Consider the following 288,358-nt stretch of genomic DNA (forward strand, 5'->3'; position numbering starts at 1 on the left):
ATGACTCCCCCAGTCATTGGCTCCCTCTCCCTGGGGAGTGTTTCACTTGTAGCGATGGTTTGGGCTTTGCTTGATTAAATCTCATTATGAGAAAGGAATAAGCACTTGAGCCCAAGTCAGAAGGAACCCAGAGGTGTGCCAAGCCACCCACTAAGCTGGGCAGCAAAGGAGATGGTCAGAAATCGTCAGGCAGACACTTCTCTTCCAGTTCATGCTGAAATGTGGCAGCGAATGCCATTCCACGGCTTTTGTTTCTCCTGATGGGTTCCTTTTAGAACACGTTGAAAAATTGCCCATCTGCATTTTTTTCTATTCAGGGAAAAGAGTTAAATAGGTTTGAGTCACTTTTTATCCCTATAAAGACCTTTCCTGTGAACATAGGTCTTGCAACGTTGGTGGTTGGCAGTATGTAAAGAAGGAACCCCGTGACCATGTATATAGTCAGTTTTCTAAAGAGAGCAAATGGTGAGGCCAGCATAGAGTTTAAAAATTGGGGAGGAGCCCTGAAAGCAGGTACAACCTCAAGGAAGGTCATTCATTACCTGCCACCATCTGCACTTCCACTTAGCAGACTGACTCTATTTGTTGCACGAGCAGTAGAAAATAGCACATTGGTGGACGGAATCCCCACCGAGGTCCATGGTCACTTTTCTCTCCTTATCTTTTACTGGGAGGAAGATATCAGCACACACATAAACTCTTGTGCACATATGAAGTCTTCTTGATCTCTGACAATTCACTAAAAATGAAATTTCTATTCTGATTTATTAAATTTTATTGGATTCTTTTTTACTGAGGCATTCTACTCTATAAATTATAAGCAGTAGATATTTTGCTAAATAAACAATATGTATCTGTCTCTCAGCTTTGAGAATCAGTGTCAAGAGAATTGCTTTTTAAGTCTGGTTGTTTCTTCCAATATCTTAGGTAAGTCACATATGACTGTCATGACCGGCCCATCTGCAATCCTAACTATGAATATCTCTAACTGTGGTATAAACAAAGGTAAGCAGGTGTCTTCCCTGTAGGTCTTTTCAGAATTTTAAATTATATGTTAAAATAACATTTTAAATACATTTTTTATAGAAATTATTCAAGAAAGGAATAGAACACATAGCACTTTTCTGAGTTTATATTTTAACCACAAGCCTGTTCTTTGTAGTACATGCACATAGAAACTGTATGGGACAGATTTGGAGAAATGTTTAACTAACCCTGGTTTCTTAATCTTGGCACTATTGACATTTGAACGAGACTATTCTTTGCTGTGGGTGATATTCTATGCACAGCAGAATGTATAGCAGGAACCTCATTAGGGGCACCCACTTGATGCCAGCACTAACCCTCTTGTGCCAAATCATAACTATAAAATATGTCTGCAGACATCTTCAAATGTCCTCCAAGGGCAAAATCACCACTGGTAGAGGACCATGAAACAAACTGATCTTCAAAGAGCCTGCTAGCTGGCATATTGTCTAGACCAAAAATGTTCTACAGACCTTTAAGGGACTCTATAGCTAACAGCATGAATTCTGAAGTCAAAGCTTTGTGGTTTAAGTACAAGGTTTATCTGCATTAAGTGCCACAGAGCTTAATACCTAGAAACTTCAGTTTCTGCTTCTGTAGACAGTGATAATAATAGTACCACCTACCTCATATATTTGTTAAGAAGTTTAAATGAGTTAATGTTTGAAAAGCTTTTAGTACAATGTGTTGTACACAGTTTAGAAGCTGACGAACATCAACTCTCATTAATCTCCATGTCTACTAACCTTAATTTGTTTAGTGCCTAATTATTTCTAACAGTCACATTTTTAGAAGCAGGTTACTTCTCAAATATTTTTTTTTCATATTAGTGATCTCTTTCAAGTCCTTATAGTACTCTCAGCTATTCATTCATCAAACAACTTTAATTGTGTATCTTCTGTGTATCCCTACTGTGCTAAGCTCCTTGTAATTTTTCTGATTCCCTGAGAGGAATGGAACCCATCTCGGTCTAAAGGTGTTGATCCTAGGGATTTTACTGTAGCCCTTTCAAAGGAATTCCTACATGGGGGAGGTTCATGTAGTAAAACAAACTCTTATTGTTTTGTTTTGTTTTCACTCAAAGAGGGTTTAATATGGAAATCACTAGAAAAATTTAGAGAGCTAAATTCAGGAGGCTACTATTAAATTTGCTTTTCAAATGACATCTTCACAAACATAGACCCAGTGAGAAGAAAAGTGTGCCTTTCTACTACCACTGTTGTCACTACCACAACTCCTTTAAACCCATAAAGCTGGTGACAAATAGCAGAATCCACTGCGCATTCTCACATCTGCTAGAGCTGGTCTCTCTGATGGCAGAGAAACAGAGAGAAGGGTCTGTTGCCCTAATCTTATGTGAGAGCACTTAAAAATTTTCAGTTACTAATCAATGTCCAGAATACTAGCTAAAAATGAGCATGGAAAATATATTTCTAAATCTTCTTACAGAAGGTAGGCGATATACAGGCCAATCCAAACATCCAGCTACTTCACATACGTATTAAGAATTTTCACACTGATAACAGTAAGATCTGCTTGCTGCTCTTTATTTTTTTTAAAGAGAGAGAGAGAGAGAGAGAGAGAGAGAGAGAGAGAGAGAGAATTTTTTAATATTTATTTTTTAGTATTCGGCAGACACAACATTCTTTGTTTGTATGTGGTGCTAAGGATCGAACCCGGGCCGCATGCATGCCAGGCGAACACGCTACTGCTTGAGCCACATCTCCAGCCCCTGCTCTTTAATATAGTAGAATATTCCCTTGTACAACTGAAAGGCACATATTCACTCCCTTAAGGAGAACACACAAGTTTCCATCAGTCACTCTCTATTCCTTTACTCAATACATTCCTCATCTAGTCAAAATACCAAATTGAGATTCTATAGCCTAAAGACTAAACCATGCATTTCCAATAGCAGGAAAAACAACAATTTATCTGTAGTCAAATAATTATATGACATGTAAAATGAGAGAGAGAGAGAAACTTGTTAAATATATTAAACATCATTAACAAAGACGGAAGGACATACATAGCTATCCTTTATGTTTCTGCAACTGATCATGTGGCCATGGTTGATATTTATAATTTCCACCTTTCAAAATATTTTACATGCTTCCTTTACTTTTAGCCAACCCAGCAAATTGTTAAAGGTTTTAGGATCCTTGGAAAATGCAAACTTTGACTTCTGAAGAGTGTGAGCCCTTGCAGTGGATTTCTAAAGTCTTCTAATATACCTAATGACCTCTTCTATTTAAACTTATTCTCCTTCCCCTTATTGTGCAGCAGCAAACCTATTTCCATTTAATATTCCATTTTACTCAGTCAAGTTGATTCAGTAATTGCTTTCCTATTTACTAGTCTACATGAATTGGTCCTAATGAGACAATGCAGGTACCATCTTTCTTTCCATTAGCATTAAATTCACCCAAGTGTAGGCCTTGAATTTCTTGAGTCTTAAACCTGACCATCTCTTGTTTCTCCATGGCATATCTGCATAAGGTCCCAGTGCTGGGCCTTTGATTGCTCAAGGGTTTGAGGATAAAGCCAGCTTCGCAGCACCAGGATGTTCCAAGATCCAGAGTCATTTCCTAGATTCTACTTTACTCATTCCTGACCAAGAGCCAGGGCAGTTTAGCAATATCAAGGACAAGGTACTGCTGACTTATTACCAACAAAATTATATACCAATGTCATGATTTTATCCACAACCAACTCCAACAATGTGTTCCATGTGGTATTGTTCAGACACATACCTATCTGTACTATCCTGTTTCCATTTTTATAATTATTTCCTTTTATGTTTATACCATAATTGATGTAGTAATAGTAGCAGTAGTAGTAGTACTATAACAATTTTAATCTTATCTAAGTACTGGGTAAATACTATATTACTTCATTTAATAATTCCAATAATCCTGAATATAATTATATCTTTTTAAAAATGCTTTTCTAGGTTGTTAGACATTTATTTGATTAAGTTATTTTTATGTGGTGCTAAGGATCGAACCCAGTGCCTCACACATGCTAGGTGAGTGCTCTACCACTGAGCCACAACTCCAACCCTATAATTAATATCTTTCACACATAAGGGACTGATTGTTTTAGTCAGTTTTTTTTTAATTGATGTAACCCAAAGACTTGAAAAGAACAATTTTAGAGGATAAAAAGCTTATTTGGTGCTCATAATTTTACAGGTTTCAGTGCATAGACACCAGGCTCCATGCCTGGACCTAAGGTGTGGCAGAACATTATGGTGAAAGAGTGTGGTGAACGAAAATAGCTCAGAATAAGGCACCAGGAATCTGAAAGAGATCTTCACCAGGGACAAAATATATACTCCAAAGAGATGCCCCAATGATTCACTTCCTCTAGCCATACTCTACCTGTTTACAGTTAATCAGTATCAGGGAGTTAATGCCCTGATTACGTTAGGACTCTCAGAGCCCAAGGATTTCATATCTAAACTTTCTTGCATTCTCTTTCTTACATGCACTTTTGGGGGACACCTCACATATAAACCACAACACTGATATAAAAGTTTAACTATCTATACCACATCAATCAGGATGGTAATTAATAGAACCTAGAACTCAGACTAAGACACCTTTTTTTCTGCTTCCTGAGGAATTTCTTAACCCCTTGGAAAGAGAGGAGAATAGATGGAGCCACTAATAAGGTTTTCTCAAATTTATCAGCTTTTGATACAAATTCCCTATATTCCAGCAAATATATATATATTTTCTTTCTTCATAGAGATCATTATAAAATATTTTTATATTTTTACATTTGTTCATATTTGTCAGGAAGTGAAACCTAAAATACCATAATCACCCCAAATCAGGATAGTTTAAATCTCATTTCCTTGAAAATGTGGAGAGAAGTTCTCTTGATTTTTATCTCAATTTAGTTCGTCAGCAACTAACAACACTAATTTTATACCCTTTTTTTCTCTCTCAGAAAATTTTCAAAGAAAATATCCTAAGTGGAGCTGTTTCTATGTGTCCAAGCAATGAAACCATGATTGATTTCTGACTTGTCTCTTTCCTGGCTACTTTTAATCAATTTTTGATCTTCAGGGCTCTTGTATCATATGTCCCAACACCAATTATATGTCTTGGCCAATCCATTACTCTCAAGCCTTTGGTAAGTGCTCCTTGTCTGATAAATAGCTCACTATTCCTCCAGCTGATATTCACAAGGGATCTTATTCAGTGGGCATATCACCTGGCTTTCTGTGTTTCATACCCAATTTGCATAAACTAAAGAAATGTTCCCCCAGCTATCACTGATCAGTTGGAAGAGAGATATATCAAATAACTATAGCCATCCTAGAGGAAAAAACAGGTATAAATCAGTTAAAATGTTTATCTGGAAGCTGACAGTTTATCACCTAAGTGATGATCCCTTTACATTTTTACTTTGCACTGAGATGCATAAAACAATTCCAGATGACACAGTGGAAAAAACTGATGCTTTTGTACAGTAGACTCTTTAACCTTGCTGAGATTGTGATTCAGATATATCTTGCATCTGAGATTAGCACACATAAACCCCAAAAGTTAGGCCTAAGTTATTCATAAAAGTATAATTTATTCAAGTGGCAAAGCTGCTGAGATTGTCTTACTTAAAAAGAAATTTATGAAAACTCTCTCCTTTAATTCTAACAGTTCATCATAAGGCCTGGTTCCGTTGATAAGACCTCTTCTTCATAATTTCTACCTGCCATGAACATATCTTAGGTTTTCATGAGAATGCTCACTTAAAATTTGTTTTGGTTTGGAAACCACTGTCAAAATAAGCAAGTATTTATTTTTTAATTCATTCTTTATTTCATTATTTAAGAAGCCAATTGAATGCTTATTTTGATTAATAAAGACCACTGCTAAAACACCCAAATGTTGACTTAGATCATCTTCTAATGCAGTATGTTGCTCACCCACTCTTCTGTCCATTATTCACATAGAAGTCAGACTGATTTCCTTTTAAACACATAAGCAGATCAAATCAGTATTATCTTGTGATACTTTCCACTGAGTCAATTTCTTTCCTTCCTGCTGGCCCTCTCCTGTTCAGGAACTACAAGGTTTGTCTGGCCTGTCCCTGTGCCTTTATATTTCTTTGTGCCTGATAACTATTCCCTTAGACTGGCCTTTCCTTCTCATGATTATCCAGCCTACACAATCTAAGAAACTAATCAATCAAAACTCACAGGGAAATCCTTATAGCACCACAGTGAATAACCATTTTCTCTATTTCTTCTATCTATCTACCTACCTACTTACCTACCTACCTATCATCACCTATTGTTTAGGAGAAGAAAAATTCTCAAAAGCATTAATGTCTTCCTGTCCTCATGAACATTTTTTTCTGCATGACTAAGTTACTTGTGTGGTCTCCTTTCTCTCTCCTCTCCCCTTTCCCCTAATGGTTCTCTGTTCTCCATAATCCTCCACTGAAAACAGAGAAAACAAAGAAAACATTTTCAATTTCTTAAGCAGAACTATTCAGTGCAGTTCTCTACAGCAGCCACCACTAACTTAATTCAAGGCCTTCTTTTTTATTCCCAAAGATTTAATTTAAAGTTTGAAATTACAGTTTATGACTTCACAGAATGCAGATTTCTTCCCAGTCTCTGCTTGTGGGAGGGAGAGCTTCACACTTCCAGTTTTGCTAACAAGGTTGACACATTTCTATTACAGGATTAGCCCTGTATTTCTAATCATTTTTACTGATTGGATATGCAATCTGTACTGGATTTGGGGAGTTTTCAAATTACATCCTGGTTCTTATTGCAAGTAAAGTAGCATTGCATAAAATCAGCTTAGAAACACGGATTGTCTCAACTGCCCAATTCTGACCATAAAGTGTTTTAGGGCATCCCATATTTAAACATCACAACAATTCCTTTAAGAGTGAAATAGAGGGACTGGGGTTGTGGCTCAGTGGTAGAGTTCTTGCCTAGCATTTGTGAGGCACTGGGTTTGATTCTCAGTACCACATTAAATAAATAAATAAATAAATGAAATAAAGATATTGTGTCCATCTACAACTAAAGAATTAAAAAATAAAAAAAAAGTGTGAAGGAGAGTGTCATTCCTACTTATAAATGGTTTGAGGAGATCAAGGAAGTTGAAAATTTCAGCCTCCGAGTTGAAAATTGCAGCAAAATGCACAAGGTCACTAGGATGAGCCCTGGTGGGGCTCAAGCCATCAAGGATGAGCTGGAGAAGCTGTGCTGATATGGTGCAGACCCTCCCACGAGGGCCCCCATTATTTCCTCTTGCTTGGGATTGCTGGTGTAAAATACTGATTTCCAAATCGGTAAACACTAATCATATGGAACCTGACACTCACCATGATTCCCACACCTCCATCCCTGTATGCAATGCACCTAGAGCCACATTTACATGTTCTGTGATTTGGTTCTTAACAAATTGAAAAGTATATTCAAGTTGTTTTGTTTTCCTACAAATGATAACTTGGAAAATTCCCAACTGCATGAGGACTGGAAAAGTTAGGACTTCACGTGGGAAGTTTCAGTTGTCACTAGTAGAATCAGTATTTATGCACTTTCTAACTCCAGCTGGAGGTAGCTCTGTGGCTATGTTTTCACCAAGCAGCCAGCGATCGTGACCACTTTAGATGGTCTTTGCCTGACCCAGCTTGCCTAAGGGTTTAAATAAGGCATTCATTTGTGTGGTTTAGTCACAAAGTCTCTATCTACAGCTCTGACCTCTGATTACATTTAGGTTTGCTCTCATAGCCATAGAGGATTCTCACGTTTCTGACTAATCAGGAAACATCGGATTGATTAAATGTTAAAATGAGTAGTCAAGGAGCATCTTTGCTCCAAATTATCTTAAATGTCTCCACCCAATAGAGCATCATAGCCCTCTGATCAGTGGCCTTCCTTAACGAGCTCACCCTTAGCATGTTCATGTCTCCCTGTAGAGACCAACTTGCTTCTAATCAAGAAGTATTGATCTTCCACAAAGATCTGTTTGTCAAACTGACATGTACAGCATTCAGACACCAAAAATAATATCCACCATTTTGCTATACCATCTTAATTGAATGTCAAGTTCCAGGAAAGCCATTTTTCAGCAGTAACAAAAGGCCCCACAATAACAGTTGGTGAATAATTTCTCCCTGTTAATTCTTCCTGTTTCCTGGACATTGTTCATGCCATCTGCTTCTGACTCGTTTATTTTATTGTTTAATTGCAGTTGCAAACCTTGGTCAAGCTAACATAGTTACCAGTTCATGGAGAGTTCAGAGAAGTCAGTAACAACATTAAAAAACCAAAATCTTATATTGGTGCATGCAGAACCATGGCGTGTATCTAGATGACTTGAAAATATCGGCCTAAGAACAGCTTTAAGTTCTGAAGAAATAGCATAAGTTCTCTATCACATAGAGCTCTGTAATATAAATCAGTAATCATGTAATTAGATCTCTCTGGGATAATATAATTTGAATCGACACAGTGGAGAGATACTTAATTTCTTATATATTTCTGTGCCAAGGCCATGAAGCAAATTCTGACTTCTTCCTCCAATCTTTTGCAATGCAGGACCTACGACAGTTTTTCACTTGGGAAATTTGCTTTAAAAATATCTTTTTTAAATTATACACACATACTCTCTCTCTCTCTCTCTCTCTCTCTCTCTCTCTCTCTCTCTCTCACACACACACACACACACACACACACACACAAATGCAAACATAATGACATACGAAGATAATTAGAGTGTAGGTTTGGAAAGCATAGACTCTCCCAGGAAAATTTCTGTTCAAGAGTGAATTTAAAAAAAAAATCTTATATGCTTTGAAGGGAGATTGGGATACACAGATAAAAAATTTAAAGATAGAAGAATTATGATTGATAAAGTAGATAGATTCATAAATGTCTTTGGGTCTCCAAGAAACATTGCACAGTTGTCTGGATAGGGAAGTTACTCCTTTATTATGTTCTTTTCCTCCTATATTGTTCTACTTTTCCAAACCAAGAACACTTAGAAGATCATATCTGATTTATACTATTCATTCCTGATATTTTCAAATAGCAATTAAGAAAGTGGTAATATCATCATACTTGATCCTCTGATTTTCCTGCATTTTGCTTACTCCAAATTGAATATTACTTCCATTTGTTTTATTTCAGATATCCCAGATCATAAAACTTCAATTAAGACATATTTTATGAATTTTATAATAGATTAAGTCATAGGTCAAGTTTTACATTAGTATGATTAATCAGTGCAATTGTATTTAAGAAGTTGCTGAGAAAATAAAGAGCTTACCTGAGTACTAGGCAGAGAAACCATCAGTCACTTAGATCTAATTGGGATTCTTCAATAATTTCTGGCAACATCATGGTGTGTCTCTTTGCTTTCATTCCAAGAAGAGAGCATGCAACAAGAACACAAAGAAAGTTCTTCAAGGTTACCCTGGAGAGAAAGAGAATGAAAACATGTTAGAGCTTCTTAAGTTTATAATTGTCAAATAACTAATTTTAGGAAGAAAATATTATAGCACAATAACCAAAGTTACCTGAAGTGGTAGCATAAACTTATCCTTGGGGAAAACTTATGCCTGAAATTTAATTAAATGCACACTTGATAATGACCTTCATCTTACTAAGGGATGTAAGAATGGTTCGCTTGGATAGTCACTGCAGAGAGACTGTAACTCCTTCCCAGTGCCTTTCCCAAGGTAGCCCTTACATCATCCCTCAAAGCTGGATGTAGGGACATGGAGTCATGGATGAAAGGCTTTCAAAGTTTCACTCAGCACTCCCTGCTCAAGCTTAGATCATTGGATTTCTGAAAAAATAATGGATTGATATTTAAAATAAACTGTAATTTTTAAGTTTTGAAGCAGTTTTATCTTTCAGGAAGTTTATATTACCTTCAGATGATATTTTATTTTCCCATTTTCCTATCTTATCACATTAGCTATGATTTAGAACCCCTTTAAGAAAGTTAACTTAATGAAAAGACTTTTTACTTTTATATTGAGACTTTTACTGGCACTAAGAATGGCATATTATGGAGACCTGAAGCTTGTATGTAAAATGATTAAATCAAAAGCTGTTTGATAGCTTAAATGATATCTCATGACACTTTGCATCAGAATAACAAGGAAGGTAACAGAAGGGAGGGTACACATCTCTTAGTTTTTCCACATTTTTACATTTGTGATGGTAGAAAACAACACCATAAACCAACCAAATCTCTAGGTTCAAGCCTGTGACCGTAAAATTGGCAATATTTTTAACAGAAATTTATGCCATCATAAATTTTACCTTTTTATTTCATTTTGGTACTGGGAATTGATCCAAGAGACAGTTTACTACTGAGCCACAACCCTTTCTATTTTTTTATTTTGAGACAAGGTCTCCCTAAGTTGTTTAGGGCCTCACTAAGTTGCTGAGCCTGGCCTCAAACTTGTGATCCTCTTTCCTCAGCTTCCCAAGTTGTCGGAATTACAGGCCTGTGCCACCACACCTGGCCTGTTACAGATTTTAAACTAAAAAAAAAAAAAAAAAAAAAAAAAAAGGTGAAAGAAAGTAATTATATGTCTCAATTTATATGTAGTTTCAAGATAGAACCTTAAAGAGAAATTATCAGATATTATCATTGTCTGTTGTTTTCCCACTATGTATCTGAGTACATATAAAATTGTCTATAACTTATCATTTCTATGGTGTTTATCCAATTAACTAAGTACCTTTATACTTATTGTCTTATTAACTGTGTGATAGATAATAATAGAAATACTTTTTCTACTTACAAAGTACTTTTATTTATTATTTCAACTAATAGTACTTCAATGACTTCACTATCCCTTGTTAACTACAGTCTAGCTCAACAAAAGTTATCACCAAGAAGAATATGGCAGCACACACCTGTTCATAGACAAGAAACACAAACAAACCACCCATATCAGCAGACCTCTGGCCACCTTTGGGCAACTCAACTAGTTTGGTTGAGGCTGCTGGAATAGTAAATTGATTTTAAATGACATGCACACCAAACCCCTTCAGTAGGTTCTCCTTTCCTATAGCAAATACTGGCCATCTCGTTAATATTTAAAAACAACAGCTGTTAATGCCTTAGAATGAGATAGCTAATTTACATATTGTGGGTCTGGCAAGGGTTCTCTAGCATATTCTCTCAAACCCATGGAGGATTATGCTTTCTCCAAGGCAGGTAAAGGGCAGAAAGGCATCTACAGCTCAAACACGAATATTAATAAAGTTGTAAAGAAGTCTATAATTGAACTATATCAATTATTTATCTAATTATGAGATTCTTAGTCATCTAAAATTACTCACTAAGCAACTCAAGAGTCTATGGGGTGCTAACATACATAATGTGGTCCAAAATCATCAGGCCTGAAAAACTCCATCTGACAAGGCTGCTTCAACATTGATTAGGGATGAGTTGAAAAATGGGGATGGGGTAAAATATTGCATGAAGAAAAGCCACATCTTTGAAGGCTGGAAGTAAGAGAAAGCCCAGTTGTTTTGGCTAAATGATTCCTTATCTTCTGAGGTTATTATATTTGGGGAAATCATAACAATTCCATGGGGATAATCATCTCCCCGGGCCTGGAGCTATTATATGGAAGCAGTTTTCAAGTTCAATAATTCAACATTGAAGTAGGATTCTCCACTCATGGCAAGCCTGAGTAGTTGTAGTAATATCCCTATGTAGGCAATAAAGCTTTTATTTATGGTGATAGATAGAATAATTGTCCCCCAAGACACCTGTATCCTGATGCCTGGAATCTGTGAATATGTTACCCTACATGACAAAAAGTACATTGCAAATGTGATTGGTTAAGGATATTGAAATGGGAACATTATCTTGTTTCATTCGGGTGAGTGCAACATAATCACAAGGATCCTTATAACATGGAGGCAGTCGGGTTAGTTAGAGAAGTTGTAACAACAGAGGGAGAGGCCAGTGAGAGATTTGGGTTGGAGGACAAGACAGATTGACTTACAGATGATATGATATTGTCTTTGAATATGGAAGGAGGAACTGCCAGTCAAGGAACAAAGGAAGCTTCTAGAAGCTTGAACAGGGAAGTCTTATAAGAGTTACCTGTTCTCACTGGGAGTCTCACTGGGCGCCTCCAACAGAAATGCAGCCCTTCTGACCCACTTCAGATTTTTGATTTCCAGAATGGTAACTTAAGGTACTTGTGTTGTTTTAAGCCACTAAATTAATGGTAATTATTACAATAGCATTCTGAAACAAATATGTTTATCACCTCCCCACAGGAAAAAGAATCCATTAATACGTTTTCACATCTCTGTTTCGTGACACTGGAGCTGAACTCATAAAATAGCACAACAGTTGTAATATTTTCTGTTCATATTTATGAGAAAGCCATTTGTTTAAAGAAATCAACCCCCCAAAAAAACTTTTATTTTTAAATATTTGTTTACTTAGGTTGTGGAGGTTGAACCCAGAGGGTTTTACCACTGAGTCATATCACCAGCTCTTTTTATTTTGCTTAGGTCCTTGCTAAGTTGCTGAGGCTGGTATTTAACTTGTGATCCTTCTGCTGCCACCTCCTGAGCTGCTGGGGTTACAGGCATGTACCACCATACTCAGCTCTAATAAGAGTTTTAAAACTACCTTCGTGAAAACATGAAGATTTTACCTGAATGTACAAGAGGAGTTAGACAATCAGGTACCCTCCTGAATATACAGGAATATAAAATAAAACACAAAATAAAATCACTGTTATATAAGGGTTCCACCCATATAAATGATAAGGAACTCTTATAAGACTTATTACACTTTATGACAAAGAAGTTTATGCTAATCAATATAGAAAGGAACTCACCTGAGTGGACTGAGTTCCAGAATGGCTGGGGCTGGAGGCATGAAGGGAACTGGAAATGATCTGTTGAAATGTGGTCTTGCATCTTTTTACAAAGTGCTTTCATTGAATGGTCTTTTGTACTTCATCCTGGCTAGTACTCAAATGTACATTGGGTCTCTAAGCAATATTGCATACTTGTTTTGATGTGGAAATTACTCCTTTACTGCTATCTTTTCCTCCTATATTGTTCCACTTTTTCAAACCAAGAGTACCTTGAGGAGCATATCTATATGTGTAGTACTCATTCTTGAGTATTTCAAAGAGCAATTAGGAAAGTGATGTGTCCATCATGCTTCTGGCTGAGGACTTAGCCCCAGCTCATCCTTGTTCCTAACAACAAACTAGGTGAAGTAGAGTCATCATGGTAGATGCTTAATGAGGGCACTTACAGAACTTAAAGAGATGAGTCATTTCCACATTTAAGGACAAGCATAATTTTCTCTCTCTGATTTCTCCAGAATTTTTGCTTTGAAAGAAATAAAAATAACTCCAGTCTCTTCATACTAGAGTACGAAAATTCCTGTATCCTTCCTGACATTTCAGAAGATACTTGGGGTGAGGTAAACTCCCTTTCCTTGGTCAACCCTTATTCCACAAGCCCTTTGAATGACCATTTCAACTTCAGACATAAACTTTCCTCCTTCCTTCTCTAAAGCTCCATTAATGCAAACCCATTGTAATGTACCACTTCTGAAGAGGTGAGTGTGACTAAAGATTTCAAATGCACAGGGGAAAAAAAGTGAAAAATTTAAAACTAAATGTTAGGCATAATTATATTGAATTTCCTAGTGTGTCTAGACAGAACAATTTTTTTCTATTGGTCAACTATCCATGAATCCATAATGCCATCAGTGGATCTTGTCCTCCCAAGACCATCTCCACAAACCCCAACCCAGAATCCTTATTTCCCTTGATCTAGTTTCTGTCATTTTGCAATACAGGGCTACTCTGCCCTCCTTGTTATGATCTCTACCACCAAGAGAGACTGAATCACCTAGAAAAATGCCCATTAGGGTGCTTTTCAAACAAAGACTAATGCACGCCTATAAATCACAACTTTTTCTAAAGCCAAAGGTGCAAACAGGAGGCAGCTTCTAAGATAGTGACCTAGTCTCTCTTGTATACAGGAAACTAAGCAGATATATATGGCCCAGCACCATCCTCTGGTCAGGCAGCCTGTAGCTGTAAGCTGTAGCTTATTTGCTTCTCTCAATTATCAACTGTAAAAAAAAAAAATATATATATATATATATATATATATATATATATATATATATATAATAGCAGCTGCCCCTTTTTGGGGGCTTAAAATATTTGGTAGGAACTCACACAACTTCTCACAGAACAATACTAAATCCCCACACTGGAAAAATAATCACCTCTGAAAAAAAGTTACAGATACATGAAAACAGTCCATAGTCCAAAACAAAGCAACCAACCTAAAGAGTGCAAGTACCAGTCTCTGCAAAATTATTCCCTCAAAGAAAGTTTAGAAACTGTCCAGTTCTTATTTGTGCACATTTGAGAGATTATTGTATTACAGGGCTAAGGGAATTGCTTCTGAAAATGTGGCTGCTGCTTAATATATCATAGCTCTTCTCAGTGTCAGTCAATGCTAGAAGGCAGTGAGCCTTTTATAAATTGCTGAGAAAGAAAATGTTTGTACCCAATTATTATATATCCAGCCAAATTTTCATTTGTACTTAATGACAATCCTAGAAAATTATCCAAGATGAAAGAAATTAAAAACATACCATTTCTGTTCACATATCAAAAAAGTAGAAAAAACATATAGATGAATGAAGAAAAAATGATGAAAATGGTACATGCAAAGAGACAGTAAAGCAAAGTAGACTGACACAGTTGTTCTCAGCATTGGCTACACATTTCAATTACATGGAAGAATTTTTAAAATACATAGATAAATAAAATAGAGGGCTGATCTAATTGCTCTTGGATGGACCCCAGATATGGGGACCTTGTGGAGTGCTCTTGAGTATTCCAATTTGCAGAGTTGGGAACCCTAGTTGGAGGGGGGTGGGAGTAGGCTTATAGGTATGTATGAGGAATGGAACCAGGAAGGAGCTGGAGGAAATATTTATTTGTATGTTTGTTTGTTTATTTATCTATTTATTTTTGATACCCAGGATTGAACCCAGGGGTGCCGCAGGCCGGCTGCAGCAAAATAGCCGGGGGGTGACGAATAACTTGTGTAGGTTGATACAGCAGGAATGGGAGCCGTTTATTGTAGGGCAACAGAGCTATTTATACCTTTTGCACAGCTTATCTTAATTAGCATAAACTAGATACATCAATCAACCAATAAGGCATCTCCAAACTTAATGGCTCGCTTTTGTTACTTTTCAAACCACTCCCTCTGACATTTTGCCAGGCACCATCCAGACTTGTTTACGAACTCTTAACATTTCCCTGGCAAAATACCAGGTGTTATTTTTGACTTATTTACAGATCTTAACACAGGGGCACTTAACCTCTGAGCCACATCCCCAGCCCTTTTCTATATTTTATTTCGAGACAGGGTCTCGCTGAGTTGGTTAGGGTCTCACTAAATTGCTAAGGCTGGATTTGAACTTGAAATTTTTCTGTCTCAGCCTCTGGAGCTGCTGGGATTATAGGTATGCACCACCACTCCCAGCAGGATATACCTTCTTAAATACTATATTTCTGCTGCCAGAGTAATAGAAGAATAAAGTTAATAACCTGTTCATTTGTTGGACTTAAAAAATATTCTGCCAGCTTTTTTTCATAAGTGATAGGGGTAAATAACAACCAAAATAGGCCAAATCCTGGAGTTCAAGGCACATTTAATCCAACAACAGAGATCAGCTAGGAAATGCATGAACACAGGGCATTAGGATTCTATGGAATTGAGTAGGGGCACCATGGGTGCTCCCCACCCCCACCCCCTGAGTCAAAGCTGGCTGCCCAGAGGAGCTGACCTCCAAACCAATACCTCGTTTACTCTCTTCTTATAAACACTCTGTTCAGGCACGACTTATAATATCTTTTTCTCTTATTCCAGTTTACTATTACCCAGGCTTCATTGTTCATACGTGATTAGAGACAATAGATTAGATAGAAAGGAATAAATCTCTAAGGGCAGGCTTACTGTTAGGAAAGAAGTGAATTTGAGACCTGAAATCAACAAATAAAGAAATCAAGAAAATAAAAATAGATCCCCAAGTAAGACAGACTTGGGACATTTTAAAAAGGAAAATTATCTAGTATATCTCTATTCCTCAAAGGCATTGATGAGAGTTCATCATGCCTACAAAAAGACATTTAATACAAGACTAAATATTGCTGTCTCTTCTCTTTAAATGTATGGAAGTACAATATTGTTGGTAGTTTTTTTCTCCTGTAAGGAAAAAATTTCCTGTAGGGTATTTGAGTGAAAGGGAATCATGTTCCTTTAGCCCCTACACTGTGTCCTTGGGTTGTTATTTGCTTTTTCTGAATTCAGTGTCTTTGGAAGTACTGAAGTTGGCCACCACCTGGAACTTTTATACCACCGTCCTCCTTGGCAAGATTTTACCATCTTGTCAGAGACTTCCAAAACAGGATTGTAGAATATGGGGTAGTCTATCGTTTCATTAAGTGCCTGATGTTAAATTCTTCACAATACCATTGACAAGTTTCTGTGGAAAAACTGGTTTTACTAAGGATTTGGGTAATAGAAGGAAATGACAATTATGTCTGAAAAGTCTCAAGTAAAACTGTATGATGCATATGACTGATCCATCAGTCAAGCAAGGGAGGAGGGCTTGAGAGTCAGCTAACACCTCACACCTTTGAGAGGGGTGTGTCCTGCAGATAAACCTCAGTGTCTCCTTTGCTCTCATTCTGAGATCTGTTGCTCACACATTAACAATGCACAGCCCTGCAATTTGAGCAGAGAAACCCAGTTGCTTCTATCTGACTGAGATTATCTAACCCTACAATCCATCCCACTCTTCACTTCCCAAGGAAAACCTAGGTACTAATTCAATGCTGTTCATTTTTTTCAAAACATGAGTAATTCATTCTAGAATAAGGCCACAGAATAAATAGGAAGAGTGAGACTAGAGAGAGAATAAGCTAAGGTAAACTTTGCACCAAGCCCCAGATCAGACCCTGAGATGACTTCTTTGTGTGAGGTCTAGACATGCTTTATCCATCTTCTTGAGCATCCAAATCCTAATTACTGAATCAAAACTGTACACCACCTTACACCCAAAGGAAATGTATGCATTTTTTGAGACAGTAAAGGAGAAATCCACGTAAAGGAGAATAAACATTTTCTTAATTGCTACCTAGACAGTTCACTTACCCAATCCCAGTGCCGAAATGGCAATTCTAATGAGCAACCTCACTTGCATAGAGAGGCATCTGTCAACCTGTGTGGACCAGGGAAGATTTGTTTCATGCTGCTCATGCTTGTTGCCTATGGACTCAAGTGTGGCCTATTACAAAGCCATCCTTGTTTGCTTCACTGCTCTTCTCCAACAATAAATAATAAATAGAAGGATTTATTTATTTCCCTATGTACCTTTGAAGTGCATTCGAAATTTTGGTCATGGCTTTCTGAACGAGTCTCCTATTGCCACTGTGTGCTAGCTCAATTTGTAATCTAAGACAGTGAAACTATTTAAGCTTCATATTCTTCTGGTTAGAAAGATCGGTCTATATATATGGCCTATCCCAGGGGATCTTTTAATTTGTAAAGAAATGATCAGGTTTTATGACAAGAGGGAATGTTCAAAGGGATAGGCCTAGGGACATGAGAACTTTAAGAGTTAAATATGTGCTCTTCAAAAGAAGTTAAATGATTTAGCAGAAAGAACTAAATATATGCTCTTCAGCCTGTCACTGGTTAATAGGGGGTAGGGGTTGCTAATCCTAACCTTATCATCATGAGTTAATAAATAATGGTACTATAATAAACACCATTAATTTATGATAAAAATGGAGACTTCTTGGGAGTAAGAGTTACTCTGAAAGACAGGAGAGAGAGAGAGAGAGAGAGACACACAGACAGAGACACTCCGAAAGTCATCCTGAACAAGTCCATCTCTATTTGTCCATGTATCAAAAACTTCAATTATCTTAGGCCATGAAGGAGCTGCTAAGCATTCTTCTCACTGAATTCTTCTCAGAGAGAATTCTAGGAGTAAGGAAAAAGAGAAAGAAATATTTATCAGTTTAACATTCTATTAAATTGTATTTGGTTTAGGATTATACTCTCTCAGAGTTAGTTGTTTTTTAACTTACTGAAAAGCTCCTGGTTATAATCCTCATTATCATTATAGAATTCTGTTCCCATTAACCCTTTAGCAATATCTTAACAAATTAATTTGACACATATTTTATAGAGAAAAGGAAATATCTTAAGAACCTTCTAGTAACAAATGACTGAGCTACCAGGTCCAGAATTGAAGAAGAGATCCATGTGGGATCCATGTGAAAAGTTGATTTGGGATTTGGCAGAGGAACCATTCAGATATAGCCTGCAGATAAAGACAGAGAGGAAAACCAAAAGCCAACTGGTAGGGAAGATGCATTCAAATAGGGCTGTGAGTTAGAGACATAACCTTATTAATTTTCAGGGGAACCTTGTATACAATATCATGAGCAAAGAACACTCACATTACAGATTCTGTATTCACTGAGGAGTAAATGAGAGAAAAACAAAACCAAATTCAAATCCAATGCTGTTAAAGGTGTGTGTGTGTGTGTGTGTGTGTGTGTGCATGTGCATGTGTGTATTGCGTGTGTGTGCATGTGTGTATGTGGGCATGTTTGTGTGTGTGTGCATGTGTGTGTGTGCGTGTGCACACATATCCACATTTACTCTGGCACGGGAATTAAAGCTTGATGCTGTCTGGAACATATACAATACCTATCACTAGGAATCTGTTTACAGTTTTCTTTTTCTAATAGAACATCCTTTTACAAAGAACAGGCCTCCTGCATTATTTATATTTGGAAGACTTGTATAATAAGGTACAACTACATTTCCATTATGTTCCATGCACTTCTATAAAGGTACTCAATAGCAAAACTGATATGGAGACTAATGAATCTTGGGCAAAGAGGGTGGCTTGGTGACTAAGTTAGGCTGTATGCCATTTTTACATATCACTACATTATTTTTATTGCCCACTGTTATTTCCTAACATTCATTTTAAAGAATAAGCGTCTATGCCCTTATTTAAGATTTTCCATCTTCTGTATGATTCTGAGGATTATTCAGCTGCAAGACACTTCACAGACTATCAAAAAAACAATTTATAGACCTGAATCCATTCCCTTAAGATTTTCTTAAGGTTTGTCCTACAAAGAATTTGTTTGATGAAACAAAAGTATGTGTGTGTATTTGTGTGTATATGCTAGGAAAGGTTATCTTTATTAGATTTTAGATGTCACTTTTTAAAATCATAAATGCCTTAGGTATTGTTTGTACTCCTCAAGAGTCTGTCTGTGTCTGTTCTGGAAGCTTAAGAAATATTTCTGAGCCTCAATTTACAGAATAATATTTTGAGAATTGACCTTATTTAAACATTTTGAGGTCAGTACAGTCTCTCATGAAAATTTGGCTGTCATTAACTTTACCCTACCAGTAAGTAGATGGTGTCCTTCTGTGGCATCTCTAAGAGAAAGCTGTCTACAGTCACTCTGGACACACATATGTCTGAGGGTTAGGGAGCTAAGTTAGGTTAGTCATCCTAGCTCTTTAGATCCATCATTAGGTTGAGCTCAAACATGCCTGGCTTAACTCCTCTCCACTTTAAGGTTTGTAGTGATGCAAATCTGGGGTATAACTTCATTAAGCATTGAATGTAACTTCAGTGGTCACTTGAATATTTTCTTTACCAGGCTAAAATTCTTTAGTTACTTCATTGTGCCTAACTGCATGAGCTACATCATGAAATTATAATATAAGAATGTTAACAAAATAATAGCAAAAACTTTTACTTGCATTAGCTTATTAAATTCCTAAAACATTATTTCTGTGGTGTGCATATTAGCCCTAAAATGCTGAATAGAATACAAACTCTGAGGCATTAAAACTACGAGGTGGGCAGTTGTGGCAGCACTTGAAATGGATTGATGGAAATATTTATTTCTCCAATGATTTCCAAATGCTCCCAAAGCCATTTTGAATTGATATTTTAAGTAAGACCGTGTATTTGACCATGCTAACAGAGTTTCAAGACAAATCCCTTAATCATCAGCTCCTCCAACTGGCCAGACTAGTGCTTTTGAGACCTTTCTACTTGGAAATTCTGGAGTTACCAGAAGGGAGAATGGAGCCCAAGAGTGTTCAGGCCTTAGGCGTAAGCTGTTTCCCATTGAATCAGGTCAACCCAAAGATCAACATGAAAAGGATCAATTTCAAGTTTAAATGTGATTTTCCAGAAGTAAACCCAGTTTATCAACTATAGTACAGATAATTCAAATTATAGTGGCCTTTCTTAGTCCTATGGTTCTAGTCATTATTCTTGTTTAAATGTATCATCTTTTGTTTTTGCTTTTGTTTGTTTTGTTTTGTTTTGGTACCGGGGATTGAACCCAGGGTCATCTAACCACCAAGCCACATCCCTAGCTCATGGAAATGGAAGGCGATCCTCAGGGTTATACAAAATGACATATAAGAGGAAAGGAGGGGTAAGACAAGATAATTCAAATGGAAGAAGTGATTTACAGTAGAAGGGGTAGAGAGAGAAAAGGGGAGGGGAGGGGAGGGGAGGGGGATAGTAGAGAATAATATAGACAGCAGAATACATCAGACACTAGAAAGGCAATATGTCAATCAATGGAAGGGTAACTGATGTGATGCAGCAATCTGTATACGGGATAAAATTGGGAGTTCATAACTCATTTGAATCAAACTGTGAAATATGATGTATGAGGAACTATGTAATGTTTTGAACGACCAACAATAAAAAAAAAAAAAAAAAGAAAAAATACTCTACTATAAAAAAAAAAAAAAAAAATATTTTATTAGATACAGGGTCTTGCTGAGTTGCTCAGGGCCTCTTGAAGTTGCTGGGGCTAGGTTTGAACTCAAGATCCTCCTGCCTCAGCCTCCCCAGTCACCAGGATTATAGGTGTGCACCACCTCACCCTGCTAAATATATCATCATATTATGAACATATTTTAGTGACCACACCATACCACTGGTTTATGATGAGTTCATAGTAAGTTTACCAAATATTCTATCATTTGAGTCCTACTATTCTAAGCAATATTTAATGCTTTATTTTGGAGGATGACAAGTTTTTCCTTCCCAAATGTAGGAGACTTTCTCTTCATTAATAATGAGAACTGGCTCTCAGTGTACTAGAAACCTGCTGCCTCACCATCCCCCGGCATCCTAATTTTATAACAGAAGTAAATAAATCAGTTTCTAAACTATTATTTCTGTACAGTAAGTCCTCACTGATACTAAGGAATACACAGATGTATAATATTTGTATTTTTTCCATGTGTCATGGCCAACCATCTGTGTCCTGTCCCTGAATTAGTCATGTGATGAAACACCATTTCTGATAACCATCATTTTCTTTATCTAAGTTACCCACTCTCTTCCAAGAAGTCTCATTTAAGCTCCAATGTTCCTGCCTTTTTGATCTACTCACACCAACATTAACAGGAAAATTAGAACCACAAAATTTCAATAAAATCTATGCTATTTAACCATCCACACATCCTTGGAGATTTTGTAACTTTGGCCCTTACTGAAATAGGGAAATTTTTGCTTAAAAGAGAATTCCTTCTTCATGTGGAGTTTATCTATCTTTTTCCATCTACTTTCCATCTAACTATCATCTCTCTACGTAACTATAGCATCCAATTCTATATATAGTTATGATTACGGTATTGTTGGGAGATTAGATGCTATGAACAAGTCTTTGTATGAGAATATATGTATTTTTTTTCCTTGGATAATTACTAAGACAATGTCTGCCTCATAGTTGAATGGTTTATTTTGTATGTGTCTCTTCTTTGGACTGCAATAAAGAATACACTCTGCACTGGGTGGCTTAATAACACTTATTTCTCACAGTTGGAGAGGCTAGAAAGTCCAAGTGGTTATTGGGATTTTAAGTTGCATTTCCCTTATAAAGAATGATTTCATCATGATTTTATGTATTTATCTGATACCCATGAATATTCTTTGGTGGAGTTTCTGTTCCAAACATTTAGATCTTTTTATGTATTTTTTTAATTTTTTAAAAGTTTTATGTGTTCTTCATTAGCTATGTGATTTGAAGATATTTTCTCACATGCATTTTTTATTTTCATTCTCTACAAAAGGCAGAAGTTTTAAATTTTGATTTTATAATTTGATTCTAAATTTTAGTTTCATTTGCTGAAAAGATTACTCTTTCTCCAACAAAGTACTATTGTACCTTAATAAAAATAATGTTGTTCATATGGGTACATCCTTTTCTATAGGCACTAATTTCTTTTATTGATTTTTCTATCTTTATGCCAATTCTACACTATTATGATTAATTTTATAAGTCTTGAATTCTGACTTTCATCTTTTTCAAAGTTGTTTTGGATATTCTAGGTCTTGCAGTTCCATATGAACTTTATAATCGGCTTATTGTTATCTATAAAAATGTGCAAGGATTATGATATAGTTTCAATGAACTTATATACCAAGAGAATTAACATTTTAGCAGTATTGAGTCTTTATACCCTTGAACATGGTATCTCTCCACTTAAATAAGTAGTCTTTAATTTCTCTTAAGGATTTTTGTAGTTTTCATGGAAAATCTTACATGTATTTTGTGAGGTTTATCATTATATAGTTAATTTTAATTTTTTAATGCTTTTACTTACTAAAGTCAATATTAGCAGGTTCTGGTAAATTTTTGGTTCCATTGATTTTTTTATGTAGATGATGATTTTTGTCTATGAATAAACACAGTGTGATACCTTCCTTTCAAAAATAAATGACTAATTTCATCATCTCTCACTATTTTGGTGTCTAGGACAATAGAAAGAGAAGTGGTAAGAGAACATCCTTTCATCCTTGATCTTTAAGGGAAAGTGTTCCAGCTTTTACCATTAAGAGGTATCAGTTGTTCATGGTTTACCTTCATTAAGTCAAGAAAATCTCACGCTGTTTTTAATTTGTTGGGTTTTCATCAGAAATGAATTTTTAATTTTATAAAATGCTTTTCTACATCAATTTGAGATGATCATATATGAAAATTATTGTCCATTTTATGTATTTTGTATCATTAGACAACAATTTGTTTTTATCTATATTCATGGGTGGGATTGTGCTCACATATTTTTGTTATTTCTTTTATATCTTTGTCTTGTTTTGGTATCAGTCTCATTTTGGTCTCCTCCACTGAGTTGGGAAATATACTCAGCTTTTCAGACTTCTAGATCACTTTGTTTAGAACTGATTTCAATTATTCCAAAATTGTTTGTTGGAATTTACAAGGCTTGGACTTCATAGCTACTTCTTATTGCCTAAATCCTTCCCAAATGGGAAAGGTATAGTCATGAAGTTAAAAGAACATAGCAGGATACCAAAGGAGGGTTTTAGAGTAGGGCAAGATTCCTTAATAAAAAATAAATTTTTAAAAAAACTAAACATGCAGTAAAATAGTTCCTTCTATGAAAAATAAAAATATTTTCTTTTCATTGAAACAGTGTAGTCCTAAGGGTATAGTTGAGGATCGACTCTTTGAAATTTATCATATTGGGAATTAAAATCTACAGTATTAAAACTCCTGAAGATTAATGACTACAGAAAATACAATATAAATACAATGGAAATAATAAGAACGCACAATACATAGATTGTGATATCCAGTTGGCCATCAAGAAATTATATAATCTGGTGCATAACTTCACTAGCATAACTTCACTAGTAAACAGATGCTTACAACACATCAAGGAAAAGATGGATTCTACCTGTAAAGCTGAGGGAAGTTTAGCTTGTATCTGAATAATGCTGTCGCCAAGACCAACTAGGGAAAAAAAAAAAGATAAAATAGGAAAAGAATTGTGTTTGAAGGCATTAAAGTGTTTCTGAGGCAGCCAGGGATGGAGAGAATAGCACATAATGGAAGAGGAAATTTCAAAGAGGTGAGTCAACATTCTGTAGCTGCTTTTTACCTTGAAATTTGTGGATTTCAAACATTCCTTGGTGCTGGGAAAATGAAAACTAAATTTCAGGGCTCCTAAAGGGAAAGATGACCCAATCAACATCAGAGGACCCTAATATAATACTTATAGGTATAGGACTTGGGAGAAACAATAAATTAGAAGAGAGAGACAATGAATTAGAAGTTTTCCCCAAAATATAAGCTAGTCTCAGGCCAGTTCACTCCCTAAGGATTTATTTATATGAAGAGACTCTCACTGTATTTGCTTAATAGCAAAAGGGCAGAGCTTCTCCTGAGGATTTTAATTGTGCCCAGGTCACCTACAAAGTTCAAAATGTAGTATTAAATCACAATCGCCAGTCATGCTGTATGGCAGAATCAAATGACCAAACACAAAGAGGATAAAGAAAAGAATAGGAAAAGACTTCTAGTTATCCAGACATAGGATTTAATCCTTGTGGATTTAATGTACTTTAATCTGTATTTCAGGTCAATATGTTCACTATATAGTAAAATAAAATGATGGGAAAATAGAATGTTCCATCATAGATTAAATCTAAAAAATGCAATCAAATAAACATAATCAAATGGAAATTACAAATCAGGGAAACACAGATTTGGTAGCAATTTAGATACAGCAAGAGAGAGGATTGGTGACATGGACATTAAGTAACTAGAAACAATTAAGAATGAGGTTGAAAGAGAAAAAATTCAAAGTACATAAGACCTTATAAGAAAAATATGGAATAAAGTAAAAAATTTAAAAATTTTCATATAAATGGAAGTCACAGAAAAAGGATAGAAAGAGTAGAAGTAAGCAAACATTGAAAAAATGTTGAATTGAAAATTAACGAAGACATCATTCCACAATGTCATGAAGTTTTATAAAGTTCTACAAACCTTAAGTAGAATAAATGCAAAAATCACACCAATATACACATAAATTAAGTCTCTTGAAACCTATGGAAAAATGGGGGACTCCCAAAATGATAATATTTGGAAGAAATTACCTGTTAGTAAAATTTGTAGATAACACCAGAAATGTTGACAGACAGAAACAATTATATTTTATTTCAAAAATTTCTGCAAGAAGGTAGCTGCCAATCTAATATATCATACATGGTTAAAATATACTTTAAATATAAGTACAAATAAATACATTTGAGACAGGTTACAACTAAAAAATTAATTATCAGTATGCACACTGCTGTAGTTTAAATGTAGTCTCTAAAACTCATGTTGAAATGTAATCTTAATTGGGAGGTGTTTAGAGGTAGGACCATTAGGATATGATTAGACTAGAAGAAATACGGACTCAGGAGTGGATTAATTCACTTATGATTAATTGATCATTGAGTTAGTTAGTTTATATTGATAATGGGTCTTTTATAAAAAGGACATTGGTTCCGTCTCTTGTATGTATCCCTCTCATATCCCTCTTGCCATGTGATACCTTGGGATTCTGCACAGAGTACTCACTAGCAAGAAGACCCTCACCAGAAGTGGTTCCTCAACCTTGGACCTCATAGCATTCAAATTCATGTGCTAAACAAATCACTATTCTTGCTAGATACAGAGACACAGGCCTGTAATCCTAGCTACTTTGAAGGCTGAAGCTGGAGAACAGCAAGTTCAAGGTCAGCTTGGGCAACATAGGGAGACTGTGCCTCAAAAAATTAAAAAGTGCTGGGTGGAGTAGCACATGCTTGTAATTCTTGTGACTTGGGAGACAGAGGTAGAGAACTCAAAGTTTGAGACCAAATCTCAGCCTCTTCGTGAGACCCTCAGCAATTTAGCAAGACCCTGTCTCGAAATAACAAATAAAAAGGATTGAGAAGATAGCTCAATGGTAGAGGATCCTTGGATTCAATCCCTAGTGCCGTCGGGGGGGGTGGGGGGGCGGGGGACTACTATAAAACATTTTAAATGAGTGAGTCTATGGTACTTGGATATAGAAATATATAATAGACTAAGCCACTTTCATTAAAATAAATTTTATAAGATTTTTTTAGACATTTGTAAAATAATCCCAGACAGACAAAAATAAAGGCTACAAGAGAAAACAGAGAGAGACTTATGTGGGTAAATGTAAATGAAAATTGGACAAAAATAATATGTTGCAGGCACTTAAACATATGTGAGATTCAATGTGTGATAATCCTAACATTAAAGGCAGCAGGAGGTAGACAAATACAATTAACATGTTTGAAGTTTTAGCATTGTTGAGAAAGTGGTAAAAGTAATAATGTATATTTAGACTGTACTAAATCAAAAATGCATGTTTTGATCTCTAGGGTAACCATGGAAATGATGGTAAAAGAATGTATAAGGAACCCTAACTTATGAAAGGGGTAAAAGCATAATAATGATAATAATAACAACAATAATAAATGTGATTAAGATATAGAAAGGGGAGAAAAGTAGAAAAAGTAGAATCAACATCACACCATTGTATTTTCAAAGTTGAACAATCCCAAGCATTGAAAAGGATGTAGAGAAACTGAAGCCTTCATTTATATTTTTATAAACAAAGAAAAACATGAATAATATTTCAAGACATAGTATTGAATATTAAAGTATTAATTATGAAAATTAAAAGGCATATGTGCACAGAACACTACAGGTTCTTCAAAGAAATAACCAATGTTCTCCAACATTGCTTTCAATAGGGGTCAGGATTGCATTCTATTAACTAAGAAAGTAATTAGCTCTCTATACCTAAAGCTACAATTTTTCAAAATTTAAATGAAACACGACAATTGAGTATGATGAACATTTTAGTAAGAGTCAACCATTTTGACCTGCTCCACAAATTCTGGTACCAATGTATACACATACCACTTTAATATCTATGTTTATATTAATGCAAGTATGTATTCATTCATTTATGAGTTCAGTTACTCAAATTATCTGTCATGATCCCAGTGCCTGCTTTGCAGAATACCCTAGCATTTTCCTCTGAGTGCTTATTTGCTTCATATTACTGCCACCACATGATGAAACCCAAGCATGAGCATTGCATCTCACCCAGTATGGTGTTGCTGTTGACAGCCAAGCTAACACAGACCATGGGAAACCTATACGGTGCTTCTGGGAGCCTCAGTCTAGAATGTTGTGGTCTTTTGATGGAGGAGCATGAACTTTATATATATATATTTATATATATATATATATATATATATAATATATATATATATATATATATATATTCTTTTACTTTAAGCTTAAATCCATAAGATTAAAGCTATTTAGCTTATATAAAATATTCTAGGATTTATAAGAATTAAGAAGTTTTCGATTATTCCCATAACCTAACATGTACCTTAACACCTAATGGTAGCCTATATGTTGAGCTCAGGAAATCAACCTTAACTTTCCCTTCACTAGAGGTAGTTTCTCGTTGTTCTCATTGCTTCTATCTAGAATTCAATTAAAATTAGGTAGGTCTCCTTATTTTAGGTCATTTTATCCTAAAATCTTAGGAAACAAGAATAAATTATTAGGCTCTGCATTTCTGGAATTTCCTAGAGGTCCTATATATCTTAATCCACATTTAATGCAGAGATTAAAGAGATATTCCATTTCTCTTCTGAATCCAGAGATAAATAAGTCTCGGTAGTTTGGAGACTCCAACCTAGGAAAAGTGCTTTTGTCCTCCTATGTTCAAGATGTACCTTGTTGTTGAAACTTAGTGTATCCAGCAAGAGATCTTGAATGGGAAGATCTCTTCTAACTGACCTGGGCCCTTCATTCTCATCTGCAGGCAAAGCAAAGCTGTAATACTCCTCAACTGGAAGCCCATTAAGTATCTTCCTTGAGAGACAGCAGTTAAAGGGAAATTTACCTAATACTAGAGAGACAGAGATGATTTCCTAAAATTAGTGATGTCCCAAACCTGGCCTTAAAAGATAAGAACCAGTCACCTTTGACTAAGAATGGAAGTCAGACTTTACAAGTGGATACATACTCTAACGTAACAAAGGGCAGGGTACAGTCTGTAAAATACCAGTGGTCTTATATGACTAAAATTTGCAGTAATAAGACATCTAGACTAACGTTAAGAGAAGAAACCTGAAGGGGAAAATAAATAGGGAAACAATTCATTAACAGTTCATAAACAGTTCCCTTACTTTTTCCCCCCTGCAAATGGAAATCGAGCATTACAGAGGATGGATTAATGGTTCACAAATGAATGTAGTAAACCTCTTAGGAGTCTTAACATGGATAGTGTTTAACAGAATCTGTATATTTTTATAGGAAGCAAGCTCAAGTCCCCTGTTCTCTTCTTACTCTGGAGCCAAAGAACAAGGATGTTTGTGTGAGTCAGTCACGTTCACGGGAATTGATTAGACAATAAGTTATCAGAAAACTACCCAAGCTTCTTTTGGGATTAAGTCTTTTAGGAGTCTCTGCCTTTATCCCTGGACTTATGGAGATACAGACATGGTCCAGTGTCTGCTTCCTGTCATCAAGAGATAATACTCTGTTTCTTCAGAACAACCTCTTCTGACATCTCATTGTGTATTTCACTGTCTTATGGTGTTTTCACCTACATTGCTGACCCAGATAATTCATGCCAGCTGCCAAAATGCATCACTCCTGAAACATCAAGAACTGAACACAACAAAGATTTGCTTTGGTTACAGAGAGTCTAGTAGGACAGGAAGTAAGCTTCATGGTAGAGGAAAAAAACCTTGGAAGTTCTAACTGCCTGGAAGGTCTATTTATCCTGGTTCTAACTGCCTCTGGCTGGTAGAGACTTACATCACTTCTACTCAAAGACCATCTCAGAGAATTAGCCACCAGGCCTCAAACTGACTGCAAGGTTGGCTGGGAAATATGGAGTAACACAATGGAATATGGTACAGCATATTCGTTTTCTCTCCTGAAAGAGACCTGTGTGGTCCTGAGGTTGCTCTGGAATGTTCCGTCTCTTGCTCTGTGTCTCCACTTCCTCTCATAAGCAAATGTCTACTTGGAGTATTTTTGCCCTTTGTTATTTTAGCATTTGCATTATTTCATTTGGCCTTCTCAATAGCCATCAGCTACAGGCTTTGTTGAGTGTGAATAATCTGCCCAAAGTCGCAGCATTCCTGAAAATGTGATCCACAATTTTAACTCAGATGGCCACCTCCAAACCCCATTACAGTGGTCTGCAACCGTCAGCCTGCATCCTAGTCACCTGGAGGGCTTGCCAAGGCACAGATTACTGTGCTTCACTCCCAGTATTTCTGACTCAGTGGATCAGGTGGAGCCCAAGCATTTGCATAGATGACAGTGATGCTTCTGGTATTGAGACTAACTTTAAATACAGAGATGTGCTGTATCACAACCACCTTCTATGAGTGAGAAACTATGAAGCATTAACTGCAATACAGTATTCAAACAAATACCCTTTTCCAACTCAGAAATAATTCTTCAAGGATGGGACATGCTGTGAGCAGTTCTTGCTGACTTCTAATAGCCACCTTCCCTGACAAGTTTTCTTTTCCACATGCCAAGGCGCAGAGCAGAGGCCAGGCTCTGGTTTCAGAGGAAATCAGATTCATGGGCTTGCCTCCCCTTCTTCTGGAGAAGGACTGCCAGCCTTTTATGTCTAAGCATCCCATCTGCCCAACCCACATTGAGCTCCAGTGTGCATGTTCTCTGCTTAGAGGGGAAAGGGAGCAGAAACATTTTGCATTCCTTTCTGCCCATGTCTCTGGCAGGCGTAACCACAGCCCATCTGTTCTCTTCTCAGATTCGGCCCACCCTTGATCTTTCTTTTACTTCTAGACTTCACACTTCCCAGAAAGACAGAATTATCAGCAGGTACTCCCCCTCAACCATCAACTTCTCAGACTGTCTGAAATACACCCTCCCTCCACCCCACAAACCTTAGTTTCTAAAAGTCAAAGTCCACAGGGATTGGTGACGAAAGCACTGAATTATACATATGTAGAAATAACCTTAGTGATCTACCTGGTTTACAAGTATTAAAGCAATACAATTAATAACAATAAATAAATGTGAGTGTCCAAGTTAGACTCTTCTAAAATGTACAACTAGAGAAATTGGCAGATGGGTGTGGATACATACATACACCTTAACTGCCTTCCAACCCACTTATCAAAAAATTCCAGAAGTTCTAAGAAGTGATCCTGATGATTTTAAGCATGTGTGACTATTTCCTAGGAGCGGTTTCCTCAGCATTCTATTTTGTCTCTCTGTTCCTAAACAAAATACTAGAAAGCTGAGGTAGAGATATTTCCTGAGAGGTTAGCTGACGTAGGCCCCAGTGATTACAATGTGAGACTGAATAAATATCAGGCCTCTCTACTATATATGTGTTCAGGTTTGGGTATGTTGAGTCTCAGAGAAAGAGGACTCTATGGAGTCCAACACAAATAAAATGGTATTTGTGCTCACTGGTGATGTCCTGTGGTTACACAGTCAAGATGAATTGCCACCCACCCATTCGCAGTTGGGGAGAGGGGACTCCAATAATAAGAATTAATCACAGACTTCAACTAGGCATGTCCTGGAAATGGACAGGGCTACACAGAGAGAAGCTTTAAAATTAAATCCTCAACTGGTTATATCTTCTATTCCAGAAATGGAGTTGGTCATTTCTGGGAGACTGATACAGAGGTGAGGCTACATGTACTGAATTTGGGTTCCTTTTTGAAAACACAAACACACACACATGATTCTTTTCCAAATCTTCAAATCTTCCTAGCAGCTCATAGGCCAGAGTCCTGATGGATTCAAAGGAGGACACTGTAGACTCCTCACTGATGCAAATGGACTAATTCATTCACACTCAGGGCATTTATAAATGCAGGTAAAGCCAATTTGTCCAGACGGTAGGTGGCATAGGAGTGGGTAAAAAAGAAAGGAAAGATATTTTTATGTGAATTCAATACTTTTTATTGCAAAATGGACTTTCCTTTCTTTCTTTCTTTAGGCAACACATCTGAGTGATTGACAGTAAAGACGATGCAGGGTGAAGAAGGTAATTGGCCTTCCAACTCTCGCAGAGATGAGGCACAGTATATGCACACTCATCAATAACAAACACCAGGACATGCTCTTTAACGAGAGACAAACTATAGAAGAAACTGAAGAAAATCTCTCCATCGCAAGTTCCAGGGAAGGCTCATTGAGAAAGTGATTCTGAGCAAATTTTAAGACATAAGTGACACCATCAGCTATGGATATAGCCAAGACTTATGGCAGATGGAATCACCTAAGCAGAAATTTCACAAAGAAAAAGAAAAATATTGAGTGGATTTTGGGGAAGTATTTAAAATGCTAATTAAACTAGAGAATGGAAAAATGGAAATGGCCTTGAGTTTTGAAATATGGTGTAGAGTTGATGAAAATGGAAGAGGAAACTTTCAAAGATATTAGAGCAGAAAAATGCATACCAACTTTCTTCTTCAGAAAGCAATTCAAATGTGGAAAATGAAAGGGAGAATATTTCAGAGCAGAACTAACAAGAGGAAGATGATTCCAATGATACATACGCATATTTGCTCAACCAATAATTATTGAACCCTTGCAGACAGCATGAATTATATTTACCTGGTTTAGTCATTGATTGATTCATCAAAAATTATATGCACTGAGAGTTGGATTCTATTTTACTAAAGATTTTGCATCTGGGGCATTAAAACCAGTGAAGAAAACTTTTCGCCTTAATAGAGCCATCAGGTTCTGGGCCAGGCACTGATTCTGCTAGGTTTGGGGGTTCAAGCTTTCCTGCTTTCACCAGTAGCATTGTCTGAGTCTGGCAGATGTAAATTCTGCTACAGATCTCCTGTGTTCTCAGCATGAAGCATGATAAGTCCACAGTCAAGGTGCTGCTGGTCTTGTTAAGGATGGAAACCTTCCCATGACAAACATGTTAGAAAATGAATATAGACCAACATGGCAGTGAGCACAGACATCTGTGATTCGGAAAAGGGACAACCAAGACCCTGACCAAAAGTACTTGAGTACCTTGGAGCTCATTCTTCCAATTCCCACTTCACTCCATGTTTCGCCAAATCATATGTCTTTGTTCATGATGTCAGCCTGTTCAGCGGTACTCTTCCTCCCCTCATTTTATAAAAAAAATATGCCTCCCCTTTTACTATAATTAATGCAATACCACTTTAGCCATCTTTATTACTAATAATTATAATTCATTTTATTAATAATCATTTTCTATTGCTAATAAAATTAATTAACACATTGGATATCTATTAATTCCTACTATTTTATTCAATCCTAAAAATTCTGATTCAAAAAAGTTATATACCTGAGATCATAAAACGAGTAATGCATGGATCCTGGATTCTGATCAAATCCCAGGTAAGCCCAGAGCCTTTCGTTTTGCACATTTACAGGCTGATGTGTTTCTACTTCCTCCACAGAGCTCCCTGTTGAATCTCTGATTTATCAGGCCTTGCTTGCCAAGGTGACTTTCAGGCAGGCATAGCCCTACCCTCGTCCTCCCCAGCACTTCTATAGTTAACACTAATTTTCCCAGTGTACATCTTTTGGTTTTATTTGTTTTTAATTTTATCTGGACCCATCTTCTTCCCACAAGTACTAATAATAGCTCATTTGCATAATTATTCACAGATTACAAATACTTCCGTGCATATAATCTTAGTTGCATTTTGCAACTATCCTGAGGAGTTTCAGTTCAGGTCTTTCTCTTTACATTTTACAGTGTGAGACAAGGCACATGCAGACACATGTATGTGCATACACATGCACGCACGCATGTGCATGCAGCACACACACACATATTTAAAATATCCCTCCATGTGTTTCCAGTTCTGTTAGGCATTGGGAATAACAAAGAGCCTTTTAAGAGACCTTAATCTGTACTGAGGAGCTCACAGTCTATGAAGATAAAGGGCCATCTGAACAGACAACTCTGTTTGATTTGATAAATGCTAAGTGTTCTTGGGGGAGGAATGTCTGACACTTTCTGAGGGAAACTGGAAGACCTCACAGAGGGCCATGATCCCTCCCACAGAGAATGTTCCACTTAGAAACATTCTGAAGAATGATGCTGGAATGAAAGAGATGGTGACATGACATTTGAGCTGAGTTTGCAAGGAAAATCAGAGATCTCCAGCAAATACATTCCCAGCGGCCTTAGGATGAAAAAGGCTGTGTGGTTTGGGGTTCTTTCTTGACATTAAATCACGGTGGGTGTTTCCTCCAGAATATTTCCAGAATATTTTAATCCCTAAAATATTATAGATTGCATTTCCAAAAGTGGAGAAAGCCAAAGAAAAAGATGTTATAGTTGATTAAAATACATTCTTGAAAAATTGCAGAAATTAAAGCTATATGAGGCAATGTATTTGTTAATTAGCTAGATTTAGCCATTCCACAATATATATGTGCTTCAAACATTATGTTGTAGACAAAAAAAGCACAGAGTAAATTTATAAATATGTATTATAGCAATTTTAAGTATCTTATTGTAAAAGCCTTTTTTCTTTTTTTTGAAAATTCAAGTATATTTGGGGCATGTAGAAACACAACTCAAACTATCTAAAGCAGAGGGCAGCAAACTGCAAGCCACAGGCCAAATCTGACCTGCAGCTGGCTTTTCTAAATAAAGATTTATTGGAACTCACTCACGCTCACTCATTGACATATTGCCTAGGGATGCTTCCGTGCTCCAGTTGTGACAGACCATATGGTTTGCAAAGCCAAACATATTTACTATCTGGACTTCATCAGACAAAGCTTGCCAATCACTGGTCTAAAGAGTAGAAAAAGATGAAGATATTACACAAAACTGCTATGACCCTAGAGCAGAACTACTCAATGCACAGTCTGTGGAAAGATGTTGGTTTGTGACAAAATAAACACAGTAACTGAAAGTTAACTCTGGGAAAATTCTACAGCAATCTGACAAAGTAATTTTAATGTCTGTTGAATTAAACGATTCTTTAAACACTGACCTTTAGTTTGCATTTAATTTTACTAGCAATCCTTGTTTTAGCAATCCTTCCCTTGCATTTTTGTTTTGTTTTTATGGTCTCAGTGCATTAAGGAAGGATACTTTTTAAAATGTTCTTTCTGGTAAACAGTTCAAGTATGACTCTCTTAGAGGATATGCCAAAACTATCCCTTAAAGGTGGCAAATTCACCAGCACAAATGAAATATGATATGATGATTGGGTTTACAAAACCTTCAATCTGTAATATTTGTCTTTCGGTAGTTGGAGAAGTATCTTTCTCTGATTTGAGTCATTTTAACCCCTCATATAACATCAGTAAACTTCACGGTGAAAACGTGGCTCTCTTCTTCAGCCAAGTTGCAAAAGGTCAACAAAGGAAAGCACCTGGAATCTATCCAGATTCATTTCTCACTTCTAGCCAGAGAGTTCTCTATTCTAGAATGTGTGTGGCTTCGTATCAATGAAGGAACAGAATCTATGAATTCAGAAATTCCAGTCACTAGTTTCTTCATTAATGTATATTTAAATCACGTTGGAACTTGATTTTAGACCAGTAGATATTAAACAAAAATACGCCACACTTTCAAGTTAAAACAAAAAGAATACAAGATGCAAGAAATGTGGCTCCTTCTGAGTCTGAAAATGACTTTTCAATCACTCAAAGTCCCTTTAAGACCCCAATAGTCACAAACTTTTGTTGCCTACTGCCATAGCTAATTTAAGTGTTTTCACATGTGGTATGAAATAAATCAATAATATCCAGTTAGACAATTCCCCTTAAGTAACAGCAGAATACAAGAAGGGGTTGTCTCCCAGGACTCTTGCTTCCTTTCAGATACGCACACCTCATGTCCTAACCTACCACCTTCTCTATATGTGGTTGCCTAGATTCATTTATGGGCACCAAGCCTTCTGTGGGGAGAAGGTCCTTGCTGGGCACTGCTGGTAAACAAATTAGAGAAAGTCCATCATGTTGTATGAAAGGCCTTGCATTTTTCTCTTGCTGATTGTAATTAAGTTCATCTAAAAGTCAGCTGAGAAGGCCCCTTGGTGATCATGGCTGCTATATATGAAGGAGCTTTGTCATACTGAAAACTGCAGCTTTGCTGTGGATTGTTCATAAGAACTGGAACCCATCCAGTCCCCGGACGACACTGCTTTGTGTCTGTGAACACTGACAACACATCATGTTTTGCCACTCACATTGTTCACAGCAGAAGAGAAAGATAGAGAGGAGAAGGGTTCTGCAGCGGCAAACACAGTATCTTTAGAGGAAGCAGTTCTCAAATAATTTATGATTATGACTAGCTAGTTTCCTGTACTCCTATTTGCCAAAGCCCCTTGTAGGTTTAAAATAATTTCATCAAAATTACTTATAAATAAATTTAAGTTAGCATTTGGCCAGAGTTTCTGATTTAGATGCTTCTATGGTGACACCCATTGTACTGATGAGAAGTTCTCAGGATTTCTTGGTTGAGCATTCTCCAAGCCACAATGGACAAATTGTGCTTGAGTTTTCCTGAAGTGTCCACTGAACAGCTGATGTCTTCCATCTCTCTTCATTCAACTGCAGAGAACCTTCTCACCTATACAGAATGGATTCTAGGACCTCATCAGCCTTCAGATACCTGGGTGGCCTCATGTCAATCTTTTAATCCCACTGGATCTCTCTTTCCTCTGTATAAACTGAGGAAGTGCTATACTCAATTAGGTGAAAGTAGAGTTAATCATCCTAAAGGAACATTTTTAATGAGGTTGCTAAGATAACAAGGGTAGACCATGATTATCCCAGGAAGCTGAAATATACGGTCCTCTTTCTAATGCCAATTGTTTAAGGAAAGTAGGATATTTTCATATGTTTTTAAAGTCCCATTCTTACAGATTTACTTCACCCTCATTACTGTCCTTATCGTCCTTCAGAAACTCTGTAACTAGTTCGTCTCTTAAAGGCATAGTGCCAGGCTAGAAATAATAACTCTAACTGTAACTGGAAAAAAGTCAATTTTCTAGAAAGTAATATTCAGATGAACTGCAGAAAATGTATAAAGCCTTGAGCAGTGATCTCATTCAAGATAACTCGAGAACATTTTTAAATAGAGGAGATGTATATATATGCATCTCCTTCCCTGAAAATTAAGGGCATTAGTACAATGTCAAAGGGCAAGGTAGATTTAGAAAGTGGTTGATGTATCAGTACATATTACTGGGTGTTCTGAGCTCTGCTAGCACAGCTTCCTGCTGCAGAAGATTTTATGTTAGGAAATAACTTGAATTCTGTTGTTACTTTCTCAATAAGTAGTGCCTGAATTTCAGCCAGTCCTTAAACCTTGTCCAAACACAGGTTCTAGGACTCTAAAATCTATAATAGCATTGTCTCGGGCGAGTTACACTTTGAAGGTAGACTCCAAATGGTCTGTTATTTTCTCAAAATACCCAATATATTAGCAGTGATACTGTCAAAAGTTTGAAATAAACACTGCAACATTATTATTCTCTCAACTACGGATTGTGGACTCAATTATAAATTTTTAAATTCTCTTTGGCTTTCCATTAAGCACTTGCTTGTAGAGATAGGCCCATCTCCCCAAAAGTTATTTAACAGACTTTAAACACAGGGAGAAGCAGGAGGCAGTGACAAAATGGTTCATTTCAGTATCAGGAGAATCGCTTTTCCCACTGAGATGGCGGCACAGAGCATGTGTGCATGTGCGGGATGAGGGGTGGTATTTGTTTTCTCCCCTTTAACCAATTTCACAACTGAATGAGCCTCAGCTTATCTCTTGCCTCAGCAATTCAGAGAGACGCCCACCACAGAGCTGTACCCAGCACTTACTGATAATCTAAGTACTGTATGTAATGGTCCCCTGTGTGCTCCCGGGGGACAGGCGCCGAGTCTGGAGGAAGTGGAGCAGAGTGAATGAACCCAGCCTCCACTTCCACATACAGCCGTTCCTGTCTTTGGTCAAATTGAGGAGTTCAGTCTTTTTGTTCTTTCCCCAAATACTGCCCATTTCATCTTCCAAATCACTGTTTTGTGCTTTCAAAAAAAAAAAAAAAAAAAGAACAGAGCAGGCTCTCAGCTCTCCAGTGGCTGAAGCAAGGATATGGAAACCAGAATTTGTGGCTAGAATTCCTATTTTAGCTGCATAACCATTGTTATTGGAATATATTTAGAGCATTGGGTACAGTGGCACTTGGCTCTTTGACAGGCAGTGGCAGTTGAAAGAACACTGACTTCACAGACCTCCGAGCCTGAATCCAGGCATAGGCACGTTTCCCCTGGGTGACCTTGAGAAAATGGCTGAGACTCTGCCCATCTTCCGTCACATCACCATGACCATCCTCACCGTGGAGCTGTGAAGGTAAGTCAAATGGCGAGTGCTCTGCTCACGCAGGCAGTAGAAGCTCTGCATGAGAACTCTTCATCCTTAACCAGGCAAAAAAATAGCTAAACAAATAAATCCAAATGTAACGAATAAAGAAAAGATGCTGAATTGATATTCAAACTGGGAGCTGTCCTGAAGCTCTGCTTTTATGGACGCGGCCTCTAATGGAGGAATTCTGGCTCTCTAGGCTCTTGTGGCTCTCAGTTCCAATTCTCAAGCTTATCTTTTAATCCAAGGTTACCAGTTCTAACTAGGATCAACATATGGAAAATAATCCATGTCTGGTACCTGAAAGTTATGAACTGAGCCCCCTTTACTCCCAAGATGAGAGATCTATGGCCCCTGATGTTTAACTGAACTCCAGTTTTAACCTGTTTTCCAAGGTCTTGCATAACCCTAGCCAATCTCACATAGACAACTTGACCTTTGCTGCTTTTTGTCATGTATACCTGCGTCTCATGAGCTTGGATTCTCCTCTGAACTTCCTCAATATTATAGATAATTCTCTCTTCTTTGGAAGGCCCTTATCCAAAAATGAGAATTACTACAACATGAAGGATGCGCATTTTCAGTGTTACTATGTTGGGCAAAATTGTTCTCTGAAGTGGTAGCAAGGATTCACAGGCCTAAAACAATATATGGAATGATCCACTTTTCTTCCCCAAACTTGCTTGGTTAAACCTTTTGTCTACTGAAAATCTGACCATAGAAACAGTGATACTGTTGTCAATTTTCAATCCTTGTTATTAGAAAGAGTGAATGTCTCATTCACATTTTCCTCTTCTGTGAATCATCTTCTCATAATATTTGTACATTTTTAACAGAGTGTTCTTTTTCCAATGATTTCTATTGTTTTATATTCTCTAAATTCTAAACCTGATATTAAACTTTGTAGGTTATCACAGTACATAATGTAAACAAATTAGGATATATGTTCAGTGTTATTAACAAGTTGGCACTAAATTATAGCAACTTGAACAAGACAGATGTCTATTTCTGACACAAAGTTCCAGGTTGGTAGGACAGAAAAAGCACCAAGTCTGTGGTATGGAGATTTGAGTCCTTTCTACCTTGCTTCTCTGTAGTCTGAAAGCTAGGTTTCCATCTCCTAGTCCAGGGTGACGGACCCATCTCCCACCATCAGAAAGGCATGCAGTTGAGAAGACAGAAGGGAGTCAACCATGTTCTCTAAGTAATTGCAAACATGGGTCTTGCTCATTCTTGCCATAGTAGCAAAGATCTTCCGATGTGGAAACTTGGCCAGGCTATACAGTTCTGTTTTTCAAATATTAAAGTATATTGCTGGGAAGGTACCTTGTAGATGGGATTAAATTCCACAGTCAGTTGATTTATACCAGAAAAGTTATCCTAGTTTGACTCGGTGGGCCTGATTCAAGCAAGTGAAAAGATATAAAAACAGAGGCAGTCTTTCCCTAAAGAAGGATCTACTCCTGTGGGAGCAGCTGCAGCCCACTGCTGCTCCAAAAAAACAGTCCTGCCTTTCCTTCCTGATGGCATGGATTGATTTCAGACTTGCAGGGCCAGTCCCCATTGAACATGAGACAGTTTCTGGCTAGTTAGCTAGTTAGATCTTCCTGGTTATGCTTATCTGTTTGGAGGGTAAATGTGGATGGGCATAGTTACCAACTCTCACCCTTATAATCTGTACCCTGTTTATTTGCTGCCTGAGAATCAAGCTAATGCCACATATTCTAGGCTTTATTTTATATGATCCCACTCCTAACCAAACTCTAAATTAATTAAGCACAAATTAACTTTCTACAATAGAGAAAACCTAAAATTCAAAGACTTAAATGAGCCAGAAGATTGCTTGTCCCTTGGGAAAAAAAAAATTGAGAGTATCATCCAGGACTAGTTGTTCATTGCTGACTACTTTTATTTATGAGACAGTGAATTATTTTTTTAGTACCTCTTATTTTCTATCACTTTCGTGTTGTGCCTTCTATTTACATTTATTGCTTGTTTGCATGTTTGATTTTTAAAATATTCTAACCATCCTAACTGCTATTCAGATTTCCTCTTTTGCGAATTGTCCATAACATCTGTTCACTTCTCAAAGGTTGTTGGTCTTTCCCACTGCTTTCTACTGTTTTCTATTATAAGGCACTCTCTAAATTTAATCAGTATCTTGTCTTTCTCCAAAACTAAAGGCCTTGGACTCTTTTAACTTCTTTCATTCTAATAATCCTCTTCTCATCATGTGTACATTTAAAACATTTATTCTAGTTTGTTTCGCAGCTTAGTAAATAATTCCTAGTAGTGTCTTGACATATATTGGTTAGTATCCAATGTAACTGACCTATTTCCCTTACAAGGTTTTTGCTTTTTATTCATTAATTCAAAGGTCTTTTTGTTTTGTTTTTCACGTTGTCTGTGTGTAGTGCCACCTTAGTTTTTCTAAGCTTGAAACTATCTTTATACAACCTTCATTCTCAAGTGGTAAGTTAGAAACCTATAGGCAGTTATTTCCCTCAAATTTTAAAGTTATTTTGTCCTTTCTTTCTAACAGATATTATTGCCTGTGAGATTTCTGTTGTTTCAATTGTTCTTCCTTTATAGAAATGACGGTCCGGCTAGGGTCAGCACCCCAGGAGGCTGGTACTGCTTTAGTCACAGTACACTAAAAAGGTGCACGGTTCTTGCTCCCATTTCCACATAGGGAACTAGTTTCCTATTTCCTACAAAGCATGAGATGAACCTGGCATCTTTCCTGGTTGCCACTAAAAACTGGACTGGATTAACAGTCTACGATCTTGATTTCCCACAGATTCTTTGGCTCTGGGTCTTCTCTGTTACTCAGACATTTTTGCTCATGATTTTGAGTATGAACAGTTCTAAAGACACATTTTTAAAATTTTCAAATATATTTTATCTATTATAACCATATGTTTTGAATGGAGGGTTATATTTTTCATGTGATTATAATTCCATTTTATGATTTTCCTTCTTTTATTTTAGAAGTAAACCTTCCTGAGCCATTATTTTAATGTATGTTAGTTCCTGCTTATAATGTAATGCATGCTATTTATAAAAATTAAAACATCACTGAATTACATTTTTCTTAAAAATTTTTCTGGAAAATAAGGCATTGCTAATGACATTAAAATGTGAAGCTATAATGCAAGCAATGGCCATTCAATCAAGTAATAATGCAAAGATATTTTAAAAAGTAATTATATTAATAAATTTTTCCTAATTTTTCTCCAATTCTTTTTCTCTGTAATTTTTTTTTAGTTGTAGATGAACACAACACCTTTATTTTGTTTATTTACTTTTATGTGATGCTAAGGTTTGAACTCAGGGCCTCACACATGCTAGGCAAGCACTCTACTGCTGAGCTAACCCCAGCTCTCTCCAGTGCTATTAAGCAATCTGGGCACATTCTGAATTTGTTTTTTATTCCATTATTCAGGCCAATTTTGTAGCAATATTGACTGACAAATCACACATTTTGATATGTTTTTAATGACAGAGCACTCAACCCAGGTTTATCACTAATGTCACCTTGAGCGAAAAATGATCCTCAAACATTATTTAAATTTATTGCAAAAAAAGCATAAGCAATTATTATTATTTTTATTTTGGAAAGTTATGCAAAGAGTTCATCTCAAATGGCTATCACATAGAATATTCATAACCTGGAATTGCTGTCAACTTTTCACTGAAGAAAAGGAGTATAGAAAAGCTAATAACTACATCACAGATAAAGGAGGATCCTAGGAGAGAAAACTTACGGGTCTTTGTTTATCAATGGGTATGTAGTTTACAATATATGTGCAGTCAGGAATCTCCTTTTTCTAGGGAGAAATTCAGTAGTAGATAAGAATTGAGATCAGTTATAGTTAAATCAAGGCTTAAGAAGCTAGCCCACTGTTCTCTATCCAACAATCAGCTTCCCTGAAGATTCAAGCCACCAATCACCACTCTCTTTCTCCATATTGGTACCATTTATAATAGTTCTAATTCCATGAACCAACACTCAGGATTCCATGCTTCAATAAAACACTGTTAATTCAATGTTTGAACATGGCATTCTGGTCCCTTATCCCACCCCAGACACACAACCACCTGGTTAGCAGAAGGGCTAAGTAGATTCTTTATACCACAATCCCAAGCTGGCATCATATAAAACATAAGTGGAGATCATATTCAAAATGGGTTCGTCCCTGTTATCAGAAATCTATTTTAACCCTGAAATTTAATGTGCACTTACATAAATCAGTAACTAAATTTTTATTTCTTGAATTTCTAATTCATTATTCCTTCTGGGTTTTTTTCTTCTATCTCTTTAAATATTATAATCATAACTGTTTTAAAGTTTATTTCAGATCCCTTGTAATTTATAATCTTGAATATTTGTATTCTTGCCATACTTGATGACAAACAATATAATTTATTTACCTATAGTTCTGGATTTTGAAAGTCCAAGATTCGGGCCTTGGCAATGCATTCTTTGGTGAAGCCTCTCTTCCTGGCTTATGGACAGCTGCCTTGTCCATGTCCTCAAACTGACTTTCCTCTGTGCACAGAGTGAGAAGGAGAGAGAGGTCTCTGGTGTCTCTCCCACTTCCTATAAGGACAAAAGTTCTACGGGTTTCACACTTACAGAACAAATTAACCTGAATTACCTCTCTAAAGGCCTCCCTAAATTGAACTGGAGGTTAGGCCTTCAAAACACGGATTCGAAGGAGACCTAATTCAGTTCAGAGCAGCATTCAAAACTTTTGCTTTGTTCAACGCTGACTCTTCACTGTGGTGACTTATTTCCTCAAGACAAAATATACATTAAAAATTAAAATCTGAAACAAACTTTAAATTGAGTATGATTACAATGTTCAAAGAGATAAAAGAAAAAAGATCAAAAGGCAATAGCTGCAGTTTCTAGAATTGAACAATGTAATTAATTACTAAATTAAATAAGTGCACATTTGCCATTTTGGGCTGAGAACACAGCCTCATTATTACCCTCCTCCCCCACCCCTTTATGAACTCTGGACTGTGGAGGGATCCTTAGGAGTCAGTTTCAGACTCAACTTCCAAAAGCTCTGTGGGTTTCAGCTATTTTCTAGATAGCTTTTTTGTTTTTTTTTTGTTTTGTTTTTTGCCCAGGATTCCTATAAGACATGGAGACTCTGTTTGGGGACCACAACACCTGAGATCTTGATTACAACTGAGAATCTGAAAAAAAAATGATGAAAAGATAGATATATTAGTTCTATAATATTGCCAGATATTACATATCTTCCTCATCACTTTTCCAAATATTCTCAAGCAACAAAGTCTCTATAAAATATATATGTGTATGTACATTTAAAACATATTTTTGTGTTTCTTGAAGAAATTCAGCTGAATTCTATAAGTCAAATGAAAATGTCCTTCCCATATTGTCTGTCCATTCTGATATCACAGAAAATGAGTGGGTGTTCTGCTGGGGGAAACTATAACCAATGTAAGTCTATTCACAAGTCCAAGATAGAGGGACTGCATCTGTGAGGGCATTCATGCTGGACCACAAGGTGGATGAAATGAAAGCAAGTGCAGACGAGACAGAAGAAATCAGGCTTATCTCCCCTTTATAACAAATCCATTCTCATAAGATCCAGCTCAGTTTGTTCAACATGCTGCCATTTCAACAGGGAATCTATATTCAAAACTATTAATGAGATGGTTTACATTCTTGATTTGTACAAAGTTTTTAAAAGCCAGAATGTATTTGAGTTAAGCAGAGTTCTTCAAAGAGACGGGACCAATAGAATATACAGAGAGATGTATGAAAGACGATCTGTTAGGGGAATTGGCTCACATGACCATGGGGACACTGGTAGCATCACTCAGGTTAAATCTGAAAGCCTCAGACCAGAGAAACTGATGGCATAACTCTTGGTCTGAGGCCAATGTCCTAAGACACCAGAGTGTTCAAAAACAGAAGGAGAAAAGTGCAATTAATCTCCAGAGAAAGGGACCAATTTCCTTTTCCTGATTTGGTTTTTTCCAGGGCCCCTGCCAATTGGATGGTGCCCACTCACACTGAAGATGCATCTTCTCCACTCATTCACTCAGACTCACATGCCAATCTCCCCTGGAAACACCCTCACTGACAGACCCCAAAACAATGCTTTACCAGTTTCTAGGTATTCCTTAATCCAGTGAATTTGAATCCTAAAATTAACCATCATGCACACAGTCAGTGTCACTACTATAGTAAAAATGACAACCAAAACTTAGCAATTTTCAGTGGAGGAACTCTGCAAGTGTTTACTATGACAATGTCCTGTAGAAAATGCATCTCTAGCGTGACTGATACTCAGTTGCTCTATTCAATAGATTACCTGCACTTGTGAAAGCTTTCCATAACGTGGGTCTATTGTTTGTATTTGACTAAATGTTGACTTTGTGGTCTTTTTTCAATGCAAATGTTGACAAGACTCAGTTCATAATAGTAAGAATGCATGCTAACACACCCAGGTGGCTAATGTGTTCCAGATATTGAAGTAAGTGCTAAAATGCTAATTCTTTTTATATCTGTAACAACTTTTTGAGGTAGGTATCATTTTATTTTGTAAATATTACAATAAGGAATTCAAGTATCAAAGGAGAAGACTGGATCAAATCATTCAGGGATTACTACAAAAGCAGTGTTAAAACCTAAACTTTGAATACAAAATATTTACTTTCTACACAACTTATTTTGTCTCAGAATTTAATGATCTATTAGAATATGTTTTTGATGAATTTCATATAATTCAACAGACTTTATTTTGATTTAATCTTTTTTTTTTGGTAAATAAATTATTTCACCCAAATACTTCCTTCCTTCCTTCCTTCCTTTCCTTCCTTTCTTTCTTTCTCCTGGCAATAATTACTTATTTTTTAATAGTAAGAAAACAGAAAATTATGGAGAAGCAACTTCCATTTTCAAACCAGGGAAAAATGAGTAGGTGAAATTTTGAGCGAGGTGGAATCTTGGAATTTTATTAGCTCAAATGATTTAAGAAAAGAGCAAATACATGACAAACATAAGAAAAATTATTGCAAAATATATCCTATTGGATATTCTTAAAATGCATCAATCTTAGCCCCACTAAGAGAAGAAAAAATAGCATAAATATATAATAAACTCAAAATATGACTTAAAACCTAGGGTATATTTCATGGAAAAAGGTCTCCCTTATAGAAGTTTTCCATTGAAAAACCCTGATATTAAGCTGGGAACACATTAGTACCCACAGAATTAGGTGCATGGTTTCAGAAAAGAAAGAGGAAAGCTTGGATTGCTTGTTGTGATGATCCCTTTCCCAGATTTGTAAAATCCTTCCAATATCAAAAGCTATGTTTCATTGTCATATTAAATGTTTAATCCAGCATGTTCTCATGACCAGGCTTTTTAAAATGTCAAATGTTTAAGTACAGAGAATCCTCTGAAGGAATATTAGTGAAAGAACTTGAGCAGGTGTCATCTAGTCAAACTTTTGAGTGCATTGTTCAATACAAAAACCATTTACTAACAAGCTACTATTTCCCATTGAACTGATCTAACACTCCTACTTATACATATGAGGCAGGAATTTGAATATGTACCACATGGTAGGTGCACACAAATATTATTTGAAGTATAACTATTTCCATTCTAAGGAATTCTCCACTTTTTTAGGAAATGTATAATGTACATTGTAAAATATTAAGAACATAGAGCTTGTAAAATTTTATTGTGCACACAAAAGTCTTTTACAACCTTCTCACTCACTAAGTGGTCCCACATTAAAATAAAATAAATCTTCACCCAAAGAGAAAGCACTTAAAATGTGCAGACTTTTCAGATTTTAGTCCCCTAAAGAATTCATTTTTCTTAATACTGGCAGATATAATAAAATTATCAGTTCCAAGGAAAAAAAATAATTAAAGTATTTAGCATGATGTTTTACCTTCAGTATTTAAAAATCAGCTATTTGTTATGATCAGTAATTTGGGATTCCATTAGATTTTATGATACTACATATAGACTCACACAATGGATACTAATGACTCTGGACTCTCAGACACTTGTTATTTGACTCACAAAACAGGATATTTGCCAAGAACTTATATATAAGTTATGCAAAGAATGCAAAATGGTCACAAAGTAGGGCATTCCCCCCTCCCCGAAAAAAAAGCACAAATCCTATCAAATGATGTTCTTCATGTGTTTCTAATTCCTTCCAAGCCAGAAATAAACTTGGTTGCTTTTTTTTTAAATTCATCCCTTTTAATATATTCACTATTTAAATATTTACCAAGTGTTCCCTATATATGAGTTATTTCCCCTTTCACCAGGGATTAAAAAATGAATAAAAAGAGAAAGAGCCTAGTCCTGCCCTCAAAGAACTGAGCAACTACTTTGGGGAAAATGTAAAATAAAACAAGTATAGTTCAGCATGCTAAAGAAATATTACTGTAAATGAGTATTGAGCAGAGGGAAAGACATTTACTCTCCAAGGAAACTATGCCAAGGTTTCATGGAGAGTACTAAAATGAATGCAGGGCCTATTAGGGAAAGTAGAAATAGCATGTTAATGAACAAAGGGAGAACATGCAACAGAGAAAAGCCACCTAACTTTCCACATCTTTGCTGGTGGAAGGGCATCTCATGTCCATACTTCTCAAGATGTATTCTTTCTAGAACCAAAATCTAAAAACCACCAAACACTTATGTGGATTCTGGGTTCCATGAGAAACTACTGAATCAGGGTTCCTAAAGATGGTGCCAAAAGCTCAGTTACCCTATACAAGGTAAAACTTGAGTGCAGTCCCAGATGCACAGAAGGTTCAGGGTGATATCAGAGCAAACAGTAGGTTATTATGATGGTATTTCCATCTCCTCCTCATAGGCTACCACTTGTAAAATCTTCAGTCGTAAAGGAAAATATTTTAATTGTGAAAATTAGATTCCCTTTTAAAAATAATAAGATACAACAAGTTCCTTCATTGAAGCATTATTTAAAATGGCAGATATTATAGTTTTGAATATAATAAGGCTCCTTAATTCTATGTCATTTTCAGAACTTGGAACTGTTCCACCTGCTGCCCCTGGGTAAAGACAAACACTATGTGTTAGCTCTGGTTTGGAGCTATTAAGTTTCCAGTAAACAGGAATACCTGTGGGGTCACTGATTTGCATGCATCATAGTTACATAAATGAGGCCACATCAATATCTTTTATGTTAATAGTAATAATGATAAATTCTACTGATATTTGCATATCCCATTTAAGATAAAATCTAGAATAATTTTTAAAGTAGAAACACCTGGCTATAATTTGCAATGCCTCCCAGTGAATTTCAACTGTTATCTACTACTCAATAATTTAAATCTGATTATATCTCCCTGATCTAAATAACAAATTTCCCCCAACTCACTTCTTAAGTGTAGAAACCTTTTAATCTTCTTGTATTTCAGTGATAAGCATGGACAGAGGAAATATTGTTTCATTATGGAAAAAGTAAAAAATAAATAAACAAGAATCACATAAGTGGGCCAGATGCAGTGTGATGCTTAACTTTTCAATAAGAATTTGCCTTCTTTAGCACTCCTGAAAATTGCCATGTGGTTCTTGGACTTTCGGAGGTAATTCTTAGAAAGCGTTTCACCATGGCTGTCAATTACTTTTTCTTACCATCTAATATTTATACATTCATACGGAGTATATATAAACTTGAGACACTTTGATTCTCTTTTATTTTATCCTGTTTCATTAACCTGATCTGTGACGTTAACGAGAGTCAACACTCTCCTAATTTTTACCAATTAGCTGAAAGTTTAAAACCCGCTTTAAAGATTTTTCATCAGAAATTTGAGAAATGTTGTTTTCCTTTGAAGCCTATAAAAACAGTTCTTATAATATGACTATATTTAAATGCATGCTGCATTTTTATCGTAGATTACAGAAAAAGCCAATACAAGATGAAGATCTCTTCAATACAAACAGAAGAACAGCTAAGGCAAGGAGGGAGGCTATCAAACTCATTCTCATTTCTTCCCAGCATTTCACACAGCTTCTTCCCCAAAAGACAGAGTCCAAAGCCACAGAAACATACCAAATAGCAACCATTCTTATTCAAGCTAAAAGATGATAACGTTTTATCATTTAATAAAAATGTAAAAGTTGGACAAATATTATTTCTCTCATTAATTCCAAAATGGCCATTTCAAAACACTTTTCTGTGTCCCTGTGATGAGAATGTGAATACAGCATTTTCCTAAGTCACTCAAAATCTAATGGTGGGCTTAACCCAAATAAAAGAGGAATTTATGTCAGGAACTTGGTGGTACAATGAAACACTGAGCATTTATCTTTCTCCGGTATGGGATGTGCATTATTAGTCCCAGTCATGGGCCTTTTACTTGTTGTACATCAACATCATATTGCTGATAGTAACCTTACTTTGTGTTTTTGTCATGTGTTTCCATGATTTCAGTATCAAGCTTCTCCACATTTGCATTTACCCACAAAGTTGTGGCTGGTCTCCTGGATCCTGGGCCCACCCAGCAGTTAACTCAGGTGAGCAAAACTGTGATTTACAAACGACTAAAGCACGCAGGGTGATTCACTGAGTAGCCATCACCATTCCCAACATTCTTTAAATGAGTTTGAAACTATTCACATTTCCAGACTTACTCTATACATAAGCGTAAAATAAACTCAAGAGCTCATGAACACTCTAATTTTCTCTTATCAGATCATCACTTTCTTGTTTGAGGAACTGAAATAAATTTAAAAGATTTTTTAAAACTACACACAAATGTAAATGGCTTAAGAGCCAGATGTCAGGAAAATGGCAGCCAGCACAGACTGAATCTGAAGTATGTTAGCAAAATTTTGCTCAGGGTAAAATTTCCCCTTGAGGGAAGAGGCAAGTTTAAGAAGAGTCTCTTGTCTCTGTGGAAATAGTGGGTGCCTTGACTGAAGAACACCAGTTAGCTGTCCCTGGCTTGTGAGTATCAGAACACTAATACTAGGTGGCTTACGAAGAGCCTTGAGATTTGTCAATAAATAGAAGATGAACGTACCTTCAATATAAACAAGAGTATATGTAGGGCAAGAAGGGAGTCTATCAAATACATTCTCATTTCTTTGTAGGATTTCATTTATCTGCTTCCCAAAAGACAAAATCCAAAACCATAAAAACAATCCAAATAACAACAGTTCTTTTTAAAGCCATAAGACATGACCATAATAAAAATGTAAAAATCATTGTCCAATAACACTTTGTCTACTTTTCCTGTTGATTAACTTCATTGAACTATGGTGTTGCATGTCATATAAACTTATATGTTAGCATGTTAATTGTGCATCTTAGTCCATCCCAACTCTAACATTACCAGCAAACTAGTACCAATAATAAATAATAAAGGAACGAATTTTACAGCATCCCTGCCAGGTTATTATCTATCAACTGAGTAAACAATGCCACAGTTAGGGAAGGCAATTCATGCTAATGTGAGACTAACAACTACCATAGAGAGCCTTTTTTTTTTCTTTCAGTCCTTCCTTGAAAAATCATTCCATTCAACAAAGTTCTATCCATTCATTCATTTGGCAAATTTTCATTTTGTCTCTACCATATGCTAGGGGATAGAAAACAAATATGCAAACATAAAAAATCACAGGGATATGAGACTGCTACAATTAACATGAGAAAACAGATCTATAGCAAAATCACATTTGGGGGTGAACAACATGAGAGAAGGTGGTTGTGGATGCGGATGCAGCCTGAAGAATGCAGAAAGAACCAGCCACACAGGAATGTGGACAGATGGATGGGGAAGTGTCACCACCATACAGATGCAGCATCTAGAAAATGCAAAGCCCTTGGAGTGAGGAAGACCACGACCAGGAGCGGGAGAGACTGTCATGAGATTAAAGGGAAAACAGGGCAAGATCACACAAGGCCAATGAGGCCAAAGAATATGTTCTTCTGAAATGAGTGGGGAGCCACTGAAGAAGCCTAAGTTGGGGAGGAACGTGATTTTATGTAAGTTGGAGAAAAAGTTAGTTGGGTTGTTTTGAAGAAACTAAAGAAAGAGGGGAAGATCCATTAGGAAAATATAGGCAGAGTCTCCGTGAGATATGAATATTTCTGAAAATATAGGTATAGAAGGAATTATTAAGAGATAAAGGTGGGCAAAGGCATATTTTGTAGGAACACTAATGAGTTGCTCATAAATTAGAACTTGTGGGATAGGTAAAGAGAATAATTAAGGATGCCTTTCAGGTTTCTTATTTGACCAAATGAGTAATAATGGCATTTTAAGAGAGCTGGAAGAATAATGGTGAGTTTTTGAAAATATTAAAATACATTTAAATATTACTACAAAAGACATTTTTAATTGTTCATCAAAATCATTATAAATAAAGGATAAAATACAAGTGACAAACTGGGAGAAGGCATTAGAAACATCAAACAATTTTAATATCTAAAATGTATCTCTGTGTAAGTCCTATAAATCAGCAACCCAAAAATAAGCAACTAAATAGGGAAAACTCACAAAAGGCATGACTAAGCTATGAGTAGGAAAATAAACACAAATGCTTCAGAAACATTACAGCTGTTTAATATTTTTTTTTAAAAAAGGGGGAACTGTAAAATGTAATCACAAATTCGATTATGGTAACAGAGTAACCCAAATTTAGAATTCTTGGTGTGGACACAGAGCAGTGGAACAATGGAAATTTAATGTGTTAATGGAAGTACAAATTATTTGCCAACCTGGGAAAGAATTAGGCATCACCTAGAAAGCTGAAGCTGTGCATAGCTACACCTAGCCTTTCATGCCGAGACATATATCCTACAGAGATTTACCACCAGAAGTCATGTACAAAAGTGTTCAAAACAGAAATGATGATGTCAAAGTCCATCAGCAGCAGGCAGACAAGATAAATACATAACAAAAAAATCTTGTATCTCTTTAATTCATAAAAGCTGCATAAAGCCATGAGCATGAGTGAACTGTAGCGGATCAATAGCAAAAGGATCTCAAGAATATTACAAAAAATAGTTGGTTAATGGTGTGACTCTATTGACGAAAATTCAGAACAGATACAATCCTCCAAATATCGTTAGGTACATACCTGTTAGAATTCTACTGAAAGACAGAGTGGTACAATGTTTAAGGACATAGTTTTCCCAAAGATGGGACAGTGAGGAGATAAGCAGAAAGGTTACTAAGTCACAGTTTATTAAGCCTGATACTTGTACTCAAAAAGTATTATTTTACTCTACATTTTATATAATTTTAGCATGTTTGATATATTCACCAATAAAATGTTGGTCCAATGAAGTTAACCAAATCATTAAACACCTAAGTAGCTAATTATATTTGTAACACAGGTGATGAACTGATGAATCTCATGTGGTTGAACATAGTTGCTTGGATTATAGATTGGTACATACCCTTTTGCAAAGTACTTGGAGATACATAACCAGAACTATAAAAATGTTCTTTCCTTTGCATTCCATAATATTACTATTTACATTTTACTATAAAAATTACGGAAAATTAAATTCAATCCTCTTTCCAAATTCATTTCCCACCACTTAAACACTGTAAGCTGTCATAAAACTAAACAGCCTGCTCCTTCAGATTTTACCCCTGTCTGTGCCTTTCAAAAACTTTGAGCATCTAGAAAGTCTTAATTTGTTCAAAATGGGTTCCTTTCTCACTTGTCTTCCTATTAAACACTTCTGCATCCTCCAGGGACCCCAAACACACTGGTATACCAAAATGAAGCTTCAGATGGACACTGAGAAGCAATTTCTAATACTAACCATACAAATGATAAGAATTTTTTAAATAACATTTAATAATGAGTTTTCAAGGACAATTCTAGGTTACCAACTTGTAATTAAAAGAAAAACAGAAACTCTAAAAATGCAAAACCATCAACTGTGTTCAGAACCTCACAAATGTCTGGGAACCATTCAACTGAAATATCTATGACTACATTAATTACTGTCCTTCTAATTCCTCCAATCCAAGGCCCCATATAATATGGGAATACTTTTCATGTGAGAGCATAAATTACAGAATGAGCGCCATTCCCTTAGCTATGATACATATCAGAATCAACTCTGGAACATGGTAAACACTGACTCCTGAATCCATCCCAAGTAGTGATAGCAGTGCTCCAGGCTCTCCTAGTTTAAAAACCCCTCAAAAGATTTGTCTCCTGGTTTAAAATCATTTACTTAGGCTATAAAAAGTCATGTTTTGAGGTTAAAACAAAGCTTATTAAAGTAAGGGTTTAACACTATTTTATTTACATTCAAAAATTTAAATGAATTTTAACTGATACATACAAACATAAAAGTTGTACCTATCAATGGTAGTTACTCTACAGTACAAGACTACACCACAACTTCTTACTTCTACCTAACTGTAACTTAGGTTAGAGTTGGAGTTAATGTCTATCTCACACTAGTATCTTTGGTATAACCACAGGTAACCAAAGGCTCTGAAATAGGTCATCTCCATCTGAGCACAAGGTTGTGGTGCCTGAATTCAACATGTCTGAAATCAATTGTTTTCTCCCATTTCACCTCCACTGTTCTGACACCTCTTCCCCATTCTACTTCATTCCCACAAACATTCAATACCAATTGGGACCCCTAACTCTAATCTCTGCAGTTGAGTCCATCATTACCACATTAAATAATCTACCTCAGCTATAACTCCATTTATCCTCTAATTCCAGTTCAAATTTTTATCTGTTTTCTAAAGACTTCCCTGATACCTCTTCTATTTAAAAATATATTTTCACTCAATGCAACTAAAATAATAATCCATACTATTCCTCCCAGTAATTTCTTTTCATACAGAGCCATTATCATCTTATTATCTATAGAACATATAAGCGTTTTAAAAATGGGATTCCTGTCTGTTTGTCTTATTTCCTTCAGCATCTTGTAACTACTTATTCCCCAGGAACTTTCATTAAATTAATATGTGCATTACAAATACTTTTGATATTCCCAGGACTAAAAATATGAAACCATACAAAATTATCTATGCCATTTCTCCCTGAAAAACAATAAGAATAAATAGTGTTTTCTGTCTGATTTTATAAATTTTTAGAGTATTTATTAATCTTACCCTAAGTTAGAAACATCAAATTCTAGAGAAACAATAAAAATCCTAAGACCATGACCCCTTGGAATATATATGATCAAAATTTCAAAGTACATGTTTTAGGGGTTGAGATCAACAAATAAAAAAGATATTTTATAATATTTATAATTTTATAAACTCACACAATTTCATTTGTATAATTTTTACAAGACTTATAAATTTCATTTGAACATAATGATGCTAATAACGCAGTAGTCATGTACAAATCTTTACATTTCCACAGGAGTATAGGATGGGTGACTTTAACTGGAATTCCATTAGTGCTTACTTGTCCTCCACTGGGTCCTCACATGGAGTGTTGGGATTTTTTCTCTGCAGTCTCTTTGTTTCACCCTGAGCCAACCCACCCAGCCTCAGCTTCTACAGTGTTTCTTTCTAGAGTCCCTCTTCCCCCATTTTGATCTCTGTAGTCACTTGCCAAACATCAGCTAGGCCACTAGAGAGAATCAGGCCAGTTCCACATAGGTTATCAGTCCATAAATCACTGAGTAGAGGAGGAAGGTGGATGTGCACCTTTTTAAAAAAAAAAAAAATTCTGTGTTTTTGAGAAGAAAAATCAGAATCCTAATCATTGGGTGACTTTCCATCATTAAATGGAATGGCTCCCTGACTCAGGGATATTGAACGGGGGAGACTACACTCCATTCTTCTTCTTTTTATTTTTTTTTTTTTGACCCTGAAACCCTTCAGAAATCTCTGTTTCTCATTCTCATTCTTTTCTCCCAAACCTCTGAAGGCCTAAAACAACCTGAAAAGCCCTGTACCAGGTTTGCTCCTAGCACCAGGTTTGCTCCACTAGGAAAGAACTAATTTTAAACCACTTAATGACCAATCAATCTTAAGTTAGTGAAGCAAAAGCAACATCTGACCCAATTTGTTTGGAAACCCACTCATTCAGCCTCGTGGCTTCTCTGCCATGCAGGGGACCTGTCAGACTGGAATCAAGAACAAGGCTGATTGAATTTTAATGTTGAACTAATGTTGGTTCTGTAGTCACCTGCATTAGGGGGGTTATGAAGAAAAAGTGAGAAATGGTCTGGGAAAAGTGAAAAATGGTCTTCGTTTCTCTCACTTTTTTTTTCCTTTTGCAAAGAGTTCAAATGTTCAGTCTGTCCTTTCTATGAACCTACTATTTACGGCAACCTCTTTTAACCTATATATAATGCATGAAGAAATCTAGGCAGAATAATATTGCATGTAGGCACTCATAAGACTGATTGTGTTGAACCCTGAAAGCTTTTGGATGTCAGGATCACAGTACTGCCAGGTCCCCAGCTAACTTCACCTGCCAAGGCAACTCTTGTCAACCCTCAGAAAAATTATGCATAAATTTATAGCATGAAACTTCGAGTGTAGAGTCTGTCTCAATCTGGAGGACTTATATGTCTTCCTCACTTCTCTGCATTATTTTTCATAATATAATGCCTTCAACAGGGTTTCATTAATGCTTTCCACTGAATGACAGAGTCTATAAATTTGTGCAGTGATTTAAGGAGCATCCATGACATCTGAACAGGAAGTAATACCATAAATGAATAGCGCTATTCTCATCTCTTCTTTCCCGATTATTATAATAGCTAGTTCTTTTTCTTTATGGCACATCTCACACTCTACTCAGGGCAAAGGAAATTAAGAAAAGGAGAAAGTAAGGATTGGAGACACTACTCCTAAATTAGCAATGGCGCCAGTCCTGTCTCAGTACTGAGGATGCTTGAACCTTCGTTTCTTATGCTACACTCAGACATGACTGTGCTCAGGGAAAGTGACCCACGGAGCCTGGGCGGTTTTGACTGTTTAATTATTATGTGTCTAACATGTCACCCACCAGATTTGAACAGCTAAACTTGTCCACCTCTGTTCTATCACTTCTGGGAGTTGTGACTTATTTAAAGGAAGTATCCATTAACTCTGTCTGGATTCAAACAAAACAGAGTCTGGGACATGGGCTTGGGCACAGGTAGTTTATTTCAAGTGGGACTGATGAAGTAATGAGAGCAAAAGAACAAAGAAGAAGAATCCAATAAAGGGTGTAGATCGCAGCTGTGGACAAATGAGGCTCAGTCCCACAAGAGAGCCACCGAATAGCCACATGGAGATATGTGAAAATTGTCTTTTGAAATACTGCGAGGCATGGCCATTTATCCGCCAACTTCTATCCCACATTGTTTAAGGTTGTCTTCCAAAACCATTGATTTCCTCCCACTTCTAGTTTGCCTGGAATACACAACTTGGAGCTAATCAAGTTTGTAAGCCTTTGGAAAATAAATCTCTCAGACAAGAAAATAGAAGCATTGTATGGGCTGGGAAGGAAGCCTAGTATGATCTGAAATCAGGGGTGTATCCAGAGATGTGGTCAGGGTCACGGATTCCACACTGTATTGTAGTCCTTCCAGGGTTTCTCAGCTTCAGCACTATTGATATTTGGGCCAGATCATTCTTGTTAGAATCTTCCCTGTGCCTTGAAAGATGTTAAGCTTGCTTGCTTGCTCTCTCTCTCTTTCTCTTTCTTGCTTCCCTTTTTAGCCATCTGTTTACTACCTATTACCTTCCAGGCACACTATTAAGAGCTCTGGAAATGTACATTTAAGTATGAAGCAGGTATTTCCCCTGTCCTTAGGGAGCCCAGAAGCTAGGAAGAATGATGCAGGAATAAATAATAAAGGAGGTCAAATGTAAAGGTATTAATGGCAGTCTTGTTATTGGTTTTATTCACAAAATTTGATGCCTCCCCCAGGAGGTCTGGACCATGTAAGTTTTACACAATGGCTAAGGTCAAGACTCTAGAATTCAGTGTAGGCAAACCAGTTAGCAAAAACAGGCAAAATTAACTAATGCTTAATTTATGTCAGTGCTATTATGACTTCTTTATGCATAGTCGTTGTGTAATTCTTTCCATAATATTACAGGTGAGTATAATTACAGCTCCTTCACAGGTGAAGAAACTAAGCACAGGGAGGACAGAAAGCTGCCCAGCTTCTGATGGATGAGGGTGCCAGGTCTGTAACCCACATAGCTTAAATTCAGTTGTAACCTAAACAATGTGATAAACTACCAGGAACAAGTGAAGTCAAAACCAGTAGTACCAAATGAAGAAATGAACAAATCCACAATTAGCTGGAGACTCGAACCCTCTTCTGTCAATAACGGATAGAACAAGTAGACAGAAAATCAGCAAGGGCCTAGAAGAACTCAACAAGAACATCTCCCAGGAGGATCTCATCAACATTTGTACAACACTCCACTCTATGCCACCAGGGTACAAATCCTTTTAAAGAGTCTGCAGAATATATACCAATATATATGTATATATATATATGCTAATATATATGGTATATGTCAATATTTGCCATATCTTGGAGCATAAATCACACCTCAAGAATTTTAAAATAATTGATATCAGAGATTCTGTTCTCTGATCATATTGGAATAAAACTAGGAATCAGTAGCAGAAGGAGAATATTCCTCTAAACAACGTATGGTTCAAAGAGAAACAATTAAAGTACATTGAACTGAATTACAATGAAAGCATATCAAAAGCTGTGGAACACATTTGAAGCAGGTCAAAGAGGAAAATGTGTAGAGCCCTGCAGGCCTACGTTGGGAAAGAAGAGAAGCCTCAACCCAATCCTAGAGCCCACCTCAATAATCTAGAAAAGGAGAACAAATAAACCCACATTAAACAGAAGGGAGAAGATGACAAGGGAAAGAGAAAAAATTGAATTTGCAAACAGAAAAGCAGGAGAGAGAAATCAATGAAAGAAAGAGCTGATTATTTCAATCAGTAAAATGTACAGATCTGTAGCCAAACTGGCAGAGCAGATGCAAATTACCAAAATCAACAATCAAAGAGGATATCAATACCGATCCTACAATAAAGAGGATGATAAAGAGCGATTACAAACAACTCTATGCATATAAATTCAACAAATTCTATAAAATGAACCAATTATTCAAACCATACCAATTCCTACAAACTGATTTTTGAGTATCTTTGTGGTTGTTGAAAAACAGATACAATCGCCAGTAAAAAAAACTTAAAAATGATTTTCTTAAATATAAATGTCCAAGTCCTGGTGATTTCAAAGAAAAGTTCTACCAAATTTCCTAAGAAGGGTGATGATCAATTTTATGCAATCTCTTCCTGAAAAAAAGAAAAAAAATAGAATAAAAAAAGAGGAGAAAAAATTATCTATTTAATTTTAAGGAACCAGCATTGTCCTAACTCCTAAACACCAAAGGCAGTACAATAAAAGAAAACTACAAGACAATATACTTTGCCAATGTAGATAAAAATCTTTAATGCAATACTAGGGAGAGAATTCATCAATACATGAAAATTAAAATGTACTATGTACAACTGGAGATTATCCCAGCCATTGAAGCCTCTGTGTCAGTATTTCAAAAATCAAACAATATAATCCAACATATTAACAGGCTAAAGAAAAAAATGCATAATTGCATAATTATCAATAAATTGAAAACAAGCATTTGGAAAAATTCAACAATAATTCACAAAAAGCCTCCTACCAAAATAAGATTATAATAACTCCTTCAATTTTATAATACATCTAGAAAAGACTCAGAGCTATTTTTATAATTAATGGTGAAAGCAGAATTTTTTTTAACCTAAGATTAAAAAGACAAATGCCTGTCTGGTATCACTACTCCTATTCAGCATAATGTTGAAAGACCTACCCAGTGCAATAAGGCAAGAAAATAGAATAAAATATTTATAGGTATGAAAGAAAAATTTAAAAAAACTGTCTATGTTTTCAAATATTATGACTTTCTATGTAGAATAAACAAAGAAATGTACCATAAAACTCCTATAACTAATTATGGAGTTTACTAAGATTGCAGGATACAAGATAATCATAAAATATCTATTTCTGTATAACAGTAAAGAAGACAAGAACTGACATTAAGAATGCAACACCATTTATAATCATGCAAAAATAAAATATTCAGATGTAAATACAACAAAATTGAAAAAGACATCACCTTGTTCATAAATTCAAAGGCTAAACACAATAAATATTATAATTATCCTCAAATATATATACAGGTTTAACACAATTCCTATAAGGCTATCTAAAGGCAAAAGAAACTACTATTGCTATATAATCCTGTAAAAGAAGTATAAAATGAGAAAAATCAGTCTTTTTTTTTAAGATTTCTTCTCCCATACCAAACAGTATTTTATGTCCCCAAATAGCATTTTATATTTTTTGTAGATTCAATAACTCATTTTTACAATATAGATTTGTGTTTTACTTTTTTCATAACATATAAAATAAATCACCCAAATTTCATATTTTCATAGATTTGTAAAATTTCATGAACTTTTGAAAATAATATTAAACTTCATCTGAGAGGTGACCTAGTTTATTTTAGATCTGAAAAGCTAAGGCTTATAAAGAAAATAATTCTACCACTAAAGACTGTAAATTTCTACCACATTATCAATTCCAATTAACTTTTTCAAAGGTATAACAAAAAAAATCAATTTAAGAAAATCATGTTATGTTCATATATAAATATAACACAAGGAATTGCACCTTTATATATAGTATGGGGAGCACCAATCAAAAATAAATACATACATACATACATACATACATACATACATAAGAGGAAGATAGATGGTGTAGAGGAAGGAGAATAGGAAGAGGGAGGAGGGGTGGAAAGTGGAGGAACAAGGACTGAAACTGAATAAATCAAATTCCATGCATGTATAATTTTGTTAAAATGAACCCAATTATAATGCTTACTTTAAAATTTTATAACAAGTCCTGATTTTTCTAAAAGCAGAACTCAGTTTATATAAATGACTAAAGTGAATTGAATGCAATTCTTCAAATGATTTATAAAATTTTCTAAATAGTAAGAACCTATTCATTCAAAATCAGATATTGCTAGTTGGAGTTAGTACTGGCTTACCACTTATAACCTTTCAAACAGCTTTTCATGTTTCATGTATTTAACTTTACACTGATACAGCCCTCTTTTTTTAAAAAAAAAAATCATTTATTTTTAACTTTTTGGTACCAGGGATTGAACCCAGGGTGCTTTACCATGGGTTTACATCCTCAACCCCATTTGATTTTGAGACAATCTTGCTAAGTTGCTTAGGGCCTTGTTTAATTGCAGAGGCTGACTTTGAACTTGCAATCCTCCTGCCTCAGCTTCCTGAGCCACTGGGATTTCAGGCACGTTCCAGTACACCAGTTTATACACTACTTTTAAAATTACAGTAGCAAAAAATAATACTTGATATCTGATAAGACAAGTATTCCAACTTTATTCTTGTTTAGATATGTGTGCTAACTTTGGCCTCTGTTACTACATAAAGTTTAGACTCAGTTTACCGAAACTCACAGAATAGTTGCCTAGAATTTTTATTATAATTTCACTGGCTTACACATTACTTAGGGGATAAAATTCAGATGTTTTGGACTCTGAGTCTTTTTATTCATTAACATAGAATATTTAATGATTTAGTCATCTTTTCTTTAATATCACTGGATAAAAAGTTACACTTTAGGAATCCATATATAGAGTCTTAAAACTCTATATGTTTCAGGGTACTTGTATTTTTTAGTGGTTTAACTTATTTTGTCTAATTCTTTCTGTTGTATAAATGTCATTTGTTTTCCTTTTTAGTATATTGGCCCTTTACAGTAACCCTAAATTATTTTATTAATTCTATTATGTGTTTTTCATAGATACCCAAATAATCTGCAAATAGAAATAATATTGCAATTTTCATTTTAAACTTTATCAATCAATACACTTATTTATTTATTTCTAGTTTTATTATGTTTTCTAGGCCTTGCTAGGATTGCCAATGTTAACAAGGAACATGGCTAACAAGCACACTCCTTTGGTCCTTGTAGTATATACTTGTTGATTAAGAATATTTAGGGATATAAATATACCATTCATCACATTAAAATGAATGCTTTTTATTTCTTTTTTATCTTATTCCACCATGAATAGATGTTGAATTCTATCTAAACTCTTCCAAAATCTGTTAATATAATCTCATAGCTTTTGTACTATAATATCATGAATTGTTTCAACAGATATGCTTAACTAAGCACTATATCTAAATATCAATTTTCTAAATATAAGATTCAAATCCTGTATTTCAGAGAAAATCTAAATTGACCATGATATATTATGATCCTTTATTCATACAGGTACTTTTTGTCAAGATTTAGTTTAGAGTGTTTGTATATACATTCATGAATGAAATTGGCTAATCAATTTCTAGACCTGTTACCGTTGCTAGATTTTAGAATCAGAATATTGTGAAATTAAAAAGAAAAAAAAAGAAAAGATATTGCAGTGTATTTCCACTTTTTCTGTACTCATTTTTTAACATTGGATTTACTTGTTCTTTCAATGTTTGATAGAATATGTTATGAAACTTTCTTTCTAATGCTTTCTTTATAGAAGAATTTAAACCAACAATGATTGTTTTTCAACGATTATAGAAATGTTCAATTTTCTGTTTTTTATCGAGACAGATTTGATGAATTATGATATTCTTAGACATTTTTCCACTTTACAAAATTTTAAAATTTACTAGTTGTTTGTACTATGCATTCCTTAGCTTTACAATATCTAAATTTACTATAGTTATGTCTGCTTATCCACAATTAACATGTTTTTGAGCATTCCCTTAAATTCTTGATTATTCTTGCCAGTTTACAGTGTACAACTCCTTCTGATTAGATTTTTGTTTGTTGATTTTAAACTGTTTTTCTCTCACATTCATTCTTTAACCCCAAAACCAAAAAACAAAACAAAAATCTGGATTGAATGATTAGTTCATGCATTTTTAATTTTTTTCCTTTTAAATTCTTTTAATACTTAAGGACATAAATTTACACCCCTGCACCACTGTAAATCTTTGCACAATTTTGACATGTAGCATATGCATTTTTTAATTTTAAACTTATTGTAATTTTTCATTATGACTTCTTTAAATATATGCTATTTTTTAAAAAATGACTTAAAATAAGGCTGTTTTGAGCAATAATTCTATTACTGATTTAACATTCATTAGGATCATAGAATATGGTTATATAAAACCAATATCAGTGTCACTAATTTTGTTAAATTGAGGTCAATGTAGTAAATTTTGTTTTCAGTTCTTCTCTCAATTACTTACATGTCTTGCCTATTTATGAAATCCTAATATTATTATCAACATCATTATTTATATAATTTTAGCCAGTTATTAAATTATACTTTAGTATTTGTGTGTGTGTGTGTATATATATATATATATATATATATATATATATATATATAAATATTTGTATATATTTCTGGTGAAGTGAATATTTTATTAGTGTATAGTTACTTTTCTACATATTTTAATAATTTTGCTTTAATATATTTTATATATATTTCTGAAATATAGCATATCATATTTTAATTTTTGTTTGAATTCAGTCTAGCAATCTTTATTGTTTACCTGATCATCTTGCATTATTGTAATTTTAATATACTTGGATTCATTCTAAACATTGTTTTACTGCTTTGTCTCTTTTTTTCAGACCTTTTTTTATTTTTCCTCATTTCATTTTCTGCTATATCAGTTTAAAATTACATATTCTATTTTCTTTGTATTTTGCCTAAAAGATTATAATCTGAATATTTATGAAAATAAAATATCAATCCATACCTTCATTCCCTCCACAAATCATAAAAGATGTTTGGGTTAGTCATTTTCTACCCATTCCTATGACAAAACACCTAAGAAAATTACTTTTTTTAAAAGTCTGTGCATCATTTTATTTATATATTTTTATTTGTTCTTTCTCGATATAAATGGCAGTAGAGTGTATTTTGGCATATTATACATACATAGAATAATTATAACCTGTTCCAGTTAGAATCCCATTAATGCAGTTGTATATGATGTGGAGGTACATTGGTCGTGTATTTTTACATGAGAATAGGAAAGATATGTTCGATTCATTCTACTATCTTTTCTATTCCCATCTCTCCTCCTCCCTAGTCAAATGAACTTCTTTTTAAAAATTTTTATTTTTTATGCTTTATTTTAGATATACATGATAGTAGACAGCATATTGACATCTTATACATATATGGGGTGCAATCCACTATAATTTTGATCCTATTCTTGTGGTTATACATGATGTGGAGTTAAGCTGGTCATGTATTCATATATGAGCATAGGAAAGTTATTTATGATTCATTCTACTGTCTTTCCTATGTACATTCCCCTTCCCTTCCCTTGACTTCCTTTTGTTTAATCCAGTGAACTTTTATACTTCCCCTCTCTAACCTCACTTGTTCTGGGTTAGCATCCACATATCAGAGAGAACATTCAACTTTTGTGTTTTGAGGTCTGGCTTATTTCATTAGCATGATAGTCTTCAGTTCCATCCATTTACCAGCAAATGCCATGATTTTTCCATCTTTATACCTGAGTAATACTCCTTTGTGTACATGTACCACATTTTCTTTATCCATTCATCTGTTGAAGGGCACTGAGGTTGGTTCCAAAGCTTGACTATTATGAATTGAGCTGCTATAAACATTGTTGTGGCTGTGTCATTGCAGTATGCTGATTTTAAGTCCTTTGGGTATAAGCTGAAAAGTAGGAAAATGGGGTCAAATGGTGGTTCCATTCCAAGTTTTCTAAGGAATCTCCATACTACTTTCCAGAGTGGTTGCACCAGGTTGCACCAATTACCAAAAGCACTACACAGATTTAATGCAATTCCCATTAAAATTCCAATGACAGTGTTCATAGAAATAGAAAAAGTAATCATGATATTCATTTGGAAAATTAAGAGGCCCAGAATAGCCAAAGCAATCCTCAGGGAAAAAAAAAAAAGTGAAGCAGGAGGCATCACAATACCAGATCTTAAATATACTACAGAGCTACAGTAACAAAAATGTCATGGTATTGGAACAAAAATAGAATTTAAAAACAATGGAACAGAACAGAAAACACAGTGACATACCTGCATATATACAGTTATCTCATAGTAAACAAAGGTGCCAAAGACATACATTGGAGAAAAGCTCTTCAACAAATGGTACTGGAAAAACTGGAAATCCATATGTAGAAGAATGAAATTGAACTCCTTTATTCCACCCTGCACAAAACTCCACTCAAAGTGAAACAAGGACCTTGGTATTAGACTAGAGACCCTGTGCATACTAGAAGAAAAATAGGTCCAACTCTTTATTATATCGGCTTAGGAAGAGACTTCCTCAAGAAGACTCCTAAAGCACAAGACGTAAAATCAAGAATCAAGGAAAGATAAGGCATTAAACTCAAAAGCTTCTTCATAGCAAAGAAAACATTCAAGAATGTGAACAGAGAGCCTACAGAATGGTAGAAAATCTTCACCACCTGCACTTCAGATACAGCATTAATCTCCAGGATATACAAAGAACATTAAAAATCTTAACACCAAAAAATAAAAATAAAAACAAAAACAAATAACCCAATCAATAAATGTGGAAAGGAACTGAACAGGCACTTCACAGAAGGAATATGATTGATCAAAAATATACGAAAAAATTTGTTCAACATCTCTAGCCAATAGAGAAATGTAAATGTAAAACTACACTGAGATTCCATCTCACTCCAGTCAGAATGGCACTTGTCAAGAATACAAGTAACAATAAATGTTGGCAAGGATATGGGGAAAAGGGTTCACTCATACATTGCTAGCTCAGTGAACTTCTAATCTTCCCCTCTCTTGTGGACATATCAGAGAGAACATTCTGCCTTTGGTATTTTGGGGACTGGCTTATTTCACTTAGCTTGATATTCTCCATTTCCATTAATTGACCATCAAATGCCTCAATTTCATTTTTCTTTATGGGTGAGTGATATTTCATTATGTATTTGTAGCACATTTTCTTTATCCATTCATCTGTTGTAGGGTACCTAGGTTGTTTCCATAGCTTGGCTATGGTGAAGTAGAGCTGCTATAATCATTAAAGTGGCTGTGTCATTGCAGTGTGCTGATTTTAAGTCCTTTGAAATATTTACTTTGCCTTGTAGTTTGAGAGGTTTTAATCCAGGGTCACCTGGCTCCATCACTTTGGGATGGAGGTGAGGCAGAACATCATGGCAGCTGGAGCATGTGGTGGAAGAAGCTGCTCATCTCACAGCTTCCAGCAAGAAAGAGACTGTGAGGAAGTGGCCAAGTCCTCAGGGACCTACTTCCTTCCACGGGACCCCACCTCCTAAGAGCCCATTCAGCTATGAACTCATCAAAAGATGAATTCATTGATGATGTTAGGGCCCTCAAGATTTAATCCCTCCCCCAAAGCCCCACCTCTGAACATGGCTGCATTGATCCTTCCATACATGAGTGTTTGAGGACACTTTATAATGTACCTTAAAGGACACTGATATATCATAATAGCTATCATCTACTTCTCAGCTTCTCTGTCACTTTTTAAAATTTTTAATCCCATAATACTCTTTTAGCAGCAAATGATATTTTGAATCTACCTCCATTCATCTTTATTACTATTATTTTTATTATTCCTCCTCCTGTGCCCTTGATCCTTCACCTAAGCTTCATGACTATTTTCTTTAGTAAATTCATCCAGGGTGTGCAGGAGGTGGAGGTGGGGCAATGAATAGTCTGTTCTTGATGGATTTAAAAAAAAAAAAGAAAAAAAAAACCTCTTTAAATTTCCCTGTTCTTGAAAATATAATTGTGATGGATGAACAATTCAAGTTTAGCAGTTATTTTCTCCCAGGTTACAGATAATATTCCGCTTTCACTTGGTGCCTATCACTGTGTTTTGCTGTTTTCTCTTTTGGTGCTTGTTGAGGTGGTGGAGGACTAAGAAATGGCTCAATCCAGGAGAGAGAGGCAAGAGTCAGGGTGGGGAGGAGCATAAGAGGGGATCAGAGATTAGACAAGAATGTTGATATTTTCTTAGAAAAGAGGCAAGATCTTGACAGAGAACAGTGGAAGGGGGAGTCCACATGGCATTTCTGTGACCCCTTCGGGTGCCACCCATAAGGACTGTCGTGCCAGCGGCAGCCCCTCCATGTTGGAAATAACTTTAAGTACTCAATCTCAGTATCCTGAGGAAAGGGACAATTTAAAACCAAATGTGGGGAATGATTCTACTTGTTATCAAACAATTTAGAGCCAAGCCACAACTGGGATAATTTGTGATTAAGATATAATTTGATCCATTGATTTTTGTCATTGAGTGTCAAGTTCTATGGAAGTTTATTTCTCTGCTTGGAATAAAAATGAATCCACTTTTAAAATTTACTTATTTTTGAGTTTGTACACACTACATTTCACTATATTATGTATAACTATCAATTTTTTTAAAAAAAGCATAGAGTCATATATATACTCCTGTGAGATAAATACTGAACAGCCTTTTATGGACAATTAATCCCCATTCCCAAATCCTGGAAACCACTATATATATATATATATAAATTAAAATAATATATATTGAAATATAATTGTGATAGATGAACAATTTCATATATAATATTTGAGAAGGCCATAAAAACATGATCATACAGTATTTATAGCCCTTTGGCCAACTACATTGTTTCATATATAAATAGTTCATTCCTCTGCGTGGCTTTGGAGTATTTACTTGTATGTATTTCCCAGAGAATATTTATACATTTACCAGTTGAAGGCATGTGAGCAAGAAACATTAGAAAAGAAGCTGAAAATATACATTCCTGCACAGATTTTGTGTGGCTATCAGTTTCACTCCCCTTGATAAATATGGAGCAGTAGTATTCTTGTGTCACAGGCTAAGTCTGCATCAATTATATCCAAATGGTTGTACCATCTGCCCTCTTGTCAGTAGCAGATGAAAACCACTCTTGCTCTGTGTCTTCTATAGCCCTTGGTCTTATAGGTGGTTTTTGTTTGGTTGGTTCTTTTAATTTTAACCATAACAATATATATAAAGAAATATCTCCTTGTGCATTTAATTTGCATTTCCCTAAAGATTTAATGATGTTCAACTTCAGTACCTGTAGTTATTTATAATCTGTTCATCTTCTTTAGTGAGGTGTCTATTATAAGTTTTTTTATTAGAATTTTTGTTTTCTTCTTATTGAGACTTGAGACAATTTTATATTTTCTGACTGCAAGTCTTTGTCAGATATGTAATTGGAAAATATTTTCTTCAAACCTGTGCCTTGTCTTTTCAATCTCTTAACAGTGTCTTCCACAGAGCAAAATATTTTAGCTTGATGAAGTTCAACTTCTCGATTTTTTTCTTGGGCACATCATTCCTTTATGCTATTCCTTTTTGATTCCTTTAAAAAACCCTTTGCCTAATTCAAGGTCACAAGATTTTCTTCCACAAGTTTTCTATTTCTTGATGTCACATTTAGATATATGATCTATATTTAGTTTTCTGTTTTTTTTATGTAGTGAGAAGGATGATTTGAGGTCTTTATATATATAAATATATGGATTTGAATTGATTGCTGAGAGAGAGGAACAAACAAGCTGAGCCCTGTGATTGCTGCAGCTTATTACCGGAAAGAGTTTGCAGACTGCAGCACAAGAAGAGAAGTCAGCCAAAGGATGCTTCTCCCCGAGTTGAGCAAAGATGCAACTTCAAGAAGTAGGCCAGCAAGGAGTTTTCAGGACAGATCGGAAATGGAGGGACCTACACGCAGAGCATTCTGGACAACTATAGAGGTTTGCTCTTGAGTGGTGAGCAGGACACGGATCAGCTCACACCCATGGAGAAAACACCTGAGAGTAAGGAAAGAAAGAAAAAGAAAAAAAAACAGATATAGCATGCCACACTCAAAATGGCCAAAGGGAACAACCTGTAATTCTCTAGACATCAAGTAGAACACTTAGAGGTGTGTCCCCTAAAGAGTAAACCAATATTAGTCCTAGGCCAAAGGCTGCCTTGATCATGTCATCACAAAGTCTGAGAAAAATTCATACCCTTTGTTATTTAATCAAAACTTAATCATTGTGGAAAGAAAATAGGAAACTACAATCCATAAATAAAACAGATTGGTTCAAATATACATCAGGACAGCTAATATGAAAAACTGTAGGGAGATTCCTTAAAAAAAAAATCAAAAAGAGAAATACCACATGATCCAACAATCAACTTTTGAATTCTCCCCAAAAGATTGAAAACCAGTATGTCAGAAAAAAAAGTCTGAACTACTATGTTTATTGTAATGACACAAATGATAAAATTAATAAACAAGGACACAAAAATAGTTGTTATCACTTCATTCCCTATGTTAATGGAGATAGGAGAAATTTAAACATGTTACAGATGTGAAAGAAAAAGATTGAAATCAAACTAGATTTTTAAACTGCACAATACAAAGTGCAAACTACACTGGATGAGGTTAACAGCAGATTAAATGCTGCAAAATAAAACCATTCATTAACTTGAAGACATGGCAATAAAACTACCCACAATGAAACCCAGAAGAAAGAAAATAAGTGAGAAAAAAATAATGTCAGTGAGATGTGGAAAAAATGTTAGCAGCTTCACACACATAAAATTGAAGTTGCTCTGTATACTTGGTCCAGGTTTCATTGGGTCAGTGATGCAGAGATCAGTGAGATGCAGAGACTTTCATGATGGACTTACCCCACCTGGTCCGGCACTGGACAATCAATAGGCTTCACTACATGCATAAGACCATGGAATTCAACACTTCTGTTATCGTGAACTCATAAAGATTCAACCATTCAGATGGTCAATTTTGAAGGTCAACACTATCCATTTATCACCTATTAAAAGAAACTACCATTCTATATAATGGGCTTTGCCAATTTATTTCCCTTTTCCCTTTTGTGTTTGTTTGTATGCAATTTCCCACGATAGAGTCCCTCACCTTTGACAGAGAAAATGTGATTTGTCTTAAAATAATTCAAATGAAGAAAAGCCACCAAGTAGTCTATTTAAAAGTTATTCTCAAAGGAAGAATGTAACTAATTGATCTGACATCTGAGTCTGTAATGAAAATCCTTTCAGATGATTCCAATTCATTAATACTGAGTTTCAATCGGGTTAATCACCCTTCATAGTAAACATTTGGCAATCTACTGAATTTTTAAAATCTTACTATTCAAAGATCATTTCCTATGTGAGCTAACATGTAGAGGCTTCACTTAAAACGGCTGACTAGAGTTCACTAAAAGGTGTTAAAAAGATAGTTTCATTAATTTTCCCACGGGGAACATAGAACTCTGAGATTTCTATGCTCCAGAGATTCTCCACTCCTAGTTTCAGTGTGAGAGCTAATTTCTGTGCTGATTTACTGGCATAAGGAGTTACATGGTCATATTTCTGTGTACTGGTTGAATAAGAATTTGGCCACTGTTGAGATACTTCATTTCCTGTGACCTCTACAGGTGAGTCACCTGTGTGTGACCCCAAGGCACACATCTCCAGATCATCTCTGTCTGCCTAAAGTGGGTTAATTACTACTCTAGGATTCAGCCTAGCCTATTAGGCATACACAATACATTTTACACACCTTGAGGACAGGGACAGTGGTGTATTTTCCCTGGGCATCATCTGTATTCAGACCTGGGTAAGCTCCTATTCACTCTTCTGCACTCATGCAAGTTGGCTTGATTTTTTTCAGGATCTTTGCCCATACCATTATCACTGCCTAAGCCTCTGTGCCTCCAGAGGTCTTCACTTCCTTGAGGTCTTTGCTTGAAGTTCACCATGCATAATGCCTCCCATATCTGCATTTATAGAAAATAACAGTTGCTAGCCCCATACTGGCATTCTATCTCTCTCCTATCTTGATTAATTTCTTTTGCATAATACATATTGCTATCTGACATTCTATCTGTAGGATCCTGTGTAAAATCCCCCAAAGATATCATATTCTAAATACCAGAATTTGTAAGTGTTACTTTATTTGGATTAAAGAAGTCATAGCAGATGTGAGTAAATTAAGGTTCTTGAGATGGGGAGATTACCACATAGTATTGGGGTGAGCTCCAATTGCAATCACCAGTGTCCTTAATGATGGAAATAAAGGAAAATTTCTCTCTCTCTCTCTCTCTCTCTCTCTCTCTCTCTCTCTCTCACACACACACACACACACACACACACATACACACAGAAGGTAAAGGTTCATGTGAGCACAAGTTAGAATACCAACATATCATAAGCCATCAGAAGCTGGAATAAGCAAAGCACCTGATCTCTAGCTGAGAATTTGGAGGCAGGATGACCTTGCTGACACCTTGATTTCTAGCTCGGTAATACCAATTCAGATTTCTTGCTTCCACAGCTATGAGAGAATAAATCTCTGTTGTTTTCAGCCATCCAGTGGATGCTAATTTGTTACAGCAGCCACAGGAAACAAATACATTATCTATTTCCTTGTAATGTGTTTATCTGTTCCCATACACTCTAGACAGTATGTTTCATAAAAGCAGAGGCCTTTTCTCTTTAGAGAGATGCTTTATCTTCAATGCCCCAAATGGTGCATGACACACAACAGAATCCTAAAAAACTATTTTTGAAAAAAATGAATGAACATTTGTGTCAAGGATATTAAGTGCTGCAGAATCTCAAAGGAAGCTGGCCTGAATGGGCTGGCCTTCCTGGGAGAGCCTCCTGGAAGCACAGATGGCCAGGCTGAGCTTGATGTGTATGGAAATGACTCCTTTCTTTTCCTATGGTATGCTGAGCTTCATCTCCAAAAATTGTTGTAATCTCCTGAACAGAGGGTGATGGCCAATATGAATAATTTCCCTGGCTATACCTTGATGTGGTCATTGGCCAGGATCATGCTTGAAAAAGCACAAATGTAACAATGTTCCTTGTTCCTGTGTAATTATCCTTTGTGGAAATGATGGGAGAGAAGGTGACGGCTCATAAAACACATAGGCTTGGGAGACCTGAGTTTAAAATCCTGGTTCTTCCACTTCTAATAATGGTGAACATTTACTCAGAATGTACCACAAGCTGAGAGTTATATTTTAGTGTAAATTCCTTGCCAGTAGTGTAAACTTGGACAAGTCATGTAACCTTTTATCTTGATGAGGACTCCAGAGAGTGGAAATTTTTCATCACTGTAGTCTAGTTTCTGTGCAGAAACTGGAATGCAGGGAGCTGAAGTTACTAGCTCAAGATCACATAACAAATGCCCTTCAAAACAGGATAGGATGCTCTCTCAGGTCTGACTCTCAATTCTATTTGCTTTCAAATATAATCCATTCGTCTCAGATAACTTTGATATTTTCCAAGCCTCAGTTTCTTCGTTAATAAAATAGAATTTCACAGGATGGTTTGTTGTATGAAAAAATCAGATAGGATTTAAATTGTTCAACAAAGTAGCAGGTTCATTTTTAAGAGGGCATATGGTTGGCCTTGGGCTCTAGCCATAGAGCCCGTGAAGTTGGACTTTGGCACCCTTGGCCTTGTCCCTTCTTGGTGACTGCCTCCCCTGGTCCCTTCTCCCTCCTCACACAGCCTTTCAGAGAGTCTATGTCCTCAACCTGCTTTCTAGATCTTCAGTGTGTGATTGCCACCTCTTTTTGGACACAGGAATTTGATTGTCAAGCCCACCTCTCACAATTAAAAGACAAACTCTTTCCAGAGAAGGATGTGAAAGGTAGGTTCTGGAGTAGCAGCAGGTAAACTGGTAATTTAGAAAGCATCAGAGATGTCAGGGGCTTCTGAATGCACTTTGCTTTCAAATAAGGCTCTTCTCACAGGCCAAGCATCCCTAAAGCCCTAGCCATGTTCTTTTCCTGGAAGCTTCCTGGGTCCTCTCCAGTGGGTGTCAGCATCTCCCCTGGCTGGATGCAAAGCCCTTGGACAACTCTTTCCCTGCGCACAGTAGCAGCCCACACTCTTGCCACGCTGCGAGCTGTGCAAACGTGGGGGCTCAAGGCAGCTCAGGTTCCAGACAGCGCTTCATCTGCTCTCCTCCTCCTGTGCCGACACAGGCCAGGTTCTCAACTGGCGAATCCGTATGACAAGGAAGACTGTCGGGGTGATGTGGTGTCCCCCAAGCCGACCTTCCTACACACGACCCAGAAACACACTTCTTTGCTTTCATCAGGAAGCGGCACCAGGCCAGCTCCTCTCACAGAACACTCAAGGGCGGCGCCGGATCACACATCTTGTTCTTTCAGCAGATGTTCCACCAGAGTGGCTGCCAGGGCATTTCTGTAGCAGCGAAGGTGTTAAAACTTCAAGGCCTCCAGAATATGTCTGTGCTGACAGATTGGGGAAAACATGCTAAAGCGCTTATGGTGATGAGCATGTAAAAATAGGGCACAGATGTCTAATTTAAAAGACAAGAAAATTTCTTGGCATTTACATCTTATTAGTCATTACTATGTTTTTCCTGTATTTTATTCACACGTTTAACTTTGGGTGTGCCTCTGACTTGCTTTGCCAACTGCAAGCTACCATCCCATAAACCAAAAAAAAAAAAAGGGAAAAGAAAAATAAATGATATATTCCAAAAGATTATTATAAGTAATGGGACTGTCCAGTGATCTTTGCTCAGAACCATATTTGGATTTCAACATAACTGTTCAAATTAATGTATCCACACACTGGACCATTTTGACATAATTTGGTAACACAGAAGAGCTTGGATGCTAGCAAAATGTCTTTGAGGAGGCAAAAAGGATGATTTTTGAAAATTGCCTCCAGAGGGCTTCAGAAATAACTTTTCTTTGTCTTACTAGTTAGGTTTTATGTAAATGTAAAAGATGACTTTAATGCATATGACTCTAATGGTTTTACCCAATTCACATCCATGGTGTGTTGAATAAAATCTGAGTGGAATCAAAAATAAGTATTGGTTCTTCAGTTACATAAACACATCTCACATCCATTAGCTTTTTGTAAGTCTTTCGATTAGAACAAGATGCTGGCTCACAGACTAAATGGAGGGGAAAGATTTTAACTCAATAGACAGGAGGGTTTCAGAATCTTGAAAATCCTAGAGATGTTAGCTGTGCTCACTTGCCCAAAGAGAGAACAGGAAAGCAGAAAAATCTGAAATCAGATGAGTGGCTTTCCTTTTCCAACACACCTTGGGGCCAGTTTTCTGACAGCACAAAAAGGAAGTATCCTGTTCATGTTGATAAATATCTCAGAGCAGAAAAGAAGAAAAAAAACTGCATGTTATGAAAATCATCAAAGCATGTGCTAATTAAATGCATAACGATGGCTGGTGCTGGGAGAGGGGATGCCCCCATTCTCTTGGGCTCCTAATGTAAAGGCACTCTCTCTCTCTCTGTCTCTCTTACACACACACACACACACACACACACACACACACACACAGTGGAGTTGAACAACTGAAGAGACTTGTGAATTACCAGTGGGACATTAGATCAAACTACCAATTTAAATAATTGATAGATTAATGGCTAACAAATTCTATAAATACTTATACAGCAACATTTCAACTACATTACATATTGTCTATGTGACATTGGGGAAATCAAGAACTTTCTCTAAGCTCCAATATCCTTACAAGTTAAGTGTGGATGTCGCCACCAACTCACCCAAATGCTCTACACGCACCTGCTGGTCAGGTAGTGGGCACATTCCAAACAATAAAGAATAGCTCAATGATTATTTTATTTTTTATGTAATATTTTAGGGACAAGTTCAAGGACAAACATTGAATTAGAATTCTAGCATTGTTACAAGCTTTTATATTTAATCGTACCTACCACTCCTCCCTTTGATGTCTTCAGAAGTTGATAATAGAATCATAGAATTGGATGTGCCACACCCAGGACAAAGCAGAAGTAACGATTGCTGCAGATTTGATGAGTAGTTCAGGGCAAGGGCTCGTCTCAGAGGTTGTGTGTGTTGAAGGAGCCTCCTGTCTCTGCTTGTGCAAATTAACTGCCTGCATATTACTCGCTAGGGGTGCTCCGGGTCTGTCCTGTAGATGTTCTCCTCTTCTTCTCAGGAGGACACCGCACATGAGTGGGGGCTTCTCAGTGGAAAATCCAATACCAAGACCTCATGAAATCCTTCAACGAATGCTCTCCTCTGGTAACTTCCTAGGCATCTACCCTGTCATATCTCATAGACGGTCCTTCTGCTCATGAACCCACATTATCAAAATACTTTCAATCTTTTGAGATAACATATATGAGGAACACAGCATAGTTCCCGAGGCATGGTAAGTACTCAGTACATGGTAGCTATTATTATTATTAGTTCATCTATAGAAGATCAATTTCGAGCACATTTTAAAAGCAGTCATTAAAGTTGGAATCATTAATACAATCACAATTTGTAGTCCCTAATTTTATTATAATTATCTTTGTCGTGATAATTTAGGTTCTACTAATAACTCATGGTAATTTCGATCATCATTAATTAATCCTAACTTTATAGCACTCTGTGACATTCTGGCTGGGTCAGCCCTCAGTTAAACGATGCAGGAGACATATTTATGGTACTGCTTTTCTTCTACTTGGTTAAGATTCTTTCCTTTTATTTTTGAGGACTTGTTTCTGAGATAGATCTGAACAAACCTTAGAAAGAAGTCGTGGCTGATGTGGACCCAGGTGCAGTCCTTTAACCTTTCTTAGTCTCTGTCCTGAGTCCTGTTCTCTGTACAGCCCTGGCTTCCAGCTGGCAGCTAGCATATCTCCAACCGGAACATGAGAGAACTTGACACCCAGATGGGAATGTTCCCAGAGCTACTGCCTCTGTGAGAATCCTATGAAAGGCCAAAACTTTAAATTCAACAAAACTGATTTTAAATGTTAGACTCAATGCCAAAAACTATATTTGAGAACTTTTTGGGGGAATTTCGAAGAGGGGGAACCAATGTCAGAGAAGTCCCATAATAGGCCACAATGCGGAGTGGGGCTGAAGTACCTCAAAGGCCGGGTGACGCATCCCCCTTGGCCCCATGAGCAGGTGCCAGCTTCCTGCACAGGGGTGGCCTGTTAGCATCCCTGTCCTCCTAATCAACACACAGAGGAACAAGATCTATGAGGTGGAAATCGGCCAAGCTGTGCCCAGTGGTGAGATTTCAATCACAGATGCTTATGACAAGTCTTAAATCTCCTTCAGAGGCCACCAAGGATTTTCTGTAAAGGGCTTGAATAATTTCCTTTCCCCCTCTTCTTCCTCTTTTCTTCTTTCTCCCTCTTCCTTTTCCTCCTCTGCCATCCCTTTAAAATGTGCAAAGCAAATAAATAAATACAACAAAATGAAAAACAAACATCTGTTCTTAGCTCGAGAGTGACCACTTGCCAAATCCTGCCGGGTGACAAATAAGAGTCCCGGAGGGCAAAGAGCTTGGAAGCCTGTAAGGCGGTGTAGAGAAGCTTCTAGAAAAAAAGGCAAAGATGTGAACTCATTCATCCAGCTTCCCATCTCCAAACCTCATAGATGTGACAATTGTTTAGTTAGTGGTCCTGTTCGTAACAAAAGAATAGACAATTCCTAAATGTCCAAACAAAGTTTGAAGTTCCAGCAATCCCCAGAGGCCTAGCATAGCTAACTTCTCTGTGGAGCCGGAAGGGGGTGCTTTCCCACGAATGGAGCCCATTCTTTTCACCATCCAGCCTGAAAGGATTCTACAGGCAAAATGACCTCTCCAAGAATGGTTAGAGACAACAGTCAGCAATATGGAAACTAACAACCTGGAGGAGCTGTCAGAAAGGCAATGTGCCACTGGAGTTATGAACTCATTAATTAAATATCAGTGTATCAAATGGGCTATGAGCTATTAATTCGAAAGCTATTACTGGCTTTGAAGTTGAAATTATAAGCAAAGCAATTAAAAAGTAACTTCTCAATGAGAGTGTTAAGGGAGCATCGTATCTGTTTACGTACATCAGCTCTTTAATTGGGGATTGAATTGCTCCCTTAAAAGTAATGATTATATAAATGATCAAACTACCTATTTTATTGCAAAGACTCAATGCTATAGTTAGAAGGAGAATCTGCAGTTTTTCCCCTGCTGCAGTAACAAAAGCAATGGCTGACACTTTCTCTTTTTTTTTCCATACAAGTAAATAGGGATCACTGAGAAAAATCCAATTCATGGAGAGAGTTAAGACATTGAAGATTCCCATATTTGTTTTTATTTATTTCCTTTTACCCACCACAGCTGCAAAGGAGATCAAACTATAGCCAGATGGTGGTTGCTACCATTTGGGTCTGGAATGTTCCCCCAAAGGCCTTGTGTTAGAGGCTTGATCCCCAGTACATGGTGCTACTAGAGTAGTAGAGCTTTTAGGAGATAGAGCCTAGGGGGAGATTTTAGGTCACTGAGGGTGTGTCCTTCGAGGGACTATTGGCATCCTGATCTACTTGCTTTTTCATTCTTTGTCATGAGGTGAAACATCCTTAGCCACATGCTCAGGTCACAGTGTGCTACCTCACCACAAGCCCCAAAATGATGGTGTCAACCAAGCATAGATTAAAGCTTCCAAAGGTGTGTGAAAAATTAAAACTTTCCTCTTTTCAAGTTGACAATCTTGAGTATTTGGTTGTAGTAACAGAAAGTTGAATATTGTAGGGCAGTTCTGCAGTTCGGGATTGAATTATCTAAAGGATAACCTAACTCATTAGTTTGCAATGTTGTTTTTAGGAGCATAAATAATCCTTTCTTAATAGTCAAGTTCCAGCACTCATTTTTTCCAAGTGTGATGAAATTCCCATTTTTCCATCCTTGTCTTCTGTACTTTAATTGTATATATTTTTTTTTCTATCATTCTATTTGCCCTCTTCTTCCATAGTTTTAAGCACACATATGCAGACAAAGCAAGTACTATAATCTTGTGGAAGTCAGGCATCTCTCTAAATTTCATTCTCACTAGAGAAACATTAATTAGGAACAAACAAACAAATAACCTCTCTGAAAAGAAATTGTTTCTTTGGGCAGAGTTAACATTCTGGTTGTTTAGAACAAGACATCCTTCTCTCCCTATCATGCATGCATGCACCAACCACTGCTGGTAGGGGTTTGATTAATGGACTAAAACTTATTCTGAAGAAAAATGAATGCTTTTAGTGGATTGGAGGCAGAAATGCCTATAGTTTATAACCAGTGGCAAACCACTCTGAAGGAGCAGCTGGAGACTTTATATCTATTTAGTTGTGGTTTGTAGAAACTTCTATTATTTTTTTTTCTCAGTGAATTCTAAAAGGTTCATTTATTCCTCCAAAGTGCAACCTTTTTTTTTTTTTTTTTTTTTTTTTTTGCTGTGACAAAACAAAAATAATGGTGTTTAGTCCAAAGTTAGCATTGGAAGTCATCTCAAGCTGGGAAATGCATTCATTCAAGAATCCTTCGTGTAGCACCTTTCTCTTTTTGGTCAAGCATTCTTCCAGGAACTTGAGATGCAAAATTGACCCCAATAGAAGAACAGGGTTGCCTTCCTGGAGCTCACAGTCCAGTACTGATAATTTAATCACATGCCAATGTGATCAGGGAACCAAGCATTTTCAGCACATGGTGGACTAGAAAGGCTTTCTTTCCATTACCTGACATATCTTCAGTGACCCACCAGTTAATCTCGGGCATTGTTTTAGACAGAATGTTTGCATTCTACCAAAACCCACATGGTAAGTCCTAATCACCAAGGTGATGGCATTAGGCGGTGGGGCCTTTGAGAAGTGATTGGGTCATGAAGGCAGAGCCCTTGTAAATGGAATTAGGATCCTTATAAGAAAAGACAAAAGGGGATCCTCTCTGCACTCCACCTGTGAGGAGAGGAGAAGACAGCCATCTATCAACCAGGAAGAACACCCTCACCAGAATCCTACCATAATGGCTTCCTGATCTTAGACTCCTGAATCTCCAGAACTGTGAGAAAAATACTGTTGTTTAAGCCACCAAATCTGGGGTATTCTCGTTTCAGAAGCCTGAAGGAACCAGACTAGGAGAAGGGGGGTTTGGGGTATCCTGTCACCAACCGAGTAGCTCTGAGAAGTGGTATATTGCACAACCCACTTTGGTATCAAGGGACACTGGCTCCAATACCAACCTCTCCAATTAAATGAAACATGTTATTGAAAAAGTAACCCTCTCTGAAGTTCACTTTTATCATTTGCTTAATGGAGACCCTACTCAAAAGGCTTTGTAAGGCTATAATAGGATAATATATGTAAAACACTTAACACAGTGTTTCCTCCTCAGCGGGCAAGTGTAAGCAACCCCATGAGGCTCTCGTTTGTTTTGACAGCCGGAAGCCTGCTCAAGAAACGCTGGCAGACTTCTCTTTCATCCAGGTGCAACCAGAACTGGGGGTGAGGATGTGGAGAATGAGAGAGCCTGTCTGATGCCTTCCCTTGGGCTCATGAAGACACATGGGTAGTTTCTGTCCCCTGGGCCATGCAACAGAAATTTTGTGAATTTTATGAGAGTGGTGGATTCTGCAATAATACCTCACATTTTTCTCCACAGCTCTTCTGGAAATAATTTATGCTGTTTACCTAAAACAGAGCCAAGACCATCAGATTAACAAAATCCAGGATTCATATTTACCCTGTTGTTAATGAATGATGGGACAGGAGATAAAACCACAATTATCCCATCATAACAGATTTGCCTCATTTTTGCAATGTGCTGAATTTTTGATCTTCGAAACAAAAGGAGAAAATAAGTAGCTGCATTCTTCATAAGTTTTCCTGCCGCATCAATATTCTCTCCCAACTATACTCCTGATTCTTTTAAATAGGGGCAAACAAATCACAATCACAAAGGTATTAATGCTCATAAAGCTTAAAATCTCTTAAATCTCAAAAGAAATACTTGGTGTAATTAAAAATGAAAATCTGTCATTTAAAAACAGTTTGACATGGAATATTTGTATTTTGTATCATAATAGTTAAGACTCTGATATTTATTTGTGGTTTTCTAGTTGAAAAGACAAAGGGGGAATGCGTATCTCCATTCTCACACCAAATCCATCATTTTACAGCTGGCAACTATTATAAGAGAAAGTGTATGTGGGGACAAGTCTGCATACACAGGTTTGTGGTAGGGAGGTGAAGAAATCATGGGAGATAAGAATATGCATGTATTGTCATCTGTAAAAGGAATACGTTCTTAACTCTAATAGTTTATCTCTTCCCCTGGAAATTTTTATTGTTAAAAGACTCTACATGTCTAAGAAGTATTCAGCCTTGGCAGCAAAGTAGAGGTCATCTCCTCTAGGTCTAACATAATTAATGAAGGCAAATGGGCAGTCCAGAAGGGATTTAAGAAAATTAATTTAATAAGTCATTGTGAAGATATTTTACATGGTTAGCTCTGCACTAAGTGCTGTGGGAAATGCCGGAGCCAGATAATACAAGGTCACTGGCTCAAATAAGACATATATCCAGGGCAAACACAAAAAAAGACGACAGGCTCATTAAAATACCAACAAACTTCAAAAACCTGGGCTGAAACTTTCCACAATTGAGCTAGTTAGCAGAGCTAGAGTCTCTAGATTCCATCACCTTTTCCTCCCTGATGTTCTGTGTCACATGTTAACTCCATAAACTCAATATTTGTATGTGATTTATCTTATTGCTTTAAAGTATATCATGATACTTTTGGAATTTGTATCTAATATACTACAGTAGGTTATCTGATTATGTGATAGTATGAAGACCAAAGATAATGACTAAAGGAATATCACTAGAATCCCTTCCAAGTAAACGTGGGCTTTTTAATTCATATACTTTGGTTCGAATCCAAACAGGTCTAAACTTACCTAACATTATAAAAAAAATCTGACTTCTATTAGCTACAAGTTAGGAAACCTCTTTTCTGCTGGGCCCTTTGCTTACCATCTACATCCATTAGAAGAGCAGAGTCCAGACCATATTCCAAGGAAGGAATTTTTTGTGTTTGCTTATATAAACTATCTTTATTTTAACTGACATCAGCATTACTTTTAAGTATATACAAAAATAGACAAAAACAGCCAAATGAACCTCCGAATGTCTAGCTTCAATAATTTCCAACTCGATGTCCATCTCCTTACCACACTTTAGCTCAACTCCCACATATACATCATTGTGAACAAGTAGAAATAATTTTAATATGGTGTGCTAGAAGTTAACAACAATTTGGGAGGGATTTGTGAGTGAAAATCACTGAAGGGACAATAAGATTTCATGAAACCTGGAAACCCAGGAGTCACAGGCCAGTCACTAGAGGATGCCCTGTCTTTGAAGGGGCTTATCCAGATAGGGTGTGATTGTTGATCTCCACTGGCCACAGGACTGCAATACGAGGTTTGAGGGAGCTTAAAGGTTAAGTAAATCATCCAAGGTCACCAGATAGAAGACCCACGAATTAATCCTATGTAATGTGTGCTCCACTCAACTGCATAAACTATTGTCTAACATATGTCAATCAGCACATAGTCACATACAATTTTATGGTCTCTTTTACTCCATCGATAGGCCAATTTAGTTAACTTATTAAGATAGGAAATTAAGGTAGACCAATGTAACTTATCTTAATAAAATCATGAGCTATATCCCTCGCTAACCACTTTATCTTTTTAAAAAACAATATTTTATTCTATTTTGTTTAAATCTTTGGTACTGAGGATCTACCACTGAACTGCATCCCCAGCCTTTCTTATTTTTTATTTTGAGACAGAGTCTCACCAAGTTCCCCAGGTTGGACTCGAACTTATGATCTCCCTGCCTCAGTTTCCCAAAGTGCTGTGATTTCTTACCTGTGCCATTGCCTGCAAATTTTAATTTTAATATCCATCTCTCAGTTCTAATTTAGTATTCTTACTGTGGTAATTTCAACTTTAAATGTCTAACTTTTTCTATTTTTTAAAAAGCTAACTTTTCTAAAACATGAACTGAAACTTTGAACTCCCTGGATTACTCTTAGCAATTTCCAAATCCTCAGGAGAAGGAAAATTAAGTAACAAAATCAACAATAAAACATTAGAAAGTAGAGGACAGATGAACAAATAGTACAGGACATTACAGAAAGACTGCATAAGCCAGCAAGGAGAATAACAAGAATCAAGCAAGTGTGAACATACACCAGGCAAGCCCAGGAAAGCAAATACACGGTAGGCTTCATAATTCCTAAAAACATGTCTCAAGTAAGGCTAAGAAAACTTCAAAGTCTCTATGAGAAGTTAGGCTCTCTGAGAAATGCCCACCACCTTGACCCAGTAGCAGTAGCAGCTTCCCTACTCTTCCCTGTATGTGACTCCAGACTTTCAGCACCAAGACCAGCTCAGGGTAGGGTGTTACACGGAAAAGGGCGATTGTCCAAAAACACACATGCTATGTTTAAAAACTCAAGTTTTCTGACCTGACTTGCTCCCACTTTGTCATTTAGACTTAGATTCCTAAGCAGATATGATGTTTAGATTCTGACAAAATTAAATCACTAACTTAACAATAACCAAATATAGTTATAGATGGTAATGGCTGTGAGCCCTTCAATGAAACAGCCCAACCACATCACCCCTCTAATACTTCAGAAGGAGCTCTGTCATGTTTCACTGCTAACATGAAAGAAACAAGATTCAACAGAAGGGGGAAAGAATCCACCAGGAAAGGATTTACAAGGGAAGACAAACAAGGCAGAGTGAAATACCTACAACAAAACAAAGCCGCAACCATCTTCACTGTTCCTATCCTATGCTAACAGCCATAAATTAAAGTATTCAATGCAGGAACGAGAACAGAATGCTGTGAAACACAACGTCTGGAGAACCACAAAGAACTCTTGAAGATTAAATTCACTGGAAAAGATGCAAGTTAAATTTAGGAAATCTCCCAGGAAGAAAGCAAAATAAGGCAAAAACGGAAAATAGGATAGACAAAACAAAGTGAAAGGTAATCAAAGGACGATCTTATCCTGTTGAACAACCAAATGACTTGAATTCCACAAAAGGAGAGCCAAAGAATTCAAGATGCGAATGGGAAAACAGCTTCTCATAGCCACTTGCCCCTTGACTTTGGCATTGCAGAACACTGACCTGACACTCAGGGCAGGATGGACCTTGTTCTCCTGTCCGCCATAAATAATGCTGCAGAAAATTGACTTTGAACCAAAATATTCTGCATTCATGATGGAGCAAGAAAAGAATAAGATCATCCCGTAATTATGAGGAGCACATCCAGAAACAGAATATTGTTTAAGTAACTCTCTTCTTCCTTATCAATTACAATTTTAGCAAAGTTTCATTTCTCTCACCTTCCAGAAGGGAACAATCGGACACCCTGTAAATTCACCCCCACCTTCTTATAGAGCGGATCACACTTCCTTTAACTCTTCCCAAACTCACCACAAGATCAAACCCTACAATTATTCCTTTAGTAAGCTCTATTCTGAAATGGACTTTGGTTCATCATCGACAGCTTCAAAAAGTGTTATCCAGTTGTTGTTTTTTTTTTCCTCACCAAAATACTGCAAAACAATACAAAGCACCATTACCTCCAACAATAGCAACATCAATGAAGCATGAGTAAATCAAGATGGAAATATGCATGGAAAAGAAAATTCATCCCAAAAGAGAGGCTTAAGAAATCTCAAGATGAAGAAAAAAGGTCTCAGAACAAGAGCTGAACAGCAAACTTAGAGCCACTCAGATGGACACAGGAAGATGGGGACTTCTCCAAGGTCAATTATTTCATTAAGCAGAGGGATTGCCTGATGGGCCTATATATGTCAAGATGAAATACATATTGTTACCTGAGGGTTAAGAGATGAATAAATGATACATATAATGAAAACAGGCAAGTAAAAATAAGGTGACTAAAAATTCTAGAAAAATAAAAGTGCTATAAAGCAAAAATACAATTCTGTTCTACATGGCTCAGCAACAGATATTTTTTCAGAGGTAAATAAGATAGATACAACGTGTTATTGAGTACAACCTGAGATATAATCATATTTTAGGGAAGGAAAGATAAAAATCATACATATAGACTGGATGTAAGGGAAAAAAACATTTATTTTCAGTAGTAGAAAGTCAATGAATGGTATTTTTAAGAAGTACCATCTAAGTATGTCATTTAGAATCAAGAAGCTGATTGATAGGAAAAATGACAATGGCTGTTTATTTATAAAACATAAAAGTATGTTTATTTATTCATGAAAATAAAAATTAAACTAAGAACATGGCAAAGGGAACAAGAAAGAGTCAACTGAACATTTTTGTGGTAGAGGCTTAAAGTTGGCAGATGAAGCAAGAGAGATTCTCAGGTCCTGGACCTTCCAGGCCTTGAAGAGTCTGCCAAGAAGTTGGGAAGGGAGTCTAATTGTGGGGGAAAACAGGTTTGAAGCTGAGAAATAATAATCTTCAAATTCTGTTTTCCATAGGTTCTTTGGTCATAGTGCAAAATTTGATTCCAAGAGGAGGTTACAAGGAAGTTACTCCAACAGGAGTGACAAGAATTTTGTTCTATTTCAGATGAAAGATGATGTTTTGGAAATAGGCTAGTTAGTGCCATGCAGAGATTTGGCCACATTCAAGACCTTTAAAAGGGAAAATCAGCAACTTGTAGTGTTGACCACTACACATGGTCTGGTGTAACTCAGATAATTCTAGCTGTGTAACTGTGTATATGTTTGAACACAGTAAATAGAATGGACACCATCCATAAAATGATCACAGGGAATTGGATGTGGGACCTGTAGAATTTGAGTTGAATCCAGAGCTTCCTAGTAAGTAGCACAGAGGAAAATCTGAGCTGCGAATCTGAGGGGAAGAAGCAGATCCAGATTGCAACAAGGAAACAAAAGTTTGCTTGATGGGCTAGATGTGAAAAGTTTGTTGTCAGAGAATACAAAAGTCTCTCCACTTACAATATGGTTGTACTCTGGTAAACCCATAACAAATTGAAAACATCATAAGTCAAACATGTATTGAATCCACTTAACAAACCAAATATCAGAGATAGCAACACAAGACACTCTATGTAGAATGTTCCTTGCTTCTCCTACTGATCCCATGGCTGACTGGGAGTTTTGACTCACTGCTGAGTGGCTCAGTGTCAGAAGAGAGTATGGTGCAGTATATTACTATTCTGGGAAAAAGATTCAAAATCCAAAATTTTAAGTATGGTTCCCCTGAATTTATATCACTTTTGCACTACTGTAAAGTCAAAAATCATCATAAGTCAAACCATCATAAGCCAGTATGTAAAACAGGAAGAGAGAGGTCCGAGGACAGAGCACTGAGAAATGCACAAATTTCAAGGTTTAACCAGAGAGGGAATCTTTAGCTCAAAAGACCTTGGGAGAAGTAGAGGACAGTTAAAGATGCTGTTGCAAAGGGAACTAAGGTGAGAACTAGAAAACGTCCTTGGGATTAATGTTTGTAAATGACAATGGGGTGACAGCAGTAGAAGCCAGATCAGAGTGTATTAAAAAATGAGAGCTGATATCAAGAAGTGCAGGTAGCTTTTAACAAATTAGGATGTTAAGGACAAAAAGAATTCACCACTCTTCCCAGGCAGCATGACTTTCTCCACCTAAGTCACCTTCCTTTCCCAGATAAGGTAGATGGGCATTTTGTTTAAGATGGGGGAGAGGGTCTAATATTGTTCATAACTTGAGCTCTGTTGGGCTTTTAAGGCCCCATTATTCTTCTATGTTCCATCTCCAATTATGTTTATCTTTGTTGTGTGTTTTTCTCGCTTACCTTCTTATGCCTCTTTCGATTGTGATTCAGTCTCTGAGCTACTTAGCATCTTGGTAGAAATGTCGGGAATCACCATCAGTGCTGCTCACCAGAATCTTTCTCTACAGTGAACTCATTTCTTTCTTTTTTGGGGGGAGGTGCAGTGAGGAGTACCAGGGACTTGACCATTGAGCCACATCTCCAACCCTATATTGTATTTTATTTAGAGATTGGGGTCTCACTGAATTACTTGGCACCTTGCTTTTGCTGAGGCTGGCTTTGAATTTGCAGTCCTTCTATGTCAGCCTCCCGAGCCACTGGCATTATAGGCATGCAGCATCTCACCAGGCTCAGAATTTATTACTGAAACATACACAGTAGGACTGAGTCACCTCTCCATTTTAAAAGACTGTGTGGAACTCTGTATAGTTTCTCATGGAGCGCCCTCAAGACCAGTTCTTCTTTGCTAAGCTATCATTAATGGTGAGTACTATGTGGTCTCTTAGGTTGGATTCCAATGTATAAAACATTTATTTCTTGAAAGAGAGAGTTTAAGGTGTTTTTTTTTTTTAGAAGGTTAATCTTTCAGTAAGGAAATTTAGTTTGTTAGATGCTTTGCATTTGAGTGAATAAAAATTTCAACTCAGCTGGTAACTTGAAGTCCCTTCCATTATATGCTGCCTGTATGCCATGTGTGGGTGCCCAAGATTGCATCATGTAATTTATGCCACTAAGCTGAATGGCCTGGAGTATACACATATATCCATTTGTTCAGAAAATATTTATTACATGCCTACTGTGTGCCAAAATTAAAGGACTTCTTTTCCTCTTATTATCTTTGTTTGTCTGACATATTTCAATTTTTTCCAAATACGAAAACACATTAAAATATTCTGCCCCAGGTCAATTCAAACTTATACGGGGCCTATTAAACACTGATCTTGTGACCAATCCAATTTGTTGCTATGGAGTTAGTTCAGAAGGAAACTATTTTAAAACAGCTACCCTATATCAATGCTTCCTATGTTTCACATAGAAAACATAGCAAGATTTGTATATATCATCATATGTAATCTCCAATAAAATAAAATAAAACATTTTAACTTTCTTAACTCACAGGGAAAATAAATGTAAAACAAAAAGTTAAATAAATGTGTTGATCTTACATGGTAATTTTTTAGCTTGGGCTTGTAATCCAGACTCTCATGTCTCCAGGCTGCCTTGAGGAACTACATATTATGATCAATGAGAAAAATACTAAACAGCAAGACAAAACTAACAGCAATTAAGAAAAAATAAAAAAATAAAAAACTTTTTTTTTTTTTTTAAGAATACTATCTCTCCAGTTTCACCTGAGGCTCTCAGTTTTTTTAGGTTTTGGTAGTTCACAACCTTCCCCTGGCTCTCCACTGATAACATCTTCCATTGATTTGCATCTCTCAGAATATAGAACTTTTTAAAAAATCACTTAGGGCTCATAAATGTGAATAAAGTGAATCTTTCTTGTTGACTTGGAAGAAACCCTGGTATTTTCAGAAGTTAAATTTTTTTTCACTGCCATCTTTGATTCAAACTGGCAAGGATCAGTTAGATTTTATCGGCTCTTTAGATGATTTTCTTTTTTGTAGGAATTATCTAACACAGGAAAAAGCTAATGGCAGTTACTACACAGCCATATGGTGACATGCAAAGTTCTTTATGAGAAACAGAGTAAACCAAGGATTGACTGTGTTAGCCTGAGTACTGTCCAAGGGGTTCTGAAGTTGGAACCACTTGAGTTAAATAACTAAGAGATTGACATTTCGTCAAATAGGCAAACCAGAGGGTTTTCTAAAAAACACTGTATTTGGGTGAAATTCTGATGAAAAAGGTAGAAAATCTGCTGTTATGGAAGTACAGAGTCAGACCAATGAAACCTCTAACTCCCATGAATTAGTGGTTATTATATGTGGAGGAAAACACAAACTTTGTTAATACTTTTCCCATCCACTGTGAAATATCGAAACTCAGCTGTGATGTAGCATTTAACTGCACATCGAATCAAGAGTCCAGTAATAGAAATTGCCTTTTTGCAGTAGAAAACAGGGTTAGAAGCAAACCAAAATAACACATAAAACAGATCCCCATGGAGAAAATTGAAGACTGATTCTAGCATGTAAAGATCGAGGATGCAATTCCTGTTCTGTGAAAAGCTTTTTTCCTGGGGTTTTAAATTTTCCTCTTGATTATGTGTGGAATCAAGGGGTGCCTGTGTGATTGTGCCCATGCATGACTCCGAGAAACAGAAATGGGGCAGACGCAGACAGATGGTGACAGGTTCATTTTTAAGCCCAACCAGCAGGGATAGAAGTCAAGAAGGGAAGGCAGATCAAAAAGTTGGCAATAAATTTTTGATTTCCAAATTCTGGAGCCTCAATTGGTTAAAACTAAGTTTACTTTGCTGGTGAACAATGTATTCAGAACAAAATAGAAAGTAGGAGTCCTTTTCAATCATGTAGCAAATTTACAAATTTAAAAAAGTAGTCCAAACCCAATGTTAGCAGGGGTGCAGAAAAATGGAGGTTGTCTTATACTATTGTTTGATATTTAATTGGGACATCCTTTCCAGAAAACAAAGCTAACACACAAGTCATTATTCATGATGGAGAAGAATGAGAAACGATCGACTTTTCCAAAAGCAGAAGATCCTGCATTCATTAAAGCACATCAATGCAAATTAGTTTTTCAACTAATTTTAAAGACAGAGAAACTTGGTCATGATACCATGTTTTATGAATAAAATGAAATACAAATCAAATATCATATCCAGTATAATCCTTGTTGATGGTTGTATAGTGAGTTTGATTTTTTTTCACAAGACCTATCATACTCAAAATTATACCCATTGTAATCTCTTGATATTGGACAAGAGATTTTATTTCTGCTGCTGCAGCACATTTTTCAAAATTGGCCTTATAATATGTATTGTTTAGTGAAAAAGGTGTTTAAAAATAATACTCTTCTTTTCAAGTGCATATCCTTTTGTATCTGCTATTGAATTTTCCACAGTATATCCCTATGTAATCTCAGAGGGAAAAAAAAAATCCTCTACAGCAAGAAGAAATGCATCCATACTGCTTTTGTTGAATCTGGACTCATAATCCCTTTCTTCTAGTGTGTGATTTAATCGGAGCTGGATGTCAGACTCAGGCTTACAGCCCTGAAAAAATACAAACACTGTAGCTTCATCTCTCAGTGCCTTTAACTCTCTACCAGACAACATCCACCAGAGAATAATTTCCAGCTACTGAAGAGGTGTCCCCCTGCAAGAAGCTCTCTAAAGAGCAGGTGTCTGCACCTAGGCTTTCAAAGGCAAAAGAGAAATGGATGTAGTCACTCAATTTGCATAATGGGGAATCCTGTATGACTTTGTCCTGGGACTCTCCGGACATGATCTGTTTCCTTCTGAGGTCACCTAAAGCCCACTATGGGAAAGGTTTCCTGCTGTCTTCCTACTGTCTTCTTTCTCCAGTAAATCCATTCTTCGCCGAGACCCAAATTGACAGAACTTTGCTATTATCCTGTTTGCATTTACACTTCAATTTTGTTAATTTGTTCATATTTATGAATCTTATTACTATGAATTTACTATAGGTCACACACTCTTCTAATTGTTCTCTAACTCTCTTCTACTATGTTTTAATTTATTTAATCAGCAAAATAAACTTGTATGCTGATAATAGTACCTAGAAAGCTAGGTACTATGATTAACTCTATTGTACCTAGAAGAAATATGAATCACAAGATTAAATTGTCTGGGATCACAGATCAAAACTGTAGAGGAGACAGGATTCAAAGTCAGGCAGTTGGGCATCTGGGAATGCCTTTATCCCTAAACTGTGCATCATCTGGACCCTTTCTGAGTGCAAATGCTCTTTTTCCATGTAATTCAAATATGTGATAATTTATCAGTTTGCAGAAACTCCCTGATCCACAACTCAATAGGCAATATGCCTTCTCAAGTCAGCAAAGCCAATTAAAATCTGGAGTATTGACTGATCCTCAGAGTACTTGCATATTAAGTTTCAGTGTCAACTGTAATAACATGGAAAACAAACCTTTGTGCCCCCTAACCCCTGTATCTACTGATCAAAATATCTGGAGATGGAGTGTGGGTGTGTGTTCCCAGATGATTCCTGTGCAGAGTTAAGTTTGTTACTCATTAATTTAAGGAGTTGAAGCATTTCCATCTGAACTATTTGGACAGTCATCTACAGATGAGACAAAACTAATTACATTCAAGAGAACAATTTGGATTCTTGGATCAAGATTATATTTATCAGGTGCTTAACATCAGGATTTATTCCCCTAAAATTTTGAACACTTTTTGCATAGTGATCTACATAATCTTAGGACAATTGAATTTGGATGAATGTATGAATGAATGGATGTTACTCTTCATATATAAAACATACATATATGATTTGATTTCATATATATATTGTATATACATAATCAATATATGGAAAACATTAATCTTACCCTTTCATTTTATGAGAAAAAAATAAACATAATTTTATGTTATTGATGTCTCCCTCTTCAATGCTTCCTAAATGAGTCAATAGAAACTTTTCTGCAAGCTTTGGTTATTATGATATCAATTACATGGTATGGTCCATGTGGGTGCTTTAGTGTCGCAATGATATTGAAGGGAATTTCACAGAACAGTCGATTTTCCACCGGTTTATAGGCAAGTTGAGAGTGTTCTGTAAAGCCTAGTTGGAATAACTGAAAATACAATTTTGTCGACTGGAACTAAGACAACAAACAACCGCCATAGATTGTGGGAAGCATTCACTTCCTGTGTCTGACAGGTGTTTGAGCCATTTGAATCTTGGTCTACCACTGAAGCACTTGGGCCTCTGTTTCCTCACCCTTGACATGGTGGTTTAGATTACAGTTTTCTAACAATGTTCTGTAGTCTAAGTTTTAGGAATGCCAAGTTAATCTTTGCCACTGGTACTATTGCCTATGGTAGAGTGTATTCTATTCTAGAAACTCAGTGGTCAGATCAACAGACTGTAGAAAAAAAAAAAAAACATTTATAGGGCACGCTTTACCTCATTTAGGGGAATATTTCTTAATTGGCTAAATGAAAATAATACTCAGCCTTCAGTGTAAGGCTACCTTTTTAGCCAAAACAATAAGTATTAGATCTACTTATTTATTTTTACTTTTCATAGGAACTAGTTCTTTATGTGGAAAAAAGTTATGACAACCTCACATAGAAACTGTGCATGGGGCACAATTTTCAAATAAAAACTCTTATTAGATTGATAGACATTGAAATTGCTGCACATTGTGCAGGGACATAAATATCCATTCTGCCCAAAACAAATTTAGCAAAATCAAAATATATAACACTAAGAACATTTCAGTTTTTCTCTAACACATGGAGCCAGCCTTACATGCCAGCCCGATTCTATCGCCTCTCCTCATTAAGCTTGAAAGCATATTTTGTGTTGCTTTTAGCAGCTCCTAAAATTTCTTTGTCTCTTAGCACAGCACCATAAAAGTTCCCACCTGACAGATCATAAATCGTTCTCACAGAGCAGTCTGTCCCCTGGCACACTCTGGCTACATCCAATTCTCCAGATACATGACTAACAGCATTTATGCACTTTTGCACAAAACTTAGTTACAAGATCTGGAAAATGCTTGACCCTATCCTATCAATTCATAGCAGAGAATGGCCCACTTTTAAAAGAACATTTTTTCTCACTGAAAGTGAAAGGAAAGAAGATTCCTCCATGATGAAACACATTAGAAATGATAAAGAGTGGGTTATCAGAAGTCAAGGATATCTGACCACACAAATATGACCTGGATTCCTAATAGTGCTTTTGGCAATACTGCCTCTTGAAGACTTTTCAGGACATTCACTTTATATACACCTCTTATTTGTTTCCTCATTCACCAAACATTGTTTTGAGAATCTTCTAGATGCTATTCACTTTGCCAAGTGATACAGTCTTACGCACAGAGATGACATAATCCTACCCACAAGTACCCACAGAAGTGTGAGCATGGCATGCAGCTAAGCAGGTATATTTAGTGAGGTGTAGTGCATTATTAAATAAGGAGAGACTTAATCTTTGGGAAAGAAAGAAACACTGAGTATTTATGGAAAAAGTAGATTGGAAGCAGAACTTTAAGACCTGAATTGGAGTTTCTTACCTGATTATTGGCTTACAGGTGCACAATTTTACAAGTAAAGCATGTTCACAGAATGATGAGTAGATCAGAATGAATAGAACTTACATAGGATTTGGTGAAGAGAAGGTGAGGCTAGAGAGTACACAAAGCTATATCCCAAAGGGTCCTGGATGTTACTATAAAGAGTTTGAGCTTTTATCCTATGCAAATTTAATATCAATTGGGGGTGTGACATAGGGACATTAAATGGCCCGATATTCAGATACTCTTAGTTAAATACTAATAGCAAAATAACTACAAGAACAATAATAAACATGATAGATTGCAGAAATGGCCACACATTCTCTCCATTCCTATATATATGAGATGCTGCCAATTGACTCTTGATGCACCTCCCATCAAAAGTAGAGTGAGTTTCTCTACAACCTGAGTCGGTTGGCTTTGTAAAGTTCTTTGGTCAATGGGACAGTAGCAGACATGTGTCATTAAATACATGGATGGCTGGGGATATAGTTCAGTTGGTAGAGTACTTGACTTGCATGCACAAGGCCCTGGGTTTGATCCCCAGCACCACAAAATAAATAAATAAATATGTGGAAACAGCTTTCATTAAGAAATCTGCTCTTTCTTGCTGCTCTTAAAAACCATAGACTGCAGTCTGCGCTTGCCTCCTGAATGGTGACAGACATTTCCCCCCATCAATCTGGCACCCGGGCTAGCAGCCTGCCAACAGTCAGATATGTGAATGAGGTCATCCCAGGTCATCCAGCCTCCAGCCAATCTATGCATGGCCAGAAATCTATCCCAGGCCAGAAAAATCCTTCCATCAAGCCATATAATTGTGAGCTGAAGAAATGATTATTCTAATCCACTGTTCTAGTCCATTGAGTTTGTGGACAGTTTTTTTGTTTGTTTGGTTTTTGTTTGTTTGTTTTTCAATGGAACAAAGGTAACAGAGACAAGAATACCATTACTTGATATATACAAGATTATAATGATTATCCCAATAATTCTACATTCATTACCTCATTTAATCATATGTAAAATCCTATGACTTATGGTTTATATTTTCATTTTATAAATGAGGAAAATGATCTTAGTCACTCCTTCTTATACTGAGTACATGAGCTAGAAAAAGTAGAATTAGAAAAAACAAAACAGACAAAACACAGATTGAAAAGAGTTATCTCTTGATTAGTGATGGTGATGCTTGATTCTGCAGAAATTCTAATTACCTCTAGAGATTTTTATAAAACCATCTAGACAACCTTTCTGATATTTGACTTAACAACTTTAAAAATTAGTGTGCACTCGCTTTATAAACTTAATTTCCAGCTCAGCCAGGAATATAGGTGAATGAAGCAGAAGTATGTTAGATCTAAGAAGAAAATAATGTACAGCACAAAATCCCTTTAAAATGGTCAATCTTATTCTAAGTGTTGTCATTTAAAATGTGAGACCAACATTTGTAGAGCTTCTGAAATTATTGAAACAGAAAATCTGGACTTAATATCAAATATTCTGCTATTAGAATAATAGTTAAAAATTTGATGCCATATTGCTGGTTTCATAGGAACAGTTTACCTGGAGGATTGGGCCATCTAGTTCAGGAAATTTACTGGGAATACACACACACACACACACACACACACTTTGTGAACTATTTTGACACTAGACATAGTGAAAATTAGTATACCTAGCTACTAAGTTGTACCTTTGAAGGTTTGGTATAGTAAACCTTTCCTAGCTGTATGCTGGAAAATACATGGGCATCCACATCTTCAGAGAACCCTCTCTTATTATACCAGTCCTTTCCTCTGCCCAAATGTGCTGAGCATCTTTAGTTACTCTTGGTTTTTAGTCATTGGGTTCTAGCCACACTTTTTAGAAAATTCTCAAATTATTTTCTTGGGGGCACTGCCTATCTCTCTCAGGATGTTTCCTGGAGCTTGGATTTGCCTGTGTTGTTGAAACAACTAAGGAATTTCCCTGCTCAATCTCCACCTCTGCAGAGAGTGGAAGTATGTCTAAATGAAGCCCAAGTAATGGTAGGACATCCTGTAGGTCACATTATGCCCAATAGAGGGAAACATTGAGAAAGACCAGGGAGCCCGAGGAGGGACAGCTCAGTTCAAAAGGACCTCTGCCCTGGCAAACTTCATTTTACTGTTTACCAACAAATCCTACTTCCTCTTTGCTACCAGACTGCCTGCTCTGTGCAGTTGACAGTGGCAAATGGGCCAGAATTTCAATGTCTTCTTCGTATTGATTTCCATTTATTTTGATCTTTACAGCCTTTTCTCTTTACCAGAGAAGTTTTTGACCAAGGGAAATGCTATTCAGAATTGACTTCTTTCTAAGTTGTAGCACTTTAAAAAAAACACAAGTAAGTAATAAGACAAGGGACAGAGAAGGGTCAAAAGATGACTGATCAAGGGGTAAGTTTGGGGAGAGCACATCAAGGCAGCGTTTGGGAGAAAAGGAAAGCCAGCCCCTCTGGTCCATGTTTTCCTCTCTGTTGCAAGCCCTGAAAATGATCAGACCCTTAATCGGGAGAACGGGGCTTTGCACAATTTGAGTCAAAGAGTTTAGAAAATCAAGATTAAATTAAGTTATATTCCAGTTCCATTCTGATCTGGGAACAGTACTAAAGTCCTGGCTTATGGCTTTGAGAACTTTTCTAATTCCTTCAGTTCTCTTGAACCAACCATCAACTGTTTAGCTCCTCTAGACCTAGTGGAGTATCTTCCAGGTTCCAGAGCCTCCCATAGCCTGAAGGTGACTGAGCACATCCGACTTTTAGAGCTTTTTATTTGTTAAAATTTGCTGTTTTTCTGCCTCTACATATATTATTTGCTAAAGTTTCTCATCTCTTGAGTCTAACTTTTTCCTGTTTTGACCCTGGTGCATAAATGCTCATTAGATTTGATACATGCAGGTAAACACTTGAGGGCTTATCAAGAGGACATCATCTGGTTTCAGGGCAAGCCAGTCAGCTCCAAGACCTCAGTTCCAACCTAGAATTCTTAATCTGCTGCCATTTTAATATAGTATGCCTAAGTTTGGATTCCTCTAATTATTCTATTTGGGTAGACTGACGTATATCCCATCAGGTCAACAAACTTTGTGTACAACATCTAAAAATAGAGTTAACATATAGGCCTTCTATTTTAAAAGACACAAGACAGCTTGAAAATAATGAGGACTAGCTGGAATAAATTTCAGTGAAGAAAGAGAGCTGGGGTCTGATGTAGGTTGACATTCATAGACCACTTTCTCCTTTAAAGGTATTTGTGTATTCTAGATGCGGGACAATAATCAGACTTGGCCTAGGCAGAATGTCTTTGTTGAAGGAAAGAGAGAAAACTGTTGTTTAAGGTTGCATGGATTGACAAACCAGATTTCAAGGGAAGAACCCCTGAACACACAGAGGTTTCCCCACAGGGTGTTTGCTGAATGCTGGGGGTATGGGATTTGGGGGAGACAGACCAGAAACATCTAAAAGGCAGTGAGAACTCCCTTACGGTTTCAATGTTTTTAAAATAAAACCCAACCAAAACAACTCAATGTGACCTGAATACTTTGCACAGAAAACTAAAGAACAATAATTAGTACTCTAGAGGGCAGAAGTGAATCTTTCAATCTTGCAGATCCAAATCCCCCAAATGCTAGACTCCAGAAAGAGAATCAAGGGTGGGCAGGATCTTAGGAAGACTGAAGCCTAAAGCAGAACATTCTATGCCTGGTGGAGGTGCTTTGTTGCTCACATTCTCAGACTAACAGAAGGCAAGGTGATCATTCTCTGAGAGGAAGCAGTAGCAACCTCACAGTCTCTGTTGTTCTTTACATGATAAAAATCATGAAACATGTGAGGAGGAGGGATATGTCTAAAAATCAAGAGAAAAGACAGATAAAGGAAGCAGACTCTCAGATAATCTAAATAATGGGTTTCAGGTAATAAGGCTTTCCAAAGGGCTTTTAAAATATGTTAATCTTCATAGGGTTTGTTGGGCTTCTTTGTTATCTTCCAACATTTCCAGATTTTTTCTCAACTAATATATTTTCAAATAGTCATTCTTATTAGTGCCTGTGCAACTCTAATGAGCTGTATCATGGATATTCTTAGTTCTATTCAATCCATCTAACATACTTTGAATTTCACTTTTAAAGTCTTGTCTGTTTCTATTCTATTAGTATGTTAGTTGAGGGGAGAGATTTTGACCATTTTGTTTAATGGTGTATTTTTATACCACAAAAAGTTAGTCAGTGCAATAAATTCTAAAGAATATTTTGATTGGGGGAAATAAAGCCTCTGAGAACATACGAATAAAATGATATCTGTATATAAAATTCTGAATAATCTAAGCAAAAGAAACCATTCACATGCATCAAAATAAGAAATAAAAGCCATTATAATAGTGAAAGTTTATATATGTACAAATAAATAAAATAATAGTTGATAATTATTGAATGATTGGTTTTTGTTTTATTCTGCTTTCCAATATTCTCCTCTATATTGGTTCATCAGAATTATTACATATAATATTTGAACTCCTATTACAGAAAAATTATTGAATGTAAAAAAATGAATAAAATTACAGCTATTTGTATCTATTATAATTTTATACTAAGGAAACTTTGAACTATTCACTGAAAGCACGGTAAAAGTAACAAGAGAGTTAAATAAACTGATTAAATATAAGATTAATTGTAAGAATAATGATAAAATACTTTCCACATACTGATAATGCTAGTTTGAAAAATTTAATGGAAAAAATGATCCATAATAATAAATTCAAATTTATTAGAATAGTTTTTTTAAAAAAATACTATGGAATTAATCATAAATAAAAGAAAAGAACTTTTCTAAGACATTATAAAGATGGCATTTCTTTTAAAATTTATTTGCAGCAGCGTTTCAAATGCTGATGCTCAGGATTATGATGTAAGGTACATTAATATAGGTGACGCATATGTATACACACAAATGCATATATTCTATGGCAAAGAAGTTTGACAAATGTAATTTTCTGTCCTCCCTTCATTATTAAATAACCACAGATATATTCACCTGGAGATATTTCCAGAACATTCTGCCATAAGTAATCTACAGTAAATATACTTTTGTTTAACAGAAATTTATTTGAATATGAGCTTTTGGTAGAACCTTATTAACCTATGACACAGTGTTATTAGGACTAACATTTTGAAAAAGTGCCAATGAAAGAGTTTAACCTAATTTAATTCAAATCCTCAGTGACAGTTTGTCTTCAAGTGTTTCTATTGTTCTTCTGAATGAATAGCCACTGGTCATTGGAGTCTACCATTTTACAAGGTACTATCTTGAGCAATTTATCCTTCCAGATAATAAAGCTTAGTACAAACTGATAATAACCAAAAATGCATCTTTGTCCTGCAAAGAAAGATGTCAATAAATTGTCCTAAAACCCCTATGTAATAATCTATCTCTTAATGAATGTTTACTAAAGAATTATTGTGCCAGAATAGTGCATTTCTGTATGTGCCTTAGTTTATCTAAGAACTTCACATTCACAAAAGAAAAATCCATTGGAAACAAAAAGATAAGTAATTAAATAATGTTAGAAAACAATTTAGTTATTTCAGTATATCACCTCATTTGACATAGCAACAACAAAAAATTCATATTGATAATTAGACTATTTTTGACCAAAAAATTGACATAAGATAATATAAGCAAAATGATTGAAAATGTATTTGGATGGGTCAGGACCATCTAAATTTAAAAGCAATGAGGGGACTCGGCACCTTGGTGCATGCTCATAATGAGGCTGAAGCAAGAGGATCCAGTATTCAAAGCCAGCCTCAAAAATTTAGCGAGGTTCTAAGCAATTCAGTGAGTCCCGGTCTGTAAATAAAATTATTTAAAAGGGTTAAGGATGTGGCTCAATGATTAAGTGTCCTTGGGTTCAATCCCAAATTAAAAAAAAATCAGGAGTAATAAATGCTGATGAAAAGTCAAATCAAAAATCAATAAATATATATAAATGTGCATATTGCATGCTCTTTTCTGTTCATGTGAAGTATGTGCATATCACTTTATAAAAACAACATACATATCCATACATATCCAATCATAGTCTACCTTCTTAAACTCAAAATCTTGAAGTTCATCCCCATCTCCCAATGTACTTCTCAAAAAAAATATTCCCAGATTGTTTCCATGAATTGCACAATGACCACACACAATAGCTGTAAAAACACACAAGTCATGAACCGTTTCATCTCCTTGAAAGTGACAAGGAATCAAAGCAGGAGGAAGATGAAGGCCATGGCATCCCACTGACAGTTGTACTTTGGTTTACTCTTGGGTTCTGAATTGACTAGTAGCTAATCTGAATGGTCCTGCCAACCCTGAAGATTAAACCCAGTGACAGGGGTGGGAAAGCTTAGGTGTGGGGGAACCGATGATGGTCCAAAGAAGGTTCATGCATTCCAAATGGTCTGTCCAACTTAGAACGCCAAGAAAAATGGACCCACAGTTTTATTGACAAGCAATGCCAAGGGACCCACAGCCCACTACCTTAGGATGGGAAAGGGGCAGTGTTTATCATCTACCTCCAACCAGATATGAAAAGCTCATCCTGGGGTCAAGGGCACTTAGGAAGCCTGCACACCAATTTCTTCAAAAACATGAATGCTAGAAACGTGTAATTTCCATAACACATGGAATTCCTTTCACAGCAAGGGCAAAAGATTCAGAGGAAAGAATTATAAGCCAGCCATATTCTCCAGAATAATCATTGCAAAAGTGAATCCATGGTTGCCTTAATTCTGGAAACATCCCGTCAAAGAGGTAGTCCCAGGATTCTTAGAAATTCCATAAAGGAGATGGCCTTTTCATTGGAATATCTTAGGGATTATTCTACTCACAATGAAGAGATTAATCTTCATGCCACTTCTACTGATGGCAGCCACATTGCCTCCTCTGGGTGCCCTAGAACAGGCTTTCTTTTGTGAGGAGCTTGGGTTCTATGCAGACATTTAGGAGGTGAGACAGCAGAAGGCTTTACCCAAGGTCACGCCCCTCGGGGCAAGTCTTGCTTGTTTACATTAATCAGCAGCCAAGTAGAGGTGGCTTTCCTAGCAGGCAGCCCTACTTTTATGTCCCCATAACCTTTTCACATCTTTTACTTTTTCTGATGGGGAAAGTTCTTCCCCTGATTGCAGCCTTCTGTAGCCAGAGGGCCCTGTGTATCCTTCTCTCCTTACTCTGTACATCCAGCTGGGCAAAGTTTACTCTGTTTTATGTACCATAGTCTGTCATGGCTGATTTTGTTATAACAAGATCTGAACAGATGGGGAATGGTTTGCTCAAGAATTACTTGCAATATGAGTGACCTATAGAAAAAATTGGAAGCTGGAATGCAGTCCCTGCAATAAAATCCCAAACTCGTTATCCTCCCCACAGGATGCCCATGTATCTCGCCCCCACATGAAGGTGTTAATGACTAATCCAGAGACCTATAAAGGAGTCTAGTCCTCTGGTAAACAACACATGCACAAACAAATAAGATAGCAACAGAGAAAGGCACTAACAATTCTTTGTCTTAACTTGTCTTTCTGATTTTTTTTCTTCTATCAAGTGACACTTACTTATAAGATACAAACACAATCAGTTAACAATGGAATGGAAATGCTGTAAATAAGGTAATTTCCTTACTACTGGAAAATCTCCAGAATTAAACAGATTCCCATCAGCATTTAATAAACTTTTTTAACACCTACTGAGTCCAATTTCATAGTTCTTCAAAGTTCTTGCTAAGCATAACAGGGAAGATAATCAGAAATCCTTATGGACAATATGTTGTCTGAAAAGAGTATTTAAAAAAAAAAACAGATCAGGCAATGAGGGCGCCATTAATCCTCTAATCCAACTGCCCACACTTATGTTGATTTTCAAAAAGAAAAAAAGATGCCATTCTAAGTTGTTAATGCCTCCATTCCAAAGAGAACATACAAATACATTTTCAAAATCCTTTTCTGCATAAGTGCTCTGTGGTTTAGTATGTCTCACTCTGACTGCTCAATTAGATCCAGCCTGAAGCGATTTCTATATTTAAAAAAAACGGCAACATTAACCATATGATCTTTAAGCAGCATTTATGATCCAACCACATATTCTCTGCAGGATCTAAAATAACATGACCATAGAAAATAAATAAAATGAAGAGAAAGAAAAACTCCAGTTTTCATCAAGTTGTATTGTGAACTTTTCCTTTTAAAATGTACTATCCCTTTTAATATGCTGACTCATATTTCAGGCAGTTTTCCATTCTCTCTAGCTTTCCCTGATGGCTTTAGTATATATCAAAGTGAGGACATCATTTTCCTCCCTATATCTCATGGTTAATACATGATTATGCTATGTCTCTACTGTCCTTTCTATTGTAGGGGAACTGTTTCTGTGTTAAAAGTATAGGTAAGGAGTCCTAACTTTCATCTTGCATTGTTAACACTAAATAACACCAAATAAACGAGTGCTAATTTCCATGGTTGATTGAAGAAGACCATTATTTAAAATTGTTTCTCATGGCAAGTCCCATCATGCTTATTGAAAACAACACAAGGGATAGAAGGTCTTTTGTCCACTGACTGGCAGGATCTGAAGCTACTTCTTGGTTTTGGTGAAAGAAGATTAGAAGGAGCACCTTTTACATTCAGAGCTACTCCACAGGTCACTTGATGTCTTCAGAGGATGTGCCCGAGTTCCAGATATATCATTCTTAAATTTTAAACTTTGCCCTGAGTTAGGCATTTAGTTAGAAATCTAGGGCCTTACTGCTCTGGAAACTTTCCCCATAGAGACTCACAAACTTTGGCAATCATTTTCCAAAGCTACTTTAAAAAGTGAGTCACCCAGGTAACAGTGCTCGGCATTTCAACAGCTCTTTATCCCATCTTAGGTAATTACCTTGCAATGCAGAAAATGACAATGGTTCTCATTTAAGAGCAAAATGAATGGTTTTACTAAAGTTGGAGAAGTCAGTGAGGCTGGTCTCTAGAACGCTGGAGATGTGGCTTCGCATCCACCTGGGAAGATAACTGTGCCTGCCCTCTCCTCTCCCCTCCGCTCCAGGTACCCAGAGAGGACTCTTTTATTTTCCTGCTGTGTTGCCCTCCATTTGATCAGAATTCAGGTGACTATTTTTCATCAGTGTTCCTTGTGCTGTGCTCCTTCCCTGAGCAACCTGTGAACAGTGTAAGTGCCTATGAGTAACTGTGGGTTTGTTTAAAAACAGAAGAGCACCTGTGGCCTGAAAGACAGCAACTGAAGGAAGAGCCACAGGAGCCTGCTGTCTTCCCACCCGGTGTTTTGTCCACTTCCGGAAGCACCACCATCACACCCGGCTGCCACACACACAGCGGCACACACACTTGTGCATGCACATGCACAACATTAATTACATATCAAGGGCCTTTAGAATAGGTTTTAAATAGACATGACTAGCATCATTTTCATGCATTGCTCTATGACTGGCATTCTTTCCTTAACATGTATTTTAAATATATCCAGGATTTGGGAAAGAAAGAAAGAAGGAAGGGAGGGAGGGAGGAAGGGAGGGAGGGAGGGAGGAAGGAAGGAAGGAAGGAAGGAAGGAAGGAAGGAAGGAAGGAAGGAAGGAAGGAGACCTATTCTGTTCTCATGCTGTAAAGGTTATTATAGGAATATCTCACATTTCATTAATTAAATATTATTACTCTAAAGATTCACTTTTGATTAGTTCTAGATCAACTTCATGGTTGCATAATTTTCCAGACCTATGACCTAGTTCACTTCAGCTGTGTCATTTTTTTTCTATTAAAATGGTATTGAGTTATTCGCATTAGATTTAATGTTTGTCTCTTATTTCTTGAATGTTTTTCAAATATGCTTTTTCTTTCTCATAGTATCCTCTTATTAATAAATTGCCTTCCTCTTTCACTAAAAATTGTAAACACTTTTCTATTATTTTCCCTTTAATGTTTTTTCCTTTATCTCTAGTCTTTGCTTATAATTTTGCTTATTCATGGAACCTAGTATTTTGACTAATACTTTTGAGTTTTCTCATGATATTCATGATTCCTGTTTAAGAGCTACTTTTTGGTGGAAGATACCTTGTTTGAGAATCCAATGTTTGTACTGCTTTAAGGACTCATTACTATGGATAAATTTTAAATATTGAATTCTAGGGGGAAATTATACTTATTTTAACAGAGTGACTTATTTTCTCCTCTTGGTCCAGGACACGTGATTTTTTTTTTTTGTAGTGGGTTCAAAGGTCAATGGACAAAGCTTCACTATCCCACACTCTCACAGGGGTAGATTTTATGCATTGAACCTGTATATGGAACTGCTCCCTCATACGGAACCTGCAGCTGTGGCTTCTATACCAGTAAAAGCACAAATCCTTAAGTGTGCATCTACTGGCCTTTTAGTGCCAACATGTAATTTCCATATATTTAAATTCTCTTCATTTCAGACACCTAGAAATTTCTTTTGATTATTTTATATGCCTTTTATGAGTTAAAATTGGTCTGTGGAACTGGAAATTGATTTCCAAATCCACTGGGTCAGTCCTTGGTTTCTTCTTTCCACAAGTTCTCTTCCTTCCCCATACCAAAGATATTTCAACTCCACACATACGCCTGGGTCAGCCTCTTGACTCTGTTTCCTTCTGCTCGTGTACAGGTTACCTCTATATCCCCATCACACTTTAATTCCTACAACTGCATAATATACTTAGAGCCTCACATTTTAAAGGGCAAGATTCACTTACCCTTCTTGTTTGCTTTCCTTGGCTATTCTTGGACCTTTATTTTCCATATGGTGGAAGTGATTTGGGGTGACTTTATTATGATTATGAAACAAATCATGACCACAAAGGAAATAATACCACGCAGGCAACATACATGGGTCACCAGCACTATGACCAACCCCTCTAATAACACTGCCTCATTGTTATATTGGAACCACAGATGACTAGGTGAGGTCCAACTGGGACTTTCTATAGAGAATGGTTCTACTTCCGTTCTCTTGCTCCTTAGAAACACAGCCAGAGTTGTACTGAGGCAAGTGAACAGGCAGAGATCCATCTGTGGGAGGAAATTTCAGAAATGCCAATTCTTCCTGGGGAAAGGTTAGGGCCTGGAAGCAGGGACTTCAGGGAGAAATGAGTGCCATACCTATTTATTAAGGAAGGGCAAGCACCGGGATATCTGCATATAATGTTTACAAGCTTTCAAGTCAAAGTAGCAATTCTTAGATTTTTTTAAGGTCAATATCAACTCCTATTAAGGGTCTGGACATTGAATAAAAGAAGGCTGGATCAAGAGGTGTGGGAAACTTATTCCCTTCATTGCCTCGCACCCTTTCTTTCCTGTATCTGTTCAACACATGCTGTGCCATGTCTTGCAAGCTGTGCCAGTAAGGGAGGCACAGGTGAAGGCTTTTTTCAATTCCCAGAGACTGGTTAACATCTCATTTCTTACGGGGGTGGGGTGGGGTGAGGAGACAGTTTCCAGAAGGAGAATGAATCACCACCACCCGGGACCTTCAACAATCTTACCCAGTGCATTTTAACACAAATAGAGGCAGGTAGCTGCAGTAACTCTAACCACATTACAAGGGCAGTGTATTATCACAAAATTACTAATTTGTTGAGGCGACAGTACAATTTACACATCTCCAGTCCCATCTCTAATTGTCTGACACTTATTTGGTGCTGAAAAGAAGCACCCAGCAGGAGAGGGTCTGAGAGGCGAGCCAATCAGTTGAAGGCTTTCAGAAGTCACAATGGGGCCCACTCCTGGCTTCCAGGACTTCACAAGGAAAGGTTTCAAAGGGGAAAAGAAATCTGATGGGAAAAGAGATTTTTGAAACAGAAATCATTGTTTGATAGAGATAATACAAAATTGAGACAATTTCTGCTGCTTCTTGTTCATAAGGCTGCTGTGAGGGAATTTGAGAGCATGGAAAATGCTTTCTACGTCTAGAAAGTAGAGATGTGAGGGAGGTACCCATATCCTGCAGAGCACATCATTCATCAGGGACATAGGTCCAGCATGGTCATGCTCCATTCTGTTGGATCATCCATGGACTCCATTTTTTTTTTTCCTGCAGCAATCCCTTGCAGAAATTGTCTTTTTCTTTTTCTTTAAATACCTTTAAAAAGCTGATTAAACCTAGGCTTCCTCCATTCAGTCCTTTAAATATTGAGGCAAGCATGCAAAGATTTATGAAAGTTCATTGCCAGAAAGGCAACCGGGAATGTCCTAAAGCAATGAAGTGCTCTCTTTGAAGCATCAAAGTCAGAGTGAGATATAGATAGCAAGGATCAGGGCCTCTTTCTCAGCTTCCCAAATACTACAAAACAAAGAGGAACAATAAAGTCAGAATATCCCACCACAGAAGTTAAATGCAAACAACAGCCATTTAACCGAGGTTGCAAGACTGAAAAATATTCAAGAACCACTGAAGATGAATTGCCTGAATACTGTACAGAATTAAAAGATAGCCCCTGCTAACAAGGAACTTTGGATGTCTTACTGGAATATATACACACAAGGACACACATTTTTGTTGTATAGAGAATTAACATTACAAAGCAATGATGTGCTTGATCGACTGTCAAATATATGGTGTTCACATACAAACATGCTCTGAGGCTTCAGAGGATAAAGAAATTCTTTCCCTTCTGTGAACAGGCAAGGCTCTCTGGAGGAGGCCTCAATTAGGTAGACCTTGAAATATAGGTAAATATATATACAAAAGGGGAAAGGAAGATAGGCAGATCAGTTGGGAATATCATTAACGAAGGCTTCAGGGTGAGACAGAGCAATCCTTAGGGGAAAGAGAGTGGGATGATTTCTTAAGTGGGAGAGCAAAGGATCCAGGGAGGAAAGAAGAACAGACTCTTAGAGAGTGGTTTAGTGAGATCGGGGAGGTTCTTCATTATAAGAATGAAAGGAAGCACCTTTAGGATTAAGAAAGAGGAATTCAGCCATCATCCTGTAGCCTTAGGCAGCTCCATTATGGCCCACAATAACAGAGGGAATGGAGCACTAGTCCCAGGACACGTTCGAGATGGTGCCATTCCAAAGGCTTCCAGTCAATAGAGTCAGAGTTTAACTACTTTTAATGCACTGTAATATTCAACGTGTCGATCATTCTTAGCAAATATGCTTGTTGAAAATCTTCTTTATCTTGTGATAAAGTTTCTTGGATCAGTAATATCCATGCTTTGCCATAACTTTAAAAAGATTTTCATCCATTTAGAATGAAACAATCAGTTCTGCATTTACTGTCTATCAAATCTTTAGTCATCCAAATGATTTGGATTGAAAAGTTTTCCAGGATGGGTAATCTAGGGGAATATGGGTCATTGTGGAGCCCAAGTTCACTCTGCATTTCACTGTAGATATCACACTTTTACAGTGGCTATGATTCAGTGAGGAATAACCAATCAAGTCACAAATGATGAATCAGAAACCATTCCCTACCGGCCAAAACCGAATCATTGGTTCACATTTAAGCGTACCAGATAGTTAAAGAACAACAGAGAGACAGAGAGTGGAGAGAAAGACAGAGAGGGGGAGAGAGAGAGAGAGAGAGAGAGAGAGAGAGAGAGAGAGAGAGAGAGAGAGAGAGAGAGAGAAAGAATAAAAGTGGTTTCAACAATGGAAAAATAACTGTTACACATTTATTTAGTATAACAGCATATCTAGAAAGTTGTCCACTAATATTTGTCAAGAATATGCATAAATATAGCTAGTAATTAGGAACAAATGATGATCCTATTCTGAGAATGAGAGGGAAAAAATGACATAAAATTTTGGGAACTGAGTTAAACAACTTATTCATTTCATCTATAGATTCATTCATCCAACAAATGCTGAGTGTCTGTCATACAGTATTCACTAGATGGTGGACATACAGCAATGGACCAAAATGGTCTTTGCTGTCTTGGGTTTATATTTTGGAAGGACATACAAAATAAATCAAAATAAATAAACAAGAAATAAACAGCAAACAGTCTTATTGTGTTTTATTATGTCAAGGGATGGTTGTTTACCGAGAAAACAAATATTATGCAGAGTGGTAAGATGAAGTTATAAAAACATTGGGTTAAATGATGTAGATAATCAAATGTCTAAGAAATCAGGCCCAAGAGAATAGGATGGCCCTGAAATGTCTGGAGGAAGTTGATCCCAGGTAGAAGGATTTGCAAGTGCAAATGTCTCAGTGGGATCCCTCACAGCAGTGGAGAAAGAGAAAAAGTCCATGGAGCTGGAGCAGAGTGAGGAGGTAGGGAGGGGAGATGAGACCAGAGAGTGAGTCAGAGACCCAGATATGGAGTCCATGTTAAGGGACCTTGCATTTAGGAAAGTTTTATGTAGAAGACATTCTTTGATTTGTTTTTCAGGGAATTCATTCTAGCTGCTCTGTGAAAAACAGAGCGAAGAAGGAAGTGTGGAAGTAGAAAAACATGCGAAGAGATTATTGTGAGCTTTGAGATAACAGATGGTAGCACTTTGAACCATAATGGTAGCTGGTGGGGATGATGAAAAGTGATACATTCGGGGAAAGAGTTGGACGTTAAGACCTATATGGATTGAATGCTGAGGGCGTAAGAAAAGGAGATGTCAGATGATATCTAAAGTTTTTGGCTTGAACAGTTGAGCATCATGTCTTGCTGGGAATCTGAAGAAGAAACACAAGAGGGAATATAGATAGAATGGACGAGTTTGCTACAGAGGTAGTATGGTTTAAGATGTCTGTAAGACATCTAAATGGAAACAGTAGGCACTTAATTGTAAATCTGGAATTTCCTTAAAAGTCTGGACTAAAGAGAAAACTTTAGGTCTCTTCAACATAAAGATGATTATTTAAAACAACAGGACTATTTGAGAACAGAAGTGATCATAGATAGGAAAGAGATTATGACACAACACTTGGGCCAGAACAAAGGCAAGAGCTTGCAAAATTGAGAAGGAAATCATCCAAGGAGAAGGAAAGGGTGGTCCAGAAATTAGGAGGCCTGCTCAAAGGTATCTCAAAGGCCAAGTCAAATGCTTCAAGAAAGATGTGATAAATTACATCAAATAGAAGTGATACATTAAATAAAACATGGACTGAGAAACAGTGACACAGATTTCTAATGGAAATCATTGATACTTAGGGGGGGAAAAGTTTTGTTGAGAAAATGGGACCAAAAGTCTGAGTGTAATGAGTTTGAGAGAATAGGAAGCTCAAGAAAATTGTGGATGATGTGAAGAAAAATGGCACACAACTGGAGTCAAAGCTCATTTGCTGCTTTGCTCTGTGTAAAAACCAGACAACTTGTGCCAAAAAAAAAAAAAAAAAAAACGTTAAGCCTGAGGAGATCTCAACTAGATAAAAAATCAAACTGGCTATTGTCCAGAGTAGAGTAATAAATGTCAGAGATTGTCTTTCAATTTATATTTTGTATTAGATATGTCAATCATAGAAAATCAAATATATGAGCATGTATTTATATGTGTATATGCATATATTTATAGACTGTGTAAGTTTGTATGTAGGAGTGTGTGTTGGAAAACAGCGAAACTGCCCCACTTCAGAAATAGCTCTACTTGTACTCTAAATGTCCCTGATTGCTTCTCTCTTCCCGTCTGCTGTTAATCTGAATTTCTTATTTATTATTCCATGGTTTTTCAAAAATAGTTTCATCGTAGACTGGCATAGCTGAAAATTTTTTTGTTTGCCTTAGTTTCCTGTAATATTTATTTAAATGGAAACACATTGTTTAAGGCTTTACAACTTTCTTTTTCAATGAACATTTTATTTTGGAGATTTATCTATTTTGATTCATGTAGCTGTAGCCTATTGAGTTTCACTGCTATATATTATTCATTGTGGTACATGAATATGCTGATATTTATTTTATTATTACTAGGCAATTTTCAGTTGCTTTAATACTTTGCTTTTAAAATGCTGCAATGTGCTTTTTCCTGCACAGTTTCTGATACATATGTACTAATTTCTCTTGGGTACATACTCAGGAATCATTTAGAGTTATTGTATTTACCTGTCTTCAGCTTGCTAATGACACATTGCTTTTTGTAGCTGTTGTACTATTTTACACCCCTCCAGCAGTGTGGGATAGTTCTCATCACTTGAAAGTCTTGCCGGCACTTGGTACTCTCAGACTATCATTTTGTTCATTTTGTGTGTGTAAAATGGTAATGCAACTTAATTTAATTTGCTTTTCTCTGTTGATTCATGATATTAAGCATGTTTTCATATTTTAATGTCCCATTCAAGTTTTCTATTTTCTGTGATGTGGTCTGAATTTTTCCTCATTTTTCTCTTACGCTCTTTGTCTTGCAAGAATTTCTTCAAAAGCGGTATCTATCTCATTATGAGCTACTCTGTCTCCTATAACTTCTAAGCACAGTGAGGGGACAAATCTGAGAAAATCCTCTACAGAAATAATGGAACTGAAAGGTTTTGCTTGGCTGTTTCATATTATTAATTGGGATAGTTTCCACTCCCAGAAAGAATGAAGCGAGGCATGAGCACTCACCCATGCTTATTGACTTCGTGGGCTCTAAGTGCCATGTGTATTAACTGAACAGATTGACTACAAGATTGCAGCTTTCTCTTGCCTTGCACTTCATCACTCCAAACTATGTCATCCCCAATGCAGGAATGACAGGCATTCATGTCCTGACTTGGTTCTATATCCCCAATCCATTAGTATTGGCTCGAGGTCAGCTTTTTGAATACAAGATCAATTCTAATATAGTTATATTGACTTCTCTGTCTATCAGAGAGTAGATAGAAAGTTGAGAGGGATCAATAAATTCCAAACAACAAATAAGAAAATAATACATAGTGTGTATGAGCCAGTTAGCATGCATGGATTTCTCTAGGCTGGTCATTGATTTAAATATAGGTAGCCTAGAAATAATGCACTTGTGTCCATATCTGAAAACCAAAATGGAAATCAACTCTACAAGCTATGTCTTTAGTTGAATAGGAAAATAGGAAGTGACAAAACCCTTGAACTCAAAGTCATACCTTTTCTGGTAAGATACTCATATAGCCTATTGCTTAGTAGATGCTTAATCAAAACTGATTCAAAGCTATAGGTAGGAGCTTGCATTCATATCTCTTGCTAATGTCATATGCCAATCAAAGTTCACCAATCTCCACTAGGACCCAAGTCTGACTATTGCTACATTTCTGCATTGCTCTTCTTTCATGAATTCTGGATGTAGTTTCATCTATTAAGGTAAGTATCTGCTATTAAACAATATATATATATATATATTTAAAATAGCCCATTCAGAACTGTCTGAAATGTTTTGGTCCCTAAGAATCCTATTCCTCTTCAAGTTTACTGGCATGAGCTGGTATATCAGAAACTCTGACTTGTTCCTGAACCTCAATAAATCATTCTGCAGTTGAGCATGCATGTTCTTGTAAAGTCTTGAGTCATCTTCCAGTCTGATCAACTAGTGGAGATAATAATTATTAAAATATAAAGAATTTTTGTAAAAAAATATGGTTATTACATATGAGGTATACTTCCTAGTGCATTGCAGATTGTAAGTCATTCAATTTTCATTAAGAGCCCTATGAAGTCGGTACTATTAGTGTGCTGAATATTCTTCCTTATCTTCTCTATATTTAGGCCCATATTTTTCTCCATTTTAGACCCAAGAGCCTGACCTCTTCAACCAGCCTTCATGCCCTCTGGCTTATCATTGAATCTAACCAGTGGGTGATACCAGTATATAACAGAGAGTAAAAGGAGACAAAGGTCAATAGTTTACCGGCTTCCTTTCTGCCTGGCTGTGTTTTGACAAAGAATACTTTTCTCTACCAAAATCCACACCTTCCATAGCTAGCACACTTCAAAGTCATAACTCTCCAAAGAGTCTACTAACCACTATCTCCCCTTGCCCCTTGAGGGCTAGGAGGGGTACCCTGCTATGTTGTCAGAATACTGTACCATTCCTTGCTCATTTTCTTTAAGCCAGTGTACAACCTTATAAATACTTCCTTTTAAAACTCTTCAATTCTCCCTTTTGAGTAGAGTATCTCACTTTGTGGACCCAACCATCCAAGCAAGGAAACTGAGGCACAGCAGTAATTAGCCACTAGTGAGTGGCACAGTTGGGAATCGAATCCTAGCTGTCTGGCTCCACAATCTGTGCTCCTGCCACTACACTATGCTGTCTCTGGGTCTGCGTGTCTCCAAATTTAGCCAGACAACTGCCTTTTCGCTCTGAGATAGGCCTGCAATTTCTCCTTGCCAGATGAAGTCAAGAGTAAAGGCTTCCTCCTTTGCCAGGAGAGAAAGATCACAGATCTATTTCAGAAAGGATGTGGGCAGAGTCAACCATGAAAAAGGAAAGCATCACTTTGGGCCATGGTTTTCACGTCATCTTCTAGGTGCTACTGCTGTCTGTTTTGCATGTACACAGCAGATATAGACAGCAACGAAATTAAGAAAAACTAAAAATACTACTACACAATTAAAAACAAGGAACAAGGGAGTAACTGAGAGCTACCATGGAAGGAAAGTCATGATCCTGAGTAGGCACTCAGAAGGCTCAGGCCAGTCTTTTTTCTTGCAAACAAAACCCAATAATGAGGTTGAATTTTAATTCAAAGAGGAACGAAGGTTGGAAAGGAAAGTCCCATCAAGATAGATATTCAAGATGGCCGAAGAGAAAGTCTTCTGGAATCTTAAAGTAAATCACTCAAATCCTATAATTAAACCAGTTAAGTAAAATGCAGAGCTTTTCCCTGCAATCTACCATGAAGACAGTACTGTTTTAATGCTGCTGTGTACTAAAAGCTGACAATAAGTGAGGGACTTTACCCAGAGGAGCGCTGTTAAAATCCTCTATATCCTTGAAACGTTAAGACAGTGTTAGCTCCATTTGTCAGGAAGGGTGGGGGATCCGTCCGTTTAAAATGTTTTCTCAAAATGAAAACATAAATGGAGATCTCAAACTCACTCATGACTTTGTATTGAGAGAGAGAGAGAGAGAGAGAGAGAGAGAGAGAGAGAGAGAGAGTGTGTGTGTGTGTGTGTGTGTGTGTGTGTGTGCATGTGTGTGTGTATTACTATTGTACTCCTAAATGTCTAATTACACGATCATTTCAAATCCAGTGCCCTGGATGAAAACTACTTGAATTCTACTTGAGTTTTTTCTAGTTTTACGGTTTTGCATATGCCATTTTGATTGACTTTTGAGATTATGTAAATACAATAAAACACACTGCTTTTCTTTTTAGTTTCTAAAAGCATACACAAGCGAGGTAAAAATAAAGTGTAATTCCATGCACAGATGCATGCAGTTAGAATCTTCCCATCTGATAGCTAATAGAGTTAAACTCACTAGCTCTACTAGACTCTGCCAACGGCAATATCTACCTGGCTTTCTGCAGTGCATAGATCTCTGAAATACTTTATAAGCCAAGAATGTAGGAAAATTATTTTCCTGATGGCTTCTAGGACCATTTAAGAGAAGGGAACCTCAAATTTTAATGAAGCTCTTTCATCATTTCCTTGCCCTTCCTTCCTCCATCCTTGGCTATTGGCTCAGCAGTAAATCAAGTACTTTATTTAAAGTCATTTTTAAAAAATATATATGCTTAAGCGAATATAAACCACAAGTTTCTCTGATTACTCAGTTTTAGGGGACTCCAACAGGCATAACCACAAGATCCAGTACACAGGCTTCTCCTTGCTACATATAATTTTTTTTTTACCCAGAGGTAGAAAGATTGTAGGCTTCTGCTGTTGTAGGCAGGGCTGCTAACCGTGTTTACAAAAATGGTTGAGAAAACCCATGTCTGTCTGACAGCTTTTTACCACATCAATTATAAATGCATTTTCCCTTGGGTGGTATTATCTCTCGCCCAAGGAATTTTCCACTGTCCTGGAGCATTTGCTGAGGAGAATTGATTAGGAAGGCGGCTTCCCAGTAGATGGAGAGAAACTGCAAATGCTTCTGTTTGTTGATGTTGTTGCCCTCGTAGCATAAGTACTGCAAGAATGTGAACAATTACAGCCGAAAATTCAAGCGGAAGCTGGTATGATAGAATTGGCAATTCACCCCTGCAGAGCGGAACAGACTCAGATATGGGAGGCTAGAATATATCTTCCTGAGCAAAGTGATGTTGGCTGGAGAGGGAATTACAGGTGTCAGTCATCTATAAGGGTAGGAGGGAGGGAGCCACGTGTTTCTTTGGGGTTGGGGGCTAGAATTATCTGGATTGGTCACAGCAAACAGCATTTCTCTGTTTGAACAGACTCAGGTGTTGTTTTTTTTTTTTTTCCCTGTCTTTTTTTTAATGGTCATGGTGTATTAGCCGAAAATTAATAAGATTACTTTATATAAAAATAATTTAAACAATTCTGGATATATTTCTTAAGCACCTTTTACAAACAAATGCAAGTAGCTTATTTAACTTAATAAATTTACATACTTAATTTTATGATAGAAAATTTGGTCATGTTATATTGATGAACAAAGGCAATTGCAACTCAAATTTCCTTATAGGAATTTCCAACATTTGTCTCAGGACCAATAGGTAGTAAATATTCAGTTAATTAACCAAAAGAAAAATGCAACTTGAGTTGACAGGCCTATTTGGAAAAGTGAACAACTATATGAAGGTGAAAGTATTAAAATTCTTCAGCTTTGGAACCAGGAATCCCTTTACTCTAATTATCTTTAGGGAACCAAGAAACTGTGCTCTCTAACAGGGTACACACAAGTCACATGGAGCATGAGATATTTGGCTGCTCTAAATTGAGATGTGCTACAAGTTTAAAATGCTTACTGGATCTTAAAGACAAAATAAAAAAGACTATAAAACATTTCTTTAATAATTTTTTGAATGTGGAGATGAAATATTTAGATATACAGGATCAAATAAATTGTTATTATTCATGTAGCTTTTTAAAATTATAATCCTCCTATTAATATTGGATATTAAGAAAATCTGATGCTATATTTGTACTTAGCATTTTATTTCCATTGGATACATATTTTTTTAAAAAAAGAAAGGACTACTGCTTATAAGAGGTCTCCTATTACACTGCCCATGTATAAAATCAACATTTATCAATGAGGGAATGCCTGTGTCATTATGATATGGATATATGATTGAATACTATGCAGCCTATGAAAATGATAATTAAGGCAGCTGCACAAATATAGAACCTATGCAGAATAGCTTTTTAAGGGAGAAAGTGGAAAATGAATTTTATGTATAATATCTATAGTACTTTATAAAAATGAGAAAAATAAAACTCTATGAGTAAGATCTTGGAAAACAGCTTTTGTTGTTAGAGTCTCATTATTGGCATTATAACATTTATTCCACAAATAAAACAAATAGAATAAAAACTGTTATATACAGGTATTTAGTCACCTCTTAAGTCTTCCAGATGAAAAACTGTCAAGTATCTCATGAACCTGGGTAGCCAATCATTGCAGCCAGGGAGCAATGGGTGCTTCTGATGTGGGAGTGTAGTTAATGCATGGTTCATGCTGGGTCTTACAAGGGAATTGCCAGCCTGCTACAGTTCCCCCAAATACAGTGTGAATGCTATAGAAGACATCACCCACAAACACATAGGAATAAACACAAGTTCAAACACTGAAGGAATAAACACAAGTTCTTGGGTTGCTCTGCCTGCCCATCACTTCTATTTCTATTGCAATGCCCTACATTTAGATCCTTGTTATCACTTTGTCTTGTGGTCTCCTATTTTTATGACTTGACAGTAACTTTCTAACTCTTAACATGCTTTCATTCTCCACATTGCACAAGATCAATGTAAAGTCCATCTTTTCCCATGTGTATTCCCTGCTGATCAGGAAAGACCATGGAAACATAAAGAACATCCACTTCCCTTATCATACACTAAAACCCAATTCCCTTTTGGTGGTTTATTGTTCAGTTCAGCATTCCTGTCCTCTTATCCTAACTGCATGTAGATTCCAACTTCAGCTTTCCCAGTCTAATTGCCCTAGTCTAAATAGTGGTCTCCATCCATTAACACAGGTTGAATCTTTGATGACCTCACCTAAGGGCTACAGTTTAATAAAATATCTGATTTACCACAGGCCAGTCATTTGGGCAGAAATATAAAAATTAGCTCCTAACCTTGATCAGCACATTCATCTGAACCACTCACCTCTATTAAATCCTCAAGCCAGATATAGCAGGTCACAACTTATTGTGCCTTCTCCTTTATCCCTTTTTTGAAACACATTTTTATCTTGGTTTCACTTCCTAAACAACTCTCCATTTCTGCTCCTCATCTTTTCACCTTTTCTCCAGTTTAGGTCCACCATCTTCATCACACCTGGGATTTGACAACTCTTCAGATCTCTTCCACACACCGAAGACTCTCTACACCACCACTAAACAATTATTCCTTAAACGCAAGTTTATATGTGCACTCCCCTCTTTGAAGGCCCTGGCTGACCTTAAATCTCCTCCAGGGCACCATTACATGGAATTTTGCAAAGCTCCCCTTGACAGCCTAGAGCTACGTGGCACTCTCTCCCAACATTCATCCTCTTAGGGGTTGTGCTCCACCTCTCCTGGTCTGCTTGCTGACTGCTAAGCTCAGAGTAAAGTTTTTCAGGTTTTTTGTCTTTTCTCAGATATTTTCTCTGCTCCATAGATGAGATCCTTCCTTAAGACACACAAATGTTGACATCTAAAGGATTGTGAATTTCTCTAGAAAACAATCAGAAAATTAGCCCCATGGATATTAGCTGGATTCATTGGGTCTCCTCTATTCTCTCCCTCCCATAATGCTTTACAACTATTTATTTATCTTCACAGTGTTTCAGAAATATTTGCATTGGGACCACTCCATAGATAGTAAAAACTTTGAGAGCAAAGAATGCATTGCAACCATTGCAACCGCTTCTCCATCTGCAGCTCCTAGTATGTCCTGGGAACTGAGTATCAGTGTGTGGAATGAAATTGCAAAGGTGGCCAGCTTGGCTCATTACCATTAACAGTTTATCCCAGTTTTTAAAAACCTACTGCCAATGGTAAAACTAATATGAATTTATTGAATCTATGGGCTCTCTTCTACTTTAGTCAAAATATTCTTGCCAATGTGGATAAGTCTCTTGACTTTGCTGGCATGTTAGTTTCCAACCGCCTCAAGATCCTGACACAGACAGGCTTGGAGAGACAGAAAGGGAAGAAGCTAGAGGCAGGGATCACCTTGCTCTTGTTTGGTAGCTTTCAAGTTTATGAGATCAGTCAGCTACAGCTTCCAGAGGTGAATCCAGGTCCAGGTAAATGTTAGTATTAGATATTTGAGTTTTGCAAGAAAAACATTTTTCATTGGGTTGCTCCTTTTAAATACCATGACCAGAAGTGTCCACGGGGAAATCAAAGAAATGTGTTTGCCTTTACTTCTCTTTGTTATATGTGCTATCTATTCTTGGATTGTGACACTGCACTGCTTTTGTTTGGTGAGTATGAATTTCCTAAGGGATCTTGAGGTATCTTTTGAAATATCAGAGAAATAAATGGCCAGGCTCTACAACTAATTGGATAAGAATGTATGTTAAATTTATAAAATATATTCAAGGGGACTTTTAAAATCTAGCCACATTTGCATTTATTTATCCTCTTTTTACATAATTTATTGTAATAGGAACTAGACATAAACCATGTAAGGAATGCATTAAGACCCAGTTATAAGAAACACAAAGGTATTTCAAAAGAAAACAACCTAAGTCCTGTCAAATAAAACCATTTAGATTGTAATTCTAAAAGCTACATATACTCACGAAATGGCAAGTTTTGATAGTTTGATAATTTCCTTTGAAATCTTTACCAAGGAATAAGACCACTCTCGAGTGTTACCAAATAAAATAATATTAAAAATGTATTGAAAATATTGTAGACTATAACATTCATATTTTAAAAGAAATATGTTCCAAAGATTGTGACCCTATACTGTAAAAGCAGGCTTATTATTGTCCTTTTTACTCAGATATTGCTCTTGATAAGCTTTATCATTGGCCAGTTAACAACTATCTTCTAAATATGTATTGTTACCAAGCTAACCTGTCAGGATGTACACAAAAATTAGAAAAAATTTCTAAGATGATTAAAGAAAACCCCAGTGCCCTTATTCTGTGAAATCACAAAAACAATTTAGAAAACTTGTTTTAAGGCTGCACCATACCTCCTCCACAAGGAAGGGTCTCCAGCACAGAAGGTTGAGCAATTTCTCCATTTATCAAAAATAGATCCTAGCTGGACAAGATGGCATTTACTGTCACATGTCCACATCTTACATGAAGATGTTTTAAACTAGGAGAAGGTATGGTGTGGGGTGAGAACATTAAAAAATCATCTTAATATTTTGAAATCTTCCCTCGCGGGCCCACAGGGTGGGAATCACAGTCTCTGTGCGGGGCCTGGATGAGGTGGGTAAGTGACCATCTATCTCCATTACTCCTGCTCCTTTTCAGATGGCCCTTTGGTGAGTGAAGCAGCGTGGGGGCCCCCTTCTGGCCAGCAGCCGCCCCCTTCTCCATGGCTGTGAGATGGCCCCGACTGACTCAGGCTTTAGGTAGCAGCTGATGGCCAAATAATCCAAGTGTAATTAAAAGTCATGTTCAGAAAACAAAAAGAAATCCCTGCCGAGCGGTTTCCAGGAGGAAAGCTATCAGGCATCCACACGAGAGGCCAAATAAAAAGGACACGGAAGCCAAAAATGACTTGAGAAAGAAAAGGGAGCTGGCTGAAGATGGAAGCCGAGAGGAGAGAAGCTGCACCTCACAGCCACAGAGCGAGGGCTGCTCAGAGCTGATTAGCTCACCTGAAGGTGACGGGGAAGGAAAGGAGGAAAAATCCCCGCCTTGGACCCCAAACAGGAGAAATGCCCTAAGCTCATTAGCATCAGGGAGCCAGAAGGCTTTGTTCCCGTGTGAAATTAGCAGAGAGAATTACAGAATAATGACCGTCTTTGGCAAACAGATTTAATGCCTGGACCTAACTCTGGGGCCCCAAGTCCCTTATTCCTCTTGTGGCCAAAAGGGAGCATTTGAGTTGAAGGCTCTGACTTCAGCTATGGAGCTGGGCAGAATATTCCCCATGAGGTGGTGAAGAATTATAAAGCAGTAAATAATTTTGACAAGGAAACCCTTTGAATAATCAAAAACATAAAAACCCTTCCCTTATCAAGGAAAGTTTCTATGATTTAAGGTAATAAAAAAAAAACATGTCAAATGTATATTCCAGGAAAAATTACCAGAACTCAGTCTCCTTGTTGGGCAGGTTTATAACAGAATACAGCAGGAGAAAGCCTCTTCTGGTTGATACCTTTTCTTTGTGGGGGGGGAGTGGATTATCTCCATTTGACAGCAGACATGATCCCTTAATGAAAAATTTATGCTAGAGATAGGGAGGCAAATTTTTCTTAGTATAAGCAGGAGCTGTTTTCTAAAATTACTATCAGATTATCTGATTCCTATGTTGTTGAGAGTAATAGGGCATTATTTAAGTAACCCATCGTACAAAGCAGAAGCTAATTTTGATGGGACTGTTTTGTGAGGAGTGTGGAATAGCAGTATTTGTTTTTTCTTTCTTTTTCTCCCCCCTCTGCTGATTTTAAGTGTCTACCGTGTACATGGTAACTACGTACATAGAGTTATTATCTCTGCTCTAATGCTGTCTCCATCCAAAAAGCTGGATAAATTGTTATTTGGAAGATGTGCTTGGGGTAGTCTGTCATATGATGTAAACTATGTGGCATTCATGATGTTCACACTGGGAACACTGTTTTGGAGGTCCTCAAAAATGTCACTTGTCTCCAGAACAGAGCTGAAAGTGAGGCTCAATAAGAGGTTTCTGCGACTGTCAGCCAGGAGGAAGGAATCATACATAATAAAACACTGTGTGGGGGGGGGGGAAGCAAACAGTGCAAACTCTAAAGTGGAAATCACTAGCACAGATATTTCAAATCACAGGCAGTGAGGTATTACCCAGCTGCTGCTTTTACAGGTAACTCTAGCGTGAGTGGCTGCAAGTTTGTTTGGGATTTAAACAATACTTAAATTGCCTGAAGAAATCTTTAGGACACCAGACATTTGAGAGTAAAGGTAGAGATTTTTTTTATAAAGTATTATATTTACTAGAAATGTAGGTTTCTCTGCTGCAGGTAGCTAGCTAGCTCCTGGGGTTAGTCCAGCATAGGCTTTTTTGTGTGTGTGTGTGGGAGATGTAGGAAAATGTAGTAGTTAGGAATAGCAATTGTGAAATAACATAAATTTAGAAACAAATCTTAGTTCTGCCTATGTATTACTCCATTTTTCTTAACTTTGTTTTCTTATTTTTTGAGATAGAGATAATAATAATAGAATCTATGTTCAGAATTATTGTGAGTAAAAAAATGAGATGATGTGTGTTCCATGCTTAGCACACCATCTGCCGTTGGACAATCACTCAAAAACCACACAATAAAGTAAAACACATAAAATAGGTGCAATCAATCACATTTGGCTTTCTATTTAGTGAACTGCTTTGAAGATTAACAGTGAATAGTGACTAATATGGAGTACAAGGTTTCTTTGGCAAGGAAAACTTGCTGAATACAAAGTCATACTACCTTATAGAGAAATAAGATTGTAGCAAGTAGCTACTATTCCTATAAGAATACCCAACAACCCAACTGAGCAAAGTTCTTTTTTCTACAGTACTTCCCCTTGGTATCCTAGATTTCTTAAGATGGTAAACACCTGACAGTGACTTGTTACCCTCTGGTTCCTTCTGACATTTTACCAATTTACTATAGAATGTCTCTTACATCACTCAGTTCCAGCTATGTGTAAACTTTAGGTAACCTATTTCTTCAAATATCAGTCAACTTTGGATTGCTACCATATGAGATAAGGTAATCAAAAAATAGCATGAAAAGCCTCTTTTTTTCTATATGCAAAAGGATGGAGTTTGGAAATTGAGGGACTTGAGGGAGAGACATGTAGTTAAAAGGACAAAAGAACCCATATTCTATATTTTTAAAAATCCAAACATACAAAGTAGAAAAAATATAGTGTCAATAACCCTACTTGAATGCATTGCCCATATTAAATAAGTTATCCATTTTCTGCTCTTCTAGGTTGTTTCTTTTCATTTTTAATTTAATAATTTATTCATGTTATTTTTATTAGTGCATGATAGGTATATATATAATAGTGGTGTTATGGTTTAGATATGTGGTGTCCCCCAGAAGTTCACATGTAAGGCAATGCAAAAAAAACTTTAAAAATGAAATGGTTGTGTTATAAAAAGTTTAACCTAATCAGTGCATTAATCCTGGTAGGGATTTACATGGTGGTAACTGTAGGCAGGTAGTGTGTGGCTGGAGGAGGGAGGTCACTGGGAACACCCATTTGGAGTATATGATCTGTGAGTTGAGCTGAGCTCTCTCTGCTTTCTGCTGCTAAGTTCCTAAGATGTTCTGCCTTGCCTGGAGCCCTGAGGAATGGGATCAGCTCATCTCTGGACTGAGACCTCTGAAACAGTGAGCCCCCCAATAAACTTTTCTTTCTCTAATTGCTTTTGTCAAATATTTTAGGTCACAGTGGCAAATAAGCTGACAAAACCAAGTGGGATTTGTTACGCCATGTTCTTACATGTGTGGGACATAATTTGGTCAGTCTCATCCCAGGCACTTTCCTCTTCCTCTCTCCTTCCTTTCCCGGGAGCTCGTATTCTCAAGGAGACTTTCCCAGTCAAACTACAATGACATTTTCTGCCTCCCTCTAGTAGCCTCTTGGATACTATGTGACATGAGGTTTTCCAACCAAATGAATTCTTCTGAATTAAGCCAGTATGCTCTAGATAGCCACATATTTTCAGGAAATATGATCAAATGATTTTGGTGCTTGAGTGAAAAAGGTTATTGTTAATCATTGCTTTCTAGAGCCACATAGTTTGATTTAAAGAAACCTTGGTTTATTGCCATGCAAACCGTTATCTTTATCAGCCCCGGACCTTAAATCATCACCATTTAAGACAATTTTCATGAAATGAGTAGAGTGTGAATATTATTGCTGAGAAAAAATTATTTGACTTACAGGGGGATTCTTAAAACACTTCAATGAACTTCAAGTACATTTTTCACTGTTTTTGAGAGTAACTATCTCTACTAGGGCATTTTAAATGGAAAGAATATCTTCATACCGTAATTTACATGCTATATGTATCTGGCTTTGTAAATAAGGCAAATTCTCCAATATACAGCCTCAAAATTATTGTACTGCACACAGCTAATAGAGGGGGCAGAAAGGAAAACCAAAATAAAAAGAAACAAAACTATGATTTTCTTGGACAAGGGTCCCCAGTGTCTACTCTGGGAGGAAGTTGTGCCTCTATAAGACTTCAAATATTTGAGAACATGTTTGCTATTTGCTATAGGAAAGGATCGAGAAGTTTCTGTTTTAATTAAAATTAAAAGCAATGAAAATCAGATTTTATATATATATATATAAACAACTTTTGAAGGTGATTTCTGTTACATAATTTGAAAATTTAGATAGATTCAGAATAATGCATTCCTAACCTCTCTCAGTCTGATATTAATCATGTCAATGGTACAGATATTGTTAGAGATTGTCTAATTGATTTGAGAACAAAGAAAAAAAAATACCGAAGCATGAAATCATCCTGAAGGTTTTGAAGAATTCCTTTATTCCTTGAAGAAAGTTATTTTCATCTTAATGAGAACTACGGGAATTCTGATGCTCTTTGCTCTGACCCTGTGAGTCAGAGTTTTCGGTATTTGTTTGTATCAAAACATAAAGTTAGAATCATCAGGATATTAAAGTTGGCATCTTATTGAAATGTACTTCTGAGAAACACAAAGCTTTACATTCTACTTATTTTGTATAGTTTGAGTTTATTCACCCATTTCCTGGAAAAACAAGAGACATTTTTCTTTTTTTGCATGAAATGAGAAACATAATATTTGTGAAGATTTTTTAAGGTCATATATGTGAAGAAATACATTTTCAATGCAAAAATAAGTTGCATGAAAAATAACTATTATGTGTTTGTATGTATTTTTAAAGAAATCTGATAAATTTTATTAAATTTACAAAAACTTCTGAGAGTAAAAACATAATCAGACAACTTATTTAAAAGGAAATTATTTTCAATGGTTTTTAAATATATAGAAGAAGCAAGTAATAAGTTTAGGAAGTTTGAATTTTGAAGGATCTTAAAAAATACTTGTGAATTGGGCTTTTAAGTGCTTTTATAATAGAAGTCATTTAAGTGACATCAATGTTAGGGCCACAGGCATCCAGTATCTCAAAGAAATGAAGTCAATCAGCTCCCTACAAAGGAAAATACTCTTTCCTCACAGGTATCATCTGGATTTGAAAATATGTCCTTCATTAACCAGAATCTCCTACAGAAATTATTAAAGTACAGAATCCGATTTAGTATGCCTAAGGTAGAGCCTACAATTCTGCATTTCTAATAAGCTCCCAGGTAAAATCAGCACTGTTACCTATCACACATTGAATAGGAAGGCCTAAGGCTACAATAAATGCTGTGGTGGGGGAAAAAAGGGTTACATGGAGTTTGATCTGACTTGCTGATTTGTCTTGTTTGGGCATTGGTTGACTTTCCCGGTTACCTATAGCCCAGAGCAAGCAGCACTACCTCATATCTACGCTGATGCAATGTCCTACTACTTATTCTTCCTTCTCTCTATTCTTCTTACAAAATGATTACTATTACTATTATCATATTTTTTATTACTCTGATTCATGCTGTGTACCAGAAACTCCTTTAAATACTTTATATTATTTATTAATCCTTCTTGCAGCCACATTAACCACCTTTCAAGGTATTATTCTTATCACATTGTTCTCACACTCTAAACCTTCCCACAGTTCCAATAGTTCTCTTAGACTGGGTTCAGATTTTTATCTTGATTTCCCCATTCATCATCATTTTTCTAGTCTCAGAGCTTCCTAAATGAGGCAAATACAAAGGGCATGGATTTCTAAATATCCGTTGCTAATTGGATCAATTGAAACTACCTAGAATTTGGGGCCCTCTGATATGATTTATCAGTGGTTTGACTTCATATAACACAGCTCCACAAATTTAACTTCTGCTCCAACCGGAGTTCCATGAATATGTCAATACTATTCTAACATCTGCACTCTTTTTGAAGCTATTAACCCCAGTGGAAATACTCTGCCCTCTCCACCAAAAACATCCCATTCACTCTCTAACTCCTAGCTGAAATTGCATCTGCATTTATTTCCACCCTTTATCTCTGGAGGATCCCATTTCCTTTAGAACTAGGGAGGCATGTCCAACCCCTCTAGCTCCATCAGGATTTTCTGTGTATGTCTTTTCTTCTCCTCTAGTTCCATGAAAGAAAGCTCTGCCTTAAACCCCTTGGACACAGAACCTGAAGCTCTTTTGATGTTCAAATTCTGACTTCCCCAGCGCAGGCATTGCTGGGACTAGATTGAGAAAGTGCTTACCTTTATTTCAGTAAATTTCACTGTATCCACTGTTTCTTTATCATCAATTTACTAGAGATAATTTGGGGAGTTCAGTCTTCTAACTTCCGGACAGGATAGGGCTACCTTATACTCTGTGTAGGCACTGAACCCTAGTGAGTACACAGGCACAGACTTCATAGTGGAAGGAGAGCCGGGAGGCAAAGCTTTCTTGTGAGGTTCCAAAAAACAAACCAAAACAAAACAGCAATATCTCTAGTCCTGGGTGCCTTTCGTAGATAAATCTCATGATGTACGCCATCATCATGCAAACAGCATGTGCTATTAATACCTACGTTCTGGGAAGACTCTAGTTGTGTGTTGGAGCTTCTCCTTAATTATACACATAATGATTAGCCACCTTCTGGGACGTATGTTTTCAAATAGATGTCTCTTTCCTGGAATTTTAAAGTGATGCTTTATAAATCAAAGCATCACTCTGTTAAGGAAGTCAGGATCCACAGGAAAACCTCCTGAAATTGCAATGAAGAGGCACCTCTGGATTGGAATCTCTCAGAATACCTAAGGAGGGGCTGGAGTGATTGGACAATTTCTAATACTGAGGATTCTGCGGGGTGACTTCATCTTCCCATTAACATGCATATCACTTATATTCCCAATTACATTCTTGTGTATCACTGGTGATAACCACATGGATTATTCATTACATTATGACCTGAAAATTAATGAAAGAATGAAAGTTTATAAATAAGGGAACTAGTACCTACTCAGAATTTACTGTGTGGGGAACCAACAACCTACAGTCAACCCCTGGATGGAAAAATCTTTAAGGATGCCAGCAGGAAAACTTCAGAGTTCTTATCAGAGAACAGATTATAAAGGGTCCTGCATTGTCATATTACAGAGAAAAAAGCATAGTCATGAAATAGGCTAAATCACAACAGCAGTAAGCAGAGAGACAATTTTTCTACACCTGGTCACTCTGGTTGGTATAGCAGTGGGTGTAGGATGGGTACTGTGTAGGATGGGTACTGTGCCATGTGGTACTGTACAATATGCTATAAAAGCATTTGGGGGAAACCATACCTGAAGGTGAGATACCTGGATCGTGTCCCCCTTGCTTTTCCATGCTACCCTTATTATATGTCCCTTCTAATCTCAGGTAGTTGCTTATTTACTCTGACTTTACAGTGAGCTATTTAAGAACAGGGAACTTCCACATTGCTGCATTCAAACCTTTCACAAACTGCTGGATATTTACTAAGTACTCAGTCATCTCTGTTGTACAAATGAGTGTAGTTCTAATTCACCATTGGCTTTGTTTACTCTGCAACCTTAGGATTCCCAGAGATATTAGGACATTATGGTTTTCTGAAAGGTTTTATAGCCATTTTTCAGTAGTTATTAATAATGCAGATCTTCTACAGGCCTGGGAGTTCCCTTTGAGGTGCTTCTTAAAAAATCTGTCTTCTCTTTACAGCTCAGAAAAAGTGTGTGGGGGTATTATCCCAGAACTTTGGGGGAATATAAAAACTACAACCATCCCTCTAGTTAAATCATTCATCAGTTAAATCCTAAAGCAATATATATTGAATAAAATAGAGACAGGCAAATATACCCTTAAAACAAAAAAGAAATCTTCCCGGCCAAACAAATTCCATTTGACTAAGAGTAACTGGACCTTTTAACATGTCTGCAAAAGACTTTACTGGCTTGAAGGAGGGTTGGTCCCCCATGAAAGCCTCATGGAACAATATCCATCTAGGAGGGATCTGAGGGTGAAGTTAAAGTCCCACCCTGGAAATGCGCAGCGTTCTTCAAGTAACCACAGCCAGGGTCTCCTTTCTAAGATTCTAATTTACTCAGGTGTATCCATTGATCTGATCCAGCTTCCAGTGCAGGTGTGTCTGCAGAGAGAAGGTAGCCAGGCGGCATGAGTTCCGACTTCTCTTGGACCAGGCTACTTATTAGCTCATATTAATAGGCTAATTATTAATATATATGTCTCCAACAACTTATCATCTCTCTAAAACCTAGAATCATCCCCTTATGATGAAGAAATCAAGGTTCTGAGACTATGATCCTGAGGTCTACACTGGTCACTCTCTAGGAATGTTTCTTACATCACCACTTTCCTTTTAAATACCACCCTTCTGTTCTAATCCTGCCACCTACTGGGTTATAAAAAATAGAAAATATTAGATAAAACTTCTCTGTTCTAAACTTACCAACACAATTATATCTTCACCTGTGATATCTTCTTTGTGAAAAACACACACACGTATGTATGTTTGTATAAATATGTATATATACACTTAAATGTGTATATGTATATATCTACACCTATATAAGTGTATAGCCATGTAAGTCTCTGTATGTATGTATGTGTATATATTCATCAGCTTTGTATTGTTTAATAAGTAAATACTTCTACAGTGCTTTGAATCTCCTTCCCTCCTCAGAGTTACTAGATCCTTTGTGTTGCCAATTTTTCATTAAACAAACTCTTTTCTTCATTACAACCTTTAAAGTCAACTTTCCTATCTCAGTTTTGCAGAGAAGAAAAGTGACAATGAGGTCAAGGACAAATCAAATGCTAAGTGGTCCAGCTGAGATTTGAAACCAGGTCATATTTTTTTTTTTTTTTTTTTTTTTATGTAGTGCTGAGGACCGAACCCGGGTCTCACACATGCGAGGCAGGCACTCTACCACTGAGCCACAACCCCAGCCCCAAACCAGGTCATTTTGACTTCAAAATACTTGTTTTTGTTTCTTTCTTATATGGCTTCTTTTTTTCTACTAGAATTTAGATTCCTTGAGACCTGAGACCTTGTCTGTAGTATGAATGACTTTATTCCCCTATCCTAGAACAGTGTCAGGCATATAGTATGCATTCAATTAATAGTAGTTAAATAATTCATGAACAAATAATTAAAATTCCCATCTACTCTCAAGGATATAGAGGCTGAGGATCCATCCGTTCCTCTGACCCCTTTTCACTATAACCTAAAGTTTCCTCCCTACCCATCATCTTGTAAGAGACATAACAATTCTTCCTTTTGACTTAGAATTGATCGATTTGTCCAAAACATGGCTTATTGTTTTACATTTATAGGTTTATTCTTGATATATTTCCAATTATTTCTCATCTCGAAAGATTCTGGCTATTTCTGGCACATCCTGTGCTGAGGCTGAAGGGGAAAATTTGGTTCTGTTATCAGGCCCTACGTGACCTTGTTGCTTCAAACACCCTCCAGCCAAGTCTAATTTATCTTTTGCCTTGTGGGCACGTATTACCCCAGTTTTCAGTATTCAGCAGCTTGGTATGGCTTGAATCAAAGTTCTGCAGCTAACAGAATCTCTATGTTCGGTTAACTTCCTCACTGGATTTTCTTCTAAGCGAAGGGGTTCTATTTTAGAGGATCAGAATAGCTGGTAGGCATGCTTTCTCCTTAAGCCTCTCTCCCCTACCACTGAGAACTGTTGAACTGTTTTTCTACATGAATATTTTCCATCTTTTGCTTACCCCTTCCCTGACCCCAGATCTCATGACGCTAATCAATAGATTGTTAGATGTGCCTTTGGGGGAATCTCAAAGCTGCTAGAAGTCTGCAATGCACCTTTCTTCTTATTATGCTCTTTCTTAGGTGCCAAATTCATGGAATTTAGTGAATCAGGTCTACATTTTTGATCTGTAGCAGTTTTCTTCGTGGAATTTGGACCCCTCCCACCTTCTTAGTTGTGTTCTTTTTATATTGTATCTAGTAGGGAATGTAAATTTTAAGAGTGGATTTAGTTGTTGCTTAAATGCAGATTCTCAGGGCCCATTCTTAGAGGATCTGATTGCAAGTTTGAAGTTGCATCCACAAATGCCCATGCTTTTAAAGCTTTCAAACGTATTGATGTGTGTCTGGTCTTAGCAACATTGCTCTACTGAGATGACTGCTATTAAGAAATGATGAGAAAAATGAAGAACAAGCCTATTATAATAATAATATAGATATTATTAGCTAGAGAGTAAATTTATACAGGGGTTGGGGCTGGAGATGTGGCTCAGCGGTAGCGCGCTCGCCTGGCATGCGTGCGGCCCGGGTTCGATCCTCAGCACCACATACCAACAAAGATGTTGTGTCTGCCGAGAACTAAAAAATAAATATTAAAAATTCTCTCTCTCTCTCTCTCTTCTCTCACTCTCTCTTTAAAAAAAAATTTATACAGGGGTCATGTTTTGGTTTTATGTCTTCATTTTTTTTACATTGTTTTTGAAATAACAGTTAAAACATCACATGAATGCTTTTGTGGATTTACTGAGGCCTGGGCTTCTGTATCAGAAAGACAGAGGCTGAAAGTAAAGGGTTAAGTCCGTTTTCACCTGAACATAAATGAGGTAGAGGAAGAGAAAGCAGCGTCTGCCCCTGGAGATTTGAAAGGACTTAAATGTTAGCACTAACATATTGAACCTAATTCTCAGCTTCAAAGGCAGTCAGGGCAATCACCCAAGAGATCAATGCTTGCTCTCCCCTGGGGACATGCACACTCCTGCCTTTCTGATTCCATTCCCCAAACCTCATTTCTGACCAACTGCCCAAGACAGAGAATAGTTGTTGTTGTTTTGTTCTTCTTCTTTTTCCGTGAAAAATTCATTTAGGACATAACATCATAATTCTCCACTCCCACTCGTTTTTCTTCTTTTTGTGAAAATCAATAACCTATAGGACTGGATTTTATGAAGGCTGCAGCAGTTAGAAGAAAATAAAGGAATGAATCTTTCAACTCTTCATATTTCACACACCCACCTGCTTACTGCCTTTGTACCAGGCAAAAGAGACTCAGGGAACACCTAGGTGTGGCTGCCATGCCTCTGGGTGATGTGCATGCTGGGTGGGAAGGAGGAAGGTACCCAGAGTGAGTGAGTGAGAGAGAGAGAGAGAGAGAGAGAGAGAGAGAGAGAGAGAGAGAACGCGCGCATGAACAAGCCATGAACATGAACTTAAGTTCTGGTTACAGAATAGAAGTCAACTACTAAATATGTGTTGATTTAAGGGGCTGACAACTAACTTATTAAATGAATTAATAAATGAATAGGGAAATCAATATTTAGCAGGAAATGTGGAGATTCCATCTGGGAATGTTTTAAAAATGTACCAAACTCTCTGGCTCTTGTGTTGGTGGTACAGGGAGAAAATCCACCTCTCTGATCATAGTGTGTCAGTATTGAAGGTTGTTAAACCTGAAGGAGGAGCATGAACTGTGTCAGAGTAGGGGATAATGATGGCCAGCAAAGCCATTTGGAGAACAGCATGTAGCTTGAGGAATCTAAGGGAGGTGGGTCCTGATATAAGAATAGAGATTATGTGGAGAAGGGTAGAGATCCCACACCAGAAAAATGAATGATGGGTGTAAAGAAAAGATCCAACTGTGGGATGAAAAACAAAGAAGAATCATAAGACACTTGCCTGAAATTCAAGACGTTATGATCCCCTCTGGGATAAATTTTCCATATGGTTAATGGCTACCTTCTCTGGATTTTCACCGTAATTTGTACATGTTTTGTGTAGAGTTTGCACTGTGGTTCTGATTGTCATTTATTTGTTTTTATGTTAAACTGTTAGCTTTTGGGGGAAAAGATGCCTACTTCCAAATAAGAAAGACAAAAATGCACTGGCTCTGGGTAGGAGTTCCAGAAGCATGGAAGAGTTATCAATGAGGGACAAAACTTGGCTGTCAGATGTTTCAAACAATAAAAGTCCAAAAGACAAATTCCAAGGGTAAGGCAGAAGATAGAACTATGTATTGTGATCCAATAGCAGCAGCACCTGTAGCCAGGGCAAACACGAGATGGAAGACATGCGTCAATATTCAGGATAATAATAATAATTATAATAAGATATATTGAGCATGTATTCAGTATGAAGAGAAATATATTCAAAATGGGTAAGTTTACATAAACAATTTATTTTACCACTGCTGTCTATCTTCTTTCTCACTTTAAGCCCATTAAAGTTATAAGAAAGACATCCTAAATCTGTATAGTCATAGAAGATAAAGATAAAGCAAAAGAGAATGCAAAAAAAACCGCAAGCATTTTTTTTCTATTTTTTTTTTTCAAGGCTGGAAGGAAACTAAGGAAAGGATACCCTATTAGTCACATGAAAGGAGTTTTAGACCAAGTGGCAATCTACTTCCAGGATCTCTGTGCTTCCCCATGGAATCAGAAGAGATTCTCTCAGGTGCTGAGAAATGGATTCAGAGGTAGGTAGCATGATTCTGCTAAAGTTAAACCTGAACTGACATATTAGTACGGGAGGTTTGGAGTTGTCTCATTTCATATCTTTCATTTATTTTTTAACATTTATATTAATTATTTATTCTGTATGTTTTAGATAGAGCCACTCATACCCCAGAGGACATTTCAGTTTGAGGAGACAGAAGTATAAAGTCTGAGTTGGCATCCAGAGAAGAAAGTCCTAAGAGAAAGGAACTAGAGAATATAATTAAACCCAGTTAAGAACCCCCTGTGTCAGATTGGGAAGGTCATTGGGATTTAGGAAGGATCTCTTCCTCAGCTATTCCAGAGCCTGTCTTACTTAGACAGCAAGTCCAGCCTCTGAAGTACAGCCTAAGACCATCTCAGACGCAGCAGGCAGAATGGGAGACTTGGGGAATGTGCCCATAGTCTGTCCTCCTTGCAGACTAGATGGGTCCTCCTTCCTCACTGTTAGGAAGACCATAATAACAGCAGTCTACCAATGCAGTGGAAAGCAAGATGTTCCTCTGACCACAACTTTAGAGTGATTGTTAAGGAGGACAATGTGGCTTCAACTGATATGCTGAAGCCATAAATTATGTCCCCTTATAAGACAAAGAATTAGATTAATGCTGTTACGTTTAACAACTCATAATATTAATAAACAATACCCCCCCAAACTGTTCACAATTTTTATCTTAATCCTCATTTAACTATTCTATGGTGAGTTTTGATTGTCAGTTCTTTGTGCTATGTTATTAATGAAATTATTTATGAGAGCCATTTGCTCGGGTCTCCCTGTAATTATAATATTAAGACTAGTATATCATTAAACAGTTTCCTGAATGAATGTGCTAATGACTCAAATTTGATACTTGGGGCTGGTACATGTTTTGTTTTGTTTTGTTTTTTGAAATTCTGCACAGAATTTCCTCTCTCTTAACACAGAATTTATTCATTCAGTCATTCAACAGACATTTGTTTTTGATGAATGATGGGGATACCACGGGTGAGAAAATGACACAGAATTGGCTCAGATAAAAATGAAATGCCTTTCTGTCCCACATTCTGGCCCTTCTTCCCTTTCCCAAGCCCCTGTTCGATATTCCAGAGATCTTAGGCTGCTCCCAACATGAACACTGCAGACTCCATCCAAATCATTCACCTGTTCATAATTTACCATGAGTCCATGGTGCTTACCTTTTACACAACTGACTAACTTAGGTCTGGGAAATTATGATGCATAAAAGATATTGTCTTCAGATAGTACTCTCCCTGTCCCATGATTTTCAGTCCCCATGAACTTCAGTCCTAACAAATAAGGCCAAAGCTTTGGACCTAGTGACCATCCAGTGTACAGCAGGAAGACAAGTACTGGACTACATTAGCATCCAGTTAAGGTGACAATAGTAGGAATGATATAAAGTTATGATAGTAATGTGACAGTGAGTGAGTGACCTTATGGAAAACTGCTAGGTATTCATTTCTTCCTGTCTCAGTTGCAGTCTCCTTTCAGCAGAATGCTTTGGATTGACCAGACAGACTGTGCATCCTCTTATCCTCTTTCCTATTCTGGTAATTGTGTTAGGGTTCTCCTTTTACAAAAAAAAAAAAAAAAAAAAACCACAAACCTCAGACTTTGGGATTAGTCACAACATATTTTAACAAAAATGAAACTGCAAGAGATGAATATAGCTTTCTTTCAGTATACCACATTTTACTGTTTTAGCACAGTTATTTTATTTGTTATGAACACAAATTATCTGCAATGCACTATTTGGAATATCAAAAGATTATATCCTTTTCGTTGTACCCACAATATTTGGTATGGAAAGAGAAAATTCTCAAGAAAAAGAAGTCAAAGCTATCTTGTCTCTGCTAAAAACATTCCTTTCTTCTAGCCTCCTTCACACCTTTTCATTGTTACATGTTTATCTTCCAGGTTGGGGGAAGTGGTTGTAGATATACGCAATAAGGAGATTTGAGAAGTTACTGCAAATGCAGAATCTTTGGATCAATGTCTCTGAGTCAGGCTACATTAGTTGTCTGCATAATGCACAGTTTAAAAGACAAAGCATTAAAATAGTACCCAAATCATATATTTCATGCCTGTAGGAGGTCTAATGTGACCCCATTTTCCCAATAAGTCATCACCCTCCTTAGTCTTAGTTTCTTCTAGTGAAGAGAAATCTCATCCCACTGAGGAGATGCAGTGAAGATGGCTTTCAACTGCACAAAATTTCCTCTCTCTTCTCTTGACACAGAATTTATTCATTCAGTCATTCAACAGACATTGATTAAGTGCCTACAGAGTACCAGCTCCTTCTCTTAGCATGAGACTCTACATTATGAGTTTTAGCTAATTGGTAATTCAGGGACAATTTCAACATTGACAGTTCTTCCTGTCTAAATCTACATCTACAGGGGCTTGATGGATTTTAGCCATGCAGAACCTTCTCTCCAAAGAGACCTCTAAGCTTGGAGTACTGTCACACCTCTGAGACTAAAGCATCTCTACCTAATGCATGACAAAGTGTACTCATTAAACTCCTGCAGAAACCAGGCACAGAAACAGAATTGCTGCATGATCTCATTCACATATGAACTCAAAGAAGCTCAAGGGGGATGATGGTTACCAGAGGCTGGGGGATGAGGAGGGAGGGGGAGGGGAGGTGGAGTCCCTGATCAAAGGTTACAGATAAACAGGAGGAATAAGATTGAGATCTATTGCATAGCAGGGTGACTGTAGTCAATAATAATGTATTGCATATTTCAAAATACCTGAGTAAATTTCAAATGTCTCATAAAAATGATAAGTAATCAAGTGATGGTTACATTATTAAATTGATTTAATCATTCTGCATTGTTTGCATATATCAAAACATCACATTATACCCTCTAAATGCTCAATTATGACTTATCGACTGAAATAATATTAATTAAAACCCCTTATTGAACACTGAAGTAGGCAGAGTGAGTTAGTAAGAGGTGGATTATAGATGGTATCTGACTTTTAGAAGCTAAGTGCCCAGGAAAATTCAAGCAAACATTAAAAAGCAGAAGAAAAGTGCATCCAATGTGTAGTGTGTGTCCACAAAGACTGAGCTGAGACCAGGGATTCTTCAAAGCAGAGATAGTATTTGAAAGTCACATTTGCTAAAAACAGCCTGAACCTCTGTGTGAACTTGTAACTTCAGTCTCTACACTTTCAAAATGGAAACTAGTCCACCTTCCTTTCTTACCTGGAACAGAGATTCCGGGAAGAGAATGGAGAGGTAAATATAAACGTGTTCATTCACAAGCTTCAAGGGAAGTTTAGTTGCTAATGAAGCAGAAAGTACACAGCACAAAGCACATAGAGTTATGGTAAAGCTTTTAATATATAAACCACCTTTTGATCTTTAGCTAGATGTAAATAACAAGTAGAAACATACTTGGTTTTAGTCCTAACCTTGGCCGTCACTGTGTTCCTTTCCCATCTCCATCCACAGATGGCCCATCAAAGCCATAATGCTGCTAGATCTGACCCATGACAACAATTCTATAACCACAGTCCACTCTAATCATGGGCTCCATCCTATCACCTTAGATTACTGTATCCATCAGTGCAAAACACTATTCTCTAAATGACCAAATCTTCCACTTCTCCTGGAACAATCCTGGCTTATGCATTTTTTTTTCACTCTCAAAAATGCCCCAATCTAGATGACTTATTATATGGGCACCTAAATTATACCCTATTTCTCACAGCACATGCAGGGATGAGTCACAGAAAGCACTTTCCTATTAGCCTAGTCCCAAGCAAAGCAGAGCTATGCAAAACACAAAAACGTTCTAGAATCTGGCATGAGCAAAAGGCCTTCTCATGATTTGCAAAAGATAAGCTATTATCAATTCAGCGTATCTTCATTTCTAGCAAATTATATTTGTACCTGCATACATTTATGCTTGTTTGTTTGCTTAACAGATTATCAGCTGTCTCAGGTTTAGATTAGAAGCTTTGGGAGACAAGAATTCATGTGAATAAATCAAGATGATGCCAGTAATGAGGATACAGCCTGCGTGCCTCCTTCTGTACTTCACAGAGAATCTGTGACAATTATTGCAACTCATTCTCAAAGTCCTGTGAGTTATCCTAATTTTACAGGCAAAGCAACTGAAGCTCAGTAGATGATTGAACATTAGTTGCTATTGAATCGATGGTGGTAGGAAGTATTCAGGTGCTCTCAATACAAACTCTAATCTCTCTCCACCAGAGTACATCTCGCTGCGTTTGTTGGTATGACCAATGCCATGACAGAAAGGGAATGGGATCAGAAACCCAGCAGGCACTTTGGAGGCATTCGAAATCTTCGCACAGCTTTTTCCCTTGCCAGTGTCTGACATTCACCCAGGTCCTTTTCCCTGCCTGTCAAACTGATACAGGCTGGAAGGATTTTCCTTTACCTGTTTTGTACCTCCAACTTGTTCAAGTCCTCATGTCCTCCTTACACCCTCGTGGGTGCCCCAGATCCAAGATGATGTCTGATTCTCTGAGTTCTTAATGCCATTAACATATGGACACACTCATTTGGAAAATAAGTTCTGTATGTTTTGTTTTTTTTTTCCCTCTCCTTAGCGTCTTTTGAACTTACTCTGACCAGAGATGGTACCTATTCATTACAATTGACAGCCAAGAACTCAGAGACTTGGCATGAGAAGTAGACATATGTGAAAATGTGTGGCAGTGACAAAATCTTCTTGGGAAACTCTGGTATTATTGTTTCCTGCTATAAAACTCATTCCCCACTGCCCAAGGCCCAGCTCTCTGATAAACTCTGAAAAGGGATGATTAGACTCAGTGTCCCTCTGGCACAGATACCTACCTGCCTGTTGCCTCCCTGGTCCCTTACACCTCTGGGGTCCAAAGGGCTTTTGCCCAGGGCACATGGAGGAAGGCAGGCCTAAGCAGATCTCTGCATAGAAACTTCTTTCCCTGCGGCTGGGCCATGTTAATAACCATGACAGTTTCTGAGTTCCAGCATGTTCCTGTCTGTAGCCATCATCTGGACTGAGCATCATTTTTGCCACAGGCTATAGATCCATCGTTTTGGAGTTTAATATCAATCATGACAGGCTCTACCATTTCGAACCTGTTAATTTGACTCATATTTCAAAGTGCTGAAGAAATCTCAGAGGGAAAGACGGGGCAGAGAACACAATTATAGAAATATGTTACATCATTTAAATGATGTATCCTCATGAGTATCTCTCTGACCTGGGATACTTTTCCCTGGAAATCCACAGGGACCAAACCCCTTATCCTTCAAGTCTTTACTCCATTGTTACCTTCATAAGGAGTCCAACCCTGACCACTGGACTTAAACTTGACATTGTTTTCATGATCTCTTTCTGAACACTTTCTTTCTCGTGACCCTGATCCTCATATTATATCCTATAAATGTCTTCATTTTGCATATTCATTATTTTTTTTTTCTCCTTCACTAGAATTCAAACTCTATGTGGATGGGAATTTTTGGTGGCTTCAATGATGCATTACAAGTACCTGGGAGAGTTTCAGTCATTACTAATTACTCAATAAATCTTTTCCTTATGAATTGAAAGAATAAATAAATATTGCAAACTTACCAAACCCTGAGTCTCTCAAGAATGAATCAACCTCAACTAGAGATAGCACAGTAAAAGAAGATGTCAGGAGACCTCCAAGGATGCAGGCCTCCCTGAGGATATACAAGTCAGCAGAGACAAATGCACTCAAAGAACAGAACTCAGAATCCTAGCTAAACACCTCTGATGTCTCTGCTTTTATGAGCTGTGAACCAAGATGGGGCATTCGAGAGTTACAGTTTCTAAAGAACCAAGAGTTGAGAAGGCAAACCTGAAAAGATGTATATCATCCTCGCCCACATCTCATGGGCATAGCCTATGTGCCACATTCCTAGGATTTAGGCTCAGCATTTTAGCAAAAAGGAACTCAAAGGAGCAAAAATGGACTGTAAAAGTAAAAATCCAGAAGACAATAAAGATGTGACACATAATGTGATCATAAGACAAATACACAGAATCAACATTCACCCAATCTCTATTTTGATTCAAGTTCTATTCTGGATATTGGAAATATATAACAATGGCAACCTGTGGTTTCTGCCATGGATCAGGGGACCAGGAAGAGCATGACCATAATGTAATGCTATGAGACCTGCATACAGAAAGTGCTGTGGAAACACAGAGATGGTGGTGAATAATTTTCCCCATAAATGTAAGGAAAGCTAACGTGACAGAATAACATTTTATTTGGGTCTTGAGGGTACACAGGAACTTGCTAGATGACAGTGGACATTTCCTTAGGGGGGGAAAATTGGTGGAGGAAAATAGAGATATGAGGTTGATGGTATTTGCAAAAGGCAAGACTTTGTACTTCCCAGAGGAACTTGCTTTATTTACAGTGTCAAGAAATGCCTGTCACTCTTGGGCTCTCTTTCAGGACATAGGACAGTGTCTGTTTGACAAGACACACCAGTATACACTGAGTGAATGCATGGAAGAATGAAAGCAATCAGGATCTAGCCAGCTCATCAATCATGGCTCTCAGCAATTTCCTTATTTTTAACAGAAGGACTAATGCTTTGGAAGACTCATAATCCATTGTTTTATGAACATGGGTGCTGATATATGACTTTGAAGGTGATGATTAGGCCCTGTGGTCAAGGGTCACACAGCCACCCCTGACACTGGAGTGCTTGGCAAAAGTCTGGATATGGTGTAGTTTGTTCAGAAAATGATACAAGAGGAGGACTGAATGGAGAGGCTAAGGGACAGGTAACCTTCCTGAGCCCAGGCACTGCCAGCTACTAGTGAGTGATCTTGGGCACCTGCTAAATAGCACTATGACTCTATTTGTTAAACAGGAATAAATAAAAAACATTCTAGGACTTGGGATTATTATTAGGTTGAAATGAATAATACTACATGAAAGCTTTGAATGGCACCCAACACAAAATAGGCACTTGTTAGTTGGATGCTGTTATGAGCACTTATGACACTGATTCTGTGATCCCTGGCCCACGCTGCTGCTCTTTCAGACCACTTTGACAGATCCAGCAGACAGAAGGAGCTGTGTGCCAGGAGTCTGGAGGCCCAGGTTCTCTCTGAATTTTGCCCCCATCAAGTGTCATGTCTGAGACAAATAGCAGTGTGTTCTGAGCCTCCTTTGGTTAAGAAAGTTATGGTGAAATTCAAATGTGAACATATACATGATTATAAGGCTCTTTGAGTTTTCATCTTCTCCTGGATGTCAGAGCATTGATAAAATATTCCCCAACAGAGTAATGCTTATTTTTAACTGGTTAAAGAACAGGACACAGAGAAAGGAACAAATCAGGACTCTGAGATGAGAACCTGAGGCTGTACCCAATGGATTAGGTGTGGAGGTTCTGCTGCCAGGCCCCTGCTGCTGTAGTTCAAATGCACCTGGGCCTGGCCAGGTGCAGTGAAAAGCAGCCCCATTCCTACTCCTGGCAGGTTGCTAAGTGGATGGAAGAGTCTCCTCCCAGCAGCAAGCCCAACATGACGGGAAGGTGACAGTGAAGGAATCTACCTCCCCTCCAGCCTGGCACTTAACTTACTGAACTATAATTGCAGGATTGACTGATCTGTGTTTTCTGCCAGTTCGTGAGCTCACCAAGGGCAGGGACTGTGTATTATTTGTGGCTATAGTCACAGCACCTTGCAAGGTGCCTGGAACCATAAAGAGATACTGAATGCAAAAGGTAATAAGTAGGTAGTAGTAGTCATGCCAACAAAAAGAAAAAATGACTACCGTATATACAGTCATTTGACTCTGCACTTTGCAAGCACTGTGTTCGGTACCATACCTCCATTGTTCCAATCACTCCAAGGCCAGGTGGAAGATACTCCCATCTGTATTTCATGGATAGGAAAACAAAGTTTAAGTGAATGAGAAACACAAACATGTTTATACAGCCAGCAATCAGGAAAACCAAGATTCACACTGAATTCAACCTGAATCTTAAGCCATAGTAAACCAGGAGAGAGATATTTGGCATGTAAATAATGGACTAATTGAAGGTTCCAAACCTAGAGCAAACCTCAAACTGAACTAAGTCAGATGTTCACAATTTTCACCTCTCAACCTCTTTTTGTTTTCTAAGTAAAGAACACATCACTGAAATCTATGAATTACTATTTTTTTCAGCATCAAGTCTTTTTCTGGGTTCATTTGGCAAGTCTGTGAGACAATCCTTCTAATAAAGGCACCACTGGTAATTACTACCAGGAGTTAGGCACCTGCACCTCTGGGGTGGTGGGGAACAGTATGTACTTTCAGCATGCATAGTGAGCAGGGGTGTTTTCTTTTTCAAAGACCCTCCTCAAAAACATCAGCCCAACCAAATCTTAACTTACCATCATGTTGTGTGTCACAGTTTAGCTACAATAGTATACAACATTCAGCAAAGTCCACTCTGGTGGGAAGCATGATTTTTAGCGTAGGGTCAAAGGCTACCCTTGACCTATTTGTTAGCAGCACAGTTATCTGGATATCATGCAAAAATGGGACTCTTCACAACACTGAGTTATTTCTTAGGTACCTACCAATTGCAGACATAGGAAGTTCTGAAATAAAATAAAAATCTCTTGGTATTGTGGGCGAATTTAATCTGATAGCAATTAAGTCGATTAATCCCAAGTGAGAGGCTAAGAGAAGAAAGAGAAAAATGATCCATTTTTAAAGACCTTTTCATGTAATTTTGTTTTTTTTTAAAAAAAATTGTTTTAAAACTATTTATTTATACTGTCACATTGTAATCTAAAACTCACTAAAAAATTAAATAAGAATTGCTCTGGGAGGCATTGTTTCTATCACTGCTTCTACATGTATTAAATGTGGTAAGGCATTGACAGTCCTGGAGAATTAAAAACCATGCTCTCTCAAAAAAGTAGAAGCTGCAATGCAGCAGAGAACCCAGCAAAGGCAGTAAGAAAGAACTCTCCTAAGGAGATGCATGAAGATGCAGAGACTGTGTTCAGGAGTGTCCCTCCCCCAGGGACCGTGACTGCTGAGCCAAAGGGAAAATGGGCTTTGCTCCTGCCTCTGCCTCATGGGCCACTCCGAGAACACAGAATATTAACTTCCCTGGGCTCATGCTGATTATTTGAGTAAAAACTGTTCTTTAAGACATAGGATTTCCAAAAGCCCTAAGCATCAAGCCAGGCAGTGTGTCAACAACTCTAAATATTCAAGAAAAGGTATCCACCACATAGAGGAAAACCACTTACTAAAAGAGGACTTGCAGGTCATGAGGAATGAACTCAGACCACGCAAAACAAACTGAGGCTGCAAAGATGAGCAGCACAGCAGCACCCAGCACCCAGCACCCAGCCTGTCCCCCTATGGACTCCAGTCTGAGGTTCAAGTCAGTGGCCACTGTTGATTTTGATTTATCAGGACTCTGTGTGGGATAGAAATGAAACAGTGAAGCACACAGAAGTAGTCCTGTTTGTCATGAAGTGTGTGTTGGGGTGAAGGAGATAGAAAATACAAAATATGGATATAACTTCAAGGGAAGATGACAGACCTATGACCAGATCCTTAGATCTCTTGTGTCTCTTCCTGGGATATTTGAAAAAAAAAAAAAAACTATGAAAATAATACTTCCCACCTTACCTAGCTTCTAGTATAGGATGAGAATCAAATGGAAAACACTCTGAGAAACATTAACAGTTGTACTCAAATATGATGTTACTTCATGGTTTTAAATTGCTTTGAACAGGATGTTAAAGAATTATAGTGATTAGCGTAATAGAGAAGAGTAATGTGTATATTGTTTTGGAATGCTGAAGGATACCTTCAACTGTTAGAAAAAAGCAGAAAAATGAGAGAGAGAGAGAGAGAGAGAGAGAGAGAGAGAGAGAGAGAGAGAGAGAGAGAGAGAAATTTTGGAGTTAAGTGGAGAATCAGGTATCTAAAAGGGTTGGGAATGGCTCAGTGAATGCCGGTAGCCAGATCCGTAAAGTGGCATACAGTGTCATTTTTGGAATTTTGGAGCCTCTTTGTACCAGCAGGAAGTGACTGAAAAGGACAATTTATGAGGCAATCAACTGCCCAAGATTGGAGGCTCGTGTTACCAGGAACCCATACAGAGAGACTTTCATCAACCCAGATGAAATGCCAGGGTACACCAGGGAGCAAAGCAATGAAGAATAGAAAGCAAGGAGGGTTGCTCCTGAGGATCAGAGAAAGAATGAGAGAGAGAGAGAAAGAGGAAGAGAATAGAGACGAAGAACACCTATAAAGAACAGGTGTTTGGAAGACACGGTCACTGCAAAGGTGCTTAAAGACTCGGGCAGGAGAAATGGTGGTGACTGGAGAGAGTATTAAATCTGGCTTTATATAGAAAGTGCTTGGCTGATTAAAGCCTTCACTTCTGCAAATCATCTAGCACAGTCCTTGACCCAGAGTGAGCCCTGATGGAAATGCTGGCTTCTCTGTATTTCCCTGCCCCTTTACAAAACTGTGAGCAAATTGCAATCAGGCAGCCCCCCACCCTTGCTGAACATCCCACGTGATTTTCACTACTGCCACACAAAAGCGTGGCATTTAGGGGGCTTTGTCGCCTTTCTGTAGCCAGTCTTCCCCATCAGGTCACAGAAGTCTAAAAGCCCAGAACATCTTGGATGAGAAGGACAAAACTACCTGCAGGGCACCTCAGAAGACAGCAGATGGAAAGGTTACGTTTTCATGTACTAAAGAAAGAGAAGTGGAAGTTGAGGTGCTTCCCGAGACCTGCTTAAGAGAGACAGTGGAAGTCAAGTTTGTTATAATCAGGTGGCAGTGATTATATGAATGTCTGCTCTTCTAAAAATATCACACTGTTCACCAAAACGAGTGTCACCTCTCATACCTCACTGTATACAATGAAACCTCAAATAAAAACATGCACAGGAAGGAATGTACAAGAAGTAGTGTTTTTTTCTGGGTTTTTTTCCAAATACTCTGACTTCTGCTGGTGGTAATGGACAAAAAACCTGAACCAGACACTAGCAACACCGGCCTGTCATATGGATAAGGCAGCATTTGAGGGGGCAGAGAGGAATGTTGAGGAAGGAGTGAATGTCACCCACTTGGCATGGGGCCAACTATTGTGCCCTGTTGGCAGCAAAGATTTCTGAGGGGAGGAGAGAGAATACTGGCAGACTTTGGGGGCTTACCACGTGTTTTCTGTGTGACCCTGTGGAGTCTTCACTCTAGTTAACAGGTGAAACTGTTGTGAAGCACTCAGAGGGCTAATTTCCCAAGTGAGCAATGTGCCAGGAGAGATCAGAGGAGGACAAGGCATAGAATTCTACTTCGGGTGGCAAAGGGTTTCTCCTGTTCTGTAGGCTCTCTGTTCATGCTCTTGATTGTTTCCTTTGCTGTGAAGCAGCTTTTTAGTTGGATACCATCCCATTTATTGATTATTGATTTTACTTCTTGTGCTAAAGGAAGACAGTTCCTGAGCCTACCTATTGAAGTTTGGGTCCTACGTTTTCAATATTTCTATGTTTTGGATGGAGCATTAATTTCCAGGATATATAAACAACTCAAAAACACCAAAACATTTTAATAAATTGGCAAAGGAACTAAACAGACACTTCTCAGAATAAAAATGAGTGATCAACAAATATATGAAAAAAATATTCAACATCTCTAGAAATTAGAAAAAATGCAAATTCAAACTACACTGAGATTCCATCTTACTCCAGTCAGAATGGCAATTTTCAATACAAGTAACAATAAATGTTGGCAAGGATGTGAGGAAAAAGGTACACTCATATTGCTGGTGGGGCTGCAAATTGGTGCAACCACTCTGGAAAGCAGTATGGAGATTTCTCAGAAAACTGGGAATGGAACCACCATTTGACCCAATTATTCCACTCCTCACTATATAGCCAAAGGATTTAAAAACAGCATACTATAGAGACAAAGCCATATTGATATTTATTGTAGCTCAAGTCACAATAGCTAAGCTATGTAACCAACCTAGATGCCCTTCAACAGATAAATGGGGAAAGAAAATTTGGTATATATACACAATGGAGTATTACTCAGCCATAAAGAATGACTTTATAAAATTTGCTAGCAATGGATGGATCTAGAGACTATCATGCTAAGTGAAATAAGATAGTCCCCAAAAAGGCAAAGGTCAAATGTTTTCTCTGATATACAGATGCTAATCCACAATAAGGAGGTGGAGGTGAGGGGATGAATAGAAGTTCAGTAGATTGGACAATGGGGAATGGAGGAAAAGGAGGAGGCAAAGGAAAGACAATGGAATGAATCTGACATAATTTTCCCATGCACATATATGAAAACAACACAGTGAATTCCACCATTATGTACATCCAGAAGAATGGGATCCTAACTAGAATAATATATGTTTGATGCTTGTATAATTGTATGGAAATGGATTCTGCTGTCATGTGTAACTAAAAAGAACCAAGAAAGAAAGAAAGAAAGAAAGAAAGAAAGAAAGAAAGAAAGAAAGAAAGAAAGAAAGAAAGAAGAAAGAAAGAAAACAAAAGAAAGAAAAAAAAAGAGAAAGAAAAGAAAGAAAGAAATTCTTTTTCAATCCAAACCAGAACTATGTGGTTCTCTTCTTTCTATTTTTCTAAACTGAGTGTTTTCCTGAGATTCTGGTAGTTGCCCAAAGAGTCTTTTCTAGGTCGAGGTCTACTCTGAACCGCTTGATGCAATGTTACAGAGCAAAGCCAACCTGCATTAATTCCTGGGTTAAAGTCACTTCCTGGCTCAGCTGCCTCTATTTCCAACCAAATGAAGTATAAAGTTAGTACAGGACAACACGGAGTGGAGATTGGGAGTTGATCTACTCTTTCTCCTCCATCCCCATACATAGCTCTCTTTGGTGGTAATGGTTGTGATGTGTATGAAATGAGGGAATACTTCACTTTATTAAGAGGAAATGTTACTTATGGAGCAAAATCAGGATTGCTGCTCATCTATAGGGGATCTTCCCATTAGTGTCATGTCAATGCAAGTTGATGCTTGAAGAGATTGAGAACGCACAGCCTGATGTAACCACATTGATCTGATTGACTTTTTTAAAAAGCCCATTTTAAAAAATAGCACTATGATTTTTTTCCATTTTGTGATAAGAATCTCCCAATTCTAGAACCATAATCCCACTCCTTAGTATACAGAGTAGAATGAAACCTTTCTAGCTCTTAAACCAATCTGAAAGGCAAAGAGCAGAATGTGTGTGTGTGGGGAGGGTAATCATGTTTTCTCTCACCTCTACCTTCTCTACTAAGCAAAGTAAGTTAATGAGTCAACTCATTTCCAACCTGCACGTTACATGCCAATTGCTTAAATCAAATCAGAAGCTCTTTGTAGCTCAGGACTCCAGAGCTCCAGTGAAACTTGTCAGATTTGATAAAGTAGATTTGTTCTAGAAGGAAACATTTTCTTTCTATTTTCCAGGGTACATCTGTTTGCCAGAGTGCATTTCCCAGCTAATACCAGTTTGTCGACAGCATTTGCAATGAACCTTAATTGTGTGCTTTACCTGACGGTCTTAATTGTAGTCTGACTTCCTTCAGGTAGCAATCAGCCGAGTGAAGTAATCATATCTCCCTGAAGGCCATAATAAACACAACCACCTGCGCCTCTTCTGTTTTGTGCTCCCCTTAAAAACTCCAGGATCACACACATGAAGAGGGGATACAGAGCCTGAAAAGGTACAGCCTACTCAAAATAGCTCCTATTTTCCTATCATTACAGTGGTATAGAATTAAACATGGATGGAGTAACCAAGGACAAAAATAATCCTGTAATTTTAAATTGTGATAGTAATGGTGCTACTTAAGCAGTAATGGGCTATTTGAGGAGGGAAGGAGTTGAGTCTGATCCCTGTTCATGCCTGCCTTGGTAGGTTTCTCTGAAGGTTCCTCTTGGAATGTGGTGTTTATGTGAATGTCAGCGCCTTTCCTTGAATCACCTCATCGGGAACCTCCACCCTGTTTCCTAAATCCTCTATTCCTACTGCTCACCGCCATGAGTACAAGTGTCATGGGTTCCTGAAAAGGACTCTGGTGGTCTCTGTGTATCCGACTGGCCTCTGTGAAAATCACACTATTGCCATACATGAGCAATCTTTCTAAGATGAGATCAACTCAGGTCAAAGATCCCAGCAGAATTCAAATGACACTGTAATTACCAGTTTACAACTTACCATCACTCCCAGCCCCAAACTCACATAAATGAGTCCAAGGAAACAAAGAATCAAGAAAAACTTCACCAGGATTAAAACTAATAAATTAAAACTGATGCAAAAATAATGTACAGTAAATTTCACTTTCATAACCTAAGTGCATAGGCAAATCATATACATTTGATGTTTTGAAATGGGAACACTGCCGCAATTAGCATCATGAATTTCTGTGTATCATAAATTTTTTAACTAAATATTCATCTACAATTCATAACACTTTACTGGCTGAATGTAAGTTAATTGACTTTCAGAGAAATTTACTTATACACTTTTCTTTATTCAATATTTACTTTTATTCGATGTTCAGAAATAGCGAAGATAACAATGTATGATTAAAAGTTTTTAAGCATAATCAGTTACTTCCTTGGAGGAAAATTCCTTAATGCGAATAAAAATAGGTATTGTAGCTGATGATGTTGTCTACAAATTGTTCTCTAGAGAAACTGTGCCTCCAACGGTATCAACTCATGTGTTAGCTTTACTGGCTTAGATGAGGATTGTGCTTTGACAATTATTTCATCTGATTACTGGCCATCTATGGAGGGGGTATTATAGAACAAATGATTTCCTTTTCATTTTTCTTTTGTTTTACTGGTGTGTTCATCTATTCTTTGCTCATCTGTAGAGCTCTTCATGTATGAGTAGTAATCATAACACCCAAGTCCCCCTGACTTTTTGCTTTTTGTGGTGTCAGTTACTCACAGTCAACCATGACCTAAAAATAAATGGAAAGTCCCAGGAATAAACAATTCATAAATTTTAAATTACATGCTTTTCTGAATAGTGTGATGAAACCTTGCACCATCCCACTCGGCTCTGCCTGAGATAGGAATCCTTCCTTTGTCCAGCATCTCCACGCCATACGTGCTACCTGCCTGCGACTCACCTAGAAGCTGTCTCAGTTATCAGATTAAATGTTATGGTTTTGCAGCGTTCATGTTCAAGTAACCCTTACGTGGCGGCCAAATGCTGCATCACTAGGCCTGCTGCCCACCTGCTTCATCTCCTCACGTAGGCATTGATCAGCTCACATTATCGCAAGAAGGCGGCCCAGGATAAGACTGCACCATGAGGGGGTGCTGTAGACAAAACAGGATACAATAAGGATGTATAGCACAAGACTGTTCTAAAGAGCATATTTGCCTAACTTTATTACAGTGGAGTGCTTTATTTTGAAGAGTGAGTGTGTGTGTGTGTGTGTTTGTGTGTGTGTGTGTGTGTACGTTTGTACAGAAAATTGAACCCAGGGATACTTTACCACTGAGCTGCATCCCTAGTCTTTTTTTTTTTTTTTTTCCTTGATTTTGAGACAGGGTCTTGCCAAGTTGCCAAGGCAGGCCGCCATCTTGTGACCTCCTTGCCTCCATCTCCTAGGTTACTAGTATTCCAGGTATGCACGGCCCACCACATCCAGCCAGTGTATTGATAAAAATTTTTATATTTTAGTGTTTTTGTTGTTAATGTACTACTGTTCCTAAATCATAAATTCAACTTTATTATACATACATGTGTATAGGAAGAAACACTATATATTTGGGGCTTAATACTGTTCAGTTCCAGTCATCCACTGAGGGTCTTAGAGCACATCTCCTACAAATGGGGGGAGAGGGATCCTGCAAGGTTTCTCCAGTCCATTACATCTCCTAATCTTCTGAGACTGGCAGCTATTTCAATATTTCCTTCATTGGCAAACTCGTACCACCTCCACTCTCTTTAATTTACTTCCTATCACATTGAAGGGATTTAAATAGAAATTTTGTAAGTTTGTCACATATGCATTTGCAAATGTCTGTAACTATATATGCTATCTTCTCTCCCATTAACTGCAGGTGAGCTCTGCATGCTCCAAGTCAAGTTCAGAACTCTTGAGAGTTACCTTCAATCCCTTGAGGAATAATCAAGGATTTCACATTAGCAATATTCACCTATTTTTATTGCATAACCCAATATTGGATTCTTCCTATCTACAATGAAATTTCTCCTTTCATGTTTCCGATTTACACACTCACACACAACCGAAGAGTCCACAATTTTCTTTATTCCCACCATCAACTACCAGTTCATTTTTATTTTCTCCTTTACAGCAAATCCCTGGATACAATTGTCTATTTGCCTATTTTATTGTTGCCAAATCTGATCCTTCCATTCTCCTTAATCCAGCTGCAACTAGAACTTCAATCCCCTCAATTCTACTGTAAATTTTAACATATTAATAGCATTTAATATATTTTAAAAACATGTTTAACTAATTTTCCTCCTATCTATTGACCCACCCTCTTCAAGTTCCTTTGCTAAGGGAGGCTAAAACTTTATAATTCTTTGTATTGGAGTGCCACAGGGATCAATATCCAGCTTTAAAAAAAAAAACAAAAAAACTTTTTTTTTTTTTTTTTTTTTTTTACACCTTCCTTTCTCCTCTCTTCTCTCTTCATGCCCATTCTCTCTCTTGGGGATTTCATGAGCTGTTTGGGTTTAAATGATGGATATAAACTGAATAGTCTTAAAATTTCATCTTCTGTTCAGACTGACCTACTTTTTACATCCCAGACTCCAATTCCCAAGTGCCTACCTATGTGAAGACGAAAGTGTTCTAAATGTAATAGGTCCAAAATCAAGCTCTTTATTCTCCTTCCACCTGCTTCTCCCCAAATTCTTCTAGGCCTGCTATGGCATTTCAATCATTCTAAATATCGAAGTGGAAAATGTCCTTGATTCCTCCTTTCTTTTTTGAATCCACATCTAATCTATCTGCAAATTCACTGGCTCTATTCTCAAAATACATCAACAACCATAGTATTTTTAATCCCCCAACTATCTCCATCCATCCCATGCTTTTATCATTTTTAACCTAAAATAATACAAGAGCTTTATGACTAGTCTTCCTGGTTTTTTTTCTACTTTATTACTTATTTAAAATTTTAAATCAGAATAAGTCTGTGAAACATAAAGCCATTTGAGAAACTTTTCTGCCAAAATCCTAGTGGTTGACCATCAAAATTAGCCTACTATCTGGAGCCCTTCGAACAACCCAGAAACTTCTACTTCATTAGACCTTTGATGCATCTCTGGCCGCATGTCCTGTTTTTATTTCACTTGATCATTTCTACCTGCTTGTGTGGGCTCCTTAGTTTTGTCTGAATGTGCCAGGTCCACCCTACAACACAGTTTTGGTATTTGCAGGCTCTCTGCTTGTAATTCTCTTCCCTAGACGTAAACATTGTCCACTTTTTTTTTCAAAGTTTACATTTAGAGTGAAGACTTTGTGCCTTCACTCTTCACATTCTGTTTTCCCCCACTGGGAAATAATTGAAGAGCTCCTACATAATTTACTCATTTTTCATCTTCCCACCTCCCCAAACTAGACTATAACTCCACGAAACAAAGGAGTTTTATCTGGTTTATTCACTAATTCATATCCCAACTGTAGCACAACAGTTGGAACATAACAATTGTTCAATAAATATCTGTTCAATGAATAAGTAGGTGAGTAAAATATATAAATAATATGATTAAAATACCCAAGTGTCCAACTCTGACCACTCACATGGGCATATTTTATAAAATTACAAAACAAAAATAGCATTGATAACTGGAAGAATTTAGAAGCTACCGGGGAGAGAAAATAGATCTTCAAAGGCTAACAGCACATTGACACAGGTTTAACATGTCATCTGCACTGTAGATGCCAGTACTTGAAGGAATAAATTCCTCAGAGTGAAAAGGGAAAAACTGTCAAGGTTGAATTCCTTAAGCAGGTAACCTACCATTGAAATCGTGAGGTGAAAATAGAGACATTTTAGACATAAAAACTCCAAAGGAGAAAATAAAATTTAAAAATCTATATAAATATTATGATTCCTCTAGGGAATACAATTAGCAAAATTGTCTCAAAATAGTTAAGGAAACTTCACAAGCCAAATAAAATCATAGAAGAAAATGAGAAAAGATAGTTGCAGATTTAGCTATAAAATAGTATTAGTTCCAGTTAATTTATAGCAAACAGTTCATTTCAATTACTAAAAGAATGTTATTAGATTTAAGAATAAAGACTCCAGATAGAGCCATTTTATAGTTGTGTAATACTTTCCAAGTTACTTAACATCCTAGCTACTACCTCTTAGTAAGTGGATAATTAGATTATTGTTTCATAGAGCTGCTTAGGAGAACTCAGTAAGGTTACATATGTTAAGTTCTTAGTGTATTCTTAAAATTTCAGATATGTTTTATGATTAATATTATCTTATTAGAAGAAAATGTAAATCCTTTCACTTCTTTTTAAAAGCTTATCATAATCCTAATAAGGCTGGCTAATAAAATGAAATAAAAATATATTAATTTCACATATAATTCTAGATAATATATCATAGATAAAAATTACAACCAAATACACCAGTGTGTCCTTATCAATTTATGAATGGATTAACATCAGGAAATCTATTCAGGTAATTCAGTATTTAAAATATGAAAGGTGAACAATCATGATTATCTCCAAAGACTGCTGATAAAACTCAACTTTCTGCTTTGGTAAAACTTTTAGAAGACTAAAGGTAGAAAATTTTCTTAACCTGAAAAGGTTCATATTATGTTCATATAGTCAGGAGTTAGATTCCCTAAATCCTGAGTTTCCCTATTACTGGTGTGTGACAATCAAGTTACTTCTTTATTCTGTACCTCAGTTTCCTCTTATAAAAAGTGGAAACACTCAGGCTGAACATCATTAGAGTGTTAGGAGAGTAAATCAGAATGTTAAGTATTTTCTCAAATGATAGCTTAAAATGCATTTAATTGGAAAACATAATGCCTATAAATTAGTTATGAAGGAAACATCAATCTCTTTTTAACATTTGATTGAGTGTCCTAGATAATGCATTAAAATACAAAAATAAATGGGAGGTAAAAAATTTGGAAAAGAAAATTCAAAATAGTTCCTAATTGAAGATAATATATGTACATAAAAATTCTAAAGAATCAAGCAAAAACTATTAGAACTAATGGGAAAATTGAATCAAGTATCTGAATATAAAATGAGCATAAATCACTGCACAATTAAACTGGTAATAATTTTACAAATGTAATTGTAAAAATCCATTCACAGATGTTATAAAAAGTTATTCATTCCTAGGAACATTCACGAAATGGACCAGATATCTGTCAAAAATACCAGAGACCTTTATAAAAGACCTAAATAAGGATTTCTTGCTAGGAAGATAGACTATTATAAGTATGTCAATTTCTTCTCTATTTATTTATAAATAAATTGCAATCCATTTTCAAATATATCTTTTTGTGCTGCTTCTTTGGAGGTAAAGAAGAGAAAATCAACAATTATAATTTTTTACAGAGAATAATGAGGTGAAACTTGACCCAATTCAAACCATAAAATAATGAGAATAGTCCTACATACAAAAAGAATTAGAGGTGTGTATCAATAGAATACAATTCAGGTCTAATAAATAGTACTTCACAAACTTATAAAAAGCTAGGTAATTTATGATTCCCTTATGAATATTGATGATTTCTTTAAGGAAGGTAAACAAATCACCAGACTTTTCCTTCTACCCCATACATTTATCCTCTATTTCCCACACAGCACCAGAGCATCCTTCTAAAATGCAAACCTGGCCCTGAATATTTCCAGTTCAAAACCTTCTCATAACCTCTCACCACAAATAGAATAAAATCGGAAATCATACTTATGCTCTGTCAATACCTAAGTGGGAGAGAATCCTGAGTATTTTCTGGACCACTTTTCATTGGATGAAAAAAATGAACAGCTAATTCAGAGAAAATGACATTGAAATCAGCTTTAAATGTGTTCAAACTCATTAAAAAATATGAAAATATAAATTTTTCATTGCCCATTGACACTGCAAAAATTAAAAAGATCAGTAAATTCAAATATTGGTAAGAGGAACACAACAAAATGGCTTCCATATACATAATTAGCAAAAGGGTAAATTGATTACTTTGGGAAGAAAATTTGTATCATTCAAAATTAAAATGTAAAAACATGCCCCAAAGACCAAGAAAAATTGATTATAATATATTCATATTATGGCATTCTATGCAGTTTTAGAAACATATATAAGTATTTTAAAAATTATATTAAAAGAAAACAGTTTCAAAACATAAATTATATGATATAAAATATATTATGGTAACACAGGCACATATATAATATATATATATAAGTACAATTAAAATAATTAAAATAAAATTAATTAGAAATTAATTGTTATGTAAACTGAGTTTTCAACAATGGTCTTGGTGAGGGGAGAGAAAGTGAGAAGATAAGTAAGGAGGCAAGCATATTTATTTCATATTTACAAAAATTTGCTAGAATTGTTATAATTATATACTATATGTTTCTTTACTTATTCTATAATCATCTTGAAAAGAAAAGAACAAGAATGCTTAAAGCAAGCAATATACAACCAGAAAAAATTAGAGGAAACCTACCACTTTTAGATACTACTGTATGCTGGGCACTACTGCATGCATCTTTACAAACCTGCAAAGTCCTCCTCCTATATCTATGTCTGAGTTAGATACTTTTACTTTTGATTTAAAACTGAAGATCCTAAGGTTTAGGGAGATCCAGTAACTTCTATTTTCTGGTTCAAAACATGTTCACTTAATGACAAAACATCTGCAACAGTTAGAAAAAGGAAACACAGTTATGGGGAGGTTCAGAGAGAGGGAAGGGACAAAGTCACCTGGACCTGAAGACAGCCAGTCCTACTCTGGTTACCCAAGCGTGATCGCTGGCCAAGGTCCTGACAGATATTCTCCAGCGGTTCCCACAGCCAACTCAGACCCAGTGTTCTCATAAATCAGCGTGGCCTGGGCTTATGAAAGTGCACCGTCACCAGAACTGTCTCAGAACAACCTCCCCATACACCAGGCAGGTCGGGGAGCCATGGAATTAAATTGCTTGCAAACGGTGAGCAATTTCTTTCATTTTATACCCTATGATCCAATATAACACCTCTCTCAGAGGCTATTGCCATTTTCAAAGAATTGAGACATTTGCTATCCGTGCATACTTCTTAGAAACAAAAAGGGACACTTGATTAAAAATTTTTATTACTTAACAAATTAGATATTTCTTTCATCTCCAAAAACCAAACAAACATAACTAGGAATAATTTAACAGATTAATTTTTCTTCAATTATTTTATTATGAAATCAATAAGTGAGGATATTTTTAAAGAGAGGCTTTGTAGTTACAAATCAGAAAGACCTTAGTGTGATATCCACTAGGATAAGAGATCTTTGACAATGACTTTGCCAGTGAACAAGAATTAGGAAGGCAAAAGCTGAAGAGAATTAAGGATTTTTAAAAAGCTTAGTTCAAGCAGAATGCAATTGACAAAAACCAGACTGCAATGTTTATTCCACAAATTTATTGAATTTCTGCTATGTGCCAGTCAGGGCTAAGCATAAATGTAAACAAATGAGCAACAAAATATACCTGGCTCCTGCCTTAATTGAACTTTCAGTAATTTGAAAATGATAGTGTATTTTTTCAAGATAAAATACAGTTTAAAGGAAATTGCAGAATGATATTCTCACTTAGATGATTAGATCTTAAACATAGATCTAAGAGTCCTAAGTGAAGTACTTACCAAAATAATCAATATAATAAAATAATATTCCATGATAATTAACCAATAAGAATTGAACCTAGAAATGGAAGAATGTCTAATAACAAGAACCTGTTAATAACATACTTATCAGTCAAAAAGCTGGTCATCTCACTAGACATGATAGGTTTTAATAAAGTTCTATACTTTTCTAACAAAACCTCCATATAAATGAAGAATTGAATTAAATGATGGAAATTACTCACATCATACTAATATATAATTTCAAACCTGATGGTAAAACACTTAAGGGATTCCCACTGAACTCAGGAACAAAACTAATCTGTCAGCTCTCACTATAGGATTTTAAATTTCTCTCAAATCCTATCATTGCAACTTGAAAAAATTAACTTTTCTCCATTGACTGGAAAGAAAAACCCAATGTATAAATACATATGGATTAGTATAAATACTAATGCAAATGGTTGCAAAATAAATATCTGATGCAATTGCATTCACATGTACTAGAAATAGTTGGTTACAAAAGCATAAAAGAAAAATACACATTAAAATATCTATAGATATTAATTCTCCCTATTGAACATATTTGTGTTTTCTTGAGTATCTTGTCATTACAAACAGAAATATAATGAATATTTATGAACACATCTAATAGAATACATTTCTTATTTTCATCGTTACATAATTTTTCAAAGTTAATTTTATTGTATGTATAGCTCTTTTGAATACTATGTAGCTGGAATTATTTTTCTAATATCCTATTTTTTGATGAAACACAATTTACTAACCAATTCCTATTGTGATCACTGGTACATCAAGGCTATACACATCACCTAATTTTATGTTTCCATTATTGTTTATTGGATTTTATTTTCCACCACTTACATAATTTGTGAAATTTTATGTTATTCCTCTGCTTTTTTGAAAAATGTACATAATATGACTTTGTTTTTAGTGGGAACCCTAAATTTTTAACAGAGGTACTCAAAAGAGTAAAAAAAAAAAAACAAATACACACACACACACACACACACACACAACTTCTGTTTACAAATCCTTAGAATTGTTTTGCAACTTGGTCAGTATTATTACTTACAATCAATCTACATTTAAATATATCCACATTTACTGTTTCTTTCATCTTACTCTTCCTTTGGGATTTAATATCTGTTTTTGTGGAAGTCTCTCCCTAAGAGTTCTTATAGTAAGAGTCTATCAGAAGCAAATTCCCTCAATTTTTGCTAGAAAATTCTCTCATTTCATCTTTTCTATTAAATGAAGTTTAGTTTGATTTGAAACTCTAAGAAATCAATTATTTTACGTAAGTGGTAGCATGATTTATTTACCAGAGTTTTAGATTTGTTATTGATAATGAAATATTTATTCTAAGCCCACTCTTTAATCTCACTTTCTTTCAGGAAACATAATTATTTTTGTCTTTAACATGATGTAATACTGATTTAATTCAGCCAGGTGTAGATATTCATATATACTCTACTCAAGACTGAAGGCTCAGCTGATCTAGTCAATCACTAATATGGGAAATTTCTGGTGCTCTATTACCTCTTCCCTGTCCTCTCTCTTATTTCATTTTGTTCTCTCTCTCTCTCTCTCTCTCTCTCTCTCCTCTTTCATAAATGCCACCCATTTTATTTCTATAGCTCTGTAGATATTTTAATATCAGAATAAAACTCTTCCCCCACACATTTTTCTTTTCAAAACTGTCTTTTCTAAGATTACGAAATACTTATTTTACATGAATTTCAGATTCAGAAGATAATGTATCATGCTAAATTCTATAGGAATTTTGGTTGGTATGTTTTTGAATTTATAGATTATTTTGAGGAGAAAATGACAGCTATAGAATACCGTGTGAAACACTATGTAATTCTCCACTTATTTAAATATTATTTTTTTCCTACAAACTTGTCATTTTATATGATACTAAATTATTTCCTATCCTCTGTCTTCCAATTAAAATATTCACTCACTGACTACATCCATTCTGCTCATCAATCAAACCAGAGTATTTTTTTTATTTCAATAATTTTGTGCTTTTAAAAGTGGACTTGGATATTTTCCAGCAGTTTGCCAATATAATGCTGTACTGTTATGAGTGTATTTATTATTTACTTTATCTGTTTAAATATTTTAAATCCATTTGTTTTAAATTCACAGATGATAGTACATTGGCTCTAGTTCTCTCCCTCACTGAATGTGTCATTTTCTCTATGTGCTGAATGGATAAACTTAGCACTTATTTCCTCATCTCTCTTTTGATTCTACATAATTTTTAAAATATAAGTTCAATTTGTTTAATTGAGCTTATGATTATTTTCAATATAAGTTCATGTTTATCAGGGGCTACACATAGTAGCAGTTCTGTTTTTCTTAGGCTATAAAAATGTCACTTCAAAAATATCTGTCTCTAGCAGGATTTTTCCATGTACCATTTTTTTTTTTTTGCTTCAGAGAGAAGGGACAGATCTGAAATTATGATGTTTTCTAATTCTTTTCTCTAGACAATGACCTCTGAGAGGCTAGGAGACATTGAGCTGTTCCTCCTCTCATTGTGATGAGTCCAATGCTTGACTTGTGCTCTATCTTTAGGTATCCTTTTTATTTGGAGATTTTTAACTTTGTAATTTGAGCTGAGCTATTTATATTTGTAGTTGTTACATATTAAATGGCATTCTTATATGCTTAAAATGGAGAGGAAAAAAAAACATTTCCTGAGTCAGTTCGGTCCAGCTATATAATGGAAATAAACTTTGCATTTACATACAATATTTGTCCATTTAAGCTATAGTCTTCCATGACAATGATTTCCTTGAAGGCAAGGACTGCCTCTATTGATCTGGGTTTCTATTTTTTGAATGTATGAATTTATCACCTACGCTTCCATCTTACTCTTGCCATTTTCAGGTGTTTGCATTTTTCTGGCAGCTGATAAAGTTTTTGCAACATTTGGTTGCTAAAACACAAACATATGAAAACCACAGTGACCTTTAGTGTTTGGTGCGGTTTAATGAAGCTTTATCTGAATGATGACTTCAAATCCAGATGTAGAAAAGCAGGCTTTCCTAGTCTCTGTTATTAGCAGGAAATGAAAACAGAAACATAATTATAATGTATGTCTTTAGTAAAGCTGCCTCCTGGGATTAGAGGTAGGCTTCTTTTTATTGAAAATGTTAAATAGTTGCTTCAAAAGTTCAATGAATCAATTAACATTTCTTCTTCGTATTTAAGTCTGCATTTTTGGAGGATAAAAATTTGAAACTACTTTGTGTCTATTCCATTCTTATCAAGAAAACAGGTTTTGATTCTTAAAACAAAATAAAAACAAAATTTTGTTAAATATTTTCAGCAAGTCTCATTCCAACAGAATGACCTTGTTTTAATTTGTCAACTATATTAGACATTTCTATTTTTATGGTTAGCTATAAGAACTTTGTGAACGTTTGAAAGACATAGACATACCCGTTTTTGTCTATAGCCTATGCCTAGATTGTGATTATGTCTAGAGGAATTTAGAGGATAAATAATAATGTCATAAAGTCCCTTTTCCAGAAAGATGGTAAAATGAGTACCATATCCAAATAGCAATTCCCTTTAATTCTAAGAATTAAATCAGAACTTCCTGTTCTCTTTTAAAACCATACCTCTTACAATGCTTTCTCAGTTGACAGCGTGTTCCCATCAGCCAAGTAGATTTCACAGGGCTTTTCTTTCTATAGCCTGCTTTAAGAAAGCAAGCTACTGAAAATGATTTTTTTTTTCAAATTGTACCTCTGTATCTCAAAATATTTTTCACAGAATCAACAGCTATTAAAATAAATACATTTTGCTTGTACTAGACCAGGACCTGCCATAAACAGAATTTCACAGTTTTTATCCATTAAGGAGACCTCTTTCAACATGAACATTTCAAACTCCAGATTCCAGGAGGCACTTCCAAATTTCAATTCTAACCAGATAAGAACTGATGTACTTCAGGGGTCAGCAAATGGTCAGCAAGACAAATCCAGTAAATGGCTTTTTATAAAATATGTAAAGTTTTATTGGAACATAGACATGCCTATTTGTCTTTGCAATAATCAGGGCCACTTTCTGGTCACATTAGCAAACCTGAGAAGTTTAAATGTTGCAACATAGACTATGATACAGGAAGATGGAAATATTTACTATCTGATGCTTCACAGAAGGTTTTCAGATTCCTACTTTCAATCACTTAAGAATCAAATGTAGTCAAATTTTCTTTAGGTAATTAAAAAGCATAAGGGGTTCTATAAACTGCATGGCCTTATAATACTAATGCCAAATATTAGCAAACTCCTTGAACAGATAGAGTGATAGTATTTTAGTTCAAAATATTTATTGTACCTTTCTAAGTGGAGAATCATTATTTTCTTTCTTTCTAAATACAGGCTTTGAACATATAACTTCTTTGTCCAATGAACTGTGAATTGAATAATGGGTTTCACCTCCAGGAACAAACTTTAAAATCCAATGCATGACTTCCTCTGCATTTTTTTTTCCATCTGCAAGGAGACTGGTGATATCTTAGAGGTTTCTGTCTGTCTAATCCCTAAGTGAAGGTGACATGGAGTAGAACTGCTGCTAACGTACAATAGACATCAGCATGGGTGAAAAAGAAACCATATTCAGTCAGAGTCACAGAGACTTCAGTATTGCTTCTCATGATTTAAAAACTACACTTAATATGAGGAAGAAAAAGCTCTTAGGAAAAAAAATGATTTAGTTGGCTTCTTGGGAGATCAGAAAGTTAAAGATCAAACAAACAAAAATCAACACCGAATAAATAAATGGATTTTTTTAAAAGTCTGAGCTTAAATAAAAACAATTTAAAAGTGTCTATTTTCAATAGACAGAAATCACATCTGGTAAATAATATCAGGGTACATTAAATAGTGCAACTTTTATATATGTGTGTATGTGTATGTATATATACACATATATACACACACATATAAAAAACATCATATGTAACACACACCTAAGTGATAGTATAAAGTCCATTTCTGTTTTTACATTATAAAATGGTTCTATTTTGTTCTTTTTAATGATTCCATAGCTGTATAACTTTTGGTTGTTGGGTTATCATATTTAATGCAACTCACCCCTACTGATAAACCATAAATATTTATTTTTGCTTTGCTTTCCTCCAAGCTTTTCAGCTGTGCAAGTACACATCTAAATGAAACTGCCAAGAGACAGACCATGAATGTTTGCTAGAACTTACTGAATCTTTTCCATCAAGGTTGCCCAAATAAAAAAGTAAAACATAGAGAGGGTCACTAGGAGGACACACAGGACTCAGCACACAATTGTACTCATGGCAGGACTTACTGCATGGACATAGTAAGAGAACATGGTTGGATCCTAAGGACAAAAGAGGTAGAGGGAGTTGGGGAAACCCACAGGCAGGCTTCCCCCCACTCCATGATATATGGCCTGTTGTGAATACATTTTGTAATTCATTGGCATTTTTTTTTTGTTTAATATATGTGTGTGTCTACTTATGAGCCTAAGAAAGCTCAATTTACTTTGTTTTTTTCTTTTGTATTCCACTTTTTAGAGAGTGATAACTCAACAATTAATTTTTTCATTACATTTATATCCTCCTATATTATTAATCTCATCAATTTTAGGAATTTACACTAAGACAATACTTAATTTTCTAGATTCTAAGCTAAACATGATTCTAGGGCCTGCCATCAATTTAATATAATCAAAACTATATTAGCAATCATGTTTAAAGTATACAAATTTTTCTGAAGCATACCCTGATTTTAAAGTAGGTAAGTATTTTAACTATTTATTTTAGGAGTAAGGGCTTAAAGCTATTCATATGATGAGAAAACAATCGAACAAAGGTATTTATGGCAGAATTATTTAAAGTGGCATACTGATATTCAAATAAACATGAGTTGAAATGCTTTCTGCTGTCAAGTGTAACAAATTAGAATATATAAATTTAGAATTTACAAAGGCATTCCTGTATATCAGCGACAAATCCTCTGAAACGGAAATGAGGACAACTACTCCATTCACAATATCCCCCCAAAAAATAAAATACTTGGGAATCAACCTAACAAAAGAGGTGAAAGACTTATACAATGAAAATTACAGAACCCTAAAGAAAGACATAGAAGAAGACCTTAGAAGATGGAAAAATATACCCTGCTCATGGATAGGCAGAACTAACATCATCAAAATGGCGATATTACCAAAAGTCCTATATAAGTTCAATGCAATGCCAATCAAAATCCCAACAGCATATCTTGTAGAAATTGATAAAAGAATCATGAAATTCATATGGAATAATAAAAGACCCAGAATAGCAAAAACAATACTAAGCAGGAAGTGTGAATCAGGCGGTATAGCGATACCAGACTTCAAACTATACTACAGAGCAATAGTAACAAAAACAGCATGGTACTGGTACCAAAACAGGAGGGTGGACCAATGGTACAGAATAGAGGACACAGTAACCAATCCACAAAACTACAACTATCTTATTTTTGATAAAGGGGCTAAAAGCATGCAATGGAGGAAGGATAGCATCTTCAACAAATGGTGCTGGGAAAACTGGAAATCCATTTGCACCAAAATGAATCTGAATCCCTATCTCTCGCCGTGCACAAAAGTTAACTCAAAATGGATCAAGGAGCTTGATATTAAATCAGAGACACGGCATCTGATAGAAGAAAAAGTTGGTTATGATCTACACGCTGTGGGATCGGGCTCCAAATTCCTCAATAGGACACCCATAGCGCTAGAGTTAACAAATAGAATCAACAAATGGGACTTACTCAAACTAAAAAGTTTTTTCTCAGCAAAAGAAACAATAAGAGAGATAAACAGGGAGCCTACATCCTGGGAACAAATCTTTACTCCACACACTTCAGATAGAGCCCTAATAACCAGAATATACAAAGAACTCAAAAAATTAGACAATAAGATAACAAATAACCCAATCAATAAATGGGCCAAGGACCTGAACAGACACTTCTCAGAGGAGGACATACAATCAATCAACAAGTACATGAAAAAATGCTCACCATCGCTAGCAGTCAGAGAAATGCAAATCAAAACTACCCTAAGATACCATCTCACTCCAGTAAGACTGGCAGCCATTAGGAAGTCAAACAACAATAAGTGCTGGAGAGGATGCGGGGAAAAGGGCACTCTTGTTCATTGCTGGTGGGACTGCAAATTGGTGCAGCCAATCTGGAAAGCAGTATGGAGATTTCTCGGAAAGCTGGGAATGGAACCACCATTTGACCCAGCTATTCCCCTTCTCGGTCTATTCCCTAAAGCCCTAACAAGAGCATGCTACAGGGACACTGCTACATCGATGTTCATAGCAGCTCAATTCACGATAGCAAGACTGTGGAACCAGCCTAGATGCCCTTCAATAGATGAATGGATAAAAAAAATGTGGCATTCATATACTATGGAGTATTATTCTGCATTAAAAAATGACAAAATCATAGAATTTGGAGGGAAATGGATGGCATTAGAGCAGATTATGCTAAGTGAAGCTAGTCAATATTTAAAAAACAAATACCAAATGACTCCTTTGATATAAGGGGAGTAAACAAGGACAGGGTAGGGACGAAGAGCTTGAGAAGAAGATTTACATTAAACAGGGATGAGAGGTGGGAGGGAAAGGGAGTGAGAAGGGAAATTGCATGGAAATGGAAGGCGATCCTCAGGGTTATACAAAATGTCATATAAGAGGAAAGGAGGGGTAAGACAAGTTAATATAAATGGAAGAAATGATTTACAGTAGAAGGGGTAGAGAGAGAAAAGGGGAGGGGAGGGGAGGGGAGGGGAGGGGGGATAGTAGAGAATAGGACAGACAGCAGAATACATCAGACACTAGAAAGGCAATATGTCAATCAATGGAAGGGAAACTGATGTGATACAGCAATCTGTATACGGGGTAAAAGCGGGAGTTCATAATCCACTTGAATCAAACCGTGTAATATGATGTATTAAGAACTATGTAATGTTATGAACGACCAATAAAAAAAAATAAATAAAAATAAATAAATAAATAAATAAATTTAGAATTTAAAAAAATTAGAGAAATAACCATGTGAGGTGTATCACATATAAATCTTTTTGAAGTGATATAAAATAATTAGTAACATATAAGGTGAATATTTATGAAAGAACATTAAATGAACAAAAATAATAAAATTGTATCGTTTATCTGCAGTTGTAGACTGCAGATAAAACTCTCTAAAAGCATCCTTGCGTATAGACAGACACTGGAAGGATGGACAGGAAACACTTAAATAGCACTTAAAATGTTTCTAGTGATGAAATTGCAGGAGATTCTACTATTTTTTCTATATTCCCTTCAAGCCAATTTTGTTTTAAGAGTATTTATACAATAAACAAAACTTCATAGATAAAAAGTAAGCATCACCGGGCATTCTTGAATGATCTACCTTTTACTAACCCAGAGCATGAGGAAAGGCCAGGGGAAGTAGATGCATACAGAATGGGCTTTCCCCTCATCTTCCTACCTGAGACACCCACGCAGCAGGAACTGCCCACAGGTAGGTCTGAGCTAAGCCCTGTACATAGGATTGAGGAACTGAGAGGACAAAGGAGCTTTGTAGGCCAGACCAACACTTGACTCACCTGAAGTAATACTAATCCACTCACTGGATTATCATCTCTGTTCATAATAATTTTTCTAAGCTAAAAATAGAAGGAAAACATCAAAAAACTTTATAGGAATAGCCACAATTTTCTTTGGGAACCCAAAACCAATTGTCTCTGATGATTTGCTTTCCCTACAACTGTTGCTAAATTTGTCTCTGCTATCTCCCTTTCCTTTTTTCTCTCTTTCTCTCTTTTACATTGCTAAGCTTTGAATTTCTCCCAAAATTTCACTTTGAGGAAAACATTCATGTCTTACTTTTTTAATTCTGCTATGTGCATTTAAAATGTAGGTATATAGGCATACATTGGATTAAATGTAATTTAATACTCTCATCAAGTATTACCATTTTTTGAAGTAGTCCCTGAATTTCCCCAAAATAACCCATTTTAAAATGGAGCTTCATCCAAAATTTTTCTTAGAAAAGAGTTTATGGAATTATGTTACTGGAGTTTTTGTTTTCCAGTGATTCTGGAAGAAAAATATTTCAACAATGTCAAGTCTCATTCCACACCTAAGTGGATACTCACTTTTCTCCGATGGCATATTTCCTGGACTGCTGGTAATTTTGTTTCATGCACTCTATATTGACAAATGAATCTCTTTCCCACTGGCATCTTTATTGTAAAAATCTTATTTTGATCCCTGGCCCCATCTTGTTTTTCCTAAAAAAAAATAAATTACATGCAAAATCCAACCTATATTCTGCAGACTAATCCCCCCAGACACATACACGCATTTTGGTTTCTCACATCCATTTTTAAAATTCAAATATAGTATGAAAATATATTTGGGGGGATTTGGATTATTCCTATATTTTTTGTACTTTTTAAACATAATTATACAAACTAAATATATATAAGCTTTACTTTGTCAAAGTATAATTTTCAAAAAGCTAAAAGAACAAATTGTGTGCATATATAAAGCAAGCACATGTTAAAGAATTTTTTTCAGCTCATTAATGATGAACTAACTCACCAGGATGCTAACGCTGGCTCAAAAAGTATTGGAAAGAAGCAGATATGTACAGTGACTTTATGATTTATAAAAAAATCCAAATGAGCCTTCTACTTTAGGTAAACTGGTTAATATTCATAAAGGAAAAATAAAAAATTAATTATTTGATCAAAAATTATTTGCAGCTTACACTTGAAATTTATTTCCATTGCTATTTGATGAGAACCTTTTACATTGCTATGCATCTTACTGAGGTGAGCATGTATTCCTGTGCAGCTATAAAATACCCAAATAATAGTAAGCAGCAAGTCAAAAAGGGAATATACAAGGTTAAAGAATTGAGTGATCTCTAGATGAGCTTTTAAATGTCTATGATATTATGAAGACTCTCAGAATCCTTTCTATCTTTTGCATATTTTTTCTTAATAGTTTGAATTTCTGAGTGGAGTTTTCATCCCTGAATAGATTTAAAGTATCTCAACATTCAGGACTTTTTTAAGTCTATACCCAATGGGCTAGGCAGAATGGTCTATTTTATTTCATGGTCTAGCTCAAGTAGGTATCCTTCCACCAAGAATTTCATGGAATGCCCTTCCTGTGTCATAGATGAGTAATACAGAAGAAAATTCTATTATTTTCTGGATCTGAGACTATAATTGAGAAGACAAATGTACAACCAATTATGGTAGAATCTGACAACTATTTTGAGTGTGCTGTGGGCCCAGAGGAAAGGTACCTGATGTTAATGGCTTCTGAGTCCAACCAGCCTGAATCTTACCACTGAAATCATGTTGTTCACTACACAAAGTATCCATAGTAAAACTTTTATACCTCAATTCCAAGCTTGAAATCTTAAAAAGAAAGTATGGCACGATTCTCTGACTCCATAACCTAAAGATATAAAAAAGAATTTAAACTAATTAAATGACTCTGGGTCATTATGCAAAATATACCATAACACACTGGACTGTCATTCAGCAATAATCCAGAAACCAGTGAATCATAAAGGACATACTTTCCCCTATAATAAATAATCCCAGCCTGCTATGTTTTTTAATGACTGTATCTGGTTTAGATGACTTTATGTCTCCTATGCTCCTGATCAATATCACTTTGACATATGGTTCCAGAAAATATTCATCATAATTATGTAGTGTTTTAGATAAATGATATAAATGTGTGATTATTGGGCATTTGTTTTTTATTTCATGATAAATTATGTTAATGTAACACTGCAAAGGATAAATTTTTTTTTTAGTTTTCCTGTCTGGAAAATGGGTGGAACACAAGACACTGATGATAGGTACTGAAGTAATAAAGAGCTTCAAGAAAATTAAAAAAAAGGTCTTCAAAAAGACAAGCCTTTGAGCATTGTGAAGCAGGAGCAGTGCTTTACTAGTTTTGTAAGGGATAATTGAATAGTTAATCTTGTTCTGTATTACTTTGAAAAAGCTTTCAACACCTCATTGTATTCAATTACACTCCTGATTGCTTGGATGGAGAAATTTGGGGAATGTTTAGAGATGCTTACCTGTAAATTCCTGATGAGATGTTTTCTCCCCGTCCTTGATGCTGCCCTTGTATCCTAATAGGGCAGGATCAAGTTCCTGGGTCCTTTTGCAGGCATCTCTGAATTTTAATTACCATACTAGTCAATGGAATTTGCAGATTGTAGCCTTCATCAAAGATTCAAGGGCCAGTTTTAATTAAGAAAAATGGCTAATGAGCTGCAAAGACTCTCCTTTTACTCTGGATATTACCTGAAGCAGGGGCGTTGCTAGACTTGCTCAGGTTGATGGACATCTGTACTACATAAACTTTCTCTGTGCCTGTTTTTGTTTGTCCCTCCCCTTGAAAATCATGCATTAGAAATATGCAAAGTCCACGTCCTAGAAAGAGTAGTGTCTTTCTGTAGAAGAATGCGTGAAGCAGAATTTCAATTCCTGAACCATACTTCTCTTCTGACTTCTGTGGTACAACTGGAAATGGACCCATTTGGAATTACATACGTGTGTGTGTGTGCGTGTGTGTGTATTTATAATGTATATTAATATATAGTAAGAGTGACTTTTATTATCTTTATTATATGTATTACATATATATATATATGAATACATATACATATCACAAAGATGATATTAAAAGTCACACAGTTCAGTCTGACTGGTATGCAAATAAAAGTTTTAGGTCCACACTCATTGTTTCTGCCTGTCAAGGCATAGAATAAGGTTATTTATGTCTGCTCTCTTTCTCAGAGAACTTAAAGACTCAAAATGTAGAGAAAAAAATCGAGGCAATTGATTCATTCAAGTCATTATTTCTTGTCAAACATGGACAGAGAGTGTTTGTCTTCACTGAAAGGATAAACCACAAGAAAGACCAACACCCAACACGGGGCAAGGTGAGTTAGTGAAATTGGTGCTTCATGGGGGATGTGCCGGGAGATACAGGTCTATGGGAGTTGAGGAGAGAGCATGGCTCTACAGGAAGGAAGAGTATCTCACGGGAAGGAATGTGTCTGCTGAGAAAGGAACAAGAATTAGACAATCAGTTGAGTAAGGTCCTGGGGAGGAGGCTCTCTCCAGGCAGATCAAACAGCAAAAGCAGAGATGCTACAAATTAAGTGGCAGTTGTAGAGATCCTGAGGGAAAACTCATGTGGAGTGGACAAAGCCAAGAAAATAATTCCAGAGAGTTCCAGAACTGAATGTGTGTGAGAAAGAGTGGAGGGGGGCTTACACGGACCAGGATAAGGCAAGATAAGAAAGGCACAAACCACAGCTGAAGTCCTATTGAGTCAGGCAGCACAAAGCACAAAGCTGTCCATCAAGAATAGGGTCAGCAAGAAAATCATCTCTGACAGACTTCTCACTGCCACGGTGCTCCTTCTGAAGCCCTGGACTGGGAATCCAGGTCTCTTCTCAATGCTTCTTGAAGTGACAGGTGCCTAGGGCAAGCCATGGGAATGGTGGCTGACATCTATATGCTATGCCTTAGTTACCTGTCACATATTTAAAAAAAAAAATGGAAAATGCTACTTTGGACAGGGTAGGCATTTTGTCTCTCCATGAACACACAGTTGATGCCTAATAAATATTTGATTGAATCAGGGTTTTCAAATGCATAATTCCTGCTCTATTAGATACATAAACCCTTTTGGATAGAAATGCAAAAACGTATATTTCACCACTTTTATAGTGGCAACCCTGTCAACAAACATTTGGACACAAAATCAACATACCCAAAAGTGAACAGATATATGTTTCTTTTAGGTAAGAGGCTTTAGTGCTTACCTCCTTTTCTTCTTCTTCTTTCTTGTTTTTCTTTTTTTTCCCAGAGTATGCATCTATTCTTTTAAATTTCATCCCTATAGATTACAAAATCTTGCAGAGAATTAGGTCACTATGTGCCTCACCCAAAGGGAAACTCCAAAAATGCAGAAAGGAAAATGAGTTCACCTTCAGGAAGTAATTTTAACTTGACTTTTAAATAAAAACTCAGAACTTTATATTGACAGAGGGAGGGAGGGAGAGAGAAAGAGAAAAATAGAGAGAAAGAGAGAAAGAGAGAGAGAGAGAAACCGAGAGAGCAAGCGCAAGAGAGAGAGCGCTTCCTTTCATCTCAGTATTTTTTTGTTTGTCTTCCCAAGTTTCAGGCCAGAGGTCCCTGCCACAGACCCTGTTGTTTAGTTTCTAGAAGATACTGTGTGAGTATTGGTAGGAATCAACACCACTCTTACTGACATCTTTCCACACAAAACCTTGACCATTTATTTTAAGCATCGTTTCCTTTGATTCTCTGACATTCAGAATAGTGAAGGTACACAATAGGCACTCATTTCATACTGGCTAAATAGTTGAGTGACTCACCATAAAAATCAGTGCACATTAATTGTAGAAATTTGGAAAATGAGTATGCGTGTGTTGTGTGTGTGCAATATTACTGCCCTGGGAGAGCCATCATGAAATTTTTTGATAATTCGATATCACAGTTATTGAAGCTCCTAAAGGGATCATACTGATAGAATTCTGGAAAAGTTAATCAAGTTAGTCAAGAGGGCACAAGGAAGGCAATGAACCTCTATTTGCAAGAGAAGCTGAAATGGCACATCAGGATGCACCTTTTCAATGGATCTCAAGCAGGCAATAGAATCATTTGTTCAAAAAAATCTCATGGAGGTGCCATCAGGAACTTAGTTCAAAGGAAAAGGAGATTGTTTATAACTATGTGAAAAAAAAAGCTATATGTCCTGAAGTTTCTGTTTATACCAGATAATATATAGCACTTGACCTCTCTCACCCTATAATCTAAGAATCTCTATTATTTCCCTTGATATGTCCCTGCATCAAATTTAATTCTGCTTTGACTGGCAGTGAGAGTTGTTCACACTCCAATATTTACAGAAAACATCCATTTCCATAAGCCTAGATATTTATGAATTACATTAGAATTATTCGTGTGATATATGGCAAATGTATTGCTGACCTAGTTAGAATTCTTCCAAAAGTGCTTTGTTAGTGCATTTGAGAAGTTTAATATGCAGGGTGGCCTGCTTAGAACAGGTTCCACTTAATTCATCATGGCCAGCTGTAGTGACAGTTATTTAAATTTTGGGCCAAGAACAAGCATATTCAATTCCAAATACATACATGGCAGGAAGCAGCCTTCAGGATGCATGGCAGTGGTCAGATACCCTAGGTAGTGTAGATTTTTCATTCTTTTCTGACTTCCCTTTGCACACTACATGGTCACATTTCACTCCTGATCTTCATAGATCTACTCTGAACCTTAATTCAAACTCCCTGATCTTTATGTCTCTTCATTCAGATTGTTTCCATTCTCCAAGTACGGATTTTGCAAAATTAAATTTTCTCAGAGTGTCAGTGTACTGAGTAACCAGAAAATAAGTCTCAAAGTAAAGAATTACACGAGAAAACACGTGAGATAGGGTACTAAAGTGACTGGCCACAGAGCTACAGCTCAAATATATTTAAACAAATGAAGAAATAAATGGGAGGAAAATAAATGCAAGTCAGTAATTCATTTTGCAATTATTAATTAAAAGCCAGAGACTTAGGTGAGAGCTAAAAGATCCAAATATTGAGCCAAACAGATGGAGTCCCTGCTCTGAGGAATCTTAGAGTCTGCGGAGGACCAAGATATCCATCAAGTACCACAAGAGAAATGTAACACATCCACAAGGTCCTGGGTTTGATCCCCAGTCTCTCTCTCTCTCTCTCTCTCTCTCTCTCTCTCTCTCTCTCTCTCTCTCTCACACACACACACACACACACACACACACACGATTTCATCTTTCATGCATTCAACAAATACTCAGAACCTTCTAAATAAATAAAATGGCAAAAAAATCACCTTTATGCAGCTTATATTCTGTCATTTAAATTTAAATTTATTTGACCAATAATAGTTGTGTATATTTACGGAGTATCACATGATGCTGCATGTATACACTGAAGATTAAATCCAGTCAATTAGCATATCTACCACTCACCACACTTCTTTCTTTGTGTTGATATCATTTAAAATATGCTCTGTCAGCAATTTTGAAATCACCAATACATTATTGACTATAGTCACCATGCTGTGTAGAAAATCACTTATTCCTCCCTTCTATCTGAAACTTTCCTCTATTGGTCCATCGCTGACCTCCCTTTTCCCTGTCCACACTGCACCCCCACTATCTACCTGAAGGAACTATGTTCTTCTCTCTACTTCTATGAATTTAACATGCTTAGATTCCATGTGTACATGAGATTGTGCAGTATTTGTTTTCTGTTCCCGGTTTATTTTACTTAGCATCATGTAAGCCAGGTTTATTCATGTTATTTCACAGGACCAAATTTCCTTCTTTTTTTTTTTTTTAAGACTGAGTAATATTCCACTGTATGTATCAACCACATTTTCTCTTACCATTCTCTTACACTTAGGATGATTTCAGGTCTTGGTTACTAGGAATAAGGCTGCAACAGACATGGATGGATAAATATATTCATTTGGATAAATAATCAGAAGTGAGAATTCTGGATCAGATGGAATTCTGGATTATATGGCAATTTAGGTTTTTGAGACACATCCACACTGTTTTTCATAAGAGCTATACTAATTTACATTCCCACCAACAGTGTACCAGGGTTCCCTTTTTCCTACTTCCTTGCCAATACTTTCTTTCATCTTTTGATAATAGCCATTCTAACAGGTGTGCGGTGATACTGTGGCTTTAATTTGCATTTCCCTGATGATTAGTGTTGTTGATTTTTTTTTTTCATGTATCTGTTGGTCATTTGTATGTCTTCTTCTGAGAAATGTTTACTTAGTTCCTTTGCCCATTTTTTAAACAGGTTACTTGTTATCTTGTTATTGAATTTGGATTTCACTCGGGAGATTAATCCCTGATCAGATGTATGGTTTCCATTTTTTTTCTTGCCTTCTGTGATTTGTCTCTTCATTCCATTAAGTGTCCCTTTGCGGAAAGTTTTTAGTTTGATTCAATAAACAAATGTCTGATTCTATTTCTGTGGCCTGTGATTTTTAGGGTCATATACAGAAAAATCATTGCCCACACCAATATGTAGCTTTCCTTCTGAAGGTTTTACGGTATCAGGGCTGATGGTTCTATGGATTTGCTCCCACTTCTATAATGCTTGCTGAATTCCAAGCACCATTCTAATTTCTTAATGTATATTAACATTTTTAAAGTAACCACCCTCTGTGGGGGGTACTAGTACTATTTCTATCTTGTCTATAGGAGGGAACTGTATCAGAGGGTGTTGAAATGCCTTGCCCAAATGCACAGAGCTAGTAAGGGGTGATGCTAGCATTAGTACCTTGGCAGTTTGACTTCAAAGATCATGTGATTTTTCATTTCATCCTATTCTCTATCCTCCCTTTATATTACCTTTTGATTACTACTTCCTCCCATAGATCCCTGAAAAGAGTAAATGAATGCATGCTGATAAGAGAATGCAATGATACTGGTAACACTGATTTCTGTTTATTGAGAGGTCTCACTTGCTGTTTCATGAATTATAAGCATCCTATCATGTAGGTCTCTTTGGTGGATGGATGATAAAACAAACACTTGGATCAATTAAACCATATAATGTTAAACTGTTTATAAGCTCTTACACCAGAATTTGAACCCTGATCATTCTAATTACAATAGCCATGCTCTTTCACTGAGCTATAAAGATCACCAATTTTGGGATTACTCCTGTTATTTATTAGCTAACTTATTTGAGACTGGTTATCTCATACATAAATATCATCTTAAAAAGTTATGCTATAATTTTCCAAGTGCAGAGTATTAGAAGCATAAAACTCTTGAATAATCGAATAATAAAATGAAAATCAGTCTCTGTCTACACACACACACACACACACACACACACACACACACACACACACACCTCACAGGATAGGAAGTTGAAAGTCACTCTGCATCAACTGTAAATCATTGTGGATCTAATAGACAGAGTCAGAATAAAATTGAAATTAATATAGTAGGCACAATGGATAGAATACAATTTGTGACTTAAAATCCATAAAACAACTCTAAGGGCATTGTGATTTATCCTATATTAAACCCATTTCCCAATCCTAATATTCATGCCCACATGTTTTTAATATGCTCTTTAACCACACATTTTACAGATATAAACATCACCATATGAGCTTTCAATTAGCATTGATTTTCATCCTGAAGAAGTGCCTGTTGGAATGAAATGGTGGGAATGACTGGGAACTGATGTATGTGGAGTTAAAGCGCTGTTAATTCAATTGCTTTATCTGATCCAAAGTCACTTAGATTATATTAAATTAGCCATCTGCTTGGCTTTCACCTTGGAATGTCTGCCAGATGCTGAGTGTGTTTACAGAGTTCATTAGCAGACCCAACCTTTACAACAACTTTCTTGTGGTGCAACACGAGTGACCCAAAGTTTTCCCAAACAGATATCATAAGGAAAATGCATAAAATATACTTAAATAAAGTGTTTTCAGGACAAGGTGTTCCCATTTTTTTTGTCAAAATTTAAAAACCCTTTTGTTGGAAAGGAATTTGGGTTAAGAATTTATTCTAAATACAGAACGACCTTTTACTTAATTTTGCTTTGGTAAATGATGACAAGTTGATCATACTGTAGTATCAACAAAAGACTGATTTCCACTCATCCAAACATTTATTAATTAGGTTAGAACCATTCTTGCAATATAACCAAAGACAATCTTTTACCACTGTGTCCTTGTATTGAGTGAATTCCCACGAGTGGATTCTACTCTACCTTGTTGAATACCACGAGGCACTATAGCCTAGTTATAGAAGTGTGTAGGTAAAAACTAATTTCATCACCATGACACAGAAGCTATTAAAGAGATGAGGGCTGCTGTACTTCATCTGAAGGAGCTACGAGCAATGTCATCTGATTTGGATCTTGAATAATTTGGAATAACTACCTATAAAGCATGTTAGAGGCAACAGTTATTAGCAGGCTTTTTTGGTTGGGAAGTTTAAAATGTGGGAAACTAAGCACGATGGGTCTTAAAAACTCTCCAAGGCCAGAAAATGAAGAGTCTTGATTTCTTTCTTGGAAACTTGGACTATAATTTGTACTGTATAAACAGGGAACAGCTGAATAGTTGTTGTTTTTGTGTGTGTGTGTTGGGGGACTACTGGGGATTGAACGCAGGGGTGCTCAACCATAGAGCCACACCCCCAGCCCTATTTTGTACTTTAGTTAGAGACAGGGTCTCACTGAGTTGCTTAGCACCTCAGTGTTGCTGAGGCAGGCTTTGAACTTTCCATCCTCCTGCTCAACCTCCTGAGCTGCTGGGATTACAGGTACTGAATAGTTTTAACCAGAAAAGTCACATGGTATATCATTTGATTCAGAAACCAGGGACGTGTGAATTATTTGAAGGAATCACTGAATCAGAGTCACCTGAGCTAAGAGATTATTGTACTGTGTGGGGAGAATATACTATAATGCAAACCTTATTTAAATTAGAGAAACTGGAGATGCAGAGGGGGCAGATTTAAATTATTTTGAAAATAAACTCAGTGGCATTTAAAATTAGAAATAAGAATGTTAAAAAAGGGGGGACAGTGTTTCCTATAACTTCCAGATTTCTGAATTGTACAATAGATTAATATGAATTGAAAGTTGAGAGGAAGGTTATGGAAATTAATTAGAGGCAGTATGTCACCAGGAATTTACCTTTGGATATTTTGAATTCAACGTGCCTATTAGATATTCTGGGAGAAATACCTGTAGGTAATTAGCTTTATTAAGTCTCAAATTCAAGACAGTGATCTGGGCTGGAGATACAAATTTGAAGTTCATTGGTGTACACTATAAACTTGGGGCTATGGAAATTAAATGAAGCTATCCAGGAAGCATATATGTAATGAGAAGATAAGGAAGCTAATCATAGAACTCAGAGTGGCAGTACTATCTGAGGCATAAAAGAAAGAAAAGATTGCAAAGGCCTCTTCAAAGAAGTAGAAGGAAAACCAGGAGAAAGTATGATAGCAAAAGCCATTGGAAAATAAGTCTTTCTCCTTAAGGCAATCAAGGAAAGATCTGAACCAGCTCTGGGTCTGTATTTCTATTAAATGATTTGAAAACACAGTCAAAACAGCCTAATGCTATAGAGAAATCCTCTGCTACTCCCATACTATAAAGCATAATAAATCAAACCAAAGTATCCCAAAAGCTATAGGAAGGCAAAAGAGGAGGAGAAGGAGGAAAAGGAAAGAAGAGACAGGAGGGATAATAACTGATGAACAGTATTCAACCTATACAAGTCTGAATATATGCAAAACGAATTTTAAAAATTCTGTAAGACTAAGCTTCATGGGTCAATTATTAACTTATCCATCTAGAAAAAGAAAAATCAGAAGTGGGAAATAATAGGTTAAATTTAATAAAATGAGAACGATATTAACAAGTTTGACTTGGAGTTTTAAAATGAACTTCTAGTACCTTATGTCATTGAAACCTTAATCATCAGTATGAAAACTTAGAGAATTATTACATATTCATTGTTATGATTTAGATATGAGGTGTCTCTCCCAAAAGCTCATGTGTGAGACAATGCAAGAATGTTCAGAGTTATAAGAGCCTTAACTTAATCAGAGCATTAATACCACTGATGGGATTAACTGGATGTGACTGGAGGCAGGTAGGGTGTGGCTGGAGGAGGTCTGTCATTGGAGACATGCCTTTGGAATATGCATTTTGTCCCTGAAAAGTGGAACCCACTCTCTCCCTCTCTGTCTCCCCCTCACCCCCTCCCTTTTTCCCTCCCCCCTCTTCCTGGTACCATCTCCTGAGCTGTTTTCCTCTGTCACATCCTTCTGCTTACCTCTGGCCCAGATCAATGGGTCAGCCATCTATGGACTGAGACCTCTGAAACAGTGAGCCCTAAGATAAATTTCTCCTCTAAAATTGTTTGTGTCGGGTGTTTTGGTCATAGAGACAAAAAAAAAAATATGACTGAAATAATCCTTTTTATGTAAGTGTATGGTACAATATTATAATACATAGAACACTTAAAGAATCAGCTGTGAGGGGCACATCAAGGACCTAGCCCCAAATCTCTTGGATTCAAATTCTAAGCTATAGTAGAAAACTAAGAAGGATAAGTTCTATGACAAAAAGCAACAATCTTGACCAGTTCATTTGATTTCTCTCTTTAATGGAGTAAAGGAAATGTTTGAACCAGCTCAGAGTCTGCATTTCTATTAAATGTTCTAAAAGTTGTGCAATTGTACATGTCCCCTGGTATTAATGAATAGTTACCCAAACCTACAAAAATACTACTTTAAATTCAATTAATTTTCTAAGGAACTAAAGTTTATGTCTTGGAGCAAAGTATTTCATTTTGATTAATTATCATTCAATATTTATAAAAGTTCATGTTTCTGCTAAGTTGGAGCCCTAGCTCCCATCACAGACTATAATGAATGATGAAGGATAATTCTTATTTCAATTACCTAGCTCTTTTTTTGTGTTAGAGATGTTCACTTGTACTAGAAGTTGGACAATACCCACCCTTTTGATACAATGGTTCCTGAGTAACTTGTAGGCATTCATTAATGATTTAGACCTTTTGATGTTTGAAAGATATGAAACACATTGGATGGCATGCATCTGGAGTCAAGAGGTACATGGGTCTGAATTGATGGCAACTTACTCAAAACTGAAACAAATCTATGCATTTCTGCTTTATATGATTTTTTAAAAAATTATTAATAGATTTATTGTAATATTCATTTTTATTAATAAAGTCAATGTAAAAAATAATTTTAGATTTGAAGAAAAAATGAGTATGTAATAATATAGTTCCCATGTACTCCCAAGTCCATAGTTGATGTCTGTTATACTTTGGATCTTAAATGGTCCCCAGAAGCTCATGTGTTAAAGGTTTAGCCCCAGTTGATTGTGCTATTAAGAAGCACTGAAAACTTGAAGAGGTGGGGCCAGTTGGAAATTGCTAGGCCTCTGGGGAATGCCCTTAAAGGAGATATTGGGAGCCCAGCTCCTTTTTCTTTCTCTTTTTCATTCCTACTGGCCTTGAGGTAAGTGCCTTTTCTCTACCAGATGCTCCCAGCCAGTATGTCTTGTCTGTCTTTCACAGGCTCAAAGTGACCAGGCCAAGCCACCTTATACTGAACCTCTGAAAATGTGAGCCCAGATAAATCTCTCCTCCTTTCAAGCTGGAATTTGAATTTCAGGTATTTTGGTACAGTGACAGAAAGCTGACTGACAAAGTCCTATATAAGTATGCTACCTTTGATACAACTATGAACCAATATTGATAGAGTATAATTAACTTACCTGTTAATTAGCTTGTTTAGCTTCCTGATATTGACACATTATTATTAGTTGAAGTCCATAGTTTATTTTCACTTCCTTAGTTTCCCCCTAATGTCCTTTTCCTGATCCAGTATCTCACCTGGGAAGTTACATTTCATTTATTGTCATGTCTCCATAGGCTCCTCATAATTATGACAGCTTTTCAAAGTTTTATTATTTTTTATGACTTTGACCGTTTTGAGGAGTATGAGTCTGATAAATTATAAGTGTCCTTTTATTGGTATTTGTCTCACACTTTTCTAATGGCTAACCAGGGATTTTGGTTTGAGGGAGGAGTGTAATAGAGAGTAAACTCAATTTCCATCACCTTACATCAAGGTGCACACTGTCAGCATGATTTGTGAGTACTGATGCTGATTTTGATCACCTGTTGACTTTGATGGTTTGTCACATTCTCCACTAAAATGTTTCTCCCTTTCCCCTTCATTCTTTAAAAAAAATCATTATCCAAGGTCCCAATATAGGAGTTATAGAGTTATACACCCCCTCTTTGAGAATGAGTACCTACATAATTTATTTGGGATTCTTTTGCCTGGAAGATATGTTTCTTCTTATCTATGAATTAATTTACTTAGTCTTTTATTCATAGCAATATGGACTCATGGATATTTATTTTACATTGAGGGTAAGAATACAGTGTTATTTAATTTATCTTTTTGCAGAAATTGTTCCAGCTTTGGCCACTGAGAGATCTTCCAGTTAGCTCATTTATTTGTAAAGACTATCAATGTATGTTTATGTGCTCAAGGAATAATGGGGATGCTGGGAAGATGTTAATACTAAGACACACTACACATTCCCTTCAATAAACACAAAATGACATTTGACAAATTAAACAAGACTTCTAATTAAATACACAGAAATATAAATAGCTTAAGTCCTTATGTGAAAATATTTTCAAAGTAACAGAATAAAAACCAACATTTAAATTGGTGGGGAAAAAGATATATAATTATTTAAAAATATTGTTAATTGTTATATGAAAAGCTTTCAAAAGTTAGAAAAACTTATACCTAAGAATAACACAATTTCATCTCCCCAAACATCTAAGGAAATTATTTAAAAATATTACAATTGGCAGCAGGAGTGGTGGTGCATGCCAGTAATCCCAGCCGCTCAGAAGGCTAAGGCAGGAGAATTGCAGGTTTGAAGCCAGCTTGAGCAATTTAGGGAGGCTTTAAGCACCCTAGTGAGACCCTGTCTTAAAAAGGACTGGGGGTGTGACTCAGAGGTTAAGTGCCCTTGGGTTTAATCCCTGGTATAAATACACACACACACACACACACACACACACACACACACACACACACAGGGTAAGATAATTGAGTTGAATTTTCAAGACAAGTAAACAAGCATCAGTAACATCCCTATGCATAAGTAATGGACAAGATAAACAAAAAAATCTATTCATTCTAAAAAGAAATACCATGATATACGCCCATTTTTATATGCACATTTTTTGTTTGTTTTTTGTTACCAGGATAACTCAGATTCTATTTCCAGTGAATAGCAGACTGAATGCCTTGAATGTCCTTTCTTGCTAATAATTAAGAATTAATAACAGTGATTAAAATATATAAGTAATAATTAAGAGCATATGGCTGACAAGGTATCTGGAAGATATTTGCAGAGGCCAATCAACAAAGTCAGAACATTGGTAGATAAGAGGTATGCAAAAAAAAAAAATTACCCTGAGGATTTCTGATAATCCCTAGAGAATTTGACCTTCTAAACTTTTAGCTACAGAAATTCCAGGTTGGAAGATAGCTCTAGGTCTATACATAAGAGAGACTTCATTATGAAAGCCTTGCATAAACGTAGGTCCATGGAATATGTCCTGAGTGTAAGTATAAAAAAAAATTCTAAACCTAATACACATAAGGAAACAATAGGAAATTCTGTTCCTAGACTTTGATATTAGATGCAGTAGGGGATGGGGGTATTGAACATATTCACTGAGAAGTCAAACAAGCAAGGGGTTTTTACTTCAAATCATCTATATAAAAATATTCAAGGGCCTAACTTCACTAAAAGAAATCTCTTGACAAGGATAACTTTAAGTGGTTAGAAACACAAAAGGCAGATCCTTTCTGGAAGGGTACAACTTCTATTTGAGTCTCAAATATTTTCCATAGATATAGCTTTAAAACAATCAGTTATTTTGCTAGAATTTGAAAAAAAAATATGATGAAGAGACAGAAAACAACTACCAAAAAAACTTTCTATATTAAACTAACACTAAAATATACTTCAGATATCAAAATCACCAGACAGCATATATCTTATAAAAATGTTTTAGCTTTTCAAATGACATCATGAGCTAGGAAATAAAGATTATAAATAATGATCAATTTTATTTGAAAAAGCAGTGGAACTTCTTTAAATAGAACTTTTATTTATCAAAAAACAGTGGAAGCTTTAAACATTAGATACAGATAAAGAGAGAACCAATAAACTGGAAAACACATTGATGAAATTATTGTCTTAGGGACTGGTGAAACTAAGTTATGGAAAAACCATGCAACATAGCATAAAAGGATGTAATAAATGTCTGAAAAAAGTTCCATGAATTCTCTAAGACAACAGAAATAAAAAGGAAATGCATGAAGAAATTACATTAAAATTAAAATAATTTCCATCAATAGATCATTATAATATGAAAAGGCAAGAAGAGAAAATATTTATATCTCATATGTCAAAAGACATAATCGAACATTTCATGAAATATGTTAAATAGTCAATAGGTATATGAATAAGTGTTCATCCTCTTTAGATAAAAGAGAAATACCAATTAAGATGATAATTAGATAAAACTACATACCTACCAAAAATAAATAAATAAATAGCATATTTGTGCTAACGGTAGAAAGAGGAAGGTAAAACTTAAACCCATATGTATACATTACTATGGTAGTATAAATTCATAAATCATCTTGAAAAATTGAAAATATTTCTGAGAACTGAAAATATGCATAGCCTCTACTACCATGGTGTGATTGCTGTGTATATACACAACAGTAATACATACAGCAGAAATTGTGTATATTTTCATACTTTTTTTTTAAGAGAGAGAGAGAGAGAGAGAGAGAGAGAGAGAGAGAGAGAGAGAGAGAGAATCTTTTTTGTAGATGGACACAACACAATGCCTTTATTTTTATGTGGTGCTGAGAATTGAACCCGGGTCCCGCCCGTGCTAGGGGAGCGCTCTACCACTGAGCCACAGTCCTAGCCCCTGTTATTTTTTTCATGATAACCAAAACTGTAAATAAGCCAAACATCCATCAATATAGATTAATATATTGCCAGAATAGAATAATATACAACCTTGATACATCATGTAGTATTAGTGTCATCATAAATATACCACTGAATTAAAGAAGCCAGATGCAAAATATAGTATGAAGTGATTCCAATTATGAAGTTCAAGTATAGCAAAACTAACACTTATTATTAGAATTTAAAGACAATGGTTGAGATTTTAGACATGAAACATAATGGTGAAGAAGACCTTAATAATGCTATTTAACAATAGCAAGAAAATGCAATAAACTTAGGAATAATATTAAAAGAAGATAAATCATTTATTCAAGAAAAAAAGACAAACTTCTCTGAAGATATTAAAGAAGACCCAGATCAAATAAGAAATACACTTATTATATGACAAGAAGACTGAATATGAAGAAGTAATTATTTTTTATATTTATTTTAGCTTCAATAAAATTCTCAACCAAATTTCTACAGAATTATTCATGGAAATGACAAGGTGATTCTAAAATTTATATGAACAAGATGAGGTGAGTTTTTCCAAACAGGTAGCAAGACTTACTATAAAATATGGTATTTGAAATCCATGCACATAATCAAACATGATTTACAACTTACCTGGCTCTTCAGCTCAGTGGAGAACGGACAAACTACCTAATTTTGCTCATGATTTATGCATTCCAAATAATTGATTTCTATTCCTTCCTCACCTCTTACAAACAATAACTTTAAGTAGAACAAAAATTTTAATTTAAAAACAGCATTATAAAATTTTAGGAAAAAAAAAGGTTTTAATGATGTGATAGTATGAATTTCTTAAACAACATGCAAAATAGGAATGAACATTAACAAATTCATGAATTTTTGTTATAATGCAGTGAGTAAAAGGCAAGTTTTATATTGAGAAAGATATTGTCTTATAAAATAATATATAATGAATCATCACAGGGCAAAATAAAAATGTCACACCTCCACCAGAAAGAGGGATAAAAGGCATCAGAAGAGAGGAAATAAGAATGAGCCATAAACATGTAAAAATAGGTTGCACCTCACTGGCAATGAGCAACATTTAAATTAAAAACATGGTAGGTGGTAAAGAAAAAATTAGGTACCAATTCACATCCATCTAATTGGTTGACATTAAAAATTTAAATAGTACCAGATGTTGGAGAAATTCTGAAGCAAAACAAACTTATCCATGTATTTCTGTGCCATTGCACATTGATACAACCACTTTAGAAACTGTTTTAACATGACTGAGTGAAGTCGGCCTACTTGCACACCTGTCAATTCTGCTTCTAGGGAATACAGGCCAGAGAAACTATTGGCCATGTGCAATGTGACACATGTACAAGAACGTTCATATCTGCATCTTTAAAGGGCAAAACTTTAAATATACAAATGTTTATCAATAATGGAATATAAAAATAAATTCTAGTATATTCTTAAAAATTGTGAACTACACTAACTCTACAGTGAGTTATACCCACCTGGACAAATAATTGAAGCATATTATCACTGCAAAGAGGGAAATCAAAGAAGCATTTGTACCATGTGTTGTTAACGGTTACATAAATAGATGATAAACTAGTTTTAATAAAAGTGTGAGTACTTTTGTGATAAGCACAGAATCTAGAACAGTGGTTACTTGGGAAAGAGAGGAGTATTCAATTAATGAGGGACAAAATTTGAAGATCTCCAAAATCCTGGTAATATTCTTTATATTAAGGTGGATTTTGACTATCAAACTGATCATCTTATTATCTTTGAAATTTTAAATTTGCATTTTCTAAACTTTATGTGTTATATGTGTTACTATAATAAGTTTCAATTAGAAAAAATAAAATTACTAAGGATTTTGAGCTCTTTGAAGGATTTGAATAAAATAAATTTCAAATATTCTAGATAAGAAGGCAGAACATAATGGATTTTGGAGATTTCTATACAGGTCTAAATGGCATGAAATTATTCTTTGGAGTCTTACTAAATAAAAATGAAAAAAATGTAAGTAGTTTATAACAACAGGAATATTCTTGAAAGACCAAAGTCCTCAATGCATTCCTTTTTGTATCCCAGATCTCCCCAAGTGGGAATTTGAAGGGCTTGAATCAAACCAGAAACCTTGCTAGAGTCTATCATGTCTCCATGGTGGCCTCTGCCTCGTTGTCCTCCCATGCTTATTTTTTCCCAGCTCATGTCAGATTTAACTTCTTCAGACCACAGATTTTCTTCATAGCACACATTTCTAAATTACTAAACTACAACTCCGGCACTCCTTTTCTTTGGGGGCCGCCATGTTTAGGTAGACATGCTGTCTGGGCAACGGGACAGGTATTCTCTAATGTGTCCTCATGTTGAGGATCTTGCCAGTCTCAGATACGTAGTGTAATCGTAACCCTTATTCCTGGGTAACTATCTCCTTATTGGGAGATCTTTCAGAGGAGGGCCCAGGAGCTGGATGAAGCTGTATTTTCTATCACAGCCTTCTCCTTTCAAAGATAGAAATTCAGTGAAAGGTAGAGTCAGGAGGTCCAGGTTGTTTGAAGAAGAAGAAGACAGACACTTCCCTACACTTGATCCATATCTCTGCATATCTGAGGCTCTGTTACACGTAGCTTGCTCTGACAAATTTTTTCTTGTGTTCCTTTGTTTCTGCATGAACATTAGCTTTCCTTGCCACCACTGGTTTTCTGCATTTGTCAAATCTCTCTCTGCATACATCTATGCCAAAATTACTATGACATAGGAAAAAAAGTGTTCTATAAGGATAGTAGAGGATAGGAAAGGTAGCAGAATACAACAGTCACTAATATGGCAGTATGTAAAAATGTGAATGTGTAACTGATGCGATTCTGCAATCTGTATTTGGGATAAAAATGGGAGTTCATATCCCACTTGATTCTAATGTATGAAATATGATATGTCAAGAGCTTTGTAATGTTGTGAAAAACCAGTAAAAAAAAAAAAAAGAAAAAAAATGACACTAAAATATTGACATACATGTTACCTTAAAAATGTTAGATCACACTAGAAATGTAACAAAATTTTTATTATAGCCAATGAGGTAGTGTTGTATATGTATGTATGTAAATATACACAAATACATGAAGCTAAAGATAATATAATTATCTAATAAATGCATGATTACAGGTAATTGATAAACTAATTAAAATATGATTTCAAATCATTACTCTGGCAAAGAAAAATGACATAATAGAAATACAGATATTTATTTGTAAAAGGACACTATACAACATACCTACTATGTATACACAGTATGTATTGGAGAGTCATTTTACCACAAGCTATAAAGATGAACATTCTATTCTAACTTTCTGAATTTAAAGCAAACAAAGTTCAGTCCACCACCACCAATAACACCTTTAAAAATACCAAAAACAGGGAGGTAAATTGTGTTTAGTATTAAGACATTTTAATAAGTTATGGTATATTGGCAAATTTTAATTGCAAGGTTCTGGTATTTGGGAATAATAATATTTACCATATAAAATATGTATGATGTAAGAGGAATTTGTCAATTTCATGAAAATTATATTATAAATATAAATATACATTTTGCATATTGAATCAGATATACATATTTGGAAGTAGGTATTCTGTTATGGAATATAGCTGGATTATAATATTTGCTTGCACAATATAAAAGTGCCAAATTGCAACTTTTTTGTCCAAGGAAAAAGAAAATTTCATGTTTATGTCTAAGATATTAAAAAGGCCACCTTTGAAAAATTAACATAGGAATGAATGTCAGTATCTCTAAAGATAAAGAAATATAAGTCCCACAGATTTCTTGACCCTCTTGAATGCAGTCATTAGGTTTCTGACATTTCAAGATGCATTTTAAAAGCTTTTGAACACATGTATTTGTTTGCTACACTAGATTAAATATTTTCTTTTCTCCCTGATTTAGGGAGCTGCAAGCATATGACAATGATGAACACAGAGCACCTAATGGCACACAAGCCCATATTTCTAATAAAATTCCAGTATGCCCTCCAATCGAGTGCTTGAAGCCTAACCTGCTGTCTTTTAGCTTCTCCTGCCTATGCAAATCCATTTGGCCGAAACAACCTGAGAAAACTAGAATTATTTGCAGAATCACTGCAAGGGAGTTCAAGCATGGAAGAATCATTATTCATAATTTGCTGCCTATGGTAAAAATCAGTACCAGTCTGTTCATTTTCACTTACTTATTCACTTAATAAATCATCGAGTAGACATGATTTTCAACCTCCCCCAAGAAAGACGAAATTCTTTCAGAAAATAATCACTCAATGATTTAAGCTGAAAATATAAATGTAGTGCACACAGTACATAGAATTCTCTGTCAGCTATATAAATCTTACACACGCCCTCCTTCGCTTCTGTGGTATGACAATGTTAAGAGACCAAAGAGTGTTTATAAGCAAGGTTTTTTTAAAAAAAAATTCTCAATGTCAAAATATTCTCATGGACATTTTCAAAACATAAAACAAGTTGAATTTAACCTCTAATAATAGGGAAAAGGAACAAGGGGTAGTATTTTTTACATGATACAAGATAGATGATAGGACATGAATAATGAAAGAGGAAATAAGCAGGGGAACAATTGCTGTGTTAGTCACCTTGTGCAAGGCTTTGTCAAGGTAATAAACGCCTCCCAATCTCAGTGGCAGATGAGGACAAGTTCTATTTCTTACCTTCATTGTTGGAGGTCCAGGCTGAAGAAGCAGCCTGCTTCAATCTGGAACATGTACTTAGGATGGCCGTGAACTTCTCAGAAGTGACCTTGTGCCATCATCCTACTGGCCAAAGCAATTGACTTCGGTGGGAGGTGGTACACATAGTTCCATCAGGGTAAAGACCAGCAATGAAGGGTCTGACAGATAAGAGCAGAAGACACATGGGATTAAGAAAATACACCATAACTTCCTACAATAACCTTGTCCATATCAGAGGGAAATTTCTAGATAAACTTAACTTCAACAATAATTTGTCTCAATGGAAGCTCAGTGTAGGAATTAATTACAGTGATTGTGAAAGAGTCAGATTTTTTGATCATGTAGTAGGTACATTAGTTTGTTTTTGTTCAGACTTGTCATAGGTATTACAGTGTGAATTAAAACTGATCGGTACTGCCTAGTTTTATTCTTCTCATCTAACAGCCTGGGGTTTTAAGAAACTTAGCAAAGTAGCCACCTTCTATATTCCCAGAGATTGAAACCAATTGTGAAAAATACAACATAGAAAAATGGAGCTGAAATATAGATACATTTATGGTAAAACCAGGTGGACACTATAGCTTTAGATCTGCCAATGAAAAAGGTTACTAACACTGGTTTCCCTTATGTTAAACAGAATTACTCACTCCTTATTGACAAAATTAGGTAAGTTCTAGCCTCTGCTACAGGAAGAAGCTCTACATCATATGGGTTACTTCAAACCAATTCTGCTTCTTCTCCTTGAAGACCAGTCGAGAGAGAGAGAGAGAGAGAGAGAGAGAGAGAGAGAGAGAGAGAGAGAGAGAAGAGAAGAGAGAGAGAGAGAGAGAAAGAAAATAGGTAGAGTTATTGCAACTACTTCAATTGAAATCAATTAAACAATTTAGGACAAAGAGATTAGATCATAAATTCAAATTTAGGTGAAAAGAAAACAAAGAATATCTATCAACTATCCCTCTAGCAGTGTCTGACTTTCTATTCTCTTAACTTGATTTTAAATGTTAAGTCTGTGATCAAGCAGAGATTGAGTTGTCTTCTACTTCCCCCTTCCTTAGGATGTTCCCACAGAACCAAACCTCCTGTTTTGTGTATCTTCTTGACACAGCTGGTGAAGAGCACAGATTTTTCCATAGAAGTCTCCATAGTGAACTAGACCAGTACATTAATTGGTTCCAGAAAGAAAAACACATCCTGTTACATTTTCTACCCCTTTAGGTCAGCCTTCAACTGCTGCATCCAGGATATTTTCCATGGTAAAGAATATTGTTCGTTCAGGACCACATAAATTGCATTGCTTCAGGAACATCAAGTTTCTTATGTGCCTCTCTAACACTAAAGAGACCAAGGAATTGAAGACCATCACAGCAACATAGCAAACAAGCCAAACTGAACTCTCAAGGATTTATCCAAAGTCAAGTTGTGTCCCCAAAATCGAGAATATAGTGGTACCCCCCCAAAAAATATCTTTTACAAGATGTTTAGCTGGGCGATCCAAAAGAGCAGAAAGAAGTGGGCTAGGTTGAGCATTCTGAATTTCTCCTCCAAAGCTCATCAGTCAGATAACTCAGCAGAGTTAGAGGTTGGGGAAAAACACCAAGAATAGTAGTCTAGCTGGAGATCCTACCCGTTAATATGACAAGTGAGGAATAAACCCTCCTTCATAGCACAGACAAAACTGCATTGACAAGATCCATTCAAAGGTTAACAGATATGACTTTCCCATTTCAGTGTCTTCCTGAGATCCAAATAATTCTTAGACATCTACCCAAAAGTCCTTTGCAAGATCCTCCCTAAGTCCTTAGATCAGAGATAACGCAAAACAGGCTCTAATTATTTAAGACCTGGCAATTGCTGAGTTCACAATTCTCTCTGGATTAACCTTCTCAAGCAGGAATCAGACTAAATTCTATGTATACCATGTTTATAAAGTGCAGTTTTCTTTAATAAATAATCTCCAAGGAATTATATTAGAAAATTATAGTAGGCCACTGCCTTGTCCATAAGGTTAAAAATTGTATTTATTTATATGACAAGGTTTTAACTATAAAAAAGTTAATAAATAGGAATGAAATTTCAACTTATTTTGTCTGTAAAGATTTACTTCTCCATGTTTTACACATCTGGTTTAATTATCATAGACATCAAAACAAAAATAAAGTCTCATATAGAATGTCTGGTTTATAAGGCTCTTTATTCCAGTTCACAAATGTTTAAGCTTCATCTATTACATTTCTTCTTTATTAAGTCTCCACTCAAGAGTTTTCGAGACTATTCTGCTCTGCCACATGTAAGAAGAACCCAGTGGGTCTTACCTGAAGTGCTGAATAAATGTTACTATCTAAATCTTACCTGTGTTTCAAGACTTATACCTCTTCTACTCCGAGATAGTTTCCCAAAGCCTCCAAAAATTCATGACTAGATATCTTGTCACATAAACAAACTTGAACACTGTATGAACATAACACATACTATGGATAATTTCAAGATGACTCAAGGTCATTTATAATAAAATCCACTTAACGGAGAATAATTAAAAATAAATATTTTGGAAATTATTTGAAAGCTCAATAATAATAAAGTTAAGATCAATTCAATATTCTGTGCTGAATTGTGGATATTTGTGTGTCTGAACAAATAAAATGACCAGATGGCAAAGCTGACATTCAGTATGCAAATGGAAAAGTCTGACTTAATTTCCTAGTTAGGCATGGGGGTATCTTATCACTGCATTGTACTCAGGGAAGCACATTTTTTTTTTCTCCAAAGTTTTTCTTGTGTTCATCAAAGGGTAGCAATAGGACAACAATGGTCTGAACATATTTTTTAATCAAGTTAACTGCCTGACATATGTCCCAATGGCTCTTGTAAAACATAAGAATTTGAACTACACCTAGTTTTTTTTCCCAAAATGACCCATTGCAAAACAAGGTGCTAGTAAACAGATATTCAGTGGGATTTAAAGTTTGTCTTTTCAATGTTTAGGAATGATAGACAAAATAAATTTTGTAATTTTGGTCAGGAAATTCCTAGAAATAATGGAATACTTTGGGGTTCTAATTATTCCTTTTATCAATGGCCAATAGAATAGGGTAAGTTCTAAAAAGTAGGTAGTAGTTAATAATAATTAAATTATTAAAGAGATATTTGTTACTATTTTATAGGTCATTACAAAGATAGAGTGGATAAGTACAAAGGTGTAGTAAAGAAGAAAAACAATCAAATCATAACATCGTGTTTTGATGCCTAAATATGGTATGAATAATGAGGTTATGAATGGTTCATTAGTGGAGTCTTGATTATCTTTGGCATAACAGATGACTATACTTGCAATCCATCAGAAAACCTAGTCATATTATATAAGGGCACATTACTATGTTAGGAATGTGGGGAGAAAACCCCCAATATTTTAGAGCTGCCTGCACACATGATGCACTATTTGGTCTTTAAAGTTTGCTGATACTCTGGGAACAACATTAGAAGCCCATGTGACAGGCTTTTCCTTAAATTATACTTTAAATTTGTCATACTATCAATAATCAATATGTAGAAATGTATACTATATCTAGAAAATATACTTATATATATCAGATATTGATTATTTGTTGAATGACCTTTTTATACTTTTTGGATATTAAGTGTAGTTTTCACTACTTTTGTTTTTAATTCACCTTCAAGTACACACAGGGAACATTGTGACAATCAAAAGCTCATTAAGAGATTGAATATGGATTATGTAAGTTACAAAGCAGAATATTAATCAGATTTTTTTAAAACAGATTTGCTTTTTTAAAAAATCGAATCACTTAGAGGATTCTGCATGATGTCTGTTAACTTTCAAAGTGTCCTTCAACAGCAGTGAAAAGCAAGACGGAGAAATTAGCCATGTACACAAAAGCGCACCATTGTTCTGGCTTGATCCAAAGATTTATACTTCAACAAATTAACTATTGGGCATTTAACCCCATCCTGACCTCAATCCATAGCTTGTTAAGAAAGCATTTGTCAACTAAAACAAGAACATTGTTACCCACAGCTCTGTTTCCATATACTATTGGAAGGAACAGAACCAGAAAGCCCAGACTCACCAACCTGGTACTTCTATCATCCCTGAGCACTTCAGCAAGCATCTGTTGCAGGCTGTGCCCTATGTTAGTCCAAGAAGTGGGGGAGATATGACATGACATGGTGCTTATTTTGATGGAGACTAAATTCTGATTCCTCTTTTTACCTCTTCTAACATTAAAGCCACCGTCCACAGTTCATTGAGTGATGGTCTTAAACCTTTCATAAGAGAATTCTATTATTAAACATTTGTTTCACGTAACATCATTCATAAGAAATATATTTAATCAAAATTATTGAATAATTGTATAAGAGTAAGCAGTTGAATTGAGTGATAACTGGTGTGCCCATTCCACTCAATTTTTTCAAACTCTGAATACTTTCTACCTTGAGATCTATAGCCTTCCAGATGTAAGATTTACTTGAGTATACAGATTATTATTGAAGAAGCGTAAATCGTTCATAAATTTACTAAGTTAATATTAGCCTGTATTGGTCTTAAGCCAGGAAACACTTACCAGTGGGTGGTAATAAAGTAAGCTTTTCTATGTCCAAGTGACATGTATACTCTGTTAAATGCTCAGAGTCATTCTGGTGTGCTACCAAACAATACTGACCATCACCTGCAAGATCTGAGATGCGACCCACGATAATGAGCTAAAGCTCTGCTCCATCCCTACATTCAATTTGTGGATCTCTCTGGATAAAAAGGCTATTACGCCCAGAGATGTCACCACCATCCAAAGTCGATAGAAAAGTCATCTATTTTTAAGGAGCTTTACTTCATATGTTAGCCTTTCCAGAATGGGGTTCTCAACTCTGTGGGATCAATTAGAATTAATCCAAAGCATAATATTAGACTAATGCTTCCTTTTTATTAATATATTTTTAATTTTCTAGTTAGAAATAGCTAAGCACATCAAGGTTTGAATAGCCCTCTATGAAAACGTCACTTTCCTAGGATCATTACATAATGCTATAGTCCCTGAGAATCTTGTGGTCCATCATATTAAATAGGAAAATAATAAGTACCAAGAAGAAACCTCACTGGTTTCCTGATGAGTTAGGACTCATGGTGAGCTGGATGGGAGTGATTCCCTCTATCTCAATCTGCTGCCATTTCATACCACTAGGGATTAATTGACTTGAACCAAATTAGCAGACACTCTGTTGCAATGGCTTGATGAGTTGATGACGATCTCAATTCCACCACTGATTAACTTGTTGGAATGCCCAGGTGACGTGATAATTGTTTTTAGAAATCTGAATTTAAAATTTAAAACTAACTTTCTGCTGTCAGCAAAGAAGAACCAGAACTTAATCTGGGAAAGCCTGTGCTATTTATCTGCTGCAACAGAAAGAAAGCTCAAAAGATCCATTCTGCTTTTGATGTGTATGCTTTCAACACCCATGACATCTATGTCATTCACTTTTGTTCTCAGACAGGAGTGGTTAAAAACATTATGTAAAGAATGTGTAGCAAGTTTTTGAATCAACAACCGGGAAGAAACAATGTGCATAACCATATTAAAAATGTGACAGTTGAGAAATGGGAAACAAGTTATTATGGGGCATGTGCACACTCTAGGTTTGTAAAAGGTTCTTAAAATAGAATTAATCCTTACAAGCCACTAATGTTTCTGTACTAGATTAATGCTACTATTCACAGACGTTGATCATCCCCAAGGAAGTTCATAGTACATCAAACTAACACTATTCACTAAAGGGCAATTATATTTGGTAGAAATAATCCCCTTGAAAGTAGAAAAGGAAAAGAAAATCAATCACTCCATGATTTTAATGGACTATCCAACAGCAAGGCTGGCTATTCCCAAATATGAGCTAGTGTGGTAGTAATTAGAATACATCCTATTAGGAAAAAAAAATTCATGTTTTAAACAATTTTAAATTAAAACTCTTTAAAATTTAATTCATATTGTCTACACAGTAAGATATCAGTAATTTTGAAAATTCATCACAAGTTCTAAATATCTATTAATGACTTTTCATTCATTTAGGAAATATTTAATATCTTTAATAGGTACTTAGTCTCTTTTATATACAATGAGAGTTTGCTTTTAATATAGATGCACTTTCTTCTGATCAAAGTCTGTGTGAATAATGGCAGTTGAGTCTTAGTTAACAAAAGCAGGAACCTGTCAAATGGAGTGCAGAACTTAGATCGAACATCTTGTTTTGTAATCAGTATAATCCTAGCCTATCTTTCACCCCTATACTATGTACACTATTCAGAAGGCTTTGCCAAACATAACATAAGCTGAAGTATGGTCTCTCCTTACTGCTCTCATGAGTTTCTTTACACTGTTTTTTTTTTTTTCCCCAGAAGAGTCAGCATTCCTATCTCTACTTGCCAAAGTCTGTTTTTCCATTGAGGCTCCACGTCAGCTTCAAATACAATTCATAGATATTCTTAGCCAGAGTTAATATCTCCTCTTTCGAGCCCCTTTTCAATGCATGCATAGCTCTATAATAGCATTCTTCATAGTTTTTCATAACTGAGAACTTACTGATGTTTCTTCCCTCTAGTCTACATTTTTGCCTAGCTCAGAGCTAGAAAACTATGTAGAAAATCTGAATTAGTGAGATTAGTAGAGTAAGTAGCAAATCCATCTGGGAAGGAATCTATCAACTTTCACTGATGACTTAGTCTGACTTTTTATATGCTTAAAGCATAGCCAACAGGCATAAAATATAATAATTGATCCAATTCCAATTATAAATATTTGATCTTTATCATACTCATATACCATAATATTCTATTTCTGTGAAGGTTATTGCAGCATAATTAGTGGTTAATCAATGTCATTCATGCATATTGGGCTCAAGACCCAGCAACACCTCTTAACCACATGAATGTACAGAAATTCTTTCAACTCCATAAAGTTCAGGTTTCTCACAGGAAGATGTGATCATAACAGTACTATTTCATAGAACTTTTGTAAAAATTAAATGTGTTAAATACATAAAGAACAAACTGTGATATGTTAAACATACACTATTAATAGACTGGAGCTCCTGAGCACCAATAAATGGCATTCATAAACAGCCATGCAGAAGATCTGAGAGCATAAAGGCAAAAGTCTTAGTGGATTTTGAAGCTATCACCAAAGAGGTCTTTGAGAATTATTTATACTACCTAAGTCATCTATAGAACTCTCCTTTCCCATCTGTTTTATAGGGGAATAATCCCCAGACTGCGGCCCAGTTGAGAGCACATAGTCTATGGCAGATTTTCCTTCTACATTTCTATTGATTATCGACATTTCTATCTCAAGTAAGAGACATTTCAAACAGTAACATTTTTAGCTATAATTGCAAAACCAAATACAGAAATATGTTTAAGATTCTAGAAAACACACTTCAAAGTACCTAAGGATGTGACCAGAACTCTCAGCTGCCCATTCATGGACAGATTTCGCCATCCTTCCATATTTAGACATCCTACATTCCAGGCAAAGGGGCATTTTTTAGTCAACAAGAAAAGTATTCATTATTCACAACTATTAATGGAAAGACAGTGATTTTATTGATTTTTATTTCCAAACATAATTCCTAGATCTATTATTGATATGCATAAGCTGTAGGGACACTTCAATAACATGGAGAAGAATAAAGTCCATAATATGCTGAATTAGATACAAAAGACACAAATAATGCTTTGATGTATAAGTAAATCTCTCTTCTTCAATATCCAATTGTGCTTCAACATTTTTGTACTCACAAAAAGCTTGAATGATGTTGGAAGGAATCCTATGCACAGAGAAGTTTAATTGTCATTTGCTTTAAACAGGGGCCATTTTTCTAGTGCAAGCAATGCACAACGCTGTTCAGTATTAAGACCCTTGATTTATGCCTGTGCATGAATCCCCTCCCTCATTTTCCTAATGAGCAAAGCCTGGCAGAAAATAGAACTCATTTTGATTAATAGTGCTTTGATAGTTATCACTTCTTTGTTTATGAGAAAGCTTGCTAGTTGCCTCTTAGTTGCAAATTAGAAAATGATACTTTGGTCATTCAATACTCTTTAAGGTTTCTGAGGCAATTCAGATCCAGTTAATTAGCATTAATGGGCTCCTTTCCCTGTACCATGTTTACTGAGCATAGGCCCAGGAAAGATCATGCATGATGCTTGCCTTCAAAGAGCTTATGGACTAGTCAAAGAAACAGGCAAATGAACAAATAAGGGAATCAGTGCTAATACAGCGCTACTTCTCTGCACTGTCGGAGGACAGAGCAAAGGGGCGGCCCAAGAGAAGTGAGCTCTAGTCATTGGAAATGGGAATAAAACTTTCATGCCCACCTGTCTGTGAATATAAGTGTAGCAATGTTAACATATTAATTACCCTCTACTGCTGATGGGATAGCTCCCCAGGGCCTCTCCTCAGGTATTCCTACCAGTCCCAGGTAGCCTCTCTTAGATGCTCCTAACATTTCTCTTCCTTTTGCTCTTGCTTTCCTATTGATGGTCTCTGTTTACAAACCGATTGAGGAATCTCCTCCTCACAGACATAGTGAGAGGTGCTCACCCCAGGACGTCTGCTTTCCTGCCTAGCACACCAAATCATGAAACCACTGAGGTGCCAGCTGACACTGGGCTCCTTTTAGGCCTCATGCTGTTGGAGCGACACTGTCTATGTCCCTTTCCAATCTCTGTTACATTTTCCTGGTAGCTAATAAAGTGCTACTGTGAGGGCATGATTCACACAACCTCCTCCATGAATTTTTCCTTTACATTTCCCCGGCAGCCTCTCCTTCCAACAGATCCAGTAGTTGCTGTAATTAGTAGGTGTACTTTCTAATTTCTAGACATCTGAACATGCTAATTTTCCCTAGGAAGCCTTCTCCCATCCCATGACTTTGAATGACTAACTAGATGTTACAAGGGGACCCTGGTCCTCCAGATCATGAGGAAGAACCAGACCAACACATCTCTTGGACCTAGTCCTAGATCTATCTCCTAAAAGAGATGAAACCTAAATTTAAACTTAAACTAGACAGGAAAGATGGAAGAGCCATTCCAGGGAGCAGAAATGGGCACAACACAGAATGTGCATCATCCAGGGGTGTTTAAGGAACTGAGAAGCTTAACAGGGCTCGAGAAACAAGACCAGATCAGAGGGAGCCTTGATTGCTCGGCTTGGAAACCATGACTTACCCAGCTTGGTATCAGGGAGCCTCGAGGGCATGCTACCTGCAGGAAAAAATAAAGTCCAAAATATACAGTACAATGGTCACTGTGATCTACCAAAATATGGAGGGTAAATGGAGACTGGAAACTCTAGACAGGGCAAGAGCACAAGGGAGATGTTTGTGACAATTTCAGAGTGTGTACGCACTGAGATGCAGAGTTGACTGCTGCCCCATAGGACATCTTAAAAGGATACAGGCCAGTAGGGAGGGGAGTGTCATCACCAAATTTCTATATTGTATAATATAAAAGGTGCTGCTAGTCATTAAACAAAACAGCAAATTGAGCAAGAAGAGCAGGATTTATTTTTTTTTGGGGGGGGGTGGTAAATATGGAGAGCGGGGAGAAGAATAAACATAGCTGCAGGTATATTAAACTCAAAACGTCCATGGTACAATGTGAACAGAGGGCTTGATCCCAGGAGGAGGCTGGGTAGAAGATAAGGATTTGAGTCATTATCATGGAGATAGTCATTTAACAAGATTAGTGGGTCAGATTGCAAACTGACACACAGGTTGAGTGAAAGGAGGTGAGGACCAAAGTCAGTTTTAGGAACATTAAGAAAATTACAACATGCTTGTCAACTAGTACATGATTCTTAAAATAATTCGTCCTATGTTTTGTTTTATTCACTTCTCTTCTTTTTGACATTTTCTTTTTTTTTTTTTACTTCTACCCACCCTGACCTCCTTCATCCATTTATTTGCCCCCCCCCTTTTTCTTTTGGCAAAAGGCCAGGTAAGTGCTGTGCTATGACTTGCTCTGAAGATGAATGTTCTATCCAGAAACCAAGCTGAAAACATTGTTCCGAAGATCGGCTTTGTAGTCAACGACTATTTCATGAAACGTTCCTATGCAAGCCCAAGATTTCAATATAATTCTATTGTTCTCTATTGACTGCATCAACACATGCAAATGCATTCGCTGAAATAAAATGACGAAGCAGAGGCGTCCAAACTTTCTCATACCATGGAACCCAAATGGTGGGTATATTATTTTCCCCACGATGGTTATAGGGTGGGATTCATTCCCGCAGTTCTAGAATTTGCCTTGTTTTCCTGAAGTGAGAGATGTTCATCCTTGGTCAAGGTATGACCTATAAGGATTAATTGTATCATTTTGAAACAAAAGATCCAAGGATGTTTGAATCAATCTGATACCATGGGTTATGGACAAGAACAACTTTGATAGTTTGCACTTAGTTTCAGGGAGACTCCTGAGGGCTGCATCATTGGAGCTGATCATACACAAAGAAATATGCCTAGTTACCATCGGCGTATAAGAAAACCTCACTAGGAATACATTTGGAGCTTCAAGGTTCTGAGATACTGCCTTTACCTAATCAGAAGTTTCCTGGTCCCAGGGAGGAAGTGAGTCCCCAAGATGGCCTGGAAGACAGGACAGTCGGAATCTTGCAGGGTTTCTAAAGCTCCTCTGCTGTGGGATAACCTCTGGCTACAATTCACGTCCTTATTTCAATGGGTATTTTTCCAAAGAGAATTATTTTCCTTCAATAAACCATACATCTATAAGTACTGTCATTCTGAGTTCTGTGAATCTTAGAATTAGAAACCCGTGTGTCTGCTACTTACTGTCGTGCCTCCAAACCAAATTAAGTGGTTATGTTCAAATAACTTATTAACAAATTCTAGTCATTTGAGAATAAATAGAAACTTATGTGCAAGCATGCACACATGCGCGCACGCGCGCACACACACACACACACACACACACACTCTGAAAGGGCAGATGTGATTTTCATTTCATTTTTAAGTAACCATGATTAGCCACTTAGGGTAGATGTGCACCTGGGAAATGGTGTCCAACTTCTCAAAGCTTGGAGTGAGTCAGGCTGGATTCTGCCACCCTCATGTCTGGCTCCATAAGGGTTGCCACACCCTGTTTGCTTTTTTATCACAATAATCTCCCAAAGCCCAGAAGGACATGACTTCATCCAAAGGAAAGGAGTGCCACTGATATTAAAGTGTGAATTTGCCTTAAGGTAACAGTTTGTGCACTATCAAAAAAAAAAAAAAATGTCATGCTTCAAACATTTAAATGCCCCGAGAGTGCTGGAGCGAATCTCCTGCGGCACACACGACTCTTCAGCAGACATTTTGGGAGCCACAGATACCCCCAGACAACACAAACAAAATCCCTTGGTCACAGAGCCTTCCTATAAGGGACAATAGGGTGTGGAGTGGCTAGGTGACAGGAGAGGAGTGGGTATGGGAGACAACATTTAATTTTTTTAAAAGACCCTGGGATATATTTTCCAGAAAAGAAAAATGACAGAAATCAGAAACTTAGATGCACCTGAAAAAGAATTTTTCCCAGCAGCAAGCAGTTCTGTTGCCTAAATGAAGTAATGTTATTTCCTTGTACTCTTTGCTCTGGAAAGCCTTTGGGGAATCTCTTCACAATTCTTTTGTAGGGAAAAGAAGCCAAATCAGTCAGGAACAGGTGTTTTCAGCAGGAGAGAGGTATATTCCAACAGACAGGGGTTTATCTTTGTGAAAATTTACTTTTGAAAGATGGAAAAGGTAATTTCAGTCCACAGATTTCTGATCCTTGAAAAGTCAATAGAGAAACTTTCTAAATGAGTATCTCCATTCTACAGCGCAGGTCTGGTACTTTCTCTCCGCTGCTCCTACGGACAGCTATCAACTTCTATTTATATTTTTTTCTTTCACTCATCCAGTCATTAAATATTCATTGACTGTCATCTCTAAGCCAGGTGTACTATTTTAGACAGTGTAGAAAATTAAAGAAAAAGAATGTTGAGGTCTAAAACCCTAGGAATTTAGAGATTGGGTTGTCTTCCAATTTTTAAAATAGTAACTTTGATTCTACAAGGCAGAAAGAACTTAAGAGTTTAGTTGCCTCCAGCAGGAGATGGGAAAATGAATTGGCCAGTTCAAATGCTCTTTGTTCACTGAGGTGTTTGTGGACCTACATTCTCCTGGGCTTGATTTCCAGGGCAGTGATCCTTCTGTGGTTTTAAAGAAGAGTGCCAACCACACGTTGTAAGGGTATCACAAGACACCAGAGTGTAGCCCACAACTGGGGACTTTCATCCCATCTTATCTATGACAGCATCATTTTTATCTCTTCTATCTATTGGACCTAGAATAAGATTTCAAACAAAAGGATTCTCTTGATAAAGGATTTAAAAAGCAAATAAAAATAGAAAACTATCGCTTGCTCTCTCCTGCTACCTCCTCTTCATCCAAGATAAAATAGTCTCCAGTAGGGAAGTTCCAAATAAATTGCATGCCTTTGGGTTTCCAAGTTCTTGTTCACATTCACCAGCAGCTATGGCCATCATATACTGTATCATGCATATCTCCACCAAAGTACTAGTGAGATGTAGGGGATTCATATGAGCTTACTAATGAAAGGAAAGTAGGGCAATATCGAGAGATCATCCTCATTTCAGAGGTGGGGCATTCTAAGGAGACCAGCAAGTTATGGACAAAAATATTCAGTCATGGCCGTTGAAGGTAAAGAAGACTGATCAACTTTACCCTCACCTCTCTGTGTTTGATCACACTGAAAGAGACCGACTCAGGAAGATAAAGGTATGTCACATCTATTGACGGCAAAAGCTAGGTTGGAGTTTATGGGTTTGGGTCTGTTAGTAGGTGAACTTGTTACTACTAAGTCCTTGAATTTAAATCACCCCCTTACAAACATTGCTCTATAGGCCTCACTGAAGGTCAGTACACCACTACGGGCCAAGGGCACATGGAAGCTTAGTGCACGTCTTCAGTTACATTTCCCAGAGCATTATCCAGCAGCCACAACAGTTGGAATGGAGGGAGGAAGTAATGCAGAGAAAGGCTAGGAATGTAAAGGGCAAATCTTTCCTAGTGGACACCAGAGGAACAGGAATAACCCCTCCACAGTGTTAACCATGTGACTTGGGATCCAGAGTCTCAGTGTGAAGAGGGGTATGGGGTCAAGGGGACTGTGTGAATCCACATTCAGATGGTGAATGCTGAGACACTGTTATCTTAGATATCCCAGATTATACTCCAATATCTATGGACCAGTTCCCTAAGGAATACCTGTAGAAATGTGACCATGAATAAGTAGGTAACCAAATTTTTGATAACAGAAGAGCCTAAAAGAGACAGGTTAACACTGAGATGTCTGCATTTCACTGCTTCTCAGCTGAATCTCCACATTGAACCAAAAAGCATCCTGGGTACATGCCTAAGATAAAAATAAAACTAACCTCCAAGTCTGTGTGAAATGGGAAGGAGAACATTCATAGAAGGTGAAGCGGAGGCAAAAGATCTAAGGCAAGAATGACAATAAGAAATGCCCACTTCCAATTATTCCTCCCCGCATCCTTGATAAAACTCAGGAATTTTCTCCTCCCTTCATATTTACAAAGCATCCTCTTTGGAAAAGAGAGAATAAAAAAGAATCATCATTTAATCTTCCTAATCACCCATCCCCAAAGAATAATCCTTCTATTGATTGAGGTAAGTAACAATGTATAAAGAAATCTGAGTCAAATTTACACTTTCTCTGATACTTGCTGGGATTTGTTTCCAGTCTGTAGAATAATGGGTTCCAAATGCACATGTAATGCCCTTGAAACATCCATTCTCTGTCCTGCAGCTTGTATCTTCAGCTGCCCTGGGTTCTGAAGATAGGTCCAGCAGCACAGCTGCACACCTCTAGTACTCCCTGCCTGTTGAAGCATGGTGCTGGGTGTTCCTGTCTATGAGAGAAGGGGCCTCCTCATGATTTTGAACTTGGTCAATGGCCTTGATGGTCAGGCCATCTTAAAGTGAGGTATTTATTTCCTGTTATTCTAGATCTTAATCATCCAGGAATTGTTCAGGGTCAAGAGCAAAAAAAACCCCATATGTCAGGTACAGGAAGTTGGGGACCCTTAGGAATGTCATTGAATCTGTCTTTTATTTGGTTCCACTTATATCATTCACTGAGAATAACTTTCCTAAAACCACAGGTTTGTCAACAAATAGAACCACATCTTTTTTTTTTTTTTTTTGTAAACAGATTCAAATACCCAAATTTCCCATCTCATTTAGATGTTGTGGGGATTAATATTATAATGAAATGATGTACAGCAAAGTGTTTGTAAATGCAAAAATTTAAGTATGAAGAGGTGTTAAGATAACAATCACTCCCTCCACTTCAACTGTAGCAGGATATAAATAAAATACACAATAAGGGCCTTTATTCTAAGTAGATCAAGATTCACAGAGATAAGGTGAATAAGTAGAATGGCAAAAGTTAAATATTGATGACATAGTTGAAATAATTTATGAAGGCAACTTAATTTAATAATATAAATAAGTGAACTGGGAAAATATTCAGAATATGTCTGTTGGGATAAAATATACAAAGTGATATCTGAACAATGACAGTTTAAGAGTCAGTCAGGCAAGGTCTCACATTAATCTGTTCCTCTCCATAACAATTTTCCAAGTCTGTATTGAGAGGTGCATCATAGAGTCAATGAGGAAAAACCTACATGAGCTCCTTCACACTTGGCTTGAAATAACCTGGTAACAGGAATAATCTCATTCCTTCAGTAACCCAGCCTTCACCATTTCTAAAAGTAGGCCATGTGGTAAGTGTCCTAGACATGGTCTTAAGAACCAAGGACCTGGAAATGAATAAGATACACATTATTATTGTCCCCACTACAGTTCAGAGAGTCCATTTTAGACACACTGTAGACTGAAAATGTCACCCTGGCATTATCCTAGTTTGGAATCCTTCAATAACTGTCCATGCCTTAAAGAACAGTGCCGGTCTCCTTTCGATGACATTCAAGCTCCTCCTTGCAACGTTCTCAGCTTCATCCCTCACCAGTGTTCTCCCTGCAGCTTCAGCATGCCCTGTCAGCCACATTCAATTACTCATTGTCCCCAAAGCCAATCTTGTAAAGTCATTGCTTTCTGTCTCTGCACAGGGTGTTTGTTCCCTCTCTCTGGAAAGCCAGTCACTTCATGTTCTGACAAGTGCTGATTCATTATTCAAAATTTCTGAATGAATAAAAAAAAAAAGAGGAGTAGAAGAGACCAGTAGAAGAGACCAGACTAACACAAAGGGATGTGTTAGTCTTCTCAGTTCCTGGTTTTCATGTAAACAATGAACATTCTTATTGCTTATTTATCAATCAATCAATATTTATTAAAAAATAACCAACTAAAATAACCAACTAAATAAATATAAATATATATATATATGTGTGTGTGTGTGTGTGTGTGTGTGTGTGTGTACACACATATGGTTTGGATATGAAGTATCTCCCAAAGACTCATGTGTTGAAAGCTTGGTCTCCAAAATAGTAATGTTCAGAAGTGGGGCCTTTAGGAAAGGATTGGATCATAAGGGTTCTAACCTCATCAGATGATTAATCCATTTGATGGATTAATAATTTGATTGGAACATGAAAGGTGATGGGAACTGTGGAAGGTGGGTCTAATTGCAGAGAGAGAGAGTCCTTGGGTGTGTGGCATTGGGGGCTATATGCTTGCCACCTTCCCTCAACCCCTGCCTCCAGACTGCCCTGAGCTGGACAGCTTTCCTCTGGCTTGCCTTTCCATTTTGATGGTCCACCTCACCTTAGGTTCAAAGGCACGGAGCCTGCCAACCATGAACTGGAACATCTGAAACCACGAGAAAATAAATCTCTCCTCCTCCAAGTTGCTTTTCTCGGGTATTTACTTGTCACAGTAATGAAAAGCCAATGCAATTTCCTTTGAAGATGACCACCACCAATTCTTCCCAAGCTGAAACTGGTTCTGTGTTCCTCCTTTACAGAGATGCCCTCTGTTTCATTTCCACTTAAATCTAGGCTGACTTTGTGACTTGCTTTGACTAACAGAAGGCAGCCAATGTGACACTGTGCCAGTTTTGGGATCAGCCTTTAAGAGGCCTGGCAGCTCTAGCTCCATGCTCTTGGAATCCAGCCTCTATACACTAGGGGAGCCTGTCCAAAGTAATGGAGGAAGAAAGGCCATGTGGAGGAGAGCTGAGGTGCCCAGGCAACAGTCAACAGCGTCTGCGGAAGTGTGAGTGGAGCCGTCTTAGACTTTCAGTTCATCTCAAAGCAATGAATTATACGAGAGGCTTGGGCAACAGCTGACTGCAGAGAGACTGCCCATCAACTCACAGAATCAGGAGAAGCAAAAAACTTGTTGTTTTAAGCTAGTAAGTTTTGGGGTATTTTGTTATGCAGCAATAGATAATTGAAAAATTATGCAATTGATGCTGTGCCAGTCACTGAAGATAAAAGACCTGAGCATATATTCTAGAAAAACTCAGTGACTAGCAGAAGAGATGGGTGTATAAATATTTAATGACATATTACAAACACATGTATAAGAATGATGGAAACTGTCTTATTACTAACCTATTTTTTTGGTGCAAAACATTAAGAAATATCTTTCTCTGCAGTGAGAATTTAAAACAAACAAATAAACAAGTAGTGAGATGACCTATGGACCACAAAAGAGAAGCTTCTTGGAATAATCCCATAGGTTTTATGATCTGTTCTCTCCTAATCATGAAGTAGGGGTCTGAAAAGTCTTTGCTAATTTTCATTAGGCAATGTGAGAAGGCAAAATGAATTGTGAGAGAATTTCTAATTTCTGTCTTCCAGTTTTTACAGTCCTTCAAATTAGTTTTTCATTAAGTGATTATTAATAATTTCCAATCAAGTCCTCTGGTGCCAGAGAAAGTTTTCTTTTTTTTAACTCATATATGAAAATCTAGAATGTGCAAAGTGGAAAAACATTTCTTAGCTGGCATTATCATCCCCAGAGAATGTGCTGTCCTCGAAGCTAGTGAATTATATTAAGCACCTTCCTTAAGCTCAGTGCTGTGCTGGTCATGAAGACAGAAGAAAAGGCAAGATAAATATGCTGGAGAAAACACATATGCAAACATATTACTAAAAGAATCTGCCAGAAAGTGTTTTGCTATGCATGTGTGATACACCAAGCATGGTATCGCAAGGCACAGAATGGGGGAAAATGAAGAGAATCCAAAATGCATCAGGCACCACCTTTACTCTGCATGAAGTAACTAACAGAAAAGTACTACATTTATATATATACTTCCATATGCTCCTAATAATTTCATATAAATATACTTTACATTTTAAAGCAAATTTAACATTGCAGCAAATTCTGCAGGAAATAGAAATTACACCAAGACAGACACTATGGAGACTGAATCCAATTTTAGGAAATATATTTCTGCATTAATGAAATGCTGTAAATGTTGAGATATATAAGTAAATGTTGTGGAACTTCATTTCTGTAACACACACATAGCAAATCAGACACAGTATTTCAGTTATTGTTGCTATTCAGAATTGTCTGTGTGAGGTCAATAGAATTTAGTACTCTTTTAAAAATACTGCTATTAATGAGCATCATTTTGTAACCTCATTGTAGTTGGCCTGCCTGAAAGGGGAGGAGAGTATTCCTCTGTTCTCCGTAGACTTCAAGGACCTTCAGGAAAAGACTGATTTGATTTCACAAGGATAATGAAGGTTTGAACTTTTTAAGCTGGTGCCAGAAGGGCAGTATCTTCTGAGAGTTCACTGTTAGCATTTTAAACACACATCTAGGGTCTGTGTTTATAGCAAGTTCACATTGCTGTTTTTTTTTTTTTTTTTTTAACACCATCTGGGATTTTGCACTGCCCTTGCATGCCCAGGTTCTCTTATGTATTATTTTCTCCTGTGGCCAGACTTAAATGTCCTGTGAGTACTTTTGAAATCTGCAAACAAGCAAGCTAAGATATCTTTAAGTTGTGAGGTATCAACATGATGCTTCCCTACACGTGTCATATATTTTTTACATTATACTCTTAAGATAGAGATGCAAAGACACTACTATAATACAACTATTAGAAATATCACTTTATAACTGAAGACATTTGAAATTTTAAAAATATAACCAAGAAGGAATTAAAAGTCTTTTTCTGCCAGACATAAAAAAATGAAAAGTTTGTAAAGCTCTCAGATCTTACTAAAGTGTTTAGTAGTTTAATTAAACTTAGTATTACACATATTAAACTTTAACAAAAAAAAAATAAAAGGCAGGCCATAAAAACAACAAGATTCTTTTTTCATATTGGTAAAAAGAACCAATCAAAATAGTCATAGGGAGATAGTATACTTCCTTGTTTGTATCAGCTACCTTTGCTGCCTAACAAACAAGTACTGTTACTATCCCTACACTCAGTGTCTTGGAATAGCACATTTACAGTTATATGCTTGAGCAATCTGTGCTGGGCTCAGCTGGGCTGTCCTTTTTCTATACATTCCTGATTTTATTTTATTTATGCAGTTGCAGTGAGAAGATGAATTGTCAGAAGGCCAGCTGGTCTTGGATAGGCTCAGACACTTTTCTAGCATTTGGCAAGCGGTTAATATGTGGGTTGTGTTTCTCTCGTGTCTGATGTCTGGCATCATGTCAGCTAGGGTGATGCCCTCCTGTCTTTCATTGTCCAACAATTCTTTCACACGATGGTGGGAAACACTTTTCAAACCTGTGTCTGCATCATGTCTGTAAATTTCCCACTGGCCAAAGAAATTCAATGACCAAGTTTCTATGTGGATGGAGAAGCAAAGAGCTCCTTTAACGGGATTACCATCAAATAATTCCTGGCCATTTTCTTTCTATGTTTGAATAAAATATTCATAATCTTCCTCTTCTTTTATGTCTGATTATGAAACATAAAAACATGAATACCCAACATTGTTTTTGTACCCAACAATTTTCTTATTATGTGCCCCAAAATTTTATGAAAATTACCTTATGTCATCTTCACAGTGCCATCAGGAATTAAATGAAATTCATAAATAATGAAACTAAATGACAGAAAGCAACTTGTCTAATATCATATAGCTTTGTGTAAGACAGAGTCAGTATTCTAAACTCTACTGCCCAATACCTATGGTTCATTTACTTAACCAGAATTCTATATAATGAGGAAGAATTACCTCTCCTTTCTGTAATATAAACATTTAAGGCCAACAATTCCAAAGAAAAATAAAGTTAACCATTTCGTTAATTTTAGGATTTCGCATTTTAACATGTCCAAAATTGAATTCATTATGAATGGACTGTCATGTCATCATGTGTGTAGTAGTAGTACTTTTTTATTACATAAAGGTACATAAAATAATTGTGCATCTTGCAATCTATACTTCGTTAGATGCAATAAACATGAGAGTATCACTACATGTCACTTAGTAAAATTATAGCAGCAAAATACTCACCATCAAAGAGGCATTAAGCAAAGGCAGCCTTGTATAATCCAAGTGGCTCAGATCCTGCTTAGTTTACACTAAACAATGAATGGAATTTATTATAGGCTAAGGTATTTGAATTTCTTCATATTGCTTTGTACATGACATTAATTTTGAGTGAAAATATTCATTTTATTATATGTAGATACATGAAGCCAAGAAAGAATCCAAAAAAAAAGGCATTTTAATAAATAGATCAGATTATTTGTCTCTGCTTTTCAATGTATCAGTGGTGTATCCCTAAACATTTTGTTAAATTTGAGATATTCAGTAAGAATTCAATATATAAAACTAATGAACTCAGAAAAACAGGGTTTGGTGAATATTAGAGGGGTGAATGGATAACGTGATTCCTACAATTCAGATAGGATTGGTGATTTGGAGTGAGGGCTCTGGAGTTCAGTTCCCTAAATTTGGAATTTTACCATGTACCTGCTCCATAGGCATAATGCACAGAAAACAATCAATGAGTATAAACTATCATTATTGTCAGCATACCTTCCTCTATAAGAGAGCTGGGGGAAGGGATGAAGGCAGAATTTATAAACTATGGAGTGACCTTTTTTAAAGATTTTTGAATTTCAAGACATAACTAAGCAAACACTATTAATAAGAGTTATTAAGTGGATGTCATCGACTTAGCAGATACAGGCTCAACTACACAGAGAAAAAACAAGAAGTAGTATAATAAAGACCTTGGCCTGAGCGACTTAGAGTAGCCTGAACTGCAGACATAGTGTCTCAGAAGAAACAAACTGATGCCCACGTAGACAGGCTTACCATCCCCAGTGACAAGGTGGAGCAGGTCACGGTGGCCGTGGTAGAGGTAGGAATGTCTGTCAGCTGACTTGATGTCATTTGTCCTTTACCTGCACAGAGGTACAGTTTTGCTTCTTTATATAATGCTTCTTTGTAGGGGGAAAAAAAAAAAGAGTAACGTAATTAACTTCTTTCTCCTGCAACTTTCGATCTAAGAGTCAAACAGAACTTCAGAAAGAAATAATCCTCACCAGTTTTATGCAATATATTCATCAAAAAGGTCTTGGCCAAGTCAATTAACAGCAGGGGCTGAGATCAGGACTTCAGGGTTGATTCTAGGGAATGGTCCCTCATAAAATGTTATTTTGTTCTTACTGACAATTAACTTAGCAGAGCACTTTAATGAAAGAGCAAGCAAGGTCAGCCTGCAGTTGGTTCTTTCTCCTCCATTAAATGACACAGAGTACCTATATTTTTAAATTATGCATAGGAGGTAGCAGGTTCCTGAATACATTCCAAAATATATCACAGACCAGGTGTTAAAGCACATTGCTATTAAGCTCTAAACCATGAGCTGAATTGCAGTACATTAAAGTCAGAGACTTCTCTATACATGTGTAATACGTGGTGTAATTTTTTCCTAATATTACACAGACAAAGGGAAACATCCTTCCAAGGTAACTGTTAGTGATAGCTGATGGAATAGAAATGAAAAGTCAGACAATTTTCCTGAGCATAGAATGTGTGGAACATACAAACCAGGGTGAATAATGTTGGAAGGAGTGACCTTCAGGGAAGCAGGGGCTGAGAAAGCACCTTTTTTCCCTCGTCTACTGTCCCCCATGCATGCATGCATCTTCTGAAGCAGTGCTTCCCAAAGGGAGTCTGAGAAGTAGGTCACCAGAATCTCCTGAAAATGTTTTTGTTTTGTTTTGTTGTTAATGCAGAGCTCTGGAGGGCACCATGGGAGATTCGGTTTCACTCTATCTGAGAGAGGTCAAGAGATCTGATTTTGCATCAAATATTCAGTCAATCTCATTCAGAGAGAGGTTTAGAAACAACTTGGTCATATTTTTTTATATATGATTTTAGACCACAAATTTCCTATAGCTCTCCTTGGATCGAGTCCTGAAGGTCAAGACCTAAGCAGCCCTCTCCTGAGAGCGTCACAGTACCTAACATGGAAGAGACACTTGGGGATGTCAGCTGTGTGAATGAAGCTCTACGGGAGGGAATCATGCGGGTTTTTCCCTTAGGCCCTTCAAAGAATTCCTTTCTCCAACCCTGATTCAATGTGGCCCTGATTCTATGTACCCAGAGAGGGCCTGGAACTTACGATTGCCCATCACACCTCACTCCAAACACGGCCAACCTGGTTTCCCAAACGGACAACTCTGAAGACAGCTTCCTTCTCTTCAATTATGAGTACACCGTCTGCGTGGTAGCCTTTCTGATTCTCCAAGAGCTCCCTCCTGGTACAGCTCTCATGGTTGTACTCTAGTGTGTGTGAATGTGTGTGTGTATACACACACACATTCACACACACACATTCACTCACATACACACATATATACTCACACACATATGTGTATCAATTTTGTGTATACACACATACACAGGGGGGTGTGTGTATGTGTATGTGTAAAAACTTGGCATTAGGAATTCTTTCTCCAATTTCAGGCCTTGATCTGGTCCTGGTCTGAGCACTCCTAAAAGATCACAAATAATTTCTGGTGGCATTGTCTTTTCATAAAGAGTCTGTTCAAGGTGTAATTACTTTTCCTTTAGGTTCCATTAAAATGTCGAAGAATGGATACAGAGACAAATAAATTCTTAAAAATACAGGATCTCAGTTTTGTACATGTTCTCATGACATGCTTGTCACTGATGCTGTTTTCCACACTGGGGTTCTTGAATTCTCTGTGATGACCATTGGGACCACTGAAAGAGAAGAATCTGTCCCCTTTCCTTCCTTGGCAGAAACTGTACCTGTCACTGATTTGGATATCACCTGATTGTCAGTCCCCTGTATTCTTCCTCACATATGTTTAAGAAGCTCTGACAAAGGAGTAATACCCAAGTTCAAGTGCATTCAATCTGATTTCTAGATTCATTCATATTTATGGCCTCCTGCCTTCAGATTCCATTCTAAGACAGAATACTATATCTTACTCAAGTCACTGACTTCAAAATTTCTTTTATAATTTTCCCAACCTCTCAAAGAGGTACAGGAGTTTTGGAAAACAGATCCTGGAACAATAATTAGAGCTTTATTTTCTGTTTTATGCACAACTAAATGCTGCTTTTATATGAATGAAAATATTAATAAATTGTCAGTTGCACTAAATGACGACTAGCCCTTCATGACCCATTAATCCAAGACCTGCAGGTTTAAGTGTGTTAGAAATCCATAGCTTGAGTGTCCGTCCTTACCCCATGAACTCCTCATCAGTCTAAATTAATTAAGTGCCCAGAGACTAGGTGTGGCCTGAACAAATGGGAACATGCCTACCACAGGCCATTTCTCTTTAGGTGAGGGATTATGCTGGGTTCTCACGTCTGCACAAGTGAATCTTTTCATGACTTTATTACAACACCATCTCTAGACAAATAACAACTTCTAAAAGACATGTGTTTTGCATGCTTCCTTTATGCTACGACTCTACCTGGTAATTTCAGAGACAGTGCAAATAAAGCCCTTTCCCAACGTTACCCCTCCAAGTTAACTCCCCTCAAGTTCACCCCGTTCCTTCTCTACAGGTAGCTGGCCCAGAGCCAGTTCTTCATTATTATTACACGCATTCACAAATGAAGAAGGAAAATGCCACAGTGTGAGAAATAAATGAGTCATTCCTCAAATACCCAGTAAGTACTTAATAATTAAAAAAATTATCTCCGCCCTCTTGGGACCTGGAATCTTGGGATGAGGGAAGCAGAGTGCCGACGAAAGACGTCAAGCCAGTAAACTAGTGAGTCGGGAAGACAGCTCCATCCAAGGATGGAGAAGAAGAAAATGATCGCTGCTGCTGCTGTGAAGAGGAAACAGGTAGCTGGGGAGCAACTTTATGTTGGACAAAGAAGTACACTTTCACCCTGAGACGATCAGGGAAAGAACACTCCAGGCAAAGAAGCAGGACTTGGCAAGACCTCCCAGTACAGTGAGCCTCACATCTTACATGAAGGAGAGAGCCTCTGTCTGCCTGAGCTGTGGGCCTGCTCTGACCTTCCCCACGCCCCACCTCCCGCTCTCACCCACCGGACTCCTCTTCGTACATGTGTGCAATAATTGAAGGTTTTCCCGGCTGCTTGGTTTCCTTGACGTCTGATCCGTTCCTACTCATCATTCCGAAGCACAGCGTCAGATGTAGAAGAGTCTGATTTCCTCTGTCCCTGGCAGCAGGGAGAGAGTCCAGCAACTGGTATTTCTGATGACAGAGCAGGGTAGAAAGTCATCGAGGAGGACATGCCAGTTATTTCAATGGGACTTATTCTGTCTCTGCTGCTAATAACAGGTCTGAAAGTCATCGTTCTGGGCTGACTGTTGGCTGAAGTTGAATTAAGCTGATGGGAGGTTTCTTCATTCATTCACACTTGTCTTCATTAGGCACTTATTTACTGTCACCATCATAATTCGGAGTCACTGAAATAGAGAGGTATGTGGAATGCAGTGGTCCTTGGGTGGCAGAGAGGCACAGGTAAGTCCGGGGCTGGGCTGGTGAGGTGGAATCCTAGTGCTATGATTTCTGCTCTGAGAGATTTGCAGAGGTTGATCTGAAAGCACAAAATCATAAATATTTAATTCAGCCTGGGAGTTTAAGGCAGTTTCCTGAGAAGTGAGGCTCAGCCCGAGTCCTGAGGACTAAAGAGGAGTTTGTTAGGTAGCAAAAATGTGGGAAGGAATTGGCACCACAGAGATATTGTCACTAGGCATAGCCCTATGAACAAGCATAGGGCGTTCAGTGAACTTGAAGTCTGTCAACAAAAGAATCTGTTCAGTCACATAGCAGGTAATGGCAGTTTTCCGTAGCCACCAATTTTTCAGAAATCAGCCCTAACAGTTTAAGTAATTTCATGAAGAGGAGTCATTTCATTAATGCTGTCGTCTGATCTGCACATGACACAGATTGTCCTTTTCCTTGGATGCTCACCAACAATCTTCCTTCCTCTCTGCCTTCCCAGGAGAGAAAAGGTGTCTCCAGCGTGCCAGGTTGCCATGGAAGGTACTTAGCAGCCATCATTTCCTATCCTAACTGTGAAAAGTAGTCACCATTGTGGGAAAGAAAGGGAGGAAACAGGTGCAGGGGTTAAGCCGTGTTTCCTAAGGTCATACAACTTGGAAGTGGCGTGGTTAAGACTCAACTTCCAACCTGGTGCTCATCCTATTAGGCTGGGATGGAACTGGTAATCAATCAGGCTGGCAGCCCATGGAGCCTGTGTTTTTGGCTGGTATGAGGACGTTGAAGGAAGGTTTGTATTAAGATGCTGTGTGATTTTGGCACAAGAGCTGTGGAAGCATATGGGCCCCTGGAGAGGTTAGCAATATGAGCAAGAAATAACAGGATGAGATTCAACTGGAAAAATGCTAACGAATACATCTGGAGACAAACAAGCGGAAACACACACGGTTAATGGGAAGCAGAGCAGCAGGGACCAGGAGGGCTTGGAGAAAGTGGACATTTTATCATAAAGACGTTGCCAAGAAGAGATGGGAGCAGGCGGGCAGGAATCACTTGGGCTCTGAACTGATGGGCCTCCGCTAACGGAGGAGAGGAGGAGAGGGAAGAGAGGCCTTGTGCATGCCTGATGCTTGGGATCCACGATGGCATCTTCACTCTGGATCTCTGTGTTTTAGACGGAGGCCCATCCACGCTGAGGACTTCAGGGAGAGGGAATCACACACATAATTTAATACCAGAGGGGATGAACTCAAGAGGAAAACGCCAACAAGCAAACGAGATATTCTTATATATCTCGACAATTCTGAAATACACAGCAGCAGAAAGGGAGGAATTTGAAATGCTCAAATGTGGAGGGGTGGGTGGGAAGCATGACTCATATCAGGGCCTGGCACCCACAGTTATTAAATCCTGCCAGGGCTCTCAGTGGGGAAAAATGTCTCCCTAAAAGGTAGCAGATCCAAGCCTGAAGTCCAGGCCTGGCACCGTGAAGGGCGATTTCATGCTGTTAGAGGTCAGGGGCTCTGGGCCTCAGAAGGTGGCTGGTAGCATTTCTATCTAGCTCTTGGTCTTATTTAACGGTCACTTGTGCATGAAGCCCGTGGACATCTCGTGGTGTCTGTTCCACACAAAGTGCCACAGAGTCTCAATTCTGGAGCTAAACCCATGGAGGAGGAAAATGACACCGTTTTCCAGATTTCACTCTATTTTGATCTCCTTTTGTCCTTGGACACTGGATAGGTTGTAAAGGACCCTAGTATGTTCTTAATAATTCCTCAACCAAATGTTGTTTTCCGATAACCATCTATCTCGGAAACTGTCTCTCCCATTATTTTCTTTCCTAACTGCTTGAAACAGATGGCACTTTATACCTGAAATTCATGTCCAAGTCATTTCAACTGCTACTGCCCTGTGATTTGGGACTCTAGAACTGAAAGGGAAAAGCACGTTCACATTATGAAGTGTGCAAAAATGCATTGGATATTGTTGAGGAGCAGAAGGTGATGGTGATTTTGTGTCATGGTAAGTTTGTGGCTCTAAATAAAACAGGGTGATGTTTTTGATGAAAATTCTCAACGTGAACCCTACCAGTACTATGTTAAGATATGAAGTTCTCAAAAAGAATGCCGACATAGGTTGCTGTACCCTGTAAGTGAAAAGAAGTAAATCACCACTCTGCCAGAAGCATTCAGTGTCTTCAGATTCCTTTTGCGTTGCTATAACAGAATACCTGATGCTTGGTACTTTGTAAAAAAAAAAAAAGGGGGGGGGTTTGCACTCAGTTTTAGATGCTGAAAGTCCAAGATTGGGCAGTCCTATCTGTTCAGCCTTTGGTGAGGGCCTTCTGGCTACACTAAACCATAAAAGATGGCATCATCATGGGAGCACATTGGGCAGCCATGAGAAAGAAGTCAAATGACAAGACAAGAAGCATGATACCAGGGTGAGATCAGGCTTGTTCTCTTTGTAAAACTCAGTCTTTGGGGAACGAGTCAACTCCTACAGAACCTGACCCCTCCCACAAGCCATCACTAATCTGCTTATGCCGGTTGGGTGCCATGACTCTGTATCCTTCAATCAGGCCCCACCTCTTGTGGGCTCCACCTCCAGAACCCCGCCCCACTGTGGAGGGCCCATCATGCACACTGAGAAGCAAGTCTCCATCCAACACAGACGTTTGCTGAGTGAATCCATAAGCGACCTGAAGGGCAATGCACATCAAAACTCAGTTTGGTGTTAGAACAAAGACCCAAATTTGGGCTTTTAAAGGCAGACAAACTACATTAAAATAGAGTCTTGGTGATCTAAAATTTCAGAATAACAACTTCAATTTTTAGTCCTTAATTTCTTCATTGTTTTCTAAGACAACAAACAATTTTACTTTGTTCACATGGCTTTTTAGATACTAAACAAAAATAGATAATAGGAAATAACCGATGCTACGGTGATTCCTGGAGTACAGGAGAGATGCAGCACACGTACCTCCTTTGCTCTGTTGCTGGTGCTTTGGGATCACATCGGTGCTATTTTTCTACCAATATCTCATTTCCTCAGCTCCCATCCCTGGTCTGGAGCCCCGAGGCCGCCGTCTCTGAGGACACTCCCTATAGGGCTCTCTCTTTTCTCAGAGCTGTTCCAGCACTTTCCAACTGCACAACTCAGTTGAAGACAACGCTTATCGTGTTGCACCTTTTCATTCACTGAGCTGTTATTTCACAGGTCATGTGCCCCCGGCACGTGTCCCCTAACAGGCTGCGTACTCACACGATGCCAACTCCAGGGAGGTAAACGTAAACAAGCATCAGCTGAACACATTGTCACTTAGACACCTTCTGAATTGGAGATTCTTCTTTGGAAAATATGGATGTATTATGCAATCTACTTTTCATTGATTTAGGATCAAATTAGACAATATATAAAAAATTGATCATTCTTAAAACTTTTATCCATGTGTATGATCCTTTTCCTATGGTGAAGAAAAAAGAAAGATGGCCTCAGCCTTGATTCTGAAGAACCAGGCTTAATTAGGCAGATAGTATTGGTTAGGCAGATAGTATCTAATTTCAAAATAACATCTAATTCCCCTACATCCAAATGTCTCTCTATTGTCTATGCTTATAGTAACCATTCTATTGGGGCCATAAAACAGAGTATGGGATATTTTTCGGAAGACTGTCAGATACACACACACACACACACACACACACCATGTATCTTCCTTCTCTGCAGCACCCAGTGCTTATCTCTATTGATGGACTTATTATATTTTATTGAAAAGATCCATGAAGGCTTCTTAGCTGTGGGCCTGATATAACATTTATGAAAACATACACACACAAACGTTACCAAGTTGAAACGGCCCTGGAAACTTGAAATTTCTCAATGCACCAGCAAAACCCTGGAGGAATTTCTATTAACCAAAGCTCAGATAAAGTTTTGAGGAAATAAAAATGGCTAGATGAAAGGGCCAGATCTGAAGACCTGGAAAAGTGATGAAATTTCTAAGCTGTGGTTTTGATCTCTGCTTTATGACAAGAGAATCATTATGGAATGCATATAATTATTCAGAAATAAATATCCCTGTACTCCAGGGACCAAAGAGTGGAATCAAGAGAAGGTTCTAAAATAGAACTAGTTTTGCACAAACCAACTATTAGTAGTGGTTAAGGTGTTTACTTCATGTTTTCACGATTCAGATGTTTAACCTATAAAACAAATAGTAGGGATTTTCATGCATTTTCTATGAAAATGCATCTAAAAGACCCTAGCATAAAGACCCTAGCATACTGAAGAGATGCTCAATACTTGTTAGTTGTTATTATTTACATCATTGTTATCATAGGTTGGACCCCCAATTCTGAAAGTGTACATAATTCTACACCTGCACGCCGATGTTCACCCATGCATGTATATACAGGTGCACGCACACTCACACTCTTCTAAGGCTCACAAGGTGCAGAAGCCTAGAAAGTACTTTTGTCTAATTTCCTGGGTTTCTCACTTGAATTATATCAATGAAAGCCACCAACCCAAAATTGGGAAGACAAAAGAGAAAAATATATTATTCTCATCCTTCAGTGATAGGCAGATGAGCAATAGGGGAGTTCAGAGAACTTTTGGATCTTTTCCTATGAATCCTCACCTTGGAGCTCTGGGCCTTGAGAGCATGTGCAGAAATTCCTCTAATTTCTGAATTTCCTGAATCCCACAAAGCCAGACCTGATCTTGATTCTTGGCTTCCTCAATGTTTACAGTGGTGTTATAAGGAGCAAAATTCCTATATTAATTCCTTCTTGCATATCCAGACTTTGTCTTACTGAACCCATCTTGCATAATACATAATCTCACTCCACAAGCACATTGTTGTTTGATTCAGTGGAGTCTAAGAAGTCATTTGTGGGCAGGTATTGACAATCTGCCCATGTCTATGCATTTGAGCCAACCAACTGAAAAGGCCTCACTCCTCATTTCTTCCTAGACAGAGGATTATTTGTAAGATTACAAATATCTGTTCTCAGTAAGAGAGGAGTTAATTGAAAACCACCACCTCCAAATCAGTTAATTTATTTAATAATAGATAGCATCATCTTGCAATCAAGATGCATGACCAAAAACTTTTATTATTATATAAATAATAACAACATATTTCAAAAGGAACTAATACCTAAAGAGGCCAAGTATGGTGGCAAAGGCTTGTAATCCCAGCAACTCAGGAAACTGAGGTAGGAGGATCACAAGTTGTAGGCCAGTCTTGACAACTTAGTGGGGCCCTAAACAACATAGCAAGACCCCGTCTCAAAATAAAAAGGGCTGGGGATGTGGCTCCATGGAGAAGTGACCCTGGGTTCAATCCTCAGTATGAAGAAGAAGGAAAAAAAAAAAAAGTAAATGTAACCTCAGGGAAAAAAAAGGCAAAAGTTAAAAAATAAAACAAAAACACCTAGCTAATAAGTTTTTTTTACTTCTTTTTATAATGCTCTGAGGTGGTGGGGGATCATATGTAATTCATTCAGACTGTGGCAGATTCAATTTGAATGGAAGGGAAGTGGAAAGTCAGGATTCGCCTGTTATGAATTGGCTCTTACATGACCCCCAGGACTGGGAGCTAAAGGCACAGTGGCCAACCTGGGCAGAGGTGGGGAGGTGTGGGAACACCAGGGAATAGGCCCATGCAAGGCAGCTCCACCAGCTGGGCCCTGCCCTTGAAGAGGATACTGGGAATCCAGTCCCTTCCTCGCTCTCTTTTCTCAGCTGCCAAGAGGTGAGCAGCTTTGCTCCTGTAGACCCTCCCGTTGTGATGCTCTGATGATGCTCTGATGATACTCTGCCTCACCACAGGTAGGGTGTGGCTGGAGTGAGGCCAAGCCATTGAACTGAAACCCTGAGCCAAAACAAACCTCTCCTCTTTTTAGGTTGATTATCTCAGACACATTGTTATAGCCATGGAAAGCTGACTAACATAGCCTGGTACCTTTAGGAGTCAGGAGGCAGAGAGGCCATGGTGATCCTGTTAGTTTCCTTCTGCCCCCTCACCTGGCTTTGCCTGCTCACCAGGTGTTCAGCAGCACCAGCTCTAGATTCCCTCCCACAACCAAGGACCTTCCTCCCCCACACCACATCCAAGCCAGCCAGATTTAATAAGAACCTTTCCAGATTGGCACCCATTGCTCCGAGTAAGTACTTTTGATGTTCTCTGCCTAAAAATAAAAAAGTTTAAAAAAAAATCTCAGGAAGCTTAATTATTTAAAAGATATGCTTTAATTTAACTAGAAGGTTATAGTAAGATTTTCTTCCTATTAGAACTGACAAAACAACTACAAGTTGTGAAGAGTGTTACAGTGTTTTTGATGAGATAAATCTTTATTCTCAGAGACATAATTAACTTCTTTAAGAAAGCACACTAAATCTAAATTCAAGGACATTTATTTTAAAACTTCTGAGAATCTCAGAGTCTACATTGTTAGATTCAGGCAATGAATTTTACCTTCTGTTAAAATATTTTAATCCGCACTCCCTCCCTTCCATGCATTTTTTGGGCTTAATGGTCTTCGGACCTATCCTTAAGAAACCTGTCTTTGAAGGTCACCTTCCCTTGGCTAAAATAACCCAGAGGACTAACCCCAAGGATTCAACAGTTTTCTCTCTCCAGGAGATGGGCCAGGTAATCAGCTTATCAGCAAAGTCTGTCTGTCAAAATGACTCACAAATGCGGCTGGTTGGTGGCTAACTTCTAAGCCCTCTGTGTCCCTGGGGAAAACAAATCTCTGCCTTCATCTGCTATTCCGAATATGTTCTGGGGCACAGTAGCCCAGACCCTGCTCGGGCTCTCATTCTGACACACAGCTCATGTGGAATTTCCATTCTCCATGGAGGATAACAGGGCAGCCGAATGTTTACATAAAAGGGGAATCAAGAGGATAAGGGTTTTGAGATGATGGATCTTTCAATAATTATGGCAGTCAAAGCTACTAATGACCCCCCAAAAAATCTTGTGGATAGAGTACCAGTTTTATGTAACTGCACTGAATTCTGTACAAAACACAGTTATCATAGTGAAACAGAAGGTTAATGTGGCATTCTTCTGTCTCAGTGACAAAAGGATTGAAGGTATCAGTCAAGAAAGAAATGTAGGATATATAATAGATGCAGCCCAACTGCAGCTGTAGATGCCAGGATTGCTGAGACAAGGCCATTCTTCATGCAGATGCAAGCACACTGTAAACAGAAGCGCTAATACTTTTTGGCTTCAGGTGAGAGCTGGAATTTTGCACTTCTGATGTTGCAATAATCTATCACTGTCGGCCTTGTGATTCTCCAGCACTTTTGTATATGAAGTATAACAATTAGAACTAATGATGTTGGTGTCCACAGATTTTAGGATGCTTTACAATTTCTCAAACTGAAAAGTAGTCCAAACGCAAATGAATGCAATATAAGTTAAGTTTTGCATCTTTTTGGAAGAATTGCCTGGGTTTTCTTTGTCGAATAAAGAAGTAAAAATTCTATAAATCGGCAACAGAGGAATCAATGTGATCCTTGGCATAAGAAGTTTAAAATCCATGCAACATTTTACACATTAGGGACTATTATGGTTTAGATGTGAGGTGTCCCCTAAAAGCTCAAGTGTGAAACAAGTAAGATGGTTTAGAGGTGAAATGATTGGGACATGAAAGCACAACATAATCAGTGCATTAATCCTGGATAAGGATTAACTAGGTGGTAACTGTAGGCATGTAGGGTGTGGCTGGAGGAGTTAGGTCCCTCTGGAGTTTGCTTTTGAGGTACATATTTTGTCCTTATTGAGCAGAACTCTGATTCTTGGCGAAATACCCTGAGCCATTTCCTCCACCACCCTCTTTCACCATGACATTCTCTCTCACCTGGGGCCCAGAGCAATGAAGCTGGGTGTGTATGGACTGAGACCTTTGAAACCATGAGCCTCAAAATACATTTCCTCCTCTAATTGTTCTCCTTGGGTCTTCAGTCACAGAAAAAAAAAAAATTAATTAAAATAAGGAGTCATCATCTAGACCTGGAACTCCCTACAATAAATTTGGGGATTTTCCTATTTTTCTCCATTTTATCTTGATTTTTCTCTTAGAAAACCCTCCTAAAATTCCCATACATCCTGCATCAACTGAGTCCCAGTCCCAGAGTACACTGTAAGCCTAGAGTCTGAAAGAATACTAAGCTGAGCCTTTCAATTTTGAAACCCCAAAGCCTTATCCATGACCTATGTCTCTCTGGGGATTCTGCGGGCTCTGAGTTTTGGCCCTTTCACTACCTTTAGTCCTGGAATTCCTGACATCTATGTGGAAAACGTTCCTATTTTCCTGTGGAATGCAGCAGAAGCGACTGCTGGGACAGGATGAAACAACTTTGAGCATACCAAAGCTGCCACTCCTTCTGTATTACGATGAAAATGATAATGTACTCTCTGTTTTACCTTATAATGTATACTCTACCAGAAGGTATTCACTGTTGGTGAAAGCTGCATAGATCATTCAACTTCAAACTGTTCATAATACTTTGAACTGACAAGTTCATTTTCTTTAAGAATCAAAAAAAATAAATAAATAAAAAACCACAACACTTCCATATCCTGCTAAAAAAATGTAATTTTTACTTATTATACCATTCATGCCTCCTCTAACAAATAACCAAATATGATATCAGTCACCAGACCTATTGTCTGCTATCTTTGAAGTTATTGTGGCTTTATTCTATGGTTCTGGTTCCCCTCATTACAAGTATAAGGCATAACTTAAGTGGCCTTATTCGCCATAATGGTAGAGGTCGTGTTAAGAAATCAAAGTCTATCATGACATTTTCAAAACAGCAACAACTGGATCCTTTGCATCATTAGAACCATAGGTCAGGGAGAAGGAAGTGTGAGTAATCCAAATATTTAAAACCACATATCAATTTTAAGACCTCATTAAATACTAGGCAGAGAGTGCTTCCTGGAACCAGTGGTTCCATCTTGGGCATTACTAGATCACTCCAGAGTATTGCTCATGTGAGTACTGAGTACTCAGGGGAATAAGGAGAATATGTGAGCAGATAATGTTTATGGTGAATGAGGGTAGGAGGCAAAAAATATATATTTTATTGTATATAAATTATATCTCAAAGGTAGGGCATAAAGAAAATACTACCAGATAATATAGTTTATAAGTCACTGGAGATACAGTTCAGTGGTAGAGCACTTGTAATGCATGTGTGAAGTCCCAAGTTCATTCCCAGAACCACTGCCAAAAAAGAGACAGAGTAACTATTTAGAGTCAAAGACCCAAAGAAGGAATGTTGAGTAGGATAGACGAAGAGTGCCCTCCTAGTTAAGTGGTAGAGGTTAACTTTTCTGTGCTCTCTGTACCACATGTGAGCAGCTGAACACTTTATAAGACCTGTATACACACTATTATACACCAAATGTATAAGACCTGAATTCCAACTTCTTCAACTGGACTAGTTCAAACCCCGACTATGGCTCTTCTTAGCTGTGTGATCATAGAAAATTGATTTTCAACTCAAATGAACCTGTTTTCTCAGTTGTGAAGTGCAAATAACAGACTTCAAGATTGTTATGAGCTTTATGCTAAAAGAAAAAATGTAAATTATGCATGTATTCAATACCCTTAATACTCATTTTATTCTCATAATCTTCCTATTGATGGGGCAGACAGCAGCCCAGACCAGGTGAAAGCCCTGTTGTCAGGGGGAGAGTGTCCAAGAAGCATAGCATAAATGACTGTGAGCAGCCCATGCTATTGACCACGTTCTTGTTTTCTCGGATCTGTCCTATAAACATGGGAAAGTCGGACACAAAGATGTGAAAATATTGGAATAAAGGGGAAAAAATAAGATGAATATCTTGTGTTACCAGTGCCCCAAAGAACAAAACTGCCAACACATCCTAGGACAATCACCATGAAACTGGATTTTATTTAGCCCAAAATCATAAACACAGGTGCAAACAATCAGACCAGGCATCCTGAAAATAACCACCTGTTCATCTGTCAGGTAGCAATAACAGGTGAATTCTGAGAACACACTGGGTGTTCTATGGATGCCCTGCTGCTATCCTGGGGCCCTGGTTCCCCAGTGTGCCTGATGGCACACCATACCTAAGTCCCAAGTTGGCCAAAACCTCCTAAGTCCTAAGACCCCCTGAGAGTTGTAGCAAAAGCTCTGTGGTCCTTCCCTGAGTTTCTGGCATTAGCCACAGCTGTTTGCCTGATATCACTCCAGTCTTCCTGAAATAAACCAACCAGAATTCATTTTTCCCTCAGTTTGCTCAACCATGACTATAAAATAAGCCGTGATTACAACTTCAAAGTACAGGTTCAACTAATGTCCTTTCTTTCCTTTTCCTTTTCTTTCTCTTTTTCAGAAAATGCCTGCAAAGGGAAAACAAGTACACAAACTCTTGCCAAGTTGAAATGTTCCCAAATGTTGCTGAGGTTCGCAGCCCTGAGCTTTTCTGCAGCCTCCACTGCCCAGCCCAACCATAGCAATGATGGCTCACCCAAACACGAAAGGAAGCACTTCTGGGTTTTGCCCCCCTGGGACTCACCAAGAGTCTCTCTCAGTTGTTTCTGAGACCTGGAGACTTTTGTGAATGAAGACGCATTCAAAAGAGACCCTTGAGAATGAAGCCCCTGGATATCACCCATCAAGAAGCCCAGACCACCCTATTTTAAATGCTTTCAGGTGCGAGGTTAGGAGAATTCTGTCCTTAGGGAAGCTCAACAGCTCTGAGGGAGATAAGAAAATAGAGTCAGAGATACAGGAGCTAAAAATATACAGCATTCAGTACCATTTGCTGGTTTGTCTTTTCATGTTAGAATTGGAAGATTTAATAAAAAACGTAACCCACCACCACCAGATAATCAGTTGCATCTACTTTTTTCTACAGATATGCAGACATGCTTCGTGCATTCTTTTAAAAGTAGCATTGTAGTCTAAGTATTTTGCATATTTTTTTTTTACCTTCCCACATACAATAGATGATCTTCCATCTTGAGCATTCAGAGTCAGAAAACTGGCTAATGAATCAAAAAAAGGCCATAAAGCAGAGAATCCTTTAAAAACATATTCATTGTTCAAACATTTTATTTTCCCTTCAGACATACAAATGAGCATTCATTAACTATGCTTATAATGTAAAGTCAAGGCCTTTTCTTTGTTCTCTGGTCTGCAGATGAGCGTTCTGCAAAGATTGCTTGGCCACATTCATGGTATAGAATCCCATTTTTTGACATCAAAATAAGAGAGAGACTGCAACATGAACCCCGGATCCTATAATTTTACAATGATTTCCCTTCATCTTTTATAGCTATCTAGCTTCGTGTAATTTGGCAACAATTTTTTAGCACCTCATCTTCCTAGGGAAAAATATGTCTGAAACATTTTCTTTGCACTGAGCAGTTCATTGATTTACGTACCACCTAACAAGTTACATGATTACAGTGGCCTCAATGTATTAACTGACTTGTGGAAAGGTCATCACCAGTGGTGGGACCATATATGCACAGAAAGAGGGGACAAGAACCTGCAGGCCATGAGACAAGGGTGTCATGGACCCTGCTCAGTGTGTGCAGAGGGAGTAACTAAACCACTCTGGTGAGTTGTTTACATAGGGGCTGTGTTATGGTTCAGTTGTGAGGTGACCCCCAAGAGCTCCTGTATGAGACAATGCAAGATGGTTCAGAGGAAAATAATTGGGTTATGACAGCCTTGATGGGATTAACTGAGTGCTAACTGAAGATGGGTAGGATGTGGCTGGAGGAGATGGGCATTGGGGGTGTGCCTTTGGGGTATATATTTTGTATCTGGAGAACGGAGTCTCTCTCTGCTTTGTGATCATCTTGTGAGCCTCTTCCCTCTCCCACCCTCTTCCACAATGATGTTTCACCTCATCTGAAGCCCCAGGAGACTGCTTTCTTTGGATTGAGATCTTTGAAACTGTGAGCCTCCAAGTAAACTTTTTCTAAGATTTTTTTTTTCCCAGGTCTTTTAGTCACAGCAGTGAGAAAGCTGAGCCAAACAGGCTTGGTTTAGCATCTTCTACAATCATCAGCTTCATCACATATGGACAATGAAAATTTTTCCAAACTCTTAAACTAAAATGAAATACTTACACATGTTGAAAAGACAGGCAATTTTATACTTATTCTAAATATATCTATTAAGGGGTACCATTACAGTTTTAGTGATATGGAGATCTAGAAGCTTGAACCTATCAATTCCATCTTTCAGAAAGAAGAAGAGTGTTGATGATCAGGTTTTCAGTGAAGCTTAACTCACAAGCAGGAATTTGTTTTTGAGGCAATGAAATGTCTTTTCCTCAAATGAAACTCATTCATTGACCCAAACTCAACAAACCCATTGGAGTACACTAGAGTCAACTGACATTAATGGCTTCTGCATAAAATTTCAGCAAGAAATATTGACATCACCTTAGATTCAGGCAATTTCATAGGCTTGTTATACCTCTAAAAGTATCCTATAATTTCCTCTTTTACTGCCAACCTACCTTCTCGCTAGCATTAGAATTCTTCTGGGCAGTGCACCTGGCCAAAGTTATAACAAGCAAGTAAGCAATGTACCCCATTAGTAAGACATTTAATGCATCTAATGATCCTTAATCACAAAATGCAGCTTTTGCTATGAATGTTTTCTTCCACAACGTTTATCGCACATTATTTAACATCAATGAGTTACTGTGGAGTACTGATCACTATCTATTGATAGAAGGTGACATGTGCTCTAAAACATATATCTTGTGATTCTGTATGTTTGGCACCTTAACCATGTAATTCCTCTCCTCAACATATGGCAGCTCATCTAGGATATAAATGCCCTGTGTTTACCTTGGTCCCATTCTTACATTTATCTACTTTCTATCTAAGGCAAAACTGCTCTGGGGTACCTTAGCCTGGGTCTATGCTGCTGTTCTGTGAATGTTCTTTGAAAGAATGTAGAAGTTCTATTTAGTGGCTCAGTCTAAAGTGTGTGTGTGCATACATATGCTAATATAATTATATATATATTATATAATATATATATAATAGTATAAATGTATGCATATTGTGTACCTACATGCTTTCATATAATTTTTAAAGTAACTTCTGCCTTTACTAGTGATCTTTGTTAATGACTCCACTACATTTAGAAGTGGCCAAGCCAGAATCCTTATTTGATATTTTTTCTGAATTAAAACTGGTTGAGAATAAGGATGATGGTGATGGTGGGCTGACTTTTAGTTTATAAAACAGGAGGTCATGCCTCAAGCCTTCAGGGAAAGCTGGTGCTAGCTGTATCTGGCCAACATAGTATAAAAAGTGAAGGTGAAGACCCAGATCTCCACGGAAGTTTAATTTTTAAGCAATGAGTGAAACAATTTCTCTAATTCGAAAATCCTAAGTATATAGATCTAAAGGGGCCTCACACATCATTCCTCTAACCCTGAAACCACTCATACCTTCCTACAAGCTGAATACTTCCCCTCACCCATACCCCAAATTCACATATTGAGTCCTAACCCACAGGACCTCTGAACGTGGATATATTTGGAAACAGGACCTTTAAAGAGGTATTCAATGGAAGTGAGGCTATTAAGGTGGGCCCTAATCAAATCTCCTGATATCCTTATAAAAAGAAGAAATCTGGACACCCAGAGACAACAGGGTAAGCGCACCCTGAAGAAATGCCATGAAAGGACACCATGGTAGGACAGCCACCTGCAGGCCCAGGAGAGAGGCCTTGGGAGAAACCAAGACTTGCCACCTTGAACTTGGACTTCTAATTTCCAGAACTGTGAGCCTGCCACCTGATTTGCAGGGAGCCCTGGAAAATTCACGAATGCACTTTCACTCACTCTGGGAAAGGAATGACTCTCTTTTCTGTATCTCAGCACACCCTACTTATTGCAGGCAAAACAATATGGAGAAGAATAATTTTCAAACTGGAAAGGATTTAGGGCTATGTAAATCTCACAGGAAAGCATGATAACAAAGAGATTTGCAGCAATTAAACTTTAAAAAGTCTCTCAAGGTCTCCCACATTTAAAGTGCACTTTTTAACAAAGCCAAGTGCTAACAAACATATCCCCTGAAGCAATGCTGCCAGGAAAAACACCTTCTCTCCTCCCTCCTGATTCTAATTATTTACTTGATAACCTCTTATCTTAACCAAGTCCCAAGGTGGAGTCTGATAGTGGTAGGGTTGAAGCTGTAATGTGCCACACTGAAGGTGTGCATCTAAGTCTTAAAAGAAAAAAAAAAACAAAACAAAACTCCAAGGGCTCCAAATGACTTTTATCACTGACACATTTAAAAGAAAATTCAGTAAGACAGTATTAAGGCACAAAACATATTTTACCCCAAGCCATCCTTTCAAAAATCTGAGCTCAAATCTGAATTATTGTTAGACTGAATGGCTAAGGAACCCATTCTGCACCGACCTTGTGTCATCACCATGACTGTCCAAGGCCACCTCTCTTCTTCCTGGAACCACAGCTCAGAAACAGAAATCTGTCTTCCTGTGATGCCTGTTCCTGATCCCTGCCTCTGCACAGGGTGTGATTCAAGGTCCCCACCAGGGCCTTAGTAGGATGATGAGCCTTCAGCAGAATGTACTGCACATCAATCTACAAGATTCATTGCAGACCAAAGGTACACAGCTGAGCTACTCATCTGTGGCCCTTTCTGATTTCTTTCAACTTTGGAATTAATTTTTGAGTCCAAGTAATATTCCAAAGATTTTTAAGCTCAAGGCTTTTTACTCCTTAGGTCTATAGATTTTGTTTAGTTGGTTTGGATGATGCAACATTTTGTTAAAAAATGTGTGTGTGTGTGCATGCGCGCTCATGTGCTTATGTGTGGATTATATACAGGCTCACTGGCTAGGGTCTTCATAGTCCTCCCAGACCCGGTTCTCTCCATGAGATATTTAAACAGACCAAAGGCATTGGAAACTTGTGTTTCTTGAGAGAGACTTTGAAAACTCAGAACCCAATCCAAGGATACAAGGGCAAAAGTATTGTCTACAAATACAAAAATTCCAGCAAGAAATGGAGTTCCAAACCTAGAAGGGCTGGGTAGGGCAAATGCCCTAGGTGCTATTGCACCGTGTCACCCAAAGCTGAGCAGTCTTCTAGATTTTGATTCATATCCTCTCAGCAAAAAACTGACTTCAATGTGACTTCCCTCAAAGTCCCTTTCTAAAATGTAAATATGTATGCTGAAAAAGGGTAATAAATTAATTTATGAGATTGGGGATCTAAGCTATTTCCCAGAAGTAGGAATCTACATACCATTTTCTTCTAATATAGGAGAGGGAAATGCTGATTGAGAATGGAAGAGACCGGGAATAAGGATTTCAAGGGAGGGCTGACAGAGAGCAGTGTTAAAGAGCCTCAGGAGGCCCCTGTTTGGACTAAGCACCTTCACTGGCCCCAACAGACCAGCCAAAAATCAAAATCAATCACTCACGCTAAGATTCCTGGTCACCAAAGAGAAACTAAGTTGTTGTTTGACCTTCCAAGATATCAGGAGAGGTAATAGTCAAATTTCCCAAACAGGCCAGTTTCAATCTGCATGATAACAAATTTCTATTTTAATCCTTACAAAAAATAAACAAATAAACTGAAATAAACTAATGTTAACCAGCAATTTTCCTATTGTCACTATGTCTCCAACGTAACAAGGCAAGTAACTCTGAAATGACCAACCCATTCTTTTTTCTTTATTTCTGGTTTTATTTTTAGCCCATTTCAGTCTCTAAACCAACCTCTTGTGCTGGGTTCATTGGAACACTTACTCTATTTTATGGCATGAAGCATCATCTGATTCTGGAATCACAAATAAGGCTAATTAAGGTATTTAAATTATTTTTTTTTAAATTTGCCCTTTGACAACAATGAAGGAAATAGTCATGGTTCTTAAGAACACAAGCAGGAAACAAAGGTGACTCACATAACTCTATACTAAACTGTAAATTAATTCTTGTGTGGTAAATACAGTAATCCTATGACCTGAATTTTCCTCTGTTATCTTAGTTTCGGTGCTACCCTTCTTTTGAAAAAACATACACCCGCTGGGTATTGTAATACATGACTGCCATTCCCCATGGCTCTGGAGGCTGAGGTAGGAGGATCTTGCTTGAGGCCAGCTTGAGCAACCCAGCAAGACCCTGTGTCAGTGGTAGAACTCCCGTGGGTTCAATCTGTAGTGCCACAAATATAAAAGTATATAAAAATTTTTAAAAAGAATATATGTTGCTGATTAAAAAAAATGTATATATGAATTCAGTTTAATTTTCTATGTCTGAGTCTTTCATATAAACAGATTATTATGCCAGGAAATAATACTTGGTAAAATTTGGTATTTTTATTCAGAAAAATATGCTCAACATGTTCTCATCTAGAAAACAGGCAACAACATTGGAGCCTGCTTAGTGTACTTGAGACACAGAGGAAGGGAATTACTTTGCATGATACAGATTAAGAAAGCATAATTGTTACCAGAGGCCTATTTTGGGGATCCAATAAATCAAGTCTGACCACTGGCTCCCCACCAAAAACAAACAGAAGAGGTAATGGTGGAAATCATGAAATTGGAAGGGGACCCCTGTTCTGCCTTTGAGGGACAGTGATCCTGAGCTTCTATGGAAAGGGAAAGAGGGCAAGGGTTGGGGGTTTGCACAACTGGAGGATCTTCCCAGCTGATCAGCATGGTCTGCCCATCATTATCTCAGGATCCATCAGGCAGGGACATGTCACTGATAAGAAAGTTGCTGTTGTGTAGGGGGCTGGATGGGTCACAAGACGTTTATTGGATTCCATCTTGTTCCTGGAATCCAAGATGACACTAAGCAAAGGAGACTGATACAAAAGGAGGCAGAGATGCCAAGTCTTTAATCCTCCTTTTAGCTACCCACTGTGCATTTGCAGGCAAAAGCAAAGAGAAGAGTCTAAGTCCTTGTTACATTATTTTATTGCTATCTTGGATTATGAAAACCAGGCTGGGTAATAAGTCAAAGATTACTTAATAAGATAACATAGGAAGCCAGGCATGATGGTACCCACCTGTACCATCATGTAATCCCAGCACCTGAGGAGGCTGAGACAGGAGGATCTCAAGTTCAAGGCAAGCCTCAGTACCTGATGAGGCCCTAAGCACCTTAATAAGACCCTGTATCAAAACTTTACAAATGGGGGGACTCTGGAGATGTGGCTCATTGGTTAAGCACCCCTGAGTTCATTCCCTGGCATCAAAAAACAACAACAACAAAAAAAAGATAACATATGGCATAGGACTGATCATCAGGAAGCACTGGGTGAAATTATAACATATAAACTAAAAGTGGAAATATTTTCAATAATCCTAGGCATCTATTTGTGACATATTAGGATGAGTAAATTCAACTTCTTTGTTGATATTATTAAATAGGAAAAAGTTGCTTCACATGCATTTAGCATTATGAACCAAAAATGACCAATATTCTAAGAAGAAAGAGAGAAGAGCAACTTTGCTGAAGCTTCATGCTCCTATTTCAGCAAGCAAATGTGCTGGCCCTGGCTGCAAGGCCACAGCTTGTTCATCACATACTGATGTGTCATCTGTCCTCTGCCCACGTGAACAGGAAGCACAGTAGACCCTCAACAATTATCTCAAGAAATTCCATCATGCCAACGCTTTCTGAGTCTTTCACCAAACATCCCTGGAGTCCCATCAGGGACTTTGCTAAATGATCTATATTCATATTTTCAGTGTCCAACATCCCTTCTTTGCTGGACATCAGTGCTGGGGAATGTTTCTTTCTCTTTCATTCTTTTCTATTTCTAGCATCTCCATTTCTATTTCGTTCTTCTCTACTACAGGCTAGAACTTCTCTTAATTTTTAATTTCCCTCTTTTCTGTCCATAGAATGACACATCTCTGAAATTCCAACCTTCATTCTCTCCTTGTCTCACAGAACCAAGTGAAACTAATGCTTTCCAATACTTCTAAGAACCTTGATTACCGCATTTCACTGCCTGGGCTACTACTGGTTGGAATCATCCCATTTCAAAATATTCTTTCCAATTCTCACAAAGCTCTCCCTAAGAGGAACAAAGGTAAATAAACTATTCCCCATCTCAGTTATTTAAAGTACAGACATCCCATGATAATGACAGTGCATACAGCGACTGAGAGCAAGATGCAGAGATAATCCCATAATTGGGTGTGATACTTACCCTCCGTGTGCCTTATAATCCTTGCAGAATTGTGGGTCCAACTAAAAATAAGTAAACAACAGCTCGGAAAACATGACCCTGCTTAGAATTGAAATACAGTGGGAGGTCCTTAGGACCAGAATAAGGAACAGAGTTCACCTAGATATGCAAAAGTGACAGAGGCACAAGATTCATTCTGAGAACCACCAGCACAGGGCAGGCAAGGAGATACAGAGCCAGCTCTGCTCCATCACCCAGCATTCCAGAACCGAAGCTGCCTCCATGCATCAGGCCTTCCCAAGAAGTTCACTCTCTGAAGTTCAAGCACACTCCTGTCCCCTGCTAAGGCCAAGCTTCAGCAGCAGGCAAGCCCTATTCGGTTTTACTTCCCAACTCCTCACAGTTCAGTGTGAAAGTATGCCTCTCACTGCACACACCAGTAGCTTCCAAATGGCAACTTTATATTCTCCCTCTTTACCCATGGGACAAGAAAAAGTACAACCCCAGCATGGCGGTCCTTTAGAATCAGCACAGACTCCCAAAGGCTGCCACACATTCATCCCTGCAACCCCTCACACAGTCACAGAGCCCTATAGCAATGGTGTTGCCATGGCAACCAAGAGACAGTGGAGAGCAGAATGGATCTTATCACCCCACAAGTGGTGCTTCAAGTTTTCCATCTCATCACTCTTTCCATGTGACAAACTGCATCATTAAGAGGTCCCAGAGAGTAATTAATTAAAAAGTGTGTCTCCCAAATCCAAGCTTGGTCATGCCAGAACCACCCTGAGCACTCAGGAAAAGCCAGTCTCAGCTCCACAGCCGAAAAATTCAGATTGGGATGCTAGGAGGATCCTAGGGCGGGAGACTCAGGAGGACGAACCTGGAGGTCATCTGCCTCAGTGCCCTCCTTGCAGCCCTTGTGAGCGTGGAGATGGAAAATCATGCAGTGTAACATCTGATTGCCCTTTTCAAATTCCCAGAACGAAGCACTATGAATCAGCAATGTCCCCTGGAGTGTAGGAGAGAGACTCCCAAGACAGCAGCAGAAGGCTGGCCAAGGTCTCACGAAATCTATTTATTCCCTGGTTCAGCCAAGGCAGCACTGGAGTTAGAAAACTGGGATAGCTAAGTCCTTTGGGGGCAAGTTATTTTAATAAACAGCCTATTTTGTATAACTTAATAAATTCTAAGCTTTGTCACAAGTTGGGTTTTTTTCCTTTCTATTTTCCCCTTACTGTTCTCCAAAAAATATAAATAAATAAATAAATAAATAAATAAATAAATAAAGTCTCCTTATTTTTAGAGGGCAAATGGAAAGATTTGTCTTTCCATGACTCATCCAGAAAAGCTTGAAAAATCATGGTGTTTTAAAAGGCCAAGTACAATAGCATTGGAGATAGAGAGCATGGCAAGGTCGGGTATTGGGGAGAGGAATACTACTGCCCCCCATCCTTTTAGAAGGAGGAAGTAACTTATTTGGTATCCTAGTGCAAATTAGTGTAAATTCACATACACCTAAGGGTAAGGACAGCAGAGCATGAACATATAACAGTGATGAGGGGTGAAGACAAGTCAGCAGAGAGTGGTCATAAACAGTTTCATCCAGCTTAATAAAGGGTATAGATTTTGTTTAGAATGCGATGAATAGACACTGATCAGATTTAATCTTAGCTAGATCACTCCTGCTAGGCTAGGAAGGCAATGGCGGCTGGAAGTGGCCTCCAGGAGATCCCCAAGAAAGAACAAAAAACCAGAATGCTCAAGAAAAGAGTTTGAACAAATCCTCTGTTGAGAACAGAGTTGCCTATATGCTGTTGTCTAAAAGGGTACAATTTTCTCATTCCAGGTGATGACAGAGTTTTTTCTTTTCTTTTTATTTTTTAATTCTAAAACATCAAATTTCAAGTGTACCCAAGGGAGAGGTGTTACTAGATCCATTGGAGGTAGAGTCACAGGATGGAGCTGGTAGGGGCAAACGAGACAAAAATGGGGGCGAAATCTGCTCATTTGCTTCTTTCTTGCCCCAAAGCAAAGCAACAGAATCTGGCCCCAAGGGTTGGGCTACAGATGGTGGAACAGTACAGCATATGTTCTGCAAGTACTTCCAAGAACCACCTATATCTTGGCACTTAAAATACTTCACAACAGAGAAAATGTGCTGATAATTTATATATTCAATATGTGTTCATGTGTGTACATGCCCAACATTCACACACAGCGAACGCTCTGCAAACTGCACCAGTATCACTTCAATCCTGGCCCCACTTCTCTTTCTTATGCATCTCCTATTCCTGGTATCTTCATGCTCCCTGTTCCTCCAGTATTCAATCCTGGTCTAAGAGGGAAGTATTTTCACATCAAGTTATCACCACTCCAGAAGATACCAAGTTTCTTACACAGCCTAATTGCTAATCTCTGTCATGAGGGCAGGAAAAAAAAAAAAAAAACTCCTTTTATTAAAGACTTTAATTCTTATGTAAAATAGAAGATCTGGGTCATTTATTGACCTCAGAGTATGGAGTCCATAATGTAGTTCCTGTGTACCCAAAGTCAGTCATACACATGCCGTACTAGTGTGCACATACCCCAGAAATACAGGATTTCAAAGTAAAGATATATCTTCCAAAATGCTTCTTTATAATTCCCATCTGCTTTGGTCATTAATCTCCAGTGGCTCTTACAACTGAGATAGCAGCCTCCATTTCACCACAACAAAGCAAATAAAGCAAGTGGCCCTCAGAACATTCTAGATATAGATTGTCTTCCTTTTAGTTTTGGACTTCTGATTTTGATTACAATTCTCAGAACCAATGTCACTCCATGAATTTAAAAATTAATTCATTCTATGGTCATTTTCAGAAGAGTATGATATAACCTATTGCCATTAGCCACCTGACTGTTAGCATGTCACCTTTTCTTGCTATGACCTCTTCCACCTACTATCCCCAAGAGGTCTTATCTGTTTACTTTTGTTGTGATTAAGTAGGCAGTGAGTTCACAAACCTCTAGTTGTGTCAATCCTTTGTTAGCCAATTCTTGCTAGCATTATCATTTGCATGGCAACACCCAGGTCCTCTTAATAGACAGGCATACCCACTCAACTCACAGTACACAGACCTGCACATTTGCATTGCCCCTGCAATATCAAAAAGTATGCCTGTTCCCACACAGATGCATCTGTACATATAAAGGCATACCCTAGAAGCAAAAACAGTCCCCATGTATATTTATGTCTGTGTTTTATAAACAGCTAAACCTTGCTAATTCACAAGCTTCTTTGGCTGGCAGAGGACTGGTGTGTGCAGATTAGAACTCAAACAAATGATTACAAAGTCAAGGATAGCCCATTGCCAAACACATTCTGTTCTTTTGCTTAGACTTGTAGTTTTGCCTTAATTTATGGTAATCCTGCCCACGCTGCAAGTTAACGTACTGCTGGTTCATAAATGGAGTGCAATCTACTACTCCATTTTGGCTGAGAAGGAAAAGAGGACAGCCAGGTTTTTAAACGATGCTTCACAAAAACAGAAATTATGGTTTTGCCACATATTAATGTGAGAATAGTTGAGATTCCTCACTGTTCCTATGCACGGTGCATGTGGACAACTATATATATTCATAATGAAGTTCCAGTTTTATAAGAACTCTTAGAACAGATGTTGAGTTTAATTTCTGTCATAACATGTGATAGCTGGGTTTAATAAAAAAGAATTTACAGGCTTCAGTAGCTTCAAGTCTTAGGGCTATATTCTTTGTACCTACTGTCCTTTATCTTGTCTCTCCTCTTGTTCCATATTGAAATTCCAAATCCCACATCTAGTCCTTCCATCTTCCTCAGCTCTCCTGTGGTTCCCTCTTCCTTGATGAGATCTGAGCAAACTCTTCCAACATCCCTCTCCATATACATAACTTACAGAATTCAGGAAAAACTCCTTAAATTGAAATTTCATGAGAACGGCAACCAGTCCCTCCCTCCAATTTCCAGCCAGCCTCGTTTATACCCAAATCCAAGAACATACTAAAAATATTCTATTTTCTTTAATTCCCTGATTTTTCTCAATTGAGTTCCAATCTATATATCAATTTTTTTTTCTCAGTGTGAATTTGTTCCTTGACTAGGAACCAGGTCATAATTTCTCTTTCTCATGCATAGAATTTCTGATGAATAGAATGTCTTTCTACCTATTGGAAAAAAAATCTTTATCATAGCTGAATCCAAGCCAACTTATGGAATAGCATTTCTTTTACTTTTGCAGAGATATAATTTACATATAGAATAGTGCAGAGATCATAAGTTTTCAGCTTATTGATTCTTCGGAATTTGAATACATCTCGGTAACCAGCCACCATGCCCAAGAGAAAGAATACCACTAGCACAACAGAAATCTTCCTCATAGCCCCTCACAGTCACTATCTTTCTACCAGGTTAAGAGAAAACTAGCTTGTCTTTGGTTACAAGGCACTGATTTTACCTGTTCTGGAACTACTTTATATTAATGAAATCATGTGATACTTACTCTTTCGTGAGCTGCTTCTTTCAATGTTATATTAGAAGGTCAACCATAGTGTTGTATTTCAGTGGTGGTTTATTAAATCTCACAATCATGTTGGATTCTATTGAGTAAATAAATAAATATTTTCTCTGTTGAAAGACATTTGAGTGATCGCTTATTTTGTGGTACTATGCAGAGTTCTCCTGTGAACATTTTTGTGCATGTCTTTGGTGAATGTGTATGTGAACTTCTATAGGAAAATTCCAAAAGTGGGATGGCTGTCAGAGAGTGTGCATATTTGATTGTGGTAGATGCTGCAAGACATTATTATAAAGTGGTCAGAATGCATTCCCTCATCATAATTTTGAATGTTCCAGTGGTCCTACATAGTCACCAAAATAGTGTGTTCTTTTCCCTTCCTTCCTTTCTTCTTTCCTTTTGTTGTTTTAAACTCCATTTTGATATAATTATGTAAGCATGGAATATGTTATTCTAATAGGACCCCAGTCTTGTGGATGTACATGAGGGTGATATTCACTGTGGGGTATTCATATTGTATATGAGAAAATTATGTCAGATTCATTCTACTTTCTTTCCTTTTCCTATTCCCTCTCCTTCCCTTCATTCCTCTTTAATCTACTGAATTTCTATTCTTCCCTCTAGTATTTCTTACTTTAGTAATTTTGGTTGTAATGTAGTGGTGTCACATTTTGATTAATTTAATTTCCCTGAAAGTGCACTTTTATACATTTATTCATCATTTGGTCATCCTCTTGTGAAGAGCCTGATGATTAAAACATAAGCAACTTTCCCTTTGTTTACTGGCTCTTTGGATATCCTCTTTTGAAGAGCTATTGGGTTTTTACATGTTTTCTACTGTATCATCTACCATTTCTTAATTGTTTGATAGGAGTTCTTTATATATGCTACATAGAAGTCATTGTTGGGTAGGTGTATTGTGAGTAACCTCTCCCAATTGAGGGTTGACCTTCCTCTTAATGGCTTCGCTGAGCACATATAATACAATTTTAATCATAATGAAACTCATTTTTCATTTTAACTTTTATGGTTAGTGCTTTTTCTGCCCTCTTTTAGAAACTATTTGCCTAACTATAAGATAGAAAATATAAAATAACTTAAAAGCATCCTATCTAATTTGATCTTCAGAACATAGCTATGAAGTAGGCAGAAGGAATAACATTGTGACCAGGTTGAGGAACAACACAGACCCACGGGAGAGACGTAAACAATTGTCAGAGGAGCTCTTCTACCTCTGGCAGGGTGCAGCATCTGAATGTTCTGGAAACTCAGTTACATCCAAATCCCCTGTGGTTCCTGAACTTGGGTCATGGTTCATGACAAACTACTCTTCTCCATGGCCTCAAGGGAAGCTGCTTAGAAAATAAGCCAGGAAGTCAGTGGTGGGTACAGACATTAAGGTACGATGGTGTTCTTCTTTCCCAAGTCTGAGGCCTCCTCTCCCCTATAAGGATAGGCACAGAAGTTTGAAAGAAAACTCCAAAATCCACTTCTCTCTTACCATTGAATGAGGCACGGAGAAAAGAGGTCCCACTTGTGTTTCTGGCTCCCATTACAACTAAATCATAATAAGAAAAAGTGAAAGGAGTGAGCATTTTGGAGAGGAAAATGGAATGAGAAGGAGTAACAAAAGGGAAGATGAGAGAGAGAGAGAGAGAGAGAGAGAGAGAGAGAGAGAGAGAGAGAGGGAGGGAGGGAGGGGGAGAGAGGGAGGAAGAGGGTTGACAGCCTTAGTCAATCAGGGAGAGACAAGAGAAGTATATGCACAAATGAAGAAACAAGAGATAGAAAGAGAAGGAGCTTTGTCATCCATAAGCATACGACCTTGACCAAACAGTTTTTATCTCTTTGGTTGTTATCTTTGTAAAATTGAGAAAACAATAAATAGCTCATGTGGCTCCTGCTAGAATAAGAGGAAATAATGAAATACAATAATTGCTTAACTAGCTCTTCCCTATGGGCTGACATTAAAAAGTTTGTTCAACGTGTAACTATTTAAAAAGTCTTCAGGACTGGCCACATCATGAAGCTGCTGATGGATGGTTTACACCTACAGCCTATCCAGTTACATTCCGAGCTCTGCCATTAACAAAAATTGATTTGATGACTCCTTATAGATATGAATCCATTACATCTGGAGGTATCTGGACTCACTCTGTGCTTAGCTTCACAGATGATGAACAACTTTAGACTGAGTGCCAAAGCTCAATAACCAGCTGAGTTTCATTAACACTCTTATTAATGATCATATTATAAGTTAAACAGAGAGAAAATTACTTTTCCTAATGACAAATAGGAAGATGTCATAATCACCAGGTATAAAAAATAACACCCCAGAGCAAAAAGATACAAAAAGAAGCTCAAAGTGAAGCAATTTTCCTTTCTCGAGCTCTTTGAAGGAATTTCAACAAAGCAAGTTTTGGCACATGCACACACACACAGGCGCACAAGCAAATAAACATTTATTGATCTAGGAGAAATGCCTCCTGTTATAAGGTATTTCAGATTTCTATTGGGGTTCCTATATTTCCTTTTTCTAAAGTTGTATTTATTCTCCAAAATCTTTAATTCATTTGATCAAAAATTACTTATTGCTTAACAATCCTGAGTACTCTGTTGGGATTATAAGGATGGGGGGGGGGAAATGGAATGCTAAGGTAGACCTCTTTTAAAGTATACTCAATATATTTTAGTCCTACAACTGATGGGAATTATGAGGTGTTCTGAAAGTAATCTCAGAAGCCTCAGAAATCATACCTTGACCTCCTTAAACATTAGAGTCAGGGCCTGCTGCCTGGGGCACAAAAAGTTCTGAGATTAGTCTCCTCCATGCTCAGGGGAAGGAGAGTGTCAAATTATTCTAAGGTATAGAACAGCAGAGAAATTCCTTTGCATTTACTTTTTATTATGCTTACAAAGTCTTCTCTCCTCTCTGCTGATTCCATTCCCAGACGATGGAAAGTCTATTCTTTTATATAAATAACATCTCTTTGAAAAGGTAAAGGGACAGCCTGAAAAACTAGAAGTGCTTTGAGAAGTCTAAGGCCTGCTGATATACTTCAAAATTGCAATTAAAAAATTTTAAGGAAAGAAAAAAATAGTAATGAAAAGGGACATGAAGTATCAGTAATGCTTCATCAAGTAGTTTGGCAAAATTATCTTCTTTCGTCCTTAGTAAATTATATATCTTCCATGGGAAAAGACAAAGCTTAATATTACTTATAAAATCTACTGGGGCCACACGTAGATTATATATATGAGATGCATATATAGTGCTACAGTTTGGATCTTGATTGTCCCCAAGGGTCTATGTGTTGTAGACTTGCTTGCTGCTTATGGTGCTATTAGGAGATGGTAGAATCTTTAGGAGGTCAGCCTACTGGGAGGAATTTAGTCCCCTGGGAGTGTGTTCTTGAAGAGGATATTGGCACCCTGGATCCTCCTTTCTCTCTCTTTGCCCCCTGGCCACCATGAGGTGAACATCTTTCTCTACCATGTGCTTCCACCATGATTCTCACTACAAGCCCCAAAGCAATGGACTAAGTAACCATAGACTGAAACCTCTAAAACCATAAGCTAAAATATGCCTTTTCTCTTCATTAAAAAAATAAATATATTGAAAAGAATTTTTAGAAGTGGAATATTTTAAAAATTAATATAAACAGACATTAGAAAAATATTTAACAGCTCAAAGTAGATGTGACAATTGAGGAGTTTTTGATATGAGAAAGGAAACACCATACCTGCTGTGTTCATGAGCTGTATTCAAAAATAAGGTAAAATTAAGGAAGTGCTACATAGTCCGATTCCAAAGGACAGATTTCAAGATCTGATTAAAGGGCTGAATGACCCAGACCAGAAAAATCCAGCCAGAGTCATCCTAAGAGTATTGTGCTATTTGATGTCTAGGGAGATGCTTTCTGAGAGGACCCAGGGTATAGTGCATCTCTAAATGGGTCCCACAGGCCCATGGAGTCTTGAGATAAAGGTGTTCTGCCCAGAACGAAGCCAGAGGTATGGCCTGACTCCCAGGTCAGGCTTTCCTTAATCTGGACCATAGCTCCACTGCACACAGTACTTTCTTGACTGCCCCTCTCCAAGTGTACTCCTGGCTTCCTTGTAGGCAGGCAGCACCTGTGCATAGTGCTGGCTCCATTCTATGCTCCCCAGAAATTCTAGCAACTGACTCTGATATTCAAGATCTATGGGGTTGGGACTGAAAAGACCTTGGAAACATCTTAATGGTGAGAGAAGACAAATGAAAAAGAACTGGAGTGGAAATTTGGTGATTGAAGGCACAGAATTTACTTAGGTATGGCTTATCTATTTGCCCTGTGCTGTTTGAAACATAGTGCTCTGACTCCTACAGCAACAGGAGGGCCCATAGGCACTTAGGATTGCACCCCATTCTTTTATATGCATACCCAGTGCACAATTCCTCACTACAAACAAGAGCATGACGTTGCAAAACTCTTTAACTTTGCTTTCTATAAAATCATGCACTAAGCTGGTTTGCTCTCATTTAAGTCCTTATCACATACTTATTGGTAATTTATTTTGGTTGAACAGTGCTTTATACATCTTAAGAAAACTTCATACCCCTCAATGAGGAATTTTATACCCTTCTGGTTCCACAATGAAGTGCACAGCATATCGTCTCCAAGGGAAACTAATTTGACTTTGTTTAAAATATGGGGATGAGGGTCAAATTGACAATAAGGATTAAATGATCCAGAAACATCATTTTCCAAGACTCAAAAAAAAAAAGTCTCCTAAGCCTCAATCAGTGTAATCAGAGAGATAACTCAGGAAATTCTGAAAGAGTCAGTCACCTTGGATGCACAGTTTTTTGACACTGTTTCCATTCAACTGACTACTACTTATCTACCCCAAAGGCTACACCTCCAATGCAACTGCACCCTGGGACAACTTTCTTTCTGAAATGTTGCCAGACTAAACAACTATCTCTTCTGTCCATTGTAGAGTTTCTGCTTTCCATAGAAAAGATTCCTCAATATTTCACACTTTCCCTTTGTACCAAAGGAAACACCACCATCTTGCTTATGAACTTATCACTAGGGGGCTGGGATGTGAGAATCTTACTGAAAACTTAGGCTGGTGGTATCAACAGGTACAATTTATGAAGCAGGAAAAGGTTAATGAAATACAGTTAGAATTTGGAGCCAGATTCAAGGGTATCCTTGGGACACTTCAAAAAGTCAAAGGATTATGCTTCGCAGAGTATTTACTGGTCTTCTCTCCACACAGCTGATATCACACAAGTCAAAACTGCACAGTTAATTTCACTTCTGCCAAATAAAGGTCCCCGGTCCAATCTCAAGAACTCAACATCATTATGTCACCCTTTTTTTTGTCTGACCCTAATGTTAGGCCCCATGCCAAAGACAGGGCCATTGCTTTGTTCCATTTTGAACACCAGTTGTTTAGCTGGATCCTGGTCCAGTAGCTCCAGCTGCAGACCTTGTGTAGTTGAAATCCTTGCTCTTCTTACAGTATACAACACAGTTTACTATGATTCTCCTTTTTCTCTTTTCTCTCGTCAAAGTCTGTGCATTCCCCAGGGAAGAAAGGGTGCATCCTCATTTCTATCCTTGGCTGCAGGTCAGGCTATGACACATTTTGCACAGTAACTTTTAATTTATTTGACCCACCTACCCATCACATTTTGGGATAATTGAGGAAGAGTAAGGTCTCATTCACTTTGATGTTCCTCTTTTTTCAAACTTATGTCAAAATTGAATGTACTCTTGACTCATATGACCAAACGCCTTAGGAAAGCACATAATTTCAACATATTTAGTAAATATGTGTGGACAGAAATATGTTTGGAAGTTATAAATATGTGTATGACTCTTTTTCATTCCACATGTAATTATCAAGTCTTTGCTACAGACCAGATATTGTGCCTATTATTTATTTGATCTATTCACTTCCAGGCTTTTTAATAATATGATGTACTTCCTGACTTTAAAAAAGAGAGAGAGAAAGAAACTCTTGTACTTTTAAAATACCAGGATCTCGATGGCAAATATATCAATTTGTTGTCAAAATCAAGATACGAAAAACAGGCCAGGGAAGTGGTGGTGCATGCCTTTAATCCAGGCAATTCAGGAGGCTGAGGCAGAAGGATTGCAAGTTGGAACCAGCCTCAGCAACCTACTGAGAACCTAAACAACTTAGTGAGACTGTCTCAAATTTAAAAAAAAAAAAAAAAGGAAAAAAGCTAGTTATGTACCTCAGTGCCAAAGCATCCCTGGGTTCCATTCCTAGTACTAAAGGAAAAAATGTGAAAAATAAGCATGACCTCGGCACCTCCTCTTTCATTTCTTTTCTGACCAAATCTGTTATGCCTGGTTCAGATCTTCCTGAAGTGATTTCCTTTAAGTGGTCACAGCACATGGGACAAGGCTTTCCGAGACAGCTATCACTGACATGGGAATTTATTGTTACTCTTATATCATGGTTGGAGAAAAACACCTTCTACAGTATCCTTTGGTGTGAGAGGAAACCTTACTTAAGCTCAACTCCCTTTCTGGAGAAGGTATAAAAGTCTCCTGGAGTTGAAACACACAGGACAAGTCTTCACCAAGCCCAGGTGCAGCCACAGAACCTCCTCTAGGTGTGAACTGTGGTTGGGGGCTCTGCTGGAGCAGCTGCCCTGGAAACCAGTCTCTCCAGGGACAGCAGCAGAGTGACCATTCTCTCAATGGCCTTCTACCAGTGGTGGCAGGCCAGGCCCAGAGATGTGGTTTCACAGGACACTAGAACTCACTGACTGTGTCAGATGGAAACAGGAGAACCAGAAGAGACAGGGATTCGTTCAGAAACGTGTCAGGGGAAAAAAAAAAAATCAAAGAGAGAGCTTCTTTCTCTTCTCCTAAGCAGGACAGACATCCCTACAGTTTTTAATATATTAGAAATGGAAGGAAGAGTAACTTTATCAATAACCAATGAGGATGATGGCTATTTTTCCTTGGGATTTAGAAGCCTTCAACGTCCACCCCCACACCAACCACCAACTAAATAGTACATTCCAAAACCTCACACCGATTCTTAGGCCGGGGCTCCCTGCAGCCCCCCACCCACTCTGCGAAATCCCCTAAGAAGCAGATCAGTCCTCTCCCACAGGATCACACCTCCTCCCATTCTCTGGAATTCTCTATGGTTTACTAACTTTGAAAGCCCATCTCAAATCGTATCTTTCCATGGTCACTACGCTGACTGCACCAGTTCCCTGAGGGATCCGTACTCTGAGTTGTCCGTGTCACAGTTTCAACAGCTCGGACATCCAGTCTGCAGTGCTGGTTTGTGTAGGTACATAATCCCCACAAGGAGACCTCAAGTCTTCCAAGAGCACACAATTATATATTCATCCCCGAGGGCAACATGAATTTATTCTCTCACAATTTTGGAGGTTTAAAGTCCAAGGTTAAGGTGGCGGCAGAGCCTCACTCTCTCTGAGGGCTCTGGGGCAGGACCCATTCCAGGTCTTTCTCTTGGCTTTTGTTTTCCCTGGCAGATCTTTTCCTTCCTTCCCACTCCAGCTTCTGCCTCCACCTTCACCTGGCTTTGTTCTTCTGAACCCTCTCCTGTCTTCCTAAAGGCAAAAGTCATTGTGACCCAGCCTGGGCGGCATAAATTCATTTTACCTCAACCAATGCAAAGACCATGCATCCAAATCAGGTCATATTCTGAGATATTGGATAGATGTAAATTTGGGGAGGGGAGCACTGTTCAACACAATACAGGGCTATCCTCTTAATATCCAGAGGCATCCCTCCTCTAAGAGAATTTCAGAACTCAGCTCTAATGATGAAACTTGATTTGCAGTCCTTGCTTTGTATGATGTTCTCTGCAGGGGACTCTTTCTGCACCAACTGTGACATAGAGAGGCAAATAAAAGTACCCTTCCTAGAAGTCTTGATTCCACTAAGAGAAAGTCCATCACTTTGTTAAGGTAATTGCTTCTGACCGGCTCTTCTCAGAGGCCCCCAGTAGGTACAGTGGAGTTCACTTAAGCAAACGGTAGTTTAAGGGATCAAGCATAATTAAGGAAGGGAGGGTGGGAGAGGAAACAATCATGGAGAAGTCTCATCTTAAAGCATAGGAAATGTCAAGTTGGATTCACTCTGTGTAAAGGTCAGCCCTAACATGCCAACCTTTTAAAATTTCATTTGAAGGACCGTGTTTAAAATACCATGCCGCAAATTTGCTAAAAACCCATTTACTCTAGGAAAACCTTTTATGTAGCCACAAAAGACAGAGATACCACATTAAGTGTAATATTAAATAAAAATAATAAAAACTCCCTGAATTTCCAGAGAAACAAATGAATAAGCACACAAAATTTTAAACATCTAGAAGAATGCGTAGGCAGAGGGAAGCAAGCTAATCATACACAACAAAACCTGACTAATCTTGAAATCGGAACAGCTGTTTTTCAGTTCTGGTTTGCTGTTTGGGGCTTTGTGACATCAGGCCAATAAAGACACTTTCGCTTTCTCTAATATGGAGTAACACTCTGCTTACACACTGTAAATGATTGCTCCGCGAAAATGAGACCATATAAGCAAAAAGATTTGAGAAATCATTAACAATCACTCCATAAATACATGTGATGGTCTTGATGCCTTTAGACAAGCCATTATGTGTTATCTTAATGATTATCAAACTGGCAATCAAATACTGGGTGACACCTCAAAATAATATCAATTCATTCTTCAGCTAGATCCTAAGACACCAACCCAAACTGGATGCCAAGGAGGGGCACTTAATGAAATTTTATGGAAGATTGAAAAATATAATGAGACATTCAAAAACAAGGTTTGAAAGGTGATCTATTCCGTGAACAGACACGCTTATTGAGTACCTACAGCGTGTAGGTGTTCTCTAAGATTGAAGAAGCCCAGATGAAAAAATCAGTATCCCTAACCCTGTGAACAATAGAATGTACCTATATACAATTTTTTTAAAAAAGTAAAATGTCAAAGTAGCAGGTAAAGAAGACAGAGACCTGGATTAAGAATTGCTGGGGACATTGATGTAAAGAGGAATCCTTATGAATATACCAGCAGAACAGCTCAGTGGAAAAGACGATAAGTTGAACAGCTGTGAGTCTATACACGGCGAATGCCGTGGAGTGGAGGTTGGAAAGGATGAGGATGAGGAAGGAGGAGAAGAGATAAAGATACTCTGATATTGATCCAAAAGGTATTGTCATTTTAAATACTTCTCTATCAGGGACACGATTATCCATGTCAGTGTGGACCCACTTGTCAGACAGAAACAAAGGGGCTTTTAGCAAATTAACCAGACGTAGGAGAAACCTTAGTGACTGAACTATTTTTATTCTCTGTTTGTTCCAAATAGGAAAGAAGATAAAGAGGTAAAGACTGGACCTATTTACCTGTGAGGTATGACAGACACTTGGCCAGCACATTCCATTTATGACCAAATGAATCCATCCATTTCTTGTAATCTCCTTAATTATAAAATACATACCTATGTGAAAATGATATATATGTATGCACCCCACATCTGCACACATGTATTCCACTGTATGTATGCAGATAAAGGACAACATGACTACCTGTCGGAAAAAGGGGGAAAAAACTTGATGAGAGAAGAAGTATTTAAAAAAAAAAAAACATCAGAATGGAATTTAGAGTTGAAAAATGGATGCTTTTTTAGAAGACTGAACAGAAGAAAATGATCAGACGGAAATTAGCTGGATTGGAACAATGCATTCTAAAAAGTGACCTATTCTGAGATGGGAAGATCATACCCCTTCAAGAAGAGACAATCAGCTTTTGTGTGCTGTGTCAGTGTAAAAGCCGCTTCCAGCCGAGAGGAGCACAGCCCAGCACTTGCTTTTGAGAGGAGATGGTAAGATGACAGAACGATGAACTTTAATGGGCTATCAGATATTTTTAAATAGCATTTTCCATTTTAAATGTGGATCCAAATCCAAAGCTTATAGAATGAGGGCTAAAAGCTTCAGTTCAAACTAGAAAGGCCTTCACCAGTATCCGCACAGAAAGCTCTCTGACAAGAATACACTTGATTTCCAACCAGCAAGAGACTAGTTATTCCATTTAGGGAAATGACATCTGATGACCTAAAATTACCCTTGCAGTTTCTGCATCTCATAGCTTCGGCAATGCATCTATCCTGGGTTGCGCAGAAAAGCTTTGCTAACGCTTTTAGAGAACCTTCCTCAGGGACATCACGCTTCCCTGACTTCTTTGCTAAAGGTGATATGAATGTCTGTCAACTTGGCACCTACCAGCCACCAGAGCTGAACATGCATTCATTTAGGAACAGTTGGTAAATGTTGACCATGTGCTTGGCCATGTGTTAGATGCTGGTAACACAAAGATTAAAGTTACAGTGCTGGCCTCAAGATATTATACCCTGTGTGGAGGAGTAAATGATCAGAATACAATAACTAACTAGAAGCTCACAAAGAAAAGATGACTTCTTTCTCCATCCTTACCCTCTTCTTCCCTATTCACCCCCCAGCACTGCAGTTCAGACCCGCGTCCCTGAAATGCTCATCTCCCAAGACCCCTACTAACCTTCTTGTGTGATGGCCAGTTCCATCTTTATCATACCAGTTTCCAAAAGCATTTGTCTCCTCATGTCATCCACTAATTTTCTTGACTATCTCTTTCATTGGTCCCTAAGATTATGTCATGTGTTTCCTCTTTAAACTTTTAGAAATTCTTTTTAAGTGTCCTTGGATGGGGTCTTCTCCATTATTTGGTCCCCAAATGTCAGGCCTACATAGAATTTTATTTAGTTCTCTCTATATGAGCTTCCATATATAATTTTTTTCTCAGGCTCTCAAATAAAATAGAACCCCTGAATCCTCCCTGTATATAGTTCATTGTCATTTCTGTTCAGGAGATTTTTGGAAATGCCTCCAAGCTTCCATTCAAGATGGTAAAACAGTGCATCACAGAAATTTCTATCTATATTCATAATGGCACACACAGAGAAACACACATCACTGTGACTAAACAGGGAGAGATGACATTCAGATATTTAATAGTGAAAGGATGTTTTTCCAAAATATAATACAGGGTTTAAATTACTACGTAGAAAAAAAAACTACTTACTAACCTAAGATTCAACGTGCAATGCATGGGAAGCCAATCCCCCAAATCTCACAGTGCAAATGACTTCAGGGTGGACATCAGGGATATTCTTGAGATACCCTCACTCAAGGGCTCTTGGGCCAGAGGCAGTCTCGAGGAATACCAAATAAAATGGGAACATGTCTGTCATCCAATCTACTCAAGGGGCTGAGACACAAGGATCACAAGTTCAGGACCAGGTTGGTAACTAGGTGAGACCTTGTCTCAAAAATAAATAAAATAAAATAAAAAATAAAAACTGGGGATGTAGGTCAGTATTAAAGGACCCAGGTATTCAATTCTCAGTACCGCAAAAAGTAAAATATGTGTGTATATATTTTATTCTATATATACGGCATTTCCTCAACAAGTTACTACTGAAAATCTAACCACTCTGCTACTTTTTGTACTTTTATTTTGCCAGATAAGGGCACCCTTTGAAAGCGAGGAGTAGGAAGGGTATTAGAACTATAGCTTTGTCTATCAGGTAAGTCTTACTCCTCTGTCATGGGTTTAGTTCTGAATTTTTGCAGGTATGTATTTGTTATAGCAGCTCAAACTTGGCAGAAACCTGGTCTTTATTTAGAGGTGACTCAGAAGGCCACACTGTGTGGCTCTTGCCTTGAGCTTTCTCTTTTCCACAGAACAGGCTCTGCACCCCCTGACCACAGTTCATTCCTATCACATTTCTAAATTTTTAAAAATTTTTAAATTTGTTTTAATTAGTTGCACGTGACAGTACAATTATCTTGACATATATCATACATTTGAATCAGATGCGATATTATTTCTCATTTTTCTGAGTGTACAGGTTGCAGAATTACATTGGTCGTGCAGGCACCTGTCTACCCACAGCAATAATAATGTCTATTTTATTCTGCACATTTCTAAAATGTGACCTCACTACTCCAAAACCTTCTCCTTTAACCTCTGCTGCCTGTCCAGATGTGTGCCACTGCCTGCTCGGCCGCTCGGTTGAATGACCATAATTAGAGAGGGCAAGGTAAGATACAGATCTTACTGCTATTTGTAAAATAGTTGCTTATTTTTTTTTCCTTGATGAAGTTGGTTTTAATACTCTAAAGTTAGCTGGGCCTACTACTGTCTTTCCCTCATTGAAATGATTTTTCTCATCACTGTGATCTGAATGTTTGTACCTCCCCCAAAGCAAGTAACAAATAGATAATGTGGAAATCTGAATACCAAGATAAAAATATAGAAGGACTTGGGAGGTGATTAGATCATGAGGGCAGATCCCTAATTAAACGGATTAGTGCCAATAAACAGGAGGCTTCGAGAACCACCTTGTCCTTTCCATCACTAGGCTACCAGAAATTGCCATTTATAAATCACAAAGCCAGTCCTCACCAGAGACAGAATTTGTCAGTGCCCAGATTTTGGACTTCACAGTCTTCAGAATCATGAGTAAGACATTTCTTAGTAGGATGGAATAGTAAGCACTAACGTTTTTTGCTTCTTTAGTTTTGCGAGGAGAAGATGGGGTTGGCTGCTGAGATAGGACGGGTTGGCTGCAGATTTAGGTCCAACCACCTCTATTTCTGGGAGAACAAATATCTGAAGTATGGACTTCACTTGATGAATCACAGAAGCAAAGAGGGTAAGCCAAACCTCAGAAAGAATATTTCTTAAAGCCCAAGCTTAAAACTGGTACTTTGTCCATCATCTGATCGTGCTGTAGGTAGGTACACCTGAAATAAACTGTATAAGACCCCAAATAGGTAATTATCCCTGAAGACCTTAAAAGAGCACTAAAAAATGACAAAATCATGGAATTTGCAGGGAAATGGATGGCACTAGAGCAGATTATGCTTAGTGAAGCTAGCCAATCCCTAAAAAAAAAAAAATGCCAAATGTCTTCTTTGATATAATGAGAGCAACTAAGAACAGAGCAGGGAGGAAGAGCAAGAGGAAAAGATTAACATTAAACAGAGACACGAGGTGGGAGGGAAAAGGAGAGAAAAGGGAAATTGCATGGAAATGAAAGGAGACCCTCATTGTTATACAAAATTACATATAAGAGGTTGTGAGGGGAAAGGAAAAAAAACAAGGGAGAGAATTAAATTACAGCAGATGGGATAGAGAGAGAAGATGGGAGGGGAGGGGAGGGGGGATAGTAGAGGATAGGAAAGGCAGCAGAATACAACAGTTACTAATATGGCACTATGTAAAAATGTGGATGTGTAACGGATGTGATTCTGCAATCTGTATACGGGGTAATAATGGGAGTTCATAACCCACTTGAATCTAAAGTATGAAATATGAGATGTCAAGAGCTATGTAATGTTTTGAACAACCAATAAAAAATGTGACAAGTATGAATGAGTAATAGTTGAGTTTTGTGGGGTAACTTTCTAATCTTATCAATGATTTGGATATATAAGTTATATACACATGTCTTTCCAAGTTGTACTTGGCCATGTGTGCTAGATTTAACTATTCCCAATTTTTCTCTTTCTTACAGTTGTAAGAATGTACATTCATATCCTTCACACCCACTATAATATAGCTTCATGGTTATTGGATCTTGGATTAATCAGAGTAGCTTTTAACTGGATACTATCATCATGACACACACACACATTTTATATATATATATATATATATATATATATATATATATATATATATATATATATATCTTTTTATATATAGAGAGAATGTAGGTGATTAAATGCATATAGCCCAAATTGCTATCTTAAAGTATAAGACATCATACTTGTGCAGATTTTCCTTAACTGTGTTTCTCAAAAGGGCCTATGGACCATCCTTGCATCCTAAGCATATATTATTATTCCTGGACTAGTCAAATATATATACTCTTGAAATTAATGATTTAGTTCTTCCCCTTTCAAGTATTTTATGATGATAAATGCTTCAATCTTATACCAAACTCCTGCCTCTGTTCATCTCCATCCAGTCTCTGACCCAGCAGTTCAATTCTGCGTTGCTTACCCTATTTTTCAGTTCTATGAGACTCCCTTTATGATGGAGTGAAATACAGGCCCAAAAACTCAGGCGGGCTGGCTCCATTATCTGTGTACAGGGCCCAAGACTGTTTCTTTGAGTTTTCATCAGAGATGGTACTTAGGGAAAGTCAACATCAGTAGAAACCGGTTCTGACTTTGTTGTCACTGTTTTTTTTTTTTTAAAAAAAAACATCTCACCTCCCTAATTCTCAGGTATTTTTCCATTGCAAAATGGAAACAAGTTTTTAACAGCTACCTTTCCTTCCCTTTCTATCTTGCTATATCAAATAAAATGATATTTAAAACTATGCTTTGAAAAAAAGTGTTAACACAAATATGCTCTGCAGTTATTAAAAGAGAAATGCAATAAATCCAGACTTGTTTGAAAGTAAATATTACTTTCTCAGGGAAAGGACAGAAGAAAAATATAAGATATAGAGAAGCTATATTTAGTTCACCCCTGCATGGATGAAATGGCTTTAAACACCGTATATAATTGCAGAATAAATACAACCCCTCAAGATACAAATGATCCCCCATCTTATCTCACCTACCACCCATATCAAGGAATCCAGGTGATAGGCAAGGCAGGAAAGAAACCAGCCGTTTCAGAAAAGGATTTCTGTGGGAGCTATTTTGCAGAATCTATTGACCTCACTCGACCTTCAAGGTACTAACTAATGCTTTTTAGCATCAAAGAGAGAGTTGGACTTGATTAAAAAGATCTCTTTGCAGAAGGAAGTTTTGAGAAGCAGCAGAGAGAAAGAAAAACCAATATTGGTGCCATTCCCCATATGGATTTGAGGCCGATGCTCCATCAGAGACCCTACAGGGCTTTTTATTTATTTATTTATATATTTTTTACAATGCCATTCATATTCTAAAACTGGAAAAAAATATATTTTAAATAACTAAACACCCACAAGGAGGAGCCAATTTTCATAACAACAGCTAACAAGGAGTCCTCCTGAAATTCCTTTTTCCAATCAAAGGACAGGGATTTTCAGAATAGGTATCACTATAGTAACACCAGAGTAAAAGGCCTGGTCAAGACTTCCATGCTATGGATAAAACCACTAATAAAAGCATCTCTAAGATCTTTCTGTGAAAGATTCAGAAAGAACACTAATTAACCCAGATGGGGGAAATCTTCCAAAGATGTATTCCTTCTGTTGAAGAATATCCTGTATTGGCATTTTTGTGAATCATTCTTGACATTTTGCCAGTTCTGCTGTCAGTTTTCAAGGGATACAGAAATAGTGAGTAGATTTTTAAGAGCAAAATCTATAAAACAAAAGTCTGATTACAAAAACTACTGTCTGGCTTAAAAACCAAACAAAACACAGAGATGATCATTAAAAACAAAGCTTGCAGCAGAGCTTCCTGTGGTGGAATTATTTGATCTGAGGAAAGACTTCGTCTGAGAGGGATGACTGGATTGAATTGGAGTGTCCTTCAGGATGTGGGTTACTAAGCTCTGTGCACTCGTGTGGGTGAGCACACAACCATGCCTACGTGCACACACCATTCAGCAAGTGTTTACTCAACACGTGCTGCTAATAAACCCGAGAGCCACTGCTATTACTTTCTTACAAAACACTAATAATTGTTCTAAAAGAGAGTAGTTGCTAAGTACTGAAATGTTTATTTTATGCTTTTAATAACTGAACTTTTTTTAAAAATCTAAGTAGTTTACTCAAGGTCATTATTTTAAAAATTAAAGGGGAATATCAACTACTAAAGTGGAAGTGAAGTGTCTACTCACGGGTCCCTAATTTCTGCAGCCACCGCTTCCTGTGAAAACTCTATCCATGGGGCATGATTTACAGAAGTTCATTCTCAAATATGAACACCCCCAATTTGCTAGTGGCTTTCAACAGTGGCACATCTCAGGTCACCTTTTATACTGGGAACCATTCTCTCTCTTCCCAATTTTCTTACATTACCCTGGGAAACAGCAATCCTGCTTCCTTCAATCTCTCCCAACATGACTGAGAAGGAAGAAATCAAGTTTTCTTCCACTCTCCCTGTCTTTTTTTATTTAAAATAACATCCATAGTCTAATACAATAAATATAGGAGATTCTAGGTCACCTAGAAGTCAATAAGGCAGATACTTTTTGACTAAGAACTCAAAAGGTGAGTCAGAATGAAGGACCGGCGTGTTTCTTCAAAGTTTGAGAACTGGGGTTCTTGGGAAGCTACTCTATAAACCAGAGATAGGAAATCGGGGCCTCAAGAAGGATTCCTGTTTAGCACATGGACTCAAGGAGCTGATCTAGGGGCCGGGCGCCTTAGACTCTACCCTCATATTCTACATCCAGGTTTGTTTTTGTAAAACAAGCAAATAAACAAAAATCAAAACAAACAACAGCCCAATATCCACCTGCCACACGCTACAAAATACAGGCTGGAGAAAATGTCTGAGCAGAGGCAGGAAGTTTACTTTAAATATGTTTGTATAGCATTTGGAATCCTCAGAGAGCAGGGCCTGGGTAAATAAAACACTACTCATAATAAAACTCCACGGAGCCCTGGGAGACGGGGAGCTGGGAACCCCAGCCATTCCCTGGGCATGAATGCCTCTTATCGAACCTGCAGGATGGTCTGATGGGGGTGCCCTGCCCTTGCTCAGGCCGTTGGATTGTTCTTGCAGGTACAGAGCAGAAGGGGAGCTCAGGCAAGGTGGGGATCCTCTGCTCCTCTCCATGGCTTGAGCCATGTACCCTGTGGTCAGCCCCTCGACTGGCATTGTACAGACCATTGCTGAAGAAAAATGTTCTCTGGGCAGACTCTGTCAGCAGGAGGTTTGGCTGAGAGAGAGAGATAAAGAGAGTTCTCTTCGGGCATCATATGTCTTTCTGTGCCTCAGTAATAGCCAGAAGAATACTGAAAATGACTGGCTGAGTAAATTGCCTTTGGAATAAATGTGCTCCCTCCCACGGCTCTCCTCTGCCTGCTTTTCGGTCTCTGGCTCTCTCCCCTCCCTGTCCCTCTGCAGGCATGCAAACCTCTCTTCTCCCATTCAGATAATTCATATCTCCAGACCAAGCTCAAGAAAAGCACATCGATATAATTTTTTCCCTGATAATTCGGGACGTAGCACTTTGCTCTCTGGGCTGTGCAAGAGATGGGCTCTAGGGGAGATACCCTGTCCATCTCTCACCTTCACACAGCCTCAGCACACGGGGGGTCACGTGTGAGTCACTGACCAGATCACAGGGTCTATTTCCTAAGGCTTTCCTACAATCATTAGTCTAAAACCCCTTCCTGGTAAAATGTGATCCCAGATAAAAGTGATAGTCTTCAGACGAAAAGTTCGTTCCTGGAAAATGAAGTTGTTCATTGTCTTGCTACAAGGTGCTCTGTGACCTTCAGTCAACGCCCATGTTCCCTCTCGCGGCAGCCTGGGTTCTTCTCTGCAAACCTTGCTTTGGATCTCTTGGAATGTTCTTTATCTGCGGCACAGATCCTATAATCCATTCTTCTATGAGCTTGGCTCTCTCTAATTGTGGTTAACATCATACAGAGACGTGCCTTGATCTGGGAGTTACTGCTGTGAACTTCCTTTCCACTTGGGAAACACTACAACTTCTAAAGCAGGTGTCTGCTAAATTAATGAACACAGTCTGCACTGCTTTCTGACAACAACCATTTCTCCGACTCTGCCAGACACCAACCAGGTGCCCTACAACTCGATTCAAATCTGACACCATCGACCTGGAGTTGGTGTCAGATCCCATGAGTTAAGGACTCAGTCTCTCAACATTGTCCCCACATGCCATATCTGTTTCAAGTCCCAGGTTGCCATAGGTACCTCCAACCAACTGGCTGTGAATTCAGGGTTACTGCCATCCCTTCCTCAGATGTGATCTAGAATATTTCACAGAACTCAGGAAATGTCTTTACACAGGGTGACTGGTTGATCATAAAGGGTACACCTCAGGAGCGGCCAAAGGAAGACACTCAGAGCCATGTGTGAGGACAGGGGTTGTACCTATGGGGTGTCCACAGCCTTTCTGGGTGTGCCATTATCCCTGTACCTGAATGTGTTCACTGACCCAGGAGCTCTCCCAGCTTCATTGTTTAGGGGTTTAGGGATGTTTTATTTTACAGACATAACTGATTAATTGATTGGCCATGAGTGACAGTTTTCAAACTCTAGTCCTTCTCCCTCCTCCCCAGAGCTCAATGGATGAAGCTGATAAAGTTCCAACTTTCTAATCACACCATGATCTTTGCAGTGAGTAACTCCCCAAAGTAAAACTGCCCAGGACCCCCCAGCTACTTGTCATCTCATTAGCATACAAAGACGCTCATCATTCAGAGATTCCAAGGGTTTTAGGAGCTGTGTGCCAAGAACTAGGGATGAAGACCAAATACACGTTCCCTATTATACCACAGAAAATAACAGGGCTTAGGAAGTGTGGTGTCTGCCAAGTTATTAAACACAGAGATACACCAACAGAGGGTATTATGTGTATTTCCAGCCCCTCTCCACCCACATCCACTAATGTCCTTAACAAGGTGATCTGCAAATTAACTCAAGGCCTCAAGGCATTACCCCATCTGAGACCCAGATTTCAGGGACCGTTATCTATCCGAGCCACCTGATAGACTGAACTAGATTGAACTTGACTTTCTGTGCTATTCTTTGGTCCCTACTTACATGTGTATATATGATTCTCAACTCCAGTTAGATTATAAGTGAACTGAGACCCAGACCTTGTGTAAAATTTTCCTCCTGCCATTCCCAACATCTTCTTCAGTATCTTTACAGGCATTGTTATGGTTTGGATGTGAGGTGTCCTCCAAACACTCACATGTGAGACAATGCAAGAAGGTTCAGAGGAGAAATGATTGATGGGTTGTGAGAGCGTTAACCCAATCAGTGAATTAACCCTAATAGGGATTCACTGAATGGTAAGAAGTGGTGGGTGTGGCTGGAGGAGGTGGGAATTGGGCATGTGGCTTTGGGGTATATATTTGTACCTGGCAAGTGGAGACCTCTCTGCTTCCTGATCATTGTGTAAACCGCTTCCCTCTGCCACACTCTTCTGCCATGATGTCCTCCTGCCTCATCTTGAGCCCCAAGGAATGTAGCTGGCCTTCTATGGATTGAGACCTCTGAAGCCATGAACCCCTAAATAAACTTTTCCTCCTTTACAGTTGTTCTGGTTGGGTCTTTTAGTCACAGCAACAGAAAACAGACTGAAACAGGTATCAAAAATGTCTTATAATTAATAGGTTTATGAAATGACTCTTGCTGAAAATAATAATGATGATAAAACTAATGCCATTTAAATAACAATTTCCCCGAAACATTAGTAGTTATTATACATTTAATAATTTATATGTAACAGAAAATTATCACATTCTCTACAGAGGAGAAAACTGAAGCTTAGAGAAAGAGATATCAAGAAACTGCCTTAGAGTCATGCATATAAGAGGTAAAATATTAAATTCCTGCTTCCTAATCTCCAGAATGTTGAGATAAAGTGAAATTTTAAAAGGCATCATTAATAAGATTTTTCAGTGCTCAGTAGAGAAGATTGATTTTTCCAAACAAAGTAGATCTCTCCATTTACAAATTCACCTAGGAAGTTCTCTTTATAAGCAAACAGGATTTGCAATATGCTTATTCAAGCACTTGTAAATGCTTAGAAAATCGTATGTATATCACAGAATAATTGAGTGACAACTAACAAAAACAATGTCGTCTAACTCAACTTGTTTCCTTTCTGCATCCCATTCAAGTCTTTAAGATTATGTAGGCAAAACCGCTTCAGAGCTTGAATGTGTGTCCACCCCAAATGGTGGTAAGCAAAAAAAAGAAAAAAAAACTGTCATTGGGTAGCATGACTTGAACATTTTCTAACTCTATTTCATGCCATCTGGTACATAGGTCACGCCTATAGTTATCAACGGTTGTCCTCATTATTAGATTATAGCCTTTAAGACCACTATTTGGGGATCTTGATATCACACAATGATATTTGGGTCATGTGTATTGACCTGGTCTCACCTACTGTCCATGACTGGCAACTAGCATCATGACTTGATATGCATGTCCTAGCTTCTAATTTTTTCAGTTAAGTATTTATCTAAAGCATGGGAAGATATTTGTTCACATACTTCGTAAAAAGTGGAAATAAATGGTATCTTTAATCCAAAAGTCACATTTACTTTCTTCTGTGCCATCTAATAAAGTGAAAGTCTCCTTAAGCTTCTCCTTATTACAAATCAGTCCTTTGATGAGAGAAGATATGGACATTTGTGATGAAGGAATAATAAATAGCACATGAGCTACTGTAGGATACTAAATACAATTAGATAGCCATAAATTACTTAATAGGAATAAATGAAAATCCATAAATTTGATATTATTTTCTACCTGAAGTTAACTCAACCTATAAAATATAACTCTGTAATTGGGGGAAACTTAGCCTGGATTTAAAAAAAAAAAAGGGAATAAGAATGTACAAAGAGTTCTAGAATCGAAGAAATTAGCTTGGCTATAATTAGTATTACAAGAAAAACAAAGGCACTTCAAATTAACAAAACAGAACATAAAAACATATTCAGAAAACTCTTGGACTAGGGCCCATTATACAAAATAGCTTAAAGTTCCATTCTGACCAAGGGAGAAGGGTGACTGAATTTCCCTATTATCTATCTATACACATATATGTGCACCTACTTCGGTTTCCTTTCAAGGCTGTTTTTGAATTCACATAATCATCTTTTTTCCTGTCAGTGGTCAGGTTCATGGCTACTTCTCCTGAAGGTCAGAGGCACACAGAATTCTTAAGCCCCCAGCACAACCATGAACCTACTCTCCCTCCACCATTCCGACTAAGATTCCACTGACATCCAGAGCATCAATTCTTTGACCATGTTTAACTGTCCTTTCATGACACGTTACTGTGTGTGTGAGAGAGAAGACTATGAGACTGGGATTCTGTGGTTTAGGAGCAGTTGGTTGAATTATCTATAAATCTAGTAGAGCTTTGTTTTTGGGGAGGAATGTAATTTTTCATAGTAAGTATAGCAAAATTAAAGAATTCTATTTCTTTTAATATACACTTTTGCTATTTATGTTTTCTGTAAACAATGCCCTGCACATATGCTTTAAACCTATTAGCACATCATTAGTCTAAACTATGTTACATCTGTAAGTATGATTCATTTTTTCATGTATAATATTGTTTACTTAAATTTTTATTTGTAATTTTCTTTATCAGGAAAATCAAAATGTACATTTTCTTTTTTCTTTTCAAAGAATAGACTTTGTCTTTTTTGATACTTTACCCATTATATATTGGCTTTGCTCTTCATGAGCTTCCTATATTAACATTATTTTCAAAAATTATTACCTTCTAAAGTTTGTGCTTATTTGATGTGGTAGGCAGAACTCTAAAACTGTCCCTAAGGTCCCATGTCCTAATCTGGAAAATTTGTGAATATGATGATAGCCTTCCCATAATTATGTTATGCTACATGGCACAAAGTTCAGTAAGTATGAATTCTAATTCTCAGACTATAAGAGAGGGAGATTAATGAGCAAGTATTATGTTTTCCCACAAGCCCTTTTTCAGCCCTTGTCCATCTGGTAGCAGAAGAGATAGTATATAGAGATTGGAAGGGGGAGATTCGATGTGCCACAGCAGGGATTAAAAACTGTAGCTATGTATATTTACATGATTGAGTTCTAAGGGCTGGTCATGAGTATGAGAGTGAAGGCCCTGTGAGGAACTTCCAGGCCCCTTTCCTAGAGACAAGGTGCTTGCTCTAAAATTACTCATCCCTTTAATATTGTAATTGGCAAGATAAAAAGAAAACTTAAATACCCAAGAATGGAAGAAGCTACCCAGGGCTTTCAAACTTTCACTACTCTTTTTTTTTTTTTTTGGTGAGGAAGGGTACCAGGGATTGAACTCAGGGGCACTTGGCCACTGAGCCATATCCCCAGCCCTATTTTGTATTTTATTTAGAGATAGGGTCTCACTGAGTTGCTTAGTGCCTCCCTTTTGCTGAGGCTGGCTTTGAACTCAAGCTCCTCCTGCCTCAGCCTCCTGAGCAGCTGGGATTACAGGTGTGCACCACAGGCGCTCTATTATTGACAGAACATATAAACTCATTTTATCTAAGCCACTGTGCTTTAGGATATTACCCAAGTGGGCCTGTGCCTACCCATTAAACATAATTAAAAGTCACTCCTTAATCTTCATCTTTTACCTTTATTTTACCTTTTACCTTTATTTGAAAATGTTCAATCATCTCACTGCTCTGCACAGCATTCTATTGACACTCTATGTTGTCAGATCTGTCATCCAATTTGCTAATTTCCTCTTTAGCTATGTAAATTTCAATGCTTGATCTTTCCATCCAATTTATAATTTCACTCAGTGTGTTTTGCAATTTTTTTCAAATATACCCTTGTTTATTTTAAGAGTACCTATTCGTTCATCATATTTTAAGTCTCCTTTATTTTAAAAAATAATCAAAAATACTAATAATCTCCAAACTAGTAGTCTTTGATGTCCTGACACTATTACTTGTTACTCTTATCATCTCTTGTTCGTGGAATTAAATTTCATGATTTGTTTAATAACTCTTTATTATGGAAATGTGTCCCTTGGTACTTGTTCCTGTGGGATTTTGTTGAATTGATATTTCGGTTTAAAATATATAACTCTAGAAAAGATAATCATTTGCTTTGAATAGTATTTTGGAGCACCACCAAGTTAGATCTTACTTAAACTTAACTTTTCTTTAAGAAAGGGATTGCAAAGTTCAGTAAGGATGAATTCTAATTATTAGAACTCCAAGAAAGAAGTCTTGTGGTTGGGAATTCATGTCAGAACATTTTTTCTTTCTAAAAAAAAAAAATTCTCATGCAGGCGCAGTGCCAAGAGAGGTACAATTCAAAATGCAAATGTGTCCCTTGGTGGGGTGCATTTATGCTTGCTTTTTGCATACTGAGAGTATTGGCCTTCAATGCATAGATAGATAGGTAGATATACTTGTTTTGAATAACTTCCCATGTGTTAGGCCATCAAGAATACATCAGAATGCTTAATACACCAGAGCAACATCAGTTCTTGCTTTCTCATTTGGGCTTTCTTATATCATGACCTCTAAAACATTTCCTTACTTTTCTACCATCTGAACATCTCATTGAAGAATACATATTTATGTTGACTTACTAGAAGATGCTCTCTTATACAATCAAACTTACTTAGTTCAAGGTAAGCTTTTATTTCCACTGGAGCATGTATAATTACATTGCATCACCCCTTTAGTCTTTTTATTTTCTCTCCCCCACTCTATGATGTAACTTCCTGAGATAAGAGGCTTATTGGTTCTATTCACTGCTGCATCTCTGAGTCTTTAACAATTCGTGGAACAAAGAAATGCTCAATAAAAATTCTCTAAATAAAAAAAATTATTGTATATATGCATGCATACACACATATGTGTGTGTAATATACAAACATGTATATCACAACTTCAGCATTTTAATTTAAATTTTTTAAACTCTCAAATTGCTCATAGAATAATGCAATTATATTATGTGATAAAAATAATGCTAAGATTAAAAATATATCAGAAAAATTAAGGTATTTATTGTATTAAGTGATTGGTGAAAGGATAAATAGGAATCCTTTGGACAAAATTGGTTATTAACAAGACAGAAATGTCACACAAATTCATACTTGTAAAGTCCTGAGTTATTGTAATATATATAGTCACTGAACGTTAACCTTAATTTCAGGTTGTCATTCAGCTTTGCATCCTTAACGCATCATTTATCTGGTGGGTTTGAAAGGTACCGTATTAGGATTGTCACTTGTAGGTTTAAGGCACCTGGAGTTGCTGGAGTATGACTGACATGAGCATTGAGAAGTCCCTCATAGCCTCTGCCAGCATGCCTTTATCCTGAGTAAAGGGAATAGATTAGATAATTGAAAGGTTGAACAAGAATTCATATGTGTGTATTTGATGGAAGCAAAAACATGTGCTCAAGAATGCAAATTTGAGGATGAACTGTATTTGCTGTGGGAAGAATAGTGGAACTGAGTTTTGGAGACTTGAGTTTTAATATCTCTTTCTACTTATTTCACTTAACCCTTCTGGACCTCAGTCAATTTATCAGTAACATAAAATGATGTTTAGCAAATTTCCCTTCCCCTTCTACAATTTTATTGTCAAATATTCCTCACACATGTAGACCTCTCTGAAGCTCAAACAAAGATCTTAGAGTAAGTTAGTCCTCTTTTGTGGAACCCAGTGCAAGGAAAGACTTAGCTGGGACTTTTCTACATTGGAACCAGAAGTACAACAAGATGCTTATCCCCAAATGTTTCCCCAGAGTTGTTGGAAATCAAACCAAAATTAGAGCTCTACATAGAAAAATATCTTATCCAGCCACTTAGGAGTAGGAAATCTCAGGAGCCCTTAGAGGTATTTGGGGTTCTGGCAGTTTCTCTAAAGCATTGTCTCCAGAGTTGGCCTGTGGATGATCCTTCCTAGTTGGAACTGTAATGTCAATGCCTCGTGTTTTCTAAACCTCACGCTGTTTTTCACTACCACTTACCTCTTGTTGGATTCTGTTTATTCTCTTTCTTTCCCTTGCCAGTTATAGCCAGTTTGTACCATCTACTGATCAATGGGGACTGAAAGCACAAGGTCCTTAAAACATGAAAATCTTAGCCCATTAAACAGCCCTAGAAATACATCCACCCTGACCTCCGCCTGCGTTTCACAAGCACAGTGCTGACAGAGAACATGTAAACAACTAGTATCACATGTGAGACGGGGTTACTGATGTTGATCTCATTAATACTAAAATATAATAAAGCAATACTCTAAACAACTCCAGGTTCACACATTTGATTATTATCTTCAATGAAAGTGACCAATTTCTTAAAAGACACAAACTGCCAAAACTCATATAGACTCTGTCCTCCTTAATCAGACTTGGTGAAGTTAATATTATCAGCCTCAGCTCACGACTTGATAAACAGGAGAGTTTGGGTAGAGCAATGCCTATTAATAGTAAACTCAGAGCATCTCTGGTCCCAACTTTTAAATTGTCCTTTATCATGTTGGGTCAGGCTGCTTTTCATGCCTAGAAACTGAGATTTTCTATTTTTTTAAGTTAATTTTTTTATTTATATATGACAGTGGAATGCATTATAATTCTTTTTTTAATATTTATTTTTCAGTTTTTTAGGTGGACACAATATATTTATTTTATTTTTATTTTATTTTATGTGCTGTTGAGGATCAAACCCAGCGCCCCACACATGCCAGGCGAGCACGCTACCGCTTGGGCCACTTCCCCAGCCCTGTAATTCTTATTACACATATAGAGCACAATTTTCTATGTGATTTGGAAACTTGATAAATCTCAGCGTTATTTAGTTAGCACATGCTCATCTTATCTTCTTCCTTTCCTGATACTGGATCACACTATCTGCACCCATGGCTATTGATGAAGGTCCTGGCATAAGCAGATCAATAAGCAAGACCTCAGGTGTCATCTGTAGGCTCTTTCCAACAGTTATGCTTTCCTTTCTATCTCATTGCTATGAGTTGTAAATCCTAACTTCATCACACAAACAAACTTAGTCAGCAATGTGTATCTTGACTCCTCTTTGGGTATCAGAACTTCCAATCAGATCAGTAGTTGTCTACCTTGTAAGTTCTCTTTCTACTGCGCTACCATGAAAATCTCTAGATATTGTCTGTATAAGGGCCTAATGTCCCTACTTGCAGGCACAGTAGAAAACTAAGAGCAATTTAATGCCTCAGCCATCTGGAGTCATGTCAGAGTGCTCAAGCAGTGTTTAACATTGGAAGTAGACCTGGCTTCCCTACCTGGTTCTCTCCCATACTCTCTGCATGACCTTGGGCCACCACTCATTCTTTTCTTTTCCCTCAAACTCAATTTGAAGATACAAATATCAATTTAATGTAGATTCTGTAAAGATTGAATGACATAATGTGCATTTGCGTGTATGTGTGTGCATGAGGTATATCACAGAACCTGCTATAGATTAAACACAATGTGACAGGTAGAAATTTATATAAAGTCTGATCTAGCATCTCTTCTACAAATAACTAAACATCTGTCCACTAGAAGCGTTTGCTTGGCTCTATCTTACTCCTTCTATTTTGTTTTTCTCCCATATATAAAATATAAAAGGCTCTCAGGGATTAAGACTTACCCTCTTGTTGACAATGGGGTAATGGTTTCCTCAACATCCTATTCTGTGTCAAAAGCAAAGTCAGGACTAGAGCCCAGGTCTATACGAGTATATCCTAGACCACAGAATCTGAGAGGTCGGTGAGTCAGGAGTTGGATATTGAGGGTTAATGTACTGGTCTCTATATCAAGGGTTAAAAGGAGAGCTAGGTCCCTCCAATCCCATATGGACTCCATATGATATAAAGGAAAAGTTGAAAGCAGCAGAGAATCGGAGTGAGGCAAGCACCTCGGTTATGTAATATGCACTCAGTAAAGCTCTAATATATATTAGCCAATTACACTTTTCTCAAGCAGCCTTGGCAGCCTTTTCAAATATTCTTGTCAACACAATCAGGTACTCTGGGTAAAACAGCTGAGCTAGAGCCAACACACCTTTGTGTGTGAAGTGCTGAAGATCCTAGGATATGGTCCAAGATTAACCTTAACCAGGAAACTATTTTTAATTTTAAAATGGAAATAACACAAGGAGGAAGGAAGAGAACTTCTGTTGGTTCACTGAAAATTAATAGGATGAAGTCTATAGAGAACTGACAGGATGCAATTGGCTTTCATGGGCAAGATGTGACCAGGTGCCCAGGTAAGAGTATGTGTTCTGGTCAAAATTGCCCAGGGACTGCTACCCTCTCCAGAAATAGCTACACCTACGATCTACATTGAACTGAGGTTCATTAGAGAGAAAGTATCTTTATCTGTCTCATTATTAGATTCCAGGTGTCTCAGTCCATTTTCTGTTATAGTAACAGAATGCCTAAGAATGCATGATTTATTTTAAAAGTAAAAAATGAAAATTTATTTGTCCGATGGCTTTAGAGGCTGGGTAGCCAAAATAATATGACACTAGCATCAAACAAGACGGTTCATGTTCTACTATCTTATGGCAGAAGACACAGAGGCAAGAGAGAGTAAGAGTGTCGAGACAAGAGGCAGCTGAACTTGCTTTGATGCCCACTCTCATAACCAACCCCCTTGGGAAATAGCAACATTAATCCATTCATAAGGACAGAGACCTCTTATTAATTCCTGCCTCCCAACACTGTTGCAATGAGGAGTAAGTTCCCAAACATAAACTGTGGGAAACACATTCCAGCATGGCATCTTGCATGATCCTCCTCTGTGTAAGCTGAGTCAGATGATTTTGTCAGAGAATTAATCATCCTAACCACCATCCTTACCAGATGTGTATCAGGACTTTACTGTGAAAAACCCTAGTATTTTTCTTTATGGCCTTATTGTTACCCATACTTTTTCATGTACATACTTAACACTATTCTAGGCCTGATAATCAATCTTATCCTATGGTTCAGAGCTGATGAATTCCTAGTCCAGGAGCTGGACACATTAGCACCAAGTCTGCTTGATGGCAGTTTTAGCTCCAACTTGAACTCCAGACCCAGAAAGAGAGTTTTTTACTATTGTAGGCCAAGGTCCCCTCATCTCTTTTAGCTCGACTTTCAGTAATGCGGGTCCATCTGCCCAAGTTCTCTGGTCTGATCTCTCACCCGCACCATTCTAACTACAAAAACTGCCTTCACCCTCTCCAGTCCTCCTGGAGGATGAACCCAGGCTCTGTCCCTTTAGTAATCACCACTTTGTTCCCTTTTGAACTCTCAACCTCACACTGGATCCCACTTGCCATGACACTAGGCATCATCAACTTGACCAGGTAACCCTTAAGCTCCTGGGCTTCAGCCTGCCTGGACTACTGTTCCCGGTTCCTGGCAAGCCTTCTTTCACTTTTCCTTTCTCTTTCCCTTTTCTATCAGCTTATCCTTGATTCTTCTCCTGATCTGTATTTCACCTCTCTAAGGCCCTACTCCATGTGTCTATGGCTCACAAATCTCTGTTAGATCAATTATACTCTCCAATTCTAATAATCTCCACCTTCACAAAGGCAGAAATATAAACCTTATTGTGTTATGGTAACTGAATAAGTAGGGGCAAGTGGGAGGGAATTAGTAAGTAAAAAAACAAACGAAACTCAGCTTTTGGATACAGTCTTAGCATTTCATCAGAAAATGTGGCAATGAAGAAGTCAGTCATCAGGGTGCAGTGACACATGTCTGTAATCCCAGTGGCTTGGGAGGCTGAGCCAGGAGGATTGTAAGCTCAAGGCCAGCCTCAGCAACTTAGCAGGGCCCTAAGCGACTCAGCAAGACCCTGCCTCTAAATAAAATATAAAAAATGACTGGGGATGTTGCTCACTGACTAAGAACCCCTGGCTTCACTCCCAGTAGAAAAGGAAAGAAAAAGAAGGAAGGAATGAGTCACAATTCAAAGCAGATTATACTAAAAAGCAATAAAGGTGAGGAAAAAAAACCTGTCCATATTTCTAGCTTCCAACTCCTCTGCTCCTTCTCTTTCCTCGCATGTCCATTCTCTGTACCTTGCCTGTTCTGAGCCTATTTATTTTGCAAGATTATTACACAACTTCCTACACCATCACAGACCACCTCAACTCTGTCCATAGTTCTACAACTGAGCAAAGTATCTCACAAGAAACATGAGAAAATAACATCCTTTACCCTTTGACTAGCAAAGCTCTCCTTCCCTCTTCCCAACTCACCTCTTAAACGATACATCTCTTCTGCCTCCTCCTTCAGAAAACAGGACAAAAAGTAGCCCCAGATTTTATTTGAGTATCTGCCTTCTGTAAGAATCTGTGCTCATCTAGAGAGACATACAAATATTTGAGTTAGACATGAGTCTTTAAGGTTTAGATAGATGGAGCTTGGGGAGCCTGGGCTATTGGGGCATATGCACAGAAACGAGGTTCCAGTGTAGGACATCATCCAAATGATTCAGGTGCTCAAAGCTAGGAAGGGAATTTGGACCCCTGGAGGCATATTCTTCTATGGATACTATAGTAGCAACTGCATATTACTACGATGAAATCATGTATTATAGGAAGAGGGATGTAAGTTTTGGGGACACAAGCAGAAACTGACACATGGTTAAAACCAAACAAGCCAGAAACACCAGGACATCCCAAACCGCTCTGTCACTCAGCCTGCTTCTCCCTCTTTGAGAACTAGATCATCAAGATCACCCGTGCCTTGAAATTTTCATGACCTTACAGCTAATGATTATGTGATATCACATGATATTATTTGGGGTGAGTCTTATCTCAAATCGTCTTACTCTATAGGATCAATTAGTTTCAGCCTTTTGTACAGACTTAGGTGTACAAATATTTGGATTCTTAGCAATTGACATCTCCTGTTCCTTTGTCTGTTCTCTTTCAAGTCTTCACTTTCTATATCCCCCCTCCCTTCTTTATCTTTTCCATCCATTTTTCTTGCCCTGGTTAGGATTACTTGACTATTTAATTATTATGATAGAGTTTTTCCAAAGATTCACCATCAGAATGATTTAACTGACATTTAAACACATTATTAAGGAAATAGAACATTGTTCAAAGGTCAGAGTTTAGATTTGAAGTTTAAAGGTTTTCATAATGTTGGGAAAGGTATCATAAATGTCATCTCTCTCAAAAACCAGCACTCCCATAGTCAACGACAATTGGATTTATTCGGGATTTAGATTTCTTTAGCTTTGTCATGTGGCACTTGACAGGAAAGATTGTGGCTTCCAGGAAGTTGTTGAGCATGCTTGCTTCTTTTGCTAACATTGTCAGACCAATATCCATGAAAATACACTCCACTGTGCAGTGTGCCACCATGCCCGCGTTTCTCAGAGGCAGCAGGGGTAGGAACCACTCTGTTCATCCTGATTCTCTGCATAGCTTCCTGTTTCCTCGAAGAGGACATTCACACCGTAGCAGTAGATTGGTGTTCAAAATGGGAGAAGTTTGGTGCTGCAAAACTGACTTATTGGTTTAGACCTGACTATCTCTCTTCCCTGGCAGGATTATTTGGATCACTTCTCAATCATAAATCTGGCCATCAAGAAACTTCTCACTAAATGAGCTTGCTTTATTCACAGCATTTTCCAAACACTACTATATGTACTAAGCCAAGAGGCATCTATGTGTGGATGCCATAGCCAAAAGCAAGAAGCCAGGAAGAACACAGAAGGGAGACATATGACAAAAATCATCCTTGGTCCTCCCACCAGGACATGTTAATTTCCATATCAACAGCTACATAGGAGGGAGGAATTCTACCTGACCAAGTTGCCACAAGGTTGTAAAATTTTAGTGTTAACATATTAAATGAAATTGGAAATAACTGAAATATAGGAAAGTTTTTGCAATCTATCATATTTACAAAAACAAAATCCATTGAGACACCTAGTAAATTAGTCTTGATGAGATTTGTAATGAGGCATTAAAGATAAGCTAAGTAAACTGTTAGAATGCTAGAAAAAAAATATATTGAAGCCTGGTAAATCTAGTCATACCTGATATTTTATGCAAATAATTAACTAAGAAATATTTTAAATAAACAAGAAATTGAAGTCTTAAGAGAAACTAGACAAAGCAGATTTAATGTTTTTGATTACCTAGCAAAGTTCAAAGCTATTATACCCTGACTAGAAATTACAATGGTTGAAAATAAAATGCTTTTTTTTTTTTTAGTACTCAAATTCATTGATTCTGTTTTTATCACCAGTGAAAATTAAAGACTTTTAGTATAAGTGAAGTCATATTTAGCTTTTTAAAATTCCAGGGCAGTGCGGAGTTTAATATACTCTTTGGTTTCTGGAGAAGGCTGCTCATTATAGGAGCTAATGGAAGAAAAAATAATTATTCCTATTGTTGTTTCAGTGTTGCACCCAGAGATATCACTCACATAATTGTCAGAACTGTTGATAAGATTTCTAAACAGATCATGAGGATCACTTGTGGGTGAATATTCTCATTTCTTTTAAAAACTCAAAGCCATTTTCTTTTTGTAACAGGACCGACTTTTATAACTTGATGAAATTTTATAATTTATGTTGTGTATATTATAGTGCATTTGTTGCCTAGTAGAAGTGGTTATTTTCTTTCTGCAATGATATGGACTTACATAGGGCAACAAGCCTCACACGGGGATAGCAGATGGTTGCAAGGACAACTTGGGTTGGTGCACAGTCTGCCCAGGTATCATGGTCCTGTGTTGAGCACGCTGATACTGAAGTGGAATGTGAAGGCTCTATAGGTTGCTGGAAGAACATGCAGAATCCTCATGTGGAGTGTCACTACCACCATCTCCCATCAAGTCACCACTTCCAGGAAAGTCTCTGCTCCCCATGCCTTACCTCCCAAACCTCACTGTATGCCCAGGCATCCTTCTCTTCTGCCCACACAGAGTGACATCACTTACCTGTTTCCATATAGCACAAAGACAATACCACCAATGACCTGGGGCCTGGGATCTTCCTCTATCATAACCCCTATTCAGAGCTCATGACGCTTTTCAAGGATAAAACTGGATTTTTAAGGGCTTTGAGACATGTACATCCTTTGCACACGTTGAGGATGTCTCTAGCAACTCCTTTCTATGCACGCCTTCCTGGGCGGTCTCAACCACCTGTAATTCACATTTGAAACCACTGAAAAATTTCTGAAGATTCAAAAGTTTATTTTCAGCACCCTGAGATTCAAACTTCTCCAAACAACAAATCAGGATGGCAGGAAAACTTGGGAAATTTCATAATGTTTCAGCCCTGAGCTGAAAATGCTATGTGAATACTCGAGTCGTCTTCTCCTCTTCTTCCCTCTGCTCAACTTCTTGTATGTATTTTTTAGAGGATTTTGCAATCTCTTTCACTTCTATTGCAGTTTAACACGAAAGACAAAATCTATGCTGCAGATGAGGTAGAGAAATTAAAATCCTCTAGACGAGGCCAGAAATTTGAAAAATGTCTATAGGACACTAATTTTTGAAAGCCCAGTAGTTTTACTAAATTGCACCAAGCAAAATGTGCATTCACAAAGGAATTTGATCATAAGGAAAGAAAATGAAGGATCTTGTCCTTAAATAATCAGAAAAGGGGCCTAAGTCAGAAATCTGCAAGACTGTCCTAGATCCTGTGATTCAACAGAAGGACTTACAAAATCCAACTACAGTTATCTCACAGAAAAGCTTTATCACAGTGAAAGGAAACAAAGCCAACACAGCAGGAGGAGAGAAGTGTGTGGAGGGGACACTAAGCTCAAGCTTTAAACAGTCTGTGTGAGTGGAGTCATGTGGGACTGAATTCCCCAGCAATGAGTTGTGTCTACTTGTGAGAACTTGGCTATCAGGGATGCACAGTGGCCAAGCCTTCTATGGGCACTAATCACACAGTCACCTCTTCCAGGTACCCAGAAGGAAAGCATGTGTCCAGGATGAAGGGAGGGAGGGAGGGAGGGAGTGGGGGGAAAGAAAGAGAGAGAGAAAAAAGACAAAAAGAAGGAGAGAGAGAGAACTGACACAAAATCTGCACAGTGACTTTTATTAAGGGAAACTTTTATATCAGGATAGGGAACTATTTATCAGCCAAGTTCCCAGACACCATCATCAACTGACCTTTTATCAGGCCTTTCTGAGGCTCAGCAGTCTCAGGCCTGCTATACGACTAGTTTCTGCCCGGCCCCACAACGCCTCAGCTGCCTCTCCCTAGACTGTATGTGGAAATTGGAGGAGATTTCTTCTCTATTCACATTTGAAAAAATACTCACATGTAAGATTTACATATATCAACATTTGGAGAATAAATTTTCCATTTTTTATTCAAGTGCTTTAAGGAAAGCAGGATTAAAGAATCGTGAAAGAGTTGTTGTTTATAATAGGACTTGCTCTTCAGATTATTTGACTCTTTAGGAGAAGGTACAGTTTCAAAGGCTTTGGTAAAGTTTTTTAAAAAAGAAAACTTTGGGAAAATATACTACAGTTTCTCAGTTCAGTCGAGCATAAGAAATCATTCCAAGTCCTGCTAAGTAGTTCCAACAATTTGAACTCAGTTTTCCAGACTTTCTGCTTTAGGTAGTTTGAGTTTTTTTTCCATGGCACTCTATAGCTGAGTACAGCATACTCCCTATAGTCTCCCTGACTGGGTTCCCTTATATTTTCTATACCCATTCCTTGGACCAGGAATCAGAAGGTAATACAGTTAGTGACATGGCTCCTATATCATCCGCACACTTCCCTTCTCTTCTTCCAAAAGATGAACTGAGAGAAATTTTGTGCTAGCCCTCCCTCCTCACTTGGCATTTGGCATTTGTATGCTTATGTGCCACCTTCTCTTTTGCTAGACTAGTCAATCCTGGTTTGAAACTTCTTTCAAGAACCATTCCCTGACTCCCTGACTATAAGTTCCCATCCTCCTCTGTGTGCTGCTTCTCTTCTCTGTGCCTCAACTAGGACCCAGGAGACGGGTCATGTGAAAGGATTACTACCTTGGTACATGCATTCAACTCCCCTGTCAATTTGCAATACTACGGGACAGAGGCTCTACACACACACACACACACACACACACACACACACACACCAGCAAGACCTCAGAGAAAATTGCCTCCTGTCTACCACTTAGCAAGTAAGTCACAGATATTCTCAGCAAGAGAAAGGGAAAAGCAAAGTCTACCAAAGTGTGAGCAAACAGACACCAGGGGAGCATGACAGACACCACACCACAAATTCGAACTTGGACTTGGACTAGGTAAAGAAGAGTGAAGTACAGACTCGCACAGCAGAAGCTGGATTCTCTAGAGTAAGCTTGAAAAGTCAAATTGTGGGGAAAAAAATCTGAAATCAATACTGGTAAAAATTGATGAATTAAGACAGGAGAAGTTACATCTGTATATTTCCCAACTGACCTATGAATCATAGTCCTATTCCAGGTGCATCAGAAGACGAGAAGGAAGGAAAAAGGGAAAGCAGGAGGGAAGGAAGATTGTTTTCTAAATAAACTTGGAAAAAGGTTACACATACTATATTCCCTTCTTGGATCTATCTCAGAAATGAGCATAAAAGTTTCCAGAGACCTGCAACAAAGGTCAGATTCAAATGACCAGAAATGGGCTATCTTGTTTTTTGTTCAGATTCTGTACTTAGTTTGCATTAACTCTGATGTGGGTTCCACATATCATACTTTGAGAAACAATGTTATCTGTACATTCTTAGAATCAGTGTTTTATTGTCCTTGGTATCTATGCATTGACAATCTCTAAGCTGACTTCTGTCCATCTAAAATGCCTCCAACACTCCATTATTGCTAAAATATAGTTGTTTTGTGAATTAGTGACCTAAAGTGAGCATTGCTGCATGAAGAAATCTGGTTGTATATTAGACAATCTGAATAAAAGGATGGAGGGAACCCAATCCAAAGAAGAAAAAAGAAATTGATAAATTTCTTAATAGAATCTCTTCCTGGGCTAGAAAGTCTTATTATGGAAACCACTCACAAGCTATTGAGAGGATATTGGGATTCCTTTTACAGGTGGCTGCTGGGTCCCAGGTTTTATAAGCACAATATAACTTAGGGATTCTCTCTCCATCTTTGCAATTCATTTACCAGGAAACCAAGCAGAAGTTACTCAATTTTACTATCTTTGGTTTTCTGATCCATAAATGAGGCTAGCAGTGTCCACCTATCACAGGTACATGGAGAGAATGAACATAAATGATTTCAAGATCTTCACAAAGTGAAATACCAGTGTTCTGTGCTAAGAAGACTGACTGTCTTCATGCTCCATTTCTTCTCCCCACTTCCTTAGGGAGACTCACACTTGTTGGAGAATACTGAAAAAAAAAAATCCACCTTACTAAGAGACCATTGCATATTCTGTGTGTGTAGCCAACAAAATGTGATATTCAGCTAGAACATTGTCCCTTTATGACTGAGCATCAGGTAAAAACAAGGTCTTCAGTAACTTCACTTTTCCACAACTTTCAATAAGTTTCAGTGTCTCTCTGCTCTCCAGAAAATTTTATCATTTCAGTTCCTTTGTGACTGAGTAGAACTAGCAATAGAGAACTTGTGATTTTTTTATTATTTTTAAGATTTAACAAAATGAACTCAGAATAGTTTCAGATTTAAAAAATGAACTCAGAATAGTTGGAATGATTAGATCAGTAAAGAGTCAATACTGGTCTTAGACTTAACCCCTAAAAATGAATATGTTAGCTCTCTCTCCTAAGTTATCTTTCAGGAATCACATTCAACATAGCTCAATTTTCAGGATCAGGGTTGAGGGTAAGAGGAATATCATTGCTTCTTAAACATCCTCCAATACATCAGATTTTGTATTCTCCCTAGTTATGCAGAAGGCAGGTAAGTCCCACAACCCTAAGTGGTCAAAGTTAAAACCAGCGGAGAGGAAGTCTCTTGAGGGCTTTAGTAGAATCATTGAATACAATATTTAAAAAGGACATCAAAGGTTATCTGCGAAGCCTCCAAGCCAATGCGTTCTGGATAGTACTCTCTCATTTAGTTTTGGTTTCTGCAGAAATAACATCATCTCCATTACAGCTGTGCATGTCTAACTTCCTCAGCAAGCAGTGTGTACTCTTTTTTAAGTTTCATTTTTGCTTCTATATTCCTAAGAGCCAAGGAAGTTGGTCCAGAAGTTGGAAGTTCTGGTCCAGAAGATGGTAAACATTTAACTTGACAGCATCTCTTCCCACCCAAATTAGAACAACAGGATTTTAATCTGTTCTCTATAGTCAACTAACAGTTGCCTTCATTCAGCAATTTTATTCACAAAGAAACAAAATGGTTTTATAAAATGTCAACCAGACGACATTCCCAGCCTTCGACTGAACCCTGTATGTTTTCTTGAACAGACTAAGATGTCATCATAAGCAATGTCCTTCAACTTGATGGTACCCTTGACCTAGACTCTCTCCTTCCCCCAACATAACTGAGGATGAAATCAGAGGGGCCACATTCCTGGAGGGAGTCGAGGTGACATTTCACCGAGCCATCGAGCCTCATGCTCATGGCCCCCCTAGTCTAAAACTCCCTCTGCATTCTCACAGGGCTGGGTCTTTGCACCATTTAGATCCTTGGCTTAAAGTTCACTTCCTAGAGAAGGCTTCCCTCACCACACCTTCCTGTACCTCACCTTCCTTGACTATTCCCAAATACCCCATCCCACTCTATTACTTTAGCTTGCTTTATCTCAGTGAAATAGACTTACTTTTATTGTGTTTGTTTTCTTCTTCATTGTATATCTCTTGCAAACAGAGGAAAATCTGGTAAGAACAGGATCTTGCCTGCTCATTCACCACTCTCAATCTGGGCCTTAAAAACAACTCTCAGTATATAGTGGATGCTCATTTACTCTCTTCTAAAAGAAAGATGAATGAATAATTCATTCAATGCTCAAATCCTTCTCAAACTTACTTGATATCTTAACCAAATGCTATTTCCTCTTATTTTTTGTAAGTAAAAGGAGTGATAAAAAAACTCTGGAGTTCTCCATTTTTATACAGCTTTCAGTATGCACAGGTTTTCCCACCTTTACTTTATGTTTAGCTTTCTGAAGTGTTCTTCCCACTGACCGATACTCCCACCTCCAGTAAACACAGAAAGCAGGTCTCTTCCTTTCTCCATGGTGTTGTAATTATTACCCTCCAGTCCTCTGTGAAGATCTTTTATAAAGGTGAAGAAAACTATTTCATATTTTAAATTTTCCCTTCCTTTTCCTTGTAGATGTTTTCCAGTTTATACATCTATATTTATCTAGATACAAAGTATACATATATTTCTTATAAAATGCAGAGTTCTACGTTTATTTTTTTTAACCACAGCTGTTTTTACTGGTACACAATGAATAATTGTATGTGCCCATGTGTGTTCTTCCATTGCCACCTAACACAATATGACCATTATTGGCTGCTGTTTTGCACCAATGACTTAACACTGCTTATGAAACAAAAATATTTCCAAACCATGTTTACAGAACTGCAGCTAGTCCTGTGTAAGCCAACTTCAAGATGGCCCCAGTGATTCCTGCCTCTGGCTTCAAGCGTTATGTAATCTCCTGCCATGTTGGATCAGGATGGGTCCACATGAGCAGAAAAACATGGTACAATTGATGGTGTATCACTTGTGAGACTTGGCTGTAAAAGATATTTTTGATGTCTACCAGGTTCTGTTGATTCCCTTACTCTAGAGGAAGTCAGCTGGCATGATATGGGGACATACTATTGCCACAGACACACTCAAATGATGAGAAACTGAGCCCCCTACCTCTTACATCTTAGAAGCACAATCTTAGTCTTCATTCTAGCATTGAAAAAAACCTCATGAGACCCCAAAGCCAGAATCAACCAGGGAAGGTTCTACAGAATTTCAATTCTAAGAAACTATATAAGAAAAAAAATCAATATTTTTGTTTGAAGCTGTTAATTTCTTGTACCATTACAGATAACGGACACCTCCTATCTCTACCATCTTGAATTCATAAAACTATTTTTCAGACATGAATTTGGGTTTGGATATTACTTCTTCATATTTTCACATCATTACATTTGGTTTTCTCCAGTCTATTTAGATGCTTCTCAATACAAAATCAGCATATCAGACAAGTGACACAGTATTACCCAAGAATTTGAAAAGTCTGTTAACTTTCAAGTTACTTTTGTCTTTTGAGCTTGTGATAAAAAATGCTGAAATGGAAAAAGGATTGGACAGCATCCTGGTGGCCTTTAGCAGTCTCTCCAGTTCATACTTTTCTAAGCTCTTTTCAAACATACTTTCTACCAGCTAATACTCTATTTTCTTTGTATCCACCCAATGCATCTCTACTTTATCCACGAAGATATTAAAATATCTATGTTATGTCTGTTGTATTTTCTTCCATTGGCAGCCCAGGCATGGTTAAATTACAAAGAAGGGCTCTAGTTTTGATGTGACTACTTTTTAGTTCATTTTGACTCCTAATGTTTTTCTACTGTGGGGCACAAAGATCATTGTTCTAGTTTTAAAATAATGCCATGGGTTGGCATAAAACTCTTCATCAATTTCTTATTTCACCTTTTTTTTTTTTTTTTTAGAAAATGACATTTGTCCAATTCTGGGGCCGCCTTCCCCATTCTGCACTATTCATTAAAGATTATTGTTTGCATTCTCAGGTCAATCAATATTCACTGGAAAGCTCATCAAGCATTTTGCCATGGCCACCTTGCTTTCCAGGGTAGTGCATTTCATATTTGTACATTTATTTGAACATGTCCCACTTCTATTGTCGTCAGTTTATTTTTCACTGCTGTAAAAAAAGACCTAACAAGAGCAATTTTAAGGAGGAAAAGTTTTTTTTAATTTGTTTTAATTATTTGTACATGATAGTAGAATGCACTTATATACTTTGATGTATCATACATAGATGGATATAATTTCTCATTTTTCTGAATATACATATTGCAGAATCAAGTTTATTGGGAGCTAAAAGCTTCAGAGGTCTCAATCCATAGACACCAACTCATTTCTCTGGGGCCTGAGTGAGGTAGAACATCAAGGTAGAAGTGTGTGGCAGAGAAAAGCAGCCAGGGACATGGCACCAGGAAGCAGAGAGACAGCGAGCTAAACATGGACAAAATTTAAACCCCCAGACATCCCCTCAGTGACCTACCTCCTCCCAGCCATGCCCTACTTCTCTATAGTTACCATTCAGTTAACCCCTCTCAGCAGATTAATGCACTGATTAGGTTGAGGCTCTCATAACCCAATCATTTCACCTCTAAACTTTCTTTCATCATATCACCCATGAGCTTTTGGGGGAGATACCTCTCATCTGAACCATAATAATTATATTAAAATGTGCTATATTTCCTTTCAAATGGCTACTTTTTGATATACCAATCAACAAACAAAAACAAAAATGGTGAACATAAGGAAAAATAGTATTGTGACCAATATCCATATTCCTACCTGGTAGAAACCCAAAGGAGTCACACTTGCTATATGAGTGAATGAATGAATGAATCCTAGTTGAAAAATCCTCAGCCAGGAAACCCAGTTCTGTTAATCAACAGCAAAAATTCAGAGCACTTACATTTGAATTTGGTTAATATACTTTTCCCTTCAACATACTACAAGGGTGGTCATAACTTATTTATTTTGTTGCACTCTCTTCTGAAATATGTTAAAATTTTCTGCCAAGGTTTAAAATCAATAGGCAGAATATTTCTTTAATTACTTACCATGTATGAAAAAACAAGGAGACAGAAATAGAACACAATTCTGAAAAGCAAAGACTAGTTGTAAAGTATTTTCAAGTTTGATTATATTTTCCATTAATGGTTTTTAAAAGACCATCCCCCCAAAAAAAGCAAAAGAAGTCCTGTGCCTGTCAGCAAAGAATACTGTTAAATGCAAGTGATAAGCCAATATGAGGCTATCTAAATTATTATGCAATAAGTAAGTCATTCTCAATTAGTGTAAAAGGAGGAGAACAATAAAAAAGGGCTGGGATAATAGAAAATTCATTTTAAAAACTATAAATCCTGTTATTAGACTCTACCTCAGAATACACTCCAGATACAATAAAGAGCTAAATACTAAAAAGGAAATAATAAATGTGTAAAGACTTCAGTAAATAAATGAGCAATGGATATGAAAAGATAAATCCCCAAAATGGAAATAGAGCATTTTGATAAACACATTGAAATAAGAGGTTCACTCTCATGAGGAATCAAATAGAAATTAGAACTATAATAATATGATATCCTGTTATTTAAATTTAGTACACAGCAATGTCAGTTGGTAGGAGGTGAGTCATTTATATTAATGCAAAGGAATATAAATTACTTATAAAGCCTATTATCATTTGTCAATATCTATTTTAAAAATCCTTAATACTATTAATTACCTCTAACTCACTAATTCCATTTCTTAGAGCTTCACTAGAACGCTCTCCATTATCTGAGTGGTGATATCTTAGCACATAGCCACGTCTTCTTCCACAGACAATTGTGCTTCATTGCATTTTCCAAGCCTACTGCCTTAGCACGAGAAACATCTATGCTAAACTGGCCTTGTGGGAGAGGAGTTCAATTATTTGGAAGACAAGGCCATGTGTTTGCAGAGGGGATTCAGAGGGGGAGATAAGATGTAGTATGTAACTCACATTTCTATCAGGAGAAAACGAGATGCTCTTTGAAATAGTGAGTAGCCCTTTGGTCTAAAGAGTAACATAATCCTGAATTACAGAAGAGCAAGGTTCAGCTGACTTAGCAAAGAGAATAAAGGAGATGATAATGGTAAAGGTGCCTGTATTGGTACTGGAGATGAGTGAGAAAGGCCACAGAGATGAAATCAAGAAGGGAAAAGATCCAAGTCAAAAAAAATCATCCTTCCAAGTGTAGTGATGAGATAACATTAAAAGGAAGAAGCCACATTTGTGCCCTTCTGAGAAGCAGGTGAGATTTTAATCAGGATGGTGAGTCCATGGGGGAAGAGGCAATGCTTTCCCAGATGCTAAATGAAGGGTCTGATTTTCAGCTTTATAGGTTGGAAGGGAAGAGAAAATGTAAAGAAACTTTACAAGTTTAGGAAGGCAAGGAAATGACGCAAAGCAAAATAAGTGCTAGTGTACTTGCATGTACGCATACACACAATTCTTCATGTTGTTAGCTATGTTTCCAAACCTCAGGAATGTAGAGTTGAGCTATTTAACATGACTAATCAGTAGCACACCATAATTAGCAGTCCAAGTAAGTCTTTAAGGTTTATTTGTGTTTTTATAGGTTTTTTTTTTTTTTTTACCTCGTGTGCCCTATTACCAAACCCATTTACCCTGAGACTCCCTCTAGTATGTGGTTTTTCATGGCTGTCTTCCATATGTTTATTTAGATAAAAAATATTTTTCTTAAAAAGAATGTGTCTGCTTTGCCTGAATTTTAAAACTAATCAGAGAGAATTATTGTGAAAGATTAACTATATGCTGGAGATAGATTCATTTATATTATGTTGTTCTCAATACTTTTGCATGTTTTAATATTTAAACATAAAAACACCTTAAAATATATGTAGTGTTACATTTGGCTTTTGAATTTATATAAATGGCATCATGCTATAATTTTTTTTTCACTTTTTCTGTGTTTTAGGGAATTATCCATGCAAGTTTATGTAATTACATTCCTTGGGACCAAAATAGAATATTTTGGGACAGGAATATTGCATATCTTGTATATCAATAATCATGCTTTCACACCTTTCCCGTGAAGTGTGTTTTTTGGCTGTAAGACGCTGTAGGACTTGCTGATCTTCCAGGTACACACATGCTCAACTCCAACAAGCCTTTTAGGATGGTTGTACCAGTTCATGCTCTGACCAGTGAAATTGCCATATGATCTGATGTCTACAACCGCTTTCGGGGCTTTTGATTTTTACCATTTGGAAGCATATAAAGGAATATTTCAATGTGATAATTAACATTTCTGTTACTCCAAAAAGAATATCCATCACTTCATAGTTTGACTAGTTATTTCAATTTTATCTTTATAAATATCCTTTATTTCATATTCTTGCTTAATTTTTTTCACTGAAGATTTTGCCTTTTTCTTGCACATTAACTGTCACCCTCTGCATTTTCTAGATAATAATGTCTTCTCATTTCTATACTTTGCAAATGTCATTGCTTAATTGTTGTCCTGTTAAGTTTTCTTTGTTGCTACTTGTTGATCAAGTCTGTTTAACTTTGGTGTCTATACATATTTTTGTATGTTTTGTTTATTTTTTCCCAAAGATCAGACATATTTTCCTACATTTTTTACTAGTTTCCTATCTCTACCTTTTACATCTAGGAGTTCAATTTCATTTGCATGTGTTGCTACCTGATTATTTGATTAATAATTTTATCTTCTTCAGAAAAAAAAGAAACATTCTTAAAGAAAACTGCAAATCTACAACCATGAGTTGATGTTGAAAGCACAAGAAAAGCATGGAATTCTTCTGGACTCCTTCAGGAAATGTACCATGCATTTATTTTTACTTTCTAAAATAGGGTTTCACAAAGTGTAACAGTGACAGCTTACCTCAGAAGAAGAGAAAGCTATTAACTGGGAGGTGGGGGACTATTTTTTTTTTCCAAAGCAGATCTACACAAAGGATGGATCAAATAAGAACTTTCTTTAGTCAATAAACTATTACAAAGGAAACAATATTCTGACAACCAAGGAAATGTTGTTATTATGGGTGGAGAATTTTTTTTTTCTAAGAATGAAGCTGGGCAGCAGCACCATTCGAACAATGTGATTCCCAAATTATGTTGCTACTTAGAGAACATCATCTCTGGGTATAAGTTTAAATTGCAACCTCATGCAGAGCAGAAAGCAAGCCAAAAGTTGAGAAGGAACAATTTCACCCCGAAATTGAGCAGATTCTCAGGTGGCCTCTCCATGTACACTGCCATTTGCATGTGGCCCTCCTGAGGCTGGGATGTTCAATTGGAGGGGCCACCTCCTGAAAATCAACAGGCCTAACCAAAGTTCATCTATCCTTCCTAACAAAAGTTCCTTAACTCAGTGATGTATAGAATGAAGTTTGGGTGTAAGACTAATTGGTTTTAACTTTTAACCACAAAATGGGGCTTCCTGGGCAATAGTATTGGTAATGAATGTGTTTTCTGCAGCAGCTGCCATTGCCAACATGTCCCAGTAAAGTCAGAAGCCAAGAGATCACTGAACCTTGAAATATAACCTCTTCAAATATGTGTCCATGTGTGTAAATGTGTTTTACCAGCTAACGGGTAATTTCATCCAACGGTCAAAGAATATTTCATTCCTCTCAATGTCCTATGTACTACGCTTTGTGCTGAGTTTATCTTGATGTCCATGATAAGCACAGTTCTTGTCTACAGTAAAAGAAGAAATATATATATATATATATATATATATATATATATATAAACACAACAACATCAATTAGCAATAGGTTTTTGGGTGATTTCAAGTGAACAAGGTGCTAAGAAAAACATAAGATATTCTGAGGGCTCATCATATGGACCCTAATATAATGGTTGGAGGTGGCAGGTGACAGAAATTCAGTCCTAGGCATTTAGACAGACAACTGAAAGGCCCAGCATAAAGAGAATAGTACTTCTAGTATTCAGAAACAGCACGTGTGTAAGCCCAGAGGATGAAGAAAATGAGATATTGCCATGAAGTTTAAAGAATGCTTTACTGCCTGTTCCAAAGGGAAATCTGATTATTTCACCATCTTTCCCCAAGATTACTCCATCACATGAAGATTTGCATAGACTTGGTCCATCCCTCAAGGATTCAAATTCTAACTTCTAAAACTTTACACTCAGATCAAACTCATTATTTTTAAACTCTAAAATAGCCTTTCTTATTATTCCTTTTTAAATTCATTTTATAATTTCCCTAACAGAGCCCAATTTCCTATCTTAGCATAACTCCAGATCAACCACCTAGGATTATCCCATGGAGTTATCTGCATGAAGTAATTACTTTTTTTTTTTTTGCAACCATTTCATATTCCAAGATAAGTCTTTAGACTTTAAGGCATGTACTAACTGTTCAGTTTGCAAATTTTCTTGAAGTTAAAAGTGAAGAATCAGCAATTTACTTCACTAACTAAAAAAGAAACTTTGAAAAAACCATTCCACCTATGTATCTCTCGGCACTTACAAAACCTTGATTAATTCCTTCAGATGTCAAAAATGGCAATTAAGTGTATGTCTTTTGCAGAAGATTAGAAACCTTTGTTCAGGGCATTTGAATAATAGTTTTATGATAATGTGCAATTGTGGTGAGTACAAGTCATATTGAATCATTTACTCATGAATTGAAACCTGGAAAACTGTCCTGCATGTCAAAACAATAGGAAAGTGCTTATGAAGTGATTTTGGAGACATTTAATTTTAAATCCCTCTGATAACAAGAATGAAAGATTTTTCTATAATATCCTAGAATATATTTTCTTTTTCATCAGTAATTCATAAGTGTTTACTATGTTGACATTCGAAATTGGATATGCAGGTATATCTTATTTCACCTGGCAGATGTCTTCCTAAAAAGATGTATTGGAATTAATGAAAAAAAGAATCCACATTTTAGATGTTCAGGGGAACCTCCCATTAAAAGAAATTTTCTAGATTCTCCTAGGTGAATATAAGGATGTTTCTTTTAGGCAGATGACTCCCCTTAATTTACCTAGTCCATGGATTCACATGATTATATGTTGGGCTTTGCTTAAAGTGTGCCCAACCAGGGTGGAATACAAATCTGAGATAAATGACTCAGGTTTTGCAATGTCACTTAGACTTTAAGAAAAGTAGGCTTTTTCTAAAGAAGTTAGAGAATTAAAAGAAAGGGAGAAAGGGAGAAGAGATCAGGAATAAAGAGAGGGGGGATAGTAGGGGATAGGAAAGGTAGCAGAATACAACAATTACTAATTGGGCATTATGTAAAATTGTGGATGTGTAACCAACGTGATTCTCCAATCTGCATTTGGGGTAAAATTGGGAGTTCATAACCCACTTCAATCTAATGTATGAATATGATATGTCAATAGCTTTGTAATGTTGTGAACAACCAATAAAAAAAATTAAAAAAAAAGAGGATTCATAAAATTCTGTTTACATGTTGATCTTTAAAATAGCTACCAGTGCAGTGTTGAGGTCTGAGAACACTTTGTCATTCATTGTTACTTGCTTTTCAGGATGTTGGCTCCTTTGTGAAGGCCTTGTTAATAAAACCTGACATACACTTTCAATGGCCAGCTCCTGTCTGGGCAAGAGTTGGCATATAAAGGGTAGAAAAAGAAGTGTTTCTGAACTTTGAACTAACTTGAAGTTATCTAAAATCCAAGCCTTAAGCTCTTAAAAAATAAAAAAAATAGCCATGATGAAAACAATTTTCCACTCTAAAGCTCTAAAATCAGCCTGTGTGGGCACAGAGCTGTAAAGGTTTCCCTGGCCCTTTTTTCCCCATTTTCTTGACAGAGACCAATCCATTTGTGATAACATTGCACTAATCATCTATAATCATCACTCTTGATAATGAGGCCTATTCTCCAGCCCTATCATTCAATTCCCACATTTTTAAGTAATCATCTTGTTGTCCCAAGTAGATTACAATGCCTCAGATGGTAAGATTCAGATATGCCTACAATTTCCAGAGCCCAAATTATGCACCAGGAACATTATTGTGTTTTAAACAATACATTAGTTCATTTAATGCTCACAGCTCTGAAAATATTTTTTTTTTCATTTTCAGAGGAATCAAATACAGTGCTGAGAGCTTAACTTATCCACACTTTCACAACCAAGAGACAAAGCATATTTCAAACACATATTCCCAAACCCCTGATTTTTATAATCTGGGAGCGTGATTGAAAATAAAAGTCAATACTTGAATACATTAATGAAAGGAAAAAAAGCTAACTGCTCAGTAATTTTCAAAAGAAGCAATCAAATTCATGTGTCATTTCAGGAAAAAGATATTTATGATCCTCCTTTATCTGGAAAACAGTGGTCTCTCTGCCTATTCTCATTCCATGAGTCTCCTCAAGCTAAGGGGTCACAGAAGTAGAAGCAGAATGTACAGGCTTCTCTGTGACAGGTAAAATTTCTTTCTTATTCATGCCTTCCTTCCCTCAGTCAACCTCCTTACCCCATCCCTGCCCTACAGTGTGAAAGGCACCCCCTCTAAACAGAAGGGTCATCACAAAGAGTCAATGATTTTTTGTAATTGTGCCCACTTTCTCTGTTAGGTCCCAGTGAAATGCTTTTCATTAAGAAGGGTCTCAATGAAAACATGTGAAATTAAAAAAAAAAACAGGCAAATAAATAAGATATTGTTTGATGTTGTCTTTTTCTGAGTGGCATGCACTCTGAAAGGCAGCAAGTTTTATAGGGTAAGTGGCTTGTGCATCAGGCACTCTCTTCCAAATCTCTCTCTTTTGCACATAGCTTAGAACTGGGTATTGTATAGATCCCCAAGTGCTGGTCACTCTGTAGATGAAGAGTGTGTGAGCTAATGGCTAGATTCCATAGTCTAAGACCCTAAAATCACATAGGAGGTCATCAGCAAGGCTCTCAGTTGTTGCAATCTCCTTTCTGAGACTTTTTTCTCTCCCTGACATTCCCAGGGGTGTCCTTATGCTCCTGGACCCCTTGCCATACTAAACATTGTTCCTGGAAAAGGCTATCAGGAGTGCAATGGTTACAGCCATCGTGGTGTTAGATTGTGACTATGATCTACACGGAAGGAAAGGTCTTTCTCCTCCCTCCTGAAACAGTGGTTGCTAACATCAGCAAATATGGGAAATAGGGAATTTGGGGGCAAGAGGTACATGGAGTGACCCTTTCCTAGAGTCCTGAAAAAGAGTAAAGTTTGCATCTAGGAATAAATCTTAATGAGTGAACATCAATGGTGATTGTTTCCTAAACAAAGAGTTGTCTCTGATCTGTAACCAGATGGACTATTTACCCTATGCTATATCCACCCATAGTTCTTAATTAAATTAACTTAAAGGAACAAAAGCTATCACTTTGAGTTGCTGGAATTAACCAAGAAAATGTGGATATACACTGGCAACAGTGCTTTCATTTGTTTTGTTTTGTTCCCCTCCACCAAGCCAGGAACCATCCTGAGTGTCTGAGAGCAAGAGCATACAAGCTTTCAGTACTCAACAGTGAAAATGAGATATGAGGCCAGCAAATATTTATCTCTAATGGACTTTGCAAGGCTTAATTAACTCCTGCAGGAGGAGTTCTTTGTGATGTTCAGATTGCATATATTCTCAAAGGTCAGAGACTATGAAGATGGAAAGGAAGGATGAATTAGTGTACACACCTCAATTGGATCAGAAGGACACTTCTAATACCTTAAATCTTAGTTATTGTTCTATTATTAAAATCCTGAAGTTGACTGATTGCCCTTAGCAGGCTAGATTCTAGAACTACATTATAAGTGGTAGTAGGTGGCTGTTTGCAAGATAGTAGCAGATACTTCTGCAGGGCAAGCACAGGTGGTGAGAAATTTCTTCCCACCACCCCCCTCCCATATTGTTTCCATAGCTTGAGCCTCGGAGACTCAGTTAACAACACAAGTAGCATGTAAGTTGAGATTCTAGCCATGGTCTTTCTTAATGCACAAGAGAATTCACAGAAAAACTTGTGTCAGCATCTTTTCATAGTTTCCAGTAACTCCACTGAACTTTCTGGTCAGGCTGAAATCACACTGAAAAGGATTGAAATTCATCACCTATGGAGATCTTTTTCATGATGCATTCATCTTATCCAAGAAAATGAATTGTATTCAATAAAATTAAGTACTTACTCATTTCAACCTCTTGGGGGGAAAAAACAGTCAAGAAGGCACAATGTTAAAGGTTCCTAGTTTCCTATAGTGAATGGGGAAGAGAAGTATCTGACTGGGGGAAAAAAAATGGGTGCCATCAAGGCAAATAACCATGTGTGGGTGAAAAGGGGGCATGTTGCCCAGAATGACAGACATTTTAGCTGAAAGCTGAAGGAAAGGAGAACCTGACCTGGTAGAGAGGATTGAATTCGTATCAGTCAGAATGAAGTTATGTAAAAGTCTTGAAGTGAGAGCTCAGCACCTTGGGAACCCTGGAAAGCCACTCTTGCCGGTGACACAAGTGATGAGAAGACTGGAAAAGTATATGACAGAGGTGGGGGGCGGGCTCACAAGAGCTCCTGCAATTTTTTCGTGAGGCTCCTTTGAGCCATTTAAATTTAAAAGGTAATAATTAAAATAAAATTTCATCATAGAATCCTGAACTTGGATTTCTGAAGGGAGTGGATATTAGAGAGAAGCCCTGGAGGCCTGGGGCCCAGCTGGGAGGTAAATTCTGAAAGAAAGTGTGTGGTCTCTGAAAGGCAGAGGCAGAGGGCAGAGGAGAGGGGACAGGTGTCAAAGATGCTGGGGATATAGAATTAATGGGACCTTTCGGTAGACTGTACAAAAAGGCAGACGCAGAGAACAAAGATTAAAGTTTCTGGTTTAGAATTTCCAGGTGGTAGAGAGGACATTGGCTGGGGCTGGGCATATGGGAGGAGAATAGAACAGGCTAGGGCATTTCAGTGAGGACCGAGTAGAATGCTATTTGGGGGAGGGGGTAAGAGGATTGCGCGTGTTCACTTCTTTTGTGTGTATATTTTTAAAATATGGAGTTAAATGTGAATTTCACCAAATTCACCCTGGCAGCCTATGAATTCCTGAATACCCATCATCTCATGACATGAGCAGAGGGATCCACAGGCAGCATCATTGCCTCTCTCTGGGACTCAGTATTTTGACTTCGACATTGAGGTTCATGACTCTTCCCCCCTACCTACAAAGGGCATGCCCAGATGTTGAGTTCAGCAAGGATGCACACCTCCTTGGCCACTAGAGTCCAGCACCATTTCTGTTATCATTCTTGTTTTGATTTGAAAAGTTCATAGCTCTGACCAATCTCCTGACAAGTGGGATTCTCCTGATATTTAAAAGCATAAGGCATTTGCATAAAAAGCATGAAAAGAAATATGCTATCAATGGTGTTTGCGAGAGGGCTTTCCCTCAAATGCACTTTAGAGTCTGGTTCACCAACAAACTGCCCACCCTGGGATGCATTCTAATAAAAGCAATGCATTATGGAGGTGAGAACACTTGAAACAGCATTTGCATCTGCTACAAGACTTACAGTGTAATGGATTTCTAACTAATTAGCATGATTTCCCAGACTGAATTATCCCACATGTAGGAGTAGCTGGATATAAAAATAAATTTGATTATAATGTGCATAAATTGCTCATTTCTTACAGAATTATGGCTTTTTCTTAAGTGAATGCCCAACTTCCCCAAATTGTCAATGAAAATGTGTTTCCAAATGGCTGCTCTTTTTGGGGCTGCGCTGCTTTCTGGGAGTTTGGCCACTCGTGGCAGCTGCTTTGTTGGAACATGACAAGCACAGCATCAGGCAATGAGTGTGACCTACATTCAGGATGTTTATGAGTTCTGCAGAAATTGGGTAATTTCACTCACTGTTTTGTTCTTCTGATGATGATGTGAGGGGTCTCGAGCATCATTCTGGGTAATAAGTCCCTGGATACTAAAAGGAATGCACAGTACTTACAGAAGGAAAAGATAAAAAGGTGCAAATCCACAGTCCATGCCAGATTTCTTAGAATGGGAGAAAATAAATCAATGACAAACATGTTCCTCTAGTCCACAGAGCTGCCAGGACCGTGACTTATCCACAAGACAATTATGAAACAAAATAAGACAGAATATATCCAAATACTAAAGGGCAGGCAACTAGTAGACTGTTCTGTAATTTGGAAGAAGAAAAATTAATCACAAATATATAGCACTTACTCTGAGGAGAACAGGCAAGATCTGCATAGTTGGATTTTGGAAGAGATGGTCTACCCCTGTGGCCAAGCGTAAAGGTAGAAAAGCCCCATTGTTTCCTGTACAGACTCACTCCATTCATCACCAGACAGCTACTACATGTGAACTATAATGGCTTTTATGTTATGTGTCATTAAGTTTATTGTCCCATATTCAGTTTGCTAATAGGTATTACACACACACACAGTGTTCCTGGTCAAATAGGGCTGGGAAGCATTAGATAAATTGTTAAACAAGATTATTTCAATATTTTTCAGGATTCAATGTTGTCTAACTTATTAATGAAGGAAAGCTTTATTTTAAATTTCCAACTTGATAAATATTCAAGGAATTTTTAAAAATCCGATTCCATTTAAATAAAAGAAGACATATAAGACAAGAGGGTAGTGAAAAGTTTATGTTAAGGAAAGCCTGTTCTTTCCTGTTATAGTTTAGATATGAGCTGCCCCCCCTCCAAAAAAAAAGCTCACGTGTGAGATTATGAGAGTTGAAACCTAAACAGTGGATTGATTAATCCACTCATATGGATTAAGTAGGTGGGAACTATAGGCAGGTAGGGTATGGTTGGAGGAGGTAGGGCATTAGGGGTTTGACTTTGAGGTTTATCTTTTGTTCCTGGTAAGTGGAACTCTCGGTGTCCTGGTTCCATGTTGTGAGCTGCTCTTCTCCTCCATGCCCTTCCACCAAGATGCTCTGCCACACCTCAGGCAGAGCCATGGAGTCAGCCAAAACTATGAGCCAAAGAAAGTTTTTCTCCACTATTTTTTCTTGTCAGGTTGTTTGGTCACAGTGACCAAAATGCTGACTAAAACACCTCTCATCAATCCCAAATCACAATGTGACATCAACTATAAATTACTGATGGCCTACTCTGTGCCAGCTGTTGTAGTAAGTATTTAACACATACTTTCTGTGGTTCTAACAATAACTTTCTAAATTATCAATCACTGTTTCTATTCAGAGATGAGAAAACTAAGGCTCATAGAGATTCAGGATTTTTTTTTTTTTTTGCAGAGGGGAACCTGGCTTGTAACTTGCAAAACCTATGTCATCTTTTGTCATCTACCTCTACATGGGACAATTTGTTAAATAATATTTTGTAGTATTCCTTGGTTGTTGACTTGAATAGTGCTTCTATGAGAAATAATTAATGTGGGCAAGGGAGCTTAGCACAAGGGACAGGTGAGCCTGCCCATACCCTAGCTCCATAAATGCTTCAGATAAAGAGGGAAATGGATTGCTCATCTCCACCAGCAGATATATGCAAGATCCAAGATCCAAGATGAATGTTTGCATCTCATTCACTGTTTTCCAATGAGTTTTGTAAGGACATGATTCAGGAAAACTAAGGATTACTTTGGATCCAGGGATAAAGGGATAGGAAAAGTCAAAAAAAATAAAGAGAAATTCTCATATGTATTACAAGGATTTTTTTTTCTGATAATGGGGATTAAATCCAGGGTGCTTAAACACTGAACTACATCTCCAGTCCTTTTTCTGTTTTACTTTGAGCCAGGATCTTACTAAGTTGCTCAGGGATTTGTTAAATTGCTAAGGCTGGCCTCAAATTTGTGATCTCCTGCCTCACCTCAGTCACTGAGATTACAGGCATTTGCCACCATCCCCAGCCTACATTACTAAAATTCTAACTCCAACTTTGGAAGTGTAGTCCCATATTTGAAGTTAGTAGGGCCTAGATTCTGTGCTAAGGTTTGATTAGCTGGCTCCAATCTCTTCTCACGTAATAAACATTTGATGCTTTGTTAGCATATATAAAATGAGGTCACTTTTATCCCCATTTCTTAATACATAGGTTGTCATGAATTCCAATTAACTATTAAGGGGTCAAGGTGAAGCCTGAATTAAAGAGCACAGGCAGTCTAGAAAGGAACCCAGTGACTCATATAACAGGAGGACTAAGATAAGTGTTCCATGTGACAGAACAGAACAAAGTCAATCAGACACTTTTTGTTATCACAACACCAGTACCTCTTATTCCAAATTGGGTCTGGCAAGCATGAATGAATGGTTGGTCCTCAAGTGGACCTCAACAAGGAAAGCAAAAGGCAAGTTTGCCTACAGCCCCCAGTGGGCAGTCACTACCCACAACTGCTGTGTAATTAGTGACAACCAGCAGGACATTCAATTGTGTTTTTCACAAGGTCTAAGGAAGCCCATTTGCCCTCATTCAGCTAACCCAATAGGGAGTGCTGGACACACAGAACCGACTGATTCCCAAATCCCATTTTAATTATTTGTTGTAGGCCCCAGTGGCCAATTTCATCAGAGAGTATGTTCCATTTGGGTGAGAAGGCTTATTCAGAGTACCACGGAGACTTATTTCCAGTGATGGCAAAAAGTGCGTGTTCCTGAAATGAAACCTTTCCATTATTCACAGAAAATTTAAAGACACTGCTTCTATCAACTTCCCAGCTATCGCTGATTTCATTTAAACCAAAATATTAGATTTAGCCTATTCATAATACTGTAATCACAACATAGTTATCGTTTCGAATTGCTGGTATTTCTACCTACTTCATTTTAGTACTTAATTTGTTTCTTTTTTTTTAACATGTTACACCTCAGTATTTTAATTATACTCAGCTGAACGTATCTGAATGCTCTCAGCATGCTTCATTATTTATATTAGTGGAGAAAGCACATAAAAATCAAATTGCATGCTGATATTCTATAATGCGTACCTCTAAAATAGATTTCTATAGATACAGCGACTATTCAGTGGCTCAAGATATGCTATGATTTTAAAATTTAATTGAATTTTAATGTACCCCCCAAAATAAAATTTATGAGTTTTCACTAGAAAATGTCTTATCTGATTATTCATATTCTACAATTATTAACTGCTCCTATTCTGCATTTGATTGAATTGTAAAAAGGTGAATTCCTTCCCTTCTTACCCCAGGCATTAAGCTGTAATTTCTGCACATTTTCAGTTTTCCATATCTAAATTGGAAATTATGTTAGATCTACTGAAATATCAAATATAAATAAAATATAAACTTTTTTATAGAAATGAACATTACCATTTAATTTCGTCAGGGGCTCTATGGCGATATTCCTTTCTCACCATTTTTTTTTTCCTGGGTTAAGCAGATACCCTTTATCAAAAAGTTAGTTTAAACTCTTTCATTTTTCATTTAGAATTAAAAGTCAGATGCCCCAGAAAGAATTATGAGAGTCTATGCTTTTATTTTTAATATCTCTCCAGAGGACTCAGCTATGTTTCTGAGTTTGGCAAAACCACCTCTCCATCAGTTGGTTTCAAACTAGCATTCCCCAAATGAATGCTTTGGTTTCATCTCGATTTTTATTCTAAATTTATAAAAAGTAGATAAAGAGCAGAGGATACTGCCAAAATTCGTGTCCATTACCCCCCTTGGATGATCAGGGGACACAGAGAGAGGATCTTAGTATAAATTAGTATGAATTTCCTGTGTGATTAGAATTTTTCCCACTTTGCCACAAACTATTGAAAGAGAGAGGAGCTGTAGGTGTGAGGGAGGAATCAGGAAACATGCCAAGAAGAGGCAGAACTGGAAATACAATGGCTTTTCAGGTGAAGAGAACACCTAAGCACTTTTTCAAAGGAAGATGAAAGTACAGTGTATATTTTTAACAGAACACGAATGTAAATAAAGCATTATAATGGGCCTTGTGAGTGGTTAAAACACAAAGCAAGTATGCTCCAGTGATGAGAAATGAGGTCTATCACTGAGAACACAGAGTCTACTGCACAGGTGAGAAGCCTAGCTGCAATTCTTTACTTGTCGGGCAATGGGGAGCTCTTGAATATTTGTGTGCAGGAAGGTGTAGATTACGAGGGCTATGTTGCAAGAAAATAAATCTGATGATGTATGAGGACTGTTGGGACTATTACTGGAGAGAGAGAAAAAACCACTGTGTGGCTATCAGAGCAACCCAGGAAATGGTTGATGCAATTCAAGTCCAATTCAACATTTTAGTGAGTGCCTAAATTCAGAAGCGAACAGTGCTGGATAGTGAGCAGGCATGCATAGTAAGTTTCTGCTTCTCTCTGAAGTCATGGTCAAGTATACACTGAGTAGAAACTGGGAGAAATAAAAGGGGAAAGACCGGGAAGGAAGAAACAAAAAAGAAAGAAACTGGGAAAAAAAGAAGAAATGCAAGGCAGAAAGAAGAAAAGATGAGACTGTGGAAGGCAAGAAAAGGATTTAACCCTAGAGAATAACTACAACTACGAAGAAAAGATCTATACCACCAACTGCTAATAACACCAAACATTTTAAAGAATTTATATTATTTCATGGAAAAATATGATTAAAATCGTTTCATTTGATAGAGAATATCAATGCTTAGAAACATGTTTTCTTCTTTCTGATCACACAGATAACACACACGCACAAGCTCGGGAAACATGTGAATCACTCACAACCTGGCCCATAACAACCTTCCATATGCAGTTTTTCCTGTCTTTCCCCCATGCTAACCTTGAGAACCTGCACCAGGCAAATCCACAGAAGGGCAGGGATTAAAAACTGCTAAGTCAAATAGAATCCCACCCTTACATGGCGTACCAGATAGTGATGTGAAAGATGATTGTTTATTGTACTGAGCTACTTGAGTACATTAGTCTGCCCTCACTGCAATAGAATAAAATGTACAAGCGCTACCAATCAAATAGGCACTGATTTGTCTGGTATTATAAGCCAGTTCTAATAGGTGTCTCAGAAACACAAAATTCCAAATAATAATTAAAATGTCTAGTTCTTTTATATTGGAGAAAAGATAACGTCTTTAGCAAATAGTGCTGGGAAAACTGGATATCCACATATAAAAGACTGAAACAAGACCTCTCAACCTGCACAAATCAAAGGCCTTGGATTAAGACCAGAAACGTGGCAACTGCTAGAGGAGAACACAGGGGAACAGTCCAACAGGTAGGGATAGGCAATGACCACTGTAATTGGACTCTTAGCACTCAATAAATACATGAAAATCAATAAATAGAGTGGTAACAAACTAAAAAAGTTTCTGCCCAGCAAAGGAACAATTAGAAACTACTCTTCTGACAGAGGATTAATATCCAGAATATATAAAGAACTTTAAAAAAAAAAACAAAAGTCATCACCAAAAGAAAGAAAAACCTCAGTCAATAAATGGGTAAATGAACAAAACAGGCATTTCTCAAAAGAAGTCTAAATGTGCCACAATTATATTAAAAAAAGTTCTCAACACCTTTAGCCATTAGGGAAATGTAAATCAAAACCATACTTAGATTCCATCTCACTCTAATCATTAATGGCAATCCTGAAAAATATAAGCAACAATAAATGCTAGTAAGAACATGAAAGAAAAGGGAATTATTATAAGTAGCTAGTGGGAACATATATTAGTATGACCACTATACATATTAGCATGGAGGTCCCTCAAAAAACTCAAAATGGAACTTCTACATGATTTTGGTATCTATCAAAAGAATTAAAGACAGCATACTTTACAGATACATACAGAACCATATTTATAGCAGCACAATTCATAATAACCAAATTACAGATCCAGACTAGCTGTCCATCAACAGACAAATGGATAAAGAAAATATGGTGTGTGTGTGTGCGCGCGTGTGTTTGTGAGTGTGTACATGGATTTTTATTCAGCAGTGGAGAAAAATGAAGTTATATCATTTGTAGGAAGATAGATGGAACTGGAGAGCATTATGTTAAGTGAAATAAGTTAAATTCAGAAAGACAAGTGCCATTTGTCTTCTCTCACATAAGATGTTAGAACAAGGAAAAAAAAAAACCTGTGGGGGGGAATCTTATGCAATTAGAAGGGAGAGATAGGGTAAAGCAAGGGAACCAGAGGGAGGGAGAAGGAGAGGATGAGGGAAAGTTCTAGGGAACAAAGTTGATCATCAAAGTAGTCATATGCATGTACAAATACCTACAATGAAACCCATTATTCTATATAATTAACATTCACTAATGAAAGAATCCAGATAAAAATAAAATATCTAGGTTTTAGGAAAATATTCGAATCAATTTTTAGAAGTTAAAAAAGTCTGACAATATGTAAATGTATTTATAAAAAACCTAATTCAATAGCACAGGTTTACATAAATCTGTGGATGTAATTTTATAAATATATTTTAGGGGTTATAACCCACCTTCTGCAAAATTTATTCTGAGCAAGAAAGAAATGTACAAAATTATAAGAATTATATTTTGTTACTCTATTCTAATGGTAAATAAACTATCATTTCAAATAGTAAAAAGTATTTGACAAAATTCAAAATTTATTTCTCAACTGAAAAAAAAAATACTCTTGGTAATATCAGAGCAGTGGATTAAAAAAAAAAATATGTCACTGCTGCTAGCAGCCAGCATCATGCTAGGGTCACTCCACATACATGGAAATCACAACAGGACAGGGGTGCATCCCTATCACCATTGTTATTCTAAAATATTGTGAATTTTTCAGGGGCGGGGAGAAAGAAATAACACAAGAAAAACTAGAGATTAAATTATGTTGTTTATAAATAATATAATTAATGCCTACAAAGCATGACTGAAAACTTGAAAATAATTGGATTTTTTATGTAATATTTCAAACTTCAAGAGATTAGTTGTTTAAACAATAATCCCTTCAGCAGCTACCTGAAGAATACACACACATACACACACTCAAAAGGCAGACTCATACAAAGTTCTAATATGAAATAAACTCTGAAATGCTTTTACCTCTCCCCAACATAATTTTTAAGTTGAAAAATCATTATAGGGCTGGGGACATAGCTCAGCTGGTAGAGTACTTGCCTCGCATGCACAAGGCCCTGGGTTCAATCTCCTCACCACAAAAAAAAAAAGGAAAAAAAGAAAAGAAAAATCATTATAACACTACTCAACTTAATATTGTAATATAACAAAGTGATTAAAATGTTCATGAGAAAGTATACATAATATTTAAGATCATTCCTAAAAATAAAAATCTGCACAGGATGCTAAAATTTGTTGCAGCATATATTAAATGCTTTATAGGGTGTTTATTTTTTAAATATTAGAAGAAGTATGGTAAAGAGATATTTCAAAAAAGAAAAAAGAGAGAGAAAAAAGGTAGATTTTTTAGTGGGTATTACTGACATACCTAATGGCTAGAAAAAGAAATAAATAACATCCTTACCTCATGGCTTATCCCCCTTAAAATTTCCAAATACAGTCATATACAAATGTAAGAAGAATAAATAAATGATTAATAAAATGCATTTACCAACGTAAGGATCAGAGTTTCTGTAATATTCAGGATAAATAATACATAACAAAACACACTTTTTAAAACTTCTTCAAATTAAAAAAGCTACTTGAAATGGAGACACAGTAAATATATTTACAACATACATCAAGTCAAGTAGTGATTACATGAATGTTTTATTATATTATTAGAAAGATCTATTGCTGAGTGGTAGGAAAAACACAATCAACCCAAAATAATTAAAACAGTTAAGAAACAGAAGTAGGTACTTCACACAAGTTCTATAAACATGTAAAAAAACTATACAATTGTAATCATACTAAAGGAATAAAATCATAACAATAATACACCAGTTTTCCCCATGAATCTGGAAAGGACTAAAAGATAAACACCAGTGTTGTCACGGGTTGGAGGAAAACTGAAATGCTTCCATGGCCAGGTGTGGAAATTGGCAAAACCTTCCTGAGTGGCCACAAACCACATTTTTTAAAGGACTTAGAATGTGCAGAATTCTGATTAATAATTTTTCACTTCAGGTGAGAAGTTGGTTACCTTGAAGTAATAATCTACAAACATTCTCATGAGAGTTCTCCTGAAGGCATGCTTTGTTTAACTAATGTATCTGCATACATACCCAAACACACACACACACACACACACACACACACACACACACACCCCAAAATGAAATCATAATGGAAAGAAAGAGTTCTGTGATTATTTCAGGGAAGTGTACTCACAAATTTTTAACTTTTTTTTCTGCTTATATCCACTTTCTACTTTTTCTAAGGCACACTGAATTGTTTTCCATTTAGAAAAACAAATATGTTATTTTAAGAAATAAAGAAGCTCTGGAAAGATGTTATTATGTTTTTTTCTCATATGGGAAAAATATCTCACTTTATTTTGGTGGTCAAAAATCCTTTAACTGGATCAAATTAGGTTATACCCTAAGCCCCATTGATTCGTTGAACCTCAGTTTATCCCTTGGCAAAAGGAGGAGATTCAATTAGATGATTCCTGAAACTTGGGATTCGATAAATATTAAAGATATTTTATCACACACGTATCTTTAAGGAATTGTTTTAAGTTCTCTAATTTTCTCCCTTCAGAAACTATGAATTCCTATACCCTGATTCTTAGATGAGAGAAAAATTATGCTTTCTCTTTCACTATAAAAATACAATAGCTGGTCAAATAAAAAAGATCTTAAATCAAATGTGTGAGTCCTATCTTCATTATTCAAGTGAGACAGAAAAGAGAAGAACCACAGAGAAGGTCAAGGAATCTCTATGCCTGGGAATGAGCAGGTGAGGATTGAAGAGAAAAATAGGAGAGTCCCTGGGGTCAGACAGAGTCTGGTCAATGTAAGTTGGGCGACCAAATAATTTATCCTACTAACAGGGATTTTGAGGGAAAAGGGGGGCATGTACTAATAGTTATGCTGGAATGATAGATAAAATGGACGATTCCAGGAAAGTAGGACTTAAGATCCCCCCAATTATAAATCCTGGAGTTTGGAAAAGGTTTAAAATTTTCCATGAATGAAAACTAAAAAAGAAAGGAGAGAGGTTATATTGGGGTAAGAAAACCTGTCAATAAAAAACTTTTGAGGAAGGTTTGCTGGTGAATCAAATATGCCACCCTTGTAGCAAATTTTTTGAAATGGTGTGAGACCTCCTGATTCTGTCCCACACTCACAGAGAGGCCAGCCTGCTCGTGGACAACTCATACGCTTGGTAAAATTCTAGGATCAGAGGAATGATCTTGTTTACCTCACCACCACAATTCCTTCAGTCACTAAACACATCCCGACTCTAAACACTAGTGACCCTGAATGGCCAGCCACTCTTGCTTTAGGGCAGCACATGGGACTTCCCTGGAACACCTGGGTGAGTGACTGCCCCACCAGCATATCAGGACATCTCTCTGATGACAGTCTCGATTTACTTCCCGTCTACCCATGTCCATTGATCTTTTTGTTCTTTGAATTGTACATAAATTATGTCTGATGATGACCACAGCCTGAATTATGACACCCTCCAAAGTTTGTGGCTTGAAGCTTGATCCCAAGTATCTCAGAATTCTTGACTGCATTTAAAAATAGAGTATTTATTAGAAGAGATTTTCGGTTAAATGGGATCATTGGAGTGGTTCTTAATCCAATATGACTGGTGAACTTATAAGAAGAAGAGATGCACACACACAAATAAAAGACTATGTAAAGATATTGGGGGCAGGGGGGATGGCCATTTATAAGCCAATGAGAGGGATCCCAAAAGAAACCTGTTGGCACCTTGCTCTTGAACTTGCAGCCTCTAAAACTGAGGAAACACATCTCTGTCATTTAAGTCCCCCAAGTCTATAGTACTTTGTTATAACATCCCTAGAAAAATAACATGAAGATAGTATAAAAATCATTTTAGCTTAAATACCATTGCCTAGAAGACTTGAAAAACCTAAATTTTCCAGAGCAACGGTTTCCTGGTGATTGGAAATATAGTAGTTCACCCTGTTTCAGCATATCCTTCTTTCACTGATTTATATACGAGGAATAGCTATCCAGGTCTTTCATGAGAATTTGAATTGCATTTCATTTCTCTTTCATTAAGAAACCTGTCATGATTTGCATTCTGTCCATCTGTCCAAGTTCATTTCATCTCTCTGAGGAGTTGACCCGTCTTTCTATTTAGCACGTATAATTGGTTTTGATGTCCATGTTAGATCAAGTTTAATTATCAGGTGGCCAATAGTCCCAAATGGCTTATTTCAAGTTTACCCATTTAGAATATATTGTTGTTTAACAACACATTAGGACTGAAATTATCCTAGTTGCAGTCTGTCATTTAAGCCTTTACAAATCATACCCTCGGTGTGTTATAGTTTTGTTCACTAATTACTAAGTGTACTATGAAAAAGCAAATTAATATTTTGAAAATAGGAAGAATTATACTTAAAATAGAGGGAAAATACCTTTCTTCTGTTGCCTTTATTCAATATTTTAAACTTGTAGTAAAAGAAAAACAAAGTTTCTCAGTCTCAGTTGATGGAAGAATCACTTATTTTACTGGGGACTACCATGAGAACCAGACCAGGACAACTGTGATTGAGAATGGAGTTAGTATTGGTCTTTGCTTCCACACAGTTCCCTGAGCTTTCCACCACCGTGGGGTGGTCTTAGGCATTAATTCCTGATATTTGTACCTTCTATCTTCCTTCTCCCAGTTCATGTTTGATCTGAGACATTCCTCTTTCTTTCTCCTTGTGAGACTATTCCTTGCAAAAATTATAGACACTGACAAATACTTTCATTTATGCAGTAGAACAATAGCAGCTTGTGTTATTTAAATGTAATTTCCCCCCAAAAAATTTATAAAAGCAAGTTAAAGGTTGGTTGTCTAGTCCTTAAGAAGAAATCAAATTTTTTTTTTTGTTTGTTTGCCAAAGTTGTACAGATCTGACAGATACTAATCAGGGTCTGGTATGGTACCTGGCACACAGTAGGCCCTTGATAAACATTTTTAAAATTAACATAGCTGCTGGTTTCAGAACAATCACAAGGAACCAACCAGGCAAAGCAATCATCAAGACTAGGTGTCACATCTGTTCTGATCTATCAAGGTGGACAAGAAGCATGATAAACAACAAGATGGGCATAAGGGAAAACATGCTCACTTGCCTAGTAAAAATGATACTGCATAATATGAGATCTGGCCACAGTTGTAGGAAAAAAAAAATCCTGCAGGCAGCTAAAAGTAAACAGGTGGAGGGTGTCTGATATATCGAGCACATGAGCAACAAAATTCAGGAAAATCTGTGTCTTCCTCTATCACACAGATGGCTTAGCTTTGATGTTGGTTGCCCTCAAAAGATGCTACTGGCACAATGAGCCTTAATTTCCACATTGGAGGGCTGTTCTGCAGACAGTTGTGATGTTGTGGTCATTTTTTCTACAGGAGGCTCCATACTATTACTTTTTGTTTGGTTGGTTTTTTGGTTTGGAAACAATTACAATAGAAAATACAAATATGATCCAACCATTAATTTGCTTGATCTCTCCCAGAGGGCTCTCTTGTTTGAGCAGGAGAGCATTAGCAATCACAGTCCATTGTTCCTCAAGAGCAAAGGTTACATTCCCTTCTGGATTTTTAAAAATATTTCACTCTATATTGCCTTAAAATAATTGAATAAGATTGTCCACACTTGCGATTTTTTTTTTTTTGAAATTTGATTTTTTTTTACTCCCTACATATTTGCTTATGAGATCATTTTCATAATACATAATTCATGCTACACTAAAAAATAGGATAAATAGTCTCAAATGGAAATGAAAATATTCCATGTTTCAAATTTGTTTTGGCTAATACTTTTATCATCAGCTCTTTATAAACTATGCTTTATTTATAGCTAATCTTGCCTTAAAAATCATTTCTTCAGTTGAAAAGATTATTTTATTGGCATACTTAATTTATATTTGGATATCTCCAGGAAAATTTGCCCATATTTTTGCATCTCTATTGCTCTCTCAAGCTGGGTATCAGTCAGAGTTATATTTGGCTTCAAGTAAACAAGTCCCAGAAAACAATGACTGATACAAGATGCTAGTGGTTTTTCTTTTTCAATAAAAGAAGTTGAGAGGTAAGCCAGGGTCAGCACGGTGTGGACAGTCACTAGACATGGCATTTGTCTTCAAACCCCAGATGGAAACCTGAGCTCAAGACCACATCCACAGCAAGATGGACAGAGAGAAGGAAAAGCACACCATCTGCCTCCACACTCTAAGGTGCTTCCCAGGAGCCACACCGCATGTTCTTCCCTACATTTTATTCACAAAAATTGGTCTCAGGGCCATACCTACATTTCAGGGAAGTTTAGAAATGCATTTTTTTTGTACAAATAGGCATCCAGGAAAAATCAACATCAACTTAACATGGAAAATGCAGAATATAAATGTTGAGGGGCAACAGTTTCTCACGTAAGTGTTTAAAAGGATGCATGTGCCCATTCTGGAGTCAGGCTGATTCCCTTGGCCAGTGGCACCAGATAGAACCCAAGTCAGTATCAGAGAGGTTGGCAGCTAATATGCAAAATGGTTATCTGCTGAATAAAGAAAGGATGAACTAACTTTCTAAGATGACTTCAGTAGTTAACAAGTGTTTGACTTGACCCCATTCTCTCTCAAGAACCCCTTGACTATCTCTCACCCTGTGGTTGTCAAATGCCAGAGGTCTGGTTGGAATTCGACTGGAGTGGGAATCAATAGGCATCAGCCTGGTTACAGTTGGCCCTTACTTGCTGAGTGACCCTGAGTTATTTGCTTTTATGGAGACTGGGTTTCCCCACTTATAAACTCGGTATAAAATACTTTTTTTATTGATCTCTTCATTCATTCAAAAGATGCTTATTGATTGGTTATTAGGTACTACCCTGTGCTGGATGTGGATGAGTAAACAGTACATAGTGCAGAATCTGCTGGATTTCAGCAGAGAAGCAGACATTTAAAAGGATCCCCAAAGTTTACTCAATGTAAATAGAGTAAAATACATTCACTAGAAGTTGGAAAGGGTGGGAAGGAGAGAGGAAGGAGAAGGGTCATATAGTGGGTACCAAAGTATGACTACACAGGAGGAGTAAGTTTCAGTGTTCCACAGCACAGTGGGTGACTACACTCTCCATCACTTTATTACATATTTTATTAAAAAAAACTGGGAGAATGTAAAAGTCTCCAGCACAAAGAAAGGACAAATGTTTAAGGAGATGGAGCTTCTAATTACCCTCATTGATCATTACACAGAGTATACATGTATTGAATCATCGTATTCTACCCCCTACAAATGTATAATACTTATAATAATCCCCAAGTAAGTGTATTTTTACAAATTTTGATAAAGGAAGTTCAGGGTGACATAAAATTTAATGACAGCCCTGGACTTAATTCACAAGGTTTCCGTAAGAGAAATATACACAATTGTGATGGAGCCTGAAATCATATGCTAGTCCTTTCCCTGACCTCCTTAAGTTGGAGAAGTCTAAGCGGCCACAGTCCGTTACGGCGCAGCAGCATCTCTGCAGCAGAATGTGCTGTTCCACACTGTACGGTGCCCAAAGTGCTCAGCTGAAGGCCCAGCCTGTAGGAGAAGGGGAGTCCAGGAAGACGTGAAACAGGGCATCGCCTTTAAACCAGAGCTTTTCATAAGAAGAATTCTTACAAGAAGAAGAATTTCACGGAGAAGGAATGGATGGGGATGTCACAGTCCTGATGTGTCCTGGGCCCCCATAAATGGAAAACCTATTACGTTTGCTCTCTTCCTAGATTTCTGCTTTCTGTGTCCTCACAACTTCTTGGTATGTTTCTTTCTCATCCTGTAAGAAGGCATGTTTCTCTCCCTGTCCCTTTTTAGGGAAAAAATTCTGATTGAATCCATTCACACTGTGAAGTACATGACATACCAACTGGAAAACTCTTTAATGGAGCAGTCTAATAAGAGCTACACAACCCAAATAAAGGGCCTACACCAAAGCCAATGTCATTTTGACACTAAGTGCTGAAAGCTTCAAACCACTTATAAGCTAAAAATCAGTATTTTCTTTATTTATTCTCTCCTAAACGCGTGGCAAATCTCATCTTTTATTTAAGGCAAAATATAAGCAACACATATCAACAGAATAAAAGCAGACAGCTCAATTACAGTTACAGAACCCAATAAAATGTTGAAACTATTACCTAAAATGATTAAACCTAATCTCTAATCATTAAATTAAACCGTTTGGGGGAATGAATATGTTTCTGTGTATTGGTTTTGGAAAATAATCTATTAAAATCAAGGTTTGCATCTAGTGGGTCAATTTTATGAGGAAAAAGAAGAGGAAAAGTGCACATAAAACTAAAGATATCAGGCACCCAAGTGTGGTAGAACAGCCTGAACCAAGAGGTCTGAAGAAGCCGCACAGTACCTAAGC

The sequence above is a fragment of the Urocitellus parryii genome, chromosome 12, assembly GCF_045843805.1.
Source record: "Urocitellus parryii isolate mUroPar1 chromosome 12, mUroPar1.hap1, whole genome shotgun sequence".
NCBI lineage: Eukaryota > Metazoa > Chordata > Mammalia > Rodentia > Sciuridae > Urocitellus > Urocitellus parryii.